Here is a 279257-nt window from a genome sequence, read left to right on the forward strand (position 1 = left end):
TGTGTGACAAATTTCAAAGATCCCAGACCATTGACGAGTATGTATTGGGATGAGAGAGAAAGGGGGTTGGAGACAGAGCAAATTAAGACATTTTCAGTATCTGGGCTATGGACATATACAGAACTCTTGGACAGATGATTCCTGTTTAGAGGAGCTCACAATGTAAATGGGAGAGGCAATGAGACTTTCTTCCATAGATAGTGTGTGAAGGCTCAGCGCTTCCAGGGGACGAGAAAGTAGCACAGTTTATACCATAAGTCAGACACTCCAAGTTCTGGACCTGTTCACTTAGCAGATATGTGCCCTTGGACAAGTCACTCAACCACTTATTATTCTCTTAGTCTCAGTTTCCCCATGTGTAAAATGAAGATCAGAAAAGTGCCTGCTGCAGAGGGTGTTTGTGAGTATGAAATAAGATTATGCACATAACTTTACCAGAGAGTAAATTCCAGGCTGGCTGCTTGAGTAAGGTGGATTGTCAATACAACCATGATTGTGGCTGTTCCAACCACTTACTACCCAACTCTTAACAATAAAAACAGAGGGTTTGCCTCTGAGAAGGCAAGAAAGGAGAAGATGACGGGGTATGAGGATGAAAGAGCATCACCCCAAGGTTATGCATTTTAGCATTTTAGTATGCATCCTGCTTTAAGGATAGCAGCAGGCATGGTTACTTAAATTTTGAAGTATAGGTAGTATAGTGAATGTATGAAAACTGGGGAGGAGGCACTCTGAATTGCATGTCCTATGTGGGCAATTAAAAGGAAAGGAAGATGATGTGGGGAAGCAGGAGGATACTGTACTTTAATAAACTGTAAGATAGGAAATGTAGGGAAGCTCATCGCCCTGCACAAGCTAGTGGTGGAACCTCCTTTTTCACTGATCACTACTTCTCCTTCTCCAATACACTGCTCACGACAACAACCTGGAATTTTAACCAATTTGCATTGTGCAAAGGCAACATTTCCAAGCAACTCTAACTCCAAGAGAAAACCACATCTTTCAGAGTCCTTGAATATGAGAATAGTTCCAGGCTAAACGTAGGAATTTTTAAGGGCCCATAAAGACAAGTTCTCCTGCTGAGTCCTTACCAATTCCCACTAACTCAATGGGAACCTCTCATGCAGATCCCTGCAAATTGGACATGAATTTTGGAAGCTGCTATGAAGTTCACTTTAGATATTTCTACAACAGAACCTCCAAAAGATGTGAAACTTTTGTCTTCTCCGGCTGTAATGGCAACCTTAACAACTTCAAGCTTAAAATAGAACGTGAAGTAGCCTGTGTTGCAAAATACAAACCACCGTAAGGAATCTAATCCTGTCCTTGGTCCTTGGGGGTAGTAAAAGAAGAGGTTTTGACATCCTAAGATAGAGAAAATTGATCAGGGGCTAACCTTGCTTGGAGTGGGAAGAGGGAGGATTGCTCAAATAAGAAGTTTTAACAGTTGGGTTGGCCGGGCGCAGTGGCTCATGCCTGTAATCCCAGCACTTTGGGAGGCTGAGGTGGGTGTATCACCTGAGGTCAGGAGTTCAAGACCAGCCTGACCAACATGGAGAAACCCCATCTTTACTAAAAATACAAAATTAGCCAGGCATAGTGTCGCATGCCTGTAATCCCAGCTACTCGGGAGGCTGAGGCAGGAGAATCACTTGAACCCGGGAGGGTTCAAGAGGTTCAGAGGGTTCAGAGGTTGCAGCGAGCCGAGATCGCGCCATCCATTGCACTCCAGCCTGGGCAATAAGAGCAAAACTCCATCTAAAAAAAAAAAAAAAAAAACCACATTTGGGTGGGATGTCAGGATCATTTGCTCATTTTGCAGTTAGGAAATCAAATGCCCAGAGAGAAAATAATAGCCACCATCTATTGGACAATTACTGTGTGTCAGGCACTGCACTAAGCAATTAACATATATTGATATAATTTAAAATTATATCAAGGTAGGGCCAGGCGTGGTGGCTCACGCCTGTAATCCCAGTACTTTGAGAGGCCGAGGTGGGCGGATCACAAGGTCAGGAGATCGAGACCATCCTGGCTAACACAGTGAAACCCCGTCTCTACCAAATATACAAAAAATTTGCCAGGTGTGGTGGCAGGCGCCTGTAGTCCCAGCTACTCGGAAGGCTGAGGCAGGAGAATGGTGTGAACCCGGGAGGCGGAGCTTGCAGTGAGCCAAGATCATGCCACTGCACTCCAGCCTGGGAGACAAAGTGAGACTCCATCTCAAAAAAAAAAAAAAAATATATATATATATATATATATATCTCAATAGATATATATCATTATTTTTATGTGACAGATGAAGAAACCAAGTACAGTACAAGTAACCAAGCATCTCGAGGTCACATTATTAAATGGCACAGCAGGGTTTCTAACCAGAGCTGACAGTCACAATGGTCTTGACAATCTTACATGGACAAGGTCACCCAAACCAAATTCTTGCACTCTCATACCTTTGAACTCTTCATAGCAACTTGCTGCTTTATACAATTAAGCTCCCAGCCCATGCTTGACTATTTCCCAATCATTGGAAATAGAAGGTCAATGGTGCCTAACAGGGCTGTGGTTTGGCTGATTCCCAGGAGAACTGGCTGGAGAGTGGCCTTGGGAGTAACTAGAAAGCAGAAATGTTGTTTTGTTTATTTTATATTCCTAGTGGATCTTTTCAGTACCTGGCACATACTAAGCAATGATTAAGTGTTAAGTGAATGAAAAAGTGAAAGATTAATCAATAAAATAAGGGAAACATTGAGATAGAAGGCATCCTCTGTGCTTTCCCTAGGATAAAAAATGACCTGCATTAATCCAGGGAGACCTTCAAAAACCTGTAACACCGATTTGGGTTTTTCTTTCCTTTGCTTAAACGGGAGGTGAGAGGATGTGAACTCATGAAGTTGTCTGCTGCACCATCCGAAATAAAGACACAAGAAAATTCAGACTGATTTTGAAATCTTTGTAATATTTCCATAATACTTTAAGCTTCCATCTGTTTGCTATTTTCCTGACCCTAGTTTTGTCTTTCCTGGAAATTAACTGTATGATCATTAGAATGAAAGAGTCTTTCTGTCAGCCCTGGCTCTCTTAATTTCTCTCCACTTGTCTTATCTGGATTTGCAGAGCTGAAATGTCAGCTGGTCCCATCCATTGACTTCCCCCTCACTCCTGAGCCATCCCTTACATATGCACACTTAGCTTCATTTATCCTAAACTGCTAAACTGTTTCAGGTTTGACAAGTCTGTACAGGTTTGCATCACCTCCCCTGTCAAATTGAACTGGTTAGTGGAACCAAAGTCCCAAACCTATACTCCCTTTTGATCTTGAAATCAAACCTAGCAGCGAACTGCACACTTATGTGAAATGTCCCTGCACTCATAACAAATTTTTCTTTGTCGTGTTTCCTGATTCAAGTCCCTCAATTAGTTTAATTACCTCCCAACCTGGTCCCTGTTTAGGAGTAATTATATGGACCTCTGTCATTGCTATTTGACTTGATTATAGTCAGTCCTTCTGGAAAAGAATCCTCAACTTCAGTCCAGTGACTGTGTTTCAGCTACCAAAAAATGATTATCCAAACACAGGTTCCCAAATCTTCTGCATATAATGCTACAAGGTTTGGCATGGCCATGATCAGCCTAGCTGTAAGATTTACAAGTTGACCACTTCACCTCTGAATTTTTTCAGGCATCCAAACTGAACCTGCACTGAAGTAGGAAAACCTATCCTGGCACCTGTTATTACCCTCTGCATATCTACCATGTCCATCTTATAGACAAAGCCAATCCCTCACCTGTGAATCACAACCTGGAACAGTGGTAGCTAGGGCCAACATTGTAAACCAGTGAGACCATAACTAGACACACAAGCCTGATCTCTGCTCCATCTTAAGACTAGGAAGATCAATGCCCTAAATTAAGATGCTTTTCTGCAAAAATTCTGGTAACTACAAGATCATACCCTCAACCAGACAGGGTTTATTCTGAGCAGGTAAAGTGCTAATAACCCAGTTGATTCTGGCATATTTCATCTTCAATGAAGATCCTAAAATTATAGATCATTCTTGAGCCCAGCCAGCTGCAAGACCCTAAAATAATAGAGATGAGACTAATCTAATTAGTCCACATACACAGAAGTTCTGAGATTTTCCTGTTATGAATCATGAAACTGGGTGTCCCAGAAGCAGATAGTCTTTCAGGGACAAGATAGTATATTTCGGGAGCCTGTTTGCTTCCTACTTCAGCCAACTCCTTGAAAAGTCAGAGAAGTAAAAAAGGGGTGTACAGATATGAATAAAGTCAAGACTAAGAATCCTCTGAGGAAAGAAGGCAATTGTATCCTGGTGAGAAAAGGAAATAGATGCCCAGGACAGATTGTTGAGCATCAAAAGTGAGATAATGAGTTGAGTAAGAGCTTTTGAGGCTTTCGAGTTGTGTTATTCTCCCCACCACAAAGATCTGGATCAGTCATTGCCTGCTCTCTTGCCAAATCACTAACAGCCACAAAATACCAGATAACATAGTGGTCGTTCCAGAGTCCGGCTAGAGAAGTATAAAAGCATAAAAGAAGTGAGAAGCATAAAAACAGGTGCAACTGAGCTAGCCAGACACAGAGTTTACTGTTTTCTCTTCCTCCTATATACAGTAAGGTTTATGTGACTAAAACTAAGAGGAAGAAAGGTTCCTAGAAAATACATCTAGGACAGAAGTGTAGATATTTTCTCTGGTTGGAGGTGGGGGGAGGAAGATAGAGCAATAATGTTATTTAGGAAGAAGCAAATGGAGTAAGGAAGCCCAGGTTGTATCACTGTAAAGTCTCTTCTCTGGAATCATCTACCACCACCACAACCACCCTTGAATCCACCAAGAGCAGCACAAGTTAAAAGAGCTGGGCTTTGGGGAGCTAAGCTATTAAAGTGCAAAGGCATAAGAAGAAGGCTGGGCTCAGTGGTTCTAGCCTGGATTCCTAGCAGAAACCACTGCTCAAGGAAATCAGACAGGAAATAAAAAATGGACAAACATTCCATGCTCATGGATAGAAAAAAATCAATATTGTGAAAATGGCCATACTGCCCAGAGTAATTTATAGATTCAATGCTATTCCCATTAAACTACCATTGATATTCTTCATTAAATTAGAAGAAAACTATTTTAAAATTCATATGGAACCAAAGAAGAGTCTGAATAGCCAAGGAAATCCTATGCAAAAAGAACAAAGCTGAAGGCATCATGTTACCAGATTTCAAACTGTACTACAAGGCTGCAATAACCAAAACAGCATGGCACTAGTACAAGAACAGACACATAGAACAATGGAACAGAATAGAGAACTCAGAAATAAGACCACACAACTACAACCATCTGATCTTTGACAAACCTGACAAAAAACAAAAGCAATGGGAAAAGGATTCCCTATTTAGTAAATGGTGCTGAGAGAATTGGCTAGCCATGTGCAGAAAATTGACACTGGACTCTTTCCCTATACCTCATACAAGAATTAACTCAAGATGTATTAAAGATTTAAATGTAAAACCCAAAACTATAAAAACCCTAGAAGAAAATCTAGGCAATACCATTCAGGATTTAGGCATGGACAAAGATCTCATGGTGAAATTGCCAAAAGCAATTGCAACAAAAATAAATAAATAGCAAAATTAAAAAAGCTATTGCAACAAAAGCAAAAATTTACAAATGAGATCTAATTAAAGAGCTTCTGCACAGCAAAAAAAAACTATCATCAGACTGAACAGGCAACTTACAGAAATGGAGTAAATTTTTGCAATCTATCCATCTGACAAAGTCCTAATATCAAGAATCTACAAAGAATTTAAACAAACTTACAAGAAAAAAACAAACAATCCCATTAAAAAGTGGGCAAAGGACATGAACAGACACTTCTCAAAAGAAGATAAAATATGCAGCCAACAAACATATGTAAAAAAGCTCAATATCACTGATCATTAGAGAAATGAAAATCAAAACCACAGTGAGATACCATCTCATGCTAGTTGCAATGGCGATGCTGGAGAGGTTGCAGAAAAATAAGAATGCTTTTACACTGTTGGTGGGAATTCAGTTAGCTGAACCATTATGGAAGACAGTGTGGTAATTTCTCAAAGACCTAGAGGCAGAAATACCATTTGACCCAGAAATCCCATTACTGGGTATATACCCAAAGGAATATAAATCATTCTATTATAAAGATCCATGCATGCATATGTTCACTGCAGCACTGTTTCAAGGAATTATTTATTTTCATTCTTAATTTCTTCCTTCACCCATTCAGGAGTATGTTGTTTAATTTCCATGAGTTTGCATAGTTTCAAATGTTCCTCTTGTTATTGATGTCTAGTTTTATTCATTTTGGTCATATAAGATACATGATATGATTTCAATTTTTTTTATTATACTTTAAGTTCTAGGGTACATGTGCACAACATGCAGGTTTGTTACGTATGTATACATGTGCCATGTTGGTGTGCTGTACCCATTAACTCTTCATTTACATTAGGTATATCTCTCCTAATGCTATCCCACCCCCCTCCCCCCACCCCACATCAAGCCCCAGTGTGTGATGTTCCCCTTCCTGTGTCCAAGTGTTCTCATTGTTCAATTCCCACCTATGAGTGAGAACATGCAGTGTTTGGTTTTTTGTCCTTGTGATAGTTTGCTGAGAATGATGGTTTCCAGCTTCATCCATGTCCCTACAAAGGACATGAACTCATCATTTTTTATGGCTGCATAGTATTCCATGGTGTATATGTGCCACACTTTCCTAATCCAGTCTATCATTGTTGGACATTTGGGTTGGTTCCAAGTCTTTGCTATTGTGAGTAGTGTCGCAATAAACCTACGTGTGCATGTGTCTTTATAGCAGCATGATTTATATTCCTTTGGGTATATACCCAGTAATGGGATGGCTAGGTCAAATGGTATTTCTAGTTCTAGATCCCTGAGGAATCGCCACACTGTCTTCCACAATGGTTGAACTAGTTTACAGTCCCACCAACAGTGTAAAAGTGTTCCTATTTCTCCACATCCTCTCCAGCACCTGTTGTTTCCTGACTTTTTAATGGTCGCCATTCTAACTGGTGTGAGATGATATCTCACTGTGGTTTTGATTTGCATTTCTCTGATGGCCAGTGATGATGAGCATTTTTTCATGTGTCTGTTGGCTGCATAAATGTCTTCTTTTGAGAAGTGTCTGTTCATATCCTTCGCCCACTTTTTGATGGTTTTTTTTTTCTTGTAAATTTGTTTGAGTTCTTTGTAGATTCTGGATATTAGCCCTTTGTCAGATGAGTACTTTTTGTTACTTGTTTCATGTCCTAACATATGATCAGTCCTGAAGAATGTTCCACATGCCAAAGAAAAGAATGTGTATCATTCAGTTACGGGATGAAATGTTCTATAAATGTCTGTTAGGTTCATTTGGTCTATGGTACAGTTTTAAACCAAAGTTTTTTTGTTGATTCTCTGTTTAGATATCTGTCCAATGCTGAAAGTGGGGTGTTGAAATCCCCAGTGATTATTGTATTGGGGTCTATCCCCTTAGATCTAATAATATTTGCTTTATAAATATGAGTGTTGTGGTATTGGGTGCATATACAATTATTTTATCTTACTAAATTGATTCCTTTATTATATAATGTCCTTCTTTGTCTACAGATTTTTACTTGAAGTCTGTTTTATCTAAGTAGAGCTATTCCTTGCTTTTGTTTCCCTTGGCATGGATTATCTTTTTCCATTCCTTCACTTCAGTCTATGTGTGTCTTTACAGCTGAGGTGAGTTTCTTGTGGGCATCATATAGTTGGGTTTTGTTTTTTATCCATTCAACTAGTCTAAACCTTTTAAATGGGGAAATTAATTAATTTACACTCAAGGTTATTATTGATAGGTGAGGACTTACTCATCTTTTTTTTGTTGTTTTCTAGTTCTTTTTTTTTTTTTTTTTTTTTCTTGAGACGGAGTCTCACTCCGTCACCAGGCTGGAGTGCAGTGGCACGATCTCAGCTCACTGCAACCTCCGCTTCCCAGGTTCAAGCAATTCTCCTGCCTCAGCCTCCTGAGTAGCCAGGATTACAGGCACGTGCCACCACACCCAGCTAATTATTCTATTTTTAGTAGAGACTGGGTTTCACCATGTTGGTCAGGCTGGTCTCGATCTCGTGACCTTGTGATCCACCCGCCTTGGCCTCCCAAAGTGCTGGGATTACAGGCATGAGCCACCGCGCCCGGCCTTTCTGGTTCTTTTATAGTTCCTTTGTTCCTTACTTTCTCTCTTATTATTTTTGCAGGTAGGTGGTTTTCTGTAGAGGTAAGATTTGATTCTCTTTCTCCTTTGTGTATTGGCTCTTCTAGTGAGTTTTATCATTTTATGTTTTCATGATGGTGGCTATTGTCTTTTCACTTCCAGATATAAGACTCCCTTGAGCAGTTCATGTAAGGCCAGTCTAGTAGTAATGAATTCTTAGTTTTTGTTTGTCTGTGTAAGATCTTATTTCTTTTTTTCTTTTTTTTTTTTTTTTTTGAGACAGAGTCTTGCTCTGTCGCCCAGGCTGGAGTGCAGTGGGGCGATCTCAGCTCATTGCAAGCTCTGCCTCCCAGGTTCACACCATTCTCCTGCCTCAGCCTCCTGAGTAGCTGGGACTACAGGCGCCCACCACAATGCCCACCTAATTTTTTGTATTTTTAGTAGAGATGGGGTTTCACCGTGTTAGCCAGGATGGTCTTGAAGATCTTATTTCTTCTTCATTTTTTTTTTTTTTTGACAGGCTCTCATTCTGTTACCTAGTCTGGAGTGCACTGGCACAATCATGGCTCACTATAGCCTCGACCTCCCAGACTCAACCAAATCTCTCACCTTCTTTTGGCTAGCTGGGACTACAGGCACACGCCATCATGCCCAGATAATTTTTTATATTTTGGTAGAGACAGGGTCTCACTATGTTGCCTAGGCTGGTCTTGAACTCCTGGGCTCAAGTGATCCTCCCACCTCAGCCTCCCAAATTACTGGGATTACAGGCATGAACCACGACATTCAGCCTCTCCTTCATTTCTGAAGGATAACGTTGCTGGGTATGATATTCTTAATTGGCAGAGTTTTATTTTTATTTCAGTACTTTAAATATGTCATACCATTTTCTCCTGACCTGTAAGGTTTATGCTGAGAAATATGATAGTCTAATGGAGATTCATAGCTAATGGTAATTCCCCTATATGTGACTTAATGCTTTTCTCTTGCTGCTTTTAAAATTCTTTCTTTGTCTTTGACTTTTGACAAGTTAACTATAATGTGCCTCAGAGAGGACCTGTTTGGGCTGAATCAATCTGGGGTTCTTTGAGCTTCCTGGACCTGAATGTCCATCTCTCCCAAGACTTGGGAAGTCTTCTGACATTATTTTATTAAATATGTTTTCCTTACCTTTTCCCTTTCTTCTCTTTCTGGAACACCCATAATATGCATATTGTGCACTTAATGGAAAATGGAATTCCACAAATCCTGTAGGCGTTCTTCATTCTTTTTTTCTCTTTTCTTTTTTAATCTGCCTATGTTATTTCAAAAGTCCTGTCTTCAAGTTCAGAAATTCTTTTCTTCTGCTTGGGGTAGTCTGTTGTTGAAGCTCTCAATTGTGTTTTTTATTTCATTCATTGAATTCTTCAGCTCTAAGGTTTCTGTTTGGCTCTCTTTATGATATCTATCTCTTCATTGAATTTCTCATTCAAATAATGAATTCTGTTCCTAATTTTATTGACTCATCTATCTGCATTCTCTTATATCTCACTGAGTTTCCTTAATATTATTATTTTTAATTCTTTTTTAGCATGTCATATATTTCCTTATGCTTAGGGTCTGTTATGGAAGAATTATTGTTTTCCTTTTGAGGTAACATGTTTCCTTGCTTTTTCATGGTTGATGTGTCCCTACATTGATTTCTATATATCTGGTAGAAAAGTTGCCTCTTACAATTTTATAGAGTAGGTTTTGTAAGGAAAGACTTATTCATTTTCATAGGTATTGACTCGGTGGAGTTCATTGGCCTTGGTTCTAGGTGGATGCAGTAGTATAGTATCCATTTAGTTTCTTCTACCTTAATCCACACTAATAGTGTTTGTGAATTTCTCAGTGGCCTAGGCTAAGAGAGTTTGTGATAATAGTAGTGAACTTTGCCAGAAATGGGCTTTCTAGGCTTTCTCAGGTGGGGAGTGCATGTGTGTTTCTCAGGTGGGTCAGCCAAATTGGGGTTGGGGCCACAGAGCTGTTATTCTGGCTGGGAGCACTGGCATGCAGTTGCTCAGTCAATCTGGACGTGTGTCTGCCAGGAGCAACCCACAGGGCTGTTTCTCAAGCCCAGCATATGGGTGTACAGCTGCTTGTAAAGGAGTCTTTACTAAAAGAACAAATCACCTAGCTGACCTATGGAGTGATTCCCTTCAAGCATGGTAACAAATCAGTGTCTTAGCAAACTAGATAGTCAGAAGGTGGAAGTCCCTCTTGTTAAACTTATACAAAATTTACAGCCTAAAATTCCTTGAAACAAATTTTCCAATCTTTCTTCTTCAAAATACTTTATGACATGGGCAGACCCTTATCCACTGCCCAAAAATCTGTTGCCCCCACCACATGAAATGAATGAGGACAAGTTCATTTGGGCTTGTTTGGGCTGTTATAACAAAATTCAGTAGATTGGATGGCTTATAGGCAATAGAAATTTCTCATAGTTCTGAAGACTGAGAAGTCTAAGATCTAAGATCTAGGTCTAAGTATAAAATCAAGGTACCAGCAGATTTGAGATCTGGTAAGACCAGAACTATTTCTTAGTTCATAAATGATAACTTCTCCCTGTGCTCTCACATGGTAGAAGGGGTAAACAAGCTCACTTAGGCTCATTTTAGAAGGGCACTAATCCCATTACTTAGGGCTCTGACCTCATGACATAATCACCTCCCAAAAAGTCCCATCTCCTAATACTATCACCTTGGAGTTAGGATTTCAACATATGTATTTGAGGGTATATGAACATTCAGAGCATCGAACTAAGAGTATAAAGTTTAAATGTTCTCACCACAAAAAAACTACATGAGGTGATAGATATGTTAATTATTTTGACCATAGTAATCACTTTGCAATGTGTATATGTATGCATGTGTGTATATAGTATATATATATATATACACACACACATATATATTAAAACATTACATTGTACACCTCAAATATATACAATTTTTATTTGTCAATTATACTTCAATACAGTTGGGGGAATTAAAAAATAAAGTTTCAAGAGAAAAAAGAATTTATCTACTTAATACAAAACCATGAGTAGTATACAAAAGGTTCCAGGTACCAGTCATAAATAACAATTTTACAATGGCTCAACACCCTTTCATGATAAGAAAAACTCTCAACAAATTGGGTGTAAAAGGAATATATCTCAACACAATAACGGCCATATATGACAAGTCCTCAGGAAACATTATACTAAACAGTGAAAAATTGAAAGCCTTTCCTCTGAAACCCAGAACAAGACAAGGATGTCCATTCTTCCTACTTCTATTCAACATATTATTGAAAGTCCCAGCCAGAGCAATTAGTCAAGAGGGAAAAAAGGGCATCAAATAAGAAAGGAACAAGTAAAATTGTTGGTATTTGCTGATTACACAATCTTATATATAGAAAACCCTAAAGATTTCACCAAAAAACTGTTAGAACTAATAAATGAATATGGTAAAGTTGTAGGATACAAAATCAACACAAAAAGATCATTAGCATTTCTATACACTAATAATGAACTATCCAAAAGAGAAAGCAAAAAAACAATCCCATTTATAATAGCTTCTAAAGAATAAAATAATCAGAAATAAATATAAACAAGGAGATAAAAGACCTGTACATGGAACCCTATAAAACATTAATGAAAGAAATTAAAGAAGACACAAATAAATGGAAAGATATCCCATGTTTATGGGATGGAAGAATTAATATTGTGGAAATATTCATCTACCCAAAGCAATTTACATAGTCATTGCCATCTCTATCAAAATCCCAATGTCATTCTTCACATAAATAAGAAAAAAATCCCCAATTCATATGGAACCACAAAAAAAATAGCCAAGGCAATCATGAGGGAAAAAAAAAAAAACGCAGAGGCATCATACTACTAATTTCAAACTATACTACAAAGTGATAAAAATGGCACTGACATAAAAATAGACACATTGACCAATAGAATAAAGAGTGCAGAAATGAACTCATACATATACAGTCATTTGACATTCAACAAAGGTGCCAAAAATACACAATAGGAAAAGGAAAGTCTCTCCAATAAATGGTGTTGGGAAAATTGGATATCCAAATGTAGAAGAATGAAATTGGACCCTTATCTCACACCATATACAAAAATGAACTAAAATGGGTTAAAGACTTATACACATAATGGGAGGCAGAGGTTGCAGTGAGCTGAGATCATGCCACTGCACTCTGGCCTGGGCAACAAAAGCAAAACTCTGTCTCAAAAAAAAAAAAAAAGACTTACACAGTAAGTCTACTACAAGAAAACAGAAGGGAAAAAAACTACAGGACATTGGTCTGGGCAATGATTTTTCAGATTTGACCTCAAAAGCACAGGCAACAAAAGCAAAAATAGACAAATGGGATTACATTAAACTAAGAAGCTTCTGCACAATAAAGGAAACAACTAACAGAGTGAACAGATGCTCTACAGTTTCGGAGAAAATACCTGCAAGCCATGTATTTCATAGGGGGCTAATATTCAAAATACATAAGGAATTCAAACAACTCTTTAGCAAGAAAACCACCCCATTTAAAAAATAGACAAGGGACCTGAATGTTTCTCAAAAGAAGACACACACATGGCCAACAGATATACAAAAAAAAAAGCTCAATGTTCCTAACCATTAGAAAAATGCAAATTAAAACCACAATGAGTATCATCTTGAGAGGTGACAACATGCTGGTGGCCCTCGCTCGCTCTCAGTGCTATCTTGGCCTCGGTGTCTGCTCTGGCTGTGCTTGAGAAGCCCTTCAGCCTGCAGCTGCACTGTGGGAGCCCCTCTCTGGGCTGGCCGAGGCTGGGGCTGGCTCCCTCTGCTTGCAGGGTGGTGTGGAGGGAGAGGCACGGGCAGGAACCAGGGCTGCATGTGGCACTCGTGGGCCAGCGTGAGTTCCGAGTGGGCGTGGGCTCAGTGGGCCCTGCACTCGGAGTGGCCGGCCGGCACCGCCGGCCCTGGGCAATGAGGGGCTTAGCACCTGGGCCAGCAGCTGCAGAAGGTGTGCCGGGTCCCCCAGTGCTGCCGACCCACCTGCGCTGCACTCAAATTCTCGCTGGGCCTCGGCCGCCTCCGCACGGGGCAGGGCTTGGGACCTGCAGCCCACCATGCCTAAGCCCCCGACAGTGGGCTCCCACATAGCCGGAGCCTCCCTGATGGGCACCGCCCCCTGCTCCACAGCTCCTGGTCCCATCGACTGCCCAAGGGCTGAGGAGTGCGGGCGCATGGCGCGGGACCGGCAGGCAGCTCCACCTGCGGCCCCAGAGCGGGATCCACTGGGTGAAACCAGCTGCACTCCTGAGTCTAGTGGGGACTTGGAGAACCTTTATGTCTAGCTAGGGGAGTGTAAACACACCAATCAGCACTCTGTGTCTAGCTCAGGGTTTGTGGATGCACCAATCGGCACTCTCTATCTAGCTAATCTGGTGGGGACTTGGATAACCTTTATGTCTAGCTAAGGGATTGTGAATACACCAATCAGCACTCTGTATCTAGCTCAAGGTTTGTAAATGCACCAATCAGCACTGTGTGTCTAGCTCAGGGTTTGTAAATACACCAATCAGCACTCTGTATCTAGCTAATCTAGTGGGGACATGGAGAACTTTTGTGTCTAGCTCAGGGATTGTAAATACACCAATCAGCACCCTGTCAAAATGGACCAATCAGCTCTGTTTAAAACAGACCAATCAGCTCTCTGTAAAATGGACCAATCAGCAGGATGTGGGTGGGGCCAGATAAGAGAATAAAAGCAGGCTGCTGGAGCCAGCAGTGGGAACCGGCTCAGGTCCCCTTCCACATTGTGGAAGCTTTGTTCTTTCACTCTTTGCAATAAATCTTGCTACTGCTCACTGTTTGGTCCACACTGCCTTTATGAGCTGTAACACTCACCACAAAGGTCTGTAGCTTCACTCCTGATGCTATCGAGACCACAAACCTACCGGGAGGAATGAACAACTCCAGACATGCCGCCTTAAGAGCTGTAACCCTCACCACAAAGGTCTGCAGCTTCACCCCTGAGCCAGCAAGACCACAAACCCACCAGAAGGAAGAAACTCCAAACACATCCAAACATCAGAAGGAACAAACTCTGGACATGCCGCCTTTAAGAACTGTGACAGTCAGGCCAGGCGTGGTGGCTCATGCCTGTAATCCCAGCACTTTGGGAGGCCAACATGGGTGGATCAAGAGGTCAGGAGATCAAGAACATCCTGGCTAACACAGTGGAACCCCATCTCTACTAAAAATAGAAAAAAATTAGCCGGGCGTGGTGGCACACACCTGTAGTCCCAGCTACTCGGGAGGCTGAGACAGGAGAATCGCTTGAACCCAGAAGGCAGAGGTGGCAGTGAGCCGAGATCGCACCACTGTACTCCATCCTGGGTGACAGAGCGAGACTCTGTCTCAAAAAAAAAGAACTGTAACAGTCACCGCGAGGGTCTGCGGCTTCATTCTTAAAGTCAGTGAGACCAAGAACCCACCAATTCCGGACACAATCTCACACCTGTCAGAATGGCCATTGTCAAAAAAATGAAAAATAACAAGTGTTGGCAGGATGTGGAGAAAAGGAAACCCTTGTACACTGTTAACAGGAATGTAAATTAGTACAGACATTATGGACAACATTATAGAGGCACCTCAAAAAATTAGAATAGAATTAACATGTGACCCAGCAATCCCACTTCTGGATATTTACTCAAACAATTGAAATCAGTATGTTGAAGAGATGTCTGCACTCCTATGTTCATTGCATCGACTATTCACAATAGCCAAGTTGTGGAATCAGCCTAACTTTCCATCAACAAATGAATGGATAAAGAAAATGTGTGTTTAGTTATGTACAATGGAATACTATTCAGCCCTTAAAAAGAAATTCATCCTGCTCAACCTGGTCCTAATGCTGCCCTGGCTGCCCAGCTGACCTCCTTTTACCTTCTGATACCTGGATATCCCTCTCCTGTTCAGCCCCACAGTTCCCAACAATTTGGTTCCTGCTCCGTGATCAGGATTTTCAATAAACCAGACACTCCAGAGAAAAAAATAAAAAAGAAAGAAATTCAGTCAGTTATGACAACATGGGTGAAACTGAAGAACATTATCCTAAATTAAAATAAGTCTACACAGAAAGACAAATACCACATGTTCTCACTTACATGTAGAATCTAAAACAATCAAACTCATAGAAGCAGAATTAGAATGGTGGTTACCAGAGGCTGGAGTGTTGGGGGAAATGGGGAGATGATTGTAAAGGGTACAAAGCCTCAGACTAGAAGGATAAGATTTTTTCAAGATCTATTAACACAATGTGGTGAATATAGTTAATAATAGTATATTGTGCACTTCAAAATCACTAAGAGTAGATTTCAAATGTTCTCACCACAAAAAATAAGTATTTGAGATTATGAATATGTTAATTTGGTTGATTATTCCAATCAAATCATAAATTATAACATCACTTTGTACCCCAGAAATATATACAACAAGCTCGACACAGTGGCTCCTGCCCATAACCCCAGCACTTTGGAAGACTGAGGCAGGAGGATTGCTTGAGCCCAGGAGTTCAAGACCAGCCTGGGCAACATAGTGAGACATCGTCTCTACAAAAAAAAAAAAAAAAAAAAAAACACAAAATTAGTCGGGTGTGGTGGTGCCCACCTGTAATTCCAGCTACTCAGGAGGCTGAGGGGGGAGGATTGCTTGAGCCCAGGAGACCGAGGCTAGTGTGAGCCAAGATCATGCCACTGCACTCCAGCCTGGGTGACAGAGCAAGACCCCAAGTCAAAAAAAAACCTATATATAGTTATAGTTTACAAAACTATATATATAGTTATATATAGTTGTAGTTTACAAAACTATATATAGTTATATATATAGTTATAGTTTACAAAACCGTATATATAGTTATATATATAGTTTACAAAACCGTATATATAGTTATATATATAGTTTACAAAACCGTATATATAGTTATATAGTTTACAAAACCGTATATATAGTTATATATATAGTTTACAAAACCGTATATATAGTTATATATATAGTTTACAAAACCGTATATATAGTTATATATATAGTTTACAAAACCGTATATATAGTTATATATATAGTTTACAAAACCGTATATATAGTTATATATAGTTTACAAAACCGTATATATAGTTATATATAGTTTACAAAACTGTATATATAGTTATATATATAGTTTACAAAACTGTATATATAGTTATATATATAGTTTACAAAACTGTATATGTAACATATATACAAGTTATAGTTGCATATATATATAGATACACACACAACTATAACTTGTCGAAAATGAATTTTTAAAAAAAACCCAAAAATGGCTCAATATAAACAAATCCCAGTGTAGAAAATGCCTCAGTTCCCCGAGATTTACAATAATGATCACAGCCCCCAACTGTCCCATCCTTAATTCTCTCAAGTTTATATGTTTAGGCAACTTAGGGCACTATGAATGGGAAGGACAATTCTACAAGGAAAAGTTGGAATGCTATTATTAGATGTGAAATATACTGATGAGCAGACCTAAACAATGGCTGTTCACTACCTCCCAACCCTTGACTATTCCATGCATATACTCTCTCCTTTCTGTTCATAAATATGTTTAACGCCTTGGTCTAACATCACAAAAAGTACTTACCTACTCCTTAAAGGGAGACAATCGAAAGTCAGCTCCGACTCCTTCAACTGGCTACAAGTATAAAATCTCTAAATGAGCTCTATCTGTATATTACCAATAAATACTGTGAACAAAGTGGTTAATTATATCATAAACCAACATACCCTATATAAAACAATAAAAGAAATAAAAAATAAATGCTTGAAAAATATTAATGCTACAACACAGTGATTAGGAAAATACAGGTAGCGTTATTTGTGCTGTTCATTATAAGGCCGTAATAGCTGACTTGCGTTAACAATCCTCCTCTATTATGCATTTCATACTTTTGTGTTTAGCCAATACCACAAATAAGCTGTGTTCTTTATGTAAAACTTCATTTCTGTGTGATATTAGCTTTTGAGAGAACTGCCTGGGCAGGCTTTACATTTTCCCATCTTTTGGACTTCAATGGCTCCCATTATATTTTACAACTGAGATGGGGTACAATTATATGTATATATTTTTCAAGGTAGCTAAGGTGAAAATTAACCCTATTTTATCTTCACAGTTTCAAAAATTGCAGGCAAACTGTAATACCCATCTTTTGTCAATTTTGTTATTCTTATGAAGAGACTGAAGTGGCCAGATATAAATCTCAACTCTGAATTGAACAGGTCCATTTTTTAATTGCTTGATGAAAGTATTCCCCCATTTAGACACAAAAACAATCAAACCAGTAGAGTGCATAATCATAAGAATGGGAAGCAAAACTATTACAAAGTAGAATCTTAAATACTACCTACACCAACTTGGTCCCCAAACCTATGTGTTTTGACGATGCTACAAAGAACATAAGCTCAGGGCTTATACTGCATACAGCAAGGGAAATCCCCAGCCTTGAAACATAGTTGCATCTTCAACTTTATAAGACAATATGCCTCTAGAGATGGTAATACACTAGGTAAGTAGATACATAAGCACTAATATATTTTCTTACTTCTTGTAGTGGGAAGTAAGTTCTGAAAACAGGCAGGAACAATATAGTATTATTTGCTAAGATGACCATAAGGTATTGGACAAGCCCATCAAAGCTGATATTAACAAGATATGGTGGATGAAAAAAGCAAGTCTAATGGGATGATTACAAAATTCTAGGTCAGGCATGGTGGCTTATGCCTGTAATCCCAGCACTCTGGGAGGCTGAGGCGAGCAGATTGCTTGAGTCCAGGAGTTTGAGACCAGCCTGAGCAACATAGTGAAATCCATCCCTACTAAAAATACAAAATTATCCAGGCATGGTGGCACATGCTTGTAATCCCAGCTACTTAGAAGGCTGAGGTGGGAGAATCACCTGAGCGGGGGAGATCAAACCTGCAGTAAGCTGGGATCACACCACTACATTCCAGCCTGGGCAACCAGAGTGAGATCCTGTGTTTAAAAAAAAAAAAAGTATAGGCTGGGCATGGTGGCTCACACACATAATTTCAGCACTTTGGGAGGCTGAGACAAGAGGATCACTTGAGCTCAGGTGGTCAAAGCTGCAGTGAGTCATGACTGCACCACTGCAGTCTAGCCTAGGCAACAGAGCAAGACCCTGTCTCAAAAAAAAAAACCTGAAAAACATGACATTTTGGACCAGGTAATTTTTTTTTCAAGTTCTGAAGATGAACAGTGGTAAGGAATCCACAACAATGTGAATGTACTTAATGTCACTGAAATGTACACTTTAAAATGGTTAAAATGGTAAATTTGGCCAGGTGTGGTGGCTCACGCCTGTAATCCTAGCACTTTGGGAGGCTGAGGAAGGCGATCACCTGAGGTCCAGAGTTCAAGACCAATCTGGCCTACATGGTGAAACCCCATCTCTACTAAAAATTGGGTGGGTGTCATGGTACACGCCTGTAATCCCAGCTACTTGGGACGCTGAGGCAGGAGAATCACTTGAGCCTGGGAGGCAAAGGTTGCAGTGAGCTGAGATGGCACCACTGCACTCCAGCCTGGGTAACAGAATGAGACGCTGTCTAAATAAATAAATAAATAGGTAAACTTTATGTGATGTATATTTTACTACAATAAAAAACCGAGTCTAAGTTCATTATAACAGCATAGTAATGAGGAAAAATGTCCCAAATGATCTATTTGGTTCTTTTGTAACATGGGACTAAATTAGTATCATACCAACAAGGACACTTAAAAGTTGAAAGTCACTTGGGTTAAATTTATGCATAGTTTCTATGTCTAAGACTATGGCTATATCAAGCCCATTACTTGGTTAACGGACTGCCTGAGCAAGAAGATAGATGGAATTTACAGAGTGACATATCTGGTCCATCTGATTATTAAGGATATCTTCTATACTGAGGACCCCTGATAAACAGTTACATGAAACATGAATAATCTCACATTATAGATCCATTTATTCAACAAATTTTTTTTTTTTTTTTTTAGATGGAGTCTTGCTCTGTCACCAGGCTGGAGTACAGTGGCGCGATCTCGGCTCACTGCAACCTCTGACTCCCTGGTTCCAGTGATTCTCCTGCCTCAGCCTCCCGAGTAGCTGGGATTACTGGCACATGCCACCATATCCAGCTAATTTTTGTATTTTTAGTAAAGACAGGGTTTCACCCTGTTGGCTGGGATGGTCTCGATCTCCTGACCTCGTGATCTACCCACGTCGGCCTCCCAAAGTGCTGGGATTACAGGCGTGAGTCACCGCGCCCGGCCCAACAAATTATCGTGTGTGTGTGTGTGTGTGTGTGTGTGTGTGTGTGTGTGTGTGTGTGTGTGTGTTTGTGTGGAGACAGGGTTTCACTATGTTGCCCAGGTTGGTCTCCTACCCCTGGGCTTAAGACATCCTCCTGCTTCAGCCTCCCAAAGTGCTGGTATTATAAGCGTGAGCCATTGCACCCAGCTGTCAATAAATTATTCTTGACAAATTAATATGTCATAATAGAATTTCCATTCACATTGTCCTTCTCTAAAACTTGTTCTCACCAACTTTCTAGTCTTACTTATTCCGCTACCCTTGCAATACAAGGTCATTCCAACCACTCCCAAATCCATGAATTAGGCTATCTTTGCTTGCAGGTAAAATAGACAAGAATGCATTTTCCTCAAGTTCTGCCTACTGGGAAATTTTTCATTCCCCGCTGTCCTTCAGGGAAAATGAGTTAAAGCAGATTGTTTACAATTAGTCCTAAAACACGTTTCACTGGAGAACTTGCGCAAACCAGGCAACAATTTTTCCAACATTAGACATCTGGTCTTCAGGAATTCTCAAAGAAGCCATAAGTGTGGATTTCAAATTCTGTGACAACACAACAAAAACGGGATATTTCATGGGCTGGGAATATAATCTACTTGCTCATAAAACTTACTTGCACCTTTAGGGCCATAGTATACCTGGTAAAATGTAGAGTCCTTTTTTTTTTTTTTTTTAAATGAACTGCTTATGGGTTCAATGGGTACTCCAAGATTTTCTAAAGCATCTTTCCTTCACAGGCCTTTACCAAACAAACAGGAAGTTAATGATCCTCACTGTTTTCCATCTCATAACATTTTCACTCAATGTCTTAAGGCCCACACTCTCGAATGGAACATATCATCTCTCCCTGGGGACATGCAGCTCAAAATATTCACTCCCACACTCACACATGATCATACAGGCACTTCAGGAACCCAACATTTAAATAATACTGTCATTAGGAAGCCCTCCTTCTCAACACACACGGGCAGAACACAAGGCATCTGGCACTTGGGAACATATTTATCCCACCATTGTAGCCTAGGGTCTTTGCCACTCAACCCTGCCACCACCCAGCCTTATCTTAATTGGAACAATGAAGCTGGTGATACGGAGGAGCAAAGACATTAACTTTGTTGGAAACATGGAACCAGCACCTTCAGATTCCTTTTACTCAAAGCTCTAGTCCTAACCTTTCTCCACACTATGGGGAATGTAGTCTTGCCAACACCAGACAGTTAGCCTCTACCCATTGACTATAAAATCAGATTTCAACTCTTTTATACAACTTCTTTATGAAAACCTTGAAAAAAAGAATCGTATCTTATTTGGCTCCCTTTAACAATATATTATACAACAGAGAAACTAAATATCTGTATATTGATTATGCTAACATGCAGGACAGGATCAAAACTAACACAATAGAATTCAAATATGCAAAATCATTCAGAGTTATTGGAAAGGTAAAAATGCAAGTTTAACATTTTTTCAAAGATAATGTCCTGGCTATATCTATATTGAGGTTCCCTACATTTGGTGCTACATAGAATTTATGTTATTAATCTTATGGAGCTATAGTGTCAGGATATATAACAGAATTGATACTTTATTTATACTAGCTGGACCTTTTAAATACCTTCTCATTTATAATGCCCAAATGGAAAATAATAATTTATTTCCTTAGCAAGGCAAATCTTCACACTAATAAGAAAATTGAATTAAGATTTGCCCAATATGAACCAAAATCCTTGAACGTTAAAACCCTGGATTCCCTCACTCTTTTTTTTCTTTTTTTTTTTTTTTTTTTTTTTTGAGACAGAGTCTCACTCTGTCGCCCAGGCTGGAGTGCAGTGGCACCACCTCGGCTCACTGCAAGCTCCACCTCCCGGGTTCACGTCATTCTCCTACCTCAGCCTCCCGAGTAGCAGGGACTACAGGTGCCCGCCATCACGCCTGGCTAATTTTTTGTGTTTTTAGTAGAGACGGGGTTTCACCTTGTTAGCCAGGATGGTCTCAATCTCCTGACCTTGTGACCCGCCCACCTTGGCCTCCCAAAGTGCTGGGATTACAGGCGTAAGCCACCGTGCCCGGCCTCCCTCACTCTTACCCAAATACTCACAGCTCCCAATCCTCCCATTCATGAGTTGTTTCTGTCTACACTCATGAGAAATAATGGACACTGTGACTGAGAGTCCATTACATGAAAGGGCAGTTCTACAAAGAAAAATTAGGATGCTGGCTGGCCATGGTGGCTCATGCCTGTAATCCCAGCACTATGGGATTACAAAGCGGGTGGATCACCTGAGGTCAGGTGTTCGAAACCAGCCTGGCCAACATAGTGAAACCTCATCTCTACTAAAAATACAAAAAATTAGCCAGGTGTGGTGGTGGGTGCCTGTAATCCTAGCTACTTGGGAGGCTGAGGCAGGAGAATTGCTTGAACACGGGCAGCAGAGGTTGCAGTAAGCCGAGATAGTGCCATTGCACTCCAGCCTTGGCAATAGAGACCCCATCTCAAAAAATATATATATATACACGTATATATGTATATCCATACATATATACATGTATATATATACATGTATATATACGTATATATACATGTATATATACACATACATATACATACATATATATGTATATACACATACATATATGTATATACACATACATATATGTATGTACATACATATGTATGTATATACACATATATATGTATGTACATACATATGTATGTATATACACATATATATGTATGTACATACATATGTATGTATATACACATATATATGTATGTACATACATATGTATGTATATACACATATATATGTATGTACATACATATGTATGTATATACACATATATATGTATGTACATACATATGTATGTATATACACATATATATGTATGTACATACACATACGTATACGTATACATGTATGTACATACGTATACGTATACGTATACGTGTATATACATACGTATATGTATACGTGTATGTACATACGTATACATATACGTATGTATATACATGTACGTATATGTATGTATATATGTATATGTATATGTATGTATATACGTATACATATATGTATATATACATGTATATATGTGTGTATATATATGATTGATATATAAATTAGTGATTATATATATGATTGATATTTAAATTAGTAGACTGAGTAAAAGAGATTACCTTTCATGATGCAGGTGGGCCTCATCCAATCAGTTGAAAGCCTTAAGAGGAAATAGGCTGAGGTCCCACAGAGGAAGGAGGTATTCTGACTCCAGACTGCCTTTGAACTCAAAACTGCAACATCAACACTTTCCTGAACCTCCAGCCTGCCAGCATGCCCTGCAAATTTCAGATTTGTCCATCCCTACAATCACACAAGCCAATTCCCTAACATTGGTTTTGTTTCATTGGTTCTGTTCCTCTGGAGTACCCTAATACATAGACTTTAAGACAAAAATTATAACTAGAAGTACATTTTAAAAAAAGAAAAGACAGATTTACTCAGCATCATTATCAGACTACGACATTTAGCCATCAACAGCATGGGTGCAAAAAAAAAAAATCTACTTTAAAACCCTTTGTTGGAATGCTTTATACTTTCCACAGAACTGAAACTAAAATAACATGTTATTCAATTAGTCACAAATACAGTCCTTGAGTTTTTTGCCTATACACATGAATATTTGTCTAAAGCATGTCTTCTTTGTAGCAGCTAGGCCCTGCCACCACTGTGCTTGGCTGCATTCACAAATCTGTTGTAACCTGTAGCTTCCCCGTCACTTCTCTGGCTCTCCTCTCCTGCTAAGCTTTGTTTCCTGGCAGTAATTAAAATCTTCTGCCACTGCCATAGCTACTACTGCTACTGGAACCTCCATGGCCACCTTGGTTTTGTGGTTTGGCAAAGTATTGGCCTCCACCACCATAGGGGTCAGAGCTTCTGCCTCCAAAGTTGCCTCCCTTCGTGATTCCAAAATTTGAACACTGATTTTTGTAATTGCCAAAATCATTGTAGCTTCCACTACCTCCAAAATTACTTCCATCATTGCCAAATGCATTATAGCCATTCCCACTGCCACCACATCCACCACCACCACGGCTGCCACCAAAGCCACCACAACCACTGAAGTTTCCTCCACGACCAAAGTTGTCATTCCCACTGAAGCCACCTCCAAGACCACCACCAAAATTTCCAGAACCACTTCGAACTCTTTGGCTAGATGAAGCACTACCCATTTCTTGCTTCGACTGGGCTTTCCTAACTTCTAAGCTGTGGCTATTCACAGTATTGTAATTTTTTTTTTTAAGATGGAGTCTCACTCTGTCACCTAGGCTGGAGTGCAGTGGCATGATCTCTGCTCACTGAAGCCTCTGTCTCCCAGGTTCCAGCGATTCTACTGCCTCAGGCTCCCAAGTAGCCAGGATTACAGGCACACACCACCATGCCCAGCTAATTTTTCTATTTTTAGTAGAGACGGGGTTTCACCATGTTGGCCAGGTTGGTCTTGAACTCCTGGCCTCAAGTGATCTGCCTGCCTCCCCCTCCCAAAGTGCTGGGATTACAGGTGTGAGCCACTGCACCCAGTCAAGCATGTTTCTAAGAAAAGGGCAAACAATTCTCAAAGAGGCCCCTAATATTTAAAACCAGTTTAGAATCCCTGCCCTAGGTGAATACAGGAAACATTGTCAAAACTAAAAGGAAACTTGTAGGGCATCTTAATCAATCAGCCAAGATGGGCACCAAAGCCCAAAGCCAGGTAGAGGCTTGTGCAAGATCACAAGCAGAGGCGCAGTTTGAAGCTAGATTCTCCCACTCTTAAACTAGTGCTGGACAGACTGAGGCCTAGCAAGTTGGCTACAGAGCCCTAGCAGATTCCTGTCCCCACACTGAGCCAGGAGGGGTTGCTGCCCAGGGATACCTACAGCCATACTTGAGCTGGACAAGGCACATGCTCTTGGTGGAAGCAAACATGTCCGCTACCTCATACAGAAATAAAAATGATTATAAAGGAATCCTGGGAATATCTGTATGCTAAAAAATTAGATAACTTAGATGAAATGAACAAATTCTTAAAAAGATAACAACTACCAAAACTGACTTAAAATAAATGGGAAATCTGAATAGATCTGTAAAGAGTAGACACCAAATCACTAATCAAAAAATATTCCACAAAGGAAATCCCAAGCTCAGATGATTTCAATGGAGAACTCTACCAAACTTTTACAGAATTAACTCTAATCATTTACAAACTCTTCCAAAATATAGAACAGGATGGAATACTTTCCAACTCATTCTGAGGCCAGTACTACAGACAAAGATATCATAAAAAAGAAAACTACAGACCAATAGTCCCTATGAATATAGGCAAAAAAATTCTCAAAAAATATTAGTAAAAAGATTCAGCCACATATAAAAAAAGATTATATGCCACAATGAAATCCAATGGAATTTGTCCCAAGAATGCAAGGTTATTCAAGCATGCAAAAATCAATGTAATATACCACTTTAACAGAGCAAAGGGCATAACCAACATAATCAACTCAATAGACACAGAAAAAAAAAATTGACAAAAATCTGTCAACCTTTTATGATAAAAACACTCCTCAAATTAAGAATAGAACTTCCTCAACCTAAAAAAGCACATTTATGAAAAATCCCGAGATAACATCATACTTAATGGGAGAAATTAAACTTTTCCTTTAAGATCAGGAGCAAGACTATTTCCTGGTAAATTTTTCCTCTCCTCCGTGTTTGAGTTCTATCCATTTCACATTTCTATTACCGAATGTGTTTATTTCTTCTATGTTTTTTCCAGCCATTATTGGCAGTTTTGTCATTTTAATGGTATTTTTAAAATACAAACTTTTAGTTTTATTTGGCAATTTTAGTGTTTCTTTTTTCTAATTCACTAATTTCAACTACTTTCTTCAATTATCCTCTACTTTCTCTTTACTTACTTTGCTGTTTTGTTCCAGTTTCTTAGGTTCAAGCCTTAGTTAATTTGCTTTCAAGTATTCACATGTATATATTAAAGCATTGGTAAGAATTTATTTACAACTGTTCATTATAGAGATGTTGATGTCCCAAGCAATAGTGGTCATGATCCCTAGATGTGGAGGAAAGAAGGGGGGAAGGCTGAGGTTAATCAGTAGGGTTCTGGCAAAGCATGGTCTTTCAAGCTACATGGCTGGGTGCCCAAGAATTTAACTGTTCTGCTCACAAGGCTGATTCTGGATGCACCAGAACTCTGCCCAGGCTTAAGCCCTGGAAAGATAAAAATCAGAGATATGAATTCAACTCCTCACATGAGAAGGACAGCCAACCCTTCAGATATTTCAGCCAAGTCCAGGATTCTTCTATCTGCTGTCTGCAACATCATGAAGCCTGAATGGGCTCACTTTTCTCTATGGCCCCTCATCTTGTCCATGCTTCTCCACACACCTTCAGGGAACATATTTCCTCCACAACTCAGAAAACAGTTATGTGAAAGTGGACATCTTGGAGGTAAAGAAAAACAGAAAGGGCAGACCAATGTGACACTGTGAAGGAGAGGGAGGTCTGGGCAGCCTGGGTGATGTTGCTGCCAGTAATTAGAATCAAGTCCCCTTTTTATCTCAAACCATATGGCTCTAGGACATCTGATTCAGAGAATTACATTGAGTTTCCTCTATGGAGTGGAGAAGGAGGAAGACAGAAAGTAGAATCAACTTAAGTTTTAACCATGAGATTTCAGTATAAGAGTGGGGGTTATGAAAATAGGATTGATTTCAGAGGTGTCCAAGAAATTCCCTTGTTGGGGTGTGTGTCTGTACATTAGATGAGTTTTAAGTCTCTTCAACACATATGTGTAGAACCACTATGTTATATTCCACTGACACAGATATGCAGAGGCCATCATTCCCCCATATATGTATAGAGCACTCCTATCCTACTTATTTAAATTAATTTGTTCTTCATTCAAATTAACATGAGCATCTGTGAAACACTCAAGGCAAAAGGGGCAAGTTCCCAATCATGGATAAGAATTGCAGTTGGGCAGCCAGGCGCAGTAGCTCACCCTTGTAATCCCAGCACTTTGGGAGGCCAAGGCAGGTGGATCACCTGAGGTCAGGAGTTTGAGAACAGCCTGTCCAATGTGGCGAAACCCCATCTGTACTAAAAATACAAAAATTAGCCGGGCGTGGTGGCGCATGCCTGTAGTCCCAGCTACTCGGGAGGCTGAGGCACAAGAATCACTTGAACCCAGGCAGCAGAGGTTGCAGTGAGAGCCGTGATAGCGCCACTACACTCCCTCCTGGGCAACAGAGCGAGGCTCCATCTCAATTTAAAAAAAATTTTTTTAAAGAATTGTAGTTGGGCTTCAAGAAGACTAACATTAACTCTTTCTCTGTCTCCAACTCGGTCATCATGGCTTCTGCTCTAACCACTTAATCTCCATGGTCTCAGTAAAACCAGGTGAGTCTGGATGGGTACGCAAAAGTGGGGCTGGATAGGAGAGGAAACAGACCGATGGAGGAAAGGAAGATCTGCCAGAGTGGACATTGTAAACCTGTCCTTCAGAGTAGGTGTAGTGGGTGAGAGGTCTTTTTAGCTTGTGTATTTGCACAGACTCTGGCGGGCAGAGAGGAGAGAGTGAAAGTAAGGGCTCTGAACTGTGTCCTTGAGGAAGCTGATGAGTTGTTCACTTCCAGTGACATGGGAAGCATGTGGAGTCAAGAAATGGGATATCTTTACTGTGAAAGATGAAGGAAACCTCAGGTCTTTCTTGTTCTCAGCTCTAAAATAGTATAAGTACCTCATTGTGCTTCTCTATTTCTCTCTGTGTCATGGACCCAGTCTGTAGTCTGGAACAATTTCCCCATATGCTTAGGGAACTCTGTCTTGTTCCCCAGGGGTAAAATTAGTTAGATTTATGTGGGTTGGAAGTTTTAGTAGTCTGAGCCTGTGAGAACAAGAATGCCAAAAGAGTAGTAAAGAAAACCTGACTCTGGAATTCTCATTCACAGAATACCGCAACTATCCTCTGAAGAAGGGCACCTGTAATTCATATTTGACCAGATTCTACTACAACACTTTGACATTTTTATGTGAGCCCTTTGTCTTCAGTGGCTGTGGAGGCAACAGAAACAACTTTAAACAGAAATATTTCTGTGAAAAAATGTGTATTACTGAAAAGTAAGTCTCTGGATATCTTACCCAACCCTCAATGACACCAAACACTAGGGATCAAAGCTTTTTTAAGGAAAAAGGAAATGAAAGGCAAGGGCAATGAGCAGGGAGGCAAGAAATTATACCTAAGTTAGGGATAGCCCGTCATAGGCATTAATTTCTCAGGTCACTTAAATGTCACTATAATCAGTCATAGGCATAAGTTTTTCAGGTAACTTAGTTTAATAACATTCTTGAAATTGTGAAAATTGAAGTTCAGCCAAGCACAGTGGTGTGCACCTGTAGTCCCAGCTACTTGGGAAGCTGAGGCAGGAAGATTACTTGAGCCCAGCATTCAAGACCAGCCTGGGCAATACAGCAAGACTTCCATTTAGATAGATAGATAGATACATAGATAGATAGATAGATGATAGATGATAGACAGACAGACAGATAGATAGATAGACAGACAGACAGACAGACAGACAGACAGACAGATAGATAGATATAGATAGCCAGGCGCGGTGGCTTATGCCTGTAATCCCAGCACTTTGGGAGGCTGAGGCGGGCGGATCATGAGGTCAGTAGATCAAGACCATCCTGGCTAACATGGTGAAACCCCGTCCCTACTAAAAATACAAAAAGTTAGCTGGGCACGGTGGCACACACCTGTAATTCCAGCTACTCAGGAGGCTGAGACAGGAGAATCGCTTGAACCCAGGAGGCAGAGGTTGCAGTGAGCCAAGATCATGCCACTGCACTCCATCCTGGGCAACAAGAACGAGACTCTGTCTCAAAAAAATAAAAATAAAAATAAAAATAAAGCTCAGAGAGGCTACTGATTTGCCCAAATTCGCTCAGAAGAAGGACATGGATCCAGAGCTCCTAGCTCCCCACCAGCATCTCAGTACTACCAGGATGGCATCAGCTTTTTGAGATTGTGTTCAACATCTTATTGTTTCACAGTTAAATGGAAAGCTATGAGAATGTCAGAAGAGTAGGAGAAGACAAGGATCATGGTTTAGTATCCACTATAAAGAATAGCTAAACAATGGTCTTACACACAAGAGCAGAGATATCACTTTATTCATCTGTATATTCTCAAAGTCTAGTACTATGTTTCCCCATTAATATTTTATGGATAGATGCATGGGTCAGGAGGAATATTAGTATTAAAGAGAGCTGTGAAGTTCTGCTGAGATGTTAAGGACCCATTGTTTGGGTCCTTATTGATACCAATGGCCATAATAATCTCTAAATTTATTTATTCATTAACAGGGACCGAAGTCAATAGGGCCTTAATATGACAGAAGGAGGAAACAAGGAAAAAGGAGTATGCTCTATGAAAAATCATGCCAAAGTTATTCTGAGAAAATAAATTGGATTATTTCTAAAAGATTTTTGAATTCTGAATTCTTTCTAATTTCCTTGCCCAGGTTTACCTTTCATAATTAGATATATAAAACTTTAACTGAAAATTTTCTGTATGTCAGCTCTGGTCTGAATTTATTCATCTCTCCCATTCTAGATTATTCCAACATATACTGCAAATGACCTCTCTGCAGGGACCAACCTATCCATGTAATGCATCAGTGTGTGTAAAGACAATCATTATTGATATCTCCTCGGCATGACATGCCAAAACTGAGTTTCTTTCTGTATTTTGTCACTGACCTCAGTGGGATTTGCATGTAGGTGGCACCAAGATAATCATTATTAAATTCTTTCACCTGCTCCAAATCAAAGGGCATTCAACCCACAAAAGTGATCATATTCTAGGGAAATATCTTCTGTGCCCCAGCTACAAGCCATATGGAAATTGTGACTTTACAGCTGAGAGCTATGAGTCTTGAACCAAAGTGAACCTCTACTCTCACAGCATGAAGGGCCACTCCCTTCTTCTCTGTCTTATTCATATTCTTGTCAAGGACTAAGCCTCACAAATGAGTCTATTGATATGAATAGCTTATGCCAGTGTTCTAAGGGTCATAAACAGTAGAATAAACTGAAGCTCAGAGTGAAGCCACTTGTGGGTATTCTAGCTCGATCTCAACACTGGCAACCCCTAATCCTGAATTATGGGCATATCCTAGGAGAAATCATGGGAATTAGCAAAAAGTATGTGTTAAAGATGTCACCTAGTTCTGCTTCCAGGAATTACTCCTGTGCCAAAAAGGGACAAAGAAAACAAGAATGTTCTGGTAGCTTCTAGGTATTGAGGCAAAGTCTAGAATCTCAGACCATGCTGTGTCTTGGGCCTGAATGTCATGGTGCCTATTCATGGATTCTGAAGATTTTCCTTCCTCTGATTACTGTAAAAAACAGTGTTACATAAACAAGATTCAAGTGCAATTTTTTAAGTCTTTCAAAACTATAGTCTAGTCCAAAGAATTAATATAAGTAAAATATTCTCTGGAGACAAAGAATTACCGACAATGATAACCCAAAGTTCATTCTAGCCTCAAGTTTTCAGATTTCTTCTGGGCACTTGAGTAATTGCCCAAGTTTCTTTCTCAATCAATCCTATATTTGCATCTAAGAAAAAGGTATGTGTGTACTGTCTGTAGTGCTGAAGGAATATTTTATAATTACCCACAAAGATTAGTAAAAAGGCCCAAAGATATATGTGCATTGCAGACCTTCATAGAAAACCACATACCCAAGGACTAATACAGGACACAAATCCACAAGAAACCCAAGTGGGTTTCACATTAAATTCAAGTGAGATATTTTGAGGAGAAAGTCACAGATAGAAGAGTAACAAAGATGAAAATATAAACCAAAACCTCAGAGTACAAACCAAAGACAGAATGAAAAGATTTTGGTTCTGACTCTAGCCTCTTCCCCTGAGTCATATCTTACCACTGGAGAAACTGAAAGGAAAAGATCCCATTACATATGAGATGGAAATTAAAAGTGGTTTAAGAAGATTCTGATTTCTCGTTTAAAAAGCCCCAAAGAGTAGGCGTAGTGACTCACGCCTATAATCCCAGAACTTTAGGGGGTCAAGGCAGGAGGATCACTTGAGGCCAGGAGTTTGAGACCAGCCTGGGCAACACAGCAAAACTTGTCTATTAAAAAAATACAAAAGATGGCCAGGCCCGATGGCTCACACCTGTAATCCCAGCACTTTGGGAGGCCAAGGTGGGTGGATCACCTGAAGTCAGGAATTCGAGACCAGCCTGGCCAACGTGGTGAAACCCCATCTCTACTAAAAATACAAAATTAGCCAGGTGTGGTGGCGCATGCCTGTAGTCCCAGCTACTTGGGAGGCTGAGGCAGGAGAATCACTTGAACCCAGGAGGGAGAAGTCGCAGTGAGCCAAGATCATGCCATTGCACTCCAGCCTGGGCAACAAGAGCGAAACTCCACCTCAAATAATAATAATAATAATACAAAAGGCCAGGTCCAGTGGCTCATGCCTGTAATCCCAGCACTTTGGGAGGCCAAAACAGGCGGATTGCTTGAGTTCACAAGTTCAAGACCAGCCTGGACAACACGGCAAAACTCCATCTCTACTTAAAATACAAAATTGGCAAGGCATGGTGGTACATGCCTGTAGTCCCAGCTGCTTGGGAGGCTAAGGTAGGATGATGGCCTCAGCCAGGAGACAGAGGTTGCATGAGCCGAGATGGCACCACTGCACTCCAGCCTGGGCGATAGAGCCAGATCTTGTCTCAAAAAAAAAAAAAAAAGGTGGTGGGGAGAAGAAAAAAAATTGTAATACAAAAGATAAACAAAACAAAAAGTTGTTTTTTTTAAAAGATAACAAAACTGGCAAACCTTTAGCTAGACTAACCAAGAAAAAAATGAAGACCAAATAAATAAAATCAGGGATGAAAAAGGACACATTACAACTGATACTGCAGAAATACAAAGAATCATTAGAGACTTTTTTTTCCCCCTGAGATGGAGTTTTGCTCTTGTTGCCCAGGCTGGAGTGCAATGGCACGATCTCAGCTCACTGCAACCTCCACCTCCCGGGTTCAAGCGATTCTCCTGCCTTAGCCTCCTGAGTAGCTGGGATTACAGGCATGTGCCACCACACCCAGCTAATTTTATATTTTTAGTAGAGACAGGGTTTCTCCATGTTGGTCAGGCTGGTCTTGAACTCCCGACCTCAGGTGATCCACTTGCCTCAGCCTTCCAAAGTGCTAGGATTACAGGCGTGAGCCACCGCATCCGGCCTGGATCATTAGAGGCTATTATGGAAAACTACACACCAACAAATTGGAAAACTAAAAAGATAAATTATTTGACACATACAACTTACCAAAATTGAATCATAAAGAAACAGAAAACTTAAACAGGCCAACTATGAGTAATGAGATGAAAGCAGAAATTAAACGTATCTCTTTAAAGAAAAGCATAGGACCTGATGGTTTTACTGCTGAATTAATATTTGAAGAAGAATTAATACAAATTCTACTCAAATTATTCTAAAAAATTGAAGAGGGAATACTTCCAAACTCATTCTACAAGGCAAGAAGTACCCTGTGGCCAGGCATGGTGGCTCACGCCTGTAATCCCAGCACTTTGGGAGACTAAGAGACCAAGGCAGGTAGATGACTTGAGGCCAGGAGTTCAAGACCAGCCTGGCCAACATGGCGAAACCCTGTCTCTACTAAAAATACAAAAATTAGCCAGGGAGGTGGCGCATGCCTGTAATCCTAGCTACTCAGGAGGCCAAGGCATAAGGATCGCTTGAACCCAGGAGGTGGAGGCTGCAATGAGCCAAGATCGTGCCACTGCACTCCAGCCTGGGCAACAGGGCGAGACTCTGTCTCAAAAAAAAGATCATTCACCATGATCAAATGGGATTCATCCCCAGATGCAAGGACAGTTCAACATATACAAATCAATAAGCGTAATACACCCCATCGACAGAATCAAAAGAGCCATATGATCATTTCAGTAGATTGCGAAAGAGCATTTGGTAAAATTCAACATCAATTCATGATAAAATTCTCAAGAAATTGGATATAGAAAGAACATACCTCAATGCAATAAAGGCCATAAGTGACAAGCACATAGCTAATACCATATGGAATGGGGAAAAACGGAAAGCCCTTTCCACTAAGGTCTGAAACAAGATAATGATGCCACTTTCACCACTGTTATTCAACATAGTACTAGAAATCCTAGCCAGAGCAATTAGGCAAGAGAAAGAAATAAAAGGCATCCAAATTGGAAAGGAAGAAGTCAAATTAGCCTTGGACACACATGACATGATCTTATTTTTAGAAAAACCTACCCCACCAAAAAATTCTTAGAACTAATCAACAAATTTAGTTTAATTGCAGGATACAAAATCTACATACAAAAATCAGTAGTGTTTCTATATGCTAACAATAATCAATCTGAAAAAGAAACCAAGAAAGCAATCTCCTTTACAATAGCTACAAAAAAAAAAAAAACCTAGGACAAAATTAATTAGAAGATCTCCACAAGGAAAACTATAAAATACTAATGAAAGAAACTGAAGAGTACACCAAAAAATGGAAAGATATCCCATGCTCATAGGTCAGAAGAATTAATATTGTTAAAATGCCCATAATATCCAAAGTGACCTTCAGATTCAATACAATCTCTATTAAAATATCAATGGCATTCTTCACATAAACAGGAAAAAAAAATTCTAAAATTTGTATGGAACGACAAAAGACCCCGAATAGCTAAAGCAATCCTGAGCAAAAACAACAAAGCTGGAGGTATCACACTACCTGAATTCAAATTATACAACAAAGCTATAGTAACCAAAACAAAGCTATAGTAACCAAAACAGCATGGTATTGGCACAAAAACAGACACATAGACCAATGGAACAGAATAGAAAACCCAGAAATCAATGCATGCACATATAGACAACTCTTTTTTTTTTTTTTTTTTTTTTTTTTTTGTGAGACGGAGTCTCGCTCGGTCACCCTGGCTGGAGTGCAGTGGCGTGAACTCAGCTCACTGCAAGCTCTGCCTCCCGGGTTCACGCCATTTTCCTGCCTCAGCCTCCCCAGCAGCTGGGACTACAGGCGCACGCCACTATGCCCGGCTAATTTTTTTGAGACAACTCATTTTTGACAAAGGTGCCAAGAACGTATATTGGGGAAAGGACAGTCTTGTTAATAAATGGTGCCGAGAAAGCGGGATATCTATATGCAGAAGAATGAAACTAGATTGCAATCTTTTACCATATGCAAAAATCAAATAAAAATTGATTAAATACTGAAATCTAATGCCTGAAACTACAAAACTAGAAGAAAACATTAGTCAGGACATTGGTCTGGGGAAAGATTTTCTGGGTAAGACCTCAAAAGCAAAAGCAACAGAAGCAAAAACAAACAAATGGGATTACATCATTAAAAAGTTTCTACAGCCAGGCGCAGTGGCTCACGCCTGTAATCTCAGCACTTTGGGAGGCTGAGGCGGGTGGATCACCTGAGGTCAGGAGTTCAAGACCAGCCTGGCCAACATGGTGAAACCCCATCTCTACTTAAAATACAAAAAATTAGCTGGGTGTGGTGGTACACAACTATAATCCCAGCTACTCGGGAGGCTGAGGCAGGACAGTCGCTTGAACCTGGGAGGTGGAGGTTGCAGTGAGCCGAGATCATGACATTGCACTCCAGACTGGGGGACAAAAGCAAGACTTCATCTCAAAAAAAAAAAAAATTTCTGCATGGCAAAGGCCAGTTGCCTTTAATCCCCTGTAATCCCCACACTTTGGAGGCCAAGGCAGGCAGATCACCTGAACCTGAGGTGGAGAGTTTGAGACCAATCTGGGCAACATGGTGAAACCCTGTCTCCACTAAAAATATAAAAATCAGCCAGATGTGGTGGTGCACACCTGTAATCCCAGCTACTCGGGAGGCTGAGGCACAAGAATCACTTGAACCCAGGAGGTGAAGGTTTCAGTGAGCCATGATTGCAGCACTGCATTCCAGCATGGGCGACAGCGTGAGACCCTGTCTTAAAAAAAAAAAGACAAGCTACAGGATGGAAGAAAATATTTCCAAACTACCTCATCAACAAGGGACTAGGCTATGCACAGTGGCTCACACCTATAATCCCAGCACTTTGGGAGACAGAGGCAGCAAGATCACTTGAGGCCAGGAATTTGAGACCAGTCCGGGCATCATAGCAAGACTCTGTCTCTACAAAAAAAAGGCAACAACAGGAATTAAAAATATATAAGAAACTCAAACAACTCAATACCAAAAAAAAAAAAAAAAAAATCTGGCTGGCACAGTAGTTCTCGCCCGTAGTCCCAGCACAAGGCCAAGGCAGGTGGATCACTTGAGGCCAGGAGTTTGAGACCAGCCTGGCCAACATGGCGAAACCCCGTCTGTACTAAAAATACAAAAATTAGCCAGATGTGGTGGTGCATGTCTGTAATCCGTGCTACTTGGGAGGCTGAGGCAGGAGAATCACTTGAACCCAGGAGGCAGAGGGCAGAGTTTGCAGTGAGCCGAGACTGGGCCACTGCACTCCAGTCTGGGCAACAGAGCAAGACTCTGTCTCAAAAACATATATATATATGCGTATATATACGCATATATACACATATATGCATGCGTATATATGTGTATATATATGCATATGTATGTATATATATCTGTATATCTATGCATATATACATGTGTATATATATCTGTATACATACGCATATATACATGTATATATGCGTATATATATACAGATATATATGTGTATATATATACAGATATATGTATACATGCATATATATGTGTATATATATACAGATATATATATACACACACATATATACATGTATCTCAAATAAAGAGACATTCTTGGGCAAAGGGGATTTGTCCCAGTGGTCTTGACAGTGCCACAAATCATTTTAACACTTTTGGGTATAGCCAGAACCATCCTAGTGGTCTGAAACACAAAAGTGAGGCCCAGACTACTTAGGGAGATCAGGCTGGGTGCCAGAAATTAAAAGGATAGGAGCCAGAGACAGGTAAGCAGAAAGTTTACAAGAAAAAAAAAATGGAAGATGAACAAAGACCCTAGGCCTCTGCCAGGTGGGCTGTGAGAGAAGAGGTTTCAAAAGAGGAAGAACTTAAGATGACATTCTTACAGACAGACCCCTGGCCATTGCAGAAGCATTTCTGGGCTCCTTGGCGCCCCCCAGTCCAGGAGGCACTGCAGGACACAGGAGGCCTTGGAGCTCATGGGCACCAGAGCCCAGGCTTCCATGTAGCTGAGATACAATCTGGCACTGCAGTCCTCAAGGTCTTGCAGGGGCCCTCTGACCCCCGGTTCCAGCCCTGGGACACAATTGCCCTGCTACATGCTTCCTTTCTATAATTAAAGAAGGAAACCCTCAGGGCACCCCACTCCACCACTCACCTCTCGCCAGGGACCAGGTACCAGGGTGGGTGTCCTCTTCCTGAAAAAGAAAGGCTTAGATGAAGCAATCCCTTGTGAAACAGGCAGCCATTAGCACCAGGGCCCAGCCTAGATGAGAACTCTCAGGCCCTGCCTGGCAGCCCACAGCCAGGCATGGTTGAGATACCAAGTTACTCTACAGATGTCTTTGTTTTTTTGTTTTTTTTTTTTTTTTGAGTCAGAGTCTCACTCTGTTGCCCAGGCTGGAGTGCAGTAGCGTGATCTCGGCTCACCGCAACCTCTGCCTCCCAGGTTCAAGCAATTCTCCTGCCTCAGCCTCCAGAGTAGCTGGAATTACAGGCGCCCACCACCAAGCCCAGCTAATTTTTGTGGGGGTTTTTTGGGGTTTTTGTTTGTTTTTCAGACAGAGTCTGGCTCTGTCACCCAGGCTGGAGTGCAGTGGCGCGACCTCAGCTCACCGCAACCTCTGCCTCCCAGGTTCAAGCAATTCTCCTGCCTCAGCCTCCAGAGTAGCTGGAATTACAGGCACCCACCACCAAGCCCAGCTAATTTTTGTGGGGGTTTTTGGGGGGGTTTTTTGTTTGTTTTTGAGACAGAGTCTGGCTCTGTTACCCAGGCTGGAGTGCAGTGGCGCGATCTCGGCTCACTGCAAGCTCCGCCTCCCAGCTTCACGCCACTCTCCTGCCTCAGCCTCCTGAGTAGCTAAGACTACAGGCACCCACCACCACACCTGGCTAATTTTTTTTTGTAATTTTTGTAGAGACAGGGTTTCACCTTGTTAGCCAGGATAGTCTCAATCTCCTGACCTCGTGATCCACCCACCTCAGCCTCCCAAAGTGCTGGGATTACAGACATGAGCCACCGTACCCAGCCTGCATTTTTTTTTAAGCATTAGGTTGGTGAAAAAATATTTTGATTTTTTTTGAAACAAGCAAGCATTACTTTTGTGATCTTTTAAAACTGATTGGATGAAAAAATGGAAAACGTAACATAAGAAGTGTCAGACCTCTGAGCCCAAGCTAAGCCATCATATCCCCTGTGACCTTCACGTACACATCCAGATGGCCGGTTCCTGCCTTAACTGATGACATTCCACCACAAAAGAAGTGAAAATGGCCTGTTCCTGCCTTAACTGATGACATTGTCTTGTGAAATTCCTTTTCCTGGCTCATCCTGTCTCAAAAAGCTCCCCTACTGAGCACCTTGTGACCACCCCCCCACTCTGCCCTCCAGAGAACAACTCCCCTTTGACTGTAATTTTCCTTTATCTACCCAAATCCTATAAAACGGCCCCACCCTTATCTCCCTTCACTGACTCTCTTTTCAGACTCAGCCCGCCTGCACCCAGGTGAAATAAACAGTCACGTTGCTCACACAAAGCCTGTTTGGTGGTCTCTTCACACGGACGCACATGAAATTTGGTGCCGTGACTCGGATTGGGGGACCTCCCTTGGGAGATCAATCCCCTGTTCTCCTGCTCTTTGCTCCGTGAGAAAGATCCACCTATGACCTCAGGTCCTCAGACCGACCAGCCCAAGAAACATCTCACCAATTTTAAATTGGGTAAGCAGCCTCTTTTTACTCTCTCCTCCAACCTCCCTCACTATCCCTCAACCTCTTTCTCCTTTCAATCTTGGTGCCACACTTCAATCTCTCCCTTCTCTTAATTTCAATTCCTTTCATTTTCTGGTAGAGACAAAGGAGACACATTTTATCTGTGGACCCAAAACTCCGGCGCCGGTCACAGACTAGGGAAGGCAGCCTTCCCTTGGTGTTTAATCATTGCAGGGATGCCTCTCTGATTATTCACCCAGGTTTCAGAGGTGTCAGACCACACAGGGACGCCTGCCTTGGTCCTTCACCCTTAGTGGCAAGTCCCGCTTTTCTGGGGAAGGGTAAGTACCCCAACCCATTCTCTCTGTGTCTCTACCTCTTCTTTGCCTTTCTGGGGGGCAAGAAACTCCCAACCCCTTCTCCTTCACCCTTAGCAGCAAGTCCTGCTTTTCTAGGGGAGGGGCAAGTACCCCAACCCCTTATATCTCTGTACCCCGATCCCTTATTTCCACACCCCAACCCTATATCTCTGCGCCCCAATCCCTTATTTCCGCACCCCAACCTCTTATATCTCTGCACCCCGATCCCTTATTTCCACACCCCAACCTCTTATATCTCTGTGCCCCGATCCCTTATTTCCACACCCTGACCTCGTATCTCTGTGCCCCAACCCCTTTCCCACTTTTCTGGAGGGTAAGAACCCCCGAACCCCTTCCCTCCGTGTCTCTACTCTCTCTTTTCTCTGGGCTTGCCTCCTTCACTATGGGCAACGTTCCACCCTCCATTCCTCCTCCTCCTTCTCCCTTCCTGTGTTCTTAAGAACTTAAAACCTCTTTAACTTTCACCTGACCTAAAATCTAAGCACCTTATTTTCTTCTGCAACACCACTTGGCCCCAATACAAACTTGACAATGGCTCTAAATGGCCAGAAAACAGCACTTTCGATTTCTCCATCCTACAAGACCTAAATAATTTTTGTGGAAAAATGGGCAAATGGTCTGAGATGCCTTACATCCAGGCATTTTTCACACTTCGTTCCCTCCCTAGTCTCTGTTCCCAATACGATTCCTCCCAAATCCTCCTTCTTTCCCTCCCGCCTGTCCCCTCAGTCCCAACCCCAAGCGTTGCTGAGTCTTTCCAGTCTTCCTTTTCTACAGACCCATCTGACCTTTCCCCTCCTCCCCAGGCTGCTCGTCGCCAGGCCGAGCTAAGTCCCAATTCCTCCTCAGCCTCCACTCCTCCACACTATAATCCTTCTACCACCTCCCCTCCTCACACCCAGTCCAGCTTACAGTTTAGTTCTGCAACTAATTCTTCCCCACCTGCCCAGCAATTTCCTCTTAGAGAGGTGGCTGGAGCTGAAGGCATAGTCAGGGTACATGTACCTTTTTCTCTATCAGACCTCTCTCAGATCAGTCAGCATTTAGGCTCTTTCTCATCAGACCCCACTAAACATATACAGGAATCCCGATATCTAACTCTGTCCTACAATTTAACCTGAAGTGACTTAAATGTCATCCTGACTTCTACCCTCTCCCCAGATGAACAGGAAAGAGTTTTTTCTCTAGCCCAATCTCACACTGATAACCACCGGCTTCATGAACCTGACCTCCAGGAAGGTGTTAGAGCAGTTCCCCGAGAGGACCCCCAATGGAACTATCAGGCAGATTCCCCAGGTACAGCTAGGCGAGATTACATGATTTCCTGCCTAGTTGAAGGGCTTAAAAAGGCAGCTTACAAAGCTGTTAATTATGACAAGCTTAAAGAAACTACCCAAGGTAAAGATGAAAACCCAGCCCAGTTCATGGCCTGCTTAGCAGCAACCCTTACACACTTTACCGCCCTAGACCCAGAAGGGCCAGAAGGCCGCCTTATTCTTAATATGCATTTTATCACCCAATCCACTCCTGACATTAGGAAAAAACTTCGAAAATTAGAATCTGGCCCTCAAACCCCACAACAGGAATTAATCAACCTCGCCTTCAAGGTGTACAATAATAGAAAGGAAGCAGCCAGACGGCAACGCATTTCTGAGTTACAATTACTTGCCTCTGCTGTGAGACAAAACCCAGCCACACCTCCAGCACACAAGAACTTCAAAAGGCCTAAGCCGCACACGCCTAAGCCGCAGCAGTCAAGCATTCCTACAAGACTTCCTCCATCAGGATCTTGCTTCAAGTGCCAGAAATCTGGCCACTGGGCCAAGGAATGCCCGCAGCCCAGGATTCCTCCCAAGCTATGTCCTATCTGTGCAGGGACCCACTAGAAGGCAGACTGCCCAGCTCGCCCAGCAGCCACTCCTAGAGCCCCTAAAGCTCTAGCCCAAGGCTCTCTGACTGACTCCTTCTCAGATCTGCTCGGCTTAGCGACTGAAGATTGACGCTGCCCAATCACCTCAGAAGCCCCCTGGACCATCATGGACGCCGAGCTTCAGGTAACTCGCACAGTGGAGGGTAAGTCCATCCCCTGTTTAATCGATACGGGGGCTACCCACTCCACGTTACCTTCTTTTCAAGGGCCTGTTTCCCTCACCCCGATAACTGTTGTGGGTATTGACGGCCAAGCTTCAAAACCCCTTAAAACTCCCCCACTCTGGTGCCAACTTGGACAACACTCTTTTATTCACTCTTTTTTAGTCATCCCCACCTGCCCAGTTCCCTTATTAGGCTGAGATATTTTAACCAAATTATCTGCTTCCCTGACTATTCCTGGACTACAGCCACATCTCATTGCCACCCTTCTCCCCAACCCAAAGCCTCCTTCGCGTCTTCCTCTTGTATCCCACCTTAATCCACAAGTATGGGACATCTCTACTCCTTACCTGGCAACCGATCACATGCCCATTACCATCCCATTAAAACCTAATCACCCTTACCCTGCTCAATGCCAATATCCCATCCCACAGCACACTTTAAAAGGATTAAAGCCTGTTATCACTCGCCTGCTACAGCATGGGCTTCTAAAACCTATAAACTCTCCTTACAATTCCCCATTTTACCTGTCCAAAAACCGGACAAGTCTTACAGATTAGTTCACTATTCCCCTGCACCCCTTGTCCCAGCCTCTCTTTGCTTTCACTTAGACTGACCCTGACACCCATTAGGCTCAGCAAATTACCTGGGCTATGCTGCTGCAAGGCTTCACAGACAGCCCCCATTACTTCAGTCAAGCCCAAATTTCATCCTCATCTGTTACCTATCTCGGCATAATTCTCATAAAAACACATGTGCTTTCCCTGCTGATCATGTCCGATTAATCTCCCAAACCTCAATCCCTTACAAAACAACTCCTTTCCTTCCTAGGCATGGTTAGTGCGGTCAGAATTCTTACACAAGAGCCAGGACCGCACCCTGTAGCCTTTCTGTGCAAACAACTTGACCTTACTGTTTTAGCCTGGCCCTCAGGTCTGCGTGCAGCGGCTGCCGCTGCTTTAATACTTTTAGAGGCCCTAAAAATCACAAACTATGCTCAACTCACTCTCTACACCTCTCATAACTTCCAGAATTATTTTCTTTCTCACACCTGACACATATACTTTCTGCTCCCCAGCTCCTTCAGCTGTACTCACTCTTTGTTAAGTCTCCCACAATTACCATTGTTCCTGGCCCGGACTCCAATCCGGCCTCCCACATTATTCCTGATACCACACCTGACCCCCATGACTGTATCTCTCTGATCCACCTGACATTCACCCCATTTCCCCATATTTCCTTCTTTCCTGTTCCTTACCCTATCATGCTTGATTTATTGACTGGTGGTTCCACCAGGCCTAATCGCCACACACCAGCAAAGACAGGCTATGCTATAGTACAAGCCACTAGCCCACCTCTTAGTACCTCTCATTTCCTTTCCATCGTGGAAATCTATCCTCAAGGAAATAACTTCTCAGTGTTCCATCTGCTATTCTACTACTCCTCAGGGATTATTCAGGCCTCCTCCCTTCCCTACACTTCAAGCTCGAGGATTTGCCCCCACCCAGGACTGGCAAATTAGCTTTACTCAACATGCCCCTAGTCAGATAACTAAAATACCTCTTAGTCTAGGTAGACACTTTCACTGGATAGGTACAGGCCTTTCCTACAGGGTCTGAGAAGGCCACCACAGTCATTTCTTCCCTTCTGTCAGACATAATTCCTCAGTTTAGCCTTCCCACCTCTATGCAGTCTGATAACAGACCAGCCTTTATTAGTCAAATCAGCCAAGCAGTTTTTCAGGCTCTTAGTAGTCAGTGACAGACTAATGGCCTATTAAAAACACACCTCACCAAGCTCAGCCACTAACTTAAAAAGGACTGGACAATACTTTTACCACTTTTGCTTCTCAGAATTCAGGCCTGTCCTCGGAATGCTACAAGGTACAGCCCATTTAAGCTCCTGTATAGACGCTCCTTTTTATTAGGCCCCAGTCTCATTCCAGACACCAGACCAACTTAGACTGTGCCCCAAAACACTTGTCATCCCTACTATCTTCTGTCTAGTCATACTCCTATTCACTGTTCTCAACTACTCATACGTGCCCTGCTCTTGTTTACACTGCCAGTTTACACTGTTTCTCCAAACCACCACAGCTGATATCTCCTGGTACTATCCCCAAACCGCCACTCTTAACTCTTAAAGTAAATAAATAATCTTTGCTGGCAAGGCTATGCTGAATCTCCTTAGGCACTCTCTAATTAGATGTCCTAGGTCCTCCCAATTCTTAGTCCTTTAATACCTGTTTTTCTCCTTCTCTTATTCCGTTTAGTTTTTCAATTCATACAAAACTGTATCCAGGCCATCACTAATAATTCTAAACAGGCCATCACTAATAATTCTAAATGACAAATGTTTCTTCTAACAACCCCACAATATCACCCCTTACCACAAAATCTTCCTTCAGCTTAATCTCTCCCACTCTAGGTCCCCACGCCGCCCCTAATCCTGCTGGAAGCAGCCCTGAGAAACATCGCCCATTCTCTCTCCATACCACCCCCAAAACTTTTCGCCGTCCCAACACTTTACCACTATTTCATTTTATTTTTCTTATTAATATAAGAAGACAGGAATGTCAGGCCTCTGAGCCCAAGCTAAGCCATCATATCCCCTGTGACCTGCACGTACACATCCAGATGGCCGGTTCCTGCCTTAACTGATGACATTCCACCACGAAAGAAGTGAAAATGGCCTGTTCCTGCCTTAACTGATGACATTGTCTTGTGAAATTCCTTTTCCTGGCTCATCCTGGCTCAAAAAGCTCTCCTACTGAGCACCTTGTGACCCCCACTCTGCCCTCCAGAGAACAACTCCCCTTTGACTGTAATTTTCCTTTATCTACCCAAATCCTATAAAATGGCCCCACCCTTATCTCCCTTCGCTGACTCTCTTTTCAGACTCAGTCCGCCTGCACCCAAGTGAAATAAACAGCCACATTGCTCACACAAAGCCTGTTTGGTGGTCTCTTCACATGGACGCGCATGAAAAGAAGAATACTTAAAAAAAAAAAAAAGCAGCATCAGCACCACCTGGAAGCTTGTTATTTATACAGAATCTCAGACCCACCTGAAACCTACTGCATTGGAATTTGCATTTTAACAACTCTGGTGATTTGTTTTCTCATTTCACAAGTTGTAGTCTGTGAAAAATCAGGAGCTATCAGGAAAGGAGATCTACTGCCCTGGCTACTGCGAATCAAGGTTTCTTCTGCATCTACGACTGCTACCCATAAAATGTGAAATACCCTTCAGGAATCTATACGGCTCTAAAGACTTACAGTGAGATGTTAAGTATCCCTTTCTCCTTCCTAATAGCAGCCTATTTCCTTTCAAGGAATTCTCTTCCCCTGTTCTATGTCTTGTTGTGAGGGTTGATTTCAGATGCCTGCTAGCCCAAACAAGCCAGAGAAGCAATTCTTTTCTCTAGGTTCTCAACCAGGGATGATTTTGCCCCCCAGGGGACATTTTGGCAACATCTGGAAACATATTTGTTTGTGACAAATGACAGGGAGAGATACTGGCATCTAGTGAAAAGCAGCCGGGGCTGCTGCTAAATATCATATAGTACCCAGGACGGCCCCTCACAGCAAATAATTATCCAGCCCAAAATATTAATAGGACCAAGGCTGCGAAACCCTGAATGAGTAATTACATATATTCTCCCTCTTTCAGGAAGTCTCAATCTTGAGAGAAGGGGGAAAGAGAAATAGAACATCGCAGCGTCACTGTGACCCAACTCTTCCTGCCTAGATGACCTGCTTCCTCCCTCTTGACCCTCCAGAGTGCTCTCAATTCCCTACCATGGAGCCCTAGCTTTGCATAAATCATACTAGCCCCAATTTCCTTCCAGCTCACTGTCATTTGCCCAAGTTAGCCAGTATCTTTCTGTTGATGGTAACGAAGAACCCTTACGCCCAACCATCCAATTAGAGGAGGGCTCCATTCCAGGGCAGGGCAGGCTTACCCAGCTGCTAGGCTAAGCACACACTTCAAGCATCAGCAAGTAACTGACAAGTTCAGCTTGAATGAACTTAACCAGAATTTGCAGTCAAGAAAACTAGAAAGAAACTGTTTTAATTTCAGTATAAGTGTTTCATTTTGCATCAAGTGATTTAAACAGTTCATTATTTGGGACCCTGATGTTCTGGGCCATCAGGTGGGGCAGGCTTGCTCTGGTTTTGAGTTTCAGTGCTAAGAAGGAAGAGGAAAACGAGAGAGAAGAGATTGAGTTGTTTATATTATCTGGCCTCAGGTGAGAGAGTACTGGAATGAGAAGCCTATGTTTAAAGGAAAAAAATATTAAAACTGGGAAAGTATTGAACATGGAAAGATGTAACCTATACAATGAAGTACAGCACAATGGAAGAACCTAAAAATTAAAACCAAGAATACATATATATATTTCTTGATATATATATCAAGAAATAGCAATCTATCTGAAAGCCGAAAAGTGTTGCAGAAGGAATGGAGGCTTTGTCATCGAATACACCTGCTGGTTTAACCAAACTAAGATTGAAAGTAAAAACCTTAGCCTGGGAAACATAGCGAGACCCCATCTCTACAAAAACTGAAAAAATAGCCAGGTGTGGTGGTGCATGCCTGTGGTCCCAGCTACTTCGGAGGCTGAGGTAGAAGGATTGCTTGAGCCCAGGAAGTCAAGGCAGCAGTGGGCTGTGTTTGAGCCACTGCACTCCAGCCTGGGTGACAGAGTAAGACCCTGTCTCAGAAAAATAAAAAGAAAGAATGTAAAAGCGTTTGAAGCCATTTGGCAAAGATCATGGAAAACAGGGCAAGCAATAGCTACAGAGTTCCAGAGCCATGTTAAATTAATAAATAAGTAAATATTTAAACATTGAATACCTTAACAATTAAAAATCATATCTATCTATTATATTGTTGAACGACAAAAGCCTATTACAGGATGATTCTACCTATATCGACATTTGCATATATGCATAAAGCAAGTCTGGAAGGATCTTCACAAGCATGTTAACAATGGTCACCTATGGGTAGGGAGATCTTTGAATTTTTTTTTTTTTTTTTTGGTGCATTAGCAATCTTGATGGTTTCAAATGTCATCACCAGGGAATGACAGATGCTGGGCCCTACTTAGGGTGGAGGGCAATAGGATAGTGAAGATTGAAAAACTACCTATCTGACATTATGCTGATTACCTGGGTGACAAAATTTTCTGTACACCAAATCCCCAAGACACACAATTAGTGCATGTAACAAACCTGCATATGAATCCCTTTAAAGTAAAATACAAGTTGAAAGGAAAAAAATAAAACCTCTTCAACCATCTTTCAGATAGCAATTTTTTTCATTGCTTCTTCAGTGTACACAAATATTCTTTTACATCATACACACTTCTTTGAACTTTTCTGTACTGTTTAAATATCTCAATAATGTTTATGCATCCTATTTTAAAAACAACAACAACAAATTAAAAAATAAAAAGGAGAAGGAGGAAGGTGAGGAGGAGAAAAAAATAACAAAAAAGACTTGTGATCCTAAGCATATAGACAGCTCAGAAATTGCAGGAAAGCTGAAAAAGAAAAACAAGAGAAAGGTAAAGGAAGAATGATCATTAATAATATTACTAAATTGGGCCAGGCACAGTGGCTCACGCCTGTAATCCCAGCACTTTGGGAGGCCGAGGCTGGTGGATCATTTAAGGTCAGGAGTTCGAGACCAGCCTGGCCAACATGGTGAAACCCTGTCTCTACTAAAAATACAAAAATTAGCTGGGCGTGGTGGCTAATGGTGGGTGTAATCCCAGCTACTTGTGAGGCCAAGGCTGGAGAATTGCTTGAACCCAGGGAGCAGAGGTTGCAATGAGCCAAGATCACACCATTGCACTCCAGCCTGGGCAACAAGTCTCTGTCTCAAAAAAAAAAAAAATTACTGAATTGGGCTACAGATTCTTAGAGCTGCTGATGGGACTTTCATGAACTTCTAATTCAGAGATCCCCAAACCAGACCACACGTTAGAATTCCCTGAGGGCTTTTTTTAAATATTGCTCTGAATAAACACATAAACAAGCAGTTCCCTTGGCCCAACCCATCTTTGACCTACTGAATCAAAATATCTGGAATGGGATTGGGGAATCTGCACATTGACCAGCCCGTGCAAGGATCTAAAACCAGCCCCTGGCAACCACTAACGTACTTCTGTCTCTACGGATTTGCCTATTCTAGATGTTCCATATAAACGGAATTATATGGCCTTTTGTGACTGGCTTCTGTCACTTAGCATGTTTTCAAGGTCCATTCATGTTATAGAATGTATTGGTACTTCATTCCTTTTTATGGCTGAATTAATATTTCATTGTATTGATATACCACATTTTGTCTCTCCATTCACCAGTTGATAGATATTTGAGTTGCTTCCACCTGTTGGTTATTGTCCACCTGTTTCTATTTCTATGAACATTTGTTCACAAGTTTTTGCTTGAACATCTAGGGGTTTTGTTTGTTTGGTTTTGGTTTGGGTTTTTTGTTTTTTGTTTTTTGTTTTTTTCAGAGATAGGGTCTGTCACCTAGGCAGGAGTGCAGTGGCACCCTCTTAGCTCACTGCAGCCTTGTATTCCTGGGCTCAACTAATCCTCCCACCTCAGCCTCTTGAGTAGCTAGAACTACAGTTATGATGCCACCACACCCTGGTTATTTTTTTAATTTTTCTGTAGAGACAAGGGACTCACTATGTTGCCCAGGCTGGTGTTAAACTCATGTTCTCAAGCGATCCTTCCACCCCAGCTTCCCAAAGTACTGGGGTTACAGGTGTGAGCCATCACACCTGGCCATTGGATACCTGTTTTTAGTCCTTTTGGGTATATACCTAAGAGTGAAATTGCTGGGTCATATGGTAATTCCACATTTAACTTATTGAGAAACCATCAAACTTTTTAGGGTTTTTTTTTTTTTTTTGAGATGTGGTCTTGCTCTGTTGCCCAGGCCAGAGTGCAGTAGCACAATCATAGCCCCCTGCAGCCTCAATCTCCTGAGCTCCAGTGATCCTCCCACCTCAGCCTCCCAAGTAGCTGGGACTATAAGCACATGTCACTACACCTGACTGACTTTTTTTTTTTTTTTTTTTAAGTAGAGACAAGATTTTGCTATGTTGCTCAGGCTGGTCTTGAACTCCTGAGCTCAAGCAGTCCTCCCACCTCAGTCTCCCAAAGTGCTGAGATTACAGGCATGAGCCACTGTGCCCAGACCACTGTTTAGTTTTTTAATGTGGCTACTAAAAAACTTGAAATTACATACATGGCTTGCATTATGTTTCTGTGAAAGAGTGCTGCTCTGGATGCTTCTTTCTGCCCAAGTATTCTACTGGAACTTACCTCTCATTTACCTTTGCCCTCACCTGCTTCCAAACAAGACTCAAGGAGGAACTTAATACTATAAAACAGCCAGGTGCAATGGCTCACGCCTGTAACCCCAGCACTTTGAGAGGCCAAGGCAGGTGGATCATTTGAAGCCAGGAGTTCGAGACCAGCCTGGCCAACTTGGTGAAACCCTGTCTCTACAAAAAATACAAAAATTAGCTGGGCATGGTGGTGCGCATCTGTAGTCCCAGCTACTTAGGGAGCTGAAGCAGGAGGATCACTTGAACCTGGGAGGTCGAGGCTGCAGTGAGCATGATTGCACCACTGCACTCCAGCTTGGGAGACAGAGTGAGACCCTGTCACAAAAAACAACAACAGAAAACAAAATACTACAAAACAAGTTACATGAAAATGAAAGTCTTTAAACCAAGAGTGAAAAAAGGTAGGGGATCCAGACACAGTGGCTCACACCTGTAATCCCAACACTTTGGGAGGCCAAGGCATGCAGATCATGAGATCAAGAGATCGAGACCATCCTGGCCAACATGGTGAAACCCCATTTCTACTAAAACTACAAAAGTTAGCTGGGTGTGGTGGTGGGCGCCTGTAGTCTCACCTACTCAGGAGGCTGAGGCAGGAGAATCGCTTGAACCTGGAAGGTGGAGGTTGCAGTGAGCCAAGATTGCACCACTGCACTCCAGCCTGGTGACAGAGCCAGACTCTGTCTCAAAAAAAAAAAAAAAAAAGGTGGGGGAGGACAAGTAATAAAAGAGGGTGGCAAGAAGGATCGATTTTGTCAGAGAAACTGAATAACAACAGCTAACATTTATTGAGTGTGTGCTTTGTGCCAGGCTCTGCTAAGTGCTTTCTTTATAATCTTTTTTTTTTTAGACGGAGTCTCCCTCTGTGGCCTAGGCTGGAGTGCAGTGGCACGATCTCAGCTCACTGCAGCCTCCAAATCCTGGGTTCAAGCAAGTCTCCTGCTTCAGCCTCCCAAGTAACTGGGACTACAGGCGTCCACCACCATGCCCAGCTAATTTTTGTATTTTTAGTAGAGACGAGGTTTCACCATGTTGGCCAGGGTGGTCTCAAACTCCTGGCCTCAGGTGGTCGACCCACCTCGGCCTCCCAAAGTGCTGGGATTACAGGTGTGAGCCACTGCACCTGGCCAGTGCTTTCTTTATAATGGACTCTTCACACCAATTCTATGAGGTAGGCAGTGTGGTAATGTTATTATACGCACAAAGCTAATAAGCAGCACAAGATTATAGATTCAGACCCAGGCCTTACTCCGAAACCTGAGCTCTTGGCACCCTGGTAGCCAATGCAAAGATGGAAACATCAGCTCTAGAAAGCCCCTACCACAGAGGCTGGAAAGACAGACGATGCCCAGTAAGTTATTTCCCTGCCCATTCTCACACTAACTCAGAGGGAGAAACTTTTTCTTGATCTTGAGCTCCACAGGGAATTTGACCCTGTGGCTTTGTACAAGAAACACTAATATGACATAGTGGGTAATGTCCCCCATATCAATGTTACCAGAAATGAAGCAGCATGCCACATCATATGAAAACAGAGGGCATAATGTTAGGTCTTAATTTATTAAGTGCAGTTCAGTCGGGATCCAGGAGCTTAGACAGCTGATAGCAAGCTTTCACTTTATATTTTAGAATGCCCTTTTGCCCTTTTGAGTCTCTTGCCTGGAAATGGTCTATGACAGACCTCTGCTGCCCTCTGGTGGGCAGAGCATGAAGCACCCAGCAAAGAATTCTTTCCAGTCACATGGCCTCTTCTTTGTTTATATTGCTGAATCTGTAGGAAGCTGGGCTTCTCCACACAATCCCTTGAGGAGAAGGCTTAACTTGTATATGAAAGGAAAGACACCTCTCCCAACTCAAGAGCAACCCACTGCCAGGATACGCTCTGGGCCTCCTGCCTTCCTCACCCCACTTACGCGCCTTACCAATAACATCATGCCCCCACGGGAGCAGTGGAGGCTGCAGGGGCCCGTGGTATTGCTGGGGCCAAGGGCACATATGGAGTTTGAGATTTCTACAACCAGATGGTCAAGAAGCAGGGTGGAGAAGGGAGGAGCTGCGTGGTTCTGGTCAAAGAACAAGTCTTTCTCAGCCTACACTGGAGCCCCAGACATTCCTGCCCACGATGAGGAAGCTGAGGAGCAGGGCGGGGGAGAAGGGTGGCTTTTCAACCTGGTCAGAGGCTAATTTCGGGGTGCAAGGTGAGAGAGTAGGATCACGGTCCACTGAGACCTGCTCCTGGGTCATTTCCACCCCAGGACCAAGGCTGAAATGGACTTAAACCCTGAGGAAGGAAAGGTTCTAACGGCTTCTTTAGTTCAGGGTCCAACAGTAGAGAAAGCTGCCCAGAAAGACCTGGGGGTGGGAATTTGGCCCCAGCTCAGCCTTTAACTGCCAGCTTTCAAATTTAACCCTTCAGCACTCTCTCTCATCTCTATCTCTCTCTCATCTCCATCTCTATCTCTCTATACATCTATCTATCTCTCTATCTCTCTCTATCTCTCTCGACGTTGCTACCTGTAAGCAGGTCAGCAGCTCCCTCTGGAAAGGGTGAGCCTCCAGACGAGGAGGAAAGGTCTGCAAGGAGTAGCTCTCCCATTGCTCAGCCTGAGCTGTGCCTGGGGCTCACACCTGTCTCTCCAGTCCCACTCTCCACCCTGACAGAACATCATTCTGCAATATTAGAGGATTCCCAGACTGTTGTTTTTCATTGAAAGTTCTACCATACTGATGATTTTTTTTTTTTTTTTTTTTTGAGACGGAGTTTCGCTCTTGTCACCCGGGCTGGAGTGCAATGGCAGGATCTCGGCTCACTTGGAACTTCCACCTCCCAGGTTCAAGCAATTCTCCTGCCTCAGCCTCCTGAGTAGCTGGGATTACAGGCGTGCACCACCAAGCCTGGCTAATTTTTGTATTTTTAGTAGAGACGGGGTTTCACCATGTTGGTCAGGCTGGTCTTGAACTCCTGACCTCAAGTGATCTGCCTGCCTTGGCCTCCAAAAATGTTGGGATTACAGGCGTGAGCCACTGCACCCGACCACTGCTGAGTGTCTGTGCCTTCTCCCCCTTGTTTTCATCCTGGCATGTGAAATTCTGGTTTCTACCTGGTTCAGAACATTTATCTCTTTTGAGTACAGTAGACATGTCAATGTTGCCTGATCTGAAAAAGAGTGGCTGGCATGAACCTCGCAGTGGCCAACCCAGAAACATCCATGACTCCAGGATCATGTTGCAGGGAACTGGGAAGGGCCAGTGTCTGTGTGATGGGCTGCTGAACATTTTGGCAGATCCCTCTTCCACTGTTTTATCATTTTGTTGTTTATTTAAAAACTCGAATACATGCACATAGTTTTTTAAAAAATCATTATATCATCACACCACCACACCCGGCTAATTTTTGTATTTTTAGTAGAGACAGGGTTTCTACTAAAACAGTCAAAGGCACAGCTACTCAGAAGGCTGAGGTAAGAGAATTGCTTGAGCCCAGGAGGCGGAGGTTGCAGTGAGCGGAGATCGTGCCACTGCACTCCAGCCTAGGCGACAGAGCAAGATTTCGTCTCAAAAAAAAAAAAGATAACTAGTTAAATAAATTACCCATTTCATAGAGTTCTATTAAAAGAATATACGTGATGACATGAAAGATCTCCAAGATACACAATATAATCCATTTCATATAAATAAAAAACATAACTTTAAAAAATTATCTTGGTCCCAAGAACCTAGGGATATCCCCTCCCTAAAATAAAGCTACCTGGAGGGGACAAACTGCCTGTCTTGGAGCCAAGGGCTGGCCCTCAAGGAAGGAGGTCCAAGGTGGGAACATTCCAACATCTATAAGAAACTAGCCACTCGGCTGGGCACAGTGGCTCACGCCTGTAATCCCAGCACTTTGGGAGGCCAAGGCAGGCAGATCACCTGAGGTCAGGAGTTCAAGATAAGCCTGGCCATCATGGTGAAACCCCGTCTCTACTAAAAATACAAAAATTAGTCAGCGCCTGTAGTCCCAGCTACTCGGGAGACTGAGGCAGGAGAATCACTTGAACCCAAGAGGCAGAGGTTGCAGTGAGCCAAGATTGTGCCACTGCACTCCAGCCTGGGCAACAGAGTGAGACTACATCTCAAAAAAAAAAAAAAAAAAAAAAAACTAGCCACTCACCCTTGTTCCACCCTCAACCCACATTCTCCAATAAAAGAAAGAAGGTCAGCAGGTCCAAAAGAGACTGACCTCCACCCCCACCAGGGCTTGAGAAAGACATCTATGGCAAGTCACTCTCAGTTTAGTTTCCACCCATCTCTTCCCTAGCCACACCCAACCAAAACCCATTTTCAGTGTCCTCACAAAGAATGGATTACCCATCTGTCCTAAATATGTAAATCCCACAGGCACGCACATACCCTCTAGCTCTCCCATATCATCTGAGCCCTCAAATAGCACAAACAAGAGGTCAGCACCAGCCTTTATTGGGAAAGAGAAGCACCACACACCCACTGCCCAATCCAGGGCTATTTCCCATGCTCTGGTCAGCGGCAGGAGGAGAAGCAGCGCAGAGAGGGCCATGAGTGCCCCTGAAAATGTCACAAGCCCCAGGATGTCACCCTCTCTTGACTGCCAGGAAAAGCTTCCAGAATTACCAAAGAAGCTCCAGACAAATCGGCATAGCTAGGGCACCGGGATCTCTGCAAGTAGAAGAAACATCAAGTCACAGCTGTGCCCTCCTGGCTTCAGCTACCTGAAATGTTTTCCCTCCACCCTAGGAAAGCTTGGCCTATATTGCTCTCAAAAGTCTTAAATAGCTCCTTGCTTCCCAGACAATCCAATCCAAACTGGCACTGAAGGCTCTTATTATTCAGATGTCAACCTTATATCTCCTGTTATAAAAAACTGGAATTATGGTCGGGCACAGTGGCTCATGCCTGTAATCCCAGCACTTTGGGAGGCCAAGGTGGGTGGATAACCTGAGATCAGGAGCTCAAGACCAGACCTGGCCAACATGGTGAAACACTGTCTCTACTAAAAATACAAAAATCAGCTAGGTATGATGGCAGGCGCCTGTAAATCCCAGCCTTGGGAGGCTGAGGCAGGAGAATTGCTTGAATCCAGGAGGCAGAGGTTGCAGTGAGTCGAGATTGTGCCATTGCACTCCAGCCTGGGTGACAAGAGTGAAACTCCATCTCAAAAAAAAAAAAAAGAAAACTGGAGATACGTCTGTTCCTTTACCCACCCTGCCCCCACTCCTCACCTCCCAAACATATCCCACACATTCCCACCCTGTGTTCCTTTGCCAGCAATCACCAGATTGCCTGTCTGGCATGTCCCTGTGCTATCCTCCCTTTGTCGCATCTGCCTAGCCTTAAGCGCCTCAATCAAATCCCACCTCTCCCACAGAGACCTTCCCAGGGAGCCACACCTGGGAACAGGTGTAAGCCTGTACTGTTTATATGAGGGTTCTCATCTGGGACACAGGTTTGCCACACCTGAGAACAGGTGTAAGCCTGTACTGTTTGTATGAGGGTTTTCATCTGGGACATAGGTTCTTTCTCTCCAACTAGACTTTTCCTGACCTTCTGAAGTCCCCTTCCCAGCACCTAAGCCAGTGCTTTGCACATAGCAGTTGTCTGTTATTGTTGATGACAATGGACTGTACTCACCTAATTCGGAATCAGACCTCACAGTCCAGTTGGGGTTCATGGTCAGTTTTGGGGGCAGTACTGGTGGGACACAGAAGCGGCCACAGCCTGACTTGCAACATTTTTCTCCAGCTTGACAATTCTCATCCATCACACAGCCAACAATGCACAGGCCCACCAGAACTTTTGGACAATCACCGCCCCGCCCTGTGGGAACAACAGGCCCAGGAAAAGGGACAGGGCATCAGCTCTGCCATCTCCATGTTCCCATCTTGAACTTACACACAGAGGCTCTAGGTCAATCAACCCCTGACCCTCACTAGACCCAACTAAACTGGCTGGGAAACCATGGCGCTGGAGGATCTCAGAATCTTTAGGAAACCAAGAGACCTCTGAGCCCAGAGTTTTCAAATGGTGCCCCAAAGGGAGTTCCCAAGAGGTAACTCAGGGATTGACACCTCTGCAGGTTTGGGGTGGGGGTGGGTGAAGTGTGGCAGGGGCAAGCCTCCCAGACCACTCCCCCTCCCCCTATGCTCTGGATTCATAGTGTCACTTCCTCACGGTGGCCTCCTCTGCCACCCTAGACAAGGTTTGATGTCCCTGCTTTGTGCTCCTGTAGCACCCTGTATGCTTCCTCTCATCAAACTTTATCATAATCCCTTATTTAAAAGGAATATGTCTATCTTGCCTGATGGGCTATAAGCTACATACGGACAAGAGTCTGTCCTCAGCCTTGAGCACTGCCTGGGAATCTAAAGGGACTAAGATAGCACAAGGGTCAATGATTCTTTAATGGAGATCCACAGTGCCTGGCACTCAAAAATATTTGTTTTTTTAAAATGTTGAAGAAAAAAAGGCATTGAAACAGGAATGCTTTTATCTGTGTGTGTGTGTGTGTGTGTGTGTGTGTGTGTGTGTGTGTGTGTATGTTTCCAGCTGGGCGTGGTGGCTCACGCCTGTAATTCTAGCACTTTGGGAGGCCGAGACAGGCAGATCACGAGGTCAGGAGTTCAAGACCAGCCTGGTCAACATGATGAAAACCCATCTCTACTAAAAATACAAAAATTAGCTGGGCATGGTGGCGTGTGCCTGTAATCCCAGCTACTCAGGAGGCTGAGGCAGAAGAATTGCCTCAGAGGCAGAAGAAACCCCGGAGGCAGAGGTTTCAGTGAGCCAAGATCACGCCACTACACTCCAGCCTGGGGTACAGACCAAGACTCTGTCTCAAAAAAAAAAAAAAAAAAAAAATATATATATATATATATATATATATATATATATGTTTCCAACTAAGATTTCATTTGGGGCAGGGGAGAAGCTTTTTGTTAAAAATTAGATCTGAAAATCAGGATCTTGGGCAACTCCTTCATTTTACAGATAAAGAAATTTGGGCTCAAAAAAAAGGGTTTGCTTACCCAAGGTCACAAAGCAAAACCTCAGCAGAATCAAGACCAAAAGCCACACTGTCTGTCTTCCAGCCCAAGTAGTTCCTACTGCCCCACAGTGCCTTCCCCCAGTTCTTTTAATGTCGACAGGGCCCCTCGGCCCTAGAAGAATGGGTTGCTTTGGGTTGGGGGACTAGAGGGACAGGAAGGATGAGAATCCTAGCTCCTCCCAGGAAGGGAAAGAGAAGCACTCTTCTCAGGAAACACTCAAGGATTTCTTCCCAAAAGAGCCAACATACCTCCCTCAATGTCTCCGAGGCAGGTGCGGCCACAGCCGGTGCTGCAGCATTTATGCCCCTGGGGACAGGATGCATCCCCATCACACAGCTCCTCACACGGAAGGGGGTCAGCGGGACAGTCACCACCAAACTCTGCTACAGAATCAAAGCATTGGAGGCCAGAGACGCTCACAATATGAAACACATTTTTCATTGTGTCCCATGTGTATGTTTATATATAGTTATATATTTATATACATATATAATGTAAATATTTATGTGTATCATGTATCTGCAATACATCTGATTTTTTTAAGACAGGGTCTCACTGTGTTGCCCAGGCCAAAGTGCAGTGGCATAATCATAGCTCACTGCAGCCTCAAACTCCTGCATTCAAGGTATCCTCCCACCTCAGCCTCCTGAGTGGCTAGAACTACAGGCACAAGCCATCATGCCTGGCTTATTTATTTATTTATTTTGTAGAGACAGGGTCTCACTGTATCACCCAGGCTAAAGTACAGTGGCACAATCATAGCTCATTGCAGCCTGAAACTCCTGCGCTCAAGGGATCCTCCCACCACAGACTCCTGAGTACCTGGGACTACAGGCACAAGCCACCAGGCCTGGGTAATTTTATTTATTTATTTTGTAGAGACAGAGTCTCACTATGTTCCCTAGGCTGATATCAAACTCCTGGCTCAAGTGATCCTCCCGCCTGAGCCTCCCAAAGTGCCAGGATTACAGGCGTGAGCCACCCCACCCAGCCCACCCTGATATTTTATATTCTAGTTCTTATTTTTCCTAATTACTAAATTGCTTTCAGGACTCACAGTTTGAAAAACACTGTTCAGGTCTAACCCACTGTGGCCAACATTCTCCCTGAATTCTCCCTGTGGCAGACATTTACAATGGTGGCCTCCAGTGAACTTTATCTCCTGGGATTCAGGCCCTTTTGTAGTCCCCTTCCATACCTACTCTGGGTTTGACCATCTGACTTGCTTTGACCAATGGGACATTAGCAAATGTAATGTAAGCAGAGGCTTGATAAGCACTAGTGTACTGGGGCTTGTCCACTCAGAATACTTCCTCTTGGAAACCAGCCGCCATGCTATAAAGCAGCTTGAACTACGCTGTGGGATGATGAGATGCCCCACGGAGACAGAACCTAGAAGAGAGGTCATCCTGGACGTTGTGGCTCCAGTTGAGCTCCCTGCTAAGCTCCCAGCTGAATGCAGCTAAATGAATGACCACAGCTACATCGTGTGGGTATATGAACTGCCCAGCCAAGCTCAGGCAACCTACACAACTGTGAGAAAGAGTAACTATATTGCTTTAAGTCATGAAGTTTGGAGATGGTTTCTTATGCAGCAATAGATACTGGATACCAAGTTTATTCTGAGAGGCAACAGGTCCAGCTAAAATGATTTGTTTCCCCATACTCTCTTGCAACTAGGGGTGACCACAAACTAGGACATAAACTGGGAAACTTTTGTATTCCTGACACAGGGAATACCCCTTTCAAACTGCTCCCTCACTTCTTTCTCCTTCCAGTCCAAAGATAGACATTACACAGAGAGGCAGAGTAGCCTTCTTTCAATGAGGAGGCAACTCAGCATAACGAAATGGTCAAGAATTGCAAAGAGGTGTTGTATGAAAGGAGAGAAGGTTAGCACTCTCCTCGACAAGGATGGAAGAGGCCTTTGGGCCTGACAACACGCATATGGTTCAAGCATTGCCACCTACTTTGTGGCATCTAACCATCGTCTTTTAAAATAAATAAATAATAAAATGTAAATGTAAAAAAAAAAAAAAGAATTGCAAAGGAGAAAGAGGGGAATAGTTTCATCCTTGTTAGCATCATGGAGCCACCATCCCAGCCTCAGGAATTCTTGTTATATGAGAAAAACAAACCCCTATATGATTAATTTTCTGTTGTGTGCAGCCAAACACATTCCCTATGAAAATAAACTCAGAGAAGGATCTTGCCCAGAACTACAGAGTGAGTCAGCAGCAAGGCAGAACAACACTCAGCCTCTTGATTTGCGGTAAAGTACTTTTTCTACTACACTATCCTTAAAACATGCAGGCAACTGGCCAGGGCCCCAGGCGCAGGCACACCCAAAGAAGGCCACATCCAAACCAAACCAATTCACCATGACTCATTCATCTTAGTGTTTATTTCAAGTTTCTTAAGTAAAGAGAAAGGTGACAGGCAATTAAAGATTTCGCAGAAAACCAAAGCAAGACTGGCCCAGTGCCTCTGAGTAGGAACAGGTAAGTATGATTGCATACAGCTGGCTCTGGGAAGTCTGCCATGATGGAAAAAGCAAGTATTGGAATCCAAGGAGAATACATGCAGCTAAACAACCCAGGCGTAGTAACCCTGTATCCTGAGATTTTCCTGAACAGCCCCTATTTCAAATATCCTGTGCTACTGCGAGATCACATCAAAACTATGTGTCCTGATTTTTGACTCAGAAAATGTGGTCACTGTAACCACCAAATGCATCTCCCTGCACCTCCCCACCTGCTTGACAAACACTGAAATCCATTTAACAAGGAACAAAAGCCTTCTATCTCACAGCTGAGAAGGCTGGGAGTAAAAATCTCCCTGGTGGAAAAACCCGGTGACATAAACTTCTCATAAAATTATGCCATGTGCCCTAGAAACTGGGAGTGCCATACGTCCCAGATTTCACCATTTTGCTGAGCTTGACCTTGAGATGACCAATGCCGGGAGCTCTCTGCTACTCTCTGCCCTCGTCCTCAAGACCAGGCATGGAGCACTTACCTCTACCCTTTTCCAGGCCAGGCTTCCTGGAGGCCCAGAGGGTCACAGCACCTCGCTTTTGACCAGTGCCCAGCAATGCCACCCAGTCTGACACCCTGCCTTATATGAATCCCTGCCACGTGATCCCTTTCTCTCAGCTCTAACACCTGGAATTAATGGGGCCTCACTACCTCCAAGCCAGATTATGCTATCCTACTTAAGCTAGACAGCCTTTATACCTTTTTTTTTTTTTTTTTGAGACAGGGTCTCGCTTTGTCACCCAGGCTGGGGTGCAGTGCCGCAATGGTGGCTTACTGCAGCCTCAAACTCTTGAACTCCTGGGCTCAAGCAATCCTCCAACCTCAGCCTCCTGAGTAGCTGAACTATAGGCACACACTACCAGGCCCAGCTAATTATTTTTATTTTTTATAGAGACAGGGTCTCACTATGTTGACTAGGCTTGTTTTGACCTTCTGGCCTCAAGCAATCCTCCCGCCTCAGCCTCCCAAAGTGCTGACGTCACAGGCATGAGTTACCATGCCTGGCCCTTTGTACCTCTTTATACTGACCTGAAATCTGGCTGGGCCTTTTCCTATCTCCAGAGACCTTACAAAAACCTGGCGGATGCCATTCTTTCAGGCAGGATCCTCTGTCTTTCACTGTCCTGGCTTTGCCATGCTAGGTAAGGTCAGTTCCTCATAAGACATGATCCCTAATCACCTCACAATTAGCTTACCAGGAATCAGGAAGAGAAATAGGAACAGTAGCCAGAATGGGGATGACGGTTCCCCACCCTCTATCAGCACCCATCCCAAGACTCTAAGCTATCACCAAAAAAGGAGTGAAGCTGAAGCCCAGGAAATACTCACTCACAGTCTGTCCTGCTGCCTCAGCTCCAACCTGCCACTATGTCTGAGAGAAAGATGCCAGTTGTTGTTGGAAAAGTAAAATTTCGGCACTTCTTAACCCAAGAAGGGCCCTCTGAGCTAACAAACTTACTCCCCTTCTCCTGTAAATAGAGAGACAGACAACTAGAGAGAGGGATTGGCCTGAGGTCAATGGTAGCAGAACTGAGTCACAAATCCCCAGCTCTGATATAAGGTCTCATGCCCTTTAAACCACATCATGGGCCTGGCTCAGTGGCTCATGCCTGTAATCCCAGCACTTTGGGAGGCCAAGGTGGGTGAAACACTTGAGGTCAGGAGTTCAAAACCAATCTGGCCAACATGTTGAAACCCTGTCTCTACTAAAAATACAAAAAAAAAAAAAAAAAAAAGCCGGGTGTGGTGGTGGGTGCCTGTAATCCCAGCTACTGGGGAGGCTGAGGCAGGAGAATTGCTTGAACCTGGGAGGCAGAGGTTGCAGTGAGCCGAGATCACACCACTGCACTCCATCCTGGGTGACAGAGCGAGACTCCATCTCAAACACACACATAGACACACACACACACACACACACATCATCATGATCCCCTACACTGCAGCAAGGATCACACAAAAACCAAGAAGCACTGGGACTCACTCTGCCCAGTTCCACCAAAATAGAAGATCCAGTGGTAGATAGTTTTAGAGGTTAGGAAAAGTTATCCACCAGTGTGGAGGCAGTCCTCAAGACCACTTACTTCCAGGTTCAGTGATTCATTAGCAGGACTCAGTGTATAGTCATACCCATGGCTATGATTTATTACAGCAAAAGGATACAAAGAAAAATCATCAAAGGGAAAAGTCCAGAGGAAATCAGGTGCTGATTTTCAAGAGTCCTCCCAGTAGAGTCACAGGATGCACTTAATTCTTCCAGCATGGAATTATGACATGTGTGAAGTGTTTTCTACCAGGGAAACTCATTAGACACTCACTGTGAAAGTTCTCTACTGGGGGCTGGTCACTTGGGCACCCTCTGCCTAGCACGTACCAAGATTCCAGACTCTCAGAAGGAAAGCAGATGTTCAGCCTAAACCACAATGTTTACACAAACAGTTTAGGCACAGTGAACCACTCTTATCAGTTAGAGTAGTACAAATACCCACAAAATCCAAGTTCCCAGAAGCCAGCCAAGGCCCAGCCTTGCCAGCAAGCCTTTTTAAGAAGAGCGGTCTCAGGCTTGTTATGTTAACTCTTTTCTATACAACCTGCAGTGAGGTTTTAGAAAAGGGTCAGCCAGACACCCAGGGAGGCCATGCCATCAGCCCACGTAAAAGATAATACATATATGATAATAAGCAAAACAGAGGGTCACAGGGGATCTGGAGTGGTCAGGTTTCATACAGTGGGGAGGTGAGCCATGAGGAGGCCCAAGAAGACAACTGTCAGGCCAGAATCAGAATCTTCACTCCAAAACCTCTTCCCCCAGGTTGTCCCTGTCTCAGTAAAGAACACCACCATCACCCAACTGCTCAAGCTGAATATCTACCACCCTTCTTGATACCCCGTCTCCCTCAATGCCTGCAGCCACTTACTTGTTCACCCAGTCCCATCAATTCTACCTTCACAAACATGTAAGCCTTCCATTTTTCTTTTTCATTGTTATTGGTTTTTTGGGGGCTTTTTGGTTTTGGATTTTTTTTCTTTTTTTTGAGATGGAGTTTCGCTCTTGTTGCCCAGGCTGGAGTGCAGTGGTGCGATCTCGGCTCTCTGCAACCTCCACCTCCTAGGTTCAAGCGATTCTCCTGCCTCAGCCTCCCGAGTAGCTGGGATTACAGACGCCCACCATCATGCCCGGCTAATTTTTGTATTTTTAGTAGAGATGGGGTTTCACCATGTTGGCCAGGCTGGTCTCAAACTCCTGACCTCGTGATCTGCCCGCATTGGCCTCCCAAAGTGCTGGGATTACAGGCATCAGCCACTGCGCTCGGCCGCCTTCCATTTTTCTATGTCTGCAGTATCTCCAACCCAGTCTAAGCCCCGATCATCTCTCCCAGCCTGCCACAATAGCCTCCTAACTGGTCTTCCATCTTCTACACTTGCCCCCATCCATTCTTCATGTACTGGCAGAGTGGTCTTTTTAAAATGAAAACTGGACAAGGCCTCTCCTGCTTTTAAACCCCCTCAAAGGCTTCCTATTGCACTTAGAATAAAGCCTAAGAGAGAAAGAAGCCCTGAAGACCCCCGAAAGTCTGGGCCCTGCCTACCTCTCCAACCTCAAAAGAAAGCAGCCTCCTTCTCTCTTCTTCCATTACCTTCAAAGCACTCATGACTCATCATCATCTTGCGGTTATTATGTATTTGTTTTCTTGATCATTTCCTGTCTGTCACACTATCAGCAAGCCCCAGGGTGGCAAGGACCACGGCTGCCTTCCTCACCACTGCAGACCCACATGCCAGGTAGGGTAGCCACACTCAATATACAGTGAATACATGAATAAGTGGATGAGTAAACGGATAGGTCAGGCATCAGATAGGTGAGGAGGCAGAGAAGGGGCGGACCAGAACACAGAGGTACTTGGCATGACCATATGAGCTCTCTTGAGCATTATCTGGCAGGTTTACTGCAGACTTTTTTAAATGCATTTCTGGCCGGACACAGTGGTTTGTGCCTGTAGTTCCAGTTTCTCAGGGAACTAAGGCAGAAGGATCACCTGAGCCCAGGAGGTTGAGGCTGCAGTGGGCTGAGATCACACCACTGCACTCCAGCCTGGGTGATAGAGTGAGACCTTGTCCCAGATAAATAAATAAATAAAATGCATTTCTTCTCAACTGCATTATCACTCTGGGAGCTAAATATCCTTATCCCCATTTTACAGATAATAAAAGTGAGATTCAGAGAAATGAAAGGACTTGCCCAAGGCCACACAGCAAGCAAGCAGAAGAGCCAGGATTCAGACCCATGTTCAGACTTGAACAGTGTCATGAGAGCAGGACCCAATGTCTGCCCTTGCCCTCAGGCAACCTGACTGAACCTCCACTTTGCCAAACAGACCAGTGCTGGCTATGGTAAACCTCTGGCAATGTCAGAGCTTAAGGAAAGCGAAATTTTTCATAGCCCTGGAAGGAGAGCTTCCTGTAGAGTTGGGTATAGCAACCAGTCCTGTTGGGTGAGTAGCCTAGCCCTCCCCTAGGGCTGGAGCTATAGAAAAGTAGTTAACTACCAATGCAGTAGCCAGTATCACCTCCCACCAGGCTAGGAACCCCGCTCAGCCCAGCAGGCTCTGGGACATCTGCGGGAGATCACTATTCTAGCCTGCCTGCCAAGCTCCAGTGGAAAAGGAAGCCCTATCTGGGCTGGCCAGGGGCCAGAGCAGCTCACAAAGGTACTGTGCCTGGGTGCCAGCCTCGCCCTTAGCCCCTACAATTCAGCCCTCAGCTTCAAACACTGGGAAGATTGTACCAAGCCCTACATGCCAGCAGTCAGTGACCTGCCTGAGACAGATTCCCAGGCTGGTTCCAGAGCTGGGCCTCAAGAGTCCTGGCAAGGAGAACAACCTTCCATTCTCTCTAATGGGCAGGCTGCCCAAGATAGCTGCCTAAGCCGGGCACAGACAGACCCAATGGGTACCAGCAAGGGGCCTCCTACCTGGAGAGGTTTGACTGGAAGGAAAAAGGTTGTCACATGTTACAGGGCTTCAGGGTCTGAGAGGAAGTGATCAGGGAAAAAGAAAACCATCCTGGTTTTGAATAAAGGGGCTGGTGAGAAATTGTACTCCTGCTGGGCATGGTGGCTCACACCTGTAATCCCAGCACTTTGGGAGGCCAAGGCCGGTGGATCACCTGAAGTCAGGAGTTTGAGACCAGCCTGACCAACATGCTGAAAAGCCGTCTCTACTAAATACAAAAAATTAGCTGAGCATAGTGGCACATGCCTATAATCCCAGCTACTTGGGAGGCTGAGGCAGGAGAATCGCTTGAACCTGGGAGGTGGAGATTGCAGTGAGCCGAGATTGCACCACTGCACTCCAGCCTGGGCAACAATAGCGAAACTCAGTCTCAAAAAAAAGAAATTGTACTTCCGACCCAGCCCACTTAGGAGGCAAGAGGAAGGAAGTTAATATATACTGAGGGCAAAACACTTTACATAATTTGAATAATTACAACAAGCCTTCGAGGTTTATTCTTCCCACCTTACAGAGAAGGGAACTAAGGCTCAAAATTACTTGCCCAGGGACCTGCTGGCCAGTAACTGGCAAACCTCAGGCTTGAACCCAGGACTCCGACAACCCAAACCTAGGATTTTCCACTCTAACATCCACCACATGCACTCAGATAAGAGAATGATTCCAGTTCCTTTAGAAAACATAATGAGAGATATTCAAAACAGCAGAGAAGAAAATAAAATACCTAGGCATAAATTTATGGAGAAATATTTTAACACTATAAAACACCCTGAAATATGCAAAATACACTTGATCAACAGGGAAGGCATAGGATTCAACATAGGCCAGGCACAGTGGCTCATGCCTGTAATCCCAGCATTTTGGGAGCCGAGGTGGGCAGATCACCTGAGGTCAGGAGTTCGAGATCAGCCTGACCAACATGGCAAAACCCCATCTCTTCTAAAAATACAAAAATTAGCTGAGCATGGTGGCACACGCCTGCAATCCCAGCTACTCAGGAGGCTGACGCACAAGAATGACTTGAATGTGGGAGCAGAGGTTGCAGTGAGCCAAGATCACGCCACTGTACTCCAGCCTGGGCGACAGCCTGTCTCAAAAAAAAAAAAGAACATTTCAGTACCATAAAACAGGGTAAGAAAAAAAAAAGATTCAACATTATAATAACAGCAGTTCTCCTTAAGCTAATTTAATTTATATATCTAACATCACTCCAGTGAACGTAGTCTTGGTATTTGGGAATGATGGAAGAAAAATAGATAATATTATAATAAAATATATTTGGAAGCACAAATAAGCAAAAGTAGCCATGAAAATCGTGAAACAAGAGGAAAATAGGAAGGGGTTAGACATAGAAGACATGCCATCAATTTCTAATATGTTTTAGGGGCCTCTCAAGGGAATGGAGAAGGAATAGAGCAGAGAGCCCTGCCACTTCTACCTCCAAATTTTCTCAACTATGTCACCTTTCTCCATCCCCGCTGCTACCTCCCTAGTCTCACTGGTCTACATCCTCATCTGCCTTCATTCTCTCCCTCCCATTTCTACTCTAACCGTACTAGCTTTCTTTCCATTTCTCAAATGTGGCAAGCTCCTAGTCATCTTAAGGCCTCTGTGTGTGCCTCTCTCTCTTCCTGGAATGTCCATCGCACCCTTCACCTGGCTAACTTCAAATCGCTCTCCAGGTTGCAGCTTAAATGTCACTCCACACATGCCATCCTCAACCACCCAATCCAATGTGAGTTCTCAGCCGGGCACGGTGGCTCACGCCAGTCCTTGGGAGGCCAAGGCAGGTGGATCACTTGAGGCCAGGAGTGTGAGACCAACCCAGCCAACATGGTGAGACCCCATCTCTCCTAAAAATACAAAAATTAGCCAGGTGGGGTGGCATGGGCCTGTAATCCCAGCTACTCGGGAGGCTGAGGCAGGAGAATTGCTTGAGCCCAGAAGGTAGGTGGAGGTTGTAGTGAAACAAGATCGTGCCACTGCACTCCAGCCTGAGCAACAGAGCAAGACTGTCAAAAAAATAAAAATAAAAGTGAGTTCTCCGCTTTACTCTGTCTCTCAGCACCCTTTAATTTTCCTTCCCTGTCCTTATCAGAGTTTGAAATTATATATTTATTTACATGCTTATTTGTTAAACCTCTTTCTCTGCCATGAGACTATGAGCTCCATGAAAGCGGGCATGGGATCTACCGTATTTTCCACAATATACCAGGAGCTCGTCACTGGATCTCGCAAACAGTACACATTCAATAAATACTTGTTGAAGAAATGAATGCATAAATGGATAATTAGGTCACTGGGACTCTGCAAAAGGGAGAATGAATCTCTTTCAAATACCTCTCTACCAGGACCAGAATGAAAAAGAATCTGTTTCCCACAGGAGACAGCCCCGCCGTGTGTGTACACAGGGAACATAAGAATCTCAGGAGCAGGCCAGGCGTGGTGGCTCACGCCTGTAATCCCAGTACTTTGGGAGGCTGAGGTGGGTGGATCACGAGGTCAGGAGATTGAGACCATCCTGGCTAACACGACAAAAACCCGTCTCTACTAAAAATACAAAAAATTAGCCGGGTGTGGTGGCACATGCCTGTAGTCCCAGATACTAGGGAGGCTGAGGCAGAAGAATTGCTTGAACCTGGGAGGCAGAGGTTGCAGTGAGCCAAGATCACACCACTGCACTCTAGCCTGGGAGACAGAGCAAGACTCTCTCTCAAAAAAAAAAAAAAAAGGATCTCAGGAGCAAATGAGTGGGGAAATGTGTGCCACCTTCCATAGGCATCAAGATTCTTTTTTTTTTTTTTCTGTCTCTGCAGATTCTCAGGATAAGATTTTTTAACAGATAATATTGCAACTGATTATGGGAACTGGGAATTACCCAGTGGTTTTCTTTTTTCTTTTTTTTTTTTTTTTTTTTTGAGACGGAGTCTCGCTCTGTGGCCCAGGCGGGAGTGCAGTGGCGCAATCTCGGCTCACTGCAAGCTCCGCCTCCCGGGTTCATGCCATTCTCCTGCCTCAGCCTCCCAAGTAGCTTTTTTTTTTTTTTTTTGAGACAGAGTCTCGCTCTGTCACCCAGGCTGGAGTGCAGTGGCATAATCTTGGCCCACTGCAAGCTCCGCCTTCTGGGTTCACGCCATTCTCCTGCTTCAGCCTCCTAAGTAGCTGGGACTACAGGCACCCACCACCACGCCCAGCTACTTTTTTTGTATTTTTAGTAGAGACGGAGTTTCGCCGTGTTAGCCAGGATGGTCTCGATCTCCTGACCTCGTGATCCGCCCGCCTTGGCCTCCCAAAGTGCTGGGATTCCAGGCATGAGCCACCATGCCCGACTACTCAACCGTTTTCAAAGCAGTCTGCAAATGAGGGTAAGTTGAGGCTGCCCTTCTGGCACCCTCCCTCTGCCTGCCCAGGCTACATACCACAAATGATTATGGCTTGTGCACCCTTTGTATATCTTTTTTTTTTTTAAAGGTCTCAGAATATAGCAGCAAAGTAAAACCAACAAGCTGATATGTGCATATTTGAGAAATAAACAAGCAGACCAAACAGACCATGAGGTGTGGGGACAGCGTTTCTTACCCAGCTTCTGTTTAGAGATTGGGACTACACAGCTCTTGTTGCAGCCAAGCGTGCAGCATTTCTTTACACCTGGACATGTCTCATCAGTGATGCACCTTTTCAAACAGGATTGTTTCCGAATAACCCTAGGGCAATCTCTTTTCCTCCCTGTAGCAAAAAGGGAGACAGCAAAGAAAAGAGAAAATAGGCCGAGCGCCATGGCTCACACCTGTAATCCCAGCACTTTGGGAGGCCAAGGCGGGTGGATCACCTGAGGTAGGGAGTTCGAGAACAGCCTGGCCAACATGGAGAAACCCCATCTCTACTAAAAATACAAAATTAGTCGGGGGTGGTGGCACATGCCTGTAAATCCCAGCTACTTGGGAGGCTGAGGCAGGAGAATCACTTGAACCCGGGAGGCGGAGGTTGCGGTGAGCCGAGATCACGCCACTGCATTCTAGTCTGAGCAACAAGAGCGAAACTCCGTCTCAAAAAAAAAAAAAAAGAGAGAGAGAGAGAAAATAGTGCCTGGTAACACCCACGGGCACAGCAGAAGGGAAAAACAGAAAAAGGAAGTCCTGAGATTTATTTAAGCCTCTCAACCCTGGTGCTAAGACAAAGAGACAATAATAACAACAATAGTAAGAGCAAATATTTACTGTAACATTTACTGACGTTTACCTTGTGCCATGAACATCTCATTTGATCCTCACAATTATCCCCATTTTATAGATGAGGAAACTGAGGCTAAAAGCTTAAGATTTATAAAGAGCTAAGGCTTAAGGCTTAAAAAGGTCTGCTTGGCTCTAGGGTCTACTCTCTTAATCATTATCTTACACAGCCTTCCCTTTACAACTCTTCCCTCCAGCCTTCACAGGAACTTTGAGTCCAAAGTAAAAGACATAGATAATCGATGGTGCGCTCTTTCCTGATGGAAGGCAAACAACTGGGGGCACTGAATAATTAAAGGAGGAGGGACCCTAAAAGAGTAAAGAAGAAGTACTCTAGGCAAGGGAGACTTCAAGAGGCAACCTAGAAGGTGGGAAGCTCTCTACTTCCATCTATCCCAGAGGCAATGTCAGAGAGTATGCCCAGATTTTGCCCCTCATGCCAACATACCCTTAGGAATGTCTCGGCAGATCCGACCACAGCCTGTGGTGCAGCACTTCTGTTCAGCCGGACACAATTCGTCGCCCTGGCACAGCTCTTTGCATGGGTTCTTATCGGGAGGGCATTCTCCCTCTTTTGCTGCAAAAGATACCATGTGAGTTTGGGGTAACTAGCCAGGCCTCAGAAATGGGGAATGGACCTTCAGCCCCTCCAGGCATCTCTATCCAAAATATTTCTGCACCACTGCACTCTAGCCTGGGTGACAGAATGAGACCCTGTCTCTTAAAAAAAAAAAATTCTGGCTGGGCACGATGGCTCATGCCTGTAATCCCAGCACTTTGGGAGGCCGAGGCGGGCGGATCATGAGGTCAGGAGATCGAGATCATCCTGGCTAACACAGTGAAACCCCATCTCTACTAAAAATACAAAAAATTAGCTGTGCGTGGCGGCGGGCACCTGTAGTCCCAGCTACTCGGGAGGCTGAGGCGGGAGAATGGCGTGAACCTGGGAGGTGGAGCTTGCAGTGAGCTGAGATCACGCCACTGCACTCCAGCCTGGGTGACAGAGTGAGACTCCATCTCAAAAAAAAAAAAAAAAAATTCTGCAACCACCTTCCCCTCCTCATACACAAATACTAACATATATCCACCACTGCTAAAGGAGCAGCCATCCTGCAGATAATGAGAGAGAAAGGGTGGGATGATCCTGTTCTCATTTAATGAGTTCTAGGGAAAAGCTAGAACCTCTAGTAAGCCCAACTGGAAGTCCTATCTCCTTGTCCAGAGAGGGTAAAGAAAGCCAGGAAGAATGACCCAGGCCATCCTGAGAATCTATTCATCCAGTCCTGTCCTATAGAGATGATCATCTCCACTTACAAGCAACCTTGCTCTGGGAGAAGGCAGGGGCTGACTTCTCCTCTCCTCTAGTCACTTTCTGTTACTGTTGGCCAGGGATCCCAAATGATAGCTCACCATGTTCTCCTGCAGTTATCCAGGATTCCAGGGACCCAAGAGCAAGAAGTGCCTTCAGAAGAAAGAGGCAGCTTAACATCATGATGATGCTGAGAGTTGGGACAAGAGCTCAGTTCAGGCTAGAGGTGTACACCTTGCCCAGAGTATCAGCTGAGGTATGAGCAGGACTAGGGATGGCCCCAAACCCAGTCCCAAAACCTTCCCTTTCACAATACTCCCCAAGAATATCTTCTCCTGACAAGAAGAAGAGGGATTGGCTGCTGGAGTGTGGGAAAATTCCTGGCACTACCAAAGGGGACCTGTGATGGGAGGATCAAATTCTGTAAGCAACATACACAATATTCCTGGGTGATGAGAAACCTAGTGGGTGGCCGGAAAAATGGAGGGGTGGCCATTGGAAAAAGAATCAAAGAGAGCCCTAAAGGGCATTGGAAGGACATGGCTTTAGCCCAAATAACAGAGGGAGGGATTCACGACACTACTTAATGGCCAAAGCTAATAACATAACCAAGCATAATAAAATTGTGGCTCCTGTTCATCCTAGCAACCAAGAAAATACAGAATGGAACAGACCACTCAGAAACTATCAAATAGGCCAAGGCGGGCAGATCACCGGAGGTCAGGAGTTTGAGACCAGCCTGGCCAACATGGCGAAACCCTGTCTCTACTAAAAATACAAAAATCAGCTGGGCATGCTGGTGCACGCCTGTAATCCCAGCTACATGGGAGGCTGAGGCAGGAGAATAGCTTGAACCCAGGAGGCAGAGGTTGCAGTGAGTGGAGATCACGCCACTGCACTCCAGCTTGGGTAACAGAGTGAGACTCTGTCTCAAAAAAAAAAAGAGAGAGAAAAGAAACTATCAAAAACCTACAGAAAAGCAGTAGTTGAGTTTGTTAAGAACTAATGAAAAGCACCAAACACCTACATCTTTGTCCCTCTAACCCACACAGGCCATTCTTGGACTGTATGAAGGCTAGCTGGCAGAACCCAAGAGAAGTTGCTATGTATGACTCAAATAGTCTGCCCACATATACCTCCTTTATTTCTTTTTTCTCCATTTCTTTTTTTCTTTATCTGTCCTGGTCATGCCTTTGGTTAGCTGTGATACCTAATGGTGTCCACTGGCACTGCTTAGTCCTATGGGCAGGTACAAGGTAAAACCTCCTTAATAGGATCAAAAAGTTTGGAGCCAGGAAGTCGCCCTTATGGTTAGAAGGCTGATGTTGGCTCATGGAGATAATTAACATTTGATGATGACCTCATATGTGCCTAATATGCTTTTTTTTTTTTTTGAGACAGAGTCTCCCTCTGTCCCCCAGGCTGGAATGCAGTGGCGCGATCTCGGCATAATTAACATTTGATGATGACCTAACATGTGCCTAATATGCTTTTTTTTTTTTTTTTTTTTTTTTCTGAGACAGTCTCCCTCTGTCGCCCAGGCTGGAGTGCAGTGGCGTGATCTCGGCTCACCGCAACCTCCGCCTCCTGGGTTCAAGAGATTCTCCTGCCTCAGCCTCCCGAGTAGCTGGGATTACAGGTGCCCACCACCACGCCCGGCTAATTTTTGTATTTTTAGTAGAGACGGGGTTTCGCCATGTTGGCCAGGCTGGTCTCGAACTCCTGATAGCAAGTGATCCTCCCGCCTCGGCCTCCCAAAGTGCTGGGATTACAGGCGTGAGCCACCGCCCCTGGTCGAGCATATTAAAATCTAGTTTTCGAAAACTGAACTGCAGGCGCCGCTGTACCAAACGCTTCCCTCTGCTCCCCAACCCCGGCCTACAGAAACCTGGTCCCCTCCTCCTACCCCGCAGTCATCCCCAGGCCTTGGCCCAGCGGGAAACATCCCTTGACTGAACCGCCACTGAACACCCACACTCCACAATCGAGGCGCAGCCCTCCCGAGAGGAAGCCCCAACGACCTCCACCTACAAGGCCTCTAAGTGTAACTGTCCTGGGCGAGGCGCGGCGGTTCGGTTCCCATGGTAACCCCGCAGCTCCAGCGTCGCGCTTCCGGGCGGACGAGCAGCGCGCCCCAGTGACGTCACGGCGCCACTTTCCGGCCGGTGACAGAGTCTAGCGGAGTTGTGGGGGCCGGGGGCGCCATGGGAGCCACTGGCGACGCCGAGCAGCCGCGGGGACCCAGCGGGGCCGAGAGGGGCGGCTTGGAGCTGGGGGATGCGGGCGCAGCGGGGCAGCTGGTTCTTACGGTGAGGGCGCCCCCGGTGAGGTCTGGGCTCGGGCCGGGCACGGCCTTGGGGCTCCTGGGACCCTGGCCCGCGGGCGAGAGAACGCGGAGGCTGGAGCTGCAGAGGGGGTTGGCGTTTTCGCAGCCCGATGACCTGGATTTAAATTCTGGTGCCGCCCTCCTAGCTAGGTGACGTGGGCCATCTCTGTCAACCCCCTGAGTCCCAGGATCCTCTTCTATAAAATGGAAATGATTAGTACCTGTCTCATAAAAGTTGTTGTGGGATGGGAAGATAAAGGCGGGTACAGCGCCCAGGACATCACCTGACACAGAGTTGACCCTCGGTAAATACTGCTTCCCTTCCTCCTGCCGTGCCAGAAGGCAGGGTCGGGACTTTTAAGGCAGGAAATTTCCTCAGTTCCTCTTTTGTGGAGGAGGCCTTACAACTATCGTCCCACCCCAAGGCGGGAGAGATGGTGACGGATCTGAGAAGCAGGGATGTCCAGGTTTAACTTCATACCCACCCTCCACCTCCACCCCACCCCAGTGTCACAGGCCGCAGTGACATTTGTTCCGTTGGTCCCCACAGAACCCTTGGAACATAATGATAAAGCACCGGCAGGTGCAGCGGAGGGGCCGCCGCTCACAGATGACAACAAGGTAAGGCTGGCCCTGCATGGGACTTATATCCCAGCCACTGGCTTGCATGGCAGCTTTGGGATCCCCAGTGCACAAGGCTATGGAGATCTACAGCCGGTAGAAAGAGCACAGGACTGAGGAAGAGGAGACTCCGATTCTGTAACTCTGTGTGATCTTGAGCTAGTCAAGTCACTTCCTTCTCTGAACTCAGGTACAAAATGAGGAAGGGCACAGGAGATGGGTTGTGGAATAAACAATACCTAAGATCCCTCACATTCACTGGCTCTGTGGTTGAGGGCTCTAAAGAGGTCAGTTAGCATGGAGTTTAAGAGAACAGGCTCTGGAGTCAGACAACTGTGTTCTCATCAACAGACTCTGATGAGCCCGTTTTCTCAACTATAAAGAGGGATTAATAGTATGCATGTCAGGGAAGGGAGAGAGCACAAGGTGGGCCTTTGGGATGCTGATAGTGGTGAAATGGATGTTCACTATAATTACTCATTAAAGTGTATAGACTTTTCTGTATAAGTATTATATTTCATAAAAACACTTTGGGCCGGGCGCGGTGGCTCACGCCTGTAATCCCAGCACTTTGGGAGGCTGAGGTGGGTGGATCACCTGAGGTCGGGACTTCCAGAACAGCCTGACCAACATGGAGAAACCCCGTCTCTACTAAAAATAACAAAAAATTGGCCGGGCGCGGTGGCTCACGCCTGTAATCCCAGCACTTTGGGAGTCTGAGGCGGGCAGATCACCTGAGGTTGGCAGATCACCTGAGGTTGGGAGTTCGAGACCAGCCTGACCAAAATGGAGAAACCCGGTCTCTACTAAAAATACAAAAATTAGCCGGGCGTGGTGGTGCACACCTGTAATCCCAGCTACTCAGGAGGCTGAGGCAGGAGAATTGCTTGAACCCAGGAGGCGGAGGTTGCAGTAAGCCAAAACCACGCCACTGCACTCCAGCCTGGGCAACAGAGTGAGACTCCGTCTCAAAAAAAAAAAACTTTGAAAATAATATGCACTTCATAGAGTTATTATGAGAAAGAAATAAAGTCATGCCTCTGTGATTTGCACAAAATCTGAGCATGTAGCTAGTTTTCAATAAAAGCTGTCTAGTATTGTTAAGGAATTCTATGTCCATAATTAACTGGGGAGGCTGGGAAAGAATATGTTTGGGACATGCCCCCTCACCCTGTCTCCCTCCTGAATGCAGTTTCACAGATCCTGCCATCTCCATGGATCTCCTCCGAGCTGTCCTGCAGCCCAGCATCAACGAGGAGATCCAGACTGTCTTCAACAAGTACATGAAGGTGAGCGGGACACAGGATAAAAAATAACAGGAGAAAGACTCATGAGGAGCCCAGTCCTTGCCTGCATCACCAGTCTGTCTCTTTCCTACACACAGATATCTAAAGTTTTCCTTTCTTGTTGTTTTTTGTTTTGTTTTGTTTTGTGTTTTTGAGACAGATTCTCACTCTGTCACCCAGGCTGGAGTACAGTGGCACAATATCGATTCACCGCAACCTCCACTTCCCAGGTTCCAGCGATTCTCGTGCCTCAGCCTCCCTAGTGGCTGGGATTACAGGTGCCCACCACCTTGCAGGGCTAATTTTTGTATTTTTAGTAGAGACGGGGTTTCACTGTTGGCCGGGCTGGTCTCGAACTCCTGACCTCAAATGATTTGCCTGCCTTGGCCTCCCAAAGTGCTGGGATTATAGGTGTGAGCCAGGGCACCTGGTCAGTTTTCAAATTTTTAATCCCCCAAGAATTTTATTCCCTCCTTGAGGGTAATTCAGATACCTTTTTTTTTTTTAATCTGCCCTTGTCACACACGTGGTTTTTTTTGCTGACCTCTCATAAGGATGAAGTGACTTAAATGTACTGTGCTGAGCACTGTGCTCCAGACATAACAAGTGTCCAATAAGTATTCTTATTAGTTGTTTAATAATACAACCATTATTGGGGCCATGCACAGTGGCTCACACCTGCAACCCCAGCACTTTGGGAGGCCGAGGCAGGATCACTTGAGGCCAGGAGTTTGAGAACAGCCTGGGCAACACAGTGGGACCTCATCTCTACTAAAAAAAAAAAAAAAATTTTTTTTTTTTTTTTTGAGACAGAGTCTCACTCTGTCGCCAGGCTGGAGTGCAGTGGCACGGTCTTGGCTCGCTGCAACCTCCGCCTCCTGGGTTCAAGCAGTTCTCTGCCCCAGCCTCCCAAGTAGCTGGGATTACAGGCATCCGCCACCACGCCCAGCTAATTTTTTGTATTTTTAGTAGAGACGGGGTTTCACCGTGTTAGCCAGGATGGTCTCGATCTCCTGACCTCGTGATCCGCCCACCTCGGCCTCGCAAAGTGCTGGGATTACAGGCGTGAGCCACCGCGCCCGGCCTGATTTTTTGCACTATTTACACCTCAATCTGTTGGGCACCTCCACGATTATATCCGTAAGAGGGGGAATAAAGGGAGGAGGTCAAGCCTGAAATGTGAATCTAAATCTGGCTGATCCCAAAGCCCTGCTCATAATCACTTTTCCCTTCTGTATGAAGCTAGGATAAAAACTTATTTTATATTCAGTTTCCTTCAGGTTGATGCACATTAACAGGACTCTTGACCTTGTCCTCTGTTGTGCTCCCCTAGTTCTTCCAGAAGGCAGCACTGAACGTGCGAGACAATGTTGGGGAGGAGGTGGATGCAGAGCAGCTGATCCAGGAAGCCTGTCGGAGCTGCCTGGAGCAGGTGAGACCAAAGGGGACAAGAGATGCAGGCACAAGGTTTAGCTCTCGAGCCTCTGATAAGAAATGCGATCTTAAGCCGGACGTGGTGGCTCACACATGTAATCCCAGCACTGTGGGAGGCCAAGGTGGGCAGATCACTCAAGGCCAGGAGTTTGAGACCAGCTTGGGCAACATGGCTAAACCCCATCTCTACAAACAATACGAAAATTAGCTGGGCATGATGGTGCACGCCTATAATCCTAGCTGCTTGGGAGCCATAGGGATGAGAATTGCTTGAACCTGGGAGACAGAGGTTGCGGTGAGCCGAGATGGCACCACTACACTCCAGCCTGGGTGAAAGAGCAAGATTCTGTCTCAAAAACAAACAAAAAAAGAAATGTGATCTTGTCATCAGTGGTATTTTGGGGAATGCCCAGCAAGCCACATATTGAGATAGGCTTGAGGCTGTTGCTGACAGGGAAGGGAAGGGAAGTAGCTACTATATGTCAGGTACCAGGATAAATGCATTATTTTTTTTATGTCTCAGAAGAAACTATGTACGGAAGATATCTTTTAATTACTATTTTATAGATGAAGAAATTGTGACTTAGCAAACTCATAGAAGCAGAGAGTAGAATGGCAGTAGCTGGAGGGGAGAAGTGGGGGGATGTTAATCAAAGGGTACAAACTTTTAGTTATAAGACGAACAAGTTCTGGGCAATCTGATGTACAGCATGGTGACTATAGTTTATCTCTATTGTTTACTTGAAATTTGCTAAGACCATAGATCTTAAGTGTCCACACACAAAATGGTAGTGGTGGATGTGTTGATTGATTTCATTGTGGTAATCATTTCACTATGTATATCTATGTCAATTCATCACATTGTACACCTTGAATATATACCATTTCTGTTTATCAATTATACATCAATAGAGCTAGAAAAAAACTTTTAAAAGCAAAGCAAAAAAAAAAAAAAAGAAATGGCTTAAGACACACAATAATTAGAATAGCTAAGATCTGTCTCACCCCTGCAGGTGCGTGGTGGATCAAGTTATCATGGCCCCATTTGGTTATCATGGGGATGAGCACCCTGCTGCCTCCCTGCCTCTCTGGTGTGGTCAGGAAGCATGACATCAGGTCTATAAATGACTGTTCCCAAGATAGTAGAGAACCTGTTTACATGTGTCAGCTGCTGTTATTAGGAGGAATTGTTGCCATCACCATTTTATAGGGAGACATCAGGAAAGGTCGCCAATAGTCGCTGGCTCACTTTCTCACCTCCTATTCATTCTCTTCACTTTGTTTTCGCTTCAGTCCCCACTACTTCACTGGAACCCCTCTTGTCGGGGTCGCTAGTAACTTCCGTGTTGTCAAACCCTCTGGTCCCTAACTGTCCTCAACTTACTCAGCTTCTCAGTGACATCTGTCACAATGGGTCATTTCGCGTTTCTTGGAACGCTCCTCTGTTGGCTAGAGTGCCTTGACTTTGCTCCAACCTCATTGCCTACTCTTCTCTCTCACCCCCCGCCTCTAACTGTTGGTGCCTTCCCAAGTTCAGTCCTCAAACCCCTTCTCTTTCATGGCTCACTGTTTTCATAGGTGTTTTCATCTAGTCCTGTGGCTTGGAAGCCAATTCAGCCACTCATAATTCACACATTTATATCTCAGTCCAGAGTTACATTCACCGTTACCCAGTTCCAATCCACTCTTCTCACAGCAGCCAGACTGATCTCTGTAAAGATGAATTAGATCATGTCACTCCCCATTTTAAAAACCCTTCAGTGACTTTCCTGTTGCAGGGAGAATAAAGTCTTAATGCCTTACCATGATCCTGCTGGGAAAACTGGCTAGCCATATGTAGAAAGCCGAAACTGGATCCCTTCCTTACACCTTATACAAAAATTAATTCAAGATGGATTAAAGACTTAAATGTTAGACCTAAAACCATAAAAACCCTAGAAGAAAACCTAGGCAATACCATTCAGGACATAGGCATGGGCAAGGACTTCATGACTAAAACACCAAAAGGAATGGCAACAAAAGCCAAAATTGACAAATGGGATCTAATTAAACTAAAGAGCTTCTGCACAGCAAAAGAAACGACCATCAGCGTGAACAGGCAACCTACAGAATGGGAGAAAATTTTTGCAATCTACTCATCTGACAAAGGGCTAATACCCAGAATCTACAATGAACTCTAACAAATTTACAAGAAAAAAACAAGCAACCCCATCAACAAGTGGCCAAAGGACATGAACAGACACTCCTCAAAAGAAGACATTTATGCAGCCAAAAGACACATGAAAAAATGCTCATCATCACTGGCCATCAGAGAAATGCAAATCAAAACCACAATGAGATACCATCTTACACCAGTTAGAATGGTGATCATTAAAAAGTCAGGAAACAACAGATGCTGGAGAGGATATGGAGAAATAGGAACACTTTTACACTGTTGGTGGGACTGTAAACTAGTTCAACCATTGTGGAAGTCAGTGTGGCGATTCCTCAGGGATCTAGAACTAGAAATACCATTTGACCCAGCCATCCCATTACTGGGTATATACCCAAAGGAATATAAATCATGCTGCTATAAAGACACATGCACACATATGTTTATTGTAGCACTATTCACAATAGCAAAGACTTGGAACCAACCCAAATGTCCAGCAATGATAGACTGGATTAAGAAAATGTGGCACATATATACCATGGAATACTATGCAGCCATAAAAAGTGATGAGTTCATGTCCTTTTTAGGGACATGGATGAAGCTGGAAACCATCATTCTCAGCAAACTATCACAAGGACAAAAAACCAAACACCGCATGTTCTCACTCATGGGTGGGAATTGAACAATGAGAACACATGGACACAGGAAAGGGAACATCAGACACCGGGGCCTGTCGTGGGGTGGGGGGAGGGGGGAGGGATAGCATTAGGAGATATACCTAATGTTAAATGACGAGTTACTGGGTGCAGCACACCAACAAGGCACATGTATACATATGTAACAAACCTGCATGTTGTGCACATGTACCCTAAAACTTAAAGTATAATTTAAAAAAAAATGCCTTACCATGACCCACAGAGCCTACCCTCGACTGGCTTCTGCCTGCTTCTTTAACTTCATTTCATCTCACCTCTTTTTTATTGACTATACTCTGGCCGTTCTGAACTCCTTTCTGCTCCTCCAGCACAAGCTTAGGCCATTTCACTTGCTGTTCTTAGTACCTGGAGTACTCTACCCTTAACTCTATAAAGCCGGCTCCTTCTTTTCTTCAGATCTTAGTTTAAATATCAGAGAGGTCTTCCCCTCGCACTCCTACCTCTGCTAAAATCCTGAGCTTTACAAGAGTTGAGGCCTAATCTTGTTCACCACTGTATTCCCAGCCCTGGAATATGACTGTTAGTATGTGTACAGAGTTTGCTGAATTATTGAGTAAATGAAGGAACAAACAAATGATAAATGAACAAACAAGCTTCCTGCTCTAATAGAACTTAACAGCCTACTTAAGCAGACAGGTGTGAATTAGATTACCAACAAATGTATGCATAATTACACATTGAGACTTGATCACCCTTCACTGGAAAGGGACAAAGTTTGGAGGAGAAGAGCATGAATCCAATTATGGATTAGCAGCTTTGAGCCATCCAAGCATAGACATGGGGCAGACTATTTGGTATGTAAGTCTAGAGCTCAGAGGATAACCTTTTGTCTACAGTTGAATTATGGAGTCGTGGTTTATAGATATTAATTGAAGCTGTGAGAATAGGTGAGAGCAGATAGAATATGTAATGAGAGAGGATAGGGAAAAGAACCAGATTGAGAAGGAAAAGCCAGCAAAGAAGGCTAAGAAAGAACGGCCAGAGAAGTAGAAGGAACACAGGAAGTGTGGCCACAGGAGCCTGTAGAAAAGAGTGTTTCCAGAAGGGGGAGCCCTCAGCACTGTCAAATGCCACTGGCAGAGGTCGGGTGAACCCAATTCTCCACCTGCTGCACCATCTCCCCTCTGCCCATTCCATCCTTTTCTTTGTCAAATGAGCCAGGTGTTCCCACCTTTGAGCTTCTGCACTCCTCCCTGCTGCTGAAACACTTCTGCCCAGCTTTTTTTACAGCCTCCTTCACATCTGAACTCAGAGGCCACCTTCTGAGCAAGGCCTTCCCTGGCCATTCCCGCAAAGTAGCCCTTCCCCTCTGGTGGTTCTCTGTCACATCTGCCTGGGTTTTTTTCTTTTTTTCTCACAGCATCTATCATGATCCACAGTCACCTTGTTTGTTTCTGTGCTTATTATCCAGATCACCCACAAACTATAAGCTCCACAAGAGCTTGTCCTAGTTACTGCTGTGTCCACAGCACTTAGGTCCTAGGTACTCAATATTTATTAAAAGAAAAACAGCAGGCCAGGCACACTGGCTCACGCCTGTAATCCCAACACTTTGGGAGGCTGAGGCGGGCAGATCACGAGGTCAGAAGTTTGAGACTAGCCTGGCCAACATGATAAAACCCCATCTCTACTAAAAATACCAAAAAAAAAAAAAATTATCTGGGTGTGGTTGCACGCCTGTAATCCCAGCTACTCAGGAGGCAGAGGCAGGAGAATTGCTTGAACCTGGGAGGCGGAGATTGCAGACAGCCGAGATCGCACCACTGTACTCCAGTCTGGGCAACAGAGCAAGATTCCATCTCAAAAAAAAAAAAAAAGAAAAACAGCAGCTTACTGAGGAGTATGTGTTATACTAATGTATTTAGTTTGAAAAAACATACAGTATGTATTTACATGGGAAAAGCAAGGAAGAATTTACATTGAAACATTAACAGTAGTTTATGTAATGAGATTCCAGGTTTTTCTTATTTTGCTTTTTTACATTTTTTAATTTTTTCAGTCATGATCATTAATTCAAGTTTTTTAAAAAATAGATATCTATTTCTATGCATATAAATATATATATGTGTGTGGCTGGGCGTGGTGGTTCATGCCTGTAATCGCAGCACTTTGGGAGGCCAAGGCAGGTGGATCACCTGAGGTTAAGAGTTCGAGACCAGCCTGGCCAACATGGTGAAACCCCGTTTCTAATAAAAATACAAAAATTAGCTGGGCATAGTGGTGGGCACCTGTAATCTCAGCTGCTTGGGAGGCTGAGGCAGGAGAATCGCTTGAACCCAGGAGGCGGAGGTTGCAGTGAGCTGAGATAGCACCACTGCACTCCAACCTGGGCGACAAGAGTGAAACTCCATCTCAATTTAATATATATATATATATATATATGGAAGTGGGCCGATCACTTGAGGTCAGGAGTTCAAGACCAGCCTGTCCAACATGGTGAAATTCCGTCTCTTCCAAAAATACAAAAATTAGCTGGGTATGGTGGCGCACCCCTGTAGTCCCAGCTACTTTGGAGGCTGAGGCGTGAGAATCACTTGAACCCAGGAGATGGAGGTTGCAGAGAGCCAAGATGGTGCTGCTGCACTCCAGCCTGAGCAACAGCGAGACTCTGTCTCCAAAAAAAAAAAAAAGGAAGTAGGTAGGGTGTGCTTACCCACCAAAATAGTGACTGGTAACACTTGGTCTTTTTCCCTTCAGGCTAAACTGCTCTTTTCAGATGGAGAAAAAGTAATACCCAGATTGACCCATGAGCTTCCAGGAATAAAGGTCAGAGTCACTGTGTTCTCGGGTATTGGAGCGGGAGGTCCTTCAGGCTGGGAGGCAAGTGAAATATGTGGGCCCAGGGAGGTTCCATGTACTTCCATTTGTAGGACCAGGTCCACACAGCATCATGCTGGATGGGCTTCTTTGGCCTGGGTCAGAGCGGGGCTGGAGAGCTGTAGTCCAGGGCTCTGTCTTCTGCAACTCCAGAAGACCTGCAGCTCCCAGGCACTGGCCTTCCACTGACTCCCTTCCCTTTTCTTTTAGCGTGGCCGTCAGGCAGAAGAAGAATGTGCCCATCGAGGAAGCCCCCTTCCTAAAAAGGTAAACCATTTCCTTGTTTTGTTTTCTGGCTGAAAAAAGGCTTGTCAGGCCAGGTGTGGTGGCTCACACCTGTAATCCCAACACTTTGGGAGGCCAAGCGGGGAGGATCACTTGAGCTCAGGAGTTTTGAGACCAGTCTGGGTAACATAGTGAGACCCTGTCTCTAAAATAAAAAAAAAATTAGCCAGGCATGCCGGCACATTTCTGTCGTCCTAGCTACATGAGAGGCTGCAGTGGGAGGATCACCTGAGCCCAGGAGTTCAAGGCTGTAGTGAGCTATGATCATGCCACTGCACTCCAGGCTGAGTAACAGAGTAAGACCCTGTCTCTCAAAAAAGGCTCTTCACTCCACAAGGTACTGGGCTTCCTCAAAGCCCTTTTGAGCCTTCCTAGACATGAGAGGCAGTTTTTCTCCCTGTCCCTGTCAAACATCATTTGATCTCTTTGGAAAACCATCTCTGCCAAGTGACCCTGGACCTGCCAATGGGGTATGGGGAGTAACCACAGGGTCAGACCTCTGACAGCTGTTTTTTGTGGCAGAGGAAAGGACGGCCTCCTGGACACATCCTGTCAAGCGACCGGGCAGCCGCCGGCATGGTGTGAGTAGGGACCAACAGTGTGGTGAGAGCATAGGGGAGCAGACGGAGAGAGGGGCCCTGAAGGAAAAGAGTCCAGGGTTCTGTGCCTGTCAAAATCAGATCCATCAGCTTAAGTCATCGTGGAGGGGGGTTATCCTGGTTGGAGGGGTGAGGAAGGAGGGTAGTGAGGAGGAAATTGTTTTACCCCCTGAACGGTTTGGCCCAGCTTGATGAAAGATTAAACTCCAGAGGTTTGTCATTGTTAGTATATATTGGATGCTTATGACTGGTCTAAATACGTTACATACTTTACCTTTTAATCTTTATAGCCACCCTGTAAAGAAGATATCACTAATTTTTCAGATAAAGAACAGACTCAGAGAATTACTTGCCTAATGTCATATCGTTAACATTGCCTCCAAGACGGTCATTTTCAAATATATATTTTTTTAAGACTTAATTTTTTTTTAGAGCAGTTTTAGGTTCACAGCAAAATTGAGAGGAAGGTACAGACATATCCCATATACTCCCTGACCCTACACATGCACAGCCTCCCCCATTATCGACATCAGGCACCAGAGTGGTACATTTGTTACATTTGATGAGCCTACTTTGACTCGTCTTGATCCTCAGAGTGCATAGTTTCCATGAGGGTTCACTCTTGGTATTGTACATGAACTTAGACAAATGCATAGTGACAGGCATCCACCATTCTAGTATCACACCGAGTGCTTTCAGTGCCCTAAAAATCCTCTGTGTTCTGCCTGTTCATCCTTCCTTCCCCCTCAACCCACCCCCAACCCCACTTTTTAAAAAAAATTCTGAAGCAGCAGAATCTTTTTCAAACAAAACTTTACATGGGAGCCCAGTATTTAAATCAAATAAAGCCACACTGGTCTGGTTCAGGGGCGTGGGGTTAGTTTGGAACAGCTGGCTTAGTAGATGGGATAGTATTAACTGTCATACCTTAGATGTGTCTCCTACACGAAGCAGTTTTATTCCTCACAAACACAAGATAGGTAGGGCAGTCGCTGTTTTTGTCTCTTTTGACAGATGAGAAAACTGCCACTCAGAGGTTCTTGGAGTTGCTCATGCCACTATGTAAGAGCAGAGCTAGTGCTAGAATGGCTTCTAGTCCAGTGCTTTTTTTCCCTTTGTTCCTCCTCTAATGTGTCACCACGAAGGAGGATGTCCAGGGCTAAAGTGAGAGTGTGTGAGGAACTCCTACCACCACCAGCAAGCTGGCATTTAGTCCTAGGTCTCACCTTGGAGAATTCACCTTTATTCTTTCCTTCCAAGCAGATGGAAACCAAAATCCTGTGAACCAATTCGCCGGGAAGGCCCCAAGGTATGATTATGTGAGCATGGCAGAGATCACGATCCCAGGAGATAGTCCCACTATCTCTAGGACCCACCATGAGGGAAAGGGGCAGGGGGCGAAGGGTGCATGCACACCATTCCAGAGCCATCTGCCCCTCTCCACCTCCAGCCACACTGGCCTCAGAGAGGATCCTGTGTAGGAATTGGAGTTAGAGGCAAAACAAAGAGAGGGCTTGAGTCTTTGCTGAAGCCTTCTCCTTATAGGAGCTAGTGGTCACTAATACTGATTCAATACTTAGTATGTAACGGGCAGTGTCCTAAATCTTTTGTGTAGACCATCTCATTTAATCTTTATAACAAACTTATGAGATCAATTCTGTGAACCATTCTATAAATGAGGCGTTTCCTTTTCTGCCAGCTTCCCTGTGGGCATAAATTATTTTATTCAGTTGTCTTATACACTTAATGCACTTAAGACTTGCCCAAAGTCACATAACTCGTAAGTGATCGAGCTGAGTCTCAAACCCAAGACCCGCTGACACCAGAGTCTGTGCTCTCAACCATTAGCCTCTGTTGCCTCCCTCTCTCTCCTGAGTTCTTCCTCAGCAGTAACTTATATAAATGGTTGTTCCCCAGAATTCTCTCCTTGGCCCACTTCTCCATCTAAAATAACTCTCTGGATAATCTAAATCATATACTCTTATGGTTTCAGGGACCACCATGTTCTAAAACTCCCATACCTCTTTGTCCATCCCATGCCTCTTTCTACTTTAAAACTTGTTTATCCTACTATCTGCTTGACCACTCAGCTGGAAGTTTCATAGGCATTTCAGACTCAGCATATCCAAACATGAAATTAGAATCTTTCCTCACAGCCCTTCTTTACATTCGTTATCTTAATCATCTTTGCCTCCTCCTCCTCTTCCTTACCTCCCTACACCCAGTCGAGTCCTGGACAATTCTTCCTCTTAAATATATTGCAGTTCCTATTTCCTTCTCTTCATCCTTAGTGCTGCCCTAGCTCAGGCCCTTAGCAGCTTTCCAACTGCTTTATCACAGCAGCCTGTAAACCGCTCTCCCTGCCTGTAGTCTTGCCCCTTCAAATCCATTATCCACATTGCTAGAAGACTAAGCTATCTTTAAAGGAAATCTGACTCTCACTCCCTGTTTAGAGGCCTTCAGCGATTCCCCATTGCCTACAGAAGAAATAAAATGCAGTCCCGTGAACATAACCTCCCAAGACCTCCAACTCCTCTGTGTTTCTCTCTCCAGCCCCATCAGCTGCCACTCCCTAATTTGTACTCTCTCTGTTAGCAGCACAGAATTACTAGTAGTTTCTCCAGCAGGCCAAGCTGCCTCTCACCTGTCTTTGCTCATGCTGCCCCCTGTCTGGAATGCCCTTGTTCCTGACCCCCTTTACCCCAACTTGTGCTCACCCTTTCAGAATTAACTTGGGAAATGCCTCTCTAAGGAAGCCTTCCTGGCTGGACCCTCCCCTCGGCAGCCCTCAGACCCTGCACTCACTTGTGTCCTTGCCTCATCGCATAATGGTGTAATTATCTGTACATATGTCGGTGGCATCCTAGAAAACAGAGACTGTATCTTATTCATCTCTTTATCCCCAGTATCTAGCACAGACAGGGCCTAGCATATTGTGAGTACTCAGTGTCTTGGGTCAACTGTTGATTAAATAATAGACAAGGGGAAGGGTTAGAAAAGGGTAGGGGGAGGAGTGTTTCTGTCCTACCCATCAGATTAAACTTCACCCTCACCAGCTTCTCTTTTTTTTGCACAGTGGGACCCAGCTCGCCTGAATGAATCTACCACCTTTGTGTTGGGATCTCGAGCCAACAAGTAAGTTTAAGAGCTTTGGCACTGATTGAGGAAACAGCTCAGGACTTCACTAGTAGGACTACACTTTCTGGAATCTTGACCACTTGGCTTTTACTTTTCAGAGCCCTGGGGATGGGGGGCACCAGAGGAAGAATCTACATCAAGCACCCACACCTCTTTAAGGTAGGTGACTGCTGGGAGGAAAGCAGGCCATTGCATTGGGAGTAGACTGGGAACTCCACTCAGCACAGAGAAGCTTAGAACAAACACTGATCTTGGAGTCAGGACATCTGGGTTCTAGTTGCGCCTCTGCCATTCACCTTTCCCTTTCATGATTTACTCAACACCTCTGTGCCTCAGTAATAACAGCTACTTTGCTTGCATGTTTATTGGGTACCAAACACAGTTTTAAATCCCACACTTATATTATCTTAAAAAATAAGTATTGCCATCCTTATTTCACAAATTTGAAACAATCAGAGGTTGAGAAAGGCTGAGTGACTTGCCCACAGTTATTCAGCTAGAAGTGGTGAGTCAGGATTCAAATCCAGGTCTGTCCTCACCAAAGCCTGAGCTCTTAACCACTACCATATTTGGTTGTCTGTAAATTAGAGTTTGGGCCAGGTGCGTGAGCTCACACCTGTAATCCCAGCACTTTGGGAGGCCAAGGCGGGTGGATCACCTGAAGTTGGGAGTTCAAGACCAGCCTGACCAACATGGAGAAACCCTGTCTCTACTAAAAATACAAAATTAGCTGGCATGGTGGCTCATGCCTATAATTCCAGCTACTCGGGAGGCTGAGGCAGGAGAATCGCTTGAACCCAGGAGGCGGAGGTTGTGGTGAGCCGAGATCACACTGCCCTCATATTTGCATTTTAAAATAACTCTGGGGTCCGGCACAGTGGCTCACGCCTGTAATCCCAGCACTTTGGGAGGCTGAGGCGGGCGGATCACCTGAAGTCGGGAGTTCGAGACCAGCCTGACCAACATGGAGAAACCCCGTCTCTACTAAAAATACAAAAATTAGCTGGGCATGATGGTGCGTGCCTGTTATCCCAGCTATTCAGGAGGCTGAGGCAGGAGAATCGCTTAAACCCAGGAGGCAGAGGTTGCAGTGAGCCAAGATCTCACCATTGCACTCCAGCCTGGGCAACAGAGCAAAACTCCATCTCAAAAAAAAAAAAAAAAAATAGAGTTTGGAGCAAGGCAGGGTCCTGTGCCTTTTCAAAGAGGGTACTCCTCTTCTGAGAGCAGCTATGTTTTGGTCCCCACTGTTTGAGGAAATAATGGAGGAAATCATAAACTCACTCACCCTCTTAGATGATTTTGTATTTTATCAGTCACGAGAGCATCGAAGTAGATTAGAAGAATAGCAGTGCATTTGTGTTCCACGCATGGTTTTTTGCACTTATACGTAAGGCTTGGCACCTCTTGCCAGAACTGCACAGCCCTGTGGGATCCCAGAATCACGGGCTTTCTCTACCACATTCTGTGCAAGTTTTCAAGTTCTTTGAAAGGCATACCTGCTCACGCTTCTTCTCCAGTCTGATATCCTCGAGTCCCAACACTTAAACAGTTTGCCCAGTGGCTCCTTTGTTTTCCTCTCTTAATGTCGTCACTGTTGCTATTCCCATTGTCTGGGTGGCCTTTCTCTCCCACCCTTATCTGCCTGACTATTCTTTAAGATCCACCTCCTCCAAGAGCTTTGTTTGTATCATCCCCAAAATCAATATGCCCTTGGACCTACTTTGAATTCCCACTTCAGCGTGGTTTAAAGTATGGCTTCAGGCCTGGTTCCATTACTTTACTAGCTGCATGAACTTGAACAAATGGCTCCACATTTGTTTTTCTTTTTTCTTTTTTTTTAACTAGCTCAAGTCTGGGAATTGATCCACATTTCTGAGTCTGTTTTTGTCCTGTATAAAATGAGAATAGTGATAGACCAACCTTTTTTTTTTTTCTGAGACGGAGTCTTGCTCTGTCACCCAGGCTGGAGTGCAGTGGCGCGATCTCAGCTCACCGCATCCTCCACCTCCTGGGTTCAAGCAATTGTCTGCCTCAGCCTCCCGAGTAGCTGGGATTACAGGTGCCCACCACCATGCCCGGCTAATTTTTGTATTTTTAGTAGAGATGGGGTTTCACCATCTTGGCCAGGCTGCTCTCAAACTCCTGAGCTCAGATGATCCACAGCCTCGGCCTCCCAAAGTGCTGGAATTATAGACTTGAGCCACTGCACCTGGCCCAACTTTACAAATTCTCTATTAGTGATTATAAGTATCTTTTCAGTCATTTAGAATCTATTTGTATTTCTTCTGTAAGCTGCCTGTTATATCTTTTGCCCATTTTTCTGTCCTTCAGAAGGCATTATTCAAATTCTTTTCCTTTTTTAAATGTTTTGATTATAGAAATAATATATAAACCCATTCCCGTGGTAAAAAGATTCAGACGATACACAGGAGGTAGTAGAGAGCAAAACACAGTTTCTCAGCCAGGTGCAGTGACTCACGCCTGTAATCCCAGCACTTTGGGAGCCCGAGGCGGGCGGGTCACCTGAGGTCAGGAGTTCAAGGCCAGCCTGGCCAACATGGTGAAACCCCATCTCTACTAAAAGTACAAAAATTAGCGGGGCATGGTGGTGCACTCCTGTAGTCCTAGCTACTCTACTCGGGAGGCTGAGGCAGGAGAATTGCCTAAACCCAGGAGGCAGAGGTTGCAGTGAGCCGAGATCACGCCACTGCACTCCAACCTGGGCGACAGAGCGATACTCTGTCTCAAAAAATATATATATCAGTTTCTCTTCACTCCTCGATTTCTTTTTTTAAGGTGCTTAAATTCTGGCTTCTAGGTGCCCAACCTAGAAACCAGAATTTAAGCCTTATTTGGGTTGAGCACAGTAGCTCATACCTGTAATCCCAACACTTTGGGAGACTGAGTGGGTGGATCAGTTGAGGCCAGGAGTTCAAAACCAGCCTGGCCAACATGGCAAAACCCCATCTCTACTAAAAATACAAAAATCAGCTGGGTGTGTTGGCGCGTGCCTGTAATCCCAGCTACTCAAGGCTGAAGCAGAAGAATAGCTTGAATCCAGGAGGTGGAGGTTGCGGTGAGCCAAGATCATGCCACTGCACTCTAGTCTGAACAACAGAGCGAGACGTCATCTCAATAAATAAATAAACAGCCAGGCACGGTGGCTCACACCTGTAATCCCAGCACTTTGGGAGCCCGAGGTGGGCAGATCACCTGAGGTCGGGAGTTCAAGACCAGCCTGACCAACATGGAGAAATCCCGTCTCTACTAAAAATACAAAATTAGCCGGGCGTGGTGGCGCATGCCTGTAGTGCCAGCTACTTGGGAGGCTGAGGCAGGAGAATCGCTTGAACCCAGGAGGCGGAGGTTGTGATGAAGCAAGATCATGCCATTGCACTCCAGCCTGGGCAACAAGAGTGAAACTCCGTCTCAATCGATCAATCAACCAATCAATCAATAAACCAACCAACCTTATTTGTAACTCCAAAACCGAATTCTTAACCATGATGCTATTATGCATCCGACAGTACATGAGGTGTCCCGATTTTTGTTTTATTATGGTCACCATAATAATTACAGACGTTATAAGCCACCTCCAATCATTTTTTAAAAAGAGGAAGCTCTAAAATAATAGTTATCAGTCCCACCAGTTGCCCGGGGTGCTTTGTTGTGAGAAGGGGGTGGGGATTGGGAGTATACTAAGTCTCTGGGAATTGGGTCCCATGGTCTGCCCTTGGGGTTGGCTTAGCTTTCTCTGAAGAGATTAGTGAGCCCTCTAAGTCCACCACGCTAGGAGACAAGGACTTTTGGTAAGAACTGCTCAAGGGCCAAGAGTATGCTCTGGGACCAAATGAGAAAAGCCCCTTACCCGAGGCTAATTTTCTTACAACTTCATTCCTTACAGTATGCAGCTGACCCCCAGGATAAGCACTGGCTGGCTGAGCAGCATCACATGCGGGCAACAGGGGGCAAGATGGTAAGCATTATTCATTTGTGCCACTGCCAGTGACCCACCCCACCTGGGAACCAGGATTTTGGCTGTGGGTGACAGCCTACGTCCAAATCTGACTTCCAAAGCCTCACCAATGTGTGAGAAGAGAGACTTATAAGGCCTATTTCTTCATGCTGAAGAGCAAATTGTAATCTTCAGGTTCCCTTCCCTATCCCTAGGTCTCCCTTCCGCCCCCTCCCACTTTTACCTCATGCCTCCAAGATCACATATTTGGATATTATTAGCTGTCCATAGGAATAGCAGGTATAAGACACACAGTACTACTTTTTCCCACTACTGCACCCACTGACAGATTTCACTCATTGATCACTCTTCCACCAGACACAGCTATAGAATCTTTTCTCAACACAGTACTCGAGGCAGCAACCCTTGTCAGTAGGAGTTAGCAATGAAATGTGTTTGCACACTTGGCAGCCCCTTCCAGATTTACCTCTACTTAAAGAGTTCTCAGATCATATGAAACAGCAACCTTAGGAAAATCATCATTGCATGTGTTCAAAAACTATTGTTGAGGGCTTTGTCCATCACACACAATGTCCCCCACCTGAGGACTCACTCACTCCCACCACAGGTACTGCTCCTTTTAGAATCTAAGTGCCTTACAAACTGATATGCCATCTCCTTTCTGGCAGTGAGAGCTACCTTTTATTTTATTTTACTACTCTATTTATGCCTATGCTTTACTTCAAAAAAGATTTCAGGTAAGCTTCATGCACATAAAATGCAACATTACATAAATAAGAAATAGGTGGTAGGGGGTGGGGGCAGGACCTAAAATTAAGCCACCAGTAAAAGTAGTTCTTTAAAAAAAAAAAAAAAGTGTTTTTTATATTGCTGACCTGGGAGACCTGTGCACTTCTACAGATGTTGGCAAATTCAGCTGTAGGCCCCACTCATGGACACCTGATCTGTTATGCTTCATAGTGCCCATAAGATGTAGACAAATTACTCAAGGAATACACAATTATTCCTGACCCTAACATTAGAAAGTCTCCCACAGAAGACTTTCTAATATGATGAACATCTCTTCCTATATGTTAAGTTCACAAAAGGGCCCTCACCCACTGTAGACCGAGGCATTGTGACAAAGCATTTCTACAGGCCCCAGTACAATACAGGCCAATTACTAGACAGCAGAGCAGTTTATCATGTTTTCCATTTTGCCGCAAAGTTCAAAACCAAGTTATCTTTGTCCTCAGAGGGAGCACATGGTTTCCTCTTCCTGATTTCCTGTTTCCATATATATTTTGCTGGCTTTCTTGCCATTTTGTTATAACCCACCTTGGGTCCTTTCGTATACTTGATCTTAACCAAAAGGTGTAGGAGCAATGGTGGATCCCTTTTTTTTCTTTTTTTCTTTTTTTTTTTTTTTCTTAATTTTCACCACACCATTCAAGAGAGAAATGGGTCCTTTTTTAAAAGAGAAGGCTATAAATAAGTCACCAGTCCCTACTCTCCCATCCATGAAGCATCTACTGTAGTAAAAGATTGTCTCAAGGAACCATTCCCATCCCTCCCCACTTACTCTTCCGTACTAAATTGTAAACCGCATCCCCCGCTTCCACCTAGTAGCAGGCCTTACATTAAGCAGATGTTTAATGAAGTGTTACTGAGTTGGAGTGAAATGAATCAGGCAATGACCACTCTCCCTTGCTCCTGCCTCAGGCCTACCTCCTCATCGAGGAGGACATCCGGGACCTTGCGGCCAGTGATGATTACAGGTAAAACCAGTGGGTCTCCTGCCCCTTCTCCTCTCCCTGCCTCCAAATAGCCCCTAGAATGAGGCAGGGCCTACATCCTCACTTCCCCCAACTTCTCTCTTCAATGTCTGTTCCAGAGGATGCCTGGATCTGAAGCTAGAGGAATTGAAATCCTTTGTCCTACCCTCCTGGATGGTGGAGAAGATGAGAAAGTATATGGAGACACTACGGACAGAGAATGAGCATCGTGCTGTTGAAGCACCTCCACAGACCTGAGGCCGGGTCCCCTGGCCACCCTTGGCAGCCCTCCTCCAAAGCCCTCTTCCTCACGTGGCCGAGGCCACCGCTGGGACTGCTCCTAGATGGATCTCAGCGGCATTAAGCTGTGCCTGAGCGAGTTTGTAGTGACTCACTGCACAGCACCCCCAGACTAGCATGTGGTTCTATATTTGTAAAGTTATTGGGATAAGAAACAATTAAACAGTTTGTAGTAAACACAGATGGTGAACCTGCTGTGCCCTCTACCTTGTGGGAATTGACAGAACATCAAGGGCTCTAGAAGTGGGTGTAGGAAAAAAGGACGAGATAACCCTCACCCATAACAGTATAGAGCCAGGCTTGATAAGACCAACCTGGGAGCACCATGTACCCTGCCCGTCTTCCCTTTGCCCATTTGTAGTTTCCTTACCCAGCTAATGTAAGGACATGGCAGAATGCGATGGAGTTTGATGACAGATCATATGAAAAATAGAGTTGGCTTTTATTGCTCCCATTTTACAGGTTAAGATACTAAAGGACCCGCCCCAAGGTTACACACTACCCACTGGGGAGGTAGGATATACAGGATATGAACCTGTGTTGTTGGGGTTTTTGTTTGTTTGAAGACAGTCTTGCTCTGTTGCCCAGGCTAGAGTGCAGCCTCTGCCTCAAGCGATTCTCCCGCCTCAGCCTCGCCAGTAGCTGGGACTACAGGCTCGTGCCACCTCACCAGCCTTTTTTTTTTCTTTTTTTTTTTTTTTTCTTTTAAGTAGAGACAGGTCTCCCTATCCTGTTGCTCAGGCTGGTCTCGAACTCCTGGGTTCAAGTGATCCTCCTGCCTGGGCCTTCCGAAGTGTTCGGGATTACAGACGTGAGCCACTGCGACCGGCCTGAACCAATGTTGCCTTTTTTTATTTCTGTCATCTCTGCGGAGATGTATGGACCTATGTTTTCTAATAGGGAGCCTGCTGCTCTGGCCATCAGCCTTTAGTTTTTCCCCTCGCTGGGATTTTCAGATACTTAGGACGCAGCAAAGGTGCCCAGGCGATTATAATGGTGGGAGGGTACCAGTGCTGCAGGATTGGAGGCACTCCCTGCCCGAGGGAAATTGGATCAAGGCTGGGCGTGCCGAGTGTTCCCACGCGGAGTAAGACGTGTAGCCAGAAGGAGGGGTTCATCCCACGTGGACGTTTTCTTGGCCCTTTAATGGTTAGCGTTTTCCAAAGGCCACCAATTCGCTACGGATTCGTTAGTTAATGGCAGCATCGTCTACCAATCGGTTGTCAGAAGCGGGATCCTGCCGCCCAATAGCGGTGCGCCAGTGGGTAGGTCTAGCAGTGGCGCAGCAATAGAGCGCTCCGGAGCGTCCCATTGGCTGGATCAAACCCAAGCGAGCCATTGATTGGTCGACGCCCCCAGAGGGTTACAATTCAAACGCGGGCGGGCGGGCCCGCAGTCCTGCAGTTGCAGTCGTGTTCTCCGAGTTCCTGTCTCTCTGCCAACGCCGCCCGGATGGCTTCCCAAAACCGCGACCCAGCCGCCACTAGCGTTGCCGCCGCCCGTAAAGGAGCTGAGCCGAGCGGGGGCGCCGCCCGGGGTCCGGTGGGCAAAAGGTGAGTGATGCGGCTTACCACTCGCCGGGCCTGCCATGCCCTAGGCATTGGTACCCAGAGCAAAGATTTCTAGGACCACCCCCCGCCGCCACCTCCTGGAGCGGGAGATCTGCGGGTGCAGGAGAACACACCAGGAGCTCGGGGCCTGGCATTCCCCTGGTTATGGGTGTCGAGGGCGGAGACTTCCGGGACTCTCACCTCCTTGCGCGGATGAGATTCGAGAGATGGGGGACAGGCCAGGAGCTCAGACCGTTCTTTGAGACTCTCCCGAAGGAGAATGGGAGGGTAGGGGCGCTGCCAGACTCCTTCCCTGGTGGGCCTAGATGAAGACGCTCAAGGACCCTCGTGACTTGGCCGAGACAGGGGAAGGGAGAAGTTGAGTCGGGCAAGGAAGAGATGCTAAAGCCTAGGGAATTAAGAACATGCCAGAATCATCCCGAGGGAGTCTGGAATTAGGGAGGGTGAGGACTCGCTAGGATCGTCCTGTGGATCTGGTGAGTGTACCCTGAGCTGAGCCTGACCTTGGTGATGTGGGGAGCCTCCATGACGGCTCCCCCTGAGATTCAGGTGGAAGAAGATGCACCGTCTGGAGGCCTGGCCCATCCAGACTCCCAGGTAACCCCGAATACTCTTTTTTCAGGCTACAGCAGGAGCTGATGACCCTCATGGTGAGTGATTAAGTGCCCAGAACCCCAGCCTTCCATCCAATTTTCAGTAGCCTCCTTTCTTCCGTCAGCTTTTTTGCTAGACATAGGGGTAATGTAATTTGCTCCCTCCTGGGAAAGAAGTTCATACGCCCCACCTACACCATTTCTTCCAGCAGTCCCTCCTCCCAATTCCATCCCCCCACACGAAGTTATCTCTAGAACACTTCTCTGAAGTCATACAAGACCCTCCCTATCCAGTGTGTCCCTACTTCCTAGCCCCAACCAAGCTTTACCCACACCCAACTCCCCGCCCTTCTTGGTATTTCTAGCCTATGAATTTGGTTGCTTTATTTTGGATCAGAGTGATGAGATTAAGGGGAGGCTGGGCGCGGTAGCTCACGCCTTATAATCCCAACACTTTGGGGGGCTAAGGTGGGCGGATCACTTGAGGTCAGGAGTTCGAGACCAGCCTGGCCAACATTGCAAAACCCTGTCTCTACTAAAAATACAAAAATTATCCAGGCATGGTGGTGCATGCCTGTAATTTCAGCTACTCGGGAGGCTGAGGCACAAGAATCATTTGAACCGTGGAGACAGAGGTTGCGGTGAGCCGAGCGCACCACTGCACTCTAGCCTGGGCGACAGAGTGTGTGTGTCTGTCTCTGTCTATCTCTCTCTCTCTCAATCTCTCTCTCTCTCTATATATATATATATGTAAATATATATTTTTTAGTAGAGATGGCATAACCCCATCTATATCTCATATATATACACATATATATGTGTGTGTGTATCATATATATGTGTGTGTATGTATGTATATATATATATATATATATATATATATATATATATATATAAAATTAAGGGGAAAGCTCACCCACTGACCTTTGCTATGCCCAAAAGTGTACTCCACATTCCAACAAATGTGTTTTCTCCCCAGATGTCTGGCGATAAAGGGATTTCTGCCTTCCCTGAATCAGACAACCTTTTCAAATGGGTAGGGACCATCCATGGAGCAGCTGGAACAGTAAGTGTAGGGCTGGGATGGGTGAGTGAGTCTGGGGAAAGGTGGGAAGTGAGATCCAAGTGCGAGCTCTGCTTCAAGCCTTTGGCGGAGCAAGACACTCCTCCTGTGACTGTTCACATTCTCTGAGCCATGTGGCCTTGTTCTTTCCCTCTGTGCAATAAAGGGTGGGTTTAAAGCAGGGCTGCCTATCTTAGATGTTTACATGGGGGGACAGACAGCAAGGAAATGGATGAAGTGAGGACTTTGGCCAATAGGGCCAGATCTCAAGAAGGCAGCTTCCCATTGCTGCAGATCAGGTTTAAGATGAGTCAGAAGTCCAAATCTGTGCCAAATCTAATTTTTACGTATTAGCAACTAATATTCTAATTGAACTAAAGCACAGGATGCCAATTTACAATCCTTAGACCAAAGAGTCACTGATGTCTCCACCAGATAAGAGGAAAGCATCAGGCTAGGCATAGTGGCTCACACCTGTAATCTCAGCACTTTGGGAGGCTGAGGCAGGCAGATCACATGCGCCCAGGAGTTTGAGACTGGCCTGGGCAACATGGTGAAACCCTGTCTCTAAAATAAAAACTAAACTAAAAAAACTTTAAAAAGGCAGTGGGGAGCATCAGAACCAGCTCAACAGTTTGTCTACTGTCCGGTCCCAGAGAAACTCAAGATTCTAGCAAGCCCCTTGTGTGGGGCTTGGGTTGGGACATGAGCCTGCTGCTGGAGCTTACTCTGCAACTGTTTCTCCAAATGCCAGGTATATGAAGACCTGAGGTATAAGCTCTCGCTAGAGTTCCCCAGTGGCTACCCTTACAATGCGCCCACAGTGAAGTTCCTCACGCCCTGCTATCACCCCAACGTGGACACCCAGGGTAACATATGCCTGGACATCCTGAAGGAAAAGTGGTCTGCCCTGTATGACGTCAGGACCATTCTGCTCTCCATCCAGAGCCTTCTAGGAGGTGACTTTAGAGACCACCCCTCCCCTCCATGCAACTTGGGAACCTGTCAGGACTCCCTGGGGTCAGCCTCTTCTACCCCCTTGACCTTCTCTTTCTCTCCACCCACAGAACCCAACATTGATAGTCCCTTGAACACGCATGCTGCCGAGCTCTGGAAAAACCCCACAGGTGAGTCCTCAGTCCTTGAGCCCAGGGTGATCCCTCCCCCAACCTTCAAAGGCTCCCTCAAACAAAAGGAGCCCAGTGACTTGGGACCGGGTTGGTTGGGGCAGGGTGGAGTGTTGGCAGCAACCCACTTCTGTTTCTGCCCCAGTGCTCCTATTTGCTATAAAATAGCAATTGTTTTATAGCAGAATAAAAATGTTTGGCGATAAATAATTTTGGGAAATTATTGGTGAGACCAAGGCAGGAGGATAGCTTGAGGCCAGGAATTCAGTAGAGTGCCTTGCCTGTGCCCTCCAGTCTCACTGGAAGCAAGCCCTTCCAGGAGAGCTGCCTAGATGGGCAGTGCAGGGAGAATGCCGGGCTGGGAAACCAGCCCCTCCTCCACCTCCTCCGACCTTTGCATCCCTGGTCCAGCTGCCTCTTGCCCACCTTAATTCATCCTGGGCCAGGCACAGTGGCTCATGCCTGTAATCCTAGCACTTGGGGAGGCCGAGGTGGGTGGATCACATGAGGTCAGGAGTTTGAGACCAGCCTGGCCAACATGGTGAAACCCCGTCTCTACTAAATACAAAAAAAATTAACCGGGTATGGTGGTAGGCACCTGTAGTCCCAGCTACTCAGGAGGCTGAGGCAAGAGAATCACTTGAATCTAGGAAGCAGAGGTTGCAGTGAGCAGACATCATGCTATTGCACTCCAGCTTGGTCAACAGAGTGAGACTCCATCTCAAAAATAATAAATAGTAAAGATTAACTCATCCTGTCTCCATCACTCACTGAGACCTGCCTGTTCTCTTCCAGCTTTTAAGAAGTACCTGCAAGAAACCTACTCAAAGCAGGTCACCAGCCAGGAGCCCTGACCCAGGCTGCCCAGCCTGTCCTTGTGTCGTCTTTTTAATTTTTCCTTAGATGGTCTGTCCTTTTTGTGATTTCTGTATAGGACTCTTTATCTTGAGCTGTGGTATTTTTGTTTTGTTTTTGTCTTTTAAATTAAGCCTCGGTTGAGCCCTTGTATATTAAATAAATGCATTTTTGTCCTTTTTTAGACAAGTTGTTGCGTTGTAATTTCACTAGGGTTGGAGGTACTCAGGGTAGGCAGAGGTGGAACTTAAGGATGTGGGGCCAAGCAGTGGGGTGACAAAGATTTATTCCCTTGTACCTTATTTTATGACTCTGCATCTGTTTCTTCATCTATAAAATGAGTGTCACAATAATGCCTCCTGTCTATGGAGTCGGTGATGTGTACCAGCAATGTTAGTGAATGTTGGAGCTCCCTCGGCTGTGTTGCAGATGAGGCTGAGCCAGACCTTAGGCTGAAACATACTCCTATAGCTGTAGAAGGAACAAGCGTGTGTGTTGGCGGGGAGGGGGGGATTCCAACACACAGCCACCCATGTTCTGTCCTGAAGAAGAATGCTTAGGTCACCCTAAGCAGGTCCAGGGCCTGGGGAGACAGCCAGGAAAAAAGCCCCTTCCCTGGCAGGACTCAGGTCTGAGCTCTGGTCTCCAGGCTCTAGCCCAGGTCCCCTGTGGAGCTCCACCTCCAAGGGGGCACAGTCGCCTCCTGCTGCACATCCCCCAGGGAGCCCCCAGCCCCTTGGGCTGCCTCTTTCCCCTGGCCTGATGAAGGCTCCAGTCTTTGAGCCCCTAGGAGGAAACACCCCTGCTGACCAGCTGGGTCCCCACAAGGGTCGGCAGGTGGAAGAGTAGGTTGAAGTGATAGGGCCCCCACAAAGCCCTTCAGGAAGATCTCCAAGGTAGATAAGCAGCATCCAGATGTGCTCCAACCTTGCACCCAACTCCTTCAGGTCTGTTAGCAGCTGGTTGGTTGTGCAAGCCTGAAGCGGGAGGGGTTTGGGATTGGAAGTTGGGTCCCTTCATGTCTATAATTGTGCTCTTAGGTCTCTCCTCTTGGGTTTTTTCTTAATCTAACATTCATACAAATACACTTGGGATCTTGTTAAATTAAAATCTTTTCTGTAGGTGTGAAGTGGAGCCTAAGATCCAGTCTGATTATTTATTTTGGTTTCTAAATAGTTTCCAAGTGATGTCATTGCTGCGGTCTGCTTAAGAACAAAATTTAGAGCAATGTTCTTAGAATGTGGTCCTTCCAGCAGCAGCAGCATCACCCGGAACTTGTTAGGCAAATTCTTGACCCCAAACTGCCCTCCAGGTTCTGAAGGTCTCCCAAGGTTGAAAATCACTAGGTTAGCGGATACTGGAGAAAACCAGAGCTCAGAACCTGGCACTAAATTAGTCAATATATGCTGGCCAGGGCCGGGTGTGGTGGCTCACTCCCTGTAATCCTAGCACTCTGGGAGGCGGAGGCAGGAGGATTGATTGCTTGAACTTATGAATTCAAGACCAGTCTGGGCAACACAGTGAGATCCCCATCTCAAATAATAAATTTTAAAAGAAAAATAAATAAATCTTGGCCGGGCCTGGTGGTTCACATCAGCAATCTCAACATCTTGGGAGGCCAAGGTGGGAGGATCACTTGGGGCCAGAAATTCAAGGTTATAGTAAGCTTATCACTCCAGCCTAGGCAGCAGAGTAAGACCTTATCTCTAAAAGAAATGTTTCGAATGCTAACTGTGGTGGATGTGTTTTCATCTGCCATGTGGTCCTTGGTCACGGTGTTTGGTACCTTAGATGGCCACACGGCCTGCCTTGGGCCAGTCACAGGTCTAAACTGTAGTTCAGATTCAACTGGTGTTGTCTGGAATTAATCACTGGGAGAGAGTAAAGTTATTTTACTAATGGGGTTGCTAAAAGAGAAGGGAGTCAGTCTCAGCTGCTGGGGGAGCCCGCTGCAGACGGAAGAAAGCCAAGTAGAGACAAACAGCTGGGAGTTGGAGAGATGACATTAACTGAGACTCTGGCCTCCAGTTCATGCTTTGCCATCCCAGTTCGATAAACTAACAAATCCCTTTTTGGTTTAAGTCCGTTTGATTTAGATTTCTGGCACTTGCAACAGAAAGAAGCCTGGTCAGGAAGTATTTGAATTTCTGGTTATTATGATTCCCATTTTATTGAATTCCTACAAGATAAAGGCCCTCTGCTTGGGGCTGGGGACAAAACAGGGAAAATAACACAGCTCTGCCCTTAAAGAGGCTGGAATTTGGGGGACAGACAGGCCCATCAACAGCGGGGACTGCGGAATAAGTGCCATACAGCCCAGTGATTAAGCTCAGACCAGTCTGGGCACGGTGGCTCATGCCTGTAATCCCAGCACTTTGGGAGGCCAAAGCGGGTGGATCACCTGAGGTCAGGAGTTTGAGACCAGCCTGACCAACATAGTGAAACCCCGTTTCTACTAAAAATACAAAAAATTGGCCAGGCATGGTGGCGAGTGCCTGTAATCCCAGCTACTCGGGAGGCTGAGGCAGGAGAATCGCTTGAACCTGGGAGGCGGAGATTGCAGTGAGCCGAGATCGTCCATTGCACTCCAGTTTAGGCAACAAGAGCAAGACTCCATCTCAAAAAAAAAAAAAGAAAAAAGAAAAAGAAAAGCTCAGACCAGGTAAGCAGAACTGTTTCAGGATCCTGGCTCCACCTCCATGTTGCCCGTAAACATGCAGGCAGTTACATTTAACCTCTCCATAAAATGAAAATACTGGTACCTACCTCATAAGACAGTGGAAGGACCTTAGAACAATGCCTGGCACATAGTAAGCACTGAATAAATGTTGGGTGCTGAACTCACATATTGCTATGTAAGTTCACAGGTGGAGCACCCAATAGAATAGGAGGGTCAGGGAAAGGTTTTTGGAGAAGGAAGTTGAGCCCTGAGGGAGATGCACATTCCTTGGATAGCAAGAAGTTCAGGAGTATGTAAGGAGAGGAATACAGAGCTGGGCGTGGTGGCTCACGCTTATAATCCCAGCACTTTGCAAGGCTAAGGCGGGCAGATCACCTGAGCTCAGGAATTCAAGACCACCCTGACCAACATGATGAAACCCCATCTCTACTAAAAATATAAAAATTAGCCGGGCATGGTGGCAGGCACCTGTAGTCTCAACTACTCAGGAGGCTGAGGTAGGAGAATCGCTTGAACTCGGGAGGCGGGGGTTGCAGTGAGCCGAGATCACGCCACTGCTCTCCAGCCTGGCTGACAAGCACAAAACTCTGTCTCAAAAAAAAAAAAAGAATACAGGATGGGGAAGTCGCATAGATGTCAGGTCATGATAGGCTGGAAGGCCATATTAAGGTACTTGGGCTAGCCTCGGTAACAAAGTGAGACTCCATCTCTACAAAAAATAAAATAACTAGGGGCTGAGAAGGGAGGATCACTTGCACCTAGGAGTTCGAGGCTGCAGTGAGCTATAATTGTGCCACTGCACTTCAGCCTGTGTGATAGGGAGATTCAGTCCTTAAAAAAAAAAAAAAAAAACTTGGACTTTATCTTGAGGCAACAGCCAGCTAATGAAGCCTTGAGCAGGGCAGTGACGTGATCAGATTTTTTTTTTTTAATTTATTTTTTGAGACGGAGTTTCACTCTTGTTGCCCAGGCTAGAGTGCAATGCTACGATCTCTGCTCACTGCAACCTCTGGCTCCCGCGTTCAAGCGATTCTCCTGCCTCAGCCTCCCGAGTAGCTGGAATTACAGGCATGTGCCACCACACCTGGCTAATTTTGTATTTTTGGTAGAGACGGGGTTTCTCCATGTTGGTCAGGCTGGTCTCAAACTCCCGACCTCAGGTGATCCACCCGCTTTGGCCTCCCAAAGTGCTAAGTTTACAGGCATGAGCCACCACGCCTGGCTTATGTTATTTTTTAAGACCGAGTCTCACTCTGTCACCCAAGCTGGAGTGCAGTGGCGCGATCTTGGCTCACTGCAACTTCCACCTCTTGGGTTCCAGCAATTCTCCTGCCTCAGCCTCCCAAGTAGCTAAGATTACAGGCATGTGTCTGGCTAATTTTTACATTCTTAGTACAGAGGGGGTTTTTCCATGTTGGCCAGGCTGGTCTCAAACTCCTGGCCTCAAGTGATCCGCCTGCCTCGGCTTCCAAAGTGCTGGGATTACAGGCATGAGCCACAGCACCCAGCCTCCATCTCTATTTTAAAATATGTATATATTTCAAAAAAAAAAAAAGACATCCAGGTAGAACCAATAACAGGTGGATGGCATCAGAATTAAGAGCCTTGCTCCCGTGCATACCACATAGCACATGGCGATACTACCTAGGTTATTATCTGGGTGCCTGTGTACTTCACCTCCCTAGGCCTTAGTTTTCCAACTGTAAAATGGAGATAACAACATCTGCCTCTAGGGATGTTATGTGAGTGAATGAGACAATGTCTGTAAGACACAGTATACAGTGGGCACTCAGTAAATAGTAATGATTACCAAACCCCAGCACTGATCCTGGCTGGAAATAAAAACAGAAAAACATGAATAGGACAAGAGAGGAAGAGAAAAAGACAGATGGAGAGGAAGAACTAAAGCAATGAGTAAGGTGACAATAGAGGCTGGGCACGGTGGCTCATGCCTATAATCCCTACACTTTGGGAGGCCAAGGTGAGAGGATTCTTTGAGCTCAAGAGTTTGAGACCACCCTGAGCAACATAGTGAGACCCCATCTCTGCTAAAAATAACAAAAACTAGTGGGGAGGGGTCACCCATTTATAGTCCCAGCTACTCGGGAGGCTGAGACAGGAGGATCGCTTGAGCCCGGGAGGTCAAGGCTACAGTGAGCTGTGATCACCTACGGCACTCCAGCCTGGGCAACAGAGCGAGACCCCGTCTCATTTAAAAAACAAAACAGAAGGCCAGATGTGGTGGCTCATGCCTGTAATCCCAGCACTTTGGGAGGCCGAGGCAGGCGGATCACCTGAGATCATGAGTTCAAGACCAGCCTGGCCAACATGGCGAAACCTGGTCTCTACTAAAAATACAAAAATTAGCCAGGCATGGTGGTGGACACCGGTAATCCCAGCTACTCAGGAGGCTGAGGCAGAAGAATTGCTTGAACCCAGGAGGCGGAGGTTGCAGTGAGCTGAGATCGCACCACTGCACTCCAGCCTGGATGACAAGAGCGAAACTCTGTTAAAAAAAAAATGCTTGCTATGTGCCAGGCACTGCTGTAAGCACTTTGCACACACTAACTTTCTCACAACCCCGTGTGTACTATCATTATCCCCATTTTACAGATGAGGAAACTGTGGCACAGAGTGGTTTAGCTTGTCACAGGCAGTGAGCACTCACACACAGGCATTCTGTCTCTAAAGCTAAACTACCCCTACACTTAATTAGCTGCGATCTGATACCTGTTGTATACGAATCGCTATGGCAGCAAATAGCCAGTGAGGGCAAGGTTCAAGGGAGGAGATGGTAGTTGAGCTGGGTCTTGTAGGTTGAAGAATCTGCCAGCTTATAAGAAGGACAAGGGCATTCCAGGGAGGGCAAACAGCATGTGCAAAGTACCAAGGGCTTGAAAATGCACCCCAGGTCCATATCAGGAATACATTGCCCAGTGTGGCTGCAGCCCTGTGAGGACTATGGGAAGAAAGAGAGGGAGGGAGGGAGGGAGGGAAGGAATTTGGATCTCATTGTAGAAGCAGTGAGGAGCCTTGAACTACTTTCAACAGGGCAGTGGCCAAGTCAGATATTTTAGCTCGCTGCTGCTGATGGCCCTCTGTAGAGCGCACTGGCAGAGACCGGGTGGAGGCAGGGATCTGGGGTCAAATGATGAGATCAGAATCTCCTTAGTGGGTGCCTCCACCCTCCCCTACAACCACCAGTACGATTTGAGGAGTAAGCACTTGGAAGAACAGAAGAAGTAAAAGGTCGAGCAGAAACAATGCTGCCTGGCATGGATGGGCACCTACTTCCCCTCTCCCCAGCTAGGGAGCCTGCAGAAGGTGGCAGCTACGACAACATCTAAGACGCAAACGTTCCAGAAAAGGATGGTGGGGAAGTGAGGGAGCTTCCCGGCTCCCCAGGGTTCTAGCCTCTCCCACCCCCTCACCCTACCTGCCGTCTCAGGACCCCTCCGCAGTCCGCCGGCTCACCCTGACTCAACTCCAAGTCCCTGCAGCCTCCTGGAGCCACCACTGCCTGTCCGCCAAGCTGTGCACGCCCAGCGCCAGCTGTCAGGAGCCGGCTGCAAACCTGCAGAGCGAGTCAGCGCCATCGAGCACTCGCAGCCGCCGCCTCCGGCTCCAGGGCCCAGCTCCCTTCCACATCCCGCCGCTCAGACAGCCTCTCCCGGGGATCCCCAAGGGTGCTCCGGGTGGTGCCAGCCGGGATGGCGCCCTGGACCACAGCCCTTGCGACCTGCTGTCCTCGGCTCTCCCCTCATTCAGGCCACAAGTTTTGGAACATTTGCTTTTATTCCTTCCAGACAAAGACCCACAAGGGGCCGCGCCTCCCTGGTGGGGACCCGGCAGGGCGGAGTCTCCCACACCCTAGGGACAGCGATCTTGGTAGAGGCGACTGTCCACTCCTTACTGCACGCCCTCCATCATCTTCAGGAACTCTGAGGGAAAGGAGAGGGAGAGGGTCAGGGGTCCCACTGGGGACGCAGAGGCCAGGCCAGGGCTCCAGCCACACAGAGGGGATGACTTTTTGTTCTTGTTTTTGTTGAGACAGAGTCTCACTCTGTTGCCAAGGTCGCCAAGGTCTGTCACCCAGGCTAGAGTGCAGTGGCACAATCATAACTCATTGCAGCCTTGATCTCCTAGGCTCAAGCGATTCTCTTACCTCAGCCCCCGGAGCAACTGGGACCACAGGTGTGCCACCACACCTGCCTTTTTATTTTATTTTATTTTTTGTAAAGACAGGGTCTCACTATGTTGCCCAGGCTGGTCTCGAACTCTTGGCCTCAAGCAATCCTCCCACCTCATCCTCCCAAAGTTCTAGGATTTTACAGTCCTGAGCCACCACGCCCCCCTGCCTGGTCATTAATTGATAAACTGCACAGAGTCGTGGAGCGCTTCTATACCTGCCCCCAGGAGACTATGGGGGAACTTGGTGAAGTTACGCCCAGCCCAGCCCACAAGGCCAAGGACACTGCACCGGAGCCAGGCACCAGTGCCCGCCGTCCTCTGGGGCTCCCACCCGCTCTTCCCAAGCTCCCGTTGGCCCTCACCGTCGAAGTCAATGCGGCCGTCGTTGTTCTTGTCGCCGTCTTTCATCAGAGATTCGATCTCCTCGTCCGTCACGTGCTCCCCGGAGGCCCTGAAAATCTCAGCCAGCTCCTCCGGGTCGATGTAGCCGTCTGCATTCCTTCAGGTCCGAGGGACAGGGCAGGGCTCAGGGCCGGGGCGAGCTGCCCTGGCCACCACACTCGACGCCCCGCTTCCGCACTCCCAACACGGGGAAGCTTCCAGCGCTGCCGGCCGGGTTCTGACTGCTAAGCCCCTCCCTCGGCTCCCGGGCCCCCAGCGCACCTGTCGAAGATGCGGAAGCACTCGGCCAGCTCCTCCTCGCTCTTCCCTTTCGCGTCCTCTTTCATCTGGCGCACCATCATGACCAAGAACTCCTCGAAGTCGATGGTGCCGCTGCCTGCGGGCAGCAGGTGGCGGACTGAGCCTGAGCCCAGCCGCTGCCGCCTCTCCCCACCATCCCCTGCCTCCGAGGGACACCCGCTCACCGTCCTCATCCACCTCCTCGATGATGGCGTCCAGCTCCTCCTTGGTGGGTGTCTGGCCCAGCATCCTCATCACCGTGCCCAACTCCTTGACGCTGATGTCCCCACCACCATCAGCATCAAACATGTCAAAGGCAGCCTTGAACTCTGCGAGGGAGGGCAGAGGGCAGAGGTGAGGCCTGCTGGACTGTCAGCCTCACACCTACCCCCCCACCCCCACCCTGCCTAGAGGCCAACATGTCCCCAGCATACATCCACCCAGCCCCCAGCCTGCCGCGCCTCACTCACCAGCGATCATCTCTTCGCTGAGGTAGGACCTGGCCTCAGCCTGCTGGTCCGTCTGCAGGAGACACAGAGAAAGTCTGAGCTGAAGAGGCAGCCCCAGAGCAGTTCCTCACCTCAAAGCCATTCTTCCCAACCCCCACTCTGTCAGCACCCTTGGTTGTCCAGAAGAACAACTTCAAACTTGTCACATAATTGTGTGCCCGCACAGCACCCAATCACAGTTTTGTTTTGTCTCGCTCTGTCACACAGGCTGGAGTGCAGTAGTGTGATCATAGCTCACTGCAGCCTCAACCTCCCGGGCTCAAGCAATCGTCCCACTTCAGCCTCCTGAGTAGCTGGGACTATAGCGTACACCACGCCTAATTTTTAAAATTTTTTGTAGAGACGGGGTCCCACTATATTACCCAGGCTGGTTTTGAACTCCTGGGCTAAAGTGATCCTGCCACCTCGGCCTCCCAAAGTGCTAGGATTACAGGCTTGAGCCACTGTGCCCAGCTTCTGACCCCAGTTTTTGTTTTTGTTTTTTGTTTTTGTGACAGAGTCTTGCCCTGTCGCCCAGGCTGGAGTGCAATGGCGTGATCTCGGCTCACTGCAACCTCCACCTCCTGGGTTCAAGCGATTCTCCTCCCTCAGCCTCTCGAGTAGCTGGGATTACAGGCATGTGCCAACACGCCCAGCTAATTTTTGTATTTTTAGTAGAGATGAGGTTTTACCATGTTGGCCAGGCTGGTCTTGAACTCCTCACCTCAGGTGATCCGCCCACCTCGGCTTCCCAAAGTGCTGGGATTACAGGCGTGAGCCACCATGCCCGGCCTGACCCCAGTTTTTTGTGTTTGTTTGTTTTGTTTTGTTTTGTTTTGAGACGGAGTTTTGCTCTTGTTGCCTAGGCTGCAGTGTAATGGCACGATCTCAGCTCGCCACAACCGCAACCCCCACCTCCGGGGTTCAAGCGATTCTTCTCCCTCAGCCTCCTGAGTAGCTGGGATTACAGGCATGCACCACAACGCCCGGCTAATTTTGTATTTTTAGTAGAGATGAGGTTTCTCCATGTTGGTCAGGCTGGTCTCGAACCCCCTACCTTAGGCAGTCTGCCTGCCTCAGCTTCCCAAAGTGATGGGATTACAGGGGTGAGCCACCGCGCGCAGCCTGTGACCCCAGTTTTGAGCAAAAGAGAGGAGACAACAAATTAAGCCCAAGGCCTTCTCACTTGTCAATTGAAGGCCAAGTCGGGAACCGCCCCCCCCTCAGTGACCTTAGGCACGTCACTTAGCGTGCCTTCATCTTTTCTCTGTAGCTTTTCAGGGATGAGATATCAGGGGTGTGAAAGGGCTTTGTAAAGGGCTAGCACCATTCCAGCACTATTTTCCAGTTTTCTGCAGCTCCTAATGGTGCCCGGTACTTTAATAGTTGCTCAATAAAATGTTTGTTCTCAAATAAATAATAATGCAACACAAAGTTATTGAGTACTTGCTGCATGTCAGGCCACAGATCAGGCACTGGAACCACAAAGAAGAGACAAAAGACACATCATCCCGCCCCTCAGAGAACTGGCAGAGTCGGAGGCCGTCAGCTTCCTTCTTAGGATTCAGTCATTGGAGAAAAGGCCCCTCATGGGGGGCCGAATGTGATGGAGGCCTTGACATGAAAGTGAGATTTCTGCAGGGGTTTCCATGTCATATCCAAGCCAGGCCATCTGGGTCAGAGGCTTTGGATTGAGGCTGGCAGTGAGGACGGGGTGAGGCTTCCAAGGAGCTCTTCAGCCGGCTGGCCACCAGTGCTCCTCCTTCTCCCCCTCCTTCCTCTCCTCCTCTTTCCCTGTGCCAGGAGGGCAGGCTATTTTTAGTCAGGCATGGGCAACAGCAGCTGGCCTCTGGGATCTAGTTACTCCTTGATGTGAAGTGGGGAGGGGGATCTCAGACCAAAACAACAGCTCCAAATCAGAAGCCCTCTCTAGGAGAGCGGAGTCTCTCTAACTCTGGTCTGTCATCTTCTGCCCCTTCCCATCATCCTCAGGGCTCCCAGAGCCCTGCATCTGAGCAGGCCCCACGCCCTGCCGGCCTCCCGTCTTCTGGAGGAGGCTTTCTTCTCTCCATGATGATAGGAGGGTTTGGCCAGGCTTCTGGCTCACCCCTGCCACTGGCCTGCTGGGTGACTCACTCTGACCCCTCAGAGTCCCCACTGTGTGAAGGAAACAAGCTAAGAGCTCTTCACAGGTCTATGAATGACACTGCTGGAAGTTTCCAGAAGTGAGTAGGCAGTCAGCAAGCCTTGAGGATCAATCTCTGGAATATCCCAACCCTCCCCTTTCAAGAAAAGTCAAAGGCCTTCCTCCAAGACACCTGGGTTCCAGGAACCTCCATGCTCCAACCTCAAACATCCAAGTTACTGCCCCACAGAGCACCCAGGCCTGGCCTGAAAGAGGTCCAGAGTGCTCCCGTGAGTAAAGGCACAAAGTCCCCTCTTGTCCTTACCATGGTTGCTGGTGACCGGGACTCCTCTGTTGCAGGTCGCCTCCTTTGCACTCCACCACCCAAAGATGACCTGGCCTGCTCTAGCCCCCGGGATTTGTAGGGGCACCCTCCCCTCCCACCTCCCTGCTCCCCAGCACTGGAGACCCTGCCCAATCAGATCCTGGGGTCAGCGAGCCCCACCCCTCCCACAGTCTGAACCCATTACCTAATTTAGCCAAGGGCCCTTGCAGAGAAATTTAAGCCTCCAAGCAGGTGGCAGGCCTTGACGTCCTAGATTCTTGTGAGGAAGGCCTGCCCTGTTCCACCGCCTTGGAGTCCCCCCCACTGAGGAAGCACACTGGCTCCAAGATGGTAAGGACGATCAGAGTAGTAAAGGGTGAGGCAGCATGGTAAAATGGGGAGAGTACAAGCCTTGAAGTCCAAAACCCAAGATCCAAGGCCAGCCTCTGCGAGTTGTGTGACCTTGGGCCGGTAGCAGTGCCTCTCTGAGCCATTTCTTCATCTGTGGGATTGGACCTGTCTGTGGGGTCTCCCTCACAGAGAGACCATGGTAAATGGGAACCCGGGTATAAGTCACCTAGCTTGTGCTGGGTACACAGGGTTGGTGCTTGGCAAGAGGAATGTCCCGTCTTTGAACCACGGTAAGGGGCAGGGGATAGGAGGAGAAAGTGACAGGTAGGCCACTGTTTCCTGAACCCCATGACGTGCCACACACTGTGCTAAGCATTTTAACATGATCTCATCTAGTGCTCCTCCTATGAGATAGCAACTATTATCCCCACTTGACTGCAGAGCTTTGTAAATTATAAAGGTCTATACTCACTCTGTCACCAAGGCTGATGTGCAGTGGTGCTATTATAGCTCACTGCAGCCTCTATCTCCTGGGCTCAAGTGATCCTCCCACTTCAGCCTCCCGAGTAGCTGGGACTAGAGGTGCACCACCACCCGTGGCTTTTTTTTTTGTATTTTTATAGAGATGGGGTTTCACCATGTTGCCCAGGCTGGTCTCGAACTCCTAGGCTCAGGGGATCCTTCCACCTTGGTTTCCCAAAGTGCTAGAATTACAGTCATGAGGCACCATGCCCACCCATGTTGATGATTCTTATTATTAATCCTGACTGGAGGGAAGTTGGGACAGACAGTCCTTGGGGCACCTGTCCAGATGGAAAAATGTATGGAGGGATGGAGGAGAGGAGGATATGCATTTGGAGGAGAAATAATCATTGAAAGCAAAGATCCTTCTCTCAAAGTTACCTTCTCCAGGGAAAGGGTGTTTGGATTCACTTTTTTGAAGTAAGGAGTAGGCAGGGGAAGGTTCTTTAAGTGGTAAAAGGACAGCTGGCCCCTTCCTAGAGCTCAGAGAAGAAATCTGGTCATCTGGGGAGTAAAGGGGTGGGCAGACCAAGTCCAGAGGGAGCCCAACCTGAGAATCCACAAGGTGCAGGCTGGGCACTGGGGAGTAGGCAAGGCTTGTAGACAGTGGCTACGTTGACAGAAAGAGCACCAAGACAACCGATAGCAGGCTCTGGGGCCAGGAAAGGGGGGCTGGACACCAAGGAATGCAGATGGACAGTGGCAACTGGGCTGCCCCCTTCCCCTATATATAGACATTCCCAAGGAAAGCTCAGCAGGGCTGGGCCAAGCTAAATAAGGCCTCCCCCAGGCAGGCAGGGTGCCAAAGGGTGAGACCCATGGGATTCCAATTTAGTTTTTATTGTTTTTTGGTTTTTTGGGGTTTTTTTTTTTGAGACAGACTCTCACTCTGTCACCCAGGCTGGAATGCAGTGGCACAATCTCGGCTCACTGCACCCTCCACCTCCTAGGTTCAAGTGATTCTCATGCCTCACCCTTCTGAGTAGCTAGGATTACAGGCACATACCACTACGCCCAGCTAATTTTTGTTTTTGGTTTTTTTTTTTTTTGAGACAGAGTTTTGCTCTTGTTGCCCAGGCTGGAGTACAATGGTGCAATCTCGGCTCACGACAACCTCCGCCTCTTGGGTTCAAGCAATTCTCCTGCCTCAGCCTCCCGAGTAGCCGGAATTACAGGCATGAGCCACCATGCCCAGCTAATTTTGTATTTTTAGTAGAGACAGGGTTTCTCCATGTTGGTCACGCTGGTCTCAAACTCCCAACCTCAGGTGATCCGCCCACCTCAGCCTCCCAAAGCACTGGGATTACAGGTGTGAGCTACCATACCCAGCAAATTTTTTACTTTTTGTAGAGACAAGATTTCATCGACCGGGCACGGTGGCTCAGGCCTGTAATCCCACCACTTTGGGAGGCTGAGATGGGCGGATCACGAGGTCAGGAGATCGAGACCATCCTGGCTAACACGGTGAAACCCCATCTCTACTAAAAATACAAAAAATTAGCCGGGCATGGTGGTGGGCGCCTGTAGTCCCAGCTACTTGGGAGGCTGAGGCTGAGGCAGGAGAATGGTGTGAACCTGGGAGGCGGAGCTTGCAGTGAGCCGAGATCACACCACTGCACTCCAGCCTGGGCAACAGAGCAAGACCCCGTCTCAAAAAAAAAAAAAAAGTTTCATCATGTTGGCCAGGCTGGTCTCAAACTCCTGACCTCAAGTGATCCACCTGCCTCAGCCTCCTAAAGTGCTAGGATTACAGGCATGAGCCACTGAGCCCAGCCTTTGTTCTTTTGTTTATTCAAGGGAATAGGTAAGGCCCAAATTGCTTAATGTAGCCAAGCAAGGTCCCACTGGCCCTTCTAATCTCACTCCTTCCCTCCACATCGTGTTGCTGTCTGCTCTGATCAGACTTTAAAATACTGCTCTAGGCTGGGCACGGTGGCTCATGCCTGTAATCCCAGCATTTTGGGAGGTGCAGGCTGGCAGATCACGAGGTCAGGAGTTCGAGACCATCCTGGCCAGCATGGTGAAACCCTGTCTCTACTAAAAATACAAAAAATTGCTGCTGGGTGTGGTGGTGGGCGCCTGTAGTCTCAGCTACTTGGGAAGCTGAGGCAGAAGAATCACTTGAACCTGGCAGGCGAAGGTTGCACTGAGCCAAGATCATGCCACTGCTCTCCAGCCTGGGCGACAAAAGGAGACTGCATCTCAAAAAAAAAAAAAAAAAAAAAAAAGACTACTCTAAACACCACCTTCTATGAACCTTCAAGCCTTTGCACATGCTGTTTTTTTCTGCCAGAAACTCCCATCTTTCCTCTCTTCATCTGTCTACTTCCCTATCATCTTTCTAAGCTCTAACATCACTTCCTCGGGGATCCTTCCCCCACTGTGTCCAGACCAGGGAGTCCAAGGTGGTCTCCAGTAGTTTCCTCAATCATAGCACTGAGCATACCTTATGCTCACAACCCATTCTATGTTCTACAGATCATCACATTTCCCAGTGCTCAGCACTTGCTATGTAGCAGGTGTTCAACAGATATTATATTCTACATAAGAATAACTGAACTGGATGGTATTTAGTTCAATATAAGGGGGAACTTCCTAATAGTCATAGTTGAACAATAATGGGAGCAGGTGGCCTCAGGAGGTAATGAGCTCCGTGTCACTGAGTATACCCAAACAGGAGCTAGATGACCATTTCTCAGGGAGGCTGTAGGGAGATATCCATACAGAGTTTAAGAATGGGGGCAGTGGCTCACACTTTTAATCCTAGCACATTGGGAAGCTGAGGCAGGTGGATCTCTTGAGCCCAGGAGTTCGATACCAGCCTGGACAACATGGCGAGACGCTGTCTCCAATTTAAAAATTAAAATAAAACAAAGAATGGTGGGTGGTAGCTCATGCTTGTAATCCCAGCACATTGGGAGGCAGAGGTAGGAGGATCTCTTCAGGCCAAGAGTTCAAGATCAGCCTGGGCAACATGCAACCCCACCTTTACAAAAAATAAAATATTAGCCAGGCATGGTGGGCACATATCTGTAGTCCCAGATACTTGGGAGGCTGAGGTGGGAGAATCACTTGAGCCCAGGAGTTTGAGGCTGCAGTGAGCTATGATCGCACCCCTGCACTCCAGCCTCACAACAGAGTGAGACTCTGTCTCTGAAAGAAGAGGCCGGGCACGGTGGCTCATGTCTCTAATCCCAGCACTTTGGGAGGCTGAGGCAGGTGGATCATTTGAGGTCAGCAGTTCGAGACCAGCCTGGCCAACATGGTGAAACCCCATCTCTACTAAAAATACAAAAATTAGCCGGGTGTGGTGGCACATGCCTGTAATTCCAGCTACTTGGGATTACTTGTAATTCCAGCTACTTGGGATTACTTGAGGCAGGAAAGTCGCTTGAACCCAGGAGATGGAGGTTGTAGTGAGCCAAGAGTGTGCCATTGGACTCCAGCCTGGGCGATGGAGTAAGACTCTGTCTCAAAAAAATAAATAAATAAATAAAAATAAATAAAAAAGGAAGAAGAAGCAGGAGGAAGAAGGAAGCAAAAAGAAGAAGAAATGATAATAGTGGAGAATGCGCAACCTTCAGATCTCCTAGTTCTGTTTGTATGACCCAGCATAAGCCCTTCCCCTCACTAAGCCTCAGACTACCTATCTGTAAAATGGAGGTGATAGGCCAGATTTCTGAGGGGCCCTCCTGCTCTAACAACCCATGGTTTCATGAAGACCAGCTTTGTGCCCAGACGTGTAAGGCATATACCGAAGGACAAGTTATTTTTTAACCAATGGTTGGTGAATGAGTGAGTGTTGAATTAATGAATGAAGTATGCCTTTTTTGTCCCAATATCTTGCCCATAAGCCAAATGAAGAGTAATTCGAGGTTTGAAATTGTGCAAACTGGCCAGGCACGGTGGCTTACGCCTGTAATCCCAGCACTTTGGGAGGTAGAGGCGGGTGGATCACTTGAGGCCAGGTGTTCCAGATCAGCCTGGCCAATATGGTGAAACCCCACCTCTACTAAAAATACAAAAATTAGCCGCATGGTGGCACATGCCTGTAGTCCCAGCCACTCAGGAGGCTGAGGCAGGAGAATTGCTTGAACCTGGGAGGCAGAGGTTACAGTGAGCCAAGATTGCATCACTGTACTCCAGCCTGGGCGACAGAGCAAGACTCTGTCTCCCTCTCTAAAAATAAATAAATAAATAAATAAAATTGCACAAACTTAGGCTTAAAATCCCAGCCCCTCTATTTCCCAGATGTGGATCTTGGGGAAGTCACTTTGCCTCAGTTTCTTCATCTTGAAAATGGACCATTAATGTCCAGTTACAGCCTCTTCCCCAGGACGCTGTGAGGGAGAGATGTGACAGTAAAGTGCCTAGAGCAGGATGTAGAAAGTGGACCCTCAGAAAATAAGAACCCCAGCCTTTCTGCTCACATGGGAGGGCAGGGAGCTGAAATACCTTCTGCTTATCCCAAGGCATTTTCCCCCACCCTTCTCTCCCGTGCCACTCAGAAAGGGTAGGAGCTACTTTGGAGAGATTTTGATTTTATTTATTGTATTGTATAACTATCAAAATCTGCCCTAACAACTGATACCTAGGCTTTGTGACAGGAAGCCACAATAACTTTTTCTTGACCTGCAGCTGCCCTGCGGATAAAAGATAAAACAAAGCTGGGGAGCCACTGAGATTATCAGGCCTGCTGCACAGGAAAAGGGCAGTATGCAGCAGGGGACCTGGGCTCCAGGCCCCATACTCAGAAACCTCTGAGGGAGGCAGAGGCAGGTGGATCACTTGAGCCCAGGAATTCGAGACCAGCCTGGGCAACATGGCCAAATCCCATCTCTACAAAAAATACAAAAATTAGCTGGGTGTGGTGGCGAACGCCTCTATTCCTAGCTACTGGGGAGGCTGAGGTGGGAGGGATGACCTGAGCCCAGGGAGGCGGAGGTTGCAGTAAGCGGAGATGATGCCACTGCACTCCAGCCTAGGTGACAGAGTGAGACTCCATCTCAAAAGAGAAAGAAAGAAAGAAAGAGAGAGAGAGAAAGAAAGAAAGAGAGAGAGAGAAAGAAAGAAAGAGAGAGAGAGAAAGAAAGAGAGAGAGAGAAAGAAACCTCTGGCAAGCTGTGTGGTTAAGCCAAGTAACTCACCCTCTCTGGTCCTCAGTTTCCCTGTTTGCCTACTTCCCATGTGTGAGGTTCAAATCAGATTGTGCAATCCTGTGAACACTGTAGAAACAATAATCATTATGTAAGTGATCATTTCGTCAGCCTTTGCTCTATGCCAGGCACGGGACGAGCGCTCTTACAAGAGCTGCAAAATTAGTTTTAGCAGTATTGTTCCTGTTTTACATATGAGGAAACCTAGGCTCAGCGAGGTCAGATTCCAACCAACCCAAATCACGCATCTTCTCCTGGCCCTTCGTTTTCTCTCGGGAGACATGGCCTCCCTACTATTGCATAATTACTTTGTGAAGTTAAAGAGCGTTGGGTGGAAATGAGTGGGACAGATTGGAGATGACGTGGGTGGGGTGGGAGGATTCAAGGAGGGTACGCGCCTGGCCGGACTGGGATGACGCTGCGGCAGGCCTGGGACTCCCTCAGGCCGACCCAGGCTTCCCAAGTCCCTCCTGGAGCCAAGGGCCCGGGATTCTCGGGCGGCTCGGGCGAGCGGGCGGGGCAGGAGGCGGGGCGGCGGCAGGAAGCTGCCCGAGCGGCGCTCTGAGCGGCCTGAGCCCAGCGGAGCCCTGCAGAGCCCGGCCGACCTCCATGGGCTGCGGGGGGCTGCACCCGGACCCCTGGGGCGCGGCGCGCCCCTGAATGCACCGTGGGACGCAGGAGGTAGAGGCGCACGAGGCGGCGCAAGAGACGTCGGGAGGGTCCCGAGCCCCTCCGGGGAGGAACGCGGTCCTAGGCTGAGTGGGTTGGGGGGAAAGCGATGCTGGCTCGGTCCCCGGGTTCGCAGGACCTCGGACTGCCAGGGGGTGGGGCCTCACCGCGCCCCTCCCTCTCCGGTTCGGGCCCCGCCCCTCCTCCTCCTGCGCCGGGCTGGGGTCCCCCTCCTCCGGGATCCGGTACACAGCGTCGCGCGCTCCCCCCAGGGTGCCATGGCCTCCCGGCTCCTGCACCGGCTGCGGCACGCCTTGGCTGGCGACGGCCCCGGGGAGGCGGCGGCCAGTCCAGAGGCCGAGCAGTTTCCGGAGAGCTCAGAGCTGGAGGACGACGACGCCGAGGGCCTGTCCTCCCGACTTAGCGGCACCCTCAGCTTCACCAGCGCCGAGGACGACGAGGACGACGAGGACGAGGACGACGAGGAGGCTGGCCCTGACCAGCTGCCCCTCGGGGATGGGACGTCAGGAGAAGACGCAGGCGAGTGCAGGAGGACGGAGGCGGGAACCCTGGGGCTCGATTAGGCCTCCATCCCAGCCGCGTTCCCAGAGCATCCAGGGCGCTAAGTTGATCCAGCTGAAACTCCCACACTTCTTAAAGCGCCTGGGCCACCTCTTGGCTGTGTGACCTTGAGAGAGTCTTAACCCCCCTCTGAGCCAAGTTTTCCCTTGTGTCAAGTGGGAGAACTCACTCTCATCTCAGAATTGCTGCAGGCATTAAATGTACAGGGCTTGGGATCCGAATGGAAATGATGTATTAACGATATTTTGAGGGTGGAGCTATTAATTTAGCCCCTACTGTCTGCCAGGCACGGTGTTTGGCTCCTCGGTGCCTCTCTGTCCCTCAGTTTCCATTTCTGTAAAAAGGGGGTAAGTCCTGCCTCACACTGGGAGGATGAGTGAGGCCACGTCAGTGGTTGATGTTGACCCTGGCCCTAGGCCCATTGATATGACTGGTCATGTGTCTGCAGAACGGAGCCCCCCACCTGATGGGCAGCGGGGCAGTCAGCTCCTGGCGCGGCAGCTGCAGGATTTCTGGAAGAAGTCCCGGAACACCTTGGCACCCCAGCGGCTGCTCTTCGAAGTGACCAGCGCTAACGTTGTCAAGGACCCGCCCTCCAAGTACGTGGTGAGTGAGGGTCTAGAACCCCTGGGCTGTGAGTCCAGAAGTATGGCTAGGAGCAAGTAGGGAAGACCCCAACTTCCTGAGGGGTCTATGTAGTTATAAATGGTTACCTTGTTTACAAATGGGGAAACTGAGGTCAGAAAGGGGATGTAACTTGAGCAAATCCTCACACAAGACTTAGTTTCCTTGAGACTGACTGAAGTGGGGATTAAGGACCTTCCTCTTAACCTGGTTTTGAGACTAAGAGAACTGGTGTGTGCACTTCCCCACCCAGCCCACAAGGTTTTTGCAAATTGTAGCAAGATGTGAGATACAGAGAGACAGATGTTATCTGGGTCAAACTTGAGATCCAAGTTGCATGGGCTGGTAGTTAAGGAAATAGGCTTTCGATCCAAACCAATCTTGACTCCCACTTATTTCCAGTTGTTTGACTCTGGGTGAGTTGTTTAACCTTGGTTATCTTCCGTTTCCTCATTATAGCAATGGGGAAAATGCAGAAGATTACAGCAGGAGTTAAATGAGACAATGGACAAAAAGCCCTTAGCAGTGTGCCTGGCATTATGACGTGGTCAATGAAATGGTAGCTATGTCATCATTATTTAACTTTGGGTTGAAAATGTTTGTCATCTAGGGCCTGCTGTGTCCTTATAACGCACAGGTCAATCAGTTCTCAAGCACCCGACCTTGTCCCTAAGGGCTAGACTTAGAGGGTTGGTGGAGGTTAGGATGAAGAGCAATGTTGGGGAGGACCTTGGAGTCCCTTGCTGTTTTCCTTGCTGTTGAGAGACTGACTTGGAGAATGAGGTCTGCTCCTTTAATGCCCACAGCGACTCCTGCTCCAGTCCCTTTTCAGGCCAGGCCTGAAAGCCAGCTGAGCTGGCCACTCCTGTCAGTGGCAGCTCTCCATCTCTCACTCCCCTCCTCTTCACCACCCTTCTCCACCTCTGACTCAGCAGGAGGGGGCCTGGAGCCCAGTCCCACATCTGGGCCTCTCCACCCTTTTCTGTTGCTGTTAGTAAGCAAGGGCCACACCCATGGGGTGACTACTCCAATTTCAGCAGGGACCGACTCCGATTATTGAGTCTTTTAAAAAAATTTTTGAGACAGGGTCTCGTTCTGTCACTCAGGCTGGAGTGCAGTGGTGCAGTCATAACTCACTACAACCTCCAACTGGGCTCAAGCTATCCTCCCACCTCAGCCTCCCAAGTAGCTAGGACTACAGGTGTGCACCACCACGTGTGGCCAATGATGAAGTCTGAAGTGGCAAAGGTCTCAGAACTCTGGGGTGGACAAGGGTTCAGACACTGGAAGGGGACACCAAGGAATAGTTCAGAGGCTGAGAGGAATGGGGGTGACTGTGGGTACCTGAATGGGAAGGGATGACAAGATAGAGCAGGATGGCCAAGTATGCCCCGGCCTGTGTCTGGAGAAGCAAGGCACCTCCTGTGTACAATGGGGACCCTAATTCCCCACTCAACTTGTGGGGGTGAAGAGCACAGGCTTTGGAATCAGATCAACCTGAGTTTAAATCCCAGCTGGGCTGTTTTCCAGCTGTGTGACTTACGGCAAGTCTTTGAGCCCTTTTCCCCCTCTTTGAGCCTGCTTCCTCAGCTGTCAGAGATAAGGACCTTCCTTGCAGTGCTGTTGTGATGATTAAATGAAATCACAGATGTAAAGAGTGCTTGGTACAACAGGAGGCACAGGGTAAATGCTTGGGTAATGGAACTACTGTCATTATCACCCATCTGGCTGCATGTTACAAGGTCAATGAGATAATGGATACAAAATGTAAACTAGATGAACATAAAGGCTTATTATATAGACCAGTGTGTCCTGAAGAAAACTGGTGTCCTAAAGTGTGTCCTGCAGAAAACTAGTTCCCTGGAATGTAATAGCTGTTTCTAAATAAAGGTTTTGCAGGCAATATGTTTTGAGAATGCAGAGTTAAATGAGAATACAATAAGTTTCTTTATTGTTAAAGTATTTAATCCCTAATAGTGATGTACACTGTGAATCTTCAAGAGGACAGAGTAGGCAAACCTAACTGACCAGGAGTGGCTAGAGTATTGTCAGTTCCACAGAACAAATGTGAGAGAAAGATCTGGATTTGGTGTTAGGGTGCCTTTAACATCTAACACTGGTTAACTCTCCTTTTAAACCTGTTGGCTTGGCATTATAGGTTAATCCATATTCAGGTTCTCAGACCTGGGAGGCGGGGAGCTTCGTGATCATCTTGCTCAGTGTTTTCCAAACCTCAGTCATTCCAATACCTCCCTGATTCTTGTCCTATCTAAAAGTGCCACTTGTGCCCTTTTCTTCTTAACATTTTTCTTTAAATGAACCTATTTTTTTTTCTTTATCTTTTTTGAGACAGAGTCTTGCTCTGTTGCCCAGGCTGGAGTGCAGTGGTGCAATCTCAGCTCACTGCAACCTCCGCCTCCTAGGTTCAAGCAATCCTCCCACCTCAGCCTCCTGAGTAGCTAGGATTACAGGTGCCCACCACCATGCCTGGCTAACTTTTGCATTTTCAGTAGAGATGGGGTTTCACTGTTGGCCAGGCTGGTCTTGAACTCCTGACCTCAAGTGATCTGCCCGCCTCACCTCAAGTGATCTGCCCGCCTCAGCCTCCCAAAGTGTTGGGATTACAGGTGTGAGCCACTGCGCCCAGCCGAACCTATTTTTTTTCTTAAATAAGTTTATCGAGACGGAGTCTTGCTCTGTCGCCTAGGCTGGAGTGCAGTGGCGCGATCATAGCTCACTGCAGCCTTGAACTCGTGGGCTCACATGATTCTCTGCCTCAGCCTCCTGAGTAGCTGGGACCACAAGTGCCCAACTAATTCTTTTTCTTTTTCTTTTTTTTTTAGAGACAGGGTCTTGCCATGTTGCCCAGGCTGGTCTCGAACTCCTGGCCTTAAGCTGTTCTCCTGCCTCAGCCTCCCAAAGTACTGGGATTACAGGTATGAGCCACTGTGCCCATCCTTTAAGTAATTTTAAAAGACAACTTCATAGCACTACGGTATGTGGAAAGTCTCACTTGCCACAGAGAGAAGCTAGCCATAAAAATAAAAGGTGAGGCACGGTGGCTCACACCTGTAATCCCCGCACTTTGGGAGGCTGAGGTGGGTAGATCACCTGAGGTCAGGAGTTCAAGACCAGCCTGGCCAACATGGTGAAACCCCGACTCTACTAAAAATACAAAAATTAGCCGGATGTGGTGGTAGGCGCCTGTAATCCCAGCTACTCGGGAGACTGAGGCAGGAGAATTGCTTGAACCCAGGAGGCAGAGGTTGCAGTGAGCGGAGATTGTGCCACTGCATGCCAGCCTGGGCGACAGGGCGAGACTAAATAAATAAATAAAGTAAGTAAGTAAGTAGTGAAAATGAAACATCATTAAATCTTGCCTAGATGTTGTTGCCTGAAGGAGGCCCTGACCTGAGATCCACTTTCTGACTCTTTTCTAAAAATGGAGATGAGAAGTGTTAGAGAAGTACATTTTTTTTTTTTTTTTTTGAGAGAGAGTTTCACTCTTGGTGCCCAGGCTCGAGTGCCATGAGCAATCTCGGCTCACCGCAACCTCCACCTCCCAGGTTCAAGCAATTCTCCTGCCTCAGCCTCCCAAGTAGCTGGGATTACAGGCATGTGCCACCACGCCTGGCTAATTTTGCATTTTTAGTAGAGACAGGGTTTCTCCATGTTGGTCAGGCTGGTCTCGAACTCTCAACCTCAGGTGATCCACCTGCCTCGGCCTCCCAAAGTGCTGAGATTACAGGTGTGTGTGTGAGCCACTGCAACCTGCCCAAGAAGTCCTTTTTTTAAAACCAAACTGAGAGCTGGCCAGGCGCGGTGGCTCACACCTATAATCCCAGCACTCTGGGAGGCAAAGGCGGGTGGATCACAAGGTCAGGAGATCGAGACCATCCTGGCTAACACAGTGAAACCCCGTCTCTACTAAAAAATACAAAAAATTAGCCGGGCGTAGTGGCAGGCGCCTGTAGTCCCAGCTACTCAGGAGGCTGAGGCAGGAGAATGGAGTGAACCCGGGAGGCGGAGCTTGCAGTGAGCCGAGATCGTGCCACTGTACTCCAGCACTCCAGCCAGGGCAACAGAGCGAGACTCCGTCTCAAAAAAAATAAAAAAAAAAAAACCCCAACAAAACCAAACTGAGAGCTTCTCAATTTGTAGTCAGAAAGATTAAAAAACAATTAGGCTGGGTGTGGTGCTCATGCCTGTAATCTTAGCACTTTGGGAAGCCTAGCTAGGAAGATTGTTCAAGGCCAGGAGTTCAAGGCCAGCCCTAGCAACATAGTGAGACCCCCCCCATCTCCATACAAAAAAAAAAAAATTTTTTTTTAAATAGCTGAGTGTGGTGGTGCATGCCTATAGTCCTAGCTACTTGGGAGGCTGAGGCAGGAGGAATGCTTCAGCCCAGGAGTTGAAGCTGCAGTAAGCTATGATTGTACCAGTGCACTCCAACCTGGCCAACAGTGAGACCCTGTCTCAAAAAATAATAATTAAAAGGGGACCCACCTCCTGATACAGTGATATTTACTCTAGTGCACACCACCTAAAAACCTCAGGTACCAATACTTGTACATGTCTCATTTTTGGACAAACACTGACTTGACCGAGCACTTCCTTCACTAGAAACAGAAGTGGACCCAAAGGGGGACTCCCTTGCCTGAGGTCACACAGAGAAGGAGTAGCTGACCTGGGGTTAGAACTTGAGTCCTAGGCCAGTATACTTTTCACAGTTATGGCAGTTGTGGCTATCTACAGACCTGTCCTCTGGGTCTAGCTTGGAAAAGCCTGGCCAGGGATGTGGAGGCCAGGTGTCCAAAGTGGAACAAGCTCCAAGCTGGTCCTAAAGGAGACCCAAGAGATTGGCCGGGGTTTCAGCTTATGTCTGGTTTTCCAGAGGGGGCTGTCAGAAGAACTAACTGCTCTGTGGGAAGGGAGTACAAAAAAAGGGGCAGCAGCCCCGGGCACTGAAGCTCATCTCTGTCTTTCTCTCTTCTTGCTGCCTTGGGCCTGGGTCATTTCAGACAAACCTCAGGTAAGATGGGACTGGGCTTCCCCGCCACTGCGCAGCAGCTCCCGCCCTCCTGGGTGCTGTCCCAGGGGTGAAAGGAAGAGATGGGGAGGTACAGCTGGGAGTGTGGGGGGTGGGGAAGGATGGGGAGGGAACGGGCCCGTGGACAACTTGCATTTGCCCTGACACCCACCCTCCCTGCAGCTCTACACCCTCGCCGTGATGGGCCCAGGACCGCCAGATTGCCAGCCAGCCCAGATCTCTCGCCGTTACTCGGACTTTGAGCGGCTGCACCGAAACCTGCAGCGGCAATTCCGGGGCCCAATGGCTGCCATCTCCTTCCCCCGTAAGCGGCTGCGCCGGAATTTTACTGCAGAGACCATTGCCCGCCGTAGCCGGGCCTTTGAGCAGTTTTTGGGTCACCTGCAGGCAGTGCCTGAGCTGCGCCATGCCCCGGACCTGCAGGACTTCTTCGTGCTGCCGGAGCTGCGGCGGGCACAGAGCCTCACCTGTACTGGCCTCTATCGTGAGGCTCTGGCACTCTGGGCCAATGCCTGGCAGCTGCAAGCCCAGCTGGGCACCCCCTCTGGCCCAGACCGCCCCCTGCTGACCCTGGCTGGGCTGGCCGTGTGCCACCAGGAGCTGGAAGACCCTGGGGAGGCCCGGGCATGCTGTGAGAAGGCCCTGCAGCTGCTTGGGGACAAGAGCCTCCACCCTTTGCTGGCACCCTTTCTGGAGGCCCATGTCCGGCTCTCCTGGCGCCTGGGCCTGGACAAACGTCAATCAGAGGCTCGGCTCCAAGCCCTGCAGGAGGCAGGCCTTACCCCCACACCACCCCCCAGTCTCAAAGAATTGCTCATCAAGGAGGTGCTGGACTAACCCTTGCCTAGATTTAAGGCCACTGTGAGGAGAGGGGCTGCCCCAGAATGCAGGGGAAGGACCTGATGAGAACAGAATAGCTGGGAGCCCCTAGAAGTTCCAAAAGAGAATGTGAAGCAGATCAAGGAAACTTCTGTTGAGCTAGGCTCAGGGTGAGCTTTGGCTGGGGTTGCCCTTGTGTAGTACAGGGAAGTCTGACACAGCCTCTCCAGCCTATAAACAGCCGGGGGGCTGTGGCACAGGTTGGGGCAATGTTCCCTTGTTGGTGGGCCCCCAAGCTGGCAAGGCCTCTTGGCTGAAGGCCAGGGACTCTGCCCCTGGAGTCCTGGAGTTAAGGGATGAAGGCAAGGCTGCAGGTCTGGCCCAGGGGAATTAAAAGCCAGCCACTCCAGTGGTATCAGTCTCTTTATTGGATGTGAGGGCCAAAAGGGACTGTAACTCCTGTCTCAGGAATGGGGATAGATGGGAGGTTCTTGAAGCCCCAGGCGAAGCTGGTACCTCTGGCTACAGCTTGCTCTCTGAGACCTGGGGCTTCACTCGGATCACGCCCTCCTGGGCACAGGTCACAGCTAGGACTCCATCCTGACGCCACAGCCGCCCATGGACCAGCCCCCGAGAGCCACCTGTGGGTGAGGTGAAGGGTGATGATGGCCTGCTTCAGAACAGCCAAATACACTTTTTTTTTTTTCCTGGAACAGAGTCTCACTATGTTGCCAGGCTGGTCTCAAGCTCCTGGGTTCAAGGGATCCTCCCGCCTCAGCCTCCTGAGCAGCTGGGATTACAGGCGCACATCACCATGCCCGACCTCCAAGTGGACTTCTTGCAAAGGGTCTGGCCCAGGGCAGGGCTGCCCCACACAAGGGTGCACTGAGTGTCGTGGCTGCTCCAAATGCCCCTTCATGAGCTTATTATGGACCGTCATTGAGGGGTAACTCCTCCCACAGGAACGCCAGTTGACAGTTTAAAAGCACTTTCACACCTCTCCTCGCTTCCTCAAAAAGATCACAGAGGGAGGAGCTCTGAGAACAGTCTCCTTCAACAGCTCGGCCAAGCAGAACTGCTGTACCTCTGACCACTTGTGTTAGGAAAACTATCGGCTCCCTGTATAATAAATCAAGCCAGGTCCTCCAAGTGGTAATTCATGAAAAATATCCCCACTACCACCACCAAGGGGAAGAAGGGACTCAGAAGAGAGGACTTGAGGCCATGAGGTCTGGCCTCTTCCCTCCCCATCTGGAGACTCTTTCTCCCTTGCTGGCTTTGGGCCCAAGTTTGATGTTTATGAGGATGATTGCTGGTTTCCCTTACACATAGCAGAGCTCACTCAGTTCTCACAGTAGCCAAATGAAGCAGTTATGTGTTGTCCAGTTTTCCAGACCAGGACTGAAATCCAGAGAGGGTCAGGAATTTGGCCCCATGATGAAGCCAAATCTGAACCCATGTCCTCACTTCAAGGTTATCAATCTTGGATTGTGATGCTATTGGTACTTGAGAATACCCCTTATCTGAGTATAAAGAGTCCTTGAGTTTTGTCCTTGGTTTATCAAGCAAAGCTTTTCTTCATTTGAAATGTACTCCCTTGGAAAGGAGGTCAGGGTTCTGAAGCTAGACATTGATGAATGAGTCTTGTTTCTCTCCCCTGCAAGGAAGGTCCAAGCAGGCCCTTAGGGACCACTGAATGCCCCGATCCCAATCAGGTTAATCAGAATCACTTAGAGAACTTAAAAATACAGTTTCCTGGACCTTATCCAAGACCTACTAAGTCAGAATCTTGAGGGTGGAATCAGAATCTATTTTGAAAAGGCATCCCCAAATGGCAGTCTGATGGGCTGCGGGTTTGGATACCACTGCTGTAATGTAACCCTCTTTGTTTAGATGAGGAAACTGAGGTTCAGATGGAAGATATGATTTGCCTATTGTAATACAAAGAATCTGAACTGGTTCTGGGACTAGAACTGGGTCCCTGGGAGAAGGTGAATCACATTTCCAGCACATTCTAGAAATTTAGAGCAGAGCAGGTGTCCCGGCCTCACCCTCTCATTTTGAAGATGAAGATGCCAAAGCCTGGGAGGGAAGGAAAGGAAGTGACCTGTGCAGCGCCACACAGGAAGTCGGGAAATCAGCATCACCCAAGAAAGCAGGCTCCTGCCACCCAAGGTCAGTGCCCTTGTCCCACACGGCCCCACACTCACCGGCCCAGGGGCTCTCGCATTCATAGAGCATCCAGTGGTCAGCTCGGAAGGGGGCGTGGAACCACATGGAATGGTCCAGTGAGACCATGAAGTGCACCTTGTGCTGCCACTGGTGAGGCAGCAGTGCAGTGCCCAAGAAGGCATAGTCGGAGATATAGGCGGCCACGCAGCAGTGCATCTTCATGTCGCCCTCGCCTGCAACAGGTCCCCATCAGCCCTGGGCTCCTGGGCTTTCCAGCTCAGGACCTGCACGGAGGTAGGGGGAAAAGGGACTCCCGTGCATGGGTGTGCAGACTGGTTGCTGCACAAGAGCACTTGGCCTACAGTGTGTGTGTGTGTGATAGGGGATAAGTGAGATGGCGACTTGGGGAGGGCAGGGGTGAGCAGGGACTGAAATTCAGTCTTCACCACCCAAGTCTCCCACTCTAGGCCCCAAAAGGGGTGTCTTCTTCCAATTTGCACAAAGATACTTTATAGTTAGCAGCAAAGCTGGACAACAACCCCAGCGAGGTGCCTTTTGCCTTCCTCAGAAAGGCCTTGTGTTGGGATTATAGTCATCTCCACATTCTCCCCATGCAAAGGGCTGAGAGGGCCCAGGTGAGAAGCTAAGCCAACTTCCCCATCATGCAGATAAGGAAACAGGCCCAGAGAAGGGAACTCATGTGCCCAAGGCCACACAGCAAATGAGTGGTAGACCCCTTGGAGAGTGGTTTCCTCCCATCCATGGGGTACTCTTACCAATATAGCCCCGGGCTCGCACCCAGAACATCTGTTTGGGCTCCATTCTCTGCAGCTGGCTCAGGGGGGATGGGTTTACTGGCTTGATCTCAATGGGGACCTCCTGAGCAGCAATTCGGTTGAGCACCAATGGGTACCTCTTTTGGAGGTTAGGGTCCCTGAAAGTAAAGGGAAGAGGGTCGGGGTGAGACCCAGGAAGAGAGGGAGTCACATCTGCATTGCCTCTTCTGACTCCCCTCATTCTTCCACAGGGACCCCTGATATCCCCAAAGCCCCCCTCCCCTCGTGGCAGGCAGGATAGTGCAGCGTTTGAATCCCTTCTTGGCCACTTACGAGCCATGTGGTCTCGTGCTAATTAGTAATCTCTCTGAGTCTATTTTCCCATCTGCAAAATGTGGATAATGATAGTAACCTACCTCATAACCAACACTGTGAAGACAAGATCATGAATATCTAACCAACACATCATAGTAATAAGGCATACCCTGTAATATGCACTGTTCTAAGCATTGTACATACAATAGTATTCCTCACAACAACCCTGTGAGATAGGTACTATTATCACCCCCATTTCATCAGTGAAATAAGCACAGAGTCCAGGTAGCTTGCTTAAAAATTGGAGAGACAGGATTTGGACTCAGGCAATCTGGGTCCACAGTATGATTATTTTCTATTTTTTTAGAGACAAGGTCGTCTTCTCACCCAGGCTGGAGTACAGTGGCGCAATCAGCTCACTGCAGTCTCCAACTCCCAGGCTCAAGCCATCCTCTTGCCTTGGCCTCCTGAGTAACTGGGACTAGAGGTGTACGCCACTGTGCCTGGCTAACATTTTTATTATTTCTTTATTTTGAGACGGAGTCTAGCTCTGTCACCCAGGCTTGAGTGTAGTGGTGCAATCTCAGCTGACTGCAACCTCCGCCTCCCAGGTTCAAGTGATTCTCCTGCCTCAGCCTCCCGAGTAGCTGGGATTACAGGCGCCTGCCACCATGCCCAGCTAATTTTTGTATGTTTAGTAGAGATGGGGTTTCACTGTGTTGGCCAGGGTGGTCTCGAATTCCTGACCTCATGATCCGCCCGCCTCAGCCTCCCAAAATGCTGGGATTATTTTTACTTTTTTTTGTAGAGATGGGGTCTCTTTATGTTGCCCAGGCTGGTCTCAAAATCCTGGCCTTAAGTGATCCTCCTACTTCAGCCTCCCAAAGTGCTGGGATTACAGGAGTGAGCTGCTGTGCCCAGCCACTTCATTATTTTAAACACTCAAGAAACAGGCTGCCTGACTTGGCCTGAGTTACCAAACCCTACACAGTAGGGAACATTGCATCCCCCAAGGGGGAGGAGCCCATTCCAAGGAACTCCCTTCAATACAGTGACAACCACCCATAGTGCTCTGCACAGGTCCTGCCATTTTCACCCCTATCCTCTGGAGTGCTGTTGGACAGAACCTCCTATGATGATGGAATGCCTATCTGCACAGCACACTGTGGTAGCCACTAGCCACATGCGACTATGGAGCACCTGAAATGTGGCTAATGCAACTGAGGAACAGAATTGTTCATTCTACTGACTTTGGTTTTTTTTTGTTTTTGTTTTTTTTAAGACGGAATCTCGCTCTGTTGCCCAGTCAGGAGTGCAGTGACTCAATCTTGCTTACTGCAACCTCTGCCTCCTGGGTCCAAGCGACTCTCCTGCCTCAGCCTCCTGAGTAGCTGGGATTACAGGCACGGGCCACCACGCCTGGCTAATTTTTTTGTGTGTATATTTTTAATAGAGATGAGGTTTCACCATGTTGGCCAGGCTGGTCTCAAACTCCTGACCTTGGGTGATCCACCCGCCTTGGCCTCCCAAAGTACTGGGATTACAGGCATGAACCACTGCGCCCGGCCCTATTTAATTTTAATTAATGTAATATAGCCACGAGTGGCTAGAGACTACCTTATTAACAGCACAGATCTAAATTCAAGGTCCTTTAACAATGTCTTCCTTTCATTTCAGCAAACATTTGTCGAACTGCAACCACACACCAGGCCCTGTGTTTTTTCTGTTAATAGTGATATAACTACAATTCACTGCCATTGTGCTAGTTAGTACTAGCACGCTAAGTGCCTTATCTCTCTTATCTCATTTAATCCTCACAGCAGCCTTATGAGGTAGGAATATGATTAGCACCATTTTATAATGGAGAGTACTGGCTCAGAGTGGGAAAGCAACTTGCCCAAACTCACACAGCTAGTAGGGACAAAATCTAGAATTGAATCCAGGCCTTTCAGGTTCCCAAACCCACATCCATCCCGTCATACTCTGCTGCCTCCCCAGTATCTAGCACGAGATAGAGACATTCTCTCCTTATGATACAGCTAAGAAGTAGGCAGGGCAGAAATGAGCATTCCCATTTTTTAGAAGAAGAAACTAGGGCCCTGGGGAGTTGGGCACTGTCCCACAGCAGGTGAGCATTAACAGAGGCACAGCCCTGGACAGAATCCATGTGTCTATCCTTTGTCTGGACCCAGAGCTCTTTCCCCTGCGCCAGCATTTTTCAAACTTGATTAGGTGTGATCCAAATAAATATATTTTACCAGGTATTCAAAATATCTAACATGCTCCCTGGTGGTCTAATGGTTAGGGGAAAATACATATTTGTATTTTTGTACATATGTTTTATATACATAAAACATGTGGCCGGGCACGGTGGCTCATGCCTGTAATCCCAGCACTTTGGGAGACCAAGGCAGGTCGATCACTTGAGGTCAGGAGTTCAAGACCAGCCTGGTCAACATAGCGAAACCTGGTCTCTACTAAAAAAATACAAAAATTAGCCAGGCATGGTGGCATGTGCCTGTAATCACAGCTGCTTGGGAGGCTGAGGCACGGGAATTGCTTGAACCTGGGAGGCAGAGGTTGCAGTGAGCCGAGATCATGCCACTGCACTCCAGCCTAGGCAACAGAGCGAGACTCTGTCTCAAAACAAACAAACAAACAAAAACATGCACTAATGCAAAGGCAGTGACCAAACATAGGCCATAGCGCTGCAGCTCTCCAGAGGACACTCACTCCTGGTGCGCATTAAGTCCTAAGTTGCTGGACCAGGGGCCTGGGGGAGAGAGGGAATCACTTAGGGGGCTGGGGAGGTGGTACTTAACAAGTGGTTATGGAAGTATTTCTATATACATATATATATAATATATATATGTTTTTTTTTCCCAGGTATGGTGGCTCATGCCTATAATCCCAGCACTTTAGGAGGTCAAGGTGGGTGGATCACCTGAGATCAAGAGTTTGAGACCAGCCTGGACAGCATGGTGAAACGCCATCTCTACTAAAAATACAAAATTAGCTGGGCATGGTAGCAGGTGCCTGTAATCCCAGCTACTTGGGAGGCTGAGGCGGGAGGATCACTTGAGTCTGGGAGTCAGAGGCTGCAGTGAGCCGAGATGGTGTCACTGCACTCCAGCCTGGGCAACAAGAGCAAGACCCCGTCTCAAAAACAAACAAACATGTATATATATAAACAACAACAAAATATATATTCTTTTTTTCTTTTTTCAGACAGAGTCTTGCTCTCGTTGCCCAGGCTGGAGCGCAGTAACACGATCTCGGCTCACTGCAGCCTCCACCTCCCAGGCTCAAGTGATCCCCCCGCCTCAGCCTCCCAAGTAGCTGGGACTACAGACACATGCCCCCACGCCCGGCTGATTTTTGTATTTTTTATAGAGACAGGGTTTCACCATGTTGCCCAGGCTGGTCTTGAACTCCTGGGCTCAAGTGATCCTCCCACTTGGGCTTCCCAAAGTGTTATTATAGGTATGAGCCCCCACACCCAGCCCCAGCCTTATTTTTAAATTAGAGATGGAGTCTTGCTATGTTGGCGAGGCTAGTATCCAACTCCTGGTCTCAAGCAATCCTCCTGCCTTGGCTTCCCAAAGTGCTGGGATTATAGGTATGCACCACTGCACCCGGCCAAGCCCTTCATTTTATACCATGACCCAGTACAGACACACACCAGAAACACACATGACTAAACCTCAAGTTTCACAAAAGGATTCTTGCCCTTAATACATACATATTATTCACTCCAGTAGCTTCTTTTCTAATCTGTATTTTAAAAATGCTGGTCAAGACCCACTAAAGGATTCTATGACCCACAAACAGATAGCAGCTGCATTTTGAAAAGTCTGCCATGGAGCCTCCAGGTCTCTCACCTTAAATACTGGTCAATGAGGGTCTCACAGTCAAGCAGCTCTTCTGGTGGTGGCACAGTGGGCATGGAGAACTGGTGCTGCATGGGGCTGGGCTGGGCCTGCTGGAAGGAGGCCTGGCAGATGAAGATGGGCTTCCCATGTTGCACGGCCTTCACAGAGCGCACCGAGAAGCTCGACCCTGTTCGTGTCCGCTCCACTTGGTACAGTACTGGCACCTTCGGGTCCCCTGCAGTGGGCACAAGGACACAGTGGGTCCACAGGCCCTGTCATCATCACAACGCCTGACAGGCACTCTACTACTCATCTTCCATTCCATTTCATCTCAGTGACTACTAACTGAGGTCTGCTAAGGTCCAGGCCCAGGGATACAGAGACCACCAGGCCCTGTCATCAGGCTTCTCCCTGTGCAGGTGGAGCTTTTCTCTAACAGCACAAACAGCAGAGACATTGACAGATTCCTTGCATTCAAATCCTGGCTCCACCACTCACCAGCCGTGTGACCCTTCACTTCTCTGAGCAGTGTGCTCATTTGCAAACTGGGGATCATCATGGCGCTCATCGCTTACAGGATTTTAATGATAATGAAATGAATCCGTAGTTGTAAAGTGTTTAGAATAATATCTGGCACATAGTGAGGGCTCTATATGTGTTTGTTAAATAAAATTAATACTCCTTGCTTCTATCTTGCTCCATCTATGCCTGGGATCTTGTCATCAGTCCAAAACCATTATTCTGGATCAGGGAGCAGTAAATCTAGCCTGCAGCCTGTTTACTGTTTATTCTGTTGTTGTTTTCTTTTTTGAGAACAAACAAAGGCTATTTATTCAGCGCTTGTTCTTTTTTTTGTTTGTTTGAGATGGAGTCTTGCTCTGTCACCCAGGCTGGAGTACAGTGGTGTAATCTCGGCTCACTGCAACCTCCACCTCTCAGGTTCAAGCGATTCCTATGACTCAGCCTCCTGAGTTGGGGGGACTACAGGGGTGCATGACCATACCCAGCTAATTTTTTTTTTTTTTTTGAGAGACAGAGTTTCGCTGGGTCACCCAGGCTGAAGTGCAGTGGCGCTATCTGGGCTCACTGCAACCTCTGCCTCCCAGGTTCAAGCCATGCTCATGCCTCAGCCTCCTAAGTAGCTGGGACTACAGGCGTGCGCCGCTACACCCAACAAATTTTTGTATTTTTTGTAGAGATGGGGTTTCACTGTGTTGCCCAGGCTGGTCTCAAACTCCTGACCTCAACTGATCCACCCACCTTGGCCTCCCAAAGTGTTGAGATTACAGGCATGAGCCACTGCGCCCAGCCAATCAGAGCTTGTTGTAGCAGGAAGTCAACCACCATCACTTGCTTTTGGCAGAGACTTAGAGGCAGGCAAAGGAACGGGAATGCTCTGTAGTGGAAAAAAAGGCTTCAGGGATGCTCCAATTGCAGGCTGTTGGCATAGGGAAGCTGTTGGTGGGCTAACTAGAAGCATGACACCTGGCTGGGCATGGTGGCTCACACCTGTAATCCCAATACTTTGGGAGGCTGAGGCGGGCAGATCTTCTGAGACCAGGAGTTCAAGACCAGCCTGGCCAACATGGCAAAACCCTGTCTCTACTAAAAATACAAAAAATTAGCCAGGCCTGGTGGCACACACCTGTAATCCTAGCTACTCGGGAGGCTACAGCAGGAGAATTGCTTGAAGCTGGGAGGTGGAGGCTATGGCAGGAGAACTGCTTGAACCTGGGAGGTGGAGGCTGCAGTGAGCCGAAATTGTGCCACTGCACTCCAGCCTGGGGAACAAGAGTGAAACTCTGTCTCAAAAAAGAGTGGGACATCCTATGTGATTGGTTAGGAGTACATATTTGGCTTTCTCCGGTTGGTCCTAAGTTGGAAGCAGGGGCAAAAATTAGGGCAGCTATCAGTTATTAATCAAGTCCTGGCTTTGGAGGTCAATTGTTACAGTGGTCATTATTTGGCTTGCTGGACTGGTTGGTAAAGATAGTGGTCTGACTTCCTAGAAGTCTGACTTGTGGATAGTAGGCTGGCTTCCTGTGCTGGTTGCTGCTATTGTGCGTCAGAGTTCTGTTTTTCTACATGGTCTAGCCATTGTCTGTTTGTATATTCGGCCTCTCCCAGGCAAGGGCCACTGTCAGTCACTTCACCCCTGATGTATATGGAAGCCATTTGGTCCTTCACTGTCAGGTGTCTCTGCTCCAAAGCAGAGTGGAAGAGCCTGGGCAACACAGGGAGACCCTGTTTCTACAAAAAATAAAAAATAAAAATTAGCTGGACATGGTGGCATGTGCCTATAGTCCCAGCTAATCAAGAGGCTGAGGCGGAAGGATCACTTGAGGCCAGGAGATCAAGGCTGCAGTGAGCCATGACTGCGTCACTGTGCTCCAGCCTAGGTGACAGAGCAAGACCTTGTCTCAAAAACAACAACAAGAACACCACCACCAGAGTAGAAGGCACTGGCCAGGGATAAGGCAGCCAACAAGAAGCAGGTGAGGGAAGATTTGGAGAGGAAGAGAACTTCCCTGGTTTCCCTGAAGTTCTCACTTTGTCTGAGTCAGGCTGACCTTGAGGAACCCTGACATCTGGGCCATGAGACATCTTGGGGATGACTTTCAACCTTCAGATGAAAGAAGCAGGTCTAGAGAAGTGTTGGTCCCTTCACTCTGATCCAAATGGGGAGTCAACCAGGCACCAGGGCTCAATCAACAGCAATAAACATCACTGTCTGAGGTCAACTGGCTTGCTCAGCTCTCTGTTATCAGGCACTGCCACCAGCAGCGCTTCTATCAGAGTGGGAGCTCCTCAAGGTTAAAGGCATTTGAGAAGGGCTTACCAAGAGTCCAGACACTAGACAGAGTTACTTGTGCAGTCTGCTTTCAGACACTGGGAATGAAGTCTTCCTCCCTACCACCAAACTTGGGGGGAAAAAACAAAAAAAAACCTCTAATCCAATCCTTGGTCTGCAGGTAAGCTAAAGTGCAGATTCCTGAGGAGGATCACAGAAACTTCAGTACTCTGGTCTACCTTTCAGTGTGAATGAGTTCCAGCCCTATTCTTGAAAATTGTTATTGGAACAGAGCAGGTAGGCCCTGAGGCATATTGAAGGGAGTTAATGATTATGGAGTGATGCAGGGTGCCTGACAGCATTGGACAGGAGGGTATGTTTTCTCATGTTGGTCTCACAATAACTATGTAGAGCCACTCTTACCCCCATTGTACAGATGAGGAAACTGTTGCCTTAAAATAAAATTTTTTTGTAATAAAGTCATGCTAATTTGTTTACATATTGTCTATAGTTGCTTTCACTGGCAAAACCTAAAATGTTTACTATCTGGCCCTTTCTAGAATGTTTGCTGACCTTGTTCTGAATTCTTCAAGCTCTAAATTTACCTCTGTAGAGAAAAACTAAAAACAAAACAAAAACCCAACTAATTCACATTCTTTCCTGGGCTTTTAGAAAAAGAACTGATTTGATAAATGGCCAAGGACCAACCCTCCCCCTCCCCCATAACATCTTTTATTTAAAATATGTAATTGAAACATCTTTTTTTTGTTTTGTTTTTTTGAGATGGAGTCTCGATCTGTCGCCCAGGTGGGAGTGCAGTGGCGCAGTTTTAGCTCACTGCGACCTCCAGCCGCCGGGTTCAAGCAATTCTCCTTGCCTCAGCCTCAGCCTCAGCCTCCCGAGTAGCTGGGATCACAGGCTAAGGTCACCACGCCCAGCTAATTTTCCTTTTTTTTTTTTAGATGGAGTCTTGCTCTGTCACCCAGGCTGGAGTACAGTAGCACGATCTCAGCTCACTGCAACCTCCACCTCCAGGGTTCAAGCGATTCTCCTGACTCAGCCTCCTGAGTAGCTAGGATTACAGGTGTGCACCACCACACCTGGCTAATTTTTGTGTGTGTGTGTTTTTTTTTTAGTAGAGATGGGGTTTCGCCACATTGGCCAGGCTGGTCTTGAACTCTTGACCTCAGCCAATCTGCCCGCCTCGGCCTCCCAAAGTCCTGGGATTACGGGCATAAGCCACATGCCCAGCCAAAAAACAGCATTGGTTTTTATATCTGATATAGCTGGCAGAGTCACACCACAAACAGATAAGAGCTCTCCCCTTTTTGCCTTGCAGCCAGGAAGCTCAGAACTAAACCTTGTATGAAACTGCAACAATATGGCTTAGCCAAATTTTTTGACATGACTGCTTCTCCCAAATCCCATTACTACTGGCCTAATGTCCTTTGACTTTTAATATTCCCATAATAACTACCAATTATTTTAGCTATCTTGCAGCCTTTCAAGACACAAGCAAGGGCACAAATAATTATTTTTATTTATTTATTTATTTTTGATGGAGACAAGAGTCTCGCTCTGTCGCCCAGGCTGGAGTACAGTAGCATGATCTCAGCTCACTGCAACCTCCGCCTCCTGAGTTCAAGCAATTCTCCTACCTCAGCCTCCTGGGTAGCTGGGACTACAGGCACATGCCGCCATGCCTGGCTAATTTTTAGTATTTTAGTAGAGACTGGGTTTCACCATGTTGCCCAGGCTGGTCTTGAACTCCTGAGCTCAGGTGATCCGCCCGCCTCGGCTTCCCAAAGTGCTAGGATTACAGGCATGAGCCACCACGCCCGGCCAAATAATTATTTATTTTGAAATGGTGGCTTGGACACAGCTCATTTCACGCTGCTCCTGGATGGAGACTTTCCAAGAAAGAGGATCTTTTCCCCAGAACCTGGGATGGGTACCCTGGCAGCTCTCTCATTGTTTAGAATTATCGCCCAAGAGCGAAGCAAAGAAGCAGGAAAGAGTTTGGCACTCAAAGACACATAAACCAGGTTCAAATCCTGGCTCTGCCTCCTTGGGCACTGTGGGAGCTGGTTCCAAACCTCTTCGGGTCCCAGTTTCCTTAGGTAAGAATGATGGCAGGAATGCCTGCCACCCATGTTTACTTATGAAGACTAAACAAGATAATGCACACAACTATGCTCTGTATCATGCAAATTTTAATTATTCCCATAAGTTAATCATCAAAAACTAATAATATTTATGGAAAACTAGATTATGCCAAGCCCTGCACTAGATACTTTACTGGCAAAGACTCATAGAATTCTTCCATCACAGGATGAAAAGATTCAGAGTTCAAGTAATGCCCCCACCCACACAAAACAAAACAGCCAGGTATTTCACTAGGCTGGAAGGATTACAATACCAAAAGGCTGGTACTTACAAACAAATTAAAGAAACAAAGCACATATTTACTCCCAACTAGCATAAAGATAAGAACCTGGCTGAGCCCAAGGTAAGTATTCAAATACTTTATAGCAGTGACTGGGGGCCGAGAAGAGGGGGGCCAATCAATACTCCTCAGGGATGAGGAGTAAGAGACACGGGACAGTATGAAAAAGTGTATTTACCATTACAGGGGTAACTTTCATATTTACAAAATGAAGGGGGAAACCCCACGGTTTTCTTAATACAAATCACATACTGTAAAGGTCCACAAACTCTTCTCAGCTGGGGATCTACGCAGAACACATGAGGGCATCTGCTCTGGGGGTAACAGGGAAGGAAAGAAAACAGTGAGGGTTTTTTTGTTTGTTTTTTAGCATAGGTTTTGCTTTTATTTTCCTTTTATTTATTTTTTTGTAGAGACAAGGTCTCGATTTATTGCCCTGGCTGGTCTTGAACTCCTGAGTTCCAACAATTCTCCGCATTGGCCTCCCAATGTGCGGGGATTATAGGCATGAGCCACCACACATAGGTTTTTTGTTTTTGAGACAGAGTCTCGCTCTGTCGCCCAGGCTGGAGTGCTCGCCCAGGCTGGAGTGCAGTGGCACGATCTTGGCTCACTGCAAGCTCCGCCTTCCGGGTTCACGCCATTCTCCTGCCTCAGCCTCCCGAGTAGCTGGAACTACAGGCACCCACCACCACGCCTGGCTAATTTTTTTATATTTTTAGTAGAGACGGGGTTTCACCGTGTTAGCTAGGATGGTCCCGATCTCCTGACCTCGTGATCCGCCCGCCTTGGCCTCCGAAGTGCTGGGATTACAGGCGTGAGCCACCGCGCCCGGCCTCACACATAGGTTTTAAGTTACATTATCTGACCCCAGAGCTGTAAGAAGCTGTAGAGATCATCCCACTAAAATACCCCTGGTCCCACCCTTCTCCATTTTACAGCTGAAGTAAACCAAACTGTAGGGCGGGGAGGTAACCTCACAAGGCTGCATGGTAAACTATGGACAAAACTGAAGCTAGGCCCTACATCTTTGGTTTGTTTTTATTGACCCTATGCTCAGTTGACAAAAGAAGCCTTAGATCCCTTGACTCTCAGGCTGGTGCTCTCTTTTCCAACCCAAGCTGCCCTACCTCCACACCTCTAGCAGAGGTCACAGCACACTGAGAACCTAGCACAGCGCTCCGCACCAGGAGCTATGTTAAGAATGGAAGAACAAAAGCCCATAAGGAGCAGTTAAGCAACAAAGTCTTGTGTCATTATCAGCCAGACATCAGGTACCCAGTGAGTCCCAGCAGGTGTGAGGTCCAAGGCTCATTGTTAGCCCCAGACCTTGTTCCACCCTAGACACCTCTTAGGGTGGTAGTGTCCGCCACCCCTCCCCTTGTCTTCCAGTCTCCCTCTCTTCCCTTTTGACCTCAGCCCCCAAGGCCAGAAATGGCTGCTGGGCCACCAGGGTTGGGTTGGGGCAGGAAGTGGGGGGTTTACCTGCCCGAACAAAGTAGCAGTGCAGGGAGTGCACGTGGACGTCTTCACTCACAGACTTGGCTGCAGCCACCAGGGCCTGGCCCACGATCTGACCACCAAACAGCCTCTTGGCCGGTACCCAGTAATGCCTTCCTCTGTAGGGAGAGGGGGAAAGAGGGAAAGACTTGGGAACTGGGCCAAATTCTACTACCCTCACTAAGACTCTAATGCATGATCTCTTCACCATATTGGGGTTTAAGATCCTTTTGAGAATATGGTAAAAGCCATAGGTCCTTTCCCCAGGCAAATATCCTTATGCATAAAAATCCTCTGGGCCGGGCGCAGTGGCTTACGTCTGTAATCCCAGCACTTTGGGAGGCCGAGGCAGGTGGATCATTTGAGATCAGGAGTTCAAGAGCAGCCTGGCCAACATGGTGAAACTCCATCTCTACTAAAAATACAAAAATTAGCTGGACGTGGTGGCATGTACCTGTAATCCCAGCTACTCAGGAGGCTGAGGCAGGAGAATCACTTGAACCCAGGAGGCAGAGGTTGAGGTGAGCCAAGATCGCACCACTGCACTCCAGCCTGGGCGACAGAGCAAGACTCCATCTCAAAAAATAAAATTAAATAAATATATAAATGAATAAATAACAAGAGCCCTCAGACATCAAGTCTAATTCCTTCAGTGTACAGATGAGAAAACTGCAGCTTGGCCCCAGAGATGAAAATGCTTGCCCAGAATGTAGGCCCATTGGAAGCTGAATAATTATGTCTCTAGCCTCCCACATCTCAGCTGTTTGGCATTTTCTGTAACAATGAGTTATGAACAGCCCTCCATGACCTGGCAGGTGGCTCTCGCCTGTAATCAATCCCAGCACTTTGGGAAGCCGAGGTGGGAGGATCGCCTGAGCCCATGAGTTCAAAACCAGCCTGGGCTCCAAAGTGGGGCCTCATGTCTACTAAAAATAAAAAAGTTAGCTGGATGTGGTGGCAAGCGCTTATGGTCCCAGCTAAACGGGAGACTGAGGCAGAAGGGTCACTTGGGCCCAGGAGGTCGAGGTTGCAGTGAGCCATGTTCGTGCCACTGCACTCCAGCCTGGACAACAGGGCCAGATCTTGTCTTCAAAAACAAAAATCAAATAGCCCTCCAAGAAGTTATTTACAATTCCTTAAGTGGAAGGAAGGGAGCTCAAAGTAAGATAACTTCCAGTAAAGCCAGGAGAAGCCTTGAAGGTCAAAGCTGTTAGAAGCCTTGCTGCAGGGGGCTGGGCGCGGTGGCTCACGCCTAGTAATCCCAGTACTTTGGCAGAGGTGGGCAGATTACAAGGTCAGGAGTTCGAGACCAGCCTTGCCAACATGGTGAAACCCTGTCTCTACTAAAAAAAGTTAAAAAATTAGCTGGGCTGTGGCGCGCCTGTATGTCCCAGCTAATCAGGAGGCTGAGGCAGGAGAAATGCTTGAACCCGGGAGGCGGAGGTTGCACTGAGCCGAGATCGCACCACTGCACTCCAGCCTGGGCAACAGAGCAAGACTCCGCCTCAAAGAAAGAAAGAAACCCTTGCTGCAGTCAAGAACTTCAGCGATGCTGGGAAAGAAAAAAACATGCTTAGGCCTCAGAATAAGTAATGAGAAACCAGACCCACCAAATGGTACTGGGGGCGGGATATTGTGAGAAGAAAAGGATACTGAAGACGCAAGGAGCTGCGGCGTCGGTTTTAAGGCTGATCCATCAGCTGTGTGCCCTTGGGCAAATCACTGCCCTCTCTGGGCTAGCTCCCCCGTGAAGGCTTAGGGCAGGCTGCCGAGCAGGGTCTCTCAGGTCACCACTATATTTGCTCAGATCTCCAGGACTACCTAGAGATGGGGCTGTGCAGACCTCGCGGCGCGGAGAGGAAGGGAGGAAGCCAGAGCAGAGAGGACAGCTCTGTTGGGGGCGAGTTCTCTCCTAATCGTGGCAGAGGGTGCATCCCACGCAGAGCCATCCTAGTCCCGGAGCCAGGGGCCCCGGGCGGCGGCAGTCAAGATCAAGTTTCTGCCCTAAAGGAGGGGATGCTGGGCAGGAGCTGCCGGCTACCTGAAGAGATCCTCGTCCAGCGGCTCGAGGTTGAGCACGGTCGTGACCAAGACGCTACGGAGGTCCCCAGGGGGATCGCCGCGGTCGCCACAGCCCTGCCCATCTTCTGGGGCCTGCGGGGACGACATCTAGTTCAATGCTGCAGGCCCTGCACACCCGCTCCGCGGAAGACGCGGAGACATACACAGAACCCGACTCTTCCGGCAGATTGCCCTAGTAACCGGAAGTCTCCTGCAGACCCCGGGAAGGAGGAATCTAGGTTATGATTGGTCAGAACTCCTGTCAGTCCGCTGGTGGCTGTGGCCCTCTTTCTCTAGCAATTGGAGAAAATGAATGCCAATCTGCGAATCCTGTGTGTGACTGGATATGTCGCTGAGGAGGCGGAACCTCGGGACTGGATAATATGGACTGAGTGTCATTTCCCCTGTCAGATAGCAAATACACCCACCTTCCTCTGGTAACCGGGTCAGGCCTAGGGTTCCTCCCTGAGTTCCAGAATAGGCCACCCAGTTGGGGCGGACCCTTAAGGCATTCTGGGCCCACGCCTGCCTATAAATCCTCATAGTGTGACCTTTGACCCCTGGTGTGATCTTGGGCCCGGGCTGGGACCAGCCCCTAGTGTGGGTTGTGGGGGCGGCCATGGAGCTGGGCAGCTGCTTCAAGACCTATGAGGACTTCAAGGAGTGCTTCAGCGCCTACAAAAGGGAGAACAGGTGCTCCTTCATTCTCAGGGACTGCGTCTCCGTCCGCTTCCACAACCTCAACCATGGCACCTCCATCCGCGAAGACATCCTGTAAGGGCGGGCGGGGCGGGGCGGGGCGGGCCAAGAGGGTGGGGAGGAGGCTGGACCTCCGGAGGGCTGCCTGGAGGAGGAGGGGTGCATAGGCACGCATTGGGCTGCGTGGCCATTCATTCAACAGGCACTCATTGAGCACCTGTTGTGTGCCTTGTGAAGAGAGCTAAGCCTCCACGGCCATTGGTTTTTGACCACCCACTCCACTTTCACTCCATTCACAGGCTTTTCTGGAATTTATAACTGCAGTTTCTCCCATTGTTTTGAGCAGCTGCAGCAACCCAAATACAAAGTATGGCTTTCATAAACGGATAAAAACACCTTGGCGATAATTTCCTTCATCGGTCTCCTCTTTACAAAACAGTCACATGGTCGTTGGAATGTTCGTTCATTCATTCATTCAGTTTTTAGTTCTTATATATTTGTTGAAACAGGGTCAAAAAAAAAAAAGAAACAGGGTCTCACTCTGTCCCCCAGGCTGGAGTGCAGTGGCACAATCAGCTCACTGAGCCTTCAACTGCTGGGCTCAAGCGATCCTCCCACCTCAGCCTCTCAAGTAGTTGGAACTGGAGGTGCACGCCACCATGCCTGGCTAATTATTTGATTTTGTACAGACTGGGTCTTGTTATGTTGGCTAGGCTGTTCCCAGACTCCTGGACTAAGCGATCTTTCGGCGTCTCAAAGTGTTAGGATTACAGGCATGAGCCACTGTGCCTGGTCTATTCATTCATTTTGTAAATGGTTTTTGAGCTCCTTATATTAACCGTTTTCAAACACTTTCCATGTGCCAGGCAGTGTTCTCTATGCATGCTTTACCCTGCAGGGCTTTTTTTCAGAATTATAGATAAATGTTATTTTTTTGCATTTGACAGATGAGAAGATTTGACAGATGAGAAGTCAGGCTTAGAGGTTAAGACAGGAGTTGAAAACTCAAATGCCTTCAGGGATTAGGTGAAACAGCCCAATGTAAGAAAGTTTTAACTTTGAATTTTACTTTAAGAAAAAGAATGATGAAATAGCAACCAACACCAGGTCTTTGTGCTAGGGACAACAGAAGTGTGAAATGGGCCAAATGGAGAGTAGATGCCATCTAATCAGCTCCAGCTGATGGCTGCCATATGAAAATAAAGATCTAGTGTTGCCAGAATTTTGGGCAAGAGTTGTCAGAAATCCACACTTTATGTGGATTTTCCCACTTAAAAAAATTGAATCAGTTCAAATTTTAACTCAGAGCATGCGGGCCAACTCAGAGTTAAAGCATATCCAAGTTTGAGACTTGGATTGAGATGCTCAACCAAAGCTCCTCAATTAGAGAGCCAGGCTATATTCTTTCCACTGTTCTGAAGTCCAGTGCTATGCTGGGTATAGGTGACATAAAGATGAATAAGTGTTCAAACTATCCCCAGAGAACTAGGATAAACTTGAACTCAAGCAAACTGGTGTGTGATAAATGCTTTAAAAGGAATGTGGAAAAAAAAAAAAAAGAAAAAGAAGAAATGTACAGAGAAAGAAATGAATGACAAATGCCTGGGAGGTGGGGGAAATCTTCACACTGGAATTGATGGTTTCCCTGGGCTGTGAATGAATGTAGAGTGCTAGAGTAGATCTGTGGTTAATTACTGAGTACCATGGAGGCATTTGACCAGAAGTTGCTGTGCAGAAGGACCTACAGGAGCAAAGACAAAGATACATGAAAGAAGGTTGGCACGTTAGAGTAACAGTGAGGGATACCATGTTTGGCAGGAGATGAAGTCATTTGCAGTCTAAGGGTCTTTAGGGACCATTGTGAGGTGTTTGGACCTTGTCCTTTATGGGTAGGACCTTGCTAAGCAATGAGAGGAATACAAAAAAAAACCCACAGTTGCCCCTAAACACCCTTCAGGAAGACCATCTCCGGTGGCTAGCACAAGGTGTGGCCCATAGCAGGCATTAAATAATTATTGAATGAGTGAGTTATCAAGTACTAACCATGTGATTCAGGGAAATAGGTGCTGCGGGAACTCAGAAGAGAAAAATCACTGCGAGCTAGAGACGTAAGAGTGAAAGGGAGGCTTGAGCTGGGCCCCCAAAGATGGAGAGCTGTCAGAAGGTGTATTGGTTTTCTGTTTGCCACTCTAGTGAATTACCACAAGTTTAATGGTGCAAAGCAACACAAATTTATTATCTTAGAGTTATTTAGGTTAGAAGTCAGGCACAGGTCTTAGCAGGCTAAATCAAGATGTCTACAGGGCTGTATTTCTTTCTGGAGTCCCTGGGTAAGAATCCATTTCCCGCCGGGTGCAGTGGCTGATGCCTGTAATCCCAGCACTTTGGGAGGCCAAGGTGGGCAGATCACTTGAGGTCAGCAGTTCAAGACCATCCTGGCCAACATGGTGAAACCCCGTCTCTACTAAAAATACAAAAATTAGCTAGGCGAGGTGGCACATGCCTGTAATCCCAGCTACTCGGGAGGCTGAGGCAGGAGAATTGCTTGCAGCTGGGAGGTGGAGGTTGCAGTGAGCCAAGATCGTGCCATTGCACTCCAGCCTCGGCAACAGAGCGAGACTCCATCTCAAAAAAAAAAAAAAAAAAAAAGAATCCTTTTCCACCTCCTAGAGGCTGCCCAACACACCTTGGGTCATGGCCCCCTTCCTCCATCTTCAAAGCCAGCAGTAGCAGGTTGAGTCATCACATCACTCTGACCTTGCTTCTGCCATCACGTCTCTGACTCCCTCTTCTGCCTCCCTCTTCCACTTTTAAGGATCCTTGTGATTATATTGGGCCCACCCAGATAATCCCAGATAATTTCCCTATTTTGAAGTCAGCTGATAGCCACCTTAATTCTATCTGCAACCTTAATTCTCCTTTGCCATGTAACCTAACATATTCACAGAGTCTAGGATTAGGACAAGGACATCTTCAAGGGACCATTCTGCCTGCCACAAGAAGATTAATATCCTGGAGGTAAAAATGGTGTGAGTCAGTACAGACGTAAACATGACGTGCTTCTATTAGAAAACAGTGATGGGCTGGGCACGGTGGCTCACACTTGTAATCCTAATACTTTGGGAGGCTAAGACAGGGAGATTGCTTGAAATGAAGAGTTTGAGACCAGCCCAGACTATAATCCTGGGCAACAAAATGAGATCCCCGTCTCCACAAAACAAAATTTAAAATTAGAGGCCAGGTTGTGGCAGCTCACACCTATAATTCCAGCACTTTGGTAGGCTGAGGCAGGCAGATGGCTTGAGGCCAGGCATTCTAGACCAGCCTGGGCAACATGCCAAAACCTCCTCTGTACAAAAAATACAAAAAGTAGCCAGGCATAGTGGTGTGTGCCTGTAGTACCAGCTACTCTGGAGGCTGCGGCAGGAGGATTGCTTGATCCCAGGAGTCAGAGGTTGCAGTGAGCTATGATCGCACCACTGCACACTACATTTTAGCCTGGGCAACAACAGAGTAAGATCCTGTCTCTAAAAAAAAAAAAAAAGCAAGCAGTGATGTATGTTTGCACGCACATACAAAAGCCATGAGGAGACCTGCTTAGCTAGAAGGAAGGATTTATGCTGGAGCAGCAGGAAAGGAAATTGGAGGGTTGATAAGCAGGTTGGTGGGTTGGGGTTTGTTTTGTTTGTTTTAGGAGACAAGGTCTCGCTCTATTGCCCAGGCTAGAGTACAGTGGGAGGATCATAGTTTACTGTAACCTTGAAATCCTGGCCTCAAGTAATCTTACTACCTTAGCCTCTTAAGTAGCTAGGACTACAGGCATGCACCCCCATGCCAGGCTAATTTTTTTTTTTTCAATTTTTTGTGTAGAGACAGGGTCTTGCCATGTTGCCCAGGCTGGTCTTGAACTCCTAGGCTCAAGCTGTCCTCCTGCCTCAGCCTCCCAAAGTGTTGGGATTACAGATATGAACCACCATGCTGGACCTGTTTTTGTTTTTGAAGGTGAACAATTTTAAAAGTGTTTTTGGGCCAGGCACAATTCAATCACTTGAACCCAGGAGGCGGAGGTTGCAGTGAGTCAAGATCATGCCACTACACTCCAGCCTGGGCAACACAGCGAGACTCTGTCTCAAAATAAATAAATAAAAAGTGTTTTTGTTTTTGAGTGGTTAACATAATTAAAAATATTTTCAAAAAGTACAGAAGGGACTAAAAGAGTCACCTCCACTGCATTAGCTTTTGTGTTTTTTTGGGGTTTTTTTTTTTTGAGAGATGGAGTTTCGCTCTGTCGCCAGGCTGGAGTGCAGTGGCACGATCTTGGCTCCCCGCAACCTTTGACTCCCTGGTTCAAGCGATTCTTCTGCCTCAGCCTCCCAAGTAGCTGAGATTACAGGCACGTACCACCCCACCCAGCTAATTTTTGTATTTTTAGTAGAGACGGGGTTTCACCATGTTTGCCAGGAAGGTCTCAATCTCCTGACCCGGTGATCCACCTGCCTCAGCCTCCCCTGCTGGGATTACAGATGTGAGCCACCGTGCCCAGTCTGCATTATCTTTTTATCTATTTATTTATTTCATTTTTATTTATTTACTTACTTACTTACTTATTTTGAGATGGAGTCTTGCTCTGTCACCCAGGCTGGAGTGCAGTGGTGCAATCTTGGCTCACTGCAACCTCTGCCTCCCGGGTTCAAGTGATTCTCCTGTCTCAGCCTCCCAAGGAGCTGAGACTACAGGCATGCACCACCACGCCTGGCTAATTGTTGTATTTTTAGTAGAGACAGGGTTTTGCCATGTTGGCTAGGCTGGTGTTGAACTCCTGACCTCAAGTTATACACCCATCTCAGCCTTCCAAAGGGCTGCAATTATAGCTGTGAGCTGCCACACCCAGCCTATGTATTTATTTATTTTTATTTTTGTAGAGGTGAGGTCTCACTATGTTGCCCAAACTGATATTGAACTCCTAGGCTCAAGTGATCCTCCCTCCTCGGCCTTGCAAAGTGCTAGGATTACAGGCATGAGCCACTGTGCCTGGCCCACTGCATTATTATATAGAGGCAATCAGCGTTACCTTCCTGAGAGATACTGAGGCTGAACAAACATGTCTTGTATATGCATTTACATCTTTTTGTTGTTTTAACACAAGTGGCAGCATGCTATTTAGACATAGCCTTCTGTACCTGCTGTACCTGGCTCTTCTCACTTACCAATATATCTTGGAAATTATGCCACCGTATGGGCAATTTGATTTGACTTTCATTGATTTCCTTGTTTTTTTGTTTGTTTGTTTGTTTTTGTTTGTTTGTTTTTTGCAGTTGTTAACTAAAAAGTTACTCCATGCTGGTGTCTGGAGATACGTTGTTGAAAAATATAAATTGAATCTCTGCTCTTGTGGAGACAAATACTAATCTATAATCACAGAAATAATAATTTCCTTAAAGTGGTAGTAGAGCTCCAAAGGAAAAACCCAGGGTGCCCTGTGGAGGGGTGATGGTGACACTTATTCTGATTGTCAGGAACAGGGTGGGGGTGCTGGTTGACACCCTAAACCAATGCAGGCTCTTGCTCAGAAAAAACTGTCAGCCCTGAGATTTTGCAGATACTTTACAAAGCACATTCACCTTTATTACCTGACCTGGTTCTCTGAATAACCTTGTCAGAGGCAAATTTTGCTGTTCCCACTAAATTAGTTAATACATGTAAAGTGCTTACAGCAGTGCCTTGTAGATGGAAAATAGTCCACAAATATTGTATTGTTTTACAGATGGGGAGACAGAGCCAGGAGAAGTCAAACATTAAGAGACAAATAGTTTAGGGCCAGGCGCAGTGGCTCATGCCTGTAATCCCAGCACTTTGGGAGACCAGGGCGGACAGACCACCTGAGGTCAGGAGTTCGAGACCAGCCAGGCCAACATGGTGAAACCCTTTCTCTACTAAAAATAAAAAAATTAGCCAGGCATGGTGGTACGTGCCTGTAATCCCAGCTACTCAGGAGGCTGAGGCAGGAGAATCACTTTAACCCAGGAAGAGGAGGCTGCAGTGAGCTGAGATGGCACCACTGCACTCCAGCCTGAGCAGCAGAGCGAGACTCTGTCTCAAAACAGCAACAAAAATAACTGAAAATTAGACCCAGCCTATTTACTGACAGAGCTCTTAATTGTTGTACTTAGCCACTGGGCTCTAATAGTTTTCTAATGTCACTTGTCCATTTTTCCCTCAACAAACTTGTGGTAAGAGGCTAAGTGTTTACCATGGGCCAGGAGTACAAAGATGAGCTGGAGTACAAAGATGAGGAAATTGTAGGCTCCACCCCTGAGGACAATAGCGGACTGAGATAGCTTAGGAGGCGGTGAATTCATGAGCAGCACAGGTCTTTAGCAGAAACAAGTTGACTGCTGGTTGTGATGTTATAAAGGACATTCTTGGATCATTTATTGCAAACTGGCTCTGTGCAGAGCTCACTGTCTTGGGCTTTTTGAGTGATACGTGGGTGTCTTGGGGGACTGGAGGGTTGGTGGGGGAAATGTTTTTAGGAGGTAATTTAGTACATGTTTCTGCAGCCAAATACACATATTACTGGGTGGTCAGGTGAGATGATATTAATACGTACGTGAAAATGTAGACATAAAGTTCCTTGATAAGCAAAGTAAAGCAAGTGAACTAATTTAAAGAAAACCATTTACAGCTGGATGTTGCTCATGCCTATAATCCCAACACTTTGGGAGGTCGAGGCGGGCAGATCACTTAAAGTCGAGAGTTTGAGACCAGCCTGCCCGACATGGTGAAACCAACTCTACTAAAAATACATAAATTAGCCAGGCACGGTGATGGGCATCTATAATCCCAGCTACTCAGGGGGCTGAGGCAGGAGGATCCCTTGAACCCGAGAGGCGGAGGCTGCAGTGAGCTGAGATCACGCCACTGCACTCCAGCCTGGGTGACAAAGTGAGACTCCATCTCAAAAAAATTTTTGAAAATAATAGTGCAGGGCCGGGCGTGGTGGCTCACGCCTGTAATCCCAGCACTTTGGGAGGCCCAGGTGGGTGGATCATGAGGTCAGGAGATCAAGACCATCCTGGCTAACACGGAGAAACCCCGTCTCTACTAAAAATACAAAAAATTTATCCAGGCATGTAGCCGGGGCGCAGTGGCTCACACCTGTAATCCCAGCAATTTGGGAGGCCGAGGCGGGCGGATCACTTGAGGTCAGGAGTTCAAGACCAGCCTGGCCAACATGGCGAAACCCCATCTCTACTAAAAATACAAAGAATAGCTGGGTGTGGTGGCGCACACCTGCAATCCCAGCTACTTGGGAGGCTGAGGCAGGAGAATCACTTGAACCTGGGAGGCAGAGGTTGCAGTGAGCCAAGATCATGCCATTGCACTCCAGCCTAGGCAACAAGAGCAAAACTCTGTCTCAAAAAAAAAAAAAAAAAAATTATCCAGGCCTGGTGGCGGGTGCCTGTAGTCCCAGCTACTCAGGAGGCTGAGGCAGGAGAATGGCGTGAACCCGGGAGGCGGAGCTTGCAGTGAGCCAAGATCGTGCCACTGTACTCCAGCCTGGGTGACAGAGTGAGACTCCATTTCAAAAAATAAAAAGAAAAGAATAGTGGAAATATTATATGGGTGGCTATGGCAGATGTAAAGGTGATTGGCAATTCTTTTTCTGGAAAAGCTGGCCTAAGGGTTAAAAGGAAGAGCTCTGGAGTGAAAGAGACTGCCTTTGCCCTTGACCTTGGGTAAAACTTAACCTCTTCACATAGTTTCATCCTTTACAAAATGAGAAGGGTGTGGCAATGATTAAGAAAAATTCAGGGCCGGGCGTGGTGGCTCATGCTTGTAATCCCAGCACTTTGAGAGGCCGAGGCGGGCAGATCACCAGGTCAGGAGATTGAGACCATCCTAGCTAACACGGTGAAACCCCATCTCTACTAAAAATACAATTAGCTGGGCGTGGTGGCAGGCGCCTGTAATCCCAGCTACTCCGGAGGGTGAGGCAGGAGAATTGCTGGAACCTGGGAGGCAGAGGTTGCAGTGAGCCGAGATCACGCCATTGCACTTCAGCCTGGATGACAGAGTGAGATTCTGTCTCAAAAAAAAAAAGAAAAAGAAAAAGAAAAAAAAAATTCAGGCTAGGGGGCATGCCTGTTATCCCAGCACTTGGGAGGCCAAAGTGGGAGGATTGCTTGAGCCCAGGAGTTCAAGACCAGCCTGGCCAACATGGTGAAACCGTCTCTACTAAAAATACACAAATTAGTCGGGTGTGGTCGTGGGCACCTATAATCCCAGCTACTCAGGGGGCTGAGGCAGGAGGATCACTTGAACCCGGCAGAGGTTGCAGTGAGCTGAGATCTCACCACTGCACTCCAGTCTTGGTGACAGAGCGAGACTCCATCTCAAAAAATAAAATTGAAAATAATAGTGCAAATATTATATGGGTGGCTATGGCAGATGTAAAGGTCATTGGGAATTCTTTTTCTACAAAACTGGCCTAACGGTTAAAAGGAAGAGCTCTGGAGTAAAAAAGACCCCCCCTTGCCCTTGACCTTGGGCAAAACTTAACCTCTTGACACAGTTTCATCCTTTACAAAATGAGAAGGGTGTGGGGATGATTAAGGAAATTCAGGCTAGGGGCAGTGGCTCATGCCTGTAATCCCAGCACTTGGGAGACCAAGGTGGGAGGATTGCTTGAGCCCAGAAGTTCAAGACCGGCCTGGGCAACATAGCGAGACCCCATTTCTACAAAAAATAAATTAACTGGTCGTGGTGACATGTTCTTGTGGTCCCAGCTACTCAGGAGGCTGAAGCCGGAGGATCACTTGAGCCCAGGAGTTTGAAGCTACAGTGAGCCATGTTTGCACCACTGCACTCCTACCTGAGCAACAGAGACCCTGTCTCAAAAAAAGAGAGAAAGAAGAAAAGGAAAGGAAAATGCTCGTAGCACCTAAAACAGTGCTCAGTAAATGTTTGCTGAAGCTGTAACTATAGTATGTAGTAGAAAGTGGTAGTTATTTGAAAGAGAGTCAAAGATACGTGCTCTGGGAATTACCACTAAATGACCAAAAGTTCACGTCAAAAAAATAAAATCAGATCAAGTTAGAAATTTTTTTTTTTTTTTTTTTTTGAGACGGAATCTCACTCTTGTCACCCAGGCTGGAGTGCAGTGACGCTATCTCTGCTCACTGCAACCTCCACCTTCCGAGTTCAAGCAATTCTCCTGCCTCGGCCTCCTGAGTAGCTGGGATTACAGGTGCCTGTCACCACGCCCAGCTAATTTTTGTAGTTTTAGTAGGGACAGGGTTTCACCATGTTGGCCACGCTGGTCTCGAACTCCTGACCTCAAGTGATCCACCCACCTCAGCCTCCCAAAGTTCTGGGATTATAGGTGTGAGCCACCGCGCCTGGCCAGAAAAAAATTTATTATGCACACAAAAGAACAGTTGGAGATTGGTCAGATGCTCCAGTCACTGTAGTGAGGGCAGTGTTAATAAAGCCTAAGGAAGGATTTTGACCTTTTTTGTGATTGGCTGTTATACATTAACAATCTGTTTACAGCCAGTAGAGCTGTTCAAACTGTTTTGTCTATAGTTGATTCCTTTAATTTTACTGAATTATGCTGACAAGGATGTAAAGCTTTGTGTTCTGTTTATGATTGATTAGAGCTACATTTCAGGGAATCAGGATATCTTAAATTCCGGCTATGTGGCTGTGGGCAGTTGGCCTTGGAGTATATCTAAACTGTGGCCTCCACTTTCATTTTTCTTGAAACATTGCTATCAACTGGGAAGAGTCTGTGACTTTATGCCCAGTTTCCCCTCTCATATTTTTATGACGGTTGTTTTTCTTTTTGTTATGCCATTTGAGGGATTGATGTTTCTTAAACTATGAAGTACTTGGCTGTCTCTCTCCATTGCTGTTCAGGTTAACAGCCACCATTTGTAAACACTTTGTTGGAGCTCATTCCTTCTCTGCTAGGAACTTTACAAGAATTGTCTCAATCCTACCACACCTTTGGCAGGACCCTTGTTATCAGAGTTTTCATTATCCATGTATCCATAGTTACAAGGCTATATAGAAAAGCAAAAATCATCACACAAGAATCTTGCTAACAAACTACTTATAAAATTAGTCACTACTTAACCATCCTTCTGCTTATCCCTGCCAGTCCCATTAACATGTTTGGTAGTCAATTTCTGGCTGATGAAGAGATACATTAAGCATCAAGGTAATGCAAATGTAAATAAAACTGACTGTAGACTGAAATGGCACATCTCCCAAAAGTTGTAGGACTAGGCGAAATCCCTGAAAGTGATGATAGAAAACCTTCAGCCTTATACCAGTTAACAAAGGAAGAAGGGAAATCAACAAAGATGATGAGATTGTAAAAACTTGAAAAGTAGAGGATTTGCCTAGGAAAAATTAAGCGCTTGGGAAACTTAGTAAAGCTAAGGAATATTTTGGCAAAACCATCTTTTGTATGTTGCAAAAGTGAGACAGGAAATGAAGTATAGTGTTTGGGAATTTTTTTTTTTTTTTGAGATAGAGTCTTGCTCTCCTGTCCAGGCTGGAGTGCAGTGGTGCGACCTTGGCTCACTGTAGCCTCAGCCTCCTGAGTAGCTGGGATTACAGGCATGCGCCACCACACCCGGCTAATTTTTGTATTTTTAGTAGAGACAGGGTTTCACCATGTTGGCCAGGCTGGTCTTGAACTCCTGACCTCAGGTGATCCACTCGCCTCGGTCTCCCAAAGTGTTGGGATTACAGGCATGAACCACTGCACCTGGCCTAGTGTTTGGGAAAACTATACTAGGAAAAGAATAGTTGCTTTAAGTCATTCTTTGATTATTCTGAGAATTGGCATATAGCTGCCATTATAACCTACTTTTGCTAAATATAATAATAATTATTTTTATTTTTTGAGACAGGGTCTTGTTTTGTCACCCCGGCTGGAGTGAAGTGGCGCAATCTCGGCTCACTGCAACCTCCACCTCCGGGTGCAAGCAATTCTCCTGCCTCAGCCTCTTGAGTAGCTAGGATTACAGGCACAAGCCATCATGCCCAGCTAATTTTTGTATTTTTAGTAGAGACAGGGTTTCACCATGTTGGTCAGGCTGGTCTTGAACTCCTGACCTCAGGTGATCCACCCGCCTCGGCCTCCCAAAGTGCTGGGATTACAGGCGTCAGCCACTGTGCCCGGCCCTGCTAAATATAATATTAACTTTATAATTTTAGTCTCATTTTCCACCCAGATCTTGTTTATCACTATCTGGGTGGTAGTGATAAAGTTCCACCCAGATCTTGTTTATCACTATTCCCTATGAAATGTTTCTGGGTGGCCGGGCGCAGTGGCTCATGCCTATAATCCTAGCACTTTGGGAGGCCAAGACAGGTGGATTGCTTGAGGCCCGGAGTTCAAAACCAGCCTGGCCACATGGTGAAACCCTGTCACTACTAAAAATACAAAAAATTAGCCAGGCATGATGGTGGGCGCCTGTAATCCCAGCTACTCGGGAGGCTGAGGCAGGAGAATCACTTGAATCTGGGAGGCAGGGGTTGCAGTGAGGCGAGATCATGCCACGGCACTCCAGACTGGGCAATAAGAGCAAAACTCCGTCTCAAAAGAAAAAAAAAAGAAATGTGTCTGGGTATGTTTTTGGCTGCAATTAGCTGAAAACCCTGACTCAAAATGGCTTATTGCAGATACTTAGAAGCCCAGAGGTGGGCCTCCAAAGGTCATCGTCTCAGTGGCCTGGACTCTGCATTTTTCCACTCTGCCATGTTCAGGTCTCAGCTTTGTCCTTAGGAAGGCTCCCCACGTGGCACAAATGCAGGAGTCACATCCAGAAGAAAAAGCCTTTCTTGCCGGGCGTGGTAGCTCACACCTGTAATCCCAGTGCTTTGGGAGGCTGAGGTGGGTGGAGCACGAGGTCAGGAGTTCAAGACCAGCCTGGCCAACATGATGAAACCCCCATCACTACTAAAACTACAAAAATTAACCAGGCGTGGTGACGGGCACCTGTAATCCCAGCTACTCGGGAGGCTAAGCCAGGAGAATCGCTGGAACCCAGGAGGCGGAGGTTACAGTGAGTCGAGATCTTGCCACTGCACTCCAGACTGGGCAACGGGGCAAAACTCCGTCTCAAAAAAAAAAGGCCGAGCGTGGTGGCTGTAATCCTAGCACTTTGGGAGGCTGAGGCAGGCGGATCACGAGGTCAGGAGTTTGAGACCAGCCTGACCAACATGGTAAAACCCTGTCTCTACTAAAAATACAAAAATTAGCTGGGCACGGTAGCATGCCTGTAGTCCCAGCTACTCGGGAGGCTGAGGCAGGAGAATCGCTTGAACCCGGGAGGCGGAGGTTGCAGTGAGCCAAGACCGTGCCAGTGCATTCCAACCTGGGTGACAGAGGGAGACTCCGTCTCAGAAAAAAAAAGCCTTCCTTGGTTTCCTGCCAATTTCCTGTCATGTTTCTTTGTCCCGAATTGGGCCAATATCCATGCCCATTCCTAATACAATTACCTTAATTGACTTAGATTAGCCCTGAAGCATGTAGTGATGTGGGGGAGGAATGACAACTGAAGAAAATAGAAAAGAAGGGACAAAGGATGTTGAGTTGGCAACCAACAATTCCTGTTATAGCTTTTAAAATTAATTCACTTTAAGTGGTACTGATTATTCATATTGTTATTTCCATATATAGAGAGATAAGAAATTGGAGGCTTAGAGGAAGTGAAGTGACTTGTCCAAGGTCACATAGCTAAGTGGAATTTATTTATTTATTTTTTTTACTTTTCTGAGACAAAGTCTCACTCTGTCGCCCAGGCTGGAGTGCAGTGGCGTGATCTTGACTCACTGCAACCTCTGCCTCCTGGGTTCAAGTGATTCTTCTGCCTCAGCCACCCGAGTAGCTGAGATTACAGGTGTGCACCAGCATGCCCGGCTAATTTTTTGTATTTTTAGTAGAGATGGAGTTTCTCCATGTTGGCCAGGCTGGTCATGAACTCTTGGCCTCAAGTGATCCACCTACCTTGGCCTCCCAAAATGCTAGGATTACAGGTGTGAGCCACGGCGCCCAGCTACTGGAAGTCATGATGCAAGCTGTCGTTTGAATCATGAATTCCAAACTTAATGAGTGCTAGGTTGAAGTTTTTTTTTTCTGTTTCCCTTAATCTTCTATTGAGATATAACATGTATTGAAGCACAGACATCTTTTGCAAGAATTCATTGAGCACTATAGTTATATTCATCTGTACTTACTGTCTCCCTGGTAAAGGCATAAACTCCCTTCAAGATGGGGACATGGTTTTATACTTTCCTGAATCTCCTTTAGTGCTTATATCTAACAGCACTTAACCAGGATCTGGAGGGGGTCAACCAGTCTTGCTTCCTTCCAATCTACTCTATAGATGTTTGTGTTTTTCTACTGTAATTATAGAGGTAAAGGAGCCAATGGTGTTTCCAGTGTCTGGCACATAATAGGTGCTCTATGAATGTCAAATGAATGACTGAGGCTTAAAAAGTTCTTCCTATGACATAAGTAGTATAATAGGAAGATCACTGGGATAGAATTTTCTTAGAAGACGTGGCTCCTAGTCCTAGCACTATTACTCTTACTGACTATAACTTTGGACAAGTCATTTGTTTAATTTCAAACATTTACTGAATTCTGTGTACCAAATACTGTACAAGTTGTTCAAAAGGCTACAGAGTCTCTACTCTCAAAGTCTAGTCAGGGGAGAGATTACACAGGAGTGAAACCCCATCTCTACTAAAAAAAAAAAAAAAGAAAGAAAGAAATAGCCAGGCATGGTGGCAGGCACCTGTAATCCCAGCTCTTGGGAGGCTGAGGCAGAAGAATTGCTTGAACCCAGGAGGCAGAGGTTGCAGTGAGTCAAGATCACACCACTGCACTCCAGCCTGGGCAACAGAACGAATATCTGTCTCAAAGAAAAAAAAGAAAAAGAAAAAAAAAGTATGTTTAGAGGTCCTTAAGGAAGTTTTGAACCTATCCAATATGTTGGGAGTCAAGATGAGGAGGGTAAAAGTAGGAATTCAGAGAAAGGATAAATATTTTGAAGGAAGGCAGCATAATGGTTAACTAGTCAGACTGCAGACAAACAAGCAGTACAAATCCCATGTCCCCAGGTCTTAGCTGGAGGATTAAATCCCAGATTCTCATCCTTGAGAACCTCTTTAAGCTTGTTTTCCCATCTGTAAAATGTAGATGATAATAGAATCCTTTTCCTACTGTAAAATGATGCACATTGGGGGCTTCATGTAGCCAGATATATAATAAATCCTCAATACATGTAGCAGTGGTAGGGGAGAACTAAAAGCATTGTTAACATATTGGATGTAGGTGAGAAAGAAGAATCAAAAAGAATATCCAGGTTCCCGCCCTGGGAGGGGCAGACATAAATGGAGCCAGGAATGGTACGAGGAGCTTTGTGGTGGGCACTCACTAGTACCTTTCTTTGGAATAGCTCAACAAATGTTCACTAAGTACACATAAAGTCAATATAACTTGATGAGCTAGAGTTAGGCTAAGATGTTGAGTCAGCAGAAGAGTAGTACCCAACTAAGGACTTGAGGAAGGCTTCCTAGAAAAGATAATGGGTGCACGTAGTCCTGAAGGATGAGCAAGGTTTGCGAGGAGGGAAGGTAGGAAGGGCATTCCAGACAAAGGGACAAACATGCACAAAGGTGAGACAGAGCATGGTGAACACACAAAGTTGTAGGCATTTTGTCTTTCTAGGACACAAAAAACAAGGTGATGAAAACAAGGCTGGAGAGACAAGCGGAGACCACAAGTGGTCACCCCTCACTGGCCTCGCTGTACTACTGGACAGCTCCAGCCCTTCCTGGCCCAGAGCTAGAGATGGCACCACCCCCGCACTGTGCACGCAATAGGTACAGACACTCTCAGCCCCAAACCCCTCCAGCCTGTTACTGTGAGACTCACACATCCTGTTTTCCCAAGCTTGCCCCACAGGGTGAGCAAACTGGACCAGCTGGATTAGAGTATTTGGAAAAGTGCAGGTGGAGTTTCTAGGCTATGCCACGTCAGGCCAGGGGGTGAGATTTTTTTCCCTTCCCCTGGTCTTTGGGCTGGGGCACTCCCTGAGGAGGGAGGGGTGTGACCCATCCCACCCATTGGTGGTCCATGATCCATTCATCCAGTACATCATCCATAAGCATCTGCTGAGCCGGGCGCAGTGGCTCACGCCTGTAATCCCAGCACTTTGGGAGGCCGAGGTGGGCGGATCATCTGAGGTCAGGAGTTCAAGACCAGCCTGGCCAACATGGTGAAACCCCGTCTCTACTAAAAATACAAAATTAGCCGGGCATGGTGGCGCATGCCTGTAATCCCAGCTACTCGGGAGGCTGAATCTCAAAAAAAAAGCATCTGCTGAAGGCACAGTATTGTGTTAGAGGCTTGGACTACCCTGAGGAATAATAGTCCTGACACTTGAGGACATCCCCATCCAATTGGAAAGGCACTGGATAAACATCTAAGAAAATGTCACAAGGCATAAAAGCTGTAATAATAATAGCTAACTTGTATTTAGGGTAAACAAAAGGCTGAATCAGGCTTTGGACTAAATATTTTGCCTGTGGCTCATTTAATCTTAATAACAACCATAAGATTATCTCATTTTATGATGAGGAAACTGTATACAGAGAGGTGATTGACTTGCCTAAGGTTGAACAGCTTATGAGTAGTAGAGCCAGAATTCAAATCCAGTCAGCCTCCAGTGTCCCCTCTCTTTAGCCATTAGATATAGTGCTACCCAGAGAATCTGCTAAGCCTTATAGATAAATGCTATAAATTCAGAGGCAGGAGCAATTACTGTGGCTTGGGGGCATCCACAAAGACTTTCTAAGGTGGTGACACCTGATTTGGGCCTTGAAACTGGTTGAATAGAGATAAGAAAAGAACAGATACTCAATTTAACTGCCGTTGTGTTTTGAATTATCACTTTAAGCCTAGAATGACAAAGCTGGAAAAGACCCTAAATATCATCTAGCCCAGTGGTTATCAAATTTTCTTAGGATGTGGACATTTTTCTTTAAATGAAACATGAGCAGAAGCCAGATGCAGTGGCTCATGCCTGTAATCCCAACTACTTGGGAGGCTAAGGTGGGAGGATTGCTCAAGCCCAGAAGTTGGACACCAACCTGGGTAATGGTGAGACCTTGTCTCAAAAAAGAAAGAAAGAGGCCGAGGGCGGTGGCTCACGCCTGTAATCTCAGCACTTTGGGAGGCTGACGCGGGTGGATCACTTGAGGTCAGGGGTTCGAGACCAGCCTGGCCAACATGGTGAAACCCTGACTCTACTGAAAATACAAAAATTAGTCAGGTGCAGTGCTGCATGCCTGTCATCCCAGCTACTCGAGAGGCTGAGGCAGGAGAATCGCTTGAACCCCAGAGGTGGAGGTTGCAGTGAGCCGAGATTACACCACTACACTCCTGCCTGGGTGACAGAGTGAGACTTTAATTTCAAAAAGAAAGATGAGCAGTAATCTTGTCTCTTAAAAAGGAGGACCAAACATTCCCTAGCCCCAAAACATTCCCTGAAAAGTTCAGTTGAGAACCACTGATCTAGTCCAATGTCCTGGGATCCTCGCTTTTATCTTTGCTATCTGGAGAAGGAAGAGATAGCGGTAGTTCCCAAAAGACACAAACAATGGGGACATTTTAAACGGGAGTAACCAGCTAAGCACTCTGCTGCTGCTGCTTGTCTATTTGCCCTCTTGTCCTGCCTCAGGTTGAATTGTTGGCAGCTACAAATGGCAACCAAGAGAGAATGGAGTTGGGGCTTAGAAGTGCGGTAGAGGAATATGAAGGGGGCTGGAGTTGGAGAGGCTCTTAAAGAAAGAGCTGACTATATTGGGACTGGAGAGTTCATGTAAATCTCTTCTTGGTTCATGGGAATTTTGTTGTTGTTATTGTTTTTTTCCCCATGACACAACTCTCAGGAGATCCTGAGAACACGTACCCTGATTTGGGGGGGGTTTTAATTTTAACTTTTTTTTTTTTTTTTTTTTTGACAGTCTCACTCTGTCACCCAGGCTGGAGTGCGGTGGCGCCATCTTGGCTCACTGCAAGCAAGCTCCGCCTCCCGGGTTCACGCCATTCTCCTGCCTCAGCCTCCCAAGTAGCTGGGACTACAGGCGCCTGCCACCACACCCAGCTAATTTTTTGTATTTTTAGTAGAGACGGGGTTTCACTATGTTAGCCAGAATGGTCTTGATCTCCTGATCTCGTGATCCACCCGCCTCGGCCTCCCAAAGTGGTGGGATTACAGGCGTGAGCCACTGTACCTGGCCAAAATTTTTTTTTAATTAGAGACAGTCTCTTGCTGTGTTGCCCAGGCTGATCTCAAGCAGTCCTCCCACCTTGGCCTCCCAAAGTGCTGGGATTACAGGCGTAAGCTATAGCACCCAGCCTTCCTTCTTTCCTTAATTCTATTTTTTTTGTTTGTTTGTTTATTTGTTTGCTTTTGAGATGGGGTCTTGCACTGTTGCCCGGGCTGGAGTACAATAGCGTGATCTCGGCTCCCTGCAACCTCTGCCTCCCAGGTTCAAGGGATTCTCCTGCCTCAGCCTCCCGAGTAGCTGGGATTACAGGTGCCTGCCACCATGCCTGGCTAATTTTTTGTATTTTTAACAGAGACAGGGTTTCACTATGTTGGCCAGGCTAGTCTCAAACTCCTGACCTTGTGATCTGCCCTCCTTGGCCTCCCAAAGTGCGGGGAGCCTTCCTTAATTCTATTAATATATAAATCCTTTTCTTTTTTTAAAAAAAAAGAGATAGACTCTTGATCTGTTGCTTAGGCTGGAGTGCAGTGGCACAAATCAGAGCTAACTGCAGCCTCAAACTCCTGAGTTCAAGCAATCCTCCAGCCTCAGCCTCCCAAGTAGTTGGGACCACAGTTGGGAACCACTACACTTGGCCCTACTACGGGTTTTTCCTGTTTGTTTGTTTTTTGTTTTTTTGTTTTTTTGTTTTGAGACGGAAGTTTGCTCTCGTTGCCCAGGCTGGAGTGCAATGGCGTGATCTCAGCTCACTGCAACCTCCGCCTCCCGGGTTCAAGCGATTCTCCTGCCTCAGCCTCCCGAGTAGCTGGGACTACAGGCATGTACTACCATGCCCGGCTAATTTTGTATTTTTAGTAGAGTCGGGGTTTCTCCATGTTGGTAGTCAGGCTGGTCTTCAACTCCTGACCTCTGGTGATCCGCCCATCTCGGTCTCCCAAAGTGCTGGGATTACAGGTGTGAGCCACCGCGCCCAGCTGTTTGTTTTTTTGAGATAGGGTCTCACTCTGTTGCCCAGGCTGGAGTGCAGTGGCATGAACATGGCTTACTGCAGCCTTAACCTCCCAGGCTCAAGCGATCCTCCCTTCTCTGCCTCCTGAATAGCTGGGACCACAGGAATACACCACCACACCTGGCTGATTTTTAAATTTTTTGTAGAGCCAGGGTCTCGCCATGTTGCCCAGGCTGGTCTCAAACTCCTTTCTCATTGTTACTTCTACCTTCCCTAGGTATGTGCAGGTGAAATTTGTCTGCATTCGGACCCAATCAAACAGGAAGAGAACGCGGGAGGCAGACATGTGCCCAGCGTACTTGCTCCTAAGGTACAACGAGAGACTAGATAGACTATTTATCAGTGAACTAAACACACAGCACATACATGGTGACTCTAAAGTGGCTAGTCCTGGAGGAGACACTACTGGCAAATCTCAAAAGACAATGTGCCTGCAGAGACTCCAGCCTGTGCAGCCCACAACCAAAAAAGACCTTGACACTGCCGAGAAGTCCCTGGTTGAGCCATCGTTTTGCCTAGATAAGGTACAAGTGTCCTCAAAGCCAGAGCAGGAAGGCATCACTCCTTCTGACCTGGCCAAGATAGCAAAAGTGATGAAGAACTTTCTTAAGGTAGATGAGGGTTCCATGGCTTCCTTCAGTGTGGGTGACAGCCAGCACCTGGACCGGCTCAGCTTCCAGAGCAGTAAGATGACCGACCTGTTCATCCGCTTCCCAGAGAATCTCTTGCTACACCGGGTGGAGAACACCCAGGGCCACATCCTCTATGCTTTCTTGGTGGAGAACAAGGAACGAGAAAGTCGAGTGGTGCACTTTGCTGTGCTCAAGGCGGAGACAGCCACCTCTGTGGCCAAGATGCTGAGCATCTTCACAGAGTTCAACTCCGATTGGCCCAAGGTCAAGGTGGTCTTTGTGGACCCTTCATTCCATTACCGGGCTATCCTGCAGGAGATCTTTCCTGCTGCCCGCATCCTCCTTTCCATCTACCACACAACCCGACTCTTGGAGAAGAAGTTGCATCGTAGTTCAGCAAATCCATCCTTTAAAAGGCTCATGAAGGAAGCCCTGCGGGAGGCCGTGTTTGTCACTTCCGAAGCCAGCCTGAAAAATCTCTGCCAGATGTCCCAGGCCGTACTGGATGAGGATCTCTTCAACTTCCTGCAGGCCCACTGGTTCACCTGTGAACTGCTGTGGTACATGCATGTTAGGAAGGGCCTGCTTGCGTGTAACACCTACATGGACAGCCTAGACATTGTCACCAGCAAGGTGTCAAGCCTCTTTCGGGAACAGCAGTCGCTGCTGGACTGCATCCTCTGCTTTGTGGATTACATAGACTTCTTTAATACCAAAGGCTTGAAGAACTTGCCCACAGCTCCTCCCAAATTAAAGAGAGCTCGGCCGGCAAGCATGCCACTGAAGTCCAAGAAGGCTTTTGGAATCTGTGGAGAGAGCCTTACCAGCCTCCCTGCAGAAGAGACCAAGCCAGACGCACAGCAGGTACAGGTACAGCAGCAGTCACAGGTGCCGCCCTCGCAGGTTGGCATGCTGGACACCTTGCACCAGAGTGGCTCTGAACTAGCCTACAAGCTGTGCCACAATGAGTGGGAGGTGGTACAGAACTCCACCCACCTGGTGGACATGGCTGGCTCTTCAGTGGACGTTCAGCTGCTAGAGGACTCTCACCAGGTTAGCAAAGATGGCTGTAGCTGCAGCTGTTCCTTTCAACAATGGTACCACCTGCCATGCCGACACATTTTGGCTCTGCTGCACACCAGCCAGCAGCCGGTTGGTGAAGCCATGGTGTGCCGCCGGTGGCAGAAGAAGTACCAGCACCTCCTTGGGCCCAATGGGGAGCTCCAGGATCGTGGTATGGTCCCAAACACAGGCCAGCCTGAGAAGCAAGGACGGAACGACATGATTCAGGACCTAAGCAGGGAGTTAGCAAACCTGCTCATGCAGACCGAGGGGCCAGAGCTGGAGGAACGCTACTCCACCCTGCGCAAGATTGTGGATATCTGGGCTGGCCCCTCCCAGCCATCTGAGCTCCTTCAGCAGCCAGGAGACTTTAAGGACGTGGGCCGCCTCCCTTTCCTCTGGGGAAAGCAAGAAGAAGGGGAGGGATTCCCTCCTGCTACAGCTGCGATGCATTATTGAAGCACTTTAGCTGAAGCATTGGACCACAAACACTTCTCCTTGGAAGTGTGAGAGTTTAAAGTGGGCAGGACATACTAGGGTTTAGCATTTTAGCCAATGTCTTCCTAGGTGGGGCTAGGAATATTGTTACAGTAGAGAGGAAAGGAACTCCACTGTGTGACAGTCCTTTCAATCTGCCCCTTTTCAGCCCTACTTTTGGCATTCCTTGGGAGCCTCAGTTGTTGTTCAAGGCCAAAGTTATCTCTGTGCTGCAAGGTCACCCTCTTCCTCCCCCAGCCCCTGAGATCAGATCTTATTTGCTCTGCAAAGATGAATCCCTGCCTCAGGTTAGGGTGAGACAAAATCGGTCTGGTAAAAGGGCCTGTTTTCAGGGACAAAGGGAATGAGGATGATCTTTGGCTGTTGCTGCTCTTTATGAAGAATCTTATTTGTAACTTTTTATTCATATTAAAGTTGTTTTTAATAAAATTAAATAAACAAGGGAAATTTGTTCTGCTTGATCAGGGAAGGAAGAGGAATTGCATAGCAATAGGACTCGACTTTACAGTTAGGAAGTGGCTGCTCTAGGTGGATTTATTAATTTTAAAGAAAATTGAGACCAGGCGCAGTGGCTCACACTCATAATCCCAGCACTTTGGGATGTCGAGGCGGGTGGATGGATCATCTGAGGTCAGGAGTTCGAGACCAGCCTGGCCAACATGGCGAAACCCTGTTCTACTAAAAATACAAAAATTAGCCAGGCGTGGTGGTGCACCTGTAATCCCAGCTTCTTGGGAGGCTGAGGCAGGAGAATCGCTTGAACCCAGGAGGCAGAGGTTGCAGTGAGCCTAGATCGTGCCACCGCACTCCAGCCTGGGTGACAGAGTGAGACTCTATCTCAAGCAAAAAACAACAACAAAAAAAAAAAAAAAAAAAAAGAAAAGAAAATTAAGTATTAGCAACCTAATGGGGTTGTGGAGCCAAATAGAACCTGATGCCTCACATTCAAGGATTTGGCAATCTGCGTCTTAATTTGCCTCCTTCCTACAACTAAGCCTTCAAGGTTGATTTCAGGTTTCCTTATATTCTAGCGGGAAGAGGCCAAATAGACTGGAGGGTGTGGGGGAAAAACCTGAATCTTAGACTTGACTGCCAGCAACTTGCTGGGGAACTGTGGGCAATTTCTTTGACCTCAGTTTCCTCTGTAAAAATTAGCATGTTGGCCTGTTCTAATCCCAGATTTCCCCTCTAGGTTTACATAAGCACCTTTTTGTGTTTTGTTTTTTGTTTTGAGATGGAGTTTCACTCTTGTTGCTTGTTGCCCAGGCTAGAGTGCAATGGCAGAATCTCGGCTCACTGCAACCTCTGCCTACTGGGTTCAAGCGATTCTGCCTCAGCCTCTTGAGTAGCTCGGATTATAAGCATGTGCCACCATGCCTGCCTAATTTTTTGTATTTAGAGATGGGGTTTCACCATGTTGGTCAGGCTGGTCTTGAACTCCCGATCTCAGGCAATCCACCTGCCTCAGCCTCTCAAAGTGCTGGGATTAAAGGGATGACCTACTGCACCCAGCCCAATAACATTTTCGATGCGTAAGTACCAACACTGATTTGATGTTGCTAGTTGGTAATCTTAATCCTCCAAGGCCTGGTAAACACCCGGTTTTCTAAGTCTGCCATCTTCAAGGGAACTGAGGACAAGAGACCAGTCAGTAGGCCCTTGCACTACTGTAGTAGGACCCTAAATAAGTCATGGCATCATTCTGTAGAATACTGGAGGGGGTTGGGCTAGAGAATGCCAAGTTTTGGCTTGTTTAAGGGGATCTGGATTTCCTCAGCTCTAAAAGTTGGGCTCCTGATCCCCGAAGGAGGAGTAGAATTTGAGACCTGGAACTCAGTTTCCCCATAAGGTAGAATATGCGTTACGACTATATATGCACTGTTTCCTAAACTCCAGGGGCTTTAGAGTTACACACACACACACACACACAACAAAACAAAACCCGTGGTGGCTCACGCCTGTAATCCCAGCACTTTGGGAGGCTGAGGTGGGCGAATCACGAGGCCAGGAGTTCGAGACCAGCCTGGCCAACAGGGTGAAACCCCGTCTCTACTAAAAATACAAAAAATTAACTGGGCGTGGTGGTGGGTGCCTGTAATCCCAGCTACTCAGGAGGCTGAGGCAAGAGAATCATTGCTTGAACCTGGGAGGCGGAGGTTGCTGTGAGTCGAGATCTTGCCACTGCACTCCATCCCAGGCGACAGTGCGAGACTCCATCTCAAAAAAAAAAAAGAAAAAGAAAAAATATATATATTATATATAACTGCTATTTATTTTCCTTTTCATTTTCTGCTTTTGAGGGAGTTTCCATAGTAACGTGTCCTTCCAGTCGCCTAGCCTGAAGGGAGGCCCCGGAGCTCCAGCTTCAAGGCTCAGCTCTCCCAGATGCAAGTATCTTTACCTCCAGCCAGCTCCTTGTAACCCTGGCAACACGGCCCGCCCGCGAATCGTCACGCTACGATTGGTCCGTGGCGCTAAAGCCTGAAAGCGAATTCCTCAGACATTGGTCCGAGTCACTGCGATGCTGACGCTGTGGTTGGTGAGTTTGGATGTCAGTCAGAGTCGGAGGCAGGGTCAAATAGGGAGAAATGGCGACGGAGCCTGGCTGTGGGTGAGTGCTTCCTGAAGGGGTGGAAGTGTGAGACAGCGGATCACCGCAGTTAGCCGTCACACAGCTCCCAAAGGGATGGGAGGGAGGTTTTCTTCTCATCTGGCTCCAGCTGGACTCTGGGAACGTCAGACATGCACATCTCCCACCCAGGTTAGAGGTGAGAGGTCAAAGGCCGTATTCCCTCTGTTGGTTTTTGGACCCCAGGTACTGTGGACAGCAGTCAGGATCCCGAACCAAAGACTCAACTTTCAGCTACTTACAGAGTAATGGTGGGCAAGTCACTTAGCTTCTTTGAGCCTTAATTTATCATCTGTAAAATGAGGACAGTAACTCGGTCTGGGGCCAAATAGAGGAAACAATGGAATAGAGTATTGCTGCTAAAAGAGGGATATAGTAGAGGCAGGAGAAGCTATGCACATTTGTTAGCCATATTTTATGGTGGAAGGGATTGAGGCTCAGAGAGGGTCATTGACTTGCCCAAGATAACACAGCTAGTTTGGAGCAATTGCAGTTCTCTTATACATACCAGGACCAAAGGAAAGAATGGATGCCAATCAGTCATTTATAAATATAAAATCGTATTTTTATTTTATTTTATTTTTTGAGACAGAGTTTCACTCTGTCACCCAGAGCTGGAGTGCAGTGGCGCAATCTCGGCTCACTGCAACCTCAGCCTCCTGGGTTCAAGCAGGTCTCCTGCCTCAGCCTCCCGAGTAGCTGAGACTACAGGCATGGGGCACCACACCTGGCTAATTCTTTTTGTATTTTTAGTAGAGACGGGTTTTTACCATGTTGGCCAGGCTGGTCTCGAACTCCCAACCTCAAGTTATCTGCCCACCTTGGCCTCCCAAAGTGCTGGGATTACAGGTGTGAGCCACTGCACCTGGCTAGAATGCTATTTTTTTAAAAGGCCGTATGCAGCTCTGGCCATACCTATTTAAATCCCCTGGAACCATATCTTTCCATAGCTAACTTCTTATCATTTAGATTTCAGCTCCAATGTCATCCTTCTCCCCTGAGAGGCCTTCCATTACCACTTTAACTAAAGTATCCCTCCCTTCCCCAGCTTACTCTCTGACATGTTACTCAGGTTTATGGTCTTTGTAAGCTTCATTATTGGATATATATTTGCTTATTTGTTTACATGTTTATTGTGTATCTTCCCCTAGAACAGTGCTGACATATAGTAAGTGTTCAACAAATATTGTGTGGATGAATAATTGAAGAGCCAGGTCCCTGCTGTCTCCTTAAACCTCTGTTACTCTCCATAGGCCCATCTTTGGAAAAAAGATCTGGGAATGATTGTCTAGCCTCCAGCCTCAGCTTACTTGATGCTTGAGAGACTCAAAGCCCCGTGGTCAGCTGCCCTGCAAAGAAAGTATTTTGACCTTGGCATTTGGACAGCTCCCATCTCTCCCATGGCCCTGACAATGCTGAATGGGCTCCTGATTAAGGACTCAAGCCCACCTATGCTGCTGCACCAGGTTAACAAGACTGCCCAGTTAGATACCTTCAACTACCAGAGCTGCTTTATGCAAAGTGTCTTTGACCATTTCCCTGAGATCTTATTTATCCACCGGACCTATAACCTAAGGGGTAAGGTCTTATATACCTTCCTAGTGGATGGACCTCGGGTGCAGCTGGAGGGTCATCTTGCCCGAGCAGTCTACTTTGCCATCCCTGCCAAGGAGGACACTGAAGGCCTGGCCCAGATGTTCCAGGTATTCAAGAAGTTTAATCCAGCATGGGAGAGAGTCTGTACCATCCTCGTGGATCCTCATTTCCTTCCACTGCCTATCCTAGCCATGGAGTTCCCCACAGCTGAGGTCCTTCTCTCAGCCTTCCACATTTGTAAGTTCCTCCAGGCCAAGTTCTATCAGCTGTCCCTTGAACGGCCCGTGGAAAGGCTGCTCCTGACCTCCCTGCAGAGTACAATGTGCTCAGCCACAGCAGGCAACCTGAGAAAGTTGTATACACTCCTGAGCAACTGCATCCCTCCAGCCAAGCTGCCCGAGCTTCACTCACACTGGCTGCTCAATGACCGCATCTGGCTGGCTCACCGCTGGAGAAGCCGAGCTGAGAGCAGCCGCTACTTCCAGAGCCTCGAGGTCACCACCCACATCCTCAGCCAGTTCTTTGGTACCACCCCATCTGAGAAACAAGGTATGGCTTCTCTGTTCCGTTACATGCAGCAGAACTCTGCAGACAAGGCAAACTTCAACCAGGGCCTGTGTGCCCAGAACAATCACGCTCCCTCAGACACCATCCCCGAAAGCCCCAAAGTGGAGCAGCTGGTAGAATCCCACATCCAGCACTCCCTCAATGCCATCTGCACAGGGCCAGCAGCCCAGCTGTGCCTGGGCGAGCTTGCTGTGGTCCAGAAATCCACACACCTCATTGGCTCTGGCTCAGAAAAGATGAACATACAGATCCTGGAAGATACCCATAAGGTGCAGCCCCAGCCCCCTGCCAGCTGCAGCTGCTACTTTAACCAGGCCTTCCACCTGCCCTGCCGCCACATCCTAGCCATGCTCAGTGCCCGCCGCCAGGTGCTCCAGCCCGACATGCTGCCGGCTCAGTGGACGGCAGGCTGTGCTACCAGTCTAGACAGCATCCTGGGCAGCAAGTGGAGTGAGACCCTGGATAAGCACCTGGCAGTGACTCACCTCACCGAGGAGGTGGGTCAGCTGTTGCAGCACTGCACCAAGGAGGAGTTTGAGCGGAGGTATAGCACCCTGCGGGAACTGGCCGACAGCTGGATTGGGCCTTATGAGCAGGTCCAACTCTGATTATTCTCGATGCCCAGAGATGCTCATGCACCTGTGCACACTCACATCCACCCATACACACACACACACACACACACTCCCTTACACTGTTGTACTTCCGTGGGCCCTCCTTCCAGAACAAGGACAAGGTTGAAGGGTCTTCTCATCTACCATGGCCTGCTACCTAGCATGTGTCTAGCTCAATGAGACAGGAGTCAGCAAATCTTAATCTGTTTAGTTTACTCAGGTGGCCACATACAGTCTCTGTTGTATATTCTTGGTTTTGTTTTAATTTTTTTTTTCTTTTTTTTTTTTTTTTTTTGAGAAGGAGTCTGTCTCCGTCGCCCAAGCTGGAGTGCAGTGGCGCAATCTCTGCTCACTGCAAGCTCCACCTCCTGGGTTCACACCATTCTCCTGCCTCAGCCTCCCGAGTATCTGGGACTACAGGCGCCCGCCACAACGCCCGGCTAATTTTTTGTATTTTTAGTAGAGACGGGGTTTCACCGTGTTAGCCAGGATGGTCTCGATCTCCTGACTTCGTGATCTGCCCGCCTCGGCCTCCCAAAGTGCTGGGATTACAGGCGTGAGCCACCGCACCCGGCCTGTTTTAACATTTTCATAAGGTAAAAACCTTTCTTAGCTCAAAGGTCTTTAAAAAAACAGGCAATCCAGCTGGGCATGGTGGCTCACGCCTGTAATCCCAGCATTTTGGGAGGCTGAGGTGGACAGATGACTTGAGGTCAGGAGTTCAAGACCAGCCTGGCCAACATAGTGAAACCCCGTCTCTACTAAAAATACACAAATTAGCCAGGTGTGGTGGCGGGGGCCCTGTAATCCCGGCTACTCGGGAGGCTGAGGCAGGAGAATCGCTTGAACCTGGGAGGCAGAGGTTGCAGTAGGCCAAGATCCTGCTGCCACTGCACTCCAGCCTGGGAGGGTGAGACTCCATCTAAAAAAAATAAAATAAATGGCAACCCCTGGTCTAAGATAAGAGATAAAACATCAGGCGGTGAGGTTGAGGTTTGGGGCTTGGTAGCAGTTGCCCCAGTCATGAGATGACTCACTTAACCCGTCTCCTTTAAGTGAGCTGGGCTGGGAGGCTTCCTACAGGGGAAGAGGCCCCTCTGGGGAGCTCTGGGGAGCTGACTCAGCCAGGCTCCCTGAACTTTTTTCCTTGTCCCATCCTGGGGTCAATAAAACTGAATGTTGCATATTCTAGCACTTGTCTAGTTTTTTTTTTTTGTTCCATAGAAGGCAGTTTAGGGTATATCATGGAGAGAATAGACTTTAGAGTGTTATACAACATGTGAATCCTGGTTGGTTCCTTCCCTGCTTGATTTTTGTGCCTGGTTCTGCCTTTTACTAGCTATGAGACTTATTAGGATAAGTTACCCCTCTAAACCTCAACCTGATTATCTGTAAAAATGGGGATCTCCACAGGGTATGTTTACAGAGCAGGCATACCTAGTGGGTGCTCAATTAAGTATTAATTTTCCTTCCTTGCCTATGGTCCTATGACCTGCCTTCAACATGCTGGGAAATTTAAGGCAAGAGGAGAATTCAAATGCCTAGGACTTAATATAAGAAATTCTGGCCAGGCGTGGTGGCTCACACCTGTAATCCCAGCACTTTGGGAGGCCGAGGCAGGCGGATCACCTGAGGTCGGGAGTTTGAGACCAGCCTGACCAACACGGTGAAACCGTGTCTCTACTAAAAATACAAAAATTAGCCGGGCGTAGTGGCAGCCACCTGTAATCCCAGCTATTCGGGAAGCTGAGGCAGGAGAATCACTTGAACCTGGGAGACGGAGGTTGCAGTGAGCCAAGATCATGCCATTGCACTCCAGCCTAGGTGACAGAGCAAGACTCTGTCTAAAAGATAAAAATTAAAAAAAAAAAAAAAATTCTGGGTAGGCCAGGTACGGCGGCTCACGCCTCTAATCCCAACACCTTGGGAGGCCAAAACAGGCAGATTGGAGCAGCCTGGGCAACATGGCAAAACCCCTTCTGTACAAAAAATACAAAAATTAGCTGGATGTAGCACGTGCCTATAGTCCCAGCTACTCAGGAAGGCTGAGGTAGGAAGATCACTTGAGCCCAGGAGGTTGAGGCTGCAGTTAGCTGTGATTGTGCCACTGCACTCCAGCATTGGTGACACAGTGAGACCCTATCTCAAAAAAAAAAAAAAAAATTCTGATCAAGTCTTCAAAACAACATAAAAGCAGCCTTAACTCTCCAAGCAGGGGCCCCTACCTCAGATAATTTCCATTGTATCTACCTGACAAAACCTATCTCCTGTCTTAGTGGTATCTGGAGAAATTTTAGGGTCTGGAAGTCCCTGATGAAGGACTGGAATTTGTCAGAATGGCTCAACCACCAGCTCTGTCCCCATCCCTGCCATAGGCCCTCCTCCCAACCCTGTCTGCCCAAGAACCATACGGAGAAACCACCCTACATATCTGGTGCTATTTCATCCATCTACAAGCAGGAGCCAGGAGGCTGGCCCCTCTTAGATCTCACTAGGGGCATCTTCCCAGAGGCTGTGTGGGCATGCGCCTGCTCCCACTGCGCCCCCTCCACAGCACCCTCTGGCTCCGGATGGGCCATCATGAAAGCTTGAGCGGCCCAGATCAGGTCCTCTTCCCGAACTCCTGGGACAGGCACGGTGGGGATGCCAGCGATCATCATAGCGAGGGTGAGGATGCAGATATCAGGCTGGGAGCTGGCCTCCTTCCCCACTGCTTCAGAGGGTACCGGTAGAACCCGTGGTGACAGCCCACACAGCATCAGGGGCCTAGGCCTGCTGGGGCCACCCAGGTCAGGGGCTCTGCTTCTGGAGTAGCCACTGTCCCAGCCCAAGCTCTCCAGCTGCCTCACATGCGGGAATTTGTGGCAGTTTCGGCTGTATTCCTTCTGTAGTGTCTCCCAGCTAGTCCCCCCAGGGCAGCCCCTGGCTTGTGGCATTGCCAGGGCTGGGCCCCCGGCCTGGGCAGCAGGTGCCATCTGCTCAGCTTTCTGGCTCAGTGGGCCTGTTCCACCAGAGGCCACCACCACTGGCTCTACAGGACTACAGAGGCCAAGGGACAAGCCTGGAGAAGCAGCCCCACCTGCAGAGACAGGAATGAAATGGAACGTTATTCTCAGTTCTTTGAGGAGGGGGCCCTGAGGGGCAGGGCATGGGAGCAGAGCTTGGGGGCGTAACTAAGACCAGCCCCAGCGGACTGTCTAGAGGTTGGGAACTAGGTGTTACTCATATCCACACTCCCAGTCCCCAACACGGAGTAGGTGATGGAGAAGCGTTTGTTGAATTAATGAATAGTGAGCAAGCGGGTAGTTATTGATTGGCAAGGATGTTTGGAATAGCTTTTCTTCTAAAAGAATTGATTCTAGGGCCAGCCCCCAAATGCCCAGCAGAACCGCCACCTCCCCAGAGCCAGAAAGCAACTTCTCAGGGGAAGCTGCCGCACTCCCTCCAATTGCAGGTGCCCCCCGCTCACCTTGGCCGGAAGGCAGAGGACCTGGATGAGTTTGTGGAGTCCTGAAGTAGGACATGGCTTCCCCAAAGCCCCGGTTTGTGAGGGAATAGTGATCTGCCGCCTGTCCTCCCTTCTTCACCCTTCTAGAATGTCACCTCATCGACCCTCCCCTTTACACTTGGAATCCACTTTACAGCGTTGACCTATTCATTCTAGAACCTGGACATGACAATAGGATGAGGTTAAAAGAGCACCAGACCAGGAGCTGGGTGTTCTAGGTTCTTGCCCTAACCTTGAACGAGTCACCCAGATAGTTTTGTTCTTTGATATCCTTATCTGTAAAGTGTGTCTGATGACTGCCCACTACCTCATTAGGAGTTTTGAGGATGAAATGAGATCATTTGTATGGAAGCAGATGACCAGAGATGGAAACACAGGAGTCAAGTGCTTCGTGCCTTGTAGAGTAAGACTTCGGGTCAGACCCAGTATTGGTATTTTTCTTTTTCTTTTTTTGAGACAGAGTCTCACTTTGTCGCCATGACTGGAAGGCTGGAGTGCAGGAGCAAGACCTCAGCTCACTGCAACCTCTGCCTCCTGGGTTCATGCAATTCTACCTCAGCCTCCCGAGTAGCTGGGACTACAGGAACCTGCCACCACACCTGGCTAACTTTTGTATTTTTAGTAGAGACAGGGTTTCACCATGTTGGCCAGGCTGGTCTCAAACTCCTGATCTCAAGTGATCTGCCCACCTTGGCCTCCCAAAGTGCTGGGATTACAGGCCAGGTATTGGTATTTTTCAAAATTCCTCAAGTGATTATAATATATGACAAAGTTGGAACCTTTTTTCTAGGGACATACTTCTCAACCCTGGCTGTACATGAGAATCTCTTGAGAAGCTTTTACAAAACACAATGTCTAGGCCTAATTTCCCAACAAATCAAATACGAATCCCTAGGGATGGAATGTGGGACACCAGCACTCTTTACATATCCTAAGATGACTCTAACAAGCAGCCAGCCTAGGGACCCCTGCTCTTTTGCTCCGACCTGCTGACCTGCAGTGATTCTAAACGAAGTGACTCTCATAGGCTGTAGGGGCAAGGAGACCTTCCAGTGATCAAGATGTCAGCATCGGCTGTTTATTTCTGGTCTTGGCTGGCAGCAATGTGGCCAACTTCGGACCAGCCAGCCACAGGTCTGGGGCCCCAGGATGCAGCTGTGCTCTGGTGCGCTGTGGGTCTTCACTCATACTTGCAGAAATCCTTAAGTTCTTTGGGCAGGTGGAGCCCATCAATGGCCAGCCGGTGCACCATGCTCCTTTGTATCACTAGGCGGCACAGAGTCTGCAGGGATGGCACTGTGGGAAGAAGACTGTGAAAGGCAAACTGAACTAGAGGGTGGGTCTGAGGCCAAGATCCAGAAGGTCTAGGTCATGGTCCCCACTTTGTCATTAAATGTGGGCAAGTCCTTACTGCTCTCTGGGCCCAGCCTGCTTCATGGGGCTGAGAGAAGCACCTCTTCCTGAGAGCTACCACAAAGCTGCAACCCTGTTTATATCATAACACTTAGCACAATCCCTTCCCCATTCACTTAGCAGCTTCTGGGGGCAGGGGTAGTGTCTGATTTGCCTGTGCAACTGAAGCCTCCAGCACAGGCCTGGCACAAAGAGGGTTCTGGTGCATTGAGTTCATGAAATGTGATGAGAGGTATAACTGCAATGCTTACCAGGGCTATAATGAATCATACTCAGCATTAAGAAGCTCTCAGTCTGGGGTTTGTTATGCCTGGAAGCCAATAGCCAATATGCCCAAGTCTATGAGCATGTTTCTTTCTTTTCTTTCTTTTTTTTTTTTATTTAAAGAGAGAGGGTCTTGCTCTGTCACCCAGGCTGAAGTGCAGTGCTCAGTGAACTGCAGCCTTCAATTCTTGGGCTCAAGCGATCCTCCTGCCTTAGCCTCCCAAATAGCTGGGACTACAGGCATGCACCACCATGCCCAGATAATTATTTAATTTTTTGTACAGATGGGGTCTCACTTTGTTGCCCAGGCTTGAGCTAGCTTGCTTGCTTGCTTGCTTTCTCTCTCTTCCCCTCTCTCTCTTTCTTTCTTTTTTTTTTTCAGAGTCTTGCTCTGTTGCCTAGGCTGGAGTGCACTGGTGAGATCTCGGCTCATTGCAACCTCCACCTCTCGGGTTCAAGTGACTCTCCTGCCTCAGCCTTCTGAATAGCTGGGATTATTGGCACATGCCACCACACCCAGCTACTTTTTGTATTTTTAGTAGAGACAGGCTTTCACCATGTTGGCCAGGCTGGTCTCGAACTCCTGGCCTCAAGTGATCTGCCTGCCTCCCCCTCCCAAAGTGCTGGGATTACAGGTGTGAGCCACCGTGCCCGGCCAAGCATGTTTCTAAGAAAAGGGCAAACAATTCTCAAACAGGCCCCTAATATCTAAAATTGGTTTAGAATCCCTGCCCTAGGTGAATACAGGAAACACTATCAAAACTAAAAGGGAACTTGTAGGGCATCTTAATCAATCAACCAAGATAGGTACCAAGGCCCAAAACCATGTAGAGGCTTGTGCAAGATCACAAGCAGAGGTGCAATTTGAAGCTAGATTCTCCCACTCTTAAACTAGTGCCGGACGGACGAAGGCCTAGCACATGGGCTACGGAGCCCTAGTAAATTCCTGTCCCCACACTGAGCCAGGAGGGGTCGCTGCCCAGGGATACCTACAGCCATACTCGAGCTGGACAAGGCGCACGCTCTTTGTGGAAGCAAACACGTCCACCACCGCGTAGAGGGGCTGCGCAGCTGGCAGTCCCCGGGCGCTCGGGCCCATGTCCTCGCCGTTGATGATGATGTGCATGTCGGCCGTGCCATCGGGGCGCGGGCAAAAGAGGACGCCCAGGCGGCTACGGCGCGCGGTCGGAGGCAGCACGTTCAGCTCATAGAGCTGGTCCAAGAGATGGCTGTAGAGCCCTGGCCGGCTGCGGCCCACCAGGCGGTCCCGGGGAATGCGAAACTGCTCAATGCGCAGATATGGTTCCACGAGGAGGGTTGGAGGTCGGCTGGGGGCCGCTGCCTCCGCCTCCGGGCGGCCCTCCCGGGGCACGCGGTTGTGGTGGCGCGTGATGGCGAAGACCCAGGTGTGGCCCAGGTTGACCAGATCGGGCAGAGAAAACTCGGGAACGGGGGCCAGACTGGCGGGGTCCAGCGCGGTCAGACCGAGACGCAGATGTCCGCACCAGCCCAGCTCTTTCTCCTCGATCTCGACCAGGAAGACCTGGCCCGGGGCCAGCGGTTCGCGGCTGAAGCACACGCCGTGGGCGAAGCTCTCCACGCGTGTGGCCCGCGTCCCAGAGGGGTCCACGCGGATGTTGGCACCGTGCACCCGATGGAAGCGGGTGGGAGGGGGCTCCGGGCGCGCGAGTCCCCAGAGTGCACCCGAATCCACGGGCTCGGAGGCAGCAGCCATCTCTCGGCCATAGGGCAGGCCAGCTGGCGCCGGGGGCTATTTTGGGCGGCGGGCAATGATGGTGACCGCAAGGCGACCTTGTAAGGCATTTCCCCCCTGACTCCCTTCCCCGAGCCTCTGCCCGGGGGTCCTAGCGCCGCTTGCTCAGCCATCCCGCCTACAACTTAGCCGTCCACACCAGGATCATCTGATCGCGTGCGCCCGGGCTACGATCCGCGAGGCCCGCGGACCTTGACCCGGCATTGACCGCCACCGCCCCCCAGGTCCGTAGGGACCAAAGAAGGGGCGGGAGGAAGACTGTCACGTGGCGCCGGAGTTCACGTGACTCGTACACATGACTTCCAGTCCCCGGGCGCCTCCTGGAGAGCAAGGACGCGGGGGAACAGAGGTGAGCTGGCACCGGAGGCTGGAGGGGATCCCCGAGCCCGGGATCGGTGCGCGGCAGAGGAGGCTCGCGGGTGGGAGCTGGCGCTGGGGCCGGGGCTTCCCTCGCGGAGGCGCCGCCAGCTCCTCCCCGGGGGCTGCTGCACGGAAGCGCTGAGGAGCGAGTCAACAGCCCCTCTGCTGCCTCCCGTAGATGATCCGAGCCGCGCCGCCGCCGCTGTTCCTGCTGCTGCTGCTGCTAGTGTCCTGGGCGTCCCGAGGCGAGGCAGCCCCCGACCAGGACGAGATCCAGCGCCTCCCCGGGCTGGCCAAGCAGCCGTCTTTCCGCCAGTACTCCGGCTACCTCAAAGGCTCCGGCTCCAAGCACCTCCACTACTGGTCTGCCGCCCTGCCTTCTGGGCGGGATTGGGAGAAGAGATGACGGATGAGGGATGGGGGGTAGTTCTGCAGACCCCTGAGGATGCCTGGGAGCCGGGAGGGCTGGAAAGGGCCCCTCCAACTGCGCCAACCCTGCCCTGACCCCCCTCCCAGGTTTGTGGAGTCCCAGAAGGATCCCGAGAACAGCCCTGTGGTGCTTTGGCTCAATGGGGGTCCCGGCTGCAGCTCCCTAGATGGGCTCCTCACAGAGCATGGCCCCTTCCTGGTGAGTGGACAGCAGGGGGAAAGCACAGTTCCCAAAGTAAAAGGCTGGGGAAAGCGAGAAAGGGGCTTTGTGATTTTCCAAAAAGTTTCCTTCCTTCTAAGCCTCCGGATTTTCCTCTATGCCATTGGCTTTGCTGCCTGTACCTCTCAGAGGTTTTACCCACATGTAAAGTGCCTCTCATGGTGGCCCTTTCCCTCCATCCAGCTGGCCCTTGGGACTTACTCAGCCATCTCTTTCCTCCTCAGGTCCAGCCAGATGGTGTCACCCTGGAGTACAACCCCTATTCTTGGAATCTGGTATAGCTGGAGCTGTGGGTGTGTCTGGGCACTTGGATGGGGTGGCATTTAGCTAATTTTTCCCTCCCCTCTAGATTGCCAATGTGTTATACCTGGAGTCCCCAGCTGGGGTGGGCTTCTCCTACTCCGATGACAAGTTTTATGCAACTAATGACACTGAGGTGAGTCTGGTGCCTGCCTATCTGCCCCAGGCTCCCCGGTCCTCCATCCATGGCATGATGCTGGGAGAGAGAGCATGGCCTTGGAGTCTACTTTTCGCTCTGTCATATGCTATTGTGGTATGGTGGCCAGTCACTTCCTCTTGCACAAATAGGGTGGGTTAATGTCATTATCTCTGAAGTTCTTTCCAGTTCAAATACCAAAGCTTCCTGATTCCCTCTGTCTTGCTCTGCCATCCCCAGGTCGCCCAGAGCAATTTTGAGGCCCTTCAAGATTTCTTCCGCCTCTTTCCGGAGTACAAGAACAACAAACTTTTCCTGACCGGGGAGAGCTATGCTGGCATCTACATCCCCACCCTGGCCGTGCTGGTCATGCAGGATCCCAGCATGAACCTTCAGGTGCAGGGTAGCTGCAGGAGGGAAGGGAGGTAGCTTGAGGCTGTGGCCTTACAGTTAGCAAGGTCAGACTGGTCAATGTCCCCATCCAACCCAGCTTCCTGCATAACCTCCCCACCACCGGCTGCCCTAGGTCTGTCTGTGTGCCTCCCACACAGGAAACTCACCTGTCAGGCTGCCAGCTCTGTGTTTTGCATTGAGTGGCCTCCCATACCCACCGGCCTACATAAACCACCCTGGGTTTCAGCTTCCGGATTGCTGAAGGTCTGGGTGTTAGGGTGAGGGAGGCTCTTCCTTTTTGCCCTCTACATGAGCTGAGCACCCTGGGTGTTTCACAGGGGCTGGCTGTGGGCAATGGACTCTCCTCCTATGAGCAGAATGACAACTCCCTGGTCTACTTTGCCTACTACCATGGTCTTCTGGGGAACAGGTATGGGATAGGGCAGTTGGGCAATCTCTGGGGTGAGGCAGGTCACATGATCTCGGGTCTGTCCTCCAGGCACATGATATGACAGGCCCAGCCCAGGTTTATGAGCAGCAGGTGGGTTGCAGAAAGAACCTAGTGCTGAAAGGCCAAAGAATAGAGATCAGTTTTTCTTTCTTTCTTTTTTTTTTGGGGGGGGGGGACAGATTCTTACTTTGTCACCCAGGCTGGAATGCAGTGGCACGATCTTAGCTCACTGCAACCTCCACCTCCCAGGTTCAAGCAATTCTTATGCCTCAGACTCCCAGGCAGCTGGGACTACAGGCGCGTACCACCACACCTGCCTAATTTTTTGTATTTTTAGTAGAGATGGGGTTTTGCTGTGTTGGCCAGGCTGGACTTAAACTCCTGGCCTCAAATGATCTTCCCAAAGTGCTGGGATTACAGGCATGAGCTACAGCGCCCAGCCAGAAATCAGATTTTAAAGGAACTAAGGAGGCCTGTCTGTATGACCCTGGGGCACCTCTTTGGGAGCTAGCTTAGATGACATACAGACCACACCCTGTGATATCTTTCCCAGTCTCCTAGGGTCAGGGAGGTTGGTGGGAGGTGCGGGGTATGCTCGCCTCCTCTGCCTTCCTCTTCCCACCAGAGGCTGATGCGCTTTTCACTCTCATCTCCTACAGGCTTTGGTCTTCTCTCCAGACCCACTGCTGCTCTCAAAACAAGTGTAACTTCTATGACAACAAAGACCCGGAATGCGTGACCAATGTGAGGTTCTGCCATCACTTTGCATGAGCTCTCCCATCCCTAATCCTGAGAATGGGACCACATTCCCTCCTTGGGGACTCCTTGTTCTCCGTCCCTCATTGCTTTCTTGCACCTTTAAGCAATTTAGTGTTCTCTGGGACATGTGTCTAAGTGTGTATTCCCACCACCACCACCTCCTATGGTGGCAAATCCCATAACCTCCGTGAGGGAGAAAGGACTTCTTCACATTTATCAAACACCTGCAATGTGGCAGGCACTGTGCTGAACTGTGTCTATGTAGATTATTTAAGCTTCAAGATTCCCCCTCAAATGAGATCGTACTACCCACATTTTCCAGATAAGGAAACTGAGGGCCATGAATTTTGAAATCACTGTCTGAAGTCACAGTGTTGGGAGGCAGTGATGCTAGGATTTGGACCCAGGTCTGGGAAGATTCCTGCCACTGAGACTCAGTTTCCCTACCTGTGAAAAAAAGTGGGTGAAGAGGTGAAATCCAAGAGCAGTAAATCTTGGGACAACTTGGTGGGGTCGTGGAGAGGCCGGGGATCTGTAAAGCATGGTGGCTTGGTGTATCATTGCAGCTTCAGGAAGTGGCCCGCATCGTGGGCAACTCTGGCCTCAACATCTACAATCTCTATGCCCCGTGTGCTGGAGGGGTGCCCAGCCATTTTAGGTAGGTGCTGCTGGGTGCCCCTGGAGCCAACCCCAGCCCCATCTGGAGGCTCCACACCCATTCCCCCACCTCACATTGCAGGTATGAGAAGGACACTGTTGTGGTCCAGGATTTGGGCAACATCTTCACTCGCCTGCCACTCAAGCGGACGTGGCATCAGGTGTGCAAGGGCGTGGGCTTCCTCCTGGTGAGGTGGGGGCAGGGGGAGGGGCAGGGAAGCAGAGGCCCTGACCCACTGTCTGTGCCTTCCAGGCACTGCTGCGCTCAGGGGATAAAGTGCGCATGGACCCCCCCTGCACCAACACAACAGCTGCTTCCACCTACCTCAACAACCCGTACGTGCGGAAGGCCCTCAACATCCCGGAGCAGCTGCCACAATGGGACATGTGCAAGTGAGGTTCTGTGGCCACCTGTGACTTGGGGTGGCGGGTTGCTGGGGCTTGTGGGCGTCGGCAGGTTTCTCAGGGATCTTCTGTGTAGAGTTTCTCAATGAGATGAGCTGTAGAGGATGTTTAACATCCATCCCTGACCCCTCAGTGGATTGAGAGTCAGCCAATTCATTCTTTTATCTTTTTTAAATTTAAAATTTTTTTGTTTGAGACAAGGTCTCACTCTGTCACCTAGGCTGGAGTGCTGTGGTGTGATCATAGCTCACTGCAGCCTCAAACTCATGGGCTCAAGCAGTCCTCCCACCTCCCCAGTAGCTGGGACTACAGACGCACACCACCACCCCCAACTAATTTTTGTATTTTTTGTACAGATGGTGTTTTACCATATTGCCCAGGCTGGTTTTGAACTCTGGGGCTCAAGTGATCTGCCCATTTCAGCCTCCCAAAGTACCAGGATTACAGGCATGAGCCACCCCGCCCAGCCCCAATTCATTACGTAGCCACATTGGTTGTTGTTTCACAGTTCACTACAGCCTCAACCTCCTAGGCTCAAGCGATCCTCCCACCTTAGTCTCCTGAGTAGCTGGGTCTACAGGCACATGCCACCATTCCTGGCTAATTTTTAAAAAAATTTTTTGTAGAGACAGGGTCTCACTATGTTGTCCAGGTTGATCTCAAACTCTTGGTCTCAAGCAATCCTCCCTCCTTGGCCTCCCAAAGTGCTGGGATTACAGGCGAGGGTCCCCACACCCGGCCATCACATTGGTTAATAACTATTACTTCCGACTGGGCGCAGTGGTTCACGCCTGTAATCCTAGCACTTTTGGAGGCTGAGGTGGGGGAATCACCTGAGGTCAGGAGTTCGAGACCAGCCTGGCCAACATGATAAAACCCCATCTCTACTAAAAATACAACAATTAGCCAGGTGTGCTGGTGGGCACCTGTAATCCCAGCTATTCAGGAGGCTGAGGGAGGAGAATCGCTTGAACCCAGGAGGCGGAGGTTGCAGTGAGCTGAGATCGTGCTACTGCACTCCAGCCTGGGCAACAAAAGTGAAACTCCATCTCAAACAACAATAACAAACTGTTAACTTCCATGTCCAGTCTCCTGTGGCCACCCCCACACAACCCCAAGTAAAAGGGTAACACTGGGCCCAGCAGGGCTGCTCAGGTCCATTTTGATTGGTCAGTGCTCACACTCTACCCTGTTGTATGTTGTGACTCCCACACCTGCTGGCCCCTAGACATTAAATGCCAGATGCATCCCAGTCCTCGTAACAACCAAAACGCGTCCCTTGTATGTTTCTTTTTCTTTTTTTTTTGAGATGGAGTCTTGCTGTCACTCAGGCTGGAGTGCAGTGCTGTGATCTTGGCTCACTGCAACCTCCGCCTCCCGGGTTCAAGTGATTCTCCTGCCTCAGCCTTCTGAGTAGCTGGGACTACAGGCACGCACCACCACGCCTGGCTAATTTTTGTATTTTTTTTTTTTAGTAGAGACGGGGTTTCACCATGTTGGTCAGGCTGGTCTCGCACTCCTGACCTCGTGATCCACTCACCTCGGTCTCCAAAAGTGCTAGGATTACAGGCGTGAGCCACCATGCCCAGCATCCCTGTACCTTTCTAAATGGTGGTGAGTTGAGGCTGTCTGAATCCCAGCCCATCCAGCCCAACATCCAAGTCAGTCCTAGAGAGGTGGCCCCCCCAAAAAGGGGAGTGGAACCCAGCTGTCTGCCTTCTGGGTTGGAGCTTGGAGATAGGAGAGAAGGTCTGATCTGTTGACTACTTTTCACCCCGACCTGGTCTTCCTGGGGCCTGCTCGTATGTTCCCGGCAGCTTTCTGGTAAACTTACAGTACCGCCGTCTCTACCGAAGCATGAACTCCCAGTATCTGAAGCTGCTTAGCTCACAGGTGAGTGGGGAGAGCACAGCTGGATCACCAGCAGCCTTAGGACCCCAGAGTAGCACAGCAAGCTGGGGGCCCTTTAGACTTCCTGTCAGGACAAGGGAAGCTGAAACTCCGAAAGGCGAAGCCCAGGGTCCTGTGATTGGTGGGGTCAGAATTTGAACCTGGGTTTGTCCCCACCCATGCTGTCCTGCTATAGGAGGCCTAGGGGTCTGCATCAGCCAAGGAGTCTTAAGGGTGAGAAGAGCTTCATTCATGCCAAAAACGGGCCAGCAGAGGTCCAGGGTGGGAGGAGACCTTGCACAAGGTGATATAGGAAGCACTGGCAGGGCCAAGTTAGGACTAGGTTCTGTCCAGCACAGTGGTTAATAGCATGGGCTCTGGAGTCACATGGCCTGGGTGCAAGTCCCTGTACTAGCCACATAATCTTGGGCAAATTTCTTAAATATGAGCCTCAGGTTCCCCATCTGTAAAATGGGGATAATAATGATATCTACCTTCACAGATAAAACATTTAGTAGAATACTGGACATGCAGTAAGTCGTTAGAAAACATGAGAATTCCCTGGTTCATGTTATCTAGCTCAGCCCCTTGAATTTCCTGAGGGGTAGGCCTTGAACTAGGGAAGGGCTGGGGACTGGGCTTGTTCCACACCCCTCATTTTTACCCCATCCTGCTTTAGAAATACCAGATCCTGTTATATAATGGAGATGTAGACATGGCCTGCAATTTCATGGGGGATGAGTGGTTTGTGGATTCCCTCAACCAGAAGGTAAGGTACAGATTCCTGGCCCTGGGATAGGGGCTGCTGTGGAGGATTGGGAGCGGGTATGCCTGGGAGTGGCCAGCTGGCTGCCTGGCTCTGGCCCACAGAGGGCAAGTGTGGAGGAATTCCCAGCCCTAAGGTCTTGCTGGTAGCTGTGAGCAAGGATGCAGCTGCTGTAGGCTGATGTCTTTCCTGGTGGGGCAGATGGAGGTGCAGCGCCGGCCCTGGTTAGTGAAGTACGGGGACAGCGGGGAGCAGATTGCCGGCTTCGTGAAGGAGTTCTCCCACATCGCCTTTCTCACGATCAAGGTAGGGACTGGGCCTGCTGAGAGATAACTGGGCCAGAGGCAAAGGAGCAGGACCCACCCGTCCTTTCCCTCTGGCTGCCTTTTAGGCTGGGTCATGGGTCACCATCTGGCCCCTGTATGGGCAAGTTTTTTTGGAGAGGGGTGGGGAGGGTTCTGGGAAGAATAAAGGGTTTGGGATGAAGGAATTGCCCCCGAGTGAGCAGTTATATAGGGAGGAGGGAATGGTGGGGTCAGGAGCTCACGAACATTGCTCCTCAGGGCGCCGGCCACATGGTTCCCACCGACAAGCCCCTCGCTGCCTTCACCATGTTTTCCCGCTTCCTGAACAAGCAGCCATACTGATGACCACAGCAACCAGCTCCATGGCCTGATGCAGCCCCTCCCAGCCTCTCCCGCTAGGAGAGTCCTCTTCTAAGCAAAGTGCCCCTGCAGGCCGGGTTCTGCCGCCAGGACTGCCCCCTTCCCACAGCCCTGTACATCCCAGACTGGGCCCAGGGTCTCCCATAGACAGCCTGGGGGCAAGTTAGCACTTTATTCCCGCAGCAGTTCCTGAATGGGGTGGCCTGGCCCCTTCTCTGCTTAAAGAATGCCCTTTATGATGCACTGATTCCATCCCAGGAACCCAACAGAGCTCAGGACAGCCCACAGGGAGGTGGTGGACGGACTGTAATTGATAGATTGATTATGGAATTAAATTGGGTACAGCTTCAAATCCCGTCTTCTCTGTGGCACTGGGGGTTAGAGGGGGCACTACAGGCTATGAATGTGGGAAAAGAGGGGCTGAGAGGGGTTGGGGTCCTGAATGACAGCTGCCAGCTTGGGGATTGAGGGCTCAGACAGCTGCTGTGGACGGTGGGGGGGCAGTGGACGCCCTGACATCAGCAGGCCGGTTCTTCTCAATCACCTCTCGCAGCCCTTTGGCAAAGTGGAGATCAGCCCCGATGGTGAGGAATCCCTGTGTGGGGGAGAGGGGAGCCTCATTTATTCATTCAGTTATTGAGGCCAGAGTTTAGAGATCAAGAGACAGAGTGTTTGTCTTTCAGGAACTCAATCTAATGGATAATTCCATGTCAAGGTGTTAAAATGAGGCTGTAGGAGTGTAGACTATGGGTGTCAAGGAGGGCTTCTTGGAGGAGGTGACCTCTGAGCTAAGACCTGAACAATTAGTAGGTATTGGGATGGGAGAAGAGTGCTCCAAGAAGTCACAGTGTGTGCAACGGCTTTTAGGAGTCTAAGATTAAAATGGGAGGGGCTACTGGTAATGGGGGAGCTAGGGTCAGGTAATGGAGGGCCCTGGGGAGCTATAGAGAGAGGGGAAGGCCCTCCCTCCTTCCCCATCCTGCCCCCACTCACCGCATGGTTCGTCACCACCTCACGCACAAAGTTGATGCCCTCAGGTAGTGGGATCTGCACCCCACGCCAGGTCCGCTCTGTGGGTGGGAGCACCCCGCTCAGTCTGGGCCCGCCCAGTTCACCCCTTTCTTCCTCCATCCTCACACCCCAGCCTTACCATTGAGCATGGGCATCACCCCAATCTGCAGCATGGTCTTCAGAGGGGCCTGTAATGGGATCAGCTGGGAGGGGCGAGGGCGGAAACAGGGCAGCGAGTCAGGGTTGGGTTTGCCTTTAGCTGCCCGCAGGTGAGCAGTTATATGAGGAGGAGGGAATGGTGAGGGTCAGGATCTCATGAACCCAGCCCAGCCCACCCACCCTTCCCCACTCACAGCCAGCGACTCCAGTGCAGAATGGTTGGAATAGATTCGGAACCTGCGGGAAAGAAAGGAGCCCTGTGGGCAGGAAGCCTGGAAGCTCCCCTTCCTCAGGCTACCCAGGCCTACCTGCCAGAGGTGTCTGAGTTGCAGGCTCACATGCCCACCTAGGCACCTTTCCAAGTGCTACAACTTTCCAGGTATCCTCGGGGCAGTCATTGCTGCCACTTGGGTCTCCTTTTCTCCAAGACTGCTACTTTTTATTTATTGAGCACCTCTTTTTTTTTTTTGAGACAGAGTCTCGCTCTATCGCCCAGGCTGGAGTGCAGTGGCGCGATCTCGGCTCACTGCTCCGTCTCCCGGGTTCACGCCATTCTCCTGCCTCAGCCTCCCGAGTAACTGGGACTATAGGTGCCCGCCACCAAGCCCAGCTAATTTTTTGTATTTTTAGTAGAGACGGGGTTTCACCATGTTAGCCAGGATGGTCTCGGATTTCCTGACCTTGTGATCCGCCCGTCTCGGCCTCCCAAAGTGCTGGGATTACAGGCGTGAGCCACCGCGCCCGGCCTTTATTGAGCACTTCTAACGTGCCAGACTTCTGCTGGTAGCTTTGCAGGTGTTATTTATTTTATGTAACAAAACTTCACATTGCTTAGTTCCTGTCAGACACTAAGCATATTTATTATTTTTTTTATTTTTATTTATTTTTGAGACAGCGTCTCACTGTGTTGCCCAGGCTGGAGGGCAGTGGTGTAATTTTACTCACTGTGGCTTTGACCTCCAGGGCTCAAGTCAGCCTCCCACCTCAGGCTTCCAAGTAGCTGGGACCACAGGCATGCATCACTATGACCGACTAACTTTTAAATTTTTTTGTAGAGACAGGATCTCACTTTGTAGCTCAGGCTGGTATCGAACTCCTGGCCTCAAGCGATCTACCCGCCTTGGTCTCCCAAAGTGTTGAGATTACAGGTGTGAGCCACTGCACCCAGCCAACGTGTTTAAAAAGTTAATATTAGTAAACTGTTTTAAAATACAGTACCAACTGGTTTAGTCCTCAAAACAAGCCCAAGGAGTGGGCACTATTAGGATTTGCACTAATTTATAGATGAGGAAAATGAGGCCCCGCAAGGTTAAGTAATTTGCCTGAAGTCACACAGCTGGAAAGTGTCAGAAGCTGCCTCTAGAACCTAGGGTCCTAACCTACATTATCTCCTTTAAACTTAGAACAGCACTGTCCAGTCAGATTTTCTGTGAAACGTTTTGTATCTGCACCGTCTACTATGGTAGTCACTAGCCACATGTGGCTAATGAAATGTGGCTTAGTGCAACTGAAAAACTAATTATAATTAATTTAAATGTAAATAGTCACATGTGGCTAGTATCTACCATATTGGATAGCACAGCCCTAGAAGGCAGATGCTACTTTTGCCTGTATTAAACACATGGAGAAAATGAGGCCTAGAAAGACAAAATGGGCTGGGTGCGGTGGCTCATGCCTGTAATCCTAGCACTTTGGGAGGCTAAGGTGGGACGATCACTTGAGCCCGAGAATTGGAGACCAGCCTGGACAACAAAGTGAGACCCCGTCTCTACAAAAAATAAAATAGTCAGGCATGGTAGTGCATGCATGCAGTCCCAGTTACTCGGGAGGCTGAGGCTGGACGATCACTTGAGCCCAGGAGGTCAAGGCTGCAGTGAGCTATGATTGCACCACTGCACTCCAGCTTGGGCAACAGAGTGAGACTCTGTCTCAAAAATAAATAAACACAATAAAATAAGGCCAAGCACAGTGGCTCATACCTATAATCCCAGCACTTTGGGAGGCCGGGGCAGGTGAATCACCTGAGGTCAGGAGTTCGAGACCAGCCTGACCAACATGGTGAAACCCTGTCTCTACTAAAAATGCAAAAATTAGCCGGGCGTGGTGGCGCACACCTGTAATCCCAGCTACTCAGGAAGCTGAGGCAGGAGAATTGCCTAAACCCGGGAGGCAGAGGTTGTAGTGAGTCAAGACCACGCTATTGCACTCCAGCCTGGGCAACAAGAGCGAAACTCCTTCTCAAAAAAAAAAAAAGGATAATAACATTTTTAAAAAAGATAAAATGGCCTCAAGGTCACAAAGCTGTGTTGTGCTGAGGTTTTTGTCAAAACCCATGTTCTGATCTTTGCTGTGTGACTGTGGGCATGTTATTTAACATTGCTGGACCCATTTGTTCATCTCTCATAATACCTGCCCTGCCTGCCTCTGGGACATGTGAGAATGCAGAGGAGTTAGACTTTACCAAAGCACTTTGGCATGCGTTAACAAAGACAGACCCCAGCTCTCAGTGGCGTATAGGTATCACTGAACTTTAGCTCAACATCCCTGTGGACAGGTGTGATTGTCCTCAAATCACTGAGGTGCAGGGAAGTGCGCCTGCCTACCTGCGCAGGTCCAGCTGCGTGCGCAGGGCCTTCCCCCGGAGAGCCATCTTGGCGCTGAGACGGGCGTCCTGCAGGAACATGGGGAGGAGGATGTTACTGACCCAGAAGGTCAGTAACCCACAGCCCATTTTTCCCTGACCCCCAGCCAGCAGCCCCCACTCCGGGACCCGTACCATAGTCATGCTGGACAGCTGGACCTCAGGCTGGTCTGGTGGGACCAGGGCAATGGTGACGCTAGCAGTGACAGAGATGGTGGTGCCAGAGGGCTTGATGGTGCAGCGCGGTGGGGCCAGGACCCGCAGCTCCAGCTTCAATGGGGAGTCAATCACTTCTGGGCTCTGGGGGATGAGCAGCAGGGGTGGGTCAAGTCCCTGCCATTTCCTTTGGAGCCCCCAGGGAAGAAGGGGAAGGAAGGCAGGTGCAGCTTCTGTCCTCTGGGGACTCTCATATTGCAAATACAGAGGGAGCTCTGGCTTCCAAAACTCTCAAATCTGCATCTAGCCTTCATGCCGTTGCCACACAAAGAAACAGGAATGTGTTCTTCTCTTTCTGCTTCCTAAATACATCTCAATATTCAGGTCCATCTCCAATCCAGACTCTTCGTGGATGTCCTTTTTGCATTAGTATCTCAGCCCTTGCCATGTCTTCTGTTTTTGATATGGAGTCTCACTTTGTTGCCCAGGCTGGAGTGCAGTGGCACAATCTCGGCTCACTGCAACTCTGTCTCCCAGGTTCAGGCGATTCTCCCGCCTCAGCCTCCCAAGTAGCTGGGATTACAGGCGCCTGCCGCCATGCCCGGCTAAGTTTTGTATTTTTAATAGAAACGGGGTTTCGCCATATTGGCCAGGCTAGTCTCGAACTCCTGACGTCAGGTGATTCGCCCACCTCGGCCTCCCAAAGTGCTGGGATTACAGGCATGAGCCACCACGCCCAAACCCCTTGCCATATCTTTTTGCTCTCTCTCTCCTTTTTTTTTGAGACAGGGTCTCTGTTGCCCAGGCTGGAGTGCAGTGGCATGATCACGGCTCACTGCAGCCTCAACCTCCTCAGCTCAAATTATCCTGCCACATCAGCCTCCTGAACAGCTGAGACCACAGGTTCATGCCATCACGCTTGGCTTATTTTTGTATTTGTTTTTTGTTTTGGTTTTTGCTTTTGTTTTTTCGTAGAGACGGGGTTTGGCCATGTTGCCCATGCTGGTCTCAAACTCCTGGGCTCAAGCGATCTGCCGGCTTCAGCCTCCCACAGTGTTGGGATTACAGGCGTGAGCCACCGTGCCTGGCCATATCTTCTTTCTCTAAACTGCTATGCCTTCTTCTATAGGCAGTGAAGGAATACTATAAGATGCAACTGCCTAATCTTCACCAAACATGATTCTAAACACTGTATATGTGTTGGTTCCTTTAAACCTCATAATAACCATGTGAGGCCGATATTATTACTGCCAATTTTGTTGTTGTTATTTTTTACAAATTTATTTTTCAGGCTGAGTCGTCATGGCAGAGAACTGCTTGAACCCGGGAGGTTCAATTGCGGTGAGCCAAGATTGCGCCACTGCACTCCAGCCTGGGTGACAGAGTGAGACTTTGTCCCCCCACCCAAAAAAAAAGATCTGACTAAAAATTTATTTTTCAATAGAGACAGTGTCTCACTGTGTTGCCCAGGCTGGTCTCAAACTCCTGGGCTCAAGCAATTTTCCTACCTTGACCTCTCAAAGTTCTCAGAGTATAGGCGTGAGCCATCATGCCCAGCAATATCCCCATTTTTGAGATGGGGAAATTGAGGCACAGATAGGTTAAGTAACTTGTAGAGGTTATGTAGTTACTCAGTTTCAGAACTAGGCTTGAAGCCCAGGCAGTCTGACAATAGAGACCCTGCTCTTAATTGCTTAGCCATAAATTGGATGATGATAATGACTGAATTATTTCTTTTAAAATTTGTAATTCTGCTAGGTGCGGTGGCTCACATCTGTAATCCTAGCACTTTGGGAGGCCAAAAATGGGTGATCACTTGAGCCCAGGAGTTCAAGGACAGCCTGAGCAACATAATGAAACCCTGTCTCAACAAAATATAAAAATTAGCGGGGTGTGGTGGCACAAGCCGGTAATTCCAGCTACTCAAGAGGCTGAAGCAGGAGGATGGCTTGAGCCCTGGGAGGCAGAGGTTGCAGTGAGCCTAGATTCTGTCACTGCATTCCAACTTGGGTGACAAAGTGAGACTCTTGTCTCAAAAAAAAAAAATAAATAAAATGTGTAACTCTCACTCTCCTCCCCAATACACAAATAAACAAAAGTATATGTGAATTATTATTAAAGCCCTCACACTTGCAAAGCTTGGGTTCTCACTAATCCTCACAGCAGCTCTGCGAAGGAGATGGGGCAGGAAGGAGCAGACTGCTTCACAGACGGGAACAGCCATGACAAGGCGAAGGGGATTGGCCACAGACAAGAGGCCAGGGCCCTGTCTGCGTGGCTGCCACTGGGGGCCCCGCCTGCACCCCTCCTTGGTCTCACTGGTGTGCAGGTGGCCCTATCCCTGCCCCCGCCAGCACTCACCAGCAGGACAATGCTCCCAAAGTAGGTGGCCCTCAGCAGCATGTCCAGGTCGTGGGGCACCTGAACAGGGGAATCAGGAGTGAGGGAGTGAGCTGTGTCACAGACCTTCTCTTGCCCATCCCACAAACAGGCCGTGACATACCTTGTCCCCCACCAGCGACAGCTGCAGGGCCCCCGCCCGGAAGTAGCTCTCCATGGCAGAGTCGAAGAAGAACTCAGAGAAGGCCACATACACCATCCGCTCTTCCTCCTGCAGCTGGGGCTCCACTGCCTGGTTGGGGAGGCTCCAGTTCCTCTCAGTCAGGGGGAAGAAGGCCCCCTGGGGTGTGGCATTCACAGTCAGGGTCAAGGCAGACTGGCCTGGCACCTGGACTGACAGCAGGTGTCTCCCGGCCCCGTGCTAGGCACTGTGGGGGGATGGTGGGAACCCAGCTGCTGTTCTTGGAGGATTCACAAGCACATCTCTTAAAAGGCATTGGAAGGAGGACACCTGCTACCAGGGGGCGAGCCCATCAGACTGGAGGAGGGAGGGTCAGGAAAGGTTTCAGGGAAGAGGTGACATCTGAGTGGGCCTTGAAAGCTAGAGGCAGGAACAACAGCTACTGTTTACATATATTGTGCATACTCATGCTTCTTTGCCAAGTACTCTAAGCTCTTCACATAGATCGACTTATTTAATCTGCATAACAACGTGTGTTTTCTTACTAGATTATTTCCATTTACATGTTAGGAAACTGGCCAACTGAAGACTTATGCTTAGGGCCGTGCAGCTAGTCAGTGGCAGAGCTAGGATTTGAACTTCAGGCATTCTTTTTCTCTTTGTAGAGAAGGAGGTCTCACTATGATGCCCAAGCTGGTCTCAAACTCCTGGGCTCAAGCGATCCTCTCGCCTGGGCCTCCCAAAGTATTGGGATTACAGGCATGAGCCACTGCACCCGACTGATTCTAGCTCCCAAGTCTGCACTCTGAAACTGCTATACTCCTCTGGGAGACCAAAGGTAGTGGCTACACACTGGCTATGTGGCCTTGGGCAAGTGACGTCACCTCTATGAGTAAGTCTCCACATTCCTAAAATTAGGATGATGTTAGTACCTGACTCACAGGGTTGTGAGAGAATGAAATGAGATTATTTGTATAGAAATTTATGTCCAGCTCCTTCGGGGTAGTTGGGGAAAGGCCGTGCATGAGCAAAGGCCCTGAGGTGGGAAGCCAGGGTCCAATTTGGGAAAGAGCAGCTGCAAAGAAACAGGATGAGATATAAAAGGTGGGGCCAGGTAAGATTAACAGGGGCTCAAATGCCAGACCCAGGAGGCTGAACCTAATTCTGTAGTAACAGGGAAACATAGCATTCTCAGTAATGAGAGTGGCCTCATCAGAGCTGTGCTTTAAGAAGTAAAATCTTGCAACTTAGCAGAGAAAGAGGTCTTGTTAGGAAGTCAGAGGTCATACACCAGCCCAAGCAGCTCACCCGGAAGTCCATGTCCAGGTTGCTGGTGGAAGCCACAGGATCCTTCATGAGGGAATAGTCAATGCCAACAAGCTCGTCCACAGAACTGCGCACTGCAAGAAGGGGCTCAAGTCACTCACGGCTGTGTGATGTGGGATAAGGTGCTTAACCTCTCCAGGCTCAGAGGCCCACCCATAAAATGAGGATACATCCTTCACAGGGTTGTCATGAGGGTCAAATTAGTTTTATGTGGAAAGCACTTAGGGTCTGGTGTGTAGTTAGGTGCTCAGTAATGTTAGTTATTATTATTACTACCACTATAGAGGTTTCAAAAAAATAACTAAACAAGATGGCATGGGGGTGCCGCGCATGGTGGCTCACACCTGTAATCCCAGCACTTAGGGAGGTCAAGGCGGGCGGATCACCTGAGGTCAGGTGTTCGAGACCAGCCTGGTCCACCACGGTGAAACCCCGTCTCTACTAAAAATACAAAAATTAGCTGGGCATGGTGGTGGGCGCCTGTAATCCCAGCTACTCGGGAGGCTGAGGCAGGAGAATCGCTTGATCCTGGGAGGTGGAGGTTGCAGGGAGCCAGGATTGCACCACTGCACTCCAGCCTGGGTGACAGAGCGAGACTCCATCTCAAAAAAAAAAAAAAAAAAAAAAAAAAAAAAAGATGGCATGAGGTTCCTTTCCCTTGGTTTCTCCTACCTCCTCCTTCGCTTCCCATGCCTGTGTGTTAGGTGTGATGGGAAAATACCTTTGCCCCACAGTAGACAGAGGTCATGGCTTAGAAAAAGGGAATTCATGGCCAGGCACAGTGGCTCATGCCTGTAATCCCAGCACTTTGGGAGGCCAAGGTGGGCAGATCACGAGGTCAGGAGATCGAGACCATCCCGGCCAACATGGTGAAACCCCGTCTCTACTAAAACACAAAAAACTAGTTGGGCATGGTGGTGCACGCCTGTAGTCCCAGCTACTCGAGATGCTGAGGCAGGAGAATTGCTTGAACCCGGGAGGTGGAGATTGCAGTGAGCTGAGATCGCGCCACTGGACTCCAGCCTGGCAACAGAGTGAGACTGTAAGACTCCGTGCAAAAAAAAAAAAAAGAAAGAAAAAGAAAAAGGGAATTCATGTTAATTGAGCACCTATTAGATGCTAGGTGATGAAGACAAATGGGATGCCAGTGATCAGCATGCACATATTGAGGACCTTGACAACTATTCTCTCAGATAATCCTCACAGCAACCCCAGGAGGAGGCACTGCCAGCCAAGTGAGGAAACAAGCACTTTGCCCAGACAGAAATGAGCACTTCACCCAAAATCACACAACAAGTCAGCTCCAGGGGCCACATTTGAACCCAGGACTGTTCAACAGCAGGGCTCGGAAGGGGCCTGCTCTGAGGTGCTGCATGACAGCTGCACACCCGGACTCACCCGCCACCAACTCACCAGGCACGGTGTCCAGGAGGGAGTTGAGCAGGACCGTCCCTGCGTGGTAGAGGACAGGGCAGATCTGCGAGGTGGGAGCCAGAGTCAGGGCCTTCTCAAAGTGAGAGCATGCCCACCCTTGCCACCCTGCGACCTGTCGCTGCCCACACCTGCTGGTTGAGGAGGAAGCGCATCCCTGAGGTGATGAACGTGGAGAGAAAATCATACACCTTCCTGTGAGGAGAGGAGAGGCCGGATGAGCCCAGAACCTGCCTCCACCCCAGTCCAGGTCCAGGAGAAATCAGTGACTAGGGAAATAGTGGCAGTAGGAGTCCTCAGCTGCAGCCTGAATAACAGCTCCTCCACGTAGGTTTTCCAAGAACCAGGCCCAAATTCCCTCTCCAGTCTAATTCTCAAGACCTCCTGACCTACTCTCTGGTCCCATCAGTCAAATGAATCCACCCACATTGCCTCAAACCCCCTCTGAGCATCCCCACATCCATTGGCTTACTGATGCCCTCCCTTCCGCCCTCTGCATTCCTACTCTGTGTTTTCCCATCTGAGCTCAGATGCTTCCTCTTCCAGGCAGTCTTCCCAGATTCCCCTCCTCTGAATCCCCAAAGCATTTTCTTAGTCCTTCTCTCCAGGCCCTGATATCAAATGTTTTTTGCTCCAGATAGGCTCTGAGCTCCTTCCTGCATCCTCAGGGCCTGGCATACACTTTGTTTGATGAATAAATAATACTGACAGTGTACCAACACCAGGTTATAATCCATCATCTTCTCTCCCCCACCCTCTTCCAGAACAAGAACAATATCCCCTTCTCAGCAGCAAAAATAAAAAAATAGGCCGGGCACAGTTGCTCAGGCCTGTAATCCCAGCACTTTGGTAGGCCGAGGCGGACAGACCACCTGAGATCAGGAGTTTGAGACCAGCATGGCCAATATGGCGAAACCCTGTCTCTACTAAAAATACAAAAAAAGTAGTTGGGCATGGTGGTGCATGCCTGTAGTCCCAGCTACTTGGGAGGCTGAGGCAGGAGAATCGTTTGAACCCAGGAGGTGGAGGTTGCAGTAAACCGAGATGGCGCCACTGCACTCCAGCCTGGGTGACACAGTGAGACTCCCTCTCAAAAAAAAAAAATTATTATTTTTGTTATTATTATTTAGAGATACCAATTATTGAGAATCCAGTACATGGCCAAATGTGCATATCAGATAGTCCTCACAGTTACTCTTATCTAAGTGGCCAGCACTTAAATATACATTTATCATATGCCAGGTGCTGTTCTAAATTTTTTTTTTTTTTTTTTTTTTGAGATGGAATCTTGCTCTGTCACCAGGCTGGAGTGCAATGGCACGATCTCAGCTCACTGCAACCTCCGCCTCCCGGGTTCAAGCGATTCTCCTGCCTCAGCCTCCCACGTAGCTGGGACTACAGGCACGTGCCACCACGCCCAGCTAATTTTTGTATTTTTAGTAGAGATGGGGTTTCACCATGTTGGCCAGGATGATCTCGATCTGTTAACCTTGTGATCTGCCCGCCCTGACCTCCCAAATTGCTGGGATTACAGGCATGAGCCACCACAGCCAGCCTTGTTCTAAATATTTTTTACATACACCAACACAAATAATCCTGGCAACGATCTTATAAAATAGGATCTTATAAAATGAGGATATTGAGGCACCAAGCTTCAGTGACTTGGCCAAGTTCACACAGCCAGGAAGTGCCAGAGCTGAGCTTTGGACCCAGTTGGTCTGATTCCCAGGCCTATGCACTTTGCATTGCGCTAGGCAGATGAGCTGTGGGGCTCGAAAGGGGTGAGCTGGGGTTGGGGCTGGGGCTTACTTGAAGGTTCCCCCGAAGGCCGCGTGCATTCTGGAGACAGAGGCCTGGCAGGAGACATTGGACACTTTCATCCGTCCAGCGGGATCCCGGGAGAGCTCCAGACCAGTGCGGATGGACACACCCTCAGCTGAGGCGTTGATGTAGCCCCCATCATAGCTGCCAGGGGGGTTAATATTCACTCCAGGTAGGAGCTCAATTGAGTCTTCAGTGCCCCCATGCATCACCATACCTCTTAATAAGGTTTCACCTCTTTCCATACATCCTACCAAACCCTCCTATCAACTCGTATGAAATGCATATGCCTGTTCCTATTACACAGATGAAGAAACTGAAACTCAGGAAGGCTAAGGGGGCTGCCCACAGCCCCACAGCACCTCCAGCCCTCCTGACCCACTCTCCACTCCCCTGAGGGTGCTGGGTCCTTACAAGAACCAGTAGAGCAGCTGTCTCCGGAAGCGCAGCCCCAAGGAGGCATTGGTAATTTGAAGCATCAGCTCCTGCTGTGGCTGGAAATCGAGCTCGGAAGATGTCAGTTGCAGCTCTGTGACCTTCACCCTACAGGAGGCCTCAGGGTCAGATCCAGGGCCAAGAAGAGGGAACTTCCCCCAACGACAGGAAATTTGTCTGCTCCCCTTTCAAGTCCAGGCCTGGGGAAGCGGGAGTGGGTGGAATGAATTCTTCCATTGTCCCTCAAGTGCCCAACTTAGACTTGGGTGGCTCAAAGTTGAACTTGGGTGGCTGAGAGAGGAGGTTTTCCTGATCCAGGTGTTAAAAATGAGCTTCACCCCATCGCTTAAAAGTCTTGTTTGTTTGTTTGCCAGGTGCGGTGGTGGCTCATGCCTGTAATCCCAGCACTTTAGGAGGCCGAGGCGGGCAGATCACTTGAGGTCAGGAGTTCGAGACCAGTCTGGCCAACATAGTGAAACCCCTGTCTCTACCAAAAATACAAAACTTAGCAGAGCGTGGTGGCACGCGCCTGTAGTCCTAGCTACTCGGGAGGCTGAGGCAGGAAAATCGCTTGAACTCGGGATGCGGAGGTTGCAGTGAGCCAAGATCGCGCCACTGCACTCTAGCCTGGGCAACAGAACAAGACTCCCTCTCAGAAAAAAAAAAAAAAAGTCTTGTTTGCTTGCACCCCCTCCCCTCCCACACCCTGGGGTTGCGACACCCGGTCTTTTAATAGAGTCCGTTCACTTTGCCTCCATCACCTAAGCTCCGTCTCACATCTCAATTCCTTATTCCCCCTCCCTCATCCTAAACCATACTTAGAGCCTTCAGTTTCTCCACCCCTCCGATTAACTCCACCCCGTGCCCGAGACTCCACTCTCATCTATTGGCAAGTTCCTTGACTCCACCTTTCCGGTGCTCTTCGGCCACGCCTCACATCCACTGGTCCTGCTTCCTTCTTGGCCCCCTCTACATTTTCAAGGCCACGCCCATCTGCCTGGCCACGCCCATCTGCCTGGTCCCGCCTATGATGACTGGCTTGGCCTTTATCTTTTCGGCCCCATCCGGTTTCTTAAGTCTTGCCTCATCGATTTGGCCACGCCCCATCCCACTCAGCCTCCAGTCTCCCGAGACCCTGAGATTTCTCGGGCCCCGCCTCCACCGCCGAGGCCCCGCCCCGGATCGCGAGGCCCCGCCCCCCACTTACTCAGAGATGTTGTAGTAGAAGTGGCCTTCTTTGCCCCGCAGGTCCGGAATGGTGATGGTCTCCAGCTCTTGCTCCAGAAAGCGCAGCCCCTCCTGCTTCACTGAAGCAGCAGAGAAACCCTTACTTAGCTCCCGTGCCCACTGTTGGGGCGACCCCAACCCCGTCCGCTCCCGTCCGTCCCTGTCTGCCCCTACGCCTTACCCAGCTCCAGCGCCTTGGAGGTGACGCGGATCTTGCAGCCTGGGAACTCTGCGTGTGCGCCTGCCAGCAGCGCTAGGAAGAGGGCCCCGAAGAGGGCCATGGCGAGCGGGCCTGGGGGTGGGGTGGGGTCGCAGGAGTTATCTGAGCCGCTTAAACCCATTCCTTGGACGTCCAACCATAAGTGGGGACTAGCCTGGATCGTTACCCTCCAGATAACTCTTCGGGGAACTTGGAACCAATAATCTTGCCTCCATATGGCAGATGTGGAAACTGAGGCTCAGAGAGGCGATGCGACTTGCGTTCTGGCTCCCACAGGATTTGGGACACGGGGTAGGGGACGTTCCCAGTTCCCTCGTGCTACCGCCGCGTGATGAGTTTGGACCTCCAGGGGACCAGCCCCCACACCCCCAACAACCTCCCCTTTCCTTTAGCGGTGGGCCCGCGCAGGCTTGCACGTTGCCACGGCAACGACTGCACGCGCATTCTTGGAGGGTGGCTTGCGGTCTCCTAGGCCTCGCGCCCGGGGAGGAGAGGAGGTGGCCGACCAGACCGTGGGCTCCCGGGTCTCCCGGCTCCCTCAGGTCCTAAATCTCTCCCATTAGAGATTCTGCCTGGAGCCCCCCATGTTAGCGTTCTCCTTCATCGGCTCTCCTCCCCACCCCGGCTTCAGTGCACCACGCGGCTCGGCGAGGGACTGGGAACGGGATAGGGACGCGCCCCAACTCACTCAGCGGTGGAGCTGGGGGGCGGCGCGGTCACGTGGGATGGCGGGCAGCTCAGGGGATCCGGGCGACGGGGTCTGGCGGGCAGGGGTGTTCCAGCCGCCTTTATAAAGCCGGGCCTCCCCGACCCCTCCTCCTCTCTGCAGCTCTCCCCTCCTCCCTTGGGGGCTGGGAGGGGACGGGGCGGGACGCTGGCAGCCGGGAGAGTGGAAAAGGCTGCACAGAGCCCCGTGACAAGCCCGGCCGCTGTCTGGACTAGTGGGAGACCCAAGCCCAGGGAGAGGGAAGGAAATGCAGGAGCCGGCCCACTCAGCCCCAACAATCCCGCTTTGCTGGGACCTTGGTTCAAATTACAATTATCCATGTCTTCCTGCATGATCTTGGGCAAGTCACTTCACTTGGGTCACTGACCCTCAGTTTCTTCCTTCAGCGAAATGTGCACGATGATAGGAACTACCTCTTGGGCCTTTATTACAACCAGGTCCAGGCACAAAGTCAAGGAATATTTTTTCTTTCCCTGCCACCCACAATCATCTCGGGACCTCCTTGCCTGGCTTTGCTATGGGCCCCCCTACCTGTCTCTGTGTCACCACCTGGGGACCTTAAGGTCCCAGAGACCTTTCCCACTTGGGAAAGCAAGACTAGACAAGTGCTGTCAGCCCAGGAACATACCACACCGGCTGAAATCAGAAGGAGGTCTGCCATTTCTCGTGGCTGGTGGATTGTTTTTTCTATTTTTTTTTTATTTTTATTTTTTGAGACGGAGTCTCGCTCTGTCCCCCAGGCTGAAGTGCAGTGGCGCGATCTCGGCTCCCTGCAAGCTCCGCCTCCCGGGTTCACGCCATTCTCCTGCCTCAGCCTCCCCAGCAGCTGGGGCTACAGGCGCACGCCGCCACGCCCGGCTGATTTTTTTTGTATTTTTAGTAGAGACGGGATTTCACCGTGTTAGCCAGGATGGTCTCGATCTCCTGACCTTGTGATCCGCCCGCCTCGGCCTCCCAAAGTGCTGGGATTAAAGGCATGAGCCACCGCGCCCGGCCCACTGGTGGATTTTTTAATGAACCCTTGGAGCAAGGTGCTCCGTACAGCATCCCCGCCCCCACCCCCACCCCCACCTCCATCTACTGCTTACAGGGTTCCCGGACCCTAGGACAGGGCACAGAGTGGGTGCTTGCCACCTTTTTGTTGCCAAATGGACGAAAGAAAGGGGAAGCAATAATCATGTCTGCTGAGCATGTATTTAGCACCAAACACTCATCTAGGAAGGATGACTAACTCATCCTGATTTGCCTAGGACTTTCCCCATTGTGTCTTTTTTTTTTCTGATATAATCCACAGATTCACAAAAATAGTTCCATTTCCTTTTTTATTTAATTAATTAATTAATTTTTTTTGAGACACAGTCGTGCTCTGTCACCAGGCTGCAGTGCGGTGGTGTGATCTTGGCTCACTGCAACCTCTGCCTCCTGGGTTCAAGTGATTCTCCTGCCTCAGCCTCCCAAGTAGCTGGGACTACAGCCATGTGCCACCACACCTGGCTAATTTTTGTATTTTTAGTGGAGACAGGGTTTTGCCATTTTGGCCAGGCTGGTCTTGAACTCCTGCCCTCAAGTGATCCGCCTGCCTTAGCCTCCCAAACTGCTGGGATTACAGGTGTGACCCACCATGCCCAGCCTATTTATTTATTTTTATTTATTTATTTAAGATGGAGTTTCTCTCTTGTTGCCCAGGCTGGAGTGCAATGGCGCAATCTCGGCTCACTGCAACCTCCGCCTACCAGGTTCAAGCAATTCTCCTACCTCAGCCTCCCAAGTAGCTGGGATTACAGGCACCCACCACTACGCCCAGCTAATTTTTTGTATTTTTAGTAGAGATATGGTTTCGCTATGTTGGCCAGGCTGGTTTCGAACGCCTGACCTCAGGCAATCCACCTGCCTTGGCCTCCCAAAGTGCTGGGATTACAGGCGTGAGCCACCGCGCCCGGCCGCCTATTTATATTTTTAGAGACAGGGTCTTGCTCTGTTGCCCAGGCTGGAGTGCAGTGGTACAATCACGGCTCACTGAAGCCTCCACCTCTTGGGCTCAAGCGATCTTCCCACCTCAGCCTCCTGAGTAGCTAGGACTACAGGCAGGTGGTACCATGTCACGTCCAGCTAAGTTTTGTATTTTTTGTAGAGACAGGTCTCACCATGTTGCCCAGGCTGATCTTGAACTACTGGACCCAAGTGATCCTCTGGCTTTGGGCTCCCAAAGTGCTGGGATTATAGGCGTGAGCCACACACCCAGCCATCCCCATTTTGAAACCATTCCTGGGAACCCACTCAGTCCCTGGAAAACCTTACAACTGGTCATCCGAATTCTAGGTAATTTATTTAACCTTAACAACCTGTCAGACTGGCACTATTATGAACCCTCTTTAACAGGAAGTAGAGGTTGAAGCAATTCTGTGGCTGCTATTAGGGAATCCGTAGACTGTTCATGGAAGAGTGGAAGGTGGGCTTTATAGCCCGGTAGTTATGTACTTAGACTCTTGTGTCTGACAGACAAGAGTTTACACCCCAGGTTGTCAGTTCTTAGGTGTATGACATTGATCCCTTGCTTAAGTACTCAGATCTTCAATTTCCTCATCCTAAAATGGAAACAATAATTTAAGGTTATTGCAAGAATAAATGGGCCTGGTGCATGACACATCATTAGTGCCAAATAAATGCTAGCTATCTTAATTAGGGGCACATACCACGAGCAAACAAAGCAGAAAAGGTGTAGAGGGAGAACAGAGAAAGTGTTAAGAGTATCCAGAGGAGGAAGTATCTGTGTTCCTTTGAACTCTAGTAACCTTCCTAGAGCCTGGCTCAAGCAGAAAACCTGGTGGATGTTAGTTTTCTTTCCTCTTATTTCCTTTCTTTTCTTTTTTTTTTTTTTGTGGGGTGGAGTCTCGCTCTGTCGCCCAGGCTGGAGTGCAGTGGCACGATCTCGGCTCACTGCAACCTCCACCTCCCAGGTTCAAGTGATTCTCTTGCCTCAGCCTCCTGAGTAGCTGGGACTAGAGGCGCCTGCCACCATGCCCAGCTAATTTTTGTATTTTTAGAGACAGGGTTTCACCGTGTTGGCCAGGTTGGTCTCGAACTTCTGACCTCAGGTGATCCGCCCGCCTTGGCCTCCCGAAGTGCTGGGATTACAGGCATGAGCCAGTGCACCTGGCCCTTTTTTTTTTTTTTTAACAACAACAACAACAAAATATATTTTATTTATTTAAGATAGGGTCTCACCATGTGCTCAGGCTGATCTCCAACTCTTGGGCTCAAGCAATCCTCCCACCTCAGCCCCCCAAGTAGCTGGGACTACAGGTGTGCACCACCATACCTGGCTGTTTTCTCTCATTTTCTTTCTTTTTTTCCCTCTTTTTTGAGACAGGGTCTCATTCTGTTGCCCAGACTGCTGTGCAGTGGCGCAGTTACGGCTCACTGCAGCCTCAACCTCCCCAGGCTCAGGTGATCCTCCCACCTCAGCCTCCTGAGTAGCTGAGACTACAGGTATGTGCCACCATACCCAGCTAATTTTTGTATTTTTCACAGAGATGAGGTTTCACCATGTTGCCCAGGCTGGTCTTGAACTCCTGAGCTCAAGAGATCTACCCACCTCAGCCTCCCGAAGTGCTGGTGTTACACCACATCTGGCCTTTCCTCTCGTTTTCTTTTTCTTTTTTTCTTTTCTTTTTTTTTTTTGAGACAGAGTCTTACTCTGTCACCCAGGCTGGAGTGCAGTGGTGCTGTCTCGGCTCACTGCAACCTCCACCTCCCGGGTTCTAAGCGATTCTCCCGCCTCAGCCTCCAGAGTAGCTAGGATTACAGGCACACACCACCACACCTGACTAATTTTGTATTTTTAGTAGAGATGGGGTTTCACCACATTGGCCAGGCAGGTCTCGAACTCCTGAGCTACCAAAGTGCTGGGATTACAGGCGTGAGCCAGTGTGCCCAGCCTTCCTCTCATTTTCTTAGGTGAAATATTTCTCGCTATATTGCCCATGCTGGTCTCAATCTCTTGGCCTCAAAAGATCCTCCGATCTTGGCTTCCCAAAATACTGGTATTACAGGCGTAAGCCATTGTGCCTGGCCTCACTCTTCCTGGCTTTGAAGACTGAAGGAGAGGCTTCCCAGCAATCAAAGGGACGGGAAAGAAATGCTTTTCTAGCCTCAGTTGTGTACCCAGATGAATCCAGGCTTCATCTTTGTATCATTTTTATCTCTTACATGGTCTTGTCCCATGCAATTCACTGGCCAGTGGCCTAACCCCTCTGGATCTCAGTTTCCTCATCTGTAAGATGAGGATGATCCAAGTACCTCCCTCTTAGGATTGCTTGTGAGGATTAAATGAGTTAATGCATTGAACGGGTTTAATAAGTACTTGGCATTTCCTAAGGGCTCAAAAAATGTTAGCTACAATCATTAGCATGATCAGCCATCAGTGGCTTTTCACCATACTGGAATAGACTCCTGCCTCAGTACCCTGATTCCCTGGCATGTGATAGGGCCTACTCTCTCTGTCTCACCTCTCACCTCTCTTGCCCTTTGCATTCGGCTCCAGCCAAACTGGTTTTTTGTTCCTTGAATGTGCAAGTTCTTCTTGCTCAGAGCCTTTGCATTTGCTGTTCCCTCTACCTGGAATGCTTTTCCACCTGATCTTCCTTGTCATTTTGTCTCAGCTTATTTTATTTATTTATTTTTTGAGACGGAGCTTCGCTCTGTCACCCAGGCTGGAGTGCAGTGGTATGATCTCGGCTCACTGTAAACTCTACCTCCAGAGTACAAGCAATTCTCCTACTTCAGTCTTCTGAGTAGCTGGGATTACAGGCGTGCACCACCACGCCCAACTAATTTTGTATTTTTAGTAGTGATGGGGTTTCACATGTTGGCCAGGCTGGTCTCGAACTCCTGACCTCAAGTGATCTGTCCGCCTCAGCCTCCCAAAGTGCTGGGATTACAGGCTCGAGCCACCACGCCCAGCATTTTGTCTCAGTTTAAATGGCGTTTTTTCAGAGAGGTCTTCCCTGCCTGCCTATCTATTAATTGCTCTCAATCATATCAGCCTGGTTTATTTTCTTTATAGATTTTATCACTATTGAATATTTTCTTTCTTGTTTGTTGTCTGTCCCCGTGAGAGCTGGAATTTTGTTCAACACTGTGTCCTTAGTGCCTAGAACCGTGCCTGGCACACAGTAGGTACTGAATAAATATTTACTGAGTGATGGAACTGGTTTGGAGTCCTTGAATGTCCCTGGGCAGCAGGCGATCCCTATGCCAACCCAGATCCTTTATCTCCTCCTGTACCATGTTAGCCTCAGTTCAATTGACCCTAAACACAGCTCTGACTGGCCGGGTACAGTGGTTCATGCCTGTAATCCCAGCACTTTGGGAGGCTGAGGCAGGTGGATCACCTGAGGTCAGGAGTTCCAGACCAGCTTGACCAAAACAGTGAAACCCCATCTCTACTAAAAATACAAAATTAGCCGGGTGTGGAAGCAGGTGCCTATAATCCCAGCTACTTGGGAGGCTGAGGCAGGAGAATCGCTTGAACCCAGGAGGTGGAGGTTGCAGTGAGCCGAGATCGCACCATTGCACTCCAGCCTGGGCAACAAGAGTGAAACTCTGTCTCTAAATAAATAAATAAATAAATACAGCCTTGACCTGGGCTGGTGGAGGAGAAGGTGCAGTCACTGGCCCTGAATCCAGGGCCTTCCCCACTCAGCCTGTCCCTCTTTAATACATTGATTTCCCTTTTCCTCTAAAACATATGGTGCACACAACCCTCAAACATTAAGAGTGATGTCAGCAGATGTGCAGCGTGGGATGGGCTCTGGCAACCTCCTCGAGTGCTCATCACCGGGCTTGAGACATGGAGAGAGCCAAATCCCCAAATCCCTTCCCACTTTCACTCCTGGTTTTGTTGTTGTTTGTCTTTTGAGGCAGAGTCTGGCTCTGCCTATTAAGCTGGAGTGCGGAGGCACAATCTTGGCTCACTGCAGTCTTGACCTCCTGGGCTCAAGCAATCCTCCCACCTCAGCCTCCTGAGTAGCTGGGACTATAGGCATGCACCACCACGGCTGATTAATGTTTGTAATTTTTTTTTTGTAGAGATGAGGTCTCACTGTGTTACTCAGGCTGGTCTCCATCTCCTGGCCTCAAGGAATCCTCCCACCTCGGCCTCTGAAAGTGCTGGGATTACAGGCATGAGCCACTGCGCCCGGCCTCATCCCTGGCTTTGAAGAGTGAAGGAGAGGCTTCCCAGCACTCAGAGGGACAGGAAGGAAGTGCCTTTCCAGCCTCAGTTGTGTACCCAGCGCAGCAATACTGGTAAGAAATCAGGATAGCAAAGTCCTGCTTCTGCCTTTTTCTAGAACAGATGTCAGCAAGCTGTTCCTGTAAAGGAATCAGGATAGCAAAGTCCTGCTTCTGCCTTTTTCTAGAACAAATGTCAGCAAGCTGTTCCTGAAAAGGCCAAAGAGTACATATTTTAGGCTTTCCACACCCTGTGGTCTCTATCGCAGCTGCTCAGCCCTACACTTTAGCATGAAAGCAGCCATAAACAATATCTAACGAACAGGCTGGGAGCTGGAGTTAGCACACAGGCCATAGTTTACCAATCCCTGTTCCAGAGGAAATGAAAAATCTCTTTCTGGGCTAGGCATGGTGGCTCATGCCTATAATCTCAGTACTTTGGGAGGCTGAGGCAGGAGGATCGCTTAAGCCCAGGAGCTCGAGGCTGTAGTGAGCTATGATTGTGCCACTGAACTCCAGTCTGGGTGACACAGCAAGATCCTGTCTCTAAAAAAAAAAAAAACACTTTTTGAACCTCAGTTTCCACATCTGTAAAATGGGATGATCTAGTACTTACCTACCTCCCTGGGTGGCAGTGAGGATTTAAAGTGATAAAGTATACAAAGTGCGGAACCTAGTACTCGGTGGCGGGGCGGGGCGCTCTCACTTTGTTGCCCAGGCTGGTCTAGAATTCCTGGGCTCGAGCGATCCTCTCGCCTTGGCCTTTCAAAGTTCTGGGATTACAGGCATGAGTCACTGTGCCTGGCCTGATTATTAGTATTAATAGTTGTAATAGTTGCTTAATAAACAGAAAGTGCTTTTTTGAGACAGGGTCTCGCTCTGTTACCCAGGCTGGAAGGCAGTGGCACGATCATGGCTCACTGCAGCCTCATCCTCCCTGGGCTCAGGTAATCCTCCCATCTCAGCCTCCCGAGTAGCTGGAACTATAGGCATGTACCACCATGCTCAGCTAACTTTTAAAATTTTTTTGTAGAGATAGAATCTCACTGTGTAGACCAAGCTGATCTCAAACTCCTGGCCTCAAGCGATCTGCCTGCCTCGGCCTCCCTAAGTGTTGGGATTACACGCGTGAACCACCACACTTGGCCAGAAAGTGCTTCCACATATTAACTCACTTACACTTCATAACATCCTACAAGATAGGTATCCTCACCCCCAGTTTACAGATAAGGAAACTGAGGCCCAGCAGTTATAAGCTCAAGTCAGTCTGGCCCCAGAGCCTATGCTTGTAACTAGGTTTCTCTCTCTGTCTCTCTCTTTTTCATTATCCCATGTAACTCTCACAGCAGTGCCTTGAGATAGCTATTATTGGCCCTGTTTTGCAGATTTGGAAACTGAGGTTCAGTACGAGGAAATAACTGGTCCAAGGAAGTAAACACGGGCTCCACTGACCACAGGAGGCCAAGCTGGATTGCTGCCCAGCATGTCAACATGCACTGCTCTGGCCCCTCCTCCCTCGCTGTGCCTCCAGCTGTGTTTTCTTTGGATCTCTGCATGGCTTGGAGAAGCTGCGTCAGCCCATCTCCTCTCCTGCCCAGTCCCCACCCCCAACGCCCACCCAAGCTACCCCTCAGGGAGTGACCCCCTTCTCCTCACTCTGCCTGAGCATATGAGCACTGCAGCTCATGCACCTGTGTTGGTCAGCATGGGTGCACCTGGGGACATGTGACAGGGGACCCAGCTGGAATGAGAGGAGGATTATCTGAGGAGGACAAATCTCAGGCCAGGAAGACCCCGATTACATCTCTCCAGACAGGCGAAATGATCATCTGTTTCCAGAATGCAACTGGACAAAACAGTCCGCGTGAGGGCTGGACATTTACCAAATGGGTAAAAGGAATCTAAAAGGGCTGGGGCTTGCCGAGTTCAGCCAGGGCAAAGCTGTGGACTGACTTTCCGTGATTTCTAAAGCTGGGAGATCTGTTGTTTTCTTCTTTCTTTCCCATTTCCTCCTTGAAGGCCAGTCCATTTTCTGTGTGAAGAACAGGCCGCTTGGTGTCTGAAGTCACCTCCACATTAGAAACTCAAGGATTCTAAGGTTCCTTATGAGGTATTGCTTTCCCAGGGTCCTCGGTCCTAGGGCATTCTATCCCCACACCTCGTGCCTCTCCATCAGGGCTCGGATGTCAGCCTTGGGCAGCTCACTCTCTCTCTGACTTCTCTTTTCTTTTCTTCTTCATATCCTACCCTTCTTCCCAGTTTCTATGCCTCTGTCAGTCTGCTAGCTGACTCTGACTCATGGGGACCTCTTTCTGTGGTCCTCTAAGCCTCCTAACCGTCTGTGCTTTCATTATACTCCACGTGGGCTTTCCAGCCTCTACTTGTTTTGAGGAAGAGGTGGAGGATCCATAGCAGCTCTGTCTAGATGTTTGGATTTCATAAGCCAGTCACAACATTTCAAAGTAAGTGAAGGGAGGGAGCCCCAAAGGAAGGGATTTTTCCTTTGATAATAAGGATAGGCCACCATCTTCAGCCTAAGCTTGTCCCTTTTCTGCAGGGCTTGCTGAAATGTTGCAAGAAGTGGTCAACATAATCCAACTCGAATTTTTCCAGGTGCCCTAATACTGCAGGAGTCCCCCACATAACCCAGGCTTTGGTCTAACAAGATTGCCAACCCCTAGCCAGGAATCATGAGGATGTCACCGCCCTCTGGCCTTCTTCCTCTCTTCCACCCAGCTAGATCCATATTTTAGCTCCCCCCGCAACCCTAGCAAGTACCAAATCCTGCACCTTTTCCAAGCTTCCCCATCACAGGTCATGGCACCAGCTTTATGCAGTGCTCAAGTCAAAAATATAGGAGTCATCCTTGACTTCCTTTTTTTGTTATACCCCACATCAGCAAATCCCGGTGTCTCTAACTCCAAAAGACGCCTCACCTTACGCCTGTAATCAAAGCACTTTGGGAGGCTGAGGCCGGAGGATCACTTGAGCCCAGGGGTTCAAGACCAGCCTGAGCAACATAGTGAGACTTTGTCTCTACAAAAAATAATTAGCCAGGTGTGGTAGCATGCGCCAATAGTCCCAACTACTTGGGAGGCTGAGATGGGAAGATCGCTTGAGTCCAGGAGGTCAAGGCTGCAGTGAGCTGTGATTGCGCCACTGCATTCCCGCCTGGGCAACAGAGCGAGACTCTGCCTCGAAAAAAAAAAAAAAGATGCCCCACATCTATACAATTCTCTCTATCAGCACCAACACCACTTCAAGCCATTTTCATTGGTTACCGGGACAACCTGCCTTATCTCCCTGTCTCACCATTTCTCCTGTAGGTCTAGCCTCTCTACATCAATCTAAGTGATATTTTTAAAAATGGGAATCATAGAATTTTTCTATCCTGCTCAACATCCTCCCCATCACACACAAAATAAAACCCAGACTCTGGCCACGACCTCTGGAAACACTGCAGGTGAACTAGCTCCTGCCTACCTTCCTCTCCAAGCCCGTCTTCTACCACTGTTGGGAACACACCAAGTGCCTTCAGCCTCAGACTTTCCTTAATTCTTTTCTCCACCAGACACATCATCCCACACATATACCCATGCAGTTACTCAGATCCCTACTCAAATGTCACCCCCACAGAAGAGGCCCCCTCTGTGTCATTACCTGTCATTCTGTTTGTTTAATTCTTTATTGCCTGTTTCTTCCAGTAGACTGTAAGCTCCCCAGGGCGGGGACAGGAGCCTGCCACTCTTATTCATGGCCATATGTCCAGTGCCCAGCACAGGGTCTGGCACACAGAAAATGCTCAATAGATGTTTGTTGAATTCAAGATGGCCGGGCACGGTGGCTCATGCCTGTAATCTCAGCACTTTGGGAGGTCGAGGCAGACAGATCACGAGGTCAGGAGTTCGAGACCAGCCTGGCCAAAATGGTGAAACTCCGTCTCTACTAAAAATACAAAAATTAGCCGGGCGTGGTGGCACACACCTGTAGTCCCAGCTACTTGGAAGGCTGAGGCAGAAGAATCACTTGAACCTGGGAGGCAGAGGTTGCAGTGAGCTGAGATCACACCACTGCACTCCAGCCTGGGCGAGAGAGCGAAACTCCATCTCAGGAAAAAAAAAAAAAAAAAGATGTTTGTTGAATTCAAGATGGGGTGTTATTATCATCCCTAGACCCTTCAGAAGGAGCAGCTTTTATGGTGCACTCTGTAGCCCTGATCTAATCCCCGGCTGAGCCTCTAAGCTCTATGCTTTCTGCTGGTACCACCCATTTCCTTGCATTTAGCCGGGGTTATCTGGAGCTGGTCTGCAGCCAAGAATGTCATACTTTCCTAATCTCCCCAGAGGCCTGAGAGACGCCTAAGGTCATGGGAGGTGCCCCCACAGGATCTCAGTGGGCTGAGCAGAAATCGGGACTCCTTGACCTAACCCACCCCCAGGCCCCTTCTACCTCACCTTCCAGCAGGCTCACGCCTGTAATCCCAACACTTTGGGAGGCCATGGTGGGCGAATCACCTGAGGTCAGGAGGAGTTCGAGACTAGCCTGGCCAACATGGTGAAACCCCAACTCTACCAAAAATAAAAACATTAGCTGGGTATGGTGGTGGGCACCTGTAACTCCAGCTACTCAGGAGGCTGAGGCAGGAGAATTGCTCGAACCCAGGAGACAGAGGTTGCAGTGAGCCAAGATCGCACCACTGCACTCCAGCCTGGGCGACAGAGCAGGACTCCATCTCAAAAAAAAAAAAAAAAGTTGAACACAAATTTACCATACAGCAATTTCGCTCCTAAGGGTCTACCCAGAGAAAAGGAAAATGAATGCATTTGTACATGAATGTTGATAGTAGTGTTATTCGTAATAGCCAAAAGGTGGAAACAATCCAACTATCAATTGGTAAACAAATAAAATGTGGTATATCTGTATAATGCAACACTATTCAGCAATAAAAAAAGAATCAACTACTGATATATGCTTCAAAATGGATGAAGCTCAAAAACATAATGCAAAGTGAAAGACGCAAGCTGCAAAAGACTACATCTGTGTGATTCTATTTATATGAAATGTTCAGAAAAGGCAGCTCTATAGGGACAGAAAGCAGGCCAGTGGTTACTGGGGGCTGATGGTGGGAACAGGAACTGACTGCAAACAAGCCCAAGAAATCTTTTAGGGTAATGGAAATGTTCTAAAACAGAACTGTGTTGACAATCGTATAACTCTATACATTTACTTAAAAATTTATTTATTTATTTATTTATTTATTCATTTTTGAGACAGAGTCTCTCTTCTTCCCCCAGGCTGAAGTGCAATGGTGCAATCTCGGCTCACTGCAACCTCCGCCTCCTGAGTTCAAGCGATTCTCCTGTCTCAGCCTCCCCAGTAGCTGGGATTACAGGTGCCTACCACCACACCTGGCTAATTTTTGTATTTTTAGTAGAGACAGGGTTTCACCATGTTGGCCAGGCTGGTCTCGAACTCCTCACCTCCACCCTCCTCAGCCTCCCAAAGTGCTGGGATTACAGGCATGAGCTACCGTGCCCGGCCTATTCACTTACTTATTATTATTATTTTTAGTAGAGACAAGGTCTTGTCTGGGTTGGTCTCTAGCTCCTGGGCTCAAGCAGTCCTCCTGCCTCAGCCTCCCAAAGTGCTGAGATTATAGGTGTAAGCCACTGTGCCCGGCCAGAATTGTATATGTATTTATTTATTTATTTATTTTTGAGACGGAATCTCTCCCAGGTTGGAGTGCAGTGGCACGATCTCAGCTCACTGCAACCTCCACCTCCCTGGTTCAACGATTCTCCTGCCTCAGCCTCCCAAGTATCTGGGATTACAGGCGCCCACCACCACGCCGAGCTAATTTTTGTATTTTTTTTTTTTTTTTGAGACTGAGTTTTGCCGTTGTTGCCCAGGCTAGAGTGCAATGCGTGACCTCAGCTCACTGCAACCTCCGCCTCTCAGGTTCAAGGGATTCTCCTGCCTCAGCCTCCCAAGTAGCTGGGATTACAGGCATACACCACTGAGCCTGGCTAATTTTGTATTTTTAGTAGAGATGGCATTTCGCCATGTTGGTCAGGCTAGTCTTGAACTCCTGACCTCAGGCGATCCGCCTGCCGTGGCTTCCCAAAGTGCTGGGATCACAGGCGTGATAGAATTGTATACTGAAAACAAGTGAGTCTTGTAGTCTGTAAATTATATCCTAATAAAGCTGTTAAAAACATTTTCCTAGCTCGGGTTGAGATCTCTGGGTTAGATGTGTCCTGGGAACCCAGCTGGGACCCAGGCTGGGTGGGGTGTCCTCCTTTCTCTCCTTTCTAAGTCAGTTTTCTGTGATCTCAGACTTTCAGGAAGCTACCAGCTGTCGCTCTTGTTTCTTTTTTGAAGAAGTCTGGAATTCTGCAGACTCAGCTCATATGGGAGTAAACATCCTGGCTCTTGGCCACTCTGACTGAAGTGCAAAAATGAGCATCACGGCCGGGCACGGTGGCTCACGCCTGTAATCTCAGCACTTTAGGAGGCCGAGGCAGGCGGATCATGAGGTCTGGACATTGATACTGTCCTTGCCAACATGATGAAACCCCATCTCTACTAAAAATACAAAAATTAGCTGGGCATGGTGGCATGTGCCTGTAATTCCAGCTACTCAGGAGGCTGAGGTAGGAGAATCGCTTGAACCAGGGAGTTGGAGGTTGTAGTGAGCCGAGATCGCGCCACTGAACTCCAGCCTGGCGATAGAGCAAGACTGTCTTAAAAAAAAAGCGCATCACAGGGAATGGGTGGGAGAGTGGAGGGGACCACCACAGGTGGCCCCACCCGTATCTTGATATGACCAAACGCCGCCTGGGATGCTGAGCACTAACCCAGAGCAAGGACTGAATTTGGACTCCAGGGTCCTGGTAGGACCTGCACCTCCCTTGCTCCCTGGCTGTGCTCGGGTTGACCAGCTCTCCAAACACACCCGCCCTTTCTATACCTCCAGGCCTTGGCACACGCTTTGCCCTCCCCTTTTCCTTGCCTACCTGGAAAATCTATTTTTCCAACAAGAGTCTGTTCATTGTCATCTCCTCTGAAGCTTTCTCCTTTGTGTGCCCACCACCCCCAGCCCCTGCCATCCCTCCAGAGCCCTTATCTCCCTGTGGCAGAGGGTTCATGTATATGTCTGCCTCCCACACTGCTCTGTGGGCTCCCTAAGACAAACGGTCTGTCCGTCTTACTTATCGCTTATTCTCAAGACTCTAGGACAGGCCAAGGGAAGAAATGGAGGGAACAGTACACCACATCAGATGCTTCCAAGGCCAGGAAGACCAAGGGAGACGCCCCCATTCCTCTCATCTATTCTTGGCCTAAATGGCTTCTCTCATCTGGTCCCAGAATGGCCCAAGAGCCACTCCCTGTGGGAACCACGGTTTGGGATGGAAGCCTCCTTTCCACAGCTTTCCGGGGGCCAGACCCACTTGCCTTGGAAACTCCCTTTGCATAATTTAAACTGCGGTGTAGGGTCCATGGCCAGCTCAAGCCCAGCCTAGGCGGGGGCAACCTGGAGTGGGATCCAGCTAGAGTCTCCCTTCCCCAGCTGCCAGGACCTCAGGGGATGAAAGTTCCCTCTCAGCAGCTTCTTGCTGCAGTGGCAGAGAACAAGGGGGTTAAGCTATGTGGCAACCTGAGCTGGTTGTTTATGTTTCTGCTTTAGTGTGGAGGCTTGGCTTTGTCCTGAGTTGAGGCAGGGGTCCTCAGAGGCCCTGGCAGCTAGTGACCAGCCAGGAGTGGTGACATAATTTTCAGGGCTAGGGCCGGACGTGATGGGTCACGCCTGTAATCCCATCACTTTGGGGTGCCAAGGTGGGTGGATCACCTGAGGTTGGGAGTGTGAGACCAGACTTGCCAACATGGTGAAACCCCATCTCTACTAAAAATCTAAAAATTACCTGGACCCAGTGGCACGTGCCTGTAGTCCCAGCTACTGGGGAGGCTGAGGCAAGAGAATTGCTTGAACCTGGGAGGGGGAGGTTGCAGCGAGCCGAGATTGCACCACTGCACTCCAGCCTGGGTGACAGAGCAAGACGCTGTCTCAAAAAACAATATTCAGGGCTCAGGGCAAAATGAAAACGTGGGACTTTTGTTCCAAAATTATTAAGATTTTTAAGATGGTGACAGTAGAACATTAAACCAAACACAGACCTTTCTTTTTTATTATTATTTTTATTTTCATCTTGTTTTTATTTTTTGAGACAGGGTCTAGAGTGCAGTGGTGCAATCATGGCTCACTACAGCCTCGAACTCCTGGACTCAAGCAATCACCTCCTGCCTCAGCCTCCCAAGTAGCTAGGACTGCAGGAGCACCTACTATGCCCAGCTAATTATTACTATTATTATTTCATGTAGAGATGGGGTTCTATGTTGCGCATGCTGGTCTTGAACTTTTGGCCACAAGCAATCCTCCCACTTTGGCATCCCAAAGTGCTGGGATTACAGGCATGAGCCTCCACACCCAGTAAGCATGGGCCTTTCTAAATCTATGCAGCCGGCCCTGGTGCCAGGGAGAGGAGCCCAGCTTATTCCAACCACCTCTCTCAGCCCAGACCTATTGTCTACCCAGGCTTCTTAGTTCAGAAAAGTAGCTGGAGAAATGGAAAGCCTTAGGATCTTTGCTCAACTGCTCATCCCTATATTGGGAATAAAAGACTCCAGGCTACTGACAGAGACTCGGCCACAGCAGGCAGCCCACAGGGTGCTGCCTTGGTGTTCCCACCACAGAAACCAGAGCCTGGAATAGAAACGGGGATACCTGGCCAGGCACAGTGCCTCACGCCTGTAATCCCACCACTTTGGGAGGCCGAGGCAGGCAGATCGCTTGAGGTCAGGAGTTCGAGGCCAGCCTGGTCAACACGGTGAAACCCCCATCTCTACTAAAAACACAAAAATTAGCCGGGCCTGGTGATGTGTGCCTTTAGTCACAGCTACTCCGGAGGCTGAGGCAGGAGAATCGCTTGAACCCTGGAGGCAGAGGTTACAGTGAGCCAAGATCACACCACTGCATTCCAGCCTGTGCGACAGAAGGAGATCCTGTCTCAAAAAATAAATAAATAAACGGGCTACCTGAAAAAGCCACCTAGACTTCAACCCAGAGTGGTCTGTTCATGGTCATCAAATATTTACAGAGGGTCAGGCACAGTACTAAGCATGGGGTTACAAGGGTGAATAAGCCCCAGGCCCCACCCTTAAGCAGCGCACAACCTAGTGGATGAGGAAAATTGACAAACATTATGAACTTAGACCATTGTGGTAGTACAAGAGAGGGAACCTGTCCTAGCCTGGGTAGAAGGAAGTTCAGGGAAGGCTGCCTGGTGGAGGCGACATCTAGGCTAAGCCTCGAAGGCTGAATTAGGTCAAGAGGGGAAGAAGAGTAAGGGCAAACAGCATATGCAGAGACTCAGGAGCTGGACACGGTGGCTCATGCCTGAAATTCCAACACTTTGGGAGGCTGAAGCAGGAATATTCCTTGAGGCTAGGAGTTTGAGACCAGCCTGGGCAACATAGTGAGATCTTGTCTCTACAAAAAAAAAAAAAAAAAAATTTAATGAGCCAGGTGTGGTGGTGGTGTGCTCCTGCAGTCCCAGCTACTTAGGGGGCTGAGGTAAGAGGATCACTTGAGCCTAGGAGGTCAAGGCTGCAGTGAGCCTGGATACAAATGGAGACTCTGGCTCAAAAACGAACAAAACAAAGAAAGAAATAAACAAACAAAAACACAAAGGATCAGGGTCATGAAAGAACCTGGCACATTTAGGGAAATTATGAAGTAGTTCATGGTAGCTGGGACTGGATCAAGAAGAGATGGTTTGGAGGTCCAGATCATGAATAAAATGAATGTGTGTCAAGTGCTTGACATTGTGCATAGTAAATATTCTGCCATGGTAGCTCATTATAATTCTGGTTTTGTAGGCCAAATTAAGGGTTTGGGATTTTGTCCCGTAGTCAATGGGGAGACATTCAAGAGCTTTAAGCCCAGAGTGACTTGATGAGATTTGCTATATGGCCAGATCTCCGTGGCTCCTTGGTGGATTATGAACTAGAAGAGAAGCAAGGCTTGAGGATCAGAAGGCCACTTTGAAAATTAACAGGTATGGCCAAGCACAGTGGCTCACACCTGTAATCCTAGCACTTTAGGAAGCTGAGGTGGGAGAATTGCTTCAGCCCAGAAGTTAGAGATAGTCTTGGCAACATAGTGACCCCATCTCTAGTTAAAAAAAAAAAAAAGAGAGAGAGAGAGAGAGACTGGGCATGGTGGCTCACACCTATAATCTTAGCACTTTGGGAGGCAGAGGCAGGTGGATCGCCTGAGGTCAGGAGTTCAAGATCAGCCTGGCCAACACGGTGAAACCCTGTCTCTACTAAAAATACAAAAATTAGCCAGGCGTGGTGGCGTGTGCCTGTAACCCCAGCTACCTGGGAGGCTGAGGCAGGAGAATTGCTGGAACTTGGGAGGCGGAGGCTGCAGTGAGCTGATATTGTGCCACGGCACTCCAGCCTATGTGACAGAGCCAGACTCAATAAACAAATAAAGCCAGGCACGGTGGCTGATGCCTGTAATCCCAGCACTTTGGGAGGCCAAGGCGGGCAGATCACTTGAGGTCACGAGTTCGAGACCAGCCTGGCCAACATGCAGAAACCCTGTCTCTACTGAAAATACAAAAATTAGCCAGGTGTTGTGGCGGGTGCCTGTAATCCCAGCTACTTGGGAGGCTGAGGCAGAAGAATCACTTGAACCCAGGAGGCAGAGGTTGCAGCAAGCTGAGATCGTGCTACTGCACTCCAGCCTGGGTGACAGAGCGAGACTCTGTCTAAAAAAATAAATAAAAATAAAAATAATTTTTAGGAAAGAAATTGAGAGGTATGGCAGGTGGGAGGCTTCACTTATATCCCTTAACAATAGAGTAGATAAACATACAGTGGAAAACAAAAAAACAGCAATGAAAATGAACTCACCACAGCTATATGAAACAACATAAAGGAGTTTTGCAAGTGTATTCTTGTGCAAAAGAAGGCAGACACAAAATAATACTGTATAATTCAATTTACATAAAGTTCAAGGAACAGACAAAACGAAACTATAGTGTTTAGGGACACATTCTCAGGTGGTACAACTCCAAAAGCAAGGAAGCGATTATCACAAAAGTAGTTGGAACACCAATTACCCTGCAGAGGTCTTCTGCTTGACTGTTCAGTACCATGGCATGGGTGATGCTAACCCAGGCTCACTTTTTGATAAATCATTAGGTTTTACATTTATGTTTTGTGCACTTTTCCATGTGTGCTATTCTTTTTTTTTTTTTTTTTCTTGAGACGGAGTCTTGCTCTGTTGCCCAGGCTGGAGTGCAGTGGTCTGATCTCGGCTCATTGAACCTCCGCCTCCCGGGTTCAAGCGATTCTCCTGCCTCAGCCTTCTGAGTAGCTGGGACTATAGGCATGCACCACCACACCCAGCTAATTTTTTTGTATTTTTAGTAGAGACGATGTTTCACTATGTTGGCCAGGCTGGTCTCAAACTCCTGACCTTGTGATCTACCCGCCTCGGCCTCCCAAAGTACTGGGATTACGGGCGTGAGCCACCATGCCCAGTCTATTTTGTATACATTTTTTTGAGACAGGGTCTTGCTCTGTTGCCCAGGCTGGAGTGCAGTGGCATGATCATAGCTCTCTGCAGTTTTGACCGCCTGGGCTCAAGTGATCCTCCCACCTCAGCCCCCTAAGTAGCTGGGACTACAGGTGTGTGCTTCCGCACCTGGCTAATTTTTGTGTTTTTTGTAGAGACGCAGGTTTCACCATGTTGCCTAGGCTGGTCTTAAACTCCTGGACTCAAGCAATCCACCCACCTCCACCTCCCAAAGTGCTAGAATTACAGGCATGAGCCACTGCGCCCAGCTATTTTTAAGACATGGTCTCTGTCGCCCAGGCTGGAGTGCAGCTCACTGCAGCTTCGACGTCCAGGGCTCAAGTGATCCTCCCACCTCAGACTCCCAAGTGGCTGGAATTACAGGCCCATGCCACCATGCCCGGCTAATTTTATTTAAAACATTTTTCAGAGACAGGGTCTTGCTACATTGCCCAGGCTGGTCTCTAACTCCTGACCTCAAGGTATCCTCCCACTTTGGCCTCCCAAAGTGTTGGTGATTACAGGCATGAGCTACTGTGCCAGTCTATCATACACTATTTTTTTTTTTTTTTTTTTTTGAGACGGAGTCTTGCTCTGTCACCAGGCTAGAGTGCAGTGGTGCGATCTTGGCTCACTGCAGCTTCTGCCTCCCAGGTTCAAGTGGTGTCCCTGCCTCAGCCTCCGGAGTAGCTGGAACTACAGGCGCGTGCCACTGTGCCCGGCTAATTTTTTGTATTTTAGTAGAGATGGGGTTTCACCATGTTGGTCAGGATGGACTCGATCTCCTGACCTCATGATCTGCCCGCTTAGGCCTCCTGGGATAAAGTGCTGGGATTACAGGTGTGAGCCACCACACCCAGCCCCATATGCTATTCTTAACAATAAAAAGGTTTTAAAAATTTGTCTTTGGGAGGCTGAGGTGGGTGGATCACCTGAGGTCAGGAGTTCGAGACCAGCCTGGCCAACGTGGTGAAATCCCGTCTATACTAAAAATACAAAAAAATACAAAAAAAAAAAACTAGTCGGGCATGGTGGCAGGCACCTGTAATCTCAGCTACTCGGGAGGCTGAGGCAGAAGAATCACTTGAACCTGGGAGGCAGAGGTTGCAGTGAGCCGAGATCGCGCCACTGCACGCTAGCCTGGGCGACAGAGCAAGACTCCTTTTCAAAAAACAAAACAAAATTGGGCTGTGTGTGGTGGCTCATGCCTGTAATCCCAGCACTTTGGAAGGCTGAAGCAGGAGGATTGCTTAAGGCAAGGAGTTCAAGGTTACAATGAGCTATGAGTGCACATCAGTCTGGGAGATAGACTGAGACTCTGCTTCTAAAAAAAAGGGGGGTAGGGGTGGGAAACGCCAGCTCTTAAGGTAGTCATTAGAATGGTGAGAAGAGGTTGGGTTTTGTTTTGTTTGAGACGGAGTTTTGCTCCTGTCACCTAGGCTAGAGTGCAATGGTGTGATTTCGGCTCATTGCAACCTCTTCCTCCCGGGTTCAAGCGATTCTCCTGCCTCAGCCTCCTGAGTAGCTGGAATTACAGGCGCTTGCCACCATGCCCAGCTAATTTTTGTATTTTTAGTACAGATGGGCTTTCACCCTGTTGGCCAGGCTGGTCTCAAACTGCTGACCTCAGGTGATCCACCCGCTTTGGCCTCCCAAAGTGCTGGGATTACAGGCGTGAGCCACCGCACCCAGCTGAGAAGAGGCTGGTTTTGACATGCGGAAAGTGAGCAAAGGGAGAAGATGAGGCATGTATCAGGTGAAAAGCAGTGCTGAACACTGTGAGGTAGAGAAACCTTTAAGATACTTAACTATCCAGGCCGGACGCGGTGGCTCACGTCTGTGATCCCAGCACTTTGGGAAGCCGAGGTGGGCGGATCACCTGAGGTCGGGAGTTCGAGACCAGCCTGACCAACAGGGAGACACCCCGTCTCTACTAAAAATACAAAATTAGCCGGGCGTGGTGGCGCATGCCTGTAATACCAGCTACTCAGGAGGCTGAGGCAGGAGAATCGCCTGAACCCTAGAGGCGGAGGTTGCAGTGAGCCGATATTGCACCACTGCACTCCAGCCTGGGCAACAAGAGCGAAACTCCGTCTCAAAAAAAAAAAAAAAAAAAAAGATTGAACTATCCAGGGCAACTGTGTCCACTCAGACCAGTCACATCGCCTGAACCTAGATCCCTTCTTCACAAAACAGGGAGGCCAGAGTGGTTTAATGGAACCAGCCCTGCATTTTGGTGTTGAGAACTCCGGGCTTAAAATCCCAGTTTTGTTACTTGTTGATGGCTGTGTGAACCTGGACAATGACTTCGCCCCTGCCCCTCGCTCCAACCTGTTTGCTCATGGGCAAATTTAGGTAATAATTCACAGAATTCCATGATAAAACAGAAGACTAGGCACTTGGGATGTTTGGTATCTTGGTTATCAATTAAGAGAATCTGAACAATGAATGAGAAAATACTTTGAAAACATAAAAGAATAGATAAAAGGCCGGGCGCGGTGGCTCACGCCTGTAATCCCAGCACTTTGGGGGGCCGAGGCGGGCGGATCATGAGGTCAGGAGTTTGAGACCAGCCTGGCCAACATCGTGAAACACCGTCTCTACTAAAAATACAAATAAAATTAGCTGGGCGTGGTGGCGGGTGCCTATAATCCCAGCTACTTGGGAGGCTGAGGCAGGAGAATTGCTTGAACCCGGGAGGCAGAGGTTGTAGTGAGCCGAGATCGCGCCACTGCAATCCAGCCCGGGCGACAGTGCGAGATTTCGTCTCAAAAAAAAAAAGGGGGGGTAACAATCACTACATGGTTTTTAAACTTTAGTGAAAGCGCGGGCTAGCTGGGGGGCATGAGCATGGAAAACTGGTTATCCCGTAGGTCAAGAGCGACCACGTAGTTTACTGCCCAAAGCAGTACTTTTTTTTGAGACAGGTGTCTCACTCTGTCGCCCAGGCTGGAGTGCAGTGGCGCGATCTCGACTCACTGCAACCTCTGCCTCCCGGGATCATGTGATTCTCCTGCCTCAGCCTCCCGAGTAGCTGGGATTACAGGCGCGCGCCACCAGGCCTGGCTCATGTTTGTAATTTTAGTAGAGACGGGGTTTCGCCGTGTTGGCCAGGCTGGTCTTGAATTCCTGACCTCAGGTGGTCCACCTGCGTCGGCCTCCCAAAGTGCTGGGATTACCGGGGTGAGCCACCACGCCCGGCCTAAAGCAGGGCACTTCTGAAAAAGGAGGCAATATTAGTAATTATGCCAGGGCAGCAGGCATAAATCAAAGCTGGCCCCCCACCCTTCCAGAACTGAGACAGGGCCCAGGAGTCTGGTTTCCCATCAGGCCTCTTATCTGAACGGGAAGCTCTGCGAGGGCAGAACTGCTGTGCCTATATGGAGCTGGCTTATTTCTGGAGGGCTCAAATCTACTTGGAGCAATGCTCATGCCACTGTGAGATGATCACGGCTAACCGATTCAGCACTTAGGAAGCGCCAGGTATTGCGCTGAGGACTTCACATGCATCACCTGAGTTAATTCTCACCAAACCTTTATGAGGTAGGCGGATTTATTATCTTCCACTGAGGAAACTAAAATTTAAATTGGTTAACTCCTTCAAGGCCACACATTTGGGGTGGAGGAGCAGGGATTGAAATCAGATGAGGATCTGAACCCTCGTTCTCAATTACTACTCATATCGGTACCTCCGTTTTTCTTGAGCGTCCGCCTGCCTGCCCCCACGCTGGCGTGCAGCCGGGACCATGGACATCTGAAAGGCTACTCAGCCGGGGTACCTACAGCCCCTGGCTCCACACAAGCGCCGGTCTGACAGCAGGTGGCAAGCTTTTCCTCCTCTCAAGCTAGCACTAGAAGGGCTGCTTGCTGGGGAGACCGGAGATGGGTGGAGCTACCACTCGGACGCCTGCAGGCTCCTACCAAAAAGAATCCTGCAGGGAGCGGGATGAGGAGCACCTCACAGCTGCCAGTTCCCTGCCAGGCTACCCGCTGTAGCTGGTTTGAGGGCTCAGTGAGGCTTTGAACTGCAACTAATGGCCACAGATGTCAATGTTGGAAAGGCCCTACAATGCATTTAGTTGATTTCCCAACTCTGCCGAAAGCCATCTCTATTACTTGCCCCCGAAGGCTAGTTTAAGTTGCTTCTACTCAAGAGCATTTACAGCTTGGGTTCGATGTATATGTAGCCCGGGCATGGGGCAGGGCTTCTTAACATTTGGACACCACGCAGCACAGAGGCCCAGAGAGGGAGAGACTGGCTGGAAGAGGCAAAGCCGCGCGGGTGCCAGGACCCAGGTCCCTGCTACGTCCGGAGCCTACGTCACCACGATGCCTCCCCCGGGCCGGCGGCAGAGCCCGAGACCCCCGCAGGTTCTAAGACAGCCCCACGCCCCACAGTGCGCACGCTAAGTCCAACCCCGCCGCGCACCGCCCACCGCGAACATCCGGCTCCTGCGTGTGTGCTCGAGGGGGAAACTGAGGCGGGGGCGTGCCAGTGAATTCATTCCTTCCTCAGTCCACCCGCAGGCCTACAAAGCTGTCTCCCCTTGCTCAGCGCCACAAGGAACAGCAGGGACGGATGGGAAGAAGGGGAGGGGGCCGAAAGCAAGCTGGGTGCGAGGAGCCAGCCGACCCTGCCACACTCAAAATGGCGGCGCGGCCGCGGCGAGGTCCCTCAGAGGCGGTACCAGCGCATGCGCAGCGCGGAGTCGCGGCCCGGGACACAAGATGGCGGCAGCGGCGCTGGGGAGGGCGAGGCGGAGGCGGCAAAACGGGCGGTCGAGCAGAACGTGTAGCCGCGTCCCCTCCAGTCCGCTCCAGGCAGGTAAGAGTCCCAGGAAGCCATGGTCCCGCAGCGAGCCGCGCCAGGGTCTGGGGATCCGAAGCTGGGGGGCGGCGGCCCCTCCGGCGCTTTCTGCTCGGGACTGCCGCTTGCCCTGTCTCTGTTGCCGCCGCCATCTTAGACCCGCGGGTGGGCAGCCGCGCCGGTGGCCGAAGTGAGGGAGGTGGGCCCGGAGAGCCCGAGCGGAGCAGCCTCTAGGGCCCCTCCGCTGCTGCCGCCGCCACCGCCTTTGTGTCGGGCTCCGACTCTGAGTCGCCTCAGCCCGGGGGCGGGAGCGCGCGGCGGGGCGGGGGGCGGAGCCCGGGAGATGGGCCGGCGCGCGCGCGCGCCAAACAGCCCACCCTCGCTGGGGGAGGGGGAGGGGAAGGTGCGCGCGCGCGCGCTGGACCTCGCCTCTCGCCTTCGTGCGCCGTCGCGCCTGCGTACTTTGTTCGCCCTTTGACTCCTCCCTACTGGGCCGGAGAATTCTGATTGGTACATTGCGGAGATGGTCCCGCCCCACGTGCCTCCAATCCCGGACTCGGACTCTGGCTTCTGGTGGGTTCTTCTGGTTGCGCAGATACAGTTGTTTATCCTTGAGCAGCGGTAATTCTCAAACTGCGGTATGCGTGGGGGTCGGGAAGCCACAGGATAAATAAAGACGTTATCTTAAGAGCAGTTATGTCTTACTGGGAGCGTACAATGCTGGACTCTACATATAACGGTCGAGTGATTCCGGTTTATAAGCCGGAAAGCAGAAGGGCCCGGAATCCGGGTCTGTCCAACCCAGGGGCTGGTACTTCGGCCACAGACCTGCTGCGCTCAAGTCACATAGGAAATTAAAAATGGTTTTAATTGCAAAAAATGGGTACGTTTTTTCAAATAGTGTGAAAAAACGAGTCATCCTGTCTCCCAGTCACTCTTACGGTGCGTTTTAAAAATACAAATTCTTGTGTGCCTCACCTCCGTATTTCTGGCTTCTGAGATGCGCAGTGAGGCACAGGAGTCTGATTTTTTTTTTTTTTTTTTTTTTTTTTTTTACAAACTCCAAGATGATTCTGATGCACAGCTGGCTTTGGAAATACTGCAGTGTCCCCATTTAGCCTCACACTAAGCTGTGCTGCTTGTGCGTATTCTGCAAAGTTCATCTACCCGGTGCATCAATATCACAGGATGTTTCTTGGGGAAAATATTTTTCAATAAAGGCGAACAAGATGTGTCACATAATGTGTTTGCATGTTTTTATTTTTGCAAGACATTATTCAGAGCGTGTCTTTGACTTGCTGTGGGAGGCTTGGGATTGTGCCCCCACAGATCAGTGATAGGTATGTTTGTTGATTTTTCTCTGGTCTAAGGGTACTTTATTTTATTTTTTATTTTTATTTATTTATTTTGAGACGGAGTCTTGCTCTGTCGCCTGGGCTGGAGTGCAGTGGCGCGATCTCAGCTCACTGCAACCTCCGCCTCCCGGGTTCATGCCATTCTTCTGCCTCAGCCTCCCGAGTAGCTGGGACTACAGGCTCCCGCCACCACGCCGGGCTAATTTTTTTTTTTTTTTTTGTATTTTTAGTAGAGACGGGGTTTCACCGTGTTAGCCAGGATGCTCTTGATCTCCTGACCTCGTGATCCGCCCACCTGGGCCTCCCAAAGTGCTGGGATTACAGGCGTGAGCCACCGCGCCCGGCCTCTTTTATTTTTTAAGAGATGAGGTCTTGCCCTGTCACCCAGGCTGGAGCACAGTGGCATGATCATACTTCACTGCAGCCTCGAACTCCTGGGCTCAAGTGACCCTTCCACCTCAGCCTCCTGAGTAGCTGGGACTGCAGGTGCAATTTTTTTTTATTTGGGCCCGGCGCAGTGGCTCACACCTGTAATCCCAGCACTTTCGGAGGCCCAGGTGGGTGGATCTCTTGAGGTCAGGAGTTCGAGACCAGCCTGGCCAACATGGTGAAATCCCGTCTCTACTAAAAGTACAGAAAATTAGCCAGCTGTGGCTCATGCCTGTAATCCCAGCTACTGAGAGGCTGACACAGGAGAATCGCTTGAACCCAGGAGTTGGAGGTTGCAGTGAGTCGAGATCGTGCAATGCACTCCAGCCTGGGTGACGGAGTCTCACTCCGTCTCAAAGGAAACCAAAACCAACCAAACAAAAAGCTTTATTTGTTGTAGAGCTGGGGGCTCACTATGTTGCCGAGGCTGGTTTTGAACTCCTAGCCCAGCTCCCAAGTTGCCAAAGCCACCGTGCCCAGCCTAAGGGTACTTCAGTTGGCAGGACTGGCTACAGAGTTTGTGGGGCCCAGTGTGCAAAATGTAAATGTGAGCTCCTTGTTAAAAAGTTATTAAAAATTTTAAGACAGTGACGGCAGAGCCTTACACCAAGCTCAGGGCTTTCCTGAATGTGGATCCCTGTGCAGCCGCGCAGGTCACATGCCCATGAAAGCAAACCTATTGGTGAGAAAGCTTAAAGAGGTATCATTTTCATCCCCTGTATTCCCTCATCCCCTCTCCCGGTGTGTCCTGCCCTGGAGGCCCCCAACTTGCTCTTTGTTTTTGTCCCTCTTGTCCCTGCCCTGCAGCATCCCGCAGGTCTGTGACTGTTTTCCTATTTGCTTTCCAGCTGCTGATGCAAGGAATCCCCTGGGCTCCCGTCCACTCCACTGCTGACCAGCCCATTCGCCTGTGCTGAGTCTTCCTGCAGGCCTTTCCTTGCCTCTGTGGGACCCTGTGGGGGTCCATCCGGCTGGAGAAGAAAAGCCTCTCATGCTAACGTTGCAGACCCCAGAGGGTGAGAGAAAGGGGGACTTCATTCAGTCTTGAAACCTGTGTGCTCAGCCCCCAAGGCATCAGGAATTCTTCCTGCCCAGAGAATCAAGGCCGCTTCATTTTTTTCGTACCTTGGTCAGTGGTTCTCAACCTTTTTGTTATCAAGGCACTTTTTGTTGTACATATGTCCTGTTGCCCCCTGCATTTTTATCTGCCAAACTGTACTGATGGAGTAACCATTGACTTTTCCCTTTCTAAATTAAGGAAGACGTCTATGATGGAGTGTACAATAAAATCAGTGTCCCAATGATTCGTATGATGTCGTCAACAACCAATCAGAGCTTCTGATCAGCATGAGATAATCAGTGTGACCACAATGAGTTGATAAAATTTCAGCATGAAAAGATAACTGATGTTTAAGCCTGCCTTTGTGGTCTTGTTGTGGGCAAAAGTTTGATTTCTTTTGGGTGGTGTGACCTACTGAAAACAACTTTAGCATCACCAGTTCTATCTCAGTTAGCTCCCAGTTGTCTGACAGCCCCAGGCCAGAAGCACTTTGGCTCCTGAGGCTGTTGCTGGGTGTGCTTTGGGTGGGGGAGTAGGGAATACAGATCTGAAGGAACTGGCCTCCTTGCTGGTACTTACAGTAAATATTCACCTGGGGATTATGAAGGAGTCAATTAGATAGTCCTTCTCGGTTGCATTGGTTATTTTAGCAATAGCTGCTTCCTGCCATGTAGTGTAAAATAAGGTGACCAATTAGATTCCATGCCCTTCCCTAGTGTGCTTTGTTCCTTTTAGATTTTACTGGATGAGAGCAGTAAAATCCCATCTCCTTCTGGGAGTTGTTACTATTCCTTCTTGTAGGAATCGCTTCTCAAGGGCAGACCCTGTTCTGTCTTTTTTGCTGCTCTTGGTGCTTTGTAAATATTTGCAGAATCAATAGTGCTCCTGTTGGGTCCAGGTCCTAGGCCTGAGCACAGGAGAGAGCTGAATTGGACGCAGTTCCTATTCCTGGAAGTTCTGACAGTTTAGTGGGGAGACAAACCCAGCTGATAGATGAGACCATCTGAGTGCTACGACAGAGGTGTTCACGGCCCTGAGGAGGAGCTCTGACCACCTGGCCTGGGGAGGGGAGAGTCAAGGAAGGCTTCCTGGAGGATGTGAACCCAGTAGCAAGCCAGGCAGAGAAGAGGGGGAGGGGCCTTTCAGGCAGAGGAAGCAGCAGGAGTGCACCCATTGAACAGCTGGAATTGCAGCTTAGATCCCAGGGCTGCTGTGTGGCACCATGCTGGCCCTCTAGGATAGGACCTGATTGGATTTCTCCACATCGGTGGGTGGTCACTGGGGCCCTGGGTGGATTGTAATTGGCGGGTGAGGGGGTGGAGCTGACACTTTTTGGTCCTCTGTGTGGCAGGTCCTGTGTGGGTGCGGAGATGGCCAATGAGAATCACGGCAGCCCCCGGGAGGAAGCGTCCCTGCTGAGTCACTCCCCAGGTACCTCCAATCAGAGCCAGCCCTGTTCTCCAAAGCCAATCCGCCTGGTTCAGGACCTCCCAGGTACTGAGGGGGAGCAGTAGTGGGGTGGTGGGGTAGGAAGGGCACCCTGGGAGCAGTCCTGACCCTGGCTGGGCTCCGTGCCTGTTTGCAGAGGAGCTGGTGCATGCAGGCTGGGAGAAGTGCTGGAGCCGGAGGGAGAATCGTCCCTACTACTTCAACCGATTCACCAACCAGTCCCTGTGGGAGATGCCCGTGCTGGGGCAGCACGATGTGATTGTGAGTGCCAGCCTAGGGTGGGGGGTCTCAGAGTGGCCTCTGGCACCTGGGCCTTCCCCAAATGTACCCTGAGCAGCCATTCAGTGCCCAGCCCTGTGCTGGTACCTGCAGATACAATGACAAGCAGGACAGACACAGCCCCTGCCCTCATGGAACCTACACTCAAATGGGGTAGACTGACAAGTAAACAGATGATTGCATGGCTGCTGCACGGTGGGTGCTGTGCCGCGAGGCAGGAATGAACAAGGCAGACTTGCTCCCTACGGTCGCAGAGCACCCATGGGCTGCCAGGAGACAGCAGGATTACACTTGTGGTCCGTGTATGAGGAATAGTGTTAGAATACATCTAGATCCTGACATACTCTGGGGAAGGCAAGGAGATGGGAAAAGCTCTGAGAATGAGTGTTTAAGGTGAGAGAGTGAGTGAGTGTGGGGAGGAAAAGAACATTCTAGGATCTGACATGTCAGTACGACGGGAAGTGCAGGCATGGGCTGTCTGGTGGGAACATGGGCTTTTGGGTCCTTCTCAGCTGGAGCAGCATTTCTTTACTGGGCACAGTTGAGACAGTTGGCATCTTCATTTTGCATGTGAAGACACTGAGGTTCAAAGATGGGGAACGACTGGCACGAGACCTCACAGTAATAGGCAGAGCAGGACGCACACCTGATGTGAGTTCAGGGCCACACTACTCACCACCATGCATTCTCTCAAGTGTTACCAAGAGTCCCATCTGCAGGGCCTTGCTTTTTACAACAATAAGCAGTTTTTGAGCTTTTCTTTTATTCCTCACATTCATTCTGTTCTTGAGGAAAATAATGTGTAATGAGTACTGATCTCATGCCAGATGCCGTGTTAAGCAGGTCATATTCACTGACTTATTTAATAATCTCAGTGGTGATGTAGGGATTAGCATGGCCATTCTGAAGGTGAGAGAACTGGAAGGGAAGTAACACACCCTGTTGCACAGTTGCAAGTTGCAGGCAGGACTGGAGCCCAGTGTTCTCTGCCTGTATCCCAGCTCCTCTGCTCTTCCCTAAGGAGTAGGAGCAGGGGTGGGAGGGCGTGAGGATTCAAAGTCCTGTGGCTCCTAAGCCGCTGGCCCTGGTTGCAACTCTGCTGGTCTCCCTCCACCAGTCGGACCCTTTGGGGCTGAATGCGACCCCACTGCCCCAAGACTCAAGCTTGGTGGAAACCCCCCCGGCTGAGAACAAGCCCAGAAAGCGGCAGCTCTCGGAAGAGCAGCCAAGCGGCAATGGTGTGAAGAAGCCCAAGGTGAGTGTCTGCGGCCAGGAGCCGGCTGCCGAGCGGCCGGCTCAGACGGGCCGCCTGCAGGCTCCCTGCAGGGGCTGGGCATTGGCAGGCCAGCCAGGAGGGGGGCCTGGGACACAGTTCACCAGGTGTGCACTGTATTGGATGGAGCCTCTCTGGTGAATCTCCTGACTTGACACCTTTGTGACTTTCACTACAGATTGAAATCCCAGTGACACCCACAGGCCAGTCGGTGCCCAGCTCCCCCAGTATCCCAGGAACCCCAACGCTGAAGATGTGGGGTACGTCCCCTGAAGATAAACAGCAGGCAGCTCTCCTACGACCCACTGAGTGAGTCCCTGCTGATTGGCTTGGGGGCACCCATTGCTAATGTCAGCCTGTCTGGGACTGTGGGGTGGTGTGGGTGGGCAGGACATCCTCATCACTCCTCTCTGTGCCCCAAGGGTCTACTGGGACCTGGACATCCAGACCAATGCTGTCATCAAGCACCGGGGGCCTTCAGAGGTGCTGCCCCCGCACCCCGAAGTGGAACTGCTCCGCTCTCAGCTCATCCTGAAGCTTCGGCAGCACTATCGGGAGCTGTGCCAGCAGCGAGAGGGTACCTGCCTCTGGGCTGCAGCCTCCTTTATTTCCACCCACCTTTAGCATGAGCCAGGTTTGGCCAGGCCAGTTTGGGGATGGTGGAGTGGGGCCCAGTGGTGAGCCATGATCACACCAGTGCACTCCAGCCTGAGTGACAGAGCAAGACCCTCTTTCAAAAAAACCAAAAAAACAAGAGTATCTATACCTTAGGATTCTATGATAAGCATTAAGTAAAATGAATAAGTATTAAATGAACTGTAGTTTTTAATTTTATTTATTTATTTTTTTTGAGATGGAGTCTTGTTCTGTAGCCGCTGCTGGAGTGCAGTGGCACCATCTCTGCTTACTGCATCATCCTCCTCCTGGGTCCCGGTTCAAGCAAGTCTCCTGCCTCAGCCTCCCGAGTAGCGGGATTACAGGTGTACACCACCATGCCCAGCTCATTTTTGTATTTTTAATAGAGATGGGGGTGTCACGATGTTGGCCAGGCTGGTCTTGAACTCCTGACCTTGTGATCCGCCCGCCTCAGCCTCCCACAGTGCTGGGATTACAGGCATGAGCCACCACACCTGGCCAATTTTTTTTTTTAAGAGACAGGATCTGGCTATGTTGCCCAGGCTGGTCTTGTACTCCTGGGCTCAAGCCTTCTGCTTGCCTTGGCCTCCCACAGTGCTGGGATTACAGATGTGAGCCACCATGCCTGGCCTAGTTTTTAATTTTTATGATTAGTAATAAACCTATTTAACCTTGCTCAAATATAGAATCCTCTGGCCTTTCACCTTTTTTTTTTTTTTTTTAATTTTTTTTTTTCTTGAGATGGCGTCTCGCTCTGTCGCCCAGGCTGGAGTGCAATGGCGTAATCTCGGCTCACTGCAACCTCCACCTCCCGGGTTCAAGCGATTCTTCTGCCTCAGCCTCCTGAGTAGCTGGGACTACAGGTGCCCGCCACCACGCCCAGCTAATTTTTATACTTTTAATAGAGATGGGGTTTCACCATGTTGGCCAGGATGGTCTCGATCTCTTGACCTTGTGATCCGCCCGCCTTGGCCTCCCAAAGTGCTGGGATTACAGGCGTGAGCCACCGCACCCGGCCCACCCTTTTTTTTTTTTTTTACGTTATGTAATACTTTTTTTTTTTTTTCTTTTTCTAAGATGGAGTTTTGTTCTTGTTGCCCTGGCTGGAGTGCAATGGCACGGTCTCGGCTCACTGCAACCTCTGCCTCCCAGGTTCAAGCGATTCTCCTGCCTCAGCCTCCTGAGTAGCTGGGAATACGGGCACATGCCACCACACCCAGCTAATTTTTGTATTTTTAGTAGAGATGGGTTTTTTCCATGTTGGCAAGGCTGGTCTCGAACTCCTGACCTCAGGTGATCCACCCATCTCGGCCTCCTGAAGTGCTGGGATTACGGCGTGAGCCACTGCGCCCGGCCTTTTTATTCTTTTCTTTTGAAACAAGGTCTCGCTCTGTCACCCAGGTTGGGGTGCAGTGGCACGACCACAGCTCACAGCAGCTTCAGCCACCCGGGTTCAAGCGATCCTCCCGCCTCAGCCTCCCGAGGAGCTGGGACACCCAGCTAATTTTTTTTTTTTTTTTTTTTTTTTTTTTTTGTAGAGACAGGCTGTTACTGTGTTGCCCAGGCTGGTCTTGAACTCATGGGCTCAAGCTGTCCTTCCACCTTAGCCTTCCAAAGTGCTGAGATTACAGATGTGAGCCACTACGCCTGGCTAGATACTTATCAACACTATAAAACTAGTGATTCTTAGAATATATTTTGGGAAATGCAGCCTAGAAGCTTCTGAAGTGGGACTGTGTCTTGCTTACTGCTGAATGCGATGCTTCCTATACGTGCCAAGCTCCAAGTGGGACTGCTTGATTAAATCCAGGCCTTCAGCAGCTCTCCTGTCCTGCAGGCATTGAGCCTCCACGGGAGTCTTTCAACCGCTGGATGCTGGAGCGCAAGGTGGTAGACAAAGGATCTGACCCCCTGTTGCCCAGCAACTGTGAACCAGTCGTGTCACCTTCCATGTTTCGTGAAATCATGAACGACATTCCTATCAGGTACAGCTCCACAGCTGGGGATGACCCTGGGCCATTTGGTTTCTGTGCCCAGTCATGTATAGAAGGCCTCTAACTCTGCCCACTCTGTAACGCAGGTTATCCCGAATCAAGTTCCGGGAGGAAGCCAAGCGCCTGCTCTTTAAATATGCGGAGGCCGCCAGGCGGCTCATCGAGTCCAGGTTTGCCTGTCTTCTGCCCCAGGCGAGATGGGTCTGTGATTAAAGTGGGAGGTCATAGGCCATCTTGCCCAGTCTCATGCAGGGCTGTCATTGCTCTCGGTGGCAGAAGTGGGGCCAGCTCCCAAAGGCAGAACAAGGGCTGTGATGGAAGCTAGGGGTTGATGCCCAGCGAGCCCATGGAATTAGGATGAGGAGGGTGGAGCCAAGCCATTCCTTTCTTCTGCCCTCCCCTTGACTGGCAGGAGTGCATCCCCTGACAGTAGGAAGGTGGTCAAATGGAATGTGGAAGACACCTTTAGCTGGCTTCGGAAGGACCACTCAGCCTCCAAGGAGGACTACATGGTGAGTGGGTCCCCGGGTGAGAAGGCCAGTTTTAGGGCTCTGTGGCCACTTCCTCCAGGAAGCCTACTCTGCCTGTCCAGGCTGGGCAAGGCCTCCCCCAGCGGCCTATTCTTGTGCAGTATGGCAGACGTTCGACATTCGTCAGTCCCCAAACTCATGACTGCGGAGATGTTTCTCTGGGCTCCTGGCTTTCTCCCACAGAACATTTCCATTAACAATCTTAATGGAGTCTTACGCTTGGCCACACACCACAGATAGCTGCCTTTCAGCCTAATGAATGTTCAGCATCTCCCTTGTAGATTTTTGGAAACAGATTGACAGCCTGCTTTTTTTGGGTGTGTGTGTTCATATCATGGTTAAGAGCTACCATCAGATTCAATTCCCTACTCTTAATGTGTCCAAAACAGTTCTGTTTTCTGGCCAAAACCTATCACTTCTTAAACCTCTCCACCAGCACTAGCAATGGGCTTTCTTTTCAGGACCATATTTCACAAGAGACAAGGTTTCGCACTTCACGATAGTAACTGTGTACTTGACACGTAGAGAGTGACAAAGGTAGGTGTACTCACTAGCCAGAGTGACTCATTCTCACTCTTCAGTTTTACACGTGTGATTCAGCAAAATTACAAATCCCGACAGTCATCTTTGCAAGTAGCTAAAAGCTCAAATCTCAAGTCTGCAGCAACCAAGCACCCTGTTTTGTAATTGTGTCTTTCCCCAATAGACTGCAAACACCATAAGCTGGGACTGTGCTGGTTTGTCTGTTTCTCCAGTAATTATCATGGGATCTAGCAGTGTAACCCCAACAAAAGCTACTGGCATTTATTGTACACTTACTGTATGCCAGGCATTTGGCAAGCCCTTAAGGGAAATGATCACATTTAATATTCAAACTGCCCTGTTAGGTATCTCGTGTCCCCTTGACACTTGAGGAATAAGATTGAGAGAAGCCAGGGGATTTGTCCAAGTGACACAGCTAGTCAGCAGCAGAGCTGGTTTCAAAACAAGGACTGCTGGACTCCAACAGCCCTGCGGTTACCTGCCAGCCCAGCTGAGCCCCTCTGGCCTCCACTAGCGCCCTGATCCAGAATGTGTCCTCTAGGATCGCCTGGAGCATCTGCGGAGGCAGTGTGGCCCCCACGTCTCGGCCGCAGCCAAGGACTCCGTGGAAGGCATCTGCAGTAAGATCTACCACATCTCCCTGGAGTACGTCAAACGGATCCGAGAGAAGCACCTTGCCATCCTCAAGGAAAACAACATCTCAGGTAGGGGAAAGGTGAAGGAGGAGCCAGCTGTGATGCCGTCAGCTCTATACCCTGATGGAAGGGACAAGTGAGACTGAGCCTCAAGGCCAGGGACTGGTTTGGGGCAGAACCTGCTGTGTCCTTTGGCTGTACTTCTCTGGGAAACAGGGAGAAGTGATAAAGGGAGAGCCACATGGTGGTGGTGGTGAAAGATAAGCTGGGAGTCGTAGTTAGGTGTACCTGAATTTACATCCATTCTCTGCAAGCCTTACTTTCCCCAGACTGAAGTGTAGCACCTGGTGGTAGGATTGTGTGAGTACTCATAGGTAACTCAAGTAAACCATGTGGCCCCAAAAGATCCCCAAATAAAGGATCGTCGCTATTACGATGACAGCGATGCAGTTCTCGTTCTTCTGCCTGGCAGCACGACCCACGGGCCTGAGCCTTCTTGACTGCCAGCCCAAGGCACGGCATACGGGGGCCTGCTTCGGTACTGAGTGTGTTGACACAGGCCACCAGTTTCTGCCCCGGCCAGTTGCCTGGCTGGTTTCTTTTTATGGCTTTTCATTCCCTTTCTACTGAACTGGGCCAGAGTATACTGATCTGTGGAATGGGACTTCCCTCTCTCGGTACAAAGCATGTGGCCCACAGTGGCTGCAGCGTGAGAATGAGGAGTGTGGTCCCTCACTGCTCTCCCTGCCCACAGAGGAGGTGGAGGCCCCTGAGGTGGAGCCCCGCCTAGTGTACTGCTACCCAGTCCGGCTGGCTGTGTCTGCACCGCCCATGCCCAGCGTGGAGATGCACATGGAGAACAACGTGGTCTGCATCCGGTATAAGGGAGAGATGGTCAAGGTCAGCCGCAACTACTTCAGCAAGCTGGTAAGAGCTGCGGGGAGGAAGGCCCTAGCTGATGGCATGAGTCAGGGCCTAGGATCTTTCCTGAGCAGAGTCTCCAGCAGGAGGCCAGTGATGAGGACATGAGGGAGCACTGCTGAAGGCTCCTCCTCTCTGTCCCGCTCCACAGTGGCTCCTTTACCGCTACAGCTGCATTGATGACTCTGCCTTTGAGAGGTTCCTGCCCCGGGTCTGGTGTCTTCTCCGACGGTACCAGGTACAGGCCTGGGGCAGCAGGGAGGGCTCCCCAGGAGGGAACAGGGAGGGTGAGCCCCAGGTGCTGACTGTGGCCACTCCGCAGATGATGTTCGGCGTGGGCCTCTACGAGGGGACTGGCCTGCAGGGATCGCTGCCTGTGCATGTCTTTGAGGCCCTCCACCGACTCTTTGGCGTCAGCTTCGAGTGCTTCGCCTCACCCCTCAACTGCTACTTCCGCCAGTACTGTTCTGCCTTCCCCGACACAGACGGCTACTTTGGCTCCCGCGGGTGAGGGCCAAGGGCTGCCCTCTACCCAGGCCAGGGAAGAGGTCCTCCAGAGCACAGGGCCCGCCTCTGCTGGCTGTAGTGTCAGGCAGGCTTGGGTGGAGTCCCTGCCTCCACCTCTTACCGGCTATGCGACCTTGGACATGTTGCTTAACTTCTGGGAGCCTGAGCTTTTCTGGTTCTGTGGGCAGGCACGTGACACCCCTAAGCTGGCCTGTGGGTTTCTCAGTGAGTCAGTTCAGGGTGGAATAGGAACACATGGTCCCAGGCCCTGAGAGGAGTGAGAAGTGGGGCCACAGACCTCAGAGGCCTTACAAACTAGGGGTTGAGGTGACCACAGATGAGAGAAGGTAATGCTGTCTCCAGAAGGAAGAATGGTCAGGACCTCCAGAGGTCCAGAGCTCAGCAGCTGGGGATCCTGGGTGTAGCTTCTGCTGTGGTGGTGGTGGGCTCAAAACTGGATTTGAATTCCAGCTTGGTGAACATGGGCATCCCAGCCTGAGCCTCACTCACTGTCCTCATTCATTCAGTGGAGACGGTCATGCCTTGTGCCCCAATGAATTAGGGTGAATGCTGGCTTCTGGACAGGCCATCTCTTCAGTGTGGCTGCCTAGGGTTGGGGGTGGCACCTGTTTCTGGTTGAGGGACTGGGTCCTGATGGGACTTAGAATGCTCACTCCTGTCCCCAGGCCCTGCCTAGACTTTGCTCCACTGAGTGGTTCATTTGAGGCCAACCCTCCCTTCTGCGAGGAGCTCATGGATGCCATGGTCTCTCACTTTGAGGTGGGTGCACTGCCAGGGTGAGAGGTGGGCAACAGGCAGGATTGCCAGCCACCTGGGAGGTAGTCCCTGACATCCCCCTGTGTCCCCTTCCACAGAGACTGCTTGAGAGCTCACCGGAGCCCCTGTCCTTCATCGTGTTCATCCCTGAGTGGCGGGAACCCCCAACACCAGCGCTCACCCGCATGGAGCAGAGCCGCTTCAAACGCCACCAGTTGATCCTGCCTGCCTTTGAGCATGAGTACCGCAGTGGCTCCCAGCACATCTGCAAGAAGTGGGTGCCAGGGAGGGCAGGGGAAGGAGGCTGGGCTGGCCAAGCCAGGCCCAGCCCCACCCTGAGCCATTGCCTTTGCCCACAGGGAGGAAATGCACTACAAGGCCGTCCACAACACGGCTGTGCTCTTCCTACAGAACGACCCTGGCTTTGCCAAGTGGGCGCCGACGCCTGAACGGCTGCAGGAGCTGAGTGCTGCCTACCGGCAGTCAGGCCGCAGCCACAGCTCTGGTTCTTCCTCCTCATCCTCCTCGGAGGCCAAGGACCGGGACTCGGGCCGTGAGCAGGGTCCTAGCCGCGAGCCTCACCCCACTTAACATATCCTGCGGGGAGGAGGAGCCCCAGGGGTGCTAGTCTGGACTGCTGGGACTCGGGCCCCTGGGGCCTCAGAGGGACCCCGGCTGCCACTGACATAGGAAGATTATGGTTCTGCCAGGGCTCCCCTCCCTGCCTGTCCCCAAGTCCTCACCTCAAACTCCCTCCAAGTCCCATGTATATAGGTCCTGATGCCTTCCCAACCCCGCCCCTCACCCTCTTGCCACCTTGTTTCATTTGTAAAAGGAAATACAGAAACCCCCCCAAGAATGTGTGAGGGTCTTGAGGGCAGAGAAGGCTGAGGCAGCTGGAGCTACTTCTGGGACCACACTCCCCTCCCTCCCTCCAGCAGCTCCTTCTCATGGCCCCTGGGCCTTCACTCTCCCATCTGGGGTCCCACACAGCTGGGTGCCTGGTGGCCTCTGCCTGGGCTCAGGAGGTCTGAAGAGTCCAAGGCCCTGCATCCCCTATCTCTAAACTCCCCCAGCAGGGCCTGTATGGATACCCCTGGGGATCAGAGGACTGGGAGCTGTGCCTGTCCCCAACCCAAAAGCCAGACTCTTGCTGGCCCTGGATCCCCACAGTGAGCAAAGAGCTGGGTGTGCCTCACAGTCAAGGCTCAGGAGAGCAGCCTCAGAGGATCTGTAGGCACAGAGCGTGTGCTCCCTAGGGCCCAGGGAGGAAGCAGGTCTGAAGGTGCTTGCTGGGGCTCTTGCTGGTTCAGCTGTCTCTGAACCAGCCACCTCTCTCATTGCCAGGCCTCTGCAGCAAGCGTCTGCCCTGCTGGTGGATCACCGGACTTAACAGGGGCAGGGCAGGACAGGGCATGCTGTGGAGCCAGGCAGCCTCCACCTCACAAGACCTGGCCTGGTACAGGCTACAGCAGCAAGCAGACAAAGTAAGCTGTTCAGGACTGGACTCCAGTGCCTTTATTGAGACTGACAGGCCAGTGGGTCCACCCAAACAAAAATAAATTTCTCTCCCAAAGCCTGCCTGCAGGCTGGGGCACCCAGCACGTCCTGGCTGGGGCCCATGGCTGCCCCTAACCCCAACAGCACAGGTCTGGCTCCCTGGGAATGAGAGGATGCTGGCTATCCAGTATCTGGAGATCCTAAATGAAGAGGGAGGTGAGTCCTGGTGGCCCCCTACCCCCAGGAGAGCTGGCCGCAAATCCATGATCTGTGTTGGGCCCTCGGGGCTCAGTCATCGGCCAGGGTGATGACGTCGTACTCGATGCCCTGGTGCTGCAGTTGTTGAATGTGTTCGGGCACTGTCTCCTCTGTGCCAAACAGGCCCTGGGCTTGGGCCATGGCAGCATCAGCCACTGCTGCCAGGGGAGGGGAAAGTATGGTGAGCTGGAGGCTCAAGAGCTGGGTCCATACCCAGCCCCATGCTCCTCAGGATCCAGCTCCATACCTGTGACAGCTGAGTGTGCTGCAGCCTCAAGTTGAGCCTGTGTGACAAGCTGCTGGCCTGGGGACACAGGCAGATACTGGATCTGGAGGGGAGAAGCTGATAAGATGCTGGCCTGGAGAAACCTGCCTGTGTCCCAGGTCTCCCTGTCCCCCCATGGCCCTACCTGGGACTCCTGAAGGAACGGGGCTCCTTGTTCATACTGGATGTGTGTGATCTGGCCCTCCTGTACCTGCAGAGAGGAAGCCAAGCTGTGATCCTAGGGAGAGGTCATGCAGCCCTTCACCACACGGCACCCTCATCCCAGGTCTGGCCTACCTGGATGTGATGGCCTTCAGGGACCACAACATATTCCTGGGGGAGCAGGTGCTGGACACCATCCTGGGAGATGATATACTGCACCTGTTGGTGGGGGGGGGGCCGGCATGGCGAGGCAGGTGCTGAGGCCCCACTCGCCAGGAGCTTAGCTAAGAAGGCAGAGTGGAAGACTAGGAACAGCCACCAGCAACAATGCAGTTGTTGGCAAGCATGGACCCCAGGAGGGGTGGTTTGGAAAGTATCATTCCTTCCCGAGGTAGGTCTTTAGTTGGGAGGGTAGGAGATCACAGCTGAGGGGATTAACAGTAGCTAGTAGCTCACCTGGTTGTCGGAGGTCACCAGGTGCTGTACGGTCTGGCCATCTGCCGTGGTGATCTCTTGGATGTAGGCGGCTTCCTCCTGCCAGGACCAAGACAGCTCTAGCCTCATTTCTCTACCCCAACCCCTGCCTGTCGCTGGCCAGAGGGCCCCCAGTCCTGACTCTTACCTGATTGGTCACTGTCTGTTCCTGGGCAACGATGATGTGTTCCTGGCTCAGTGCCTGCTGTAGCCGCTCTGGGCCCAGGACCCCGTGACTGGACTGGAGTGCAGCTGGGCAGAGAGGAGAGGATGCTCACCTGGGGTCCAGGAAAATCTGCAATGCCCCAGCCGCTACTGTGCCCAGTGGTGCCTTTTGGGGCAGTGGCCCAAGTCTCTGGATCTACCCTGGTGCCCACCCTGTGGCCTCAGGGGCAGCTCACTGTGCAGGGTGGCCAGTGTTTCGTCATCACTGTTCAGGATGATGGTCTGGGTTGGGGTCTGGGTAGGAGCCCGGGCTGTAGGGGTTCCTGACTTCCTCCCATCAGGACTGTGCAGCCGCTGGATGTGGAACTTGAGGTGCCCGTTACGGTTGAAACTGAGGGGGATGAAAGGTGGCTCAGGTTAGCTCCACCATACATGCCCAGCAGTCCCCACCCACCAGTATCTGGCCTCACCGCTGCCCGCAGAGGTGGCATGCAAAAGGCTTCTCCTTTGTGTGAGTCAGCATGTGCCGACGCAGGTCCTTCTTGTTCTTGGAGGCAAAGCTGCACTGGCTACACTGGTGGGGCCGTAGGCTTGAGTGCTGTGCCATGTGCGCCTGCAGAGAGGGCAGAGTTGGGGCCATTGGCTGGGTCAGGACAGATGGCAACAAATCCCCGGATCCCTGCTGACAGCTGGTCAGGGAACCAGACAAAGTGGACCTGGGAAAACCAAAATCCTGTGCACTAACAAGAAGCTGGGTAGAAAGGCCAAGCCGGATCCCTATCTGGTGCTGCTGTGTCCTAAGAATGAAAGGCCATAGATTCCATCATTATTAGGTAAATTGGAAAATCTCACTTTACCCATATGTAACACAGGTGTTAGATGAGGGGACCTGTGCAGGTCCCATCGGGCCCTGAATTTTTTTTTTTTGTTTGTTTGTTTTTTGAGACAGAGTTTGCTCTTGTTGCCCAGAGGCTGGAGTGCAATGGCGTGATCTCGGCTCACTGCAACCTCCACCTCCTGGGTTCAAGCGATTCTCCTGCCTCAGCCTCCCAAGTTGCAGGGATTACTGGCATGCGCCACCACACCTGGCTAATTTTGTATTTTTAGTAGAGATGGGTTTTCTCCATGTTGGTCAGGCTGGTCTCAAACTCCCAACCTCAGGTGATCTGCCTGCCTCGGCCTCCCAAAGTGCTGGGATTACAGGTGTGAGCCACTGTGCCCGGCCCTGGCCCTGATTTTCTAGGGCTGAGGCCTGATAGGGCATTCACCTCTGCACTGTAGGGTGGGGCTCTAGGCCCTGCTTCCCTCTCCAACCTCTGGAGAGGATGCAGTGCATGACTGGATCTGAAAACAAAATCCTCAGGCAAACAGGGAGGCCCCAAGCTGGGCTGTGAACCTGCCCCAGAACTGGCCCACTCACCTTCTCCATGGTGGCTCCCTAACCACCTCGAACCTCTGTGCCCTCAGTATTCTAGACCAGTGGTCCCCACCCTTTTTGGCACCAGGGACTGGTTTTATGGGAGATAACTGTTTCACGGCATGTGCAGGGTGATAGTTTTGGGATGAAGTTGTTGCACCTCAGTTCATCAGATATTAGTTAGATTCTTATAAGGAGTGTGTGACCTAGATTACTCGTATGCATAGTTCACAATGGGGCTGTGCTCCTGAGACTAATGCAGCTGCTGTGACAGGAAGTGGGGCTCAGGCAGTAATGCTTGCCCACCTGCCGCTCACCTGCTGTGTGGCCTGGTTCCTAACAGGCCATGGATGACTACCAGTCTATGGCCCAGGGGTTGGGCACCCCTGTTCTAGACGTTCGAGTCTCCCTAGCCATGCCTCTGTCACACACCTCTGTGCCTTTGCTCCTGGAGGCCCAGCTTGGCCATCCCTTCTGTGGCATTTTCCCCAGCACACACAAGTTCAAATGACCTGCTCTGTGTCCTGCACCCTTGGTTCACACTCGGGACACTGTGTCTGGCAGTAGTCACGTTGTGTGTGGTTTGCCTCCCCACCAGACCAACTCCCTGAGAGCTGGGACTTTGCGGAGTCATCTCTGACCCATCTCATCCACTCAGAGGGGAGCAGAGGATCTGGCTTGAAAGGGCACTCATTAAAGGTTTGTTATACAAACAAGTGGCCCAATGAATGACAGCAGAGACACAGGAGCAACCAGCACCTACCCGGACCTCGGGCCACTGGCGGGCACTAAAGGGGCAGTCGGGGCACTTGAAGGCACCAGGCCCAGCGTGGGCCCGCTTGTGACTCTCCATCTCAGCTCGGCCAGGGAAGGCCTCGGCACAGATCTTGCAGGAAAACTTCTTTGATGCAGCAGTGGCTCCAGATGGTGGTGACGGGGGCACTGCCAGGCCCAGGGCTTTGCTGGTTGCAGGAGGTGAGGAGGCAGAGCTCTGGGAGTCCCCTGTGCAGTGGGTCTTGGCTGGAGATGGGGGCTCAGGGCCGTCTCTGGGCAGCCCCCCACACTGCAGCAGGGGCCATTTGGCACCAGAGGCCAGAGCATCTGGACTTGGGAAGGAGATGGAGCCATCTGCGGTGAGCTGTAGAGAGACAGGGAGCATGAGGTGCTGAGAAGGGGAAGGAGGTGGGGGAGTGGTTGGCATCCCCAAGCCTCACCTCAATGTGGTGCAACTGGGTACCATCAGTAGCCATGATGTAGTGGGTGCCAGCTTCTTTTAGGGTGTCACTCACAACCACAGCCTGGGCTGCCTCTCCTGCGGGCTCCTCGCTGTGGGCATGGAGAAGGTTCTAGGAGAAGATGGAGGGCCACAGGAGCCCCCTTCCCCAAGCAACAGGCATCAACTGAGGAGTGACTGTCACCACAGATGGACTCAAGTCAGAAGGGCCCAGGGTTCAACTGTGGCTCTGCCCTGTTACCAAATGACCCTCTACCATCTCTCTTGTAAATGATTACAACTCAAGCATGGGTCCTTCTCAAAAGCTGGTAATTCTTGTCCTCGGTAAACATGGCGAGGTGGGGGGCACACAGTGAGGCAGAGGGGTCTAACCCAACCAGTAGCAAACGGTGAATCCACCACCAGGAGCTAGTGGAGGAGGCAGGGCTAACGAGGACCTGCTGCCTAAGAGCAGACAGCAAATGCTGAGACTGGCCGCCCAGGTGCTGGCCAAGGGCATGGGCCTGGGGATCCTGACTCCCTGCTCAGCTCAACAATTTGGCACTTGGATTCAGGGCTTCCTCAGATGGCCTAAGAGTTTGGTGAACATAAACATGCCTGCCCAAGCTCATTCACTGTAGGGAAGCCAAGTGCAGGTGCCAGGCCTCAATGCTGGTAAAGAGGCCTGAGCTTGCTCGGAGTGTCAGAACTGAAGAACACCTGGGATCACCCAAGAAGAGCACTTGGGCATGGGAACCAAAGGGACCAGGGTTCAAATCTCACCTACTGCATGTGTGGTTTCAGGCTGGTCACTTAACCTCCCTGGCCCATTTCCTCATTTGTAAAACAAGGGAAATCTGGGTCTCATGGGAATGGCTTAGGTCCCATCATGAGTGCCAAGTGCTTGGAATATCTAAGTGGCTAAAAAATGGTAGCTCTTGACCTCCTGAGAAGGGTAGACTCCACCACTAATCACTTGATGTGTATTGGGATTTTTGCCTCCTGCCAACTAGGCTTGGGTGGGGCCCAAATCGGACTGACCGACCACACCTACAAAAAGCTGAAAGGGGCCTTGCAGGCAGCAGGTCTCACCTGTAAGGTGTGCCAGGAGCTGATGTCCCCTCCTCCATAGGGGGTGCTGTGATGACACTGTAGCCAGTCCCACCAAATGGACCAGGTGCCAGGGTGATCTGCGGTAGGTCAGGAGGGCCTAGCTGGCTCTCGGCTACTGCACCGCCCCCTGGCTCTGCCACGTGGAGGGTGACCACCTGTGGAGTGGCACCTTCAGGGGAGGGCTGCCCACCAGGGGATGCTAACCCTGCTTCCACATCTTCTGACTTCACCACGGCCACCTGCAACGGCACCAGGGGGCGGGATGGGAGGCATTGGTGGCAGAGGAGCGGGTATGCAAGATGCCTCCCCCATCTCAGTGTCCCAGTTGCACCCACACACTCTAGTCAGACCAGTGCTGCCACCACTCATTTGAATAGCCCAAGTTCTTTCTAAAATATACTCTGGCTTTCCAAATCCCACTCAGCAACTGGAAATAGACCAACAGGAATAGGGCAGAGCAGTTGTGCCCCCCACAAAGATTTGGCAATGTCTGGAGACATTTCTTATCACAGCAGGAGGGGGATGGTACTGGCATATAGTTGGGAGAGGCCAGGGATGCTGCTGAACACCCCATAATGCACAGGACCGCCCCACCACACAATAGTATCTGCCTCAACATGCCAACAGCGCTGCAGACAAGAAATACTAGGGACAACTGACAAATCACTTAGAAAAAAGCTCCAGCGTACATCTTATTCCACAGTTGGCTTCAAATGGTTTAAAGATTAAAATGTAATAAAACTCTAAATATATTAAAACGTAGGTAAGTATTTTAGAATTGGGACAGGGAGATTTTTCTAATCATGACAGAGAAAGATAAAACCTAGAGCAAAATTAACCATAAAATGAAGCCAAAAAACAAAGAAATTGGGGTTGGGGGATATTTAACAACTCATAAAAAGTGGACTTCCCTCATATATGGAGCTCCTGCAAAGCAATAACTAAAAGCTAACAATAGAAAAACAGATACAGGACACAAACAGGTACTTTAGAAAGGAATAAAATGGTCTCTGAACATACAGAGAGGAGTTCAACCTCATTTACGGTCATACAATTACTTTTTTTTTTTTTTTTTTGAGACTGGGTATTGCTCAGGCTGGAGTGCAGTGGTACGATTACAGCTCACTGCAGCCTCAACCTCCTGGGCTCAAGCGATCCTCCCACCTCAGCCTCTCAAGTAGCTGGTACTACAGGCATGCATTGCCACACCCGGCTAATTTTTTAAGAGACAGGGTTTCACCATGTTGTCCAGGCTGGTCTCAAACTCCTGGACTCAAGCAATTCTCCTGCCTTGGCCTCCCAAAGTGCTGGGATTACAAGTGTGAGATTGGTAAAGATTTATAACGACTGAGGCCGGGCATGGTGGCTCACGCCTGTAATTCCAGCACTCTGGAAGGCCGAGGCGGGCAGATCATGAGGTCAGGAAATCGAGACCATCCTGCTTAACACGGTAAAACCCCATCTCTACTAAAAATAAATAAATAAATAAAAGAAGCCAGTCGTGGTGGTGGGTGTCTGTAGTCCCAGCTACTTGGGAGGCTGAGGCAGGAGAATGGTGTGAACCCAGGAGGCGGAGGTTGCAGTGAGCCGAGATCGCGCCACTGCACTCCAGCTTGGGCAACAGAGCAAGACTCTGTCTCAAAAAAAAAAAAAAAAAAAAAAGATTTATAAAGACTGATAATACCCAGTGTATTGGCATGAATGCAGGGAAATATACCCTACTGGCGGCCACGTATACTGGCGTATCTTTTTACAAGGCTTCTCACCATACCCTCTGACCCACTAATTCTTCTTGTAGGAGGCTTTTTAAAAATACTACAAAAATGTTGGCTGGGTACGGTGGCTCACACCTGTAATCCTGGCACTTTGGGAGGCCAAGGCAGGCAGATCACTTGAGGTCAGGAGTTCGAAACTAGCCTGGCCAATATGGTGAAACCCTATCCCTACTAAAAATACAAAAAAGTAGCCAGGTGTGGTGACGTGCACCTGTAATCTCAGCAACTCAGGAGGCTGAGGCAGGAGAATCATTTGAACCCAGGAGGCGGAGGTTGCAGGGAGCCAACATCACGCCACTGCACTCCAGCCTGGGTGACAAAATGAGACTCCATCTCAAAAAAAAAAAAATTTATGAGCACTGAAAATATATGTACAGTGAAGCACTGCTTGAATTAATATAAAACGGAAGAACCCAGCCAATAAAGGACTGCCTAACTATAGCTGAGAACATCCATGTGATCGAATGATACAGAGATGCAAGATGGAGATCTTAGGAGAATGAGGGTAACTGCAGGTGCTGGCCAGGCCGTGCATCACATGCTGTTAGGTAAAAGATGACGCTGAGGAGCAGCCAATAATGTGATCCCATTTTTTAAGGAACAAAGGTCTAGGTGTTGGTATGAGCATGAACAAATCCCTGAAGAAATTCTTCTGAACCCATTTACTGGGTATCTGATGGGAGGGGAGAAATGCCAAGGACTTTCACCTTCTACTGAAACATTTCCTAATGTTCATTTTTTTCTTTTTTTCTTTTTCTTTTTTTAGATGGAGTTTTGCTCGTTGGCCAGGCTGGAGTGCAATGGCGCAATCTCGGCTCACCGTAACCTCCGCCTCCTGGGTTCAAGCGATTCTCCTGCCTCAGCCTCCCGAGTGGCTGGGATTACAGACGTGTGCCACCACGCCCAGCTAATTTTGTATTTTTAGTAGCGATGGGGTTTCTCCATGTTGGTCAGGCTGGTCTCGAACTCCTGACCTCAGGTGATCCAGCCACCTTGGTGTCCCAAAGTGCTGGGATTATAGGCGTAAGCCACCACGCCAGGCCCATTTTGTTTCTTTTACAAGCATGTGCTTTTGTAAGCAGAAAAACTCTACCACATGAGATTGGCATGGGAACAGGAGACAAATCAATAGAACAGAACTCAAGTCTAGAAACAGACTCCTACATATTTGGGAATCTAGTATATGAGAAGGAGGACACTTCAAACCACAGGGGAAGATACCACGTCGGATGACTTCTGGAAAAAAAAAAAATCGATCCCTACCTTTCTGCATACACCAGAAATAAATTCCAGGTGGAGTAAGATTTAAGTGTAAAAAATAAAACCCTAAGAAAAAAATATAAATGAATGTTTTATAACCTTGGGATACAAGTTGGGGGAGTCTTTCTAGGGATGATACCAAAGGGAAAACTATAAAAGACTGATAAATTTTCCTATCTAAAAATGTAAAACTTCTATACACCCCTAACTGCCATGAACTAAATTATTATGATTTCTGGAAAAAAAAAAAATCGATCCCTACCTTTCTGCATACACCAGAAATAAATTCCAGGTGGAGTAAGATTTAAGTGTAAAAAATAAAACCCTAAGAAAAAAATATAAATGAATGTTTTATAACCTTGGGATACAAGTTGGGGGAGTCTTTCTAGGGATGATACCAAAGGGAAAACTATAAAAGACTGATAAATTTTCCTATCTAAAAATGTAAAACTTCTATACACCCCTAACTGCCATGAACTAAATTATTATGATTTCTGGAATTCATCATCTTAAAAACACACTCTCCATCTTCTCATGAGGCTGGGAAACAGGAGGGGCTAATAAACTTCCCTCTGCCTTGGAGACCAGGCCAGATGTGAACGGGGAGGGCAGGGAGGGGCAAAGGTGTTGAACTTTGGGGAGGTGCATGAACCAAGACCCCTGGAACGCGAGAGAGTGGTCTGATCTAGAGGAAGCCCTGGGGTCTGCAGGCTGTAGGAGGTGTCCCGGAATGAGGGTGCTCTTGTGGATGGAAAAGCTAGTTCAAGCTGTGGGGGCACCCACAGGCACATGGTGGTTGCAGAGGTGGGAGGAAGACAAAACAAGAACAGGGCCCCAGCTGCCGCAGGGGCAGTGTGTACTGCTCCACCTGGCAGAAGTCACCAGTGATTCTGGAGAATGGACGGGATACCCTGCGGCCTCCATGGCAAAGCCTGTTCCTCTCTGTGTTTGCCCACCAGACTTCAGCAGATCTGTCTCCTCCACTGCCTGGGAGCTCCCAAGGGCGGAGAAGCTCTGATACACTGTTTTCCTCTAGTCCCAGTGTCCAGTGCAGGGCTGGGTACCTGCAGTAGCTGGGAAGGGGAGCAGGTTCCCAGGCAGCTCACCTGCAGGGCTGTGCCCCCCAGTTCCCGCTGAGCACTCATGTTCAGCAGAAGATCCAAGGCTGTCTGCGTGGCCATCGCTGTCGACTCCTCAGCTCCTGGGTGGGGTGGGACCTAAGCCTGACAAAGTGCTAGAAAACTGGCACCCAATACCACCCCCTCCCCATCTTCCAGCCCCCACCAGCATGACCTGCCCCTGCCCAACTCAGAGCTCCTACCCTCCATGAGCTCCTATCCTCCTACAGAGCTCACCTTGCTGGTAGATGATGGTGGCACCGCCCAGGGTGTCAGGACAGAGCAGTGAGGGAGCCTCAGATGACTGGAAAGTTGTCGCCTCTGGAGGTATCTATGGGGTGGAGATATGGCCACGCCTGAGAGGGGCCAGCCCAGATTCAAGTGCCATTTGCCAAGCACCTCTGATCTGCCAGACGTTTTACATCTGTTGGCTTGTTTCATCTTCATAACCACTTTTCTTTTTTTTTTTTGAGATGGAGTCTCTCTGTCATGCAGGCTGGAGTACAATGGCTCAATCTGGGCTCACTACAACCTCTGCCCCTGGGTTCAAGTGATTCTTGTGTCTCAGCCTCCTGAATAGCTGGGATTACAAGTGGCCGCCACCACACCCAGCTAATTTTTATATTTTTAGTAGAGATGGGGTTTCTCCATGTTGGTTGGCTGGTTTCAAACTCCTGACTTCAAGTGATCCACCCACCTCGGCCTCCCAAAGTGCTGGGATTACAGGCATGGGCCACCATGCCCAGCCCATAACCAGTTTTCAAAATATACGAGCTCAGTGCTACAGATGAACCCACTAAGGCTCAGAGAGGTGAAGTGGCTGGCCAAGAATCCCACTCCTAATACATAGTAGGGTGAGGGCTTGAACCCATGACTGTGTGATTCCAGGGCCTGTGATCTACCAGCAAGTCATGTGGTCCATCTTTCCGGGGATAGTGTGTCAGCTCACGTGGCAGAGACTGCTAGCTACCTATCCTGAGGCCATCCTCCTCTTCCCTCTTGCTAACAGAACTCTGATTTTCACCAGGGTGGCAATGTACCCAGCTCCAAGACATTTCTCAGCCTCCCTTGCAGCTAGGTAAAGTGTGGCCACATGACTAAGCAACGATCTTCAGGTGAAGTTCATGAGGAATGATGGATAGATGGTAGGTATCCTTTTTGCCTCTCCCCCATCCCTTCCTCCTGCTTCCTGCCTGGGATGTGGCTGGGAAGGCTGGTGCTCCTGCAGCTATACTGGACCATGAGGCAACTACAAAGATGAAAGTCATATGCCTGAGATGACTGGGCAAAGACACTGAGAACTTATTCCCTTATGACTGTATAATCACCGCACCAGCCCTAGACTGCCGACCTGTGGAATTCTTGTATAAGAGAGAATAAAAACTATGATCACAGTTAAGTTACTGGTGTTTCCATTCTCTATTACCAGCACTAGAAAGCCACCCTTACTCTAAGCTTAGGGCTGGCATATGTGTGACTCAGTGAGTTTTTACCACAGTCTCAAGAGGCAGGGATTATTTTGTTGCATCTCAATGTGCAAATGATGCTGGGGCTGGGAGAAGCGGCCTCACTCTGTCATCCTGACCCATGCCCCGACCTTACCTCAGGAGGTCCTGGGGAACTGGGAGGTGGTCCAGGGGCCGCACTGTGCTGCTGCTTCAGCTCCTCAATCTGCTGCAGAGAGAAGAAGGGGCGACGGCGGGAGGGGGGCTCCTCAGGGTGGCGCCTCCCCCATTCCTCGAAGCTACTTGCGTGTCGGCACCGTACGTGCAGGCGCAGGTTCTTCTTGTGCCGTGTGCTGAAGTGGCAGTACTCACAGGCGAAGGGCTTGGCCCCTGGAGGCACATGTTGGGGAGGCACATGTTGGGGCATGCTTAAGTCTGCCCATCCCTAGCCTACCCCCTCCAGGAATCCTTTCTTGACCCTAAGGATCTCTCCAACTGACTCACTTCCAGCGATTCATTCCCGTATGTAGGCAAACACATGCCGCTGTCCATTCTGGTGGCCCAGGACAGAAATGAATCAGGGCCGCCCTCTGCACTCAAGAGCCTTCCTGTGCGTGCCTATTTGCAAGGTCATGTGACTACAAGCTCCTGTGGGTCATCACAGGACTCTGGCTAAGGGAACCCCTGGCTCCTTTTCTGTAATCGCCCCTAGTGTGCTGACCAGGGAGCTAGGCACCAAAGAAACAATGTTTGCAGTGCAGCTTCTGTGGGCCAAGCCAATGGCGTTGCTTCTGCAGCTTCATCTGCCAAGGCAGGGTCTGGAAGAGCCTCCTCTCCAGCCCCAGTGCCAGCACACACAAGGCTCAAGGAACAAATGGAACTTACTTTCATCATAGCCATATGGCAGGCACTCTGATTACCCCATTTCATAAATATGGAAGGCTCGGAGAGGGCAAGCGACCAGCCCAGAGCCATCCAGAGAACAACCAGCCAAGCGGGAACCCAGGCTCAGGTTAGGGTGAATACGCCTGTGGGAAATTCTCTTTACACTTGAAGGACTTGGGCTGTTCTGTGGCTGGGGCTACCGAGGGGGAAGGAAGAGGATGGGAGCTAAGCCTCTGATCAGGGGTACAGGGCACTGAGGGCTGGTGAGTGGGGCTGGGGTGTGTCCAGCCTGACCTGTGTGCTTGACAGCCACATGGGACAGCAAGAAGTCCTCTCGGAAGGTGCGGTAGGGACAAAAGCTGCATTTGAAGGGCTTGTCACTGACGTGGGACAACTGGTGGTTCAGCAGTGCCTTCTTGTCTTCACAAACAAACTCACAGAACTCACACTTGAACCTGGAGGCGGTTAGAGGGAGGGAAGCTCAGTGATGAGCTGGGGACTGCTCCCGTCCCCAGGGGCCTCCAAGGGGATGTACCTGCGGTTGGCAACAGCCTGGATGTGCGTGAGCAGGTGCATTTTGAAGGTGTAGCGCTTCTTGAAGGACTTTCCACACTGTGAGGGGTGGAGAGCAGTGAGACGGCGATCACCCTCCATCACCCAGGGGAGGCCCTCCTCTCTGCCCCAGCCCTGGCTCCCACCCACCTTGTCACACATGTGGGGCTTCTCAGTGCTGTGCGTCTTCATGTGCTGCGTGAGTCTTTTCTGCATGGGGTACACACGGCCACACACAGGGCAGGGGAAAGAGCTCAGCTTTGGAGTCTAGGAAGGCATAAGAAGGGGCCAGATGGAGAAAGAAGTGGAGGAGGGAGGATAAAACCTCCCCTCTTGTCCCCACCCCCATTAACAACCCCCGGGCAGGTTCCCTTCCCAGGCCAGCACGCCAGACTCACCGGATCTGGCCTCTTCTTCCTGTGGGGAAAAGGCCGAGGAATTAGACCAGAGCTTCCCCAAGCCCACTCCAGACCCTCTCACACTGAACAGACCCAGCCTCAGCTATGAGCCTACTCCCTGCCAAGGCCCCTTTCTCTTAGAATAGTGCTTCCCCAGCTGGAGTTCACTGGGGAAAACGCTAAGGGGCACGCTGTAAATAACATATTCTGCACTCAAATATATTTGCGAAATGGTACATTCTTTCTGTCTATCAATCACAAAATGTTATTTGCATATTAAAAGCTCTAAGGATCAGTTGAGGCCCGGAGTTTGAGACCAGCCTGGGCAACATAACAAGACATCGTCTCTACAAAAAAAAATTAGTAAATAATAAAAAGTTAGCCGGGTGTGCTGGTTAGCACCTGTAGTCCCAGCTACTCGGAAGGCTGAAGCAGGAAGATTGCTTAAGCCTGGGAGGTTGAGGCTGCAGTGAGCTGTAATTGTGCCACTCTATTCCAGACTGGGTGACAGAGTGAGACCCTGTCAATCAGTCAATAAAAGCTCTAAGAAATCCTGCAGGAAAGAGGTGTTGAACAGCTCTGCAAGCTGGTGAACCTACACTAATCTTACTTAGCCACAGAACCTTTTTTTTTTTTTTCATTTAAAAAAAAGAAACCTTAAAGTATCTTGGGCTGGCTTTTCCACACACACAGCTGGAGCTACTGTCCCAGGGGATCTGTCTCCAACCTCTGCTCACACACCACCTCTCATGAAGCGAACTCCTTCCTGAAGCTCGGGATCGAATTATAATCCTGTGAGCAATCATTAGGTGCATAAGAACTTGTGTTTCTCTGTCTCAGGTGCACTCTCAGCCCTGTGAGAGATGAGTAGGATCTGGAGTCCAGAAGATCTTGGATCATTTACTAAACTCCTTTAGGTACACAATTTCCTTCAATCCCCTCAACAACTGTCCCCGTTTGATGAGAAACTAAAGCTCACAAGAGGTAAGAGGCTGAGCTGGGGACCTCAAGGCCTGCTGTCCTGTTCTAAGCCAAATGAACTGGGGTGAACTGCCTTTCTGCTCATGCCTGTAGTGTGCAGCAAATGGGGCTGGCTCAGAGCAGGAGCGCGGTAAGTGGGAACCATGGTTATCCCGGGCCTCCACTTCCCCACCCAACCTGGCCTCTCTTGCCCAGGTCCCTCCCACCCCCACACTGACCGGTCCCGGCTGTGCACAGCGGCGTGCCGAATGACGTCCTTCCGGTAGACACTGGTGTAGCTGCACTCGTCACACTTGTAGGGCTTGCTGCCCACGTGGTTGAACATGTGCTCCTGGGAGACAGACAAAAGGATGGTGGGCTGGGGCTTGGCCTCCTCTCCCATCCCCGTCCCCACCATGCCTGTGGCCACAGCCTTAGGGTTGCTGCGGGAGCAGCTCACAGAACACAGGCATGTGGACAACACACCCCGACGCAAGGGTCAAAACCTAGGAAGGCCCGGGGACTGTCCCCAGCGAGAGCACCCACTCTGTGCCAGGCTCTGTGCTGGCTCACAACTTGACAAAGAAGGAACCTGAGTCTCAGGGTGGAGGGACCTTGCGATGGCAGAGCTTGGAGCTGAAGCCAGGCAGCATGGCGCCACAGCCTCCACCTCTCCCACTGCGTCACGAGACATCTTCTCTGCAGAACCCACATAACAGCCCACAGCACAGCGTGCACAGAGCACAGGGGCTCGCTCTGACCACCGTGCCTGGAAGTACCCTCTCCCACAGCTGCCAACTTGCACATTGGCCAGGCCGAGCCACAGTTTCCTGGGGGTCAGTAGAATGGGACTATGGACACCTACGACCTCACTGGGCTGCAATAAGGATTTAATTATCCAGTTACTGCATAAAAGGCTCAGGGCTGCTGCAGGCCACATGGTAGCTTGTGTTAAGGAGAAAAAGGAACCGTTTTTTTTTTTTTTTTTTTTTTTTTTTTTGAGACAGAGTTTCGCTCTTGTTGCCCAGGCTGGAGTGCAATGGTGTGATCTTGGCTCACTGCAACCTCTGCCTCCCGGGTTCAAGCGATTCTCCTGCCTCAGCATCCCAAGTAGTCGGGATTACAGGCATGCACCACCATGCCCAGCTAATTTTGTATTTTTAGTAGAGATGGGGTTTCTCCATGTTGGCCAAGCTGGTCTCAAACTCCTGACCTCAGGTGATCCACCTGCCTCAGCCTCGCAAAGTGCTGGGATTACAGAAGCAAGCCACTGCACCTGGCCTAAAAGGAACCCTTTTCTTGAGACACATGACTGCCATCTGCTGGATATCTTTCTAACACACGGAATCAGATGAAAACAGTTTTATGGCGTCTGTGGTGGTGAAGATATGCTGCCACTGTGCACTGTGCCGCCTGCAAAACTGCCTGTGGCAGCCCTTCCCAGCCCCTCCCCACATTCCCGCAAGCTCTGAGGAGCTGAGCGTTCTTCGGTACGCCAGTGAGCCAGACATGCGTTCTGAAGAGCAGCAGGAGAGCGTGACCCAGAATGCTCTGTGACTCCATTCTCCCTCAGTGGCAACAGCTGGCCTCTGCTTGCCTTCTTCACCCTCCCATGAGCCCCAAGCCTCTTTGGCTCCCGCACCTTGAGCGAGGACCAGCGGCGGGAACGATAGCTGCACTGCAGGCACTTGAAGAGCTGGGGATCGCCAGCCTCATGGGAGTTGACGTGGAAGCGCAGGTCCTCGTGGGACAGAAAGCGAGAACCACAGATGCGGCACAGGAAGGGCCTCAAAAGTGGTTTGGGCGACTTGTAATAGTACCTGCAGGATGAGAGTGTGGCGGAAAGGTCTGGTGGGGTTGGTGGCTTAACCACATGCATGCCCCACCCTCACCTCTGCTCCACATACTTGCGGTATTTCTTGCCTAGGAAGCGCCTGGAAGGTCGACCTCGGCGCCGGGGCAGAGTGTCGTGCTCATCCGGGCAGGAGGGGGCTGCGTTCTCTGCATCTGACTGGCTCACACCAGCTTCCACAGGGGTCCTGCTCACCTTGCCCATGGCCACCAGGTGTCCTGGGCCTGAGGAGCTGGGAGCCTCGGGATCCTGTGGCTCTGGAGGGCTCTGTCCACTCTGGGAACTCACTAGAGGCTCTCCTTCCACACCTGCCATGGACATGCCAGGTCACAAGCCAGCCACTGACACACCAGGACAGACGTGGACAAGTGGGCCAGAGGCCAGCCAAAATATCCTCCCACCCACTCATCACAGACCACTGATGGGTGCATTGAGTCACATGACACAGACAGCCTGTGGTTAGAGGGCAGCATGGATACTACCGCCCAACAGCCAACATTCTGTCAGCACAGTAGGACCTGGCCTGGATTAGAGCAACGGCGAGAGCTGGGACCTCCCAGTCAGGAGACCTGGGTTCTAGGCACGGCTCTGTCACTGACATGCTGTGCACCTACAGACAAAGCCATTCCTCTCCCGGAGTCTCATTTGCCCCATTTATCCAAGGGAGGCCAGAATGGCGGCTTTGGTGACTTCACAGAACAATCTAAGGCTCGGGAAGCAATAGGAGTGCTTTAACACTGGCATTCCCCAGGGAGGTCAGGCAGCTGGAGGGCTGATGGGAGGGAAGGAGGGAGATGTGACTTCCATGCTTGCAAACCATGTGGACAATCTAAATCTGTTACCTCTTCAAAAACATTGATAGTATTTAAATATTAAATATGTACTAGAAAAATTAACAACACAGACAATGCAGGTAATGTTCTGCTTCTTGACTGGGTTATACAGGTGCTTGGTTACACAGGTGTGTGCACCTTGTGAAAACTCATTGACCTGGGCAGAATATGTGTAACTTTCCATACATATGTGCCTCGGTAAAAAGGCCTTTTTGAAATAGAGACTAAAGAATACAATAGGCCAGGTGTGGTGGCTCACGCCTGTAATCCCAGCACTTTGGGAGGCTGAGGTGGGCAGATCACCTGAGGTCAGGAGTTTGAGACCAGCCTGGCTAATATGGTGAAACCCTGTCTCTACTAAAAAAATTAAGTCGGTTTGGTGGTGGGCGCCTGTGATCCCAGTTACTCAGAAGGCTGAGGCACAAGAATTGCTTGAACCTGGGAGACAGGGGTTGCAGTGAGCCGAGATCATGACACTGCACTCCAGCCTGGGCAAGAGTGAAACTCTGTCTCAAAATAATAATAATAATAATACAACTCTCCAACCATAAACAGCTGCCACTGTACTCTTTTGTGTGTATTTAACCCTTAAGCAATCCTAAAAGGCATGCTGCTATAACCTCCATGCATAAATAAAGGGACTGGAGATTTAAGCTCCAAGTCACACAGACTGCAGGCGGCAGAGCTGGTGCTCACACCACGGCTGGGTCCTTCCTGTCCCCAGCCAGTAATGCTCCGAACCAGGGCTCCTCTGATAGTCCCAGGCCTCAGACTTATTCCTCTCTTCTCATTTCAGTAACATTTAAAACTTATCTTACGCATTCAGTGATAAAGTCCCAAATTTCTCTTTTGCTATGACAAATTGTGGTGAAAGGCATTTCCATAAAGCTGAGAGAGTTTCCTGAGTCAGGGTTTCTTGAGCTTGAGTCTTTGAGGGCTTTCCCCTTTCCCTGGAGGCCTGCAGGTGACCCGGTTTGAGACAGCTGCCCTGCAGGGCACACTCAGTCCCCAGAACTCCACAGAGACAAGCAGGGAGAGAGGCCACTCCTGACCCACCCACACGAGCCCCTCCCAAGACCAAGCCTCACCATCTGGGAGGTCTGAGATCTCCAGGCGGGGCAGCTTCCGGGGCCGGCCAGGTCTCCTTCGGGGCCTTGGGGTACTGGGGGTGGGGCGCTGGAGCCGAAGCTGCCGGCCTCGGGGCTCATCCTCAGCTGGATTATAGTCGCTATCCTCTGTGGGGGACAGTAAAGTTGGTGAACAGTGAGTGGCGGGACCTGCCCTTTTAGCCCTGACCCCTTGCCCAGCTCACTTCCCTACCCCTGCATACTCCTCCTCCAAGCCCACAGCGATGCCTCCTCCAGAAAGCCCTCCTGATCTCCTCTGGCTGACTTGGCGTTCCTGCCCTGAGCCCCTGAAGTTCTTTCTCTACCCTTCCTGGCACCTACCACTAGCTCATAAAGCACCTTCATGTGAATAGGGAAAAGGCACCCCTTCCTCCAGACACTGTACAGCCAGTTAGAAAAAAGTTTAAACAAACATTGAAGTCCACAAACTCTACGGCTGCCCTATCCAAAACAGCTGCCACCAGCCATATGTAGCTATTGAGCCCTTGAAATATGCCTAGTCCAAACTGAGTAAAATTATGTGTAAAATAATGAATTTCAAAAAATTGGTATTAAAAAACTCACCAATAATTTTTTTTTTTTTTTTGGTATTTTAGTAGAGACAGGATTTCACCATGTTAGCCAGGATGGTCTCGATCTCCTGACCTTGTGATCCATCTGCCTCAGCCTCCCAAAGTGCTGAGATTACAGGCGTGAGCCACTGTGCCCGGCCAAAACTCACCAGTAATTGTTATAATGACTGCATACTGAAATATTTTAGGGCCAGGCACAGCCGCTCACACCTGTAATCCCAGTGCTTTGGAAGGCTGAGGTGGGAGCATTGTTTGAGGACAGGAGTTTGAGACCAGTCTGGGCAACTCAGCAAGACTCTGCTTCTTTTTCTTTCTTTTTTTTTTTTTCTGAGACAGAGTCTTGCTCTGTCGCCCAGGCTGGAGTACAGTGGCATGATCTCAACTCACTGCAACCTCTACCTCCCGGGTTCAAGCGAATTCTCCTGCCTCGGCTTCCCAAGTAGCTGGGATTGCAGGTGCCCACCACCAGACCCAGCTAATTTTTTGTATTTTTAGTAGAGACGGGGTTTCACCATGTTGGCTAGGCTGGTCTCAAACTCCTGACCTCAAGTGATCTGCCCGCCTCAGCCTCCCAAAGTGCTGGGATTACAGGAGTGAGCCACCATGCCCGGCATTTCTCTCTTTTTTTTCTTTTTTTTGAGACAGGGTCTCGCTCTGTTGCCCAGGCTGGAGTGCAGTGGCACAATTACAGTTCACTGCAGCCTTGACCTTCTGGGCTCAAGTGATCCTCCCAAGTAGTTGAGATCACAGACACATACCACAACAGGCTAATTTTTGTATTTTTCAGAGAGATGGGGTTTTGCCATGTTGTCCAGGCTGGGAGAACCCGTTTCTACAAAAATTAAAAAATTAGCCAGGCATGCTGGCAGGCACCTGTAGCCCTAGCTACTCGGGAAGCTGAAATGGGAAGATGGCTTGAACTCAGGAATTCAAGGTAACAGTGAGCAACGATCATGATGCTACACTCCAGTCTGAGCAACAGGGCGAGGACCTCCTCTCGCACCTTTACTTGTATTCTATTTCTGTGGGGCAAATGTGAACAGGGCCCCCTGTGCTCTTTTCCAGTGTGCACCCTGCACAACTGCACACAGAAGTCCTGGTCCCAGAGCACAACCTCCTCTGTCTTATACTGGAGGGACCTGTGGATGTGTCTGTGCCAATTCCTCTTTACTGGCCCTCCAAGTGAAAGCTCAGTGAGTATGTCTAGATGGGCATAGGGATGGCAGGCCTAGAAACCATGGTGGCCTACCCTCCAGGTCATCAATGGCTCCAGCGTCTACAATGTCATCATCGTCCTCCTCCTCTGGTCCCTCTTCCTCTTGGGTCTTGGTGGAGGTGCTCCACTTCCGTAGACGTCCTTTTTTACCAGCTGCTGCTGCGGCTGCTGCTACTGGAAGTGGAGGGAGGGTAAGACAAGCTTGCCATGTCTGGCTCCCAGCACCCCACCCCTACCCATGCAGTCCAAGCAGGTAGGCTGCTACTGACGCACCCGGACGGAAGTGGCGCTCCCGCATGTGGCGCAGCAGTGTGGCCTTGGTGCTGCTCCGGTACTGGCACATCTTGCATTTGAACTGCTGCACCACCACCACCTCCATCATGGCCTCCAGGCTCTGCAGGTCCGGTTCTTCGGCACCGGAGGCTGGGGGCAGCTGCACCGGGGAGCTGGGCCCACCCTGTGCCTCCAGGCATGTGGATGTGGATGTGGGGCCATCTGCCAGGGCCTCAATGGCTGCTAGGCTGTGGGCCAAGGTGGAACTGGACATTGGTGATGTCATGGGGGCTCCTGGGGATGGGTGAGGCAATTGGAGGGTGGTTAAATGGAGGGCAGCACTGGCCATGAGCTATAGCTACCCCTCCCAGGCAGGCCCAGGGAGTGCAGAACCAAATTCCCCACCAGAGGCCACCCCGTCAGTAGGAAAACTGAGACCCAGAGCAGTGGATACCCAGCCAGGGCCACAGAGGGAATCCGCGGCAGAACCTGTCCTCACCTATCCCCCTGCCCACTGCAGGCCTCCCCGATTCTGGCACCTGGGGTCTTACCATCATCTGGGCCCTGCAGGATCAGGTACCGTGTGGTCTCGGCCCCGCCATCCTCAGCACTGGTCACAGTGATGCAGTCTGGGCAGAGATGGGGAAGGGTCACACCTCCTGGGGAGGGGGTCCCAGCAACAGGCCCACCCCCATGGGCCCCACTTTGGCCTGTGAGCAGGGCTGGTCCACACTCATTCTGGCTCCCATGTGTGACTGCAAACCAGTTGTGTCACCCCTGAGCCTCAGTTGACTCCCTTGGCAGGGCTGTCTGGAGGTCTAGTGTGACATGCTGACTCAGCAGCCGGCCCACACTTACATAAGATGCCACAGCTACACCAGCTGCCCAGGCTTTGACCACCAAACCTGGGAAGTCCTCCTTCCTCTCCAAACTTCTCAAAGTAAAGGACCAGCTCCTGCACCACTTTCTTAGGGTTGGCTTCCCAGACTATCCCAGGGCTTTTTGAGGTGCTATAGCCTCTATAAATATCATTAACAAAAAGTGGGTACAGCACCATGTGTCACGGCTCATGCCTGTAATCCCAATACTTTGGGAGGATGAGGCAGGAGATCTGCTTGAACTCATGAGTTCAAGAATAGCCTGGTCAACCCAGCAAAAAGGTGGTGTGCACCTGTAATCCCAGCTACCCTGGAGGCTGAGGCAGAGAATCCCTTGAGCCCAAGAGTCTGAGGTTACATTGCACCATGATTGCACCACTGCACTCCAGCCTGGGTGACACAGCTCTGGAGTCAGACTGTCTGAGCTCATGGCCCGACACCCCACACTGCTTGCTGGTGACAGTGGGTAAGTTATGTATGTCCTTGGTGCCTCATATTTTTCATCTGGACTGTGAACATTAACATCCTCTACCTTTTGGGGTTATTGGGAGGATTAAATGAGCTACTGTATGTAAAGTTTAGAACAGTCCTGGGCACAAGGTAAGCAATAACAGTTTATATTATTTATTGAGAGTCTGTCATGCCAGGCGCTAGGCTGAGAACTTTACAGTGTTGTCTCATTAAATCCTCATTTACCACCATGAGACAGGGGTGACTGTTCCCACTCTGCACATTCCACATGGGAAAGTAATCTGCCTGAGTTCACACAGCTAGGGTGGGCACAGCTGGCTGCCGGACACTGCAGGGAAACCCCTGTGGGGCTCCTCTGCCTGACTCACTCTGGATGAGGTCGGGCCCGATGGTGGACTCGATGATCTTGTCGATGGCCGAGCCCAGGTCCGAGGAGGAAGCTGTGCAGTCGGACACCAGCATGTTGGGGTCTGGGAGTGCAGTAGAGTGCACAAGTGCTGGGGGACCGCCTGTCACCCCTGCCACTGGCCCATGAGACACAGATGATGAATCAGGGAGGTAGCCATTAGGCAGGGGGTCTGCGCTCGAGCTGCTCTCAGATACCTCCTCCTGAGGAGCATGAAACAGGGAGGGAAGAAGTTTAGCAGCTGGGTATGGGGCAGGGCAGCCTGCCAGCTCCCACTTGCTAGACAGAGCTCTCAGGCCCAAGGACATGGTCAGTGGAGCCACTCATGCCCTCAGCCCCACGGAGGACCAGTGAGAGAGGCCCTCCAGTCACAGAGTCCCCCAGGAAAAAGTCACAGGGTCCCTGGATCTCATCAGGGAATACACAAAAATAAGGGAAGGGACTCCTAAGCCACAGCCAGGGGGAGCTATTTTCTTTGGGCTTTTGCATAAATCGTTCCCTCTGCCTGAAACTCTTCCCAGCATCACCCTGTGGCTAAATCTTACCCAGCCTTCTCACCACCATTTAGCTGGTACCTCTTCTAGGAAGTCAATGCTGGCTTTGAGGCCAAGTCAGGACTTCTTCATCCTCAGTGCTGCAGCTGCCTGTGTCCCCAGCACCACACCACTGTGGGGTTCATTGTGCCTTTTAACAGCCTCCATGCCAGACTGTGCCCTCCACAAGGGCCTGGACCAAACTTGTCTTTTCCTCTGCTGTATTTCCAGGGCCCAGCACATGCTGAGCACATGGTAGGCCCCCATCTCTGCTGAACTAATGAAACCCCAGGACCCCAAAGTGATGACCACTGCTGTGTACTTCTATCACGTGATATACTGAATATGACCATTATCTTGCATATAAGAATGGCTAATACTTATTGAGTGCTTACAATGTGCTGAGCACTGTTTTAATTATTAGCTTTGCATATGTTAATTCATTTCATCCTCACAAAAACTCTATGAGGCAGGTATATTTACCATTCCCACTTTACAGACGAGGAAACAGAGCTAGATGTTGGGTAGCTTGCTCAAGATCACACGGCTAGGAAGTGGCACAGCCAGGAGGAGATGGTTTACAAAATGTTTGCAAGAGGATGTCTGGTGGGAGCTCACAATCAAGCACCCTTGAAAGCAAGTATTTCTGCTTTACTTTAGCCGGGATACTGAGGCTCAAAGAGGTCTCCCAGTAAACTGGAGGCAGGACCCAGTCTTAACCCAGGGTACTTACGTTTTTTTTTTTGTTTTTTGTTTTTTTTTTTTTGTAGAGATGAGGTCTCGCTATTTGCCCAAGCTGGTCTCCAACTCCTGGGCTCAAGTGATCCTCCCACCTCAGCCTTCCAAAGTGCTGGGATTACAAGCCATGAGCTACCACTCCTGGCCTAGACATCTGCCTCTCAAAGTGTGAGGACTGTGGGTAGTATAGTAGCTAAGACCACAGCCTAGATTTGAATCCTGGCTCTGTCTGCACTCTGTACCTCGGCATCCTTTTCTATAAGATGTGGGAAAAAATGGTATGTGTCTTAGAAGGTATGAAGCTCAAATGAGAAAATCCATTTTAGGGGCTTGGCTTGGTGCCTGGCTCACAGTAAACCAGAAACACCAAGTATTAGCTACAAACAAGCCTTGTTTCCTCTTGGCTGTCAGGCACTGCTGCTCGCGGTCCTTGCCTCCACCCACGCCGTCCAGCCCGGTCCATACCTGAGAGCGGCTGCCGCGGTCCGAGCTTTGCCCCACGCCAGAGTCATCGGCCTCTGCCTGCCCCGGGGCGGCCGCGGCGTCGCTGCTGTCGGCGGACACGGCTTCTGAGGTGCCCACACCCAGGCCGCTCTCAGAGGGCTCCTCGGGCCGGCCAGGCCCAGGGGCCGCGTCGCTGCTGCTCTCCACCTCGTTCTCCTCCATCTGATCGGCGGGCTGCCTGACAGCGGGGCGTAGGGTCTGGGGACTTCACTCTGAGAAGAGAGGTGACCGTGGCTGGAACAAGTGGGCCATCTCCCCAGCCCCGGCAACCACGGCCCACCCACTTGCACCCCTGCGCCCATTTTGCAGATGCGAAGATTGAGTCTCCGACGGGGCGGAGCTTCCTGGTGTATTGCGAGGGGAGCTCGGGAAAAACTTGACGGAGAAGCTGTGCTTCCCAGGCTAAGGCCCTTCCCGGGAGGGTGGTCAATGGCTGGTAATCTTGACCCTTTCCCTCGCCCCCACGATTCTCGTGGAGCGTTCCGCTCTGTGAGCCCCATCCGGGCCCAGTGGTTCAGCCCTTCGGCCCCCGCGTCCCCCCGGGTTGCAGGGTCGGTGGTACAGCCCGCTGGCCCCCTGGGTCAGTGGTTCGCTCCCCCCCCGGTTCCCCTGCGGAGGGGGCTGACAGCGACGGTCTCGGGGCCTGGCGATTTGGGGCTGTCCCCGGCGCTGCCTGTGCTCCAGGCCCGACGCCATCTTGTGGTGGCGCCGGGTTTCCGCTCAGGCAAGTGCGAGAGCGACTAAAGGGCCTGGGACCCCGGGGCCCTGTTCGGACAGCCCCGCCGGCCTGGGACCTCGCCTCCGGGTATCCCCGCAGTGTGACCTCACTCCACGGCAGGGTACGGTGGGGCCGCCTGACTCTACCCGAAGCTCACCCGAGGCTTTCGTAGCCACGTTCCTCTCTGACTCCGGCATCGACGAGGTCGCCATCCTCTTTCCTCCGCTGCGGAGGAACCCATCGGCCTATTGTAGGCCGGAACTACTTCCCCCGCTGGCCCCGGGAAAGACACATTTTCAGTGTTCCGGAAGGTCGCTCCGAGGCCTCAAAACCATAATCGGGTCTGAACAGACTCTGGGACTTTATACGTCGCCCGGTGTTTGGCACTGAGCCCACTATGGTTTGGGGACTACTTTATCTCTTGGCGGAGTGTTACGTAGGAAGTGGTTGTGACGTCATTCTGGTCCCTTCCCTAGGCCGCAGGGTTGGGCGCGGCGAATGCGCGCCCCGCTCTCTTGGGGCGTGGCTCCCAGTGGGGGCGTGGCTCCCAGTGGGGGCGTGGCTCCCGATGGCTTGGCCGCGCCCCTCCTACAACAGCCCGGAAGAGCGTGTGGCCGCGGGCGACTTTGGCTTGGCCAAAGAGGAATTCATGTTGTCAGTCATTTTACCTGACTCATTACTTATTACTTAGCGCGCTGCTGCAACCCATTCGAGCTCTGCCCGTTAGGTTTGATGTGTTTTGTTGGGAAGGGAATGTATAATTATTGTACAGATAGGGAAACTGAGGTCTGGGTATGGGAAGGGCTGGTCCAAAATCACATCCAATAAAGGGACTCAGGAGCCAAGTACGGATGGCAGGAGTCGGGGAAATGGAAAGAAGTTAATGCTTGTCCCTTAGGTTTGTATACATATTTGTTAACATTAATAGAGCTGAGGCCGGGCGCTGTGACTCACGCCTGTAATTCCAACACTTTGGGACGCCAAGGCAGGAGAATCGCTTGATCCCAGGAGTTCCAAACCAGCCTGGGCAAAAGAGCGAGACCCCATCTCTACAAAAAAAAGAAAAAAAAAAGAAAAATTAGCCAGGCATGGTGGCGCGTGCCTATAATCCCAGTTGCTCGGGAGGCTGAGGTGGGAGGATCGCTTGAGTCTGGGAGGTTGAGGTTGCAGCGAACCGTGATCACACCACTGCACTTCAGCCTGGGCGACAGAGCGAGACCCTCTTTCAAAAAATAAATAAATACAAGTCAACTACCTATCCTTTAAAAGTGGAGAAAGAAAAAAAATTTTAATTAAAAGTCAGCTGCCCTTAAGGTATGTCCTTCCTCCGGAAATGTCACCTTCTGTTTTAAGACTTTTAGCAGTTTGCAGTGGAAGAGCACAAGAGGGAGTAAGGCGCTCTGGTTTTTGTCCCTAAGTCTCTGTAGTTCCATAGGCTATTTTCCTTAATTGAAAGATACAAATTTTGGGGGAAAAAATCTCAAAAAAACCTCCTAAGCAGGCTGGGCGCGGTGGCTCACGCCTGTAATCTCAGCACTTTGGGAGGCTGAGTCGGGCGGATCACCTGAGGTTGGGAGTTTGAGACCAGCCTGATCAACATGGAGAAACCCCATCTGTACGAAAAATACAAAATTAGCTGGGCATGGTGGCGCATGCCGTAATCCCAGCTATTCAGGAGGCTGAGCCAGGACAATAGCTTGAACCCGGGAGGCAGAGGTTGCGGTGAGCCGAGATCACGCCATTGCCTTCCAGCCTGGGGAACAACAGCGGAAACTCTGTCTCAAACAAACAAACAAAAAGTCCTAAGGAGAAGACCTATTAATAAGGAGAAAAGGTCCGGGCTCGGTGGGTCACACCTGTAATAACCAGCACTTTGGGAGGCTGAGGCCGGTGGATCACTTGAGGTCAGGAGTTCGAGACCAGCCTGGCCAACATGGTGAAACTCTGTCTCTACTAAAAATACAAAATTTCACTGGGTGTGGTGGCGCGCGCCTGTAGTCCCAGCTACTCGAGAGGCTGAGGCAGGAGAATCGCTTGAACCCCAGAGGCGGAGGTTGCCGAGATTGTGCCATTGCGACAAGAGAGAAACTCCGCTTCAAAAAATAAATAAATAAATAAAAATAAAAAGGACAAAGGGTGCTTTGAGCTGTTATTTGTGTGCACTTGTGTATGAGGGGATTCATCTGGTCCTTTTCTTAGGTAAAGTTTTCTTTCCTAGGTTTCCCTTTTGGGTTGAGGGAATGGAACAGGAGGCCTCTGGATAGGTTAGGACCCTCATCCCCTATCCCTTGCAACCAGCAGGACCAGGCCCCAGAGCAGCTCTGAAGAGCTAGGTCAGCCCTGGCATGATGACATGTTGGTTTTACTATCTCCAGGCAGTTTTCCCGTGTGGACCCCATTTCTCAGCCCTACAGAAGCATCTGCCCCTCCATGCCAGTAGGGTAGTAGGGTGCATCCTACATCTGACCAAGTCACCTCTCCCAAGTTTGGGGTACTCCGAAGTAGCCCCACAGTACCCTCATTCCCTTCCCCACTAAGACTGAAGCCTCCTAGGAGGTAGAGTCTGCAGTGAACTATGAGTGCGCCACTGCACTCTGGCTTTGGTGAGAGAGTGAGACTCTGTCTATTAAAAAGAAAAGAAAAGACTCAATCTTGGCCTTTGCCACAGCGTCACAAGATTGCAGAATGTCATGGTACAGATGAAACAGACTCATCATGAAACCGAAGAGGAGCCCAAGGCCCAGAGGGGGAAAGCTAACAGCCCAAGGTCTCGGCTCCTTGGAAACAACATACCAGAACCCTTCCATCACAAAGACAAGCAGGCAAATCCTTGTATTCTGCCTGTGAATCCAGGGTTTGTTCCTCCAGAGAGTGCAGTCTAGTTCTGGTCTCAGCTTTATTTTTTTGTTTTCTCTTTAAAATTTGTTTTATCTTTTAAAAAATTGTTTATAAAGATGGGGACTAGCTATTTTGCCCAGGCTGGTCTCGAACTCCATGGCCCCAGCTTAGAGAGACTTATGGAAGCAGTGAAGGGGCTCTGGGTCAGAGGACATTAAAGTGGACCATTGAGAAAAATGTAGAAGAGCCAAGAGGGAAAGAGGAGGGAAGATGCCAGGCAGTGTGTGTGCTTTCTGAGTCATGTTTTTTTTTTTTAAATTTGCTTCCACAGAGCTTTATTTCCATTTGGACCAAGGCTTGGAAGAAGGCTCCAGGGTAATTAAAAAGCTGCCTAGTGGCTGGAGGGAGCGGCTTAGGCAGAAGCCCTGATACTTTGGGAGGGGCCCTTAAGGCTCGCAGTCGTGCTTGAGGGTGAGTGAGCCTTTCCAAGAGAACCCCACCCAGGCCAGCCTGGGGGCCAGCCACCCTGGGAAGGTTGGTCAAGTGGTCGCCCATCTTGATGAGTTTCACTTCCTCATCTAAGAAGTGACTCTCTAGGAAGTCACAGAGATGGAGGTCTGTGTGGGCAGGACTCAGGGCTTGAAGATCCAAAAGCGGCCTGGTTCAGATTTTTCTCCAGGGCCATGGCGGCTTCTGTGGCATTCAGGGTTTTTAAAATTTATTTATTTATTTTTATTTTTGTCACCCAGGCTGGAGTGCAGTGGTGTGATCTCAGCTCACTGCAACATCTGCCTCCCAGGTTCAAGCGATCCACCTCAGCCTCCTTAGTAGCTGGGACTACAGGCGTGTGCCACCACACCTGGCTAATTTTTTTTTGTATTTTTAGTAGAGATACAATTTCACCACGTTGGCCAGACTGGTCTTGAACTCCTGACCTCAACTGACCCACCTGCCTTGGCTTCCCAAAGTGCTGGGATTACAAGCATGAGCCACCACGTCCAGCCGTGTCCAGGGTCTTATCTAACTCAATTTGGGCCAGTTTCTGGATGTCCTGGAAGAGAGTGCAGCCACCATACTGGTTTTGCATCTTTAAGGCACCCTTGCGCTTCTCCTCGGCCAATTCGTGGAAGAAGTGACCCACGCCCTCCCGAGCCACATCGTCGCAGTGTAAGTAGAAGCCCAGAGACAGGCAGATGAGGAGGCCTGCAGGTGCAAATTGAGCAGGTGGTTCACGGCTGCCTCCACCTCAGTGGAATAATTCTGACGAATCTGGGAGCTCATGGGCTGGTAAGAAGGAGCTAACCACAAACAATGGTGTTGGCTGGACCCAGAAGCAGAAGGTGGCTAAAAAGATGGTCCCTGAGGTTGCAAGTGGAGAGGAGATTGATGGTGAGAGGCTGGAAGAGAGGAAGTCCCAGGATCTCTTCCGTCCAAACACTGTTGAAGCAAGACACAGATCCGTGGGACTGCCAAATGTGACTCTGCTGAGGAGTCATGGTATCTTAAGGAAACAGGAGTTGTTAAATCATCTTCCACTGTAGAGAGGAGGCGGCTGAGGCTCAGAGAGGGGAAGAGACTTTTCCAAGGTCATGCAGCCAGGAGGATGGAGCTGGTATATGGAACCAGGTCTGCCTCATTCCATAGTAATCATACACTTAGGCCGGGTGTGGTAGCTCACGTCTGTAATCCCAACACTTTGGGAGGCCAAGGCGGGAGGATCACTTGAGGTCAGGAGTTCAAGACCAGTCTGACCAACCTGGTGTCTACCACAAAATACAAAAATTAGCCAGGCATGGTGGCACATTGCCTGTAATCCCAACTACTTGGGAGGCTGAGGCAGGAGAATCGCTTTAACCTGGGAGGTGGAGGTTGCAGGGAGTTGAGATAGTGCCACTGCACTCTCGCCTGGGCGATAGAGACTCCATCTCAAAAAAACAAAAACAAAAACAAAAGCAAAAAAAGAAATACCTTAAATTACTCTGTGCCGGTCACCATTCTAAGTGGTTTATTTACATTCATTTATTTATCCTCACAACCACCCTATGAACCTACAAAGTGGTTGTCATTATTATCTCCATTTTACATATGAGGAAACGGAGGCACAGAACAATAAAAGAATCTACCTAAGTAAAGGATGGAGCTAGGATTGAAAACTAAGCAATCTGTTAGGCTGGGTGCTGTGGCTCATACCTGTAATCCCAGCACTTTGGGAGACCGAGGCAGGCGGATCACCAGAGGTCGGGAGTTGGAGACCAGCTTGACCAACATGGAGAAACCCCGTCTCTGCTAAAAATACAAAATTAGCCAGGCGTGGTGGCGCATGCCTATAGTCCTGGCTACGTGGGAGGCTGAGGCAGGAGAATTGCTTGAAAACCCAGGAGGCGGAGGTTGCGGTAAGCTGAGATCGCACCATTGCACTCCAGCCTGGGCAACAAGAATGAAACTCTGTCTCAAAAAAAAAATTATTAATACTTTTAAAGACTGAGCTGTTTAAGAATTTTTGGGGGAATGTTTCTAGCAGTGATTTTTTTTGGCCTTTTTAACATAATGATAGTGTAAAGACAGGAGCCTTACAACTTAGTCAAAGCATTTCATGTGCAGTCCTTCTTCTATCTCCTTAAAATATGTATTTATTTTACATACAGACTTTTACACTAACTATTGAAAAATAAAGTAGGATCTGCTACAGTTTCCCCTGAAAATTTATAAAAAGTGTTGAGATTGTTAGAAGGCAGTTTTTAATACAGGTGCACTACCCTAAAAGACTTGTCTATTGTCAATAAAGTATTTGTGAAATTATTATTTCTGTTCAGAAATACTATTTCTTAAATCTCCTGGGAATTTGTGGCATAATAAAGCACATTCAAAGTTCTAATGTGTTTATGAGCTCATTTTCAAAATAGTAAGTTTGTCATCTTTAAAATGAACGTAACTTGCTTCCTTGATTTCTGAAATGAATTAATTGAAGATTGCTATAGTAATCTTTATTTCATCTTTCTAGAGTTGTTGGCAATTTTTTTATACAACAGTGACCATTAGAGAAGGGGGGAAGGGATTTTGGGTGTGTATTTGTAGGTACTAAGGGATTTACTAAATATAGTAGAGCACTGTCACACTTGTTCAAGTAGTTTCAAACGTAGAAAATTAAGTATCAGAGGCAGGTATATGGAGCAATGTAGTCTTTTTTTTTTTCTTCAATTTTTAAAATTTTAAATTGTGGTAGAAGCAATGTATTCTTAAGGTGAAAAACCTACCTCAGTTACATGTGGTTTGTGTTTTCTGGATTAATCTGGATTTTATAATTAGAAATAAAAATGTAAGATTTTGAATCCACTTAATAATTTCTTGAAAATAATACAAGTCAGTGTAATAGAGAAGCATTCATATATTCAACACTGTAAGACAAAACAGCAGAGACCTTGGATTTGATAATTGATCTGATATCCTGGACAGTATTCATATGTACAGTGATAGGTATGTTTCTTTGGGGTTTTTTGTGTGCATATGTGTGTAGTTTTATCGTTCTGAGTTGGTGACCAGTAAGTTCCATGTAGTGCTGGCACTTATTTAATAACTATTCATGATTTTGTTAATAACTTGTTATAGGATTCAGGCATATATTTTCAGCATAAGAAGCCAGACACACCAGCTTGTCATTGGAGAGAATATATTAAGTGAGAAAAACATTCAGGAATCAGAACTTTAACATGTTAAAGTTAGTGCTAAACATGGTCATATTGGGTCTGAACCTATCCTAATATGTAACCATAAAGCTTGACTTTTGCATTGGAACTATGCTTTCATAAATAAAGGATATCCCATGGGATTGTAATTGTAATCCCATATTATCTGTAATTGTAATTCCCATATTATCTGAGAAGTAGTGTGACACCTTTCTTTTGTTGTTACATTAGGCTGAAAACATAATACTAATAGACGACTAACAGTTTGCTTATCAGGCACATCAACTAAGGCACCTCCCCCCATGCTAAGTTTCTCCTGGATATATGGAAGTTGGTTGTTTCCCAGTTTAAAAACTTGAACTAATATTACCTAAGAAAACCTGAGCCCATATTGTTTTTATTTTACTTAGCTAGAATCTCATAGCATGTTAAAGTCATATCCTTATCCCCACTAAAAATAACTATGTCTATGTGAGAGGAATATTGTGTGTGGGAGCTGTATTAAATACTATTATAGGTGTTACAGAATCTTTAAATAAATGGACGTGGACCAACCTTCCATCTAGTAGTGTACGATCTATATAGTGCATGTCAGTAGCACAAAATGCAGTCTTAGTTAGCATTAGCCTGTCTAATCTGAATAGTTTACTCAAAAGTACTTCTTTGTGTTAATTATTCAGCCATTGTTTTTAGATCTAGTTAATAGGTTCTATTTAATTTGCTGCAACATTTATTGAATGGGTGAGAGAAAGAACTGATGCATATTGGGAAATAGCTTACCATTTTTTAAAGATAATGTTACATTAGGAAAAGAACACTTTTAAGGAATTTATAGCAGTGATGAAATGAATTCAGTCTATATCAGATACACCAAACTGTTGATGGTATTTAAATGTGACTGCAAGTTAGTATTTCTGTATATATTATTGATTACTGGTTTGTTTTTAGATATGTAAGTCTGTCCTAATCTACAGTTCACGTATCGACAGTTGCTCTGATAATAATAGAATGTTAGTGATGATCACTTGGTGGATGTTGATTAAGTGCCTGTGTTTTGTTTTGTTTCCTCCTCTGGATACCAAATAGGTGTATGCTACTTTTTTGGTGAACTTATTTCTTGGAAGATTTGGCTATGCTATTCAGGGTTTTTATTCTTATGTTTTTCTTCTAAACTTAAGCAGCATCCTGCTGCTACCATATTAAAGCTCAAATTTAACTTTTGTGGAAAAATCAGCTAATTCAGGTAATCCAAATATTTGTGGAAAAACATCTGGGTAATTTATTGACCACATTAGTATTGTGTAGACAGCTTTGATTATTCCCATTGCATAGGTTTTTATTGTAGAATAGTCAACTTAATATAGATTCACTTTTAATTTACATGTATAAAGTAATACTCAATAAAAATTTTTTCATTTATTTAAAAAAAAAAAGAAAACTAAGCAATCTGGCTCTAGACTCCATACTTTTAGATTGCTGTACCATTTCTCATCATAATGCCTGACTCTTAGGTTATATTTTGTCTTCTCCTGAGTCAGGCCTGGTGGTTACTATTTTCCCATTTTACAGATGAGGAAATTGAAGCCCAGAGAGGGGAATTGACTTGCTCAAGATCACAGAAATTTTCTGGTGTAATGGAAGGGGCTGTGAGCCCAGGCCAGATCTCCTGCAGTAGATAATAATCACACTAGCAGTTTTTAATTAATTAATTTATTTTTTTGAGGCACAGCATCGCTCTGTCGCCCAGGTTGGAGTGCAGTGGCGTGAACTCGGCTCACTGCAACCTCCGCCTCCCGGGTTCAAGTGATTCTCCTGCCTCAGCCTCCCAAGTAGCTGGGATTACAGGCACGCGCCACCACGCCCAGCTAATTTTTTTGAATTTTTAGTAGAGACGGGGTTTCACCATGTTGGTCAGGCTGGTCTCGAACTCCTGACCTCGTGATCCGCCCACCTCGGCCTCCCAAAGTGCTAGGATTACAGGAGTGAGCCACTGCGCCCGGCCACTAGCAGATTGTTTGTTTGTTTGTTTGTTTGTTTTTGGCTTTTTTGTTTTTTCTTTGAGACAGGGTCTCACTCTGTTACCCAGGCTGGAATGCAGTGGTGCAAACATGGGTCGCTGCAACCACTGCCTACCAGGCTTAAACGATCCTCCCACCACAGCCTCCCAGGCAGCTGGGACTACAGGTACGCGCCATTACACCCAGCTAAATTGTTTTGTATTTTTTGTAGAGATGGGTTTTCCCCATATTACCCCGGCTGGGTGAATGTTTACTGGGTACTTACCAAGTATCAGGGGATGCATTCAGTGTTTTGTATGCATTTTTATTTTTATTTTGAGACAGGATCTGGCTCTGTTGCCCAGGCTGGGGTGCAGTGGCAGACGCTGGCTCACTGCAACCAGTCCTCCCAAGCTCAAGTGATCCTCCTACTTCAGCCTCCTGAGCAGCTGGGCCTACAGGTGCACACCACCACACCTGGCAAATTTTTGTATATTTTTTTGGTAGAGGTGGGGTTTCACCATGTTGCCCAGGCTGGTCTTTTTCTTTTTTGAGATGGAGTCTCGTTCTGTCGCCCAGGCTGGAGTGCAGTGGTGCAGTCTCGGCTCACTGCAGCCTCCGCCTCTCAGGCTCAGGCGATTCTCCTGCCTCAGCCTTCAAGTAGCTGGGATTACAGGCACGCACCACCATGCCCGGCTAATTTGTATTTTTAGTAGAGACGGGATTTTGCGGTGTTGGCCATGCTAGTCTCCTGACCTCAGGTGATCCACCCACCTCAGCCTCCCAAAGTGCTGGGATTACAGATGTGAGCTACCTTGCCCGGCCCTATGTGCATTTTTAAACTACAGTCACAACAGCCAGAGATATTAGATGCTCTCTGCATTCCCATGTTACGGATGAGGAACCTGAGGCCCCAGAGCAGTGACTGTCTGAGGTCATGTGCTTGATCGTCAGCAGAGGTAGGATTCAAACCCTGGCTTACTGACTCCCAGTCCAGTGCTCCTCATGTCGCACCAGATGCCCCGGAAGGGCAGCGGGGTTGAGAGTAGGCAGCCAGCAGGTGGGTCCGAGGGTTCATCTCTACCTGCTTTCTTCATGTCACTGCTGTCTATGGGTTTAGCTAACCCTGTTTTTAAAAACCTATTTATAGCTTAAGACTGTACCACCACTTGGGATAATGAGTCCCTTAAGTTGACTTCCCACGGTGTAAATTAAGATTTCCTTCTATTTGTCCTAAATCTTTCTCTTTCAGTATTGGAGGGGGATGGGGTAGTGGGGAAAGGCCCTAGGGCCACAACACTTGGATTTAGAAAATAGGCTGAATGGGCTGGGTGCAGTGGCTCATGCCTGTAACCCCAGCACTTTGGGAGGCCAAGGTGGGTGGATCACCTGAGGTCAGAGTTTAAGACCAGCCTGGCCAACCTGGTGAAACCTCGTCTCTACTAAAAATACAAAAATTAGCTGGGCATAATGGCGGACGCCTGTAATCCCAGCTACTCGGGAGGCTGAGGCAGGAGAATTGCTTGAACTGGGGAGACAGAGGTTGCAGTGAGCCAAGATTGTGCCACTGCACTCCAGCCTGGGCCACAGAGCAAGACTCTGTCTCAAAATAAATAAATAAATAAAAGAAAAGAAAAAGAAAATAGGCTGAAGTCCAAATAGTATTTGACTGTTTGTATGTGATGGTAATTCCTGACACCAGGCAGCAGGCGACATGTATGGAAACATCTCATCTGATCATTACAAAGACATAAAGGGTAGGCAGGGCCTGGATTTTCGTCTCCTTTAATCTATCTTGTTTCCTGTGGTATCCTCACCATTGAGCACATTTTGGAGATACAGGTAGATACTAGATAGCTATTTGTTCTATGAATGAACCAATGAACCCTCATTTTATAGACAAGGAAACAAAGACCCAGAATATCAGGGGTCTAGCCAGGAAAACAAGACTTCTACCACTACTAGATGATTCCAAAGAGGGAATTTAGGCCAGATGAAGTGGTTCACGCCTGTAATCTCAGCGCTTTGGGAGACCAGGGTGAGAGGATCACTTGAGGTCAGGGGTTTGAGACCAGCCTAGGCAACATAGTGAGACCCTTGTCTGTACAAAAACATTGTTTTTTTTTTTTTTTAATTAGCTGGGCATGGTGGCATGTGCCTGTAGTCCTAGCTATTGGGGAGGTTGTGGTGGGAGGATAGCTTGAGCCCAGGAGTTTGAGTCTGCAGTGAGCTATGACTGCGCCATTGCACTCCAGCCTGAGCAACAGAGCAAGACCCTGTCTCTGCCTCTAAACACATACACACAAGACACAACACAACACACAGAGGGAACTTAATGTGGAGAATTAGCTACAAAGTTGTTTTATGGGTAGAAATAGCAACCAGGGGAAGTTGAGGCAAACCTGAGATTAGCAACTTCATGAAGCTGCTACCTCACCCAGGGCTGGAAGTATTCATATCAAGGGAGGAGGTAGCATTACTGGAGACCAGCAACTGGGGCCACCCTGAGAGAAGCTGGAATCACAGCAGGTCTGTCTAGCAGGAGCTGAACCATGAAGGAGTCATTGCAACTGCTAAAGATCCCCCCACCCCATCCTTCCCGAAGACGAGAGAAATGGAGGAGAAAGACCCTGGCTTCTCCCTTCTTTCTCTCCAGTCTCTCACCAGGACTTCCCATTGGCCAATCCTAGCCAAAAGCCAGTTGGCAAGGGAGTCCAGGAAACATGGTTTGCAGGGATTAGCCTCTGCTGCACGGAGCAGAGCAGAAGGGCAGAGAATGGATTTGAGACAAACAGAAAAATTACCTGGCCCAAATTATCCCATACCTAGGAAGGACTGCATTGTGTATGCATTGTCAGGCAGTGCCCCTCCCTCAAGTCCATGTGACCTTTTTAGTCTCTTTATCTTTCTATGTCTGCCTTAAGTATCACCTCTTCCAGGAAGCCTTCTTCCCAGCAGAGCTGGTATTTCCCTTCAGCGCGTTCCCCTAGCATGCTCTGCCTACCTCTGTCACAGAACACACACCACCGTGAGATGCTGCCAGTTACCTGCCAGGCTCCTCGATGGACGGAGCCTCCCAAAGCCAGTCCTGAGTCTGGTTTGTTTCTCTGCTGAGCAGAAAATGATTGTTGAATGAGTCAGCTGTTGGAAGGATAACATGGGGCAAGGAACTCTAGAGTCAGACCAAACTGAGGGTCCACAAGTCTCAGTCTCCTCATCTGTAAAACGGGAACTTTGAGGAGTAAAAGAGAGAATGCGTGGCAGTGCAGTTAAGCTCATAGGCTCTGGAATCAGAACATCTGCAGTCAACCCCCAGCTCCACTTGGAGTTACTTAACTCTCTACTCCTCTGTTTCTCTCTTATAAACTAGGGATGATATTAATATTTCATATGGTATCTGTGAGGATTAAATTAAACTGTGTGGAAAACAGTGCAAGTGCTTAATAAATGTACCTAGTATCATTATGTGTGGTGCCTAGTCACATGCCTGAACGTTGCATAGGTAAGAGGATATATATCAAACAGGGAACTTTCTTTCTTTCTTTCTTTTTTTGAGATGGAGTCTTGCTCTTGTCACCCAGGTTGGAGTGCAATGGTGCGAATACAGGCGTGAGCCACCGTGCCCGGCCTTTAATTTTTAATTAAAAAAAAAAATAGAGATGGGGGTTTCACTATGTTACCCAAGCTGGTCTTGAACTCCTGGCCTCAAGCAGTCCTCCAGCCTTGGCCTCTCAATGTGTTGGGATTACAGGTGTGAGCCACTGCACCTGGCCAGGATCTTGTCTTTCTTGTTGACCACTGTAGCCCCATTACCAAGCATAGTCACTGAAACGTAGTAGGTGCTTAGTTAATCTTTGGGGTTGTTTTTTAGGACAGGGTCTTGGTCTGTCACCCCGGCTAGGGTACAGTGGTACAAACATGGCTCAGTGTAGCCTTGACGTCCTGAGCTCAAGCAATCCTCCCACCTCAGCCTCCCCTGCTCCCAAGTAGCTGAGACCACAGGCCTGCACCACACGAATATTTTTTTTAATTTTTATTTTGTAGTGACGAGGTCTCACCATGTTGCCTAGGCTGGTCCCTAACTTATGGACTCAAGCGATCTGCCTGCATCAATCCCCCCAAGTGCTGGGATTACATATGTGTGCCACCACCCCTGGCTTCAATCAATCTTTTCTGGGCCATAGAACAATGGCTGAGTTTCATTTGATAATATCAGTCTGCCTGTGAGTCCAGTGTCTAGTTCTGTGACCTTCCCCTCTGTCCCAGGCACCACAGAGGATATTCGGCCTACACCACCAGCCCAACCCTGGCACTGAGGCCTCTCCAACAGGTCAAGGGACCACCCTGGGATTAAAGGTGGGGACTTTGGAGCCTGGGAGGAGGGGGCATGCATGGAAGCAGACAAGGGTCTAGAGCAAAGGACTAGCAAAGGAATCTAACACTTATTGAGCATCTACTGTGTGCCAAGTGCTGTACACACTTTATTGCATTTCATCCTTACAGCAGCCTGCAAAGCACAGATTGTTATGCCCACTTCAGAGGTGATGAAACGTGAGTTCCAGGGGTGAAGACACTCGCCGAAGGTCATACAGAAATGAAGGAGCACAGTTGGATTTGAACTCCAGACTGTCTGACTCAACCCCCTGTTCTTTTTTCTTTCTTTTGAGATAGAGTCTCGCTCTGTCTCCCAGGCAAGATCTTGGCTGTACAGTGGCAAGATCTTGGCTCACTGTAACCTCCACCTCCTGGGTTCAAGCAAGCACATCCAGCTTATTTTTGTATTTTTAGTAGAGACACCGCTTTAGCCAGGCTGGTCTCGAACTCCTGACCTCAAGTGGTCCACCTGCCTAGGCCTCCCAAAGTGCTAGGATTGCAGATATGAACCACTATGCCTGGTCCTCCCTGTTCTTTTCACTGTACCCAAGCTGCCTCCCAGAGGAAGGAGGAGGCAGGGGAATGGAAGGCAGGAGGAGGCAGGGGAATGGAAGCTGAGCCTCAGGCCATACGGGAAGCCATGAGAGCCAATGCTGAGGCCAGGCTCAGGCAGAATGACAGCTTGAGACCATGACTTTGACAGCTGTGCCGAGGTTGGCCTGAAAGCAAGTGGCTGGGGAAGACGAGCTGTGATTGTCAAGACAAGGGATAGCCAGGGGCTTCAGCAGGGCGCTGAGGAGGTGCTGGGCCCCGAACAGAATGTCCTTGAGCCCCGAACCCAACAGAACAAGCTCCCTACTTACTTGCTCTGTGACCTTAGCAAGTCACTCAATCATCTAATTGGGCGTCCTCACTTGTCACACAGAGTCACCACACATGCTGAGTTGCCAAGGGATGACATGAGACAATGCAAGGAGACAGAACTGGGTCAAGTCCAGGTGAGGACTCAATTACCAATTAATCTATGATCTGAGGCAAGTCACTTCACCTCTCTAAGCCTCAGTGTCCCTACCTAGCAAATGGGCACAGCTCCTGTCACACCAGTTTGCTGTGAAGATGTAGTGATTAAAGTATGGGCTCTGGAGTAGGTTTCCCTGGGTTCAAATCATGTTCCACCACCTTAAGTTGCTTGGTTCTTTTCTTTCTTTCTCTTTCTTTCTTTCTTTCTTTCTTTCTTTCTTTCTTTCTTTCTTTCTTTCTTTCTTTCTTTCTTTCTTTCCTTCCTTCCTTCCTTCCTTCCTTCCTTCCTTCCTTCCTCCTTCCTTCCTTCCTCCCTCCCTCCCTCCCTCCCTCCCTCTCTCTTTCTTTCTTTCCCCTCTCTCTCTTTCTTTCTTTTTTTCAGACAGAGTCTCCCTCTGTCTCCCAGGCAGGAGTGCAGTGGCGCAATTTCAGCTCATTGCAACCTCCACCTCCTGGGTTCAAAGGTGATTCTCCTGCCTCAGCCTCCCGTGTAGCTGGGATTACAGGCTCTCGCCACCGCGCTCAGCTGATTTTTTGTATTTTTTTTTTTGTAGAGATGGGTTTTCGCCATGTTGGCCGGGCTGGTCTCGAACTCCTGACCTCAATTGATCCTCCCACCTCGGCCTCTCAAAGTGCTGGGATTATAGGTGTGAGCCATCAATCCCGGCAGTTCTTTTTTTTTAAGCCCCTTCCTGTCTAGGAATTGCTAGGTTTTTCTGTACCTTGGTTTCCTCCCCTGGAAAGTGGAGGGTGAAGATAAGCACACTTACTTCATGGAGATGTGATATTAAATGATCTCCTCACCAGGAAGAATGCAGAATGGCGTCTGGCACAGGTGAGCTCTCTGTCACTGAAATCATGAGCCCTGGGTCTAGCACCTAATAGTAACTAATGCTTGCTGCTTGATGGGCACCACTTTGGACACTTTACGCTTTGACTGTAATCCTCAAAGCAGTCCTATGAGCTAGGTGATATGACTGTCCCCATTTTATCCATGAGGAGCTGAGTTATTCTGATGTCCAATGACTTGCCAGAGGTCACACAGCAGTCAGGTCCCAGACCAGGATTTGAGCTCTGGCAGACTCTGTTATTTATTCATCCCTAATGAAGTCTTCACAAATGGTGCAATTAGGACGTCTACGTTATGTATGAACGTGTTTTGGAACCAGAAGAGATGTAAGTGGAGAATGCCTTCAAGGAGCCCTAAAGGCTGGGCGAGGAGGGTGGGGTGAAAGGATGGAGGGACCACCCTGTTCAGCTCCCGTTTGCTGCCAGCAGGGGGCACCCGCTGCCTCCACCAGGTCTCCCAGACCTGAACCAGGAGGCCGGGTTGGAGACCTGTCCAGTGGCCCATCCAGGCGGACCTTGGGGACCACGTGCAGGGGCTGCAGAGAGTAGCGGTGTTAGCCCGTGCAAAGCCAGGAGCGTGCCAAGAGAGATTTATCTCCCCAAGCGGGCTGCGGAGCTGCCTCAAACAGACCTTCCAAAAGATGCAGATGCTTCAGCCTCATCTGGCCCCTCCTCCCAGCAGAACCTTCTGGGTGGCCAGGCGCCATGGCTCAGGCCTCTAATCCCAGCACTTTGGGAGGCCAGGAGTTCGAGACCAGCCTGGGCAACACAGGGAGACCCCCCGTCTCTAAAAAAAAGTTATAAAAAAATTGCCGAGTATGGTGACGCGTGCCTGTAGTCCCAACTACTCCGGAGGCTGAGGTGGGAGGATTGCTTGAGCCTAGGAGGTCGAGGCTGCAGTGAGCTGTGATCGTGCCATTGCACGATCCAGCCAGGTGACAAAATGAGACAATGCCTCAAAAACAAAAAAATACATATATATATATGTATATGGGCTGGGCACACGTGGCTCACGACTGTAATCCCAGCACTTTGGGAGGCCGAGGAGGGCAGATCACTTGAGGTCAGGAGTTCGAGACCAGCCTGGCTAACATGATTATCTGTTCCTTGCCTACCCTCCAGAAATGTTTTTTGTTTGTTTTTTGAGACAGAGTCTTATTCTGTCACCCAGGCTGGAGTGCAGTGGTGCAGTCTCGGCTCACTGCAGCCTCTGCCTCCTGGGTTCGAGGGATTCTCGTGCCTCAGCCTCCCTAGTAGCTGGGATTACAGGCGTGTGCCACCACGCCTGGTTAATTTTTGTATTTTTTAGAAGTGATGGGGTTTCACTGTGTTGCCCAAGCTGGTCTCAAAATCCTAGCCTCAAGTGAACCACCCTTCTCAGCCTCCCAAAGTGCTGGGATTACAGGGGTGAGCCACCACACCTGGCCTAGAAATGTTTTAGGAATACACACAACTAATTTTGATTACCACTACTTTGAAAACATTTTGATCACCACAAAAGAAAACCTTGTATCAATTAAGCAATCTATCTTTATTTCCCCTCACACCAGGGTCATTTATTTTGTTTTGTTGGCCTTTTTTTTTTTTTTTGAGATGGTGTCTCACTCTGTCACCCAGGCTGGAATGCCATGACGCCATCTCAGCTCACTGCAACCTGCACCTCCCAGATTTAAGCGCTTCTCTCACCTCAGCCTCCCGAGTAGCTGGGATTATAGGCACCCACCATCAAACCTGGCAAATTTTTGTATTTTGAGTACAGACAGGGTTTCATGATGTTTGCCAGGCTGATCTTGAACTCCTGACCTCAGGTGATCTGCCTGCCTCAGCCTCCCAAAGTTCTGGGATTACAGATGTGAGCCACCGTGCCCGGCCAACCATTTGTTTTTATGGAGCTAAATTTATTGATCTTTTTTTTTTTTTTGAGACAGAGATCTTGCTCTGTCACTCAGGCTGGAGTGCAGTGTTGTGATCATAGCTCACTGCAGCCTCGAACTCCTGGGCTCATGCTATCCTCCTGCCTCAGCCTCCTGAGTAGCTAGGACTACAGGTGCACACCACCACAACCAGTTTATTGATCTTTTTCATAATGGCCCGAAGATTTTGTGCCGTGCATGGGAATGCTTTTCTCACTTGATTATTAAAAGGCAAAGGAGGCCAGGCATGGTGGCTCATGCCTGTAATCTCAGCACTTTGGGAGGCTGAAGTGGGTGGATCACTTGAGGTCAGGAGTTCGAGACCAGCCTGACCACATGGTGAAATCTCATCTCTACTAAAAATACAAAATAGCCAGGCATGGTGGCACACGCCTGTTATCCCAGTTACTCGAGAGGCTGAAGCAGGAGAATCATTTGATCCCAGGAGACGGAGTTTGCAGTGAGCTGAGATCATGCCACTGCACTCCAGCCTGGGCAACAGAGTGAGACTCTGTCTCAAAAAAAAGCAATGGATTTGCAAATTATTATTAATGGTCAGTGAAATCTTAAAACCTGGGAACCACTGTTGTAGATCACCCTCCCTAGAATAGGAGTTCCTGGAAGTGTAGGGACCTCCCATTTGTCCCCATCTATAGCCCCCAGAACAAAGTTGGATAGTGAGTAAGTATGCAGTAAATGGTGGTTAAAGGCAGTTTCTACCTCCAGATTATAAAAGGAAAACATCTCATATTCTCTTCTAGTCCTTTTAGGGTGTGTTTTTTTAAATTATGTTTTTTTATCCATCTGGGGTTTATTTTAGTGATGAGAATGAGGTAGAGATACAGCTTTATTTTTTTCCAAGTGGCTAGCCAGTTGAACCAACACCATATTGAATAATCTATCTTCCCCCTACTGATTTGAAATGCCACCTTTAGCATATACTCAATTCCCACATGTATTTGGGTCTATTTCTGGACTCCCTATCCTGTCCTGGTGATGGCTCTGTCTGGGATTCTATATTTTTTTAAAGCTCCCCAGGTGATTCTGATGCAGCCAGTCTGCAGATGGTGCTTATCTATGATGAGATATTTTTGTGGATTCTTAGCAATGAAGGAAAAAAGAGTATCACAAACTTAAATTTCTTTCTGAGGGTCCTTCTTTTATTTTGTGATTATGTACTTACTATACTTTTGATTTTAAGATTTTTAAATAAATTAACATTGATAGTAGATTAGTAGATGGTCATTCTGGCTTATTTACTTCTAAGTACTTTTTTTTTTTTTTTTGAGACAGAGTTTTGCTCTTGTTGCCCAGTCTGGAGTGCAATGGCATGATCTCGGCTCACCGCAACCTCCGCCTCCCGGATTCAAGTGATTCTCCTGCCTCAGCCTCCCGAATAGCTGGGATTACATGCACATGCCACCACACACAGCTCATTTTGTATTTTTAGTAGAGACAGGGTTTCTCCATGTTGGTCAGGCTGGTCTCGAACTCCCAACCTCAGGTGATCTGCCTGCCTCTGTCTCCTAAAATGCTGGGATTACAGTCGTGATAGAATTGTATACTTAAAATAGGTCTCATTATGTCACCCAGGCTGGTCTTGAACCCCTGGACTCAAACAATCTTCCCGCTGTGGCTTCCCAAAGTGCTGGGATTACAGGTATGGGCCACTGCACCTGGCCCAACTTTTTATTTTGAAAAATTCTCAAACCTTCACAGAAGTTGCAGGAGTAGTACAATGACCTTCACTCATAACCTTCATCTAGACTCACCAGTTGTTAATATATTTCTATATTTATAATACTTCCTCTTCTCTCTCTCTCTGTATTTATTTATATTTATACATGTAATACTTTTTTTTTCTGAACCACAAGGGAGTTAGTTGCACACATCTTCACATTTCACCCTTAAACCTCCAAAGAATAAGGGCAGTTTCTTACATAACCACAGTACAATTATCCAACATATAATCTACATTCAAATTTCTCAGCCGGGCATGGTGGCTGACGCCTGTGACCCCAGCACTTTGGGAGGCGGAGGTAGGCGGATCACCTGAGGTCAGGAGGTTGAGATCAGCCTGGTCAACGTGGTGAAACCCCATCTCTACTAAAAATACAAAAATTAGCGGAGCGTGGTGGTGCATGCTTGTAGTCCCAGCTACTTAGGAGGCTGAGGCAGGAGACTGCTTGAATCTGGGAGGTGGAGGTTGCAGTGAGCCAAGATCGCGCCAGTGCATTCCAGCCTGGGCAACAGAGTGAGACTCTGTCTCAAAAAACAAACGAACAAACCAAAAAACAAAAAAACCCCACAAATGTCTCCAGTTGTCCCACAGACATCCCTTAATGTGGGCAATTTAAAACATTAAAAACCCAGGGTCCAATCAAGAAATTCACATTACTTTTAGTGTTCATGTTCTCTTTCTTTTGGTTATTATTTGACTGATTTATTTATTTGACAGTCTCACCCTGTTGCCCAGGCTGGAGTGCAGTGGTGTCATCTTGGCTCACTGCAACCTCCACCTCCCAGGTTCAAATGATTCTCCTCCTTCAACCTCTCGAGTAGCTGAGACTACAGGCACACGCCACCATGCCCGGCTCATTTTTGTATTTCTAGTAGAGACAGAGTTTCGCTGTGTTGGCCAGCTGGTCTTGAACTCCTGACCTCAGGTGATCTGCCTGCCTCGGCCTCCCAAAGTGTTGGGATTACAGGTGTGAGCCACCGCTCCTGGCTGAGATCCAGTTTCTTAAATAGGTTCTGGGGCTTTAGAAGTTGGAGGACTAGCTGGGCACGGTGGCTCGTGCCTGTAATCCCAGATAATTGGGAGGCTGAGGTGGGAGGATCACTTGAACGGAGACGTTTGAGTACAGCCTGGGCAACAAAGTGAGACCTCCTGTCTTTCTATTTAAAAAAAAAAGGAAGAAGGAAGGAAGGAAGGAAAGAGAAAGGAGAGGAGAGGAGAGGGGAGGAGAGGAGAGGCGAGGGGAGGGGAGGGGAGGGGAGAGGAGAGGAGGAAATTAGAGGACCCCTGAGTCAGGGGAAGCTACTCTAGTCTCTAAGGTCAGCCTGAGTGGGGTTTTGGGGTGCTTTGCAGGGAAGAGAGGAACCTCGCCTGCTCTCTTCGCAGGCTCCAGGTCTGCTCTGAGCCCACATCTGCCCGAAGGCATGCCTGCTGGGGTGTTCCTTGCTGAGCGAGTGAGGCAATCCCTGCAAGGGAGGTGTGGTGGTTCTGGAGTGAGCCTGAACCTTGGGGCAAGAGGGAAGGACAACGTACTTCTCAGCCATTGCAGGGTGTGTGTAACCTGCCCTGCCAGTGGGTGACTCAGGCTGAAACCAGACCCAGCATTCACCCTGTCTAAGCCTAGTTGGTTAGTGTCTGGAGTGCTGTCAATTGCTTTACATTTGCCCTTCAGGGAAATGCTTTTGCACTGACAGGCGGGGCCCAGATTGGAGGTTGTCAAATCTGCAAAGCCCTACTCCTCCATTTCCACATGGCAGACTCCTATTCACACTCCAAAACCTGGCCCAGGTAGTGCTCCTGCTGAACCCTTTCCTGACCTCTGACCCCTCCCCCATGGAGTGAATAATGTTGTCTTCCAGTATGCACTCTGGAGCCAGACTGCCTGGGTGTGAATCCCTTCTCTGCCACTTACTAGCTGTGTAATCTTGGTCAAGTTACTTAACTTCTCTGTACTTCTCCTTCTACATCTGCGGAATGGGAAAAATTATAGCACCCATTTCACTGGGTAGTCGTGGGGGTTAAATGAGTTATTATACATAAATACTTAGGACAGTCCTTGGCACACAATATGAGCTCAAAAAGAGCTGACTAGTATTACTCTTATTATTATTATTATTTAGACAGAGTCTTGCTCTGTTGCCCAGGCTGGAGTACAGTGGCTTGATCTTGGCTCACTGTAACCTCTGCGTCCCAGGTTCAAGCAGTTCTCATGCCTCAGCCTCCTGGGTAACTAGGATTACAGGCGAGTGCCACCACACCCCACTAATTTTTTTTTTTTTAGGTTTGTTTTTTTTTTTTTTTGTATTTTTAGTAGAGACGGGGTATTTTTTTTTTTTTTTTTAGATGGAGTTTTTGCTCTTTTCACCCAGGCTGGAGTGCAATGGCGCAATCTTGGCTCACCGCAACCTCCGCCTCCTGAGTTCAAGCGATTCTCCTGCCTCAGCCTCCCGAGTAACTGGGATTACAGGCATGTGCCTCCACGCCCGGCTAATTTTGTATTTTTAGTAGAGATGGGGTTTCTCCATGTTGGTCAGGCTGGTCTCGAACTCCTGACCTCAGGTGATCCGCCCGCCTCGGCCTCCCAAAGTGCTAGGATTACAGGCGTGAGCCACCGCGCCCAGCTGAGATGGAGTATTTTGTATTTTTAGTAGAGATGGGGGTTTCACCATGTTGGCCAGGCTGGTCTCGAATTCCTGGCCTCAAGTGATCCTCTCACCTTGGCCTCCCAAAATATTGGGATTACAGGTGTAAGCCACTGCGTCCGGCCACTCTTATGTTTGTATTTAAGAAATACCTAAGGCTGAGCGTGGTGGCTCATGCCTGAAGTCTCAGCTACTCCAGAGGCTGAGGCAGGAGGATTGCTTCAGCCTAGGAGTTTAAGGTTACAATGAGACATGATCGTGCCACTGCACTCCAGCCTGGGCAATAGAGCAGGATCCTGTCTGTCAAAGAAAGAGAAGAAATATCTGAGAATATAGTGAACACAGCACATAAGTTTCCTGCACCCATGATATGTTCTCAGCCTGTGTGGACAGATAGACAAATAAACAGGAAATTCACTCTGAATGATGAAAAATGTCTCAGTAAGGGAAGTGGTGGGCTGAGGGGAGTCATGGGAGCACAGAAAAAGCCCCCTTCCCAGGTTGGGGTGGTCAGCAGCATTTTCCTGGAATAAATGACAACTCAGCTGAAATATAAAAGATGAATAAGATTTAGCCAGGCAAAGAGGGAGGGCAGAGAGGGGAAGCGTGGGAAGGGTTTGAGGCAGGAGGGATGGATAGTGCAAAGGCTCAGAAGCCAGAGTTCTTGATGTATTTCAAGAACCGAAGCTCAAGATGGAGCGTGGATCCCGGAGCGTGGGTGGGTGGGTGCCCTTGGCATGTACATCAGTTATTCACTGCGTCTCTTTGTGATCTGTCTTCCTTCCTAGTGTGTGAGCTCCTGCAGGACAAAGCTCACATCTTGAATTCCCTGTGCCCAGCACCCAGCTCAGCACTCAGCAGGGATTCAATAAATGTTTGCTGAATGGAAATGAGAAATTTGAGAACCCATCAGGGAGCCATCTTGGGCAACCTTTTCATTTGCTTAACCTGTGAATTTGGAATTCTTGTTAGCCTTGGGCTATTCTTAATAGCCAAGTTTATTTGTTTGTTCAGAATTGTCATCTGCTGTGCGTCCCAGACTCCTGTGAATGAGGTGGTTCTGTCCGGGCAAAGTCAAGTTTCTGGCCCAACAAGGTGAAACCTGATCCTTTGAGTCCCTCTCTGGATGCCATTCTGTAAACTTTCTTTCTTACCATCTGTAAACTTTCTTTCTTTCCTTCCTTCCTTCCTTCCTTCTTTCTTCTTTCTTTCTTTCTTTCTTTTTGAGACAGTCTCACTCTGTCACCCAGACTGGAGTGCAATGGCGCGATCTTGGCTCACTGCAACCTCCACCTCCTGGGTTCAAGCGATTCTCCTGTCTCAGCCTCCCGAGTAGTTGGGATTACAGGTGCACACTACCATGCCTGCCTAATTTTTGTGTTTTTATTAGAGACGGGGTTTCACCATGTTGGCCAGGCTGGTTTTGAACTCCTGACCTCAGGTGATCCACCCACCTCGGCCTCCCAAAGTGCTGGGATTACAGGTGTGAGCCACCGCGCCCAGCAATTTTTTTTTTTTTTTTGAGATGAAGTCTTGCTCTGTCGCCCAGGCTGGAGAGCAGTGGCGCCATCTAGGCTCACTGCAACCTCTGCCTCCCAGGTTCAAGTGATTCTCCTGCCTCAGCCTCCCCAGTAGCTGGTATTACAAGCGCCCGCCACCACGCCCAGCTAATTTGTGTGTGTGTGTGTATTTTTAGTAGAGATGGGGTTTCACCATGTTGGCCAGGCTGGTCTCGACCTCAGGTGGTCAGCCTGCCTCGGCCTCCCAAAGTGCTAGGATTACAGGCATGAGCCACCGCACCTGGCCAAACTTTCTTTTTTTTTTGAGAAAAGGGCTCGCTCTGTCGCCCAGGCTGGAGTGCAGTCGTGTGATCACGGTTCGCTGCAGCCTCGACCTCCTAGGCTCAAGTTATCCTCCCACCTCAGCCTCCTGAGTAGCTAGGACCACAGGTGCATGCCACCACATGTGGCTAATTTTTTTTACTGTTGTGGAGAAAGGAGGAGGGAGAGGGGAGTCTCATTATCTTGCCCAGGCTAGTCTTAAACTCCTGGACTCAAGCAGGCCTCTCACCTTGGCCTCCCAAAGTGCTGGGATTACAGGCATGAGCCATCATGCCTGGTCATCTGTAAACTTTCAAACTTTGCCTTGTATCAGGTCACCTGGGGATCTTATGCAGGTGAGGCAGATTCTGATTCAGTATGTCTGTGGTCTGGCCCGAGATTCTGCATTTCTGACTGGCTCCCAGGTGATGCCAATGCTGCCAGTCCGTGGATTACACTTTGAGTAGCAAGCCGTTAGACAACATTCACATCTTTCCTGGCCCTCACTGCAATGATGACTTTAAAAGCAGGTTGGAGTCAGGCTCAGCAGGGCCTTGGATGCCAGGCTAAGGAGTTCAGCGTTTATTCTGGAGGCAATAAGGAGCTGGGTGCTGGGTGCTAGAGGGGCTGAGCTATTGCAAAAACAGGAGAGAGAGGTGGCAAGGCTGAAGCTCAGGCAGAGGCAGTGGGAATGCAGAGGATGGTGGTGTCCTGGGCTGAACTGTGTTCCCCTCAAAAAATTCAGTGTTGAAACCTTAACCCCTAGCACTTCAGAAGGTGACTGTATCTGGAGATAGGGTATTTAAAGAGGTAATTAAGTTAAAATGAGGTCATGGGAATGGGCCTTAATCCAATATGACTGGCGTCCTTAAGAAGAGGAAATTAGGACACAGACACGCACAGAGGGGAGACCATGCGAAGACAAGGAAAGTAGACGGCCATCTACAGACCCAGGAAGGGGGGCTCAGAAGAAACCAGCCCTGCCAGCACCTTGATCTAGGACTTCTGCCTCCAGAACTATGAGAAAATACATTTCTGTTGTTTAAGCCACCCATCTGTGGGACTTTGTTATGGCAGCCCATGCAAGCAAATAAATACAGAGGGGCTGGATTAAAGAGGACTGTCCAGGTTGTCAGTTACTTGAATGTCATTGTGGGGGGCTATCGGATGCCATACAGGTGATTTGGAAATTGGGAAGGCCTGGGAATGAATAGGAAGCTGGAGGAGGGGCCCAGAGGGAGGAGCAGGGCTGGGGAGGACTGGATTTGGACCAGGTTACATTGGAGGTGCCACTGGGACCTCGGCAGGTGCTACCCAGGGGGCTAATTTAGGAAATGAGGCCAGTGGTGCTTTCCATTAAAGCCAGGCACTCAGGGAGTGAGGAGAAGGAAGAGAATGGTCCTGTATTAGTGGGGGCCCTGGGTTTTAAATAAGCAAAACTGGCTCAGGCTAACTTAAGCAAAAAGGAATGTACTAAACAGATTTCTGGAGGCTCACAGCAGCGATGTGAAGGCTCAAGGCCAAGTTTGGAAGGTGAGCTGGTGTCGAGGGAGACTGGCCCACAGTGGGCATGATCAGGAACGCGTAGCAAGGTCAGCCTGGACTGACCCTGGAGGACCCTCAGGACTGCTGGGCTCTGCTCATACATCAATCCAGCAGTCTCCTAAGATTCAGAGATCTGGGGGGAGCATCCTATGGCCCAAACCCAGTCACACGTCTGCATCCCTGATGCCCGGGGGAGGTTTCCAGTGGGAGGATACCTCTCCATCCCTGGAAGATTAAAGATGGCTGCACGCTCTGTGATACTCCTTTCATATCACAGGAGATAGAGAATTGGGCTCTATCTTCCTCTCCTGGCCTGTGACTGCTTTGGCCAATAGAATACAGTGGATGTGACACTATGCCAGCTTCAGGCCCAGACTTTAAGGGAAGTGGCTCTGCCTTGGTCTCTGGGAGCCCTGAGTCACTCACTCCGTAAGAAGACTGACTGGAGAGACCACATGGAGATTACATGGGGAAAGGAGAAGGGCACACTACAGCCCAGCCTTCCAGCTAGCTCTGCCAAGACCCCAGTGTTTTATATACATATTTTTCTTTTTTATTTTAGAGATGGTGGTCTTGCTATGTTGCCCAGGCTGGTCTCAAACTCCTGGGCTCAAACAATCCTCCCACCTCGCCCTCCCAAAGTGCTGGGATCACAGGCATGAGTCACCGCACCGGCTGACCCCCATGTTTTAAATTGTACCTGGGATTTTGTTTTTATTCAGGTATGGCGAGGCCAACAGATCAGGAGATGATTGTCATTGAAAGACAGTTGGTTAACCACAGTTCTCAAGAGGAGGGGGCATGCCATGTCACACAGGGCCACATGGGGAAGTACCAGCATCAGTCAGGAGGCAGAAGGAGGAAGGGGGAAGTGTGGGCCAGAGTCTTCATTGTGATTTTGGTGGGAAGGAATAGGCAAGGCAGGGTAGATGAGCTGGATGGGTTTAGGACTGGCTAGCTTGAACAATTCCCTTGGGTTCTGGGCTATAGGGGTGGTCCCTAGTTGTCTAGTACCTAAGCAGGATGATCTAGAATGGGGGATAGCATCCTGAACTGCAGGAGCTGATAAAAGGAGGTAGGAGGTGGATGGGGGTTATGGAATCAAGATTGGTTGGTTTGCACATTAAGAGGTGCTCCCAGGCAAGATTGCCATCTCTAGGAATTAGCTATCCCTAGGAGGGGCAGTCCCTTTTCGTGTCCATAAGGCCCCTGGATGTCAAAGCATCATAAAATACAGAAAAGAAAAAACATGATTAATAGGCCAGGCGTGGTGGCTCACACCTGCAATCCCAGCACTTTTGGAGGCTGAGGCAGGAGTATCACTTGAGCCCAGGAGTTTGACACAAACCTGAGCAACATAGTGAGACTCCATCCCTGCCAAAAACAAACAAAAAATTTGCTGGGTGTGGTGGCGCATGCCTGTAGTAGCAGCTACTCAGGAGGCTGGGGCGGGAGGATCACTTAAGCCCAGGAGTTAGGGGCTGCCATGAGCTATGTTCGTGCCACTGCACTCCAGTCTGGGAGAAAAAGTGAGACTCTGACTCAAAAAATAAAAAATAAAAACATGATGAATCCATCCAGGAATGGGAGTAAAACACCTTGGACTTTCCAGTCCACACTGAGCCACCAGCTGACTCCCTCAGCTGAGGCCTCAGGCATCATAGAGCAGAAGGAGCAGCCCTGCTGTGTTCTGTCCAAATTTCTGACCCACAGAATAGTGAGATACAGTCACAATAAATTGTTTCAGAGCCTTTAAATTTCGAGGCCGTTTGTCATGCAGGTGTAGATTTCTGGAGCCCCTCCACCCTCCAAGACTCACTCATTAGCAGATTCCTTCCCAATCTCAGAAGGGACTTGGGAAAGATAATTCCATGATTGGTTAAAGACATGACTCCCATGACCATATAATCAGCTTAATTTTAACTCCCATTACAAAGATGAAGAAACTGAGGTTCGGGGAGGGAAAGTCATTTACCCAAGGTCACACAGTGCAAATCCAAATCCAGGTATGCCAGATTCCAGCATCCAGCCCCTTCCACTGTACCAGCTGTCACCTAGTTGGCCTCTTTATGGAGCCCATGGTTGGAGCTGAGAGAGCCTTATGGATGGTCTCCAAACCAGGCCCCCCATGAATCTCACCCGCCTCCTCCCCACGTGCTCCCCGTGTTTTCCCATTGGAGAAATCCTGCATCGCCTCTCATCAGGAGCTGGGCTGGAACTGCTACTTCCAGACCCTGGGAAGCTTCGAGTGCTTCCCTTCCGCTGGCCTTCCTTGCATCCATGCAGAGACTGTGCCATCTTCCCTGCATCCCAGCACCCCCGGCTTCAGGTGTATCAAAGTCCCAGCGCTGCGTGAAGTTCAGGTTTGAACACATCTCAGCAGGCTTTGTGAATACATTAGTTTTTGTTTTCCCCTAACATGCCACAGGGGTGGGAGGAATGGGAGGGGGCACTGGAATTTAATATGCAAATGTATGCAGATCGCATCTAAATGAGGGTGTCCCAGGATTAATGGGAAGAACAGGCAATCAGAGCAGGCCCAGCCCAGCCTGCAGCCCTGGGGCTCTGCAGCAGCACAGTCAGAAATGACTCTCCCGGGAGGGTGTCTTGGGCTCTTTTACAGAGCGTGTTCTTTGAAGCAATGTCTCCGTAGCACAGGGGAAGGAAGAGCTGCAGAAATTGGTTCTGGATACTTCCTGGCAAAGTGTTCTCAATTGCTTCAACTATGTTGGGGGTGGGTGGGAGAGAGGGGGTAGAATCTCTGAACCTCTCAGTGAACACAGCCAGCAGCGGCTGTCCCTATCAGTGATTTCTAAACCGAAGGAGCTTGCTAACATCTACTTCCAGATCACACTGATTACTAAACCAGAATCTCTTGAGAACCTTTGTTTTTTAAAATTCCCCGGCCTTAGGAAATACTGACACTAACCAGGCGTTCTTAATCTGGAGACTCTTACAGGTTCCGGGGCCCGGTATAGCAATGTTATTAACCCTTCCTGCATATTAGAATCACCGAGGCTTAAAAAATTTCCCAACGCTCAGGCTGTACCCTAGACCAATTAAGTCAGAATCTACAGGAGGGGAGGTGAAAGTCAGGCATCAGTATTCAAGAGAAAATCCTGAGTGATTCCAATGTGCAATCAAATTTGAGAAGCATTGCTGAACAGGATTCCCACGAGACACTTGTTATACCTGTGCTTGCTTTGGGGCTATCGTTAGCTGCAGGCCCACCACCCAGTGCCAGCTTCAGGAGACCCTCCTTCTAGGAAGGGGACTGGAGGATTGGTGTGCAGCCAGTATGCACTGGTATAGCAGCAATGGTTGTAAAAATACTGAAATATGGCTGGGTGCGGTGGCTCATGCCTGTAATCCCAGTACTTTGGGAAGCCGAGGCAGATGGATCCCTTGAGCTCAAGATTTTGAGACCAGCCTGGGCAACATGGTAAACCCATCTCTACAAAAATTGCAAAAACTAGCCAGGCGTGGTGGAGCGTGCCTGTGGTCCCAACTACTTGGGAGGCAGAGGTGGGAGGATCGCCTGAGCCTGGGAGGCACAGGTTGCAGTGAGCCGTGATTGTGCCACTGCACTCCAGCTTGGGCAACAGAGCAAGACCCTGTCTCAAAAATAAAATACTGACATATTTCCCCATCCACTTGTAACTGGGGCTGCTTTGAACTTTCTAAGTTCAAAGCATCACCCTCCCCATCTCCCCAGACCCTGGACATAATCATTCTCATTAGTTAGGGCTCCTGAGGACCTGGTTGTTAAATACTTGAACATCACCCCCAGCTATAATGTTGTAGTGAGAAGCACCCACTTTATATAGTCAGAAAGGCCTAGATTCCCACTTGATTTTGGTATGAGTTGTGTGGCTTTTGGACAAGTGGCTTCATCTCTCTGAACGTCAGTTTCCTCATCTGGAAATGGGGTCAAATGCCCTCCCTATCAGCGTAGGGATGAAGCTGCACTACAGCAGAGGTGGCAAACTGAGCATGCATCAGAATCACTTGGCTGGGCTGGGCACAGTAGCTCATGCTTGTAATTCCAGCACTTTGGGAGGCCAAGGCCAGTGGATCACCTGAGGTCAGGAGTTCGAGACCAGCCTGGCCAACATAGTGAGACCCTGTCTCTACTGAAAATACAGAAATTAGCCAGACATGGCCACAAGCACCTGTAGTCCCAGTTGCTCAAAAGGCTGAAGCAGGAGAATTGCTTGAACCTGGGAGGTGGAGGTTGCAGTGAGCTGAGATCATGCCACTGCCCTCCAGCCCGGGTGACAGAACAAGACTCTATCTCCAAAAAAAAAAAAAAAAAAAAAAAAGGGCCAGGTGTGGTGTCTCACGCCTGTAATCCCAACACTTTGGGAGGCTGAGGCGGGCAGATCACGAGGTCAGGAGTTCAAGACCAGCCTGGCCAATATGGTGAAACCCCGTCTCTACTAAAAAATACAAAAATTAGCCGGGCATGGTGGCGGGCCCCTGTAGTCCCAGCTACTCAAGAGGCTGAGGCAGAAGAATCGCTTGAACCCGGGAGGTGGAGGTTGCAGTGAGTCGAGATCGTGCCACTGCACTCCAGCCTGGGAGACAGAGTGAGACTCTGTGTCAAAAACAAACAAACAAACAAACAAAAACTTTGGCTTGTTAGGTCAAAGATTTCTGGGCCCCACCCTGGAGTTGCTGATTCAATCGTTCTGGGGCGGGGAGGATTTGTGTTTCTAAGTTCTCAGGTGCTGCAGGGGCTTCTGGTCCTGGGACTACAGTTTGAGAACCATTGAACTGGAAGATGTATGAGAAAGTGGGCTGGGCCGAGAGTAGAGACTCAACCCAGGCTTGGAAAAGAGTCAAAATATGTGCCGGTTTCCCTGTGCGCCACATGGACTTCTCCCTCCTGAGCCATTCCCCAGGGCTCTCTCCATCCATTTGTCCAGCAGGGACTGAGCCCCCGCTGAATGCTTAACCTTGGATTTCTCAAAGATTAAGTCCTCTTCCCACCTCTTCCCCATTGTGAGCAGGACCAGATTTACACCTTTAGTGGCTGTGATTACTGAAAATACGGTGCCCCTCCCATCTGTCGTCCGAAGTAAAACAACACTAAACCCTGAAATGACTTCATAAAAAGAACAATAGAGAACTGATTTTTTTCCCCAGGCTGGCTACTTTGAGGATTTTTTCCAAATATCAAAAACAATATTTTATTTTATTTATTTATTTTGAGACACAGTCTCCGGAGTCTCGCTCTGTCGCCCAGGTTGGAGTGCAGTAGCGCGATCTCAGCTCACCGCAACCTCTGCCTCCTGGGTTCAAGTGATTCTCCTGCCTCAGTCTCCTGAGTAGCTGGGATTACAGGCATGCACCACCATGCCCAGCTTGTTTTTGTGTTTTTAGTAGAGACGGGGTTTCACCATGTTGGCCAGGCTGGTCTTCAACTCCCGATCATAGGTGATCCAACTGCCTCT

The 279257-nt window shown here is 48.4% G+C and overlaps 16 protein-coding genes, 1 non-coding gene and 1 pseudogene across 47 annotated transcripts in view; 9 read left to right on the forward strand and 9 right to left on the reverse strand.

The window, feature by feature from the left end:
• Positions 1-1309, forward strand: part of SPINT4 (serine peptidase inhibitor, Kunitz type 4) — a 1695-nt gene extending 386 nt beyond the window's left edge. Inside the window, exon 2 of the mRNA XM_024926818.1 lies at positions 1128-1309. Within this exon, the coding sequence (XP_024782586.1) occupies positions 1128-1309 (182 nt within the window). The remainder of the gene's footprint in view (positions 1-1127) is intronic.
• A 48411-nt stretch (positions 1310-49720) lies between these two features.
• On the reverse strand, positions 49721-69807 carry WFDC3 (WAP four-disulfide core domain 3). Of its 3 annotated transcripts, none has more exons than XM_055104491.2 (7): positions 69752-69807; positions 67822-67910; positions 66860-66988; positions 65762-65908; positions 54888-55022; positions 53225-53410; positions 49721-52252 (listed from the first exon to the last, which is right to left on the reverse strand). In XM_055104491.2, the coding sequence occupies exons 2-7, from the start codon at positions 67901-67903 to the stop codon at positions 52236-52238; spliced, it is 696 nt and encodes a 231-aa protein (XP_054960466.1). In that variant the 5' UTR covers positions 67904-67910; positions 69752-69807; the 3' UTR covers positions 49721-52235. The 3 variants fall into 3 exon arrangements, with proteins under 3 accessions (XP_054960466.1, XP_008949611.3, XP_024782585.3); XM_008951363.4 differs by having other exon boundaries at positions 69627-69765; XM_024926817.4 differs by having other exon boundaries at positions 67822-67873; positions 69627-69754.
• LOC112438030 (U6atac minor spliceosomal RNA) lies at positions 56510-56635 on the forward strand. Its single transcript, XR_003026535.3, has one exon. It is a non-coding gene; the product is annotated as a U6atac minor spliceosomal RNA (small nuclear RNA).
• A 57-nt stretch (positions 69808-69864) lies between the features above and the next one.
• Positions 69865-89308, forward strand: DNTTIP1 (deoxynucleotidyltransferase terminal interacting protein 1). 2 transcript variants are annotated; one of them, XM_003825978.5, is made up of 13 exons: positions 69896-70029; positions 70597-70667; positions 71860-71956; positions 73287-73385; positions 78953-79021; positions 79283-79339; positions 79880-79938; positions 81220-81265; positions 83033-83091; positions 83193-83253; positions 87002-87073; positions 88775-88830; positions 88947-89308. In XM_003825978.5, the coding sequence occupies exons 1-13, from the start codon at positions 69925-69927 to the stop codon at positions 89083-89085; spliced, it is 990 nt and encodes a 329-aa protein (XP_003826026.1). In that variant the 5' UTR covers positions 69896-69924; the 3' UTR covers positions 89086-89308. The 2 variants fall into 2 exon arrangements, with proteins under 2 accessions (XP_063457142.1, XP_003826026.1); XM_063601072.1 differs by lacking the exon at positions 73287-73385 and having other exon boundaries at positions 69865-70029.
• A 273-nt stretch (positions 89309-89581) lies between these two features.
• On the forward strand, positions 89582-94525 carry UBE2C (ubiquitin conjugating enzyme E2 C). The gene is made up of 6 exons (XM_003825980.5): positions 89582-90680; positions 91321-91348; positions 92271-92357; positions 93109-93313; positions 93422-93481; positions 94277-94525. Exons 1-6 carry the CDS (start codon positions 90580-90582, stop codon positions 94333-94335), a joined length of 540 nt encoding a protein of 179 aa, XP_003826028.1. The 5' UTR covers positions 89582-90579; the 3' UTR covers positions 94336-94525.
• A 6267-nt stretch (positions 94526-100792) lies between these two features.
• TNNC2 (troponin C2, fast skeletal type) lies at positions 100793-111292 on the reverse strand. 2 transcript variants are annotated; one of them, XM_034947490.3, is made up of 6 exons: positions 110847-111292; positions 102359-102410; positions 102074-102217; positions 101871-101985; positions 101570-101706; positions 100793-100957 (listed from the first exon to the last, which is right to left on the reverse strand). In XM_034947490.3, the coding sequence occupies exons 2-6, from the start codon at positions 102366-102368 to the stop codon at positions 100926-100928; spliced, it is 438 nt and encodes a 145-aa protein (XP_034803381.1). In that variant the 5' UTR covers positions 102369-102410; positions 110847-111292; the 3' UTR covers positions 100793-100925. The 2 variants fall into 2 exon arrangements, with proteins under 2 accessions (XP_034803381.1, XP_003826032.1); XM_003825984.6 differs by lacking the exon at positions 110847-111292 and adding an exon at positions 104827-110150.
• On the forward strand, positions 111229-119748 carry SNX21 (sorting nexin family member 21). Of its 10 annotated transcripts, none has more exons than XM_055104850.2 (5): positions 111362-111536; positions 111797-112064; positions 112555-112712; positions 117943-118084; positions 119316-119748. In XM_055104850.2, the coding sequence occupies exons 1-5, from the start codon at positions 111516-111518 to the stop codon at positions 119486-119488; spliced, it is 762 nt and encodes a 253-aa protein (XP_054960825.1). In that variant the 5' UTR covers positions 111362-111515; the 3' UTR covers positions 119489-119748. The 10 variants fall into 10 exon arrangements, with proteins under 10 accessions (XP_008949618.1, XP_063457147.1, XP_003826030.2 ...); XM_057300859.2 differs by lacking the exon at positions 119316-119748 and adding an exon at positions 117752-117762 and having other exon boundaries at positions 117943-119008; XM_008951370.5 differs by lacking the exon at positions 119316-119748 and having other exon boundaries at positions 111229-111536; positions 112555-112705; positions 117943-119008.
• ACOT8 (acyl-CoA thioesterase 8) lies at positions 119010-134744 on the reverse strand. Of its 3 annotated transcripts, none has more exons than XM_034947489.3 (6): positions 134513-134744; positions 132457-132590; positions 125744-125969; positions 121548-121705; positions 120810-121004; positions 119010-120681 (listed from the first exon to the last, which is right to left on the reverse strand). In XM_034947489.3, exons 1-6 carry the CDS (start codon positions 134638-134640, stop codon positions 120647-120649), a joined length of 876 nt encoding a protein of 291 aa, XP_034803380.1. In that variant the 5' UTR covers positions 134641-134744; the 3' UTR covers positions 119010-120646. The 3 variants fall into 3 exon arrangements, with proteins under 3 accessions (XP_034803380.1, XP_003826031.1, XP_008949615.1); XM_003825983.6 differs by having other exon boundaries at positions 119010-119240; positions 134513-134685; XM_008951367.5 differs by lacking the exon at positions 132457-132590 and having other exon boundaries at positions 119010-119240; positions 134513-134734.
• Positions 134745-134804: 60 nt separating this feature from the next.
• ZSWIM3 (zinc finger SWIM-type containing 3) lies at positions 134805-156192 on the forward strand. Its single transcript, XM_003825989.4, has 2 exons — positions 134805-135306; positions 153780-156192. Exons 1-2 carry the CDS (start codon positions 135152-135154, stop codon positions 155713-155715), a joined length of 2091 nt encoding a protein of 696 aa, XP_003826037.1. The 5' UTR covers positions 134805-135151; the 3' UTR covers positions 155716-156192.
• ZSWIM1 (zinc finger SWIM-type containing 1) lies at positions 153808-162351 on the forward strand. 5 transcript variants are annotated; one of them, XM_055104848.2, is made up of 3 exons: positions 153808-153872; positions 158055-158293; positions 159637-162351. In XM_055104848.2, exon 3 carries the CDS (start codon positions 159697-159699, stop codon positions 161152-161154), a length of 1458 nt encoding a protein of 485 aa, XP_054960823.1. In that variant the 5' UTR covers positions 153808-153872; positions 158055-158293; positions 159637-159696; the 3' UTR covers positions 161155-162351. The 5 variants fall into 5 exon arrangements, with proteins under 5 accessions (XP_054960823.1, XP_008949623.1, XP_003826040.1 ...); XM_008951375.7 differs by lacking the exon at positions 153808-153872 and having other exon boundaries at positions 156061-158293; XM_003825992.5 differs by lacking the exons at positions 153808-153872; positions 158055-158293 and adding an exon at positions 158313-158365.
• Positions 162352-162378: 27 nt separating this feature from the next.
• SPATA25 (spermatogenesis associated 25) lies at positions 162379-165752 on the reverse strand. 2 transcript variants are annotated; one of them, XM_003825993.6, is made up of 2 exons: positions 164630-164910; positions 162379-164239 (listed from the first exon to the last, which is right to left on the reverse strand). In XM_003825993.6, exons 1-2 carry the CDS (start codon positions 164682-164684, stop codon positions 163611-163613), a joined length of 684 nt encoding a protein of 227 aa, XP_003826041.1. In that variant the 5' UTR covers positions 164685-164910; the 3' UTR covers positions 162379-163610. The 2 variants fall into 2 exon arrangements, with proteins under 2 accessions (XP_003826041.1, XP_063457149.1); XM_063601079.1 differs by lacking the exon at positions 164630-164910 and adding an exon at positions 165663-165752 and having other exon boundaries at positions 163030-164239.
• Positions 165727-168080, reverse strand: NEURL2 (neuralized E3 ubiquitin protein ligase 2). The gene is made up of 2 exons (XM_008951379.5): positions 167339-168080; positions 165727-165964 (listed from the first exon to the last, which is right to left on the reverse strand). The coding sequence occupies exons 1-2, from the start codon at positions 168078-168080 to the stop codon at positions 165849-165851; spliced, it is 858 nt and encodes a 285-aa protein (XP_008949627.1). The 3' UTR covers positions 165727-165848.
• Positions 167343-175902, forward strand: CTSA (cathepsin A). 2 transcript variants are annotated; one of them, XM_003825985.6, is made up of 15 exons: positions 167343-168468; positions 168658-168842; positions 168996-169107; positions 169353-169403; positions 169478-169564; positions 169805-169960; positions 170296-170387; positions 171068-171152; positions 171734-171825; positions 171907-171985; positions 172078-172217; positions 174047-174122; positions 174799-174888; positions 175087-175191; positions 175449-175902. In XM_003825985.6, exons 1-15 carry the CDS (start codon positions 168415-168417, stop codon positions 175530-175532), a joined length of 1488 nt encoding a protein of 495 aa, XP_003826033.2. In that variant the 5' UTR covers positions 167343-168414; the 3' UTR covers positions 175533-175902. The 2 variants fall into 2 exon arrangements, with proteins under 2 accessions (XP_003826033.2, XP_003826035.2); XM_003825987.5 differs by lacking the exon at positions 169353-169403 and having other exon boundaries at positions 168328-168468.
• Positions 175842-189445, reverse strand: PLTP (phospholipid transfer protein). Of its 3 annotated transcripts, XM_008951377.6 has the most exons (16): positions 189187-189445; positions 188460-188570; positions 188259-188358; positions 187031-187159; positions 186605-186760; positions 184927-184990; positions 184778-184841; positions 183347-183438; positions 182021-182197; positions 181879-181938; positions 179497-179661; positions 179324-179391; positions 176915-176957; positions 176701-176764; positions 176544-176620; positions 175842-176145 (listed from the first exon to the last, which is right to left on the reverse strand). In XM_008951377.6, the coding sequence occupies exons 2-16, from the start codon at positions 188557-188559 to the stop codon at positions 176023-176025; spliced, it is 1482 nt and encodes a 493-aa protein (XP_008949625.1). In that variant the 5' UTR covers positions 188560-188570; positions 189187-189445; the 3' UTR covers positions 175842-176022. The 3 variants fall into 3 exon arrangements, with proteins under 3 accessions (XP_008949625.1, XP_014198536.1, XP_008949626.1); XM_014343050.4 differs by lacking the exon at positions 186605-186760 and having other exon boundaries at positions 189187-189433; XM_008951378.6 differs by lacking the exons at positions 186605-186760; positions 187031-187159 and having other exon boundaries at positions 189187-189428.
• A 17018-nt stretch (positions 189446-206463) lies between these two features.
• Positions 206464-213076, reverse strand: LOC130541051 (uncharacterized). Its single transcript, XM_057300820.1, has 2 exons — positions 213038-213076; positions 206464-212523 (listed from the first exon to the last, which is right to left on the reverse strand). Exons 1-2 carry the CDS (start codon positions 213074-213076, stop codon positions 211750-211752), a joined length of 813 nt encoding a protein of 270 aa, XP_057156803.1. The 3' UTR covers positions 206464-211749.
• On the forward strand, positions 211743-225157 carry PCIF1 (phosphorylated CTD interacting factor 1). 2 transcript variants are annotated; one of them, XM_003825996.6, is made up of 17 exons: positions 211743-211931; positions 214546-214713; positions 216109-216251; positions 216343-216467; positions 217603-217740; positions 217937-218067; positions 218181-218335; positions 220232-220379; positions 220475-220558; positions 220801-220900; positions 222003-222165; positions 222851-223023; positions 223169-223255; positions 223340-223524; positions 224211-224304; positions 224400-224575; positions 224661-225157. In XM_003825996.6, the coding sequence occupies exons 3-17, from the start codon at positions 216128-216130 to the stop codon at positions 224890-224892; spliced, it is 2115 nt and encodes a 704-aa protein (XP_003826044.1). In that variant the 5' UTR covers positions 211743-211931; positions 214546-214713; positions 216109-216127; the 3' UTR covers positions 224893-225157. The 2 variants fall into 2 exon arrangements, with proteins under 2 accessions (XP_003826044.1, XP_054961037.1); XM_055105062.3 differs by having other exon boundaries at positions 211794-211931; positions 214546-214826; positions 214956-216251.
• A 634-nt stretch (positions 225158-225791) lies between these two features.
• ZNF335 (zinc finger protein 335) lies at positions 225792-250996 on the reverse strand. Of its 7 annotated transcripts, XM_034947693.3 has the most exons (28): positions 249540-250996; positions 248626-248876; positions 246852-247092; positions 245686-245763; positions 245135-245428; positions 244895-245035; positions 243035-243181; positions 241169-241421; positions 240904-241081; positions 239501-239613; positions 238302-238320; positions 238054-238170; positions 237887-237963; positions 237646-237806; positions 236624-236856; positions 235259-235352; positions 235010-235104; positions 230848-231107; positions 229757-229868; positions 229306-229680; positions 227596-227738; positions 227362-227516; positions 227109-227212; positions 226943-227020; positions 226622-226770; positions 226470-226535; positions 226307-226388; positions 225792-226217 (listed from the first exon to the last, which is right to left on the reverse strand). In XM_034947693.3, the coding sequence occupies exons 2-28, from the start codon at positions 248824-248826 to the stop codon at positions 226002-226004; spliced, it is 4182 nt and encodes a 1393-aa protein (XP_034803584.1). In that variant the 5' UTR covers positions 248827-248876; positions 249540-250996; the 3' UTR covers positions 225792-226001. The 7 variants fall into 7 exon arrangements, with proteins under 7 accessions (XP_034803584.1, XP_008949629.2, XP_003826042.2 ...); XM_008951381.5 differs by lacking the exon at positions 249540-250996 and having other exon boundaries at positions 225792-226214; positions 226622-226705; positions 248626-249469; XM_003825994.6 differs by lacking the exon at positions 249540-250996 and having other exon boundaries at positions 226622-226705; positions 248626-249469.
• A 1090-nt stretch (positions 250997-252086) lies between these two features.
• LOC129394938 (ferritin light chain-like) lies at positions 252087-254955 on the reverse strand (annotated as a pseudogene).
• Between the last annotated feature and the right edge of the window lie 24302 nt (positions 254956-279257).

Source organism: Pan paniscus, chromosome 21 (assembly GCF_029289425.2).
Source record: "Pan paniscus chromosome 21, NHGRI_mPanPan1-v2.0_pri, whole genome shotgun sequence".
In the NCBI taxonomy this organism is placed as follows: Eukaryota; Metazoa; Chordata; class Mammalia; order Primates; family Hominidae; genus Pan; species Pan paniscus.

Excerpts from the sequence above, each read along its gene's own strand:
- WFDC3 (XM_008951363.4), bottom strand. Across the intron at positions 65,909-66,859 it reads CTGCCGAGACATTCCTAAGG|GGAGGAAAAGAGATTGCCCT; the intron begins GTATGTTGGCAT and ends TTTTTGCTACAG. Across the intron at positions 55,023-65,761 it reads AATCTCTAAACAGAAGCTGG|CAGAGTTTGGTGGTGACTGT; the intron begins GTAAGAAACGCT and ends TTGATTCTGTAG.
- DNTTIP1 (XM_003825978.5), top strand. The coding sequence starts at position 69,925 with ATGGGAGCCACTGGCGACGCCGAGCAGCCGCGGGGACCCAGCGGGGCC. Across the intron at positions 73,386-78,952 it reads GTCGGAGCTGCCTGGAGCAG|GCTAAACTGCTCTTTTCAGA; the intron begins GTGAGACCAAAG and ends TTTTCCCTTCAG. Across the intron at positions 83,254-87,001 it reads AGCACCCACACCTCTTTAAG|TATGCAGCTGACCCCCAGGA; the intron begins GTAGGTGACTGC and ends CATTCCTTACAG.
- UBE2C (XM_003825980.5), top strand. The coding sequence starts at position 90,580 with ATGGCTTCCCAAAACCGCGACCCAGCCGCCACTAGCGTTGCCGCCGCC. Across the intron at positions 90,681-91,320 it reads CGGGGTCCGGTGGGCAAAAG|GCTACAGCAGGAGCTGATGA; the intron begins GTGAGTGATGCG and ends CTCTTTTTTCAG. Across the intron at positions 92,358-93,108 it reads TCCATGGAGCAGCTGGAACA|GTATATGAAGACCTGAGGTA; the intron begins GTAAGTGTAGGG and ends TCCAAATGCCAG.
- TNNC2 (XM_003825984.6), bottom strand. Across the intron at positions 102,218-102,358 it reads CAGCGAAGAGATGATCGCTG|AGTTCAAGGCTGCCTTTGAC; the intron begins GTGAGTGAGGCG and ends CCTCCCTCGCAG. Across the intron at positions 100,958-101,569 it reads CGGCCGCATTGACTTCGACG|AGTTCCTGAAGATGATGGAG; the intron begins GTGAGGGCCAAC and ends CCTTTCCCTCAG.
- SNX21 (XM_003825982.6), top strand. The coding sequence starts at position 111,516 with ATGCACCGTGGGACGCAGGAG. Across the intron at positions 111,537-111,796 it reads TGCACCGTGGGACGCAGGAG|GGTGCCATGGCCTCCCGGCT; the intron begins GTAGAGGCGCAC and ends CGCTCCCCCCAG. Across the intron at positions 112,065-112,554 it reads GACGTCAGGAGAAGACGCAG|AACGGAGCCCCCCACCTGAT; the intron begins GCGAGTGCAGGA and ends ATGTGTCTGCAG.
- ACOT8 (XM_003825983.6), bottom strand. The coding sequence starts at position 134,640 with ATGTCGTCCCCGCAGGCCCCAGAAGATGGGCAGGGCTGTGGCGACCGC. Across the intron at positions 121,706-125,743 it reads CTCATTGACCAGTATTTAAG|GGACCCTAACCTCCAAAAGA; the intron begins GTGAGAGACCTG and ends CTTTACTTTCAG. Across the intron at positions 121,005-121,547 it reads GCGAGCCCGGGGCTATATTG|GCGAGGGCGACATGAAGATG; the intron begins GTAAGAGTACCC and ends GACCTGTTGCAG.
- ZSWIM3 (XM_003825989.4), top strand. The coding sequence starts at position 135,152 with ATGGAGCTGGGCAGCTGCTTCAAGACCTATGAGGACTTCAAGGAGTGC. Across the intron at positions 135,307-153,779 it reads TCCATCCGCGAAGACATCCT|GTATGTGCAGGTGAAATTTG; the intron begins GTAAGGGCGGGC and ends TACCTTCCCTAG.
- ZSWIM1 (XM_055104848.2), top strand. The coding sequence starts at position 159,697 with ATGCTTGAGAGACTCAAAGCCCCGTGGTCAGCTGCCCTGCAAAGAAAG.
- SPATA25 (XM_003825993.6), bottom strand. The coding sequence starts at position 164,684 with ATGTCCTACTTCAGGACTCCACAAACTCATCCAGGTCCTCTGCCTTCC. Across the intron at positions 164,240-164,629 it reads TCCTCTGCCTTCCGGCCAAG|GTGGGGCTGCTTCTCCAGGC; the intron begins GTGAGCGGGGGG and ends CTGTCTCTGCAG.
- NEURL2 (XM_008951379.5), bottom strand. The coding sequence starts at position 168,080 with ATGGCTGCTGCCTCCGAGCCCGTGGATTCGGGTGCACTCTGGGGACTC. Across the intron at positions 165,965-167,338 it reads TGTCCAGCTCGAGTATGGCT|TGCCATCCCTGCAGACTCTG; the intron begins GTAGGTATCCCT and ends TTCTTCCCACAG.
- CTSA (XM_003825985.6), top strand. The coding sequence starts at position 168,415 with ATGACTTCCAGTCCCCGGGCGCCTCCTGGAGAGCAAGGACGCGGGGGA. Across the intron at positions 169,565-169,804 it reads ATGCAACTAATGACACTGAG|GTCGCCCAGAGCAATTTTGA; the intron begins GTGAGTCTGGTG and ends TGCCATCCCCAG. Across the intron at positions 170,388-171,067 it reads CATGGTCTTCTGGGGAACAG|GCTTTGGTCTTCTCTCCAGA; the intron begins GTATGGGATAGG and ends CATCTCCTACAG.
- PLTP (XM_008951377.6), bottom strand. The coding sequence starts at position 188,559 with ATGGCCCTCTTCGGGGCCCTCTTCCTAGCGCTGCTGGCAGGCGCACAC. Across the intron at positions 187,160-188,258 it reads TTCTACTACAACATCTCTGA|GGTGAAGGTCACAGAGCTGC; the intron begins GTAAGTGGGGGG and ends GGCCTCCTGTAG. Across the intron at positions 181,939-182,020 it reads TGTCGCTGGTGGGGGACAAG|GTGCCCCACGACCTGGACAT; the intron begins GTATGTCACGGC and ends TCCCCTGTTCAG.
- LOC130541051 (XM_057300820.1), bottom strand. The coding sequence starts at position 213,076 with ATGAACTTTGCAGAATACGCACAAGCAGCACAGCTTAGT. Across the intron at positions 212,524-213,037 it reads CACAAGCAGCACAGCTTAGT|GATAAACAACTGTATCTGCG; the intron begins GTGAGGCTAAAT and ends CCGCTGCTCAAG.
- PCIF1 (XM_003825996.6), top strand. The coding sequence starts at position 216,128 with ATGGCCAATGAGAATCACGGCAGCCCCCGGGAGGAAGCGTCCCTGCTG. Across the intron at positions 216,468-217,602 it reads TGGGGCAGCACGATGTGATT|TCGGACCCTTTGGGGCTGAA; the intron begins GTGAGTGCCAGC and ends TCCCTCCACCAG. Across the intron at positions 223,256-223,339 it reads GTCTTCTCCGACGGTACCAG|ATGATGTTCGGCGTGGGCCT; the intron begins GTACAGGCCTGG and ends GCCACTCCGCAG.
- ZNF335 (XM_034947693.3), bottom strand. The coding sequence starts at position 248,826 with ATGGAGGAGAACGAGGTGGAGAGCAGCAGCGACGCGGCCCCTGGGCCT. Across the intron at positions 226,536-226,621 it reads CTGAAGGCCATCACATCCAG|GTACAGGAGGGCCAGATCAC; the intron begins GTAGGCCAGACC and ends TCCTCTCTGCAG. Across the intron at positions 226,389-226,469 it reads CGTTCCTTCAGGAGTCCCAG|ATCCAGTATCTGCCTGTGTC; the intron begins GTAGGGCCATGG and ends TCTCCCCTCCAG.